We start from the raw sequence: 288358 nt of genomic DNA, 5'->3' as shown, positions 1-288358 counted from the left end.
CCACCTCAAGGGTTTGCATGGCTGTAGTGGGTCCTCATACACCCCCCCGGGGAAACCTGTGTGCTCAAGCACCTTTCTGAAATGCCCAATGCATGCAGCATGGAGAATAAACAGGAGGAACTAAAGGTCTGTGTGCGGTTGCAGGGCCGTGATCTCACTGCAGTCACAGAGACATGGTGGGACAGCTCGCATGACTGGAATGTGGTCACGGATGGCTACAGGCTTTTCAGGAAAGACAGACTAGCAAGGCAAGGTGGGGGAGTCGCTCTTTACATGAGGGAGCAACTGGAATGCATCAAGCTCTGCCTTGGAGTGGAAGGAGAACAAGTTGAGAGCTTGTGGGTAAAAATTAAGGGACGGCCAAATATGGGTGACACTGTTCTGGGCATTTGCTACAGGCCACCTGATCAAGAAGAGGAAGTTGATGCAGCCTTCTACAGACAGTTGGAAGTAGCCTCGCAATCACAGGCCCTGGTTCTCATGGGGGACTTCAGCCACCCTGATATTTGCTGGAAAAGTAACATGGCAAGCCATGCACAATCCAGGAGGTTCCTACAGAGCATCAAGGACAACTTTTTGATGCAAGTGGTGGAGGAGCCAACAAGGCAAGATGTGCTGCTCGACCTTACCCTAACAAACAAGGAACGGCTGGCTCATGGTAGCCTTGGCTGCTTGAGATGTTGAGTTTAGGATACTGCGAGGTAGAAGCAGGGCTATGAGTCGGGTTACAACCCTGGACTTCAAGAGGGCCAACTTTGGCCTCTTCAAAGACCTGGTAGGAGGAATCCCATGGGCTAGGGCTCTGGAAGGCAGTGGGGTCCAAGGGAGCTGGACAGTATTCAAGGATGACTTCCTCCAAGCTCAAGATCAGTGCATCCCCAGGAGGAAGAAGTCAGGCAGAGGAGCCAGGAGATCCACATGGATGAGCAAAGAGCTTCTAGAGAAACTCAATGGAAGAGGGAGGTTCACAGTATGTGGAAAAAGGGACTGGCCACTTGGGAGGAATATAGGAATGTTGTCAGGGTATGCAGAGATGCGACAAGGAAGGCCAAGGCCCACTGGGAATTAAATCTGGCAAGGGATGTCAAAGATAACAAGAAGGGCTTCTTTAAATACATCAGCAGTAAAAGGAAGACTGGGGATACAGTGGGCCCACTGCTGAACAAGGAAGGGGCCCTGGCAATGCAGGATGCAGAGAAGGTGGGGTTACTGACTGCCTTCTTTGCCTCGGTCTTTACTGCTAAGGCTGGCCCTCAGGTATCTCAGCCCCCAGAGAAGAGAGGACAAATCTGGAGAAAGGAAGACTTACCATCGGTTGAGAAGGATTGGGTCAGAGATCACCTATGCAAACTGGATCCTCACAAATCCACGGGCCCCGATGGGATGCACCCATGAGTGCTGAGGGAGCTGGCGGATGTTCTTGCTGAGCCACTCTCCATTATCTTTGAAAGGTTGTGGAGGACAGGAGAGGTGCCTGAGGACTGGAGGAAAGAAAAAGTCACTGCAGTATTCAAAAAGGGCAAGGAGGAGGACTATAGGCCAGTCAGCCTCACCTCCATCCCCAGAAAGGTGATGGAGCAGTTCATTCTGGAGGTCATCTCCAGGCACATAGCGAACAAGAAGGTTATGAGAAACGGTCAACATGGATTCACTATGGGGAGATCATGCTTGACCAACCTGATAGTCTTCTATGATGGCATGACTGGCTGGGTTGATGAAGGGAAAGCAGGGGATGTTGTCTATCTTGACTTCAGCAAGGCATTCGACACTGTCTCCCATAGCATCCTCACAGGCAAGCTAAGGAAGTGTGGGTTGGATGAGAGGACAGTGAGGTGGATTGAGAACTGGCTCAACAACAGAACTCAGAGGGTCGTGATCAATGGAGCAGAGTCTGGATGGAGGCCTGTCACTAGTGGTGTTCCCCAGGGGTCTGTGTTGGGTCCAGTCCAGTTTCAACATATTCATCAATGACCTGGATGATGAGATAGAGTGTAACCTCAGCAAGTTTGCTGATGATACCAATCTGGGAGGAGTGGCTGATACACCAGAAGGCTGTGCTGCCATCCAGTGAGACCTGGGCAGGCTGGAGAGCTGGGCCGAGGGGAACCTGAAGAAATTCAACAAGAGCAAGTGCAAGGTCCTGCACCTGGGGAGGAACAATCCCATGCACCAGTACAGGCTGGGGGCTGAGCTGCTGGAAAGCAGCTCCGTTGAGAAGGACCTGGGAGTGCTGGTGGACAGCAGGCTGACCATGAGCCAACAATGTGCCCTTGTGGGCCAAGAAGGCCAGTAATATCCTGGGATGCATTAAAAGGAGTGTGGCCAGCAGATCCAGAGAGGTTATCCTCCCCCTCTACTCTGCCCTAGTGAGACCACATTTGGAGTACTGTGTCCAGTTTAGGGCACCCAGTTTAAGAAGGATGTGGAAATCCTTGAGCGAGTCCAGCAGAGAGCTACCAAGATGATCAGGGGACTGGAGCACCTCCCTTATGAGGAAAGGCTGAGAAACTTGGGTTTGTTTAGCCTGGAGAAGAGAAGACTGAGGAGGGATTTCATAAATACCTATAAATATCTAAAGGGTGGGTGTCAGGATGATGGGACTGGGCTCTTCAATTGTGCCCAATGACAGGACAAGGGGCAATGGGCTCAAGTTGGAACACAGGAAGTTCCACCTGAACATGAGAAGAAACTTATTTCCTGTGAGGGTGCCAGAGCAGTGGCACAGGCTGCCCAGGGAGGTTGTGGAGTCTCCTTCCCTGGAGACATTCAAAACCCTGGACACGTTCCTGTGCCCCCTGCTCTAGGTGTGCCTGCTCAAGCAGGGGGGTTGGACAAGATGATCTCCAGAGGTCCCTTCCAACCTCTACCATTCTGTGATTCTGTAACCCATGATGGTCATCTAATTGGGACATATTTAGCTCGTTATTAACTGTTACCTTAAAGAACAATAGTCATGTTCATACACTGGCAGGGAACAACTAAGACTACGGTTGGACGCAGGGATTTTAGATGTTTTTGGAAACCTAAATTCAGATTTCTAGCTGCCAGCAGCAGTGAAATGAGAAGGCATATGAACATGGAAATCCAGCATCTGGTATATTAACAACATGGAGCTCTCCCTGAAGGCAAGTGCGAAGCACGCTTAGCATACGCAAAGCTGTATTATTTATTCCAGAAAGATCATGCTGAGAGTTGATGATGCACCTTCCTTCCCTTCTCTACTTCTCATTTTCTCCTTGTATTGAGGCCCTCTGATCTCAGAAATTATTTACATCTCTTCTGCAAACCATGACTCTCCTTTTCTCTTTCTTGTGCCTTTTTTTTTTGCACAATGTTTTTGGTGTGGTTTGTCCTGTTTCATCTCCTACTAACGTGCAAAATCGGTGATGGTGCAAATCACTGCTGCCTTTATTGGCACCAACCATAACCCAATACAGCTGTTGTCTGCTGGCCTGGGATTTTCCAAGGGCTCCTGCGGCAGAACAGGTTGCAGACCGATTGAGACATGTTTGGTGGTTCAGCCAGGTTTGCCACAAGGGGCGGTGAAGAACAGAAACTGTCTGTGGAAATTTACTGACTCTCTGAAGATCTCATGACTTCTTGCTAAATCTGAAAATTCCCAGTACAACAAGCATAATTGTTTCTAAACCGCCTGTGCTGTCTTTCATCATTACCTGAATATTGCATGGTCAGTGGCATTTTTTTTTGTCAGTGTTAGACAACAGTCCATCATTTGCCAAAGGGATGGAAGATAAGAAATTAATTATCCAAGGCACTAGTTTCTAGTACAAAGAACTTCCATGCAGACGGTGAATTTAAAATATATATATATTCAACAAATTAGCACATAGTGTGCCAACTCAGTGAAATATGTGCACATTAGAAATATGAGTGGGAGCAAATAAGGTTGTGAGGAATCTTTCTGTACCTTCTGTTTTCAAACAGTGGTTTGCAAAGACGCCTTTTTCTTGTCTGTCTCTTTTTTTTTTTAAGGTAAACATGTACGAAGGTCTTTAAATCATTTGAAGTGTTCATGGTTATGACTAAGAGATAAGGAGGGATTTGTCTGTCTGACAAACTTCCCCTTTATTTTTAGAGAAGTTTGGTATTTTCAGAAGTGGTAAAATACCACTGAGTGCAGGATGCAGGGCATACTGTAAATTGGAGTTCTGCCAGTTCATGGGTTGAGCAAAAACTGTTGGAATGCAAGATGCTCCAAGGCCCAGCTCTGTGTCCTGCACAAGAAAAGCCTCAAGTGGTGTCTCTAAGGAAAAGTCTCAGAACCCAGCCCACAAAAGGCGAATGTAATGCCTCCTACAAAGTCAATAGGAATTTTGCCATTAGGACAATTAATGTTCTTTGTTATCTTTATACTGGACTACACCATCTACCCATCAGAATTAATGGTGTTTATTTAAAAAAAATAAGGGAGGGAGAGAGGAAAAAGCCAGGAGAAACCTGAGAAAAATGCCCTGAGTCTGTGGCGTGCCTCTGGGTAGGGCCCAAAATTAATCTGAAATAATGTGTTTTCTAAACAAGCCATGGCTAGAAGTAGAAACTGCAATGGTGATAAGAGACCACTAGTGCAGTCAACTCAAACGCCATTAAAGGCAATACCTAGCAGAGCCTGCAAAGCTTGTTCAGTGCACAGTGAAAGGCCTTGATAGTGCCAGTAATGCTGTGCGGCCTGGTTTTGCTTTTAATATTTTTGATAAGGCTTTGTAAAGACAAGGGACTGGGTCACGTGCAGCTGTACTGAAGTCATGCAGGTTGAGATCTGCCTACTTAGAACTGCTGTTAGGGCTGGGGATGAAGGGGCAAGGTTAGAAGCTGTATATGTTCTGAACGGTGTTCCCTATAGTGGAGTCCATTTTCTAAGCCTTTGCTGGGGCACTGCTGTGTTGAAAAACTAATCCAAATGCTAACAAAACTGTAGCAATTTAGGGCAGGAATAAGGTATTTGCAGGTGGATCATTAGCTAACTGAATAATTATAATCTCCTGTTATACACAGCCAAAAACTTGGTTTGGTACAGCATTTAGGGCAAGATACAACGTATTGAGATTTGACATACTGAAAACTGTCTGGATCTGTCCAGGAAAGGGTAAAGAAGATAATCCCAAAGACCCCAAGAAAATTTAAAAAACACTTAAGATCAGAAAATGAAACCCACAGAAGAAAGGAGGCACGTTAAAGGCAGCAAGATTGCAGCCCTATACGTCATATAAAATGAATGTAGTTCATCATGCCGAATTGTTCATGCTCAGACCATATATGTTCAGTTCTTGACAAAGTAATCTCTTTACAAAGCTACATAATGCAGCAGAGTCAGCTAAGAACGAGTTATAAACAAAGAAGCTATTCAGCTGTCAAAGTAATTTTCAGCTATATTAAAACAGAATAGGATGGGATGGATTCTGCTGAGCGCTGTCCCGGGAAGCTGGTGGTGTTACATGTGTGTGAAATGCATGGCAAGAGGGAGTGTGCGCGTGCACGGGCGGCCGCCCACACAAACACATGTACACACACGTGCACAAGATAATCGCCCGTCACCTTCCTCAGCTCATGTTAGAAATTGAAAAATGCTTATTTAAATTGCATTTTCTGTCTGCACTTGGGGATGTCACCAAGTCCTGTCCATTCTGATGACGTGTTTTGTTTCCATAGAAACCAATGTACTTTGGAGAGGGAAAAGCAGAAGGAGGCTGAGATAAGCAGAATAAGAGAAGTGTGCGGTGTGAATAGATCGTTTGGGTTGTGGACCTTTTAACAAGTGACACCTTAAGGCAGCGAGATGCTGTATTTATTGGTTGGTATGTCACTCCAGAATAATTCAAATCCATTCAAATATATGTCAATTAAATGAATGCAGCATCCTATTTTTTCATTTATACTCTCCACTATCAGATAGACTGTTTCTGCACTAGAGAGACCGGCCTTCCAGTGTGTTTTCTGCTGATACCTGACTTTTGCTGTTTGCTATGTCTCTGGTGTCATTAGCAGGTGTTTCCTATCTTCATCCCCAAACTAGGGAAGGAGGCAGGGCCTGGGAAACTACAGAATTCAACTAAAGTTCAATGAAATACCTGTCAAGTCCCCCATAAAAAGCTGTGTATGATCTATACCTCCCAAGGGGGAGGTGGGGCAGGGAGAGGCATGCTGGAGCTATTCTATGATTTTTTCCTTCTTAAAACAGCCAGTTTGCCATTGAATCATTTAATTGCTAATTAAAAATCCTGGATAAAACAAGCTGCCTACAGCTTTCTGGCAGACTTCCCACTGACTTCAGCAGGGCCAAGATTTTACCCTTTCCTTGACTGCAGAGCTTGTTTGTTGTCACTGATCTATGTGGTTTATGCCAGATTTTTTTATCTTAACTGCCTGTTTTCTTTTCCTTTTCTGAAATATTATCTTACTTCAGCTCCAGAATATAAGGTTTTACGATGATGGACCCCAAGAAGTAGTCCGTGACCAGGCTAGCTGTGTTTCATCCATGTCCTTTTCTGCTGTGGCCTAGGAAAGCACAAGGGGTAGATGTGAGGGCAGTAGGAATTTCAGCAGCTAAAGGCTTCCTTGAGAACCTCTAAACTCTGTGGAGGCAGGCATCTCAACTCGCAGTTCCCTGTTGCCAGAGCTATATTGTGCTTATGGGGTCCCTCACCTGGTATCTGACCAGCCAGAAAAAGGATGGATCACTGTAGCCTACAGCATCAGCTGTTTCACCACCCAGGGCTAGATGCCAGGAGGAGAAACAGAATCCTATATGTTTGTATCCTATACGTGTCAATATTGTTGGTAACAAAAGTGAAATTCCTGTTCTTTCTGCTCATATTCTTTGGTATGTGTTTCTCCTGTCTTCCCTTTTTTTGTTTATCCATCATATCCTCCGTAATTTTGTTTTCAGTCTGCCTTAGAAGAGACCTGTGCCATTTTTGCCAGGAGCTGGCTGCTTGCTTGAAGGTTGGGATGTGCCAACAAACCCTGCTTCCTGGGGAGGGGGGGTTTGGCAGAGCACACTCAACTTTCTGCTGTGTTCTTCAGGAGAAGCTACTCTTGGTCACACACGGCCTGTGTATGAGGGACCTGAGCCAACAAAAATTGCCGGGACCTCTGCATTACTCAAAGCTTAGGGCACTAGGGTATGCATCGATAGGAAACACCCTAATCCCTTACCAACACACTGGGTGGCAAAACCCACAGCAGTGGCCTATAGTGTTGACGTGCTTCGAGCCCATACTGTTTCATTTATCTTTGTGCACCCAAATCTGTGATATCTAACAGTACTGACAGAGTCTCATTTGCTGGTTCATCGACAAATTATAAGAATAAAAAGAAACTATGTGAAGGGAGATACAATTTTGCCAATCAGCTCTAATCTTGATTGTTTTCCTTGGTTTTAAACATTGAATTTTACATGTTAAATGTTCTGCTTCACTTCTTTGTATCTAGACAGAAAGAGGCTGTTTGTAGAAAATGTGCTTTGTGGGTAATGTAGAATTTTTCTCCTCTGTGGATCCACCAGTGAAGATGTTTACTATGAATTATGAGACTCATTGCAGATCTTCAGTCTAGGCTCTCAGACGTTGGACTTCTAATTGCTAATGTTTATTCTTTTTTTAATGGTATGCTCTCAGAACAATTCAGAGGGCTGAGTTTGAACTCCTGGCAAATCTTACATCACTGCTGGTTTGCAACTGGGTTCCACACACAGGACTGCAAGATTTCATTCAGCATTTTCTATAGTGTTGGTTACAATTCTCTGAGGGTGCAGGGAAAATTACTTTTGGCTTTAATGTTCTGTATTAGTTAGTCTGCGATTTGCTTGTTCCAGAGGATGGATATTATCTTTGATGCTACGTCATTCTGTAAAGCAATGCTGAGTGCAAGAGACAGTGACAGAGCACCTCTCATAATGTGCTATGGCTGGTTCATTGCATGTAGTTCTGTGAGGTGGTGAAATACCTCAGTCACGTCAAAACTGTACCCATTTCTAGATAGTAGCTAATATCTAAATACTAGATATTGCATGACAAGTTTGAAGGCCAGAAGGTAATGTTCAGGGGAGATGTCGGTGCTCAAAAAATAATCTTCTGGAAGCCAATGTAAGACTGTGTGTGTGAGTGAGGAGAATTTGCATGATTGTAAGCTCAGGAATGGGCTGTTATTCAAGTGCAAGGATGAATAAGAAAGATTAAAAAAAGACTCTTAAAAAGTCTGTGCAACCCAAGTGTACTGTTTATCATCTTGTTGTACCAAAACAAAATTTGTGATGTATTTTGACTTGGGATTTTCCAGAGTCATCAATGTAGTGCTGGTTTTCATCGTCTCTTGTCTTGCTGTTTCCTGACTTCCCTTCCCAGGCTTCAGAATTTTAATCCTAATTTTCCTCTTTTGCTTTTAATGAAATAATGAAATTAGTTTTTTGACCTCAGAGCCTTCCTCCACAGTAACAGATTTAAAATTGCTAGGTGAGAGTCAGCAGGAAAAGATGATACTTGGTATAATTTCTGTAGAAAAGTTATAGATGAGTATTTATAATATTAAGGCTCTGTTGCAGGAACCTCTGAGTGCCAAGACTCTGAAAGAGGCAAGTTCTGGAAATACTTCCTAGATAGAAACTCAGGAGGAAGAAGAAAAGCAGAGGAACACAGTAATGTAATCATATAACTGAGCATGTAATTTTCAGCAAAAGAATTTCCTTGTCAAGTTTAGTATTTTATCTTTTGACAAATTACTTGTGTAGAAACTGAAGCTTTTCAGTCTCTGTGCTGTTCCAAATTTTAAGCTTTTGGTTTTCTTGATGTGGTTATTTTTTTGACATCACTTAGTGTGATGAGTCCGTGTTCGCATGGTGTGATTGGTCAGCTCAGTCATGTTTAATGACTTAAGCCTTATAAACTACATTTGACTCAGAAAAGTATCATTTGGTTGTTGGAAGGAGAGTCTGCCGCATTACTCAAAGCTAGTGAAAGTTACTTTTAATCAAAAAGTTTTGTCATAGTAGGATTTAACAAGACTCCAACAGTGGATGATACTTCTGTTTGTTTGCTTTCCAGGGCTGAATCTTGCACAGCGGGTTTTGGTTTTTTTTTTGAGAATGACCGCCATGAGCACAGCATCGCTGTGCTCAAAAGTAACTAAAATTGGATGCAAGGGAAGATCCATCTGATAACGATCCAATGTATTCACGAATATTTTCTCATTATTTCTTTACTCTTTGTCAGCGATCCCTTCTTTTCATCTATTCCCTTTTATTTCTTCTTGGTTTTGTGTCTTGATGATGCCTGGTTTGTTCCCAGAACTAATCTCTGAACTTATAGTAGATGGTTTTGAATATTGATGAATCTGTGTATACAAATGTAGATATATAAAGTGGTTGCTTTTTTATGTGGGTTGATTTCTTTTATCAAACAAGAGAGCAGACATGGGTACAGAAGTTGCAGGCATGTTTGTGATCAGTCAATCTGTGCAGTTGCACCAAGTGACCTTATAATATAATTCATGCTGTGATGCACCACTTGAGGCTTGGCTTGAGTTCTTACTGGGTGAGGGCTGCCTTACATTACAATGGTGAGATGTTTCCCTTCTCCTAAGAGAATTTGGGGTATCTTCATTGATTGGTTTTGTTAAATAGTTCTGGTTTTCCGTAAGATCTTCATCACTGGATAGCTCCTTCTTCAAAAACCTGGTGCCATCTCCCAGTGCATTACCTCTGTAGTATCTGGCAGTTAGATTAAAAGCAGGTTACAGTGCACCTTGTTTTGTATCAACATTTGTAAGCCAGCTGTTGAGAGAAGTTTCCCCAAACACATAAAACCTGCGAGTTACATGTTCTGTTTCATCACGTGGTGTTTTTGTTAAAGAATTGCCAGAGACAATACAAAAATTAATCTTGGTTATAATGTAATCCTGATACAAAATGCATAATTTCTTCTTGGCAAACGAAGTGTTTGGCATCAGCAAGTATTTATATTTACATTGGTTTTAAACTTCTGTGTGTGCTGGAAGATAGGGTGAAATATTTCCTAGATGGCCAGACTATTCCTCAGAAAGGATACATCATGGAGCAGAAATTCAGAAACGTTCTGTTTCAAAGGATGCTACGGCATCAATACAATTGCACCGGGGTTTTACTGGATGTCTTTCATTGTCTTTACATAGGTTACACCTCAATTTTGTTTACGTTTCATTTCAGAGCTTTCCAATTTTCTGTTGTATCAGCAGTTGCATGAGGTCCCTTTCCTTGTGCTCCTGCTTTGACATATTCCTATCCTTCCAAGTTCTTAAGAGATTGTATTTTCTCTGTGCACAAGAAAAGGTGACAGAAGTTACTGTTGGTTAACTCATTACACTCTGATGCTCTCTATCTTAGCTCAAATCACTAAGTAATAAATATAAATAATATTTCTGTCATACCTCTTTGTAACTGTATATGATTCCTACTTCCACTTTTCTGCGTTCCTGGTGCTCAAGTGAGGAGAAATCACAAAACACGGAGACACAAAACATACTGGTGTATGTGAAAAAACTTGTGTGGACCTTGATTCCGGGAAGAACATACACACATGCTGATAAACAGCTCCTTATATAAGAAATACTTCAGAGCGTGTTTCTTAAATGAGAGTGCTTCTCTGAAACTGAGCATTTGTTTGCTGGGTTGGGTTTTGGGTTTTTTGTTTTGGGTTTTTTTTGTTGTTTTTTTTTTCTATTTCAACACCCTGCTGATAGTGTTGTGAAATCCTTGCTGGGCCTAAGCCAACTAACTGAATAAACTTTTACTTGGTTAATGGTATTATAACTCCTCTATGTGAAATAAACTTGCCGTTTGTTCTTTTCACTTCTCTCCTGCATTTTGTGTATGAATGCTACCTAATCTCACGGAGACTCCGAGTCTTTGAGACTTAAGTTCTTACAAAGTTATCAAATACAGCAATCAGAACACGTTTGGACACTTAACGATTTCTTGTAATGTTTTTCACTGATATTTTTAGTACTATTAAGATAATTACTGTTGTATTATTAAATACATTGAGCTTTCTTATACCATGATGTAATTTTCCACTTCCATATTTACATTTATTAGTACACATTCCATTTAGTCATTTTTCATTGCTCAGTGTGTGACACACTTCAGAGAACTGAGATCTTCCAAATCTGCATCCCATAAACTCTCTGCAAAATAATCCTTTCTATTGGCCAACCAGCCCCTAAAATTCAGCTGAAAGGTTAAGATCAGAAGTATGATAATGTCACTGAAGACATCAAATTACTGCGTAGGATTTCTTTAATTACAAAATGATTGGGAACAAAAAATATTCCCTACACACTGCAGACTTTCTCACTCTGTGATTGTTGGTATTATATTTCATGTTTTCAAGCATTCAGGTAATGGATACAAAATTGCAAGCAGGAGGAAAAGTATAGAAATCATACCTGGAGGCAGTGAGAGAATGGGAGAATTCTCATTCAGTACCAGCAAAATAAATTTCTGTCCACAGGGCATAGGTATTGAGAGGAAAATAACTTATATGAAACCAAGGGCTGTAACAGCCTAATTTTGTTCTCTGGACCCAGGTAAATTTCATCCTAACACAATAAATAAATACATAATATAAAGTGCAATGCTATTTCCTGATTCATGATCTTGTTAGACTACAAATAAACATATATCAGGCTGGAATTGTAATAACACAGGCTTAGTACATAGAGAGGGAATTGCATCCAGCTACTAAATACGAAGAAAACTTACCAAAAGGGAATGATTTAAAGGAGGATGAAATTCTCCTTTAGTCTTGGTGATGATTCTGCTGTGTGTTTCCTGGAAGATGGTCCTTCTCATGTACAGACATTTTTACATATTTTCTTTCTCAAGCCAAAAAAAAAAAAAAAGAAGAAAAAAAATCCTACTGGTATATAAACAAATTTCAGGCATTTAGCTATATACGATCATTATGCTATAAGCTGAAAAGAAACTTTAAAAATTAGAAAGTTCAGCAAAATAATTTAATATAAAATAACTATATAATAATATGTAATAATATTAGCTATATATGTGTTTGGAATAATATAAAGCTGTTTTCTCTTTTCTTTGTACGCTGTGTCACCTAAAAATGCTTCTTCAGGTGCAGGAAGTGTTTGGAGCTCATATTTGTCAAATATTGTAGGAATAGGAGAAGGAATAATAACAGCAACAAATGATTTAATTATCATTACAACTATCATTGCTGTTCTTACTATGAATATCATCTGCTGTAACACCTGTGATGTTGCTGGCAATTTTCAGTGCTTTCACTTTGTTCTATAGAGTTCATAATCCAAGGACAGAAGTCAGGGAAGAAAACAACAATAAGCAATTTATGGAAAATACATCCACATATCAGCAAGCTCCCTTATAGCGATAGAAGCACGCTCTTAGGAGGGCTGGACAGGACTTAGGGTTTGGACCGTGGCATGATGGCCTGGAGCACAGATGGAGTGGTGCCATAGAACGTGGGGCTCAGAGCAGGCAGCTGGAAGCCTCTCGGGGCAACACCATGATAGCGAGCACGTGGAAGGAGCACCAGAGCTTTGAAGGCTAAAGTTTGCTCCATACAGGATGGGAGGCTGGTTGAGGAATTCAAAGCCTCAGTAGGGGAGGTTCTTCATGAGCCTTTGTCAGTAAGAATATGCTCTGAGATGACAGCAGTGGGGCAACTGTGGGGTAAACCAATCTGGCTATAAAGATTTCAGCACCACCCAGCTGAGAATTTGGCTAGCAGCTTACAAATCCCCAATGTTTCACACATTGGTGTACAAAACAACTGTTCTTTCAGACTGCTGTGTAACAGGGAGTCCTTAGCCTCTGCCTGAGGATGATCCAGCTACCTTGTCAAGGAACTGGACTTAGATATACAATAAGGAAAACAAATTCCCTCCACCAACATTTTGTAGGCAGTCCCTTGCACATCCCTAGAGAGATGTTTGGTGCCACGGCCTGAATTTCTCCCCATAGAAAGGCCAGATCTGTAAAATCGCTCCTTACCCATCTTTAAATCCCATTCAAGTCCTCAAAATAGTGTCAGGAGGTTTGTGCTGAAAGGGTGATTTTCACTCTTGATGGCTGAATCACTGTAACATCTGTGTTGACTTACGGTACAGCTCGAACACTGAGGGAAGACGATGAAGATAAGAAATACGTGGCCAATACCTCTTTAAGAATCTACAAGACCAAAGAAATAAAAAAGAAATACAATAACTCAGATAATGAAAACATTATCTTATAGATTTCATACAAACTTTGCCTTAGGGAGACCACCTGGCTTATGTTTTCCTGACACAGCTGTTCAGACTTTTTTTCCCTTTGCTACATAAGAAATAGAGAATCAGAACAGCTGTTTGGGTTAATTTTTTAAATTCCTTTAGTAAGTAAAAATAAAGGCAAATGCCATGAATAAGTGATGTGAAACTGCCTCCGAAGGTGCTTTAAAAACTTTCCAGAATAATTCCTGGACCTCATCTACAGCAAATAAAGGGTCTATTTTCCATGTAAGGAGCTGAGCCAGAAGGGCAAGTGGGGCTTTTCTACTCACTTGCTGACCCGGTGTAGGCTTAGCTGTCCAGCATCTCTTCTCTTCATGTAGGAAAGACTCACATTGGGGCAAATTGGCAAACTTGGTTATATTGGAATCAGTCCACAGTAACCCCATTAACTTCACCGAAGTCACTTAAAATTTCCCTAATTGAAACAAACAAACAAAAAAATCCCAACCCAGAACTAGTTTTGCTTAAAACCATCCATAATCAGTTCCATTGCCTTCCAGGGAACTACTCTTGAAAGGGGTATTTGAAGGGAGAAAGTGAACAGAGTGTCAGCATGTCTGGATAGAATCATTTCCCAATGAAAGATGTCATTTTTTGCTATTTTCAAAATTACAGTGTTTCAGGGGGAGTGGGGGGGTGGAGGAGTCAGTGCTAACTAGTGCTACCCCTCCTGACACACAGCATACTCATAACATCCCAGCAGGTTGATAAAAAGTCTGGTTTAACTGGGTGATGGAATGAAACAAGTGGGAGTCGTTTTGCTTTTTGTTGCCCAGTGTTTCACACACCTCTAGCGGCAAACCCTCTTCGTTGCCAAGACAACCCTGAAGAAATACGAAATCCAGAACAATACCCTGTGTACAAGAAACCTCTATTCTTTAGTGCACGCGTTCGTTTTGAATGTCAAGAGAAATTCTGCCCTCCACATCAATCCAGGTAAGTCCAGGTAAAGGTATAGGTGATGTCTGTAAGATTATAATGCCTTGCATTTATAGGTTGTCTTTTGTCCTGATGGCTGCCAAAGCTTGAGGGCCAGCTCCGAGAGCCTGAGCAACGTCATTCCTGCAGTGCAGCATTACCTATAGCTCGCCAAACAGTACAAGGAGGATTCCTGAGGGCTGTCATGAAAATAAGTCAGGGCTGGGGTACTGATTGCTCTCCCCAGCCTGTGCTGCATGTGGAGGTGTCTGTAACGAGCAGGGAACGCCAGGCTGTGATGATCTGCATTTGCAGTGGTTTCTAAAGATTTGTCGGGCAGCTGAATGCGAGGTAGTGCAGCCACAAAGGTCTTTTCACTCAATAATTGGATGGACTGAGCGGTGCTTGGTCTTTAGGTCAAAGGAAATATGACTTAAGTCTCTTTACTTAAGGTCTTGGCTCAATGCAGGACAGTGGAACGTCTGGAGCTTTGGGTTTGTTAATACTTATTTATTTAACCCCAGTGAATGTACATTGGACAAAGGTCCAGGAGGTCAGAATAAATAGCTTCATAGACTCTTAGGGCATCCTATTGCAGAGGCTAGCCTCAGGAGCTTTTCTGTTTCTCAGAGAAAGGCTATGCGCAGTTTGCACATATAAGCCTCGCTTTTCCAAATTCTCCCCAGATCATTTTTAAGCTTCCCATTTTATTCCAAGTGGCAGATAATAAGTGATAGTTTTTCTCTGAAGAATGCTAGGAATACTGTTTCTACCTCGTTTGAAGCTAGTATTGACCTCCTCGTTAGGAACGGCTGCACCTGTAGGAAGTAATTTAAGGTCGTCACTCAGTTAAAGCTCTTTGATAAATAGGGGAGCATAGGAATGCATCAATTTTACTGTGCATCCAGTGTGAAGACAAATCCATTTTAGCCTGCCTTGAATCACAGCAGCATCCCAAAAGTAAGCAGGAGAAATGCCATCATCTTTTGCACCCTTTCGTTCTTTGGCTCTCCACTCCCTTGGTTCTGTCCTTTTCTGTCAGCTGCCTGTCAGGATGTTCCCAGCAGGAAACTTGGCAGCATTACGAGTGTATCCTGATGAACTAGGTCTTTACATGGGCAGGGATCCCTGGGGGACTGTTGCCTCCTCCCTTCTGCTGCACCCCTGGTACCACATCATGTTCCTACTTTTGCGACTGTGCGCTGGGATCCAACAACTTCAGGACTTTTGGCTGCAAAAGGCACGTAGCAAGCAGTAGTAGTTGGTAGTTTGGTGTAACAGGAGCACCAAACCAGTTGGTCCCGAGGACTCCATGTCTATACTATTGACACTTGCGGTTTTTAACCTGAGACTAGCACTTGCTTAGTCCTATAGACTGAGATCTGCAACTGTGCCGCAGTGTCAGGGATTCACTTCTGAAGCATGCTCCTGATCCAGACTAAGAGAGAGATGTAGATCAGCGTTTTAGGGGCAGAGATTCAAACAAGCCAGTGCTGAAAAGTGAATGTTGCATATTTTACCATCATGGTGAGGCACTCTGAAGCACAGCTGTTTCTGCTTTGATGGCTCCATCAGCATGTCCAGAGCATCAAGTTCCATTTATGTGACAGTCCCTCCCTGGCTGTGGGAGGAGGAGCCTTGTGAACGAGATGTGGGGCTGTACTTCAAGCAGCAGCCCTAGAAGAAACAGTTCTGTGCTGTGCCTTGTTTGTGTCCCTGAAGAACAAACTCTGCAGCACACTGAGAACCATCGCAACTCCATCCTATTAAAAGATGCATCCTGTTAGAGTTTCGGGTGAGGCATCCCTGAGCTCAGGCCACTCTCTGCTCCTGTTTTAGAACCTTAGAAACAAACTGAAAGCTCCTTGCTTCTCAGGAACAAAGGAGGTATGTGAAAGAACTGCAATTTCATAAACTGTTGAGTGGGAGTTGGAGCCATTATAGAACATCCCGTTCCAAAAGGAAACAAATGACAGTCTGACGCTGCCAGGTAGTAGTGACGTACGCGCTGCAGCGTGAGTCAGTCTGTGTGAGATTCAGATACAGACCTAGAGGGAAAACATTCGTGGCAGTGGGACCGATCACATGCTCATAGATGAAATTACCTCAGCTCATTTTTCATGCATGTGTTAATATATTTGCTGCACTTCTTGAGCAAAAGGCAAATAGCAGCACAGAAGAAACAGTTGCATGTAGGAGCCGTTCTATCTGTCTCTTCTTGCAGCCTCCTGCTTCCCACCCACACTCCTGCACAGACGGTGATAATGTATCACGAGCCTTTTGGTATATCACTGTTTCGTTCAGTAAAATGGAATGTGCTGTTGTTATTGTTGTTATTATTTGTGTTATTTGGAATCCCAAAGCATGTCCCATTCCAAAGGCACAGGTCCATGAATGGGACAAGTAAGTGAATTATTAGGAAAATATTTTGTTTATCACTGAAGTAGTGTCTCGCTTTAATAGTCTGCAGCTTGGTTGGATGCTTCTATTCATTTAAAAATGAAAACTGAAGCCTAAGGATCCTTCTAAGGCCCTAAAGGAGTCTGTGGAGCTAATTCTCTGGTATGTGGGGGATGCATAACGAAGTATAAATTGTGAAATGAACTGGCTGTTTACTGGAAAGCTATGGTGATCTTGTGGATAATGTCAGTCTGAGATAAGAAACCGTGGCCATGGTTTGAGGACAAGGAAGCTTTAGTAGAAATACTACCTTGAGGTATTCCCATCCCAGACTTTTTTTCCCATCATTTTGCTCCAGCACAGCCCTCTTCCAGTTGTGCCCAAATAACTCCTTGTGTGACTCTGCAGCAAGCTGCATCGGGCGCTGATGGAGGTTAAAAACCATGAAAAAAATGTCCTGTAAAATAGGAAGGATTTTATTTTCTTCCTTTTTTTTTTGTGTGTGTGTTTTTGTTCTTGTTTTTGTTTTTGCAATTTATTTCAACTATTTCAGTTCCCCGATCAGCATGGCCCCCAGGAACAACTGCATTGGCCCACCTGAAAGGCCCAAGCGTTGTGTGGCAGAAGGGAAATGCTGGCAGGGGCTGATGGTGGGACCTCTGTGACAGCATTGCCACCAAAACCTGCAAATCCATAAACCTTAGCCAGTAAAACAATTGCTTAATTCAGCAGCAAAACAGAACAGCTGCTGTGCTTCCAGAGGAAAAAAAAAAAGGAGGATGTTGGTTGGCTACAGAGTGTGTCTTCACCAGGGCTGGAGCACAAACTGGGGGAAGGATTTGGGTGCAAGGTACTGAAGTATCATGGATGAAAAAGCCCTCAGAAAGCAACAGCAGCCATCAGGTGTTTCCCATCTCTTGTGCTGGAATCTCATAAACGTATTTGACCTTTTCATGGATGTTCAGTCAAATCTAAAGCAGAACGGTATGTCAGAGTTGTAGTCGAACGCTCGAACAGGACCAAAAGAGCAAGCTCAGATAAATGATTCAGAGCAAAAGCAGAACTCTCCTCGCACTTGGAATAGAGAAGTTTGGTTTGTGCCTCTCTGTGTAATTGCCTTATTGATGTTTTAAAGCCATGTTAGGCTGAGGGAGCTCACCGAGCACCCTTCCCCACTAGACATGGAGAGGGCTTTGCTGGTGTAGCTTAAACTAAGTCCACAGGTGAGCAAACCACTCTGGGATGGCTCTAATCTCCAGCAATGCTAGCAGAAGCAAACGGGTACAAAAAAGCTTCATTACACATTTTGCTTATAGCAAAGTCCTGGCAAACCACACTGGCTGCTCCTGCCACGGATGGAAGGGGACTAGCTGGAAGCTTGTGGGGTGTCTATCTCCTCAAAACGGCAAGCCCAGAGCTGGAGCGGTCTCCCTGAGCCATCATTATCTGCTGCATCCTTCCTCTGCCCTGGCATGGGCACCCTCCCCTCTTATCAATGAGGTGGCAACATTTTGCTTGCACAGCTGAGCACTCTTGAGCTGATTCTGCATCCATCAAAGTCATAAAGTCATTCAACATCTTGACCAAAATACCTGTAGTAGCCTCTGGTTAGAGCTACAGGACTGCACTGCTGCTGGTGTAGCTTGCAACAGCAGAGGGATAACTTTCTTGCAGCTTTTCTGGAAAAGGGAATGCTTTGCCGGTATTGTAGAATGGTAATTTTATGCCCATAAAAAGCTCTTATTGTAGTCTTAAAGCAGCCTTCAAAACTAGCCGCACCCTCTCTGTCCCAGTCTCAGATGAAGTGCCAACACTGTCAAATACAGAGGTGTTGGCAGCATGTGCTGGTGCCGGTGTTGCAGGGTAGCTGGCACAGGTAGCAGCAGCCGGCAAGGCTTCAGTGTGTGGCACCACTCCGGGGATGCCAGGAGAGGGGTTGCCTGCTAGCAGGCGTAAAAAACAGGGCTCTTGCAGCTGCTCCTCCTCCGGCTTGCTGGATGGCATCCCCCACAACAGATAGCTTGCTGTAGCTGTGGGCCTGTGCCGAGCTGAGCTCTCGGCTCCTTGCTCTCCCCGATGAACAGTCCTGGCCGTTATACTCGTCACAAAGCTCCAAACAAACGCCGAGGGGCAGCCGGCATGCTCGGCCTCGCCGAGGGCTGCGGAGGGGCTGATGTCACCAGCCCGCAGCCTGCAGTCATGACTCATGCAGGGGAACAGAGGGCTCTTCATGGGCCGCAGGAAAACACGAGCCATGTGGGTGGCAGCGCAGGAGGGTGTCGCTCCAGGAGGGAATGAGACAAAGGTGCTGGAATGACCCTGGGAGTTTGCAGGGGGCCACACCTCAGCCCCCAGCACTGAGTCTTGGAAGGAGGTCACCTCCTATTTGGATTTCCTCCCTTGGGTAGTTCTGAACAATTCTGTCCTTCTTTTAATAAAAGATCAGGGTGGGGGAGGAATGGTTTTATTTTAGAGGAATTCCCTGTGACTTGAGCTGCTTGAATTAGTCAGGAGCAGAGGAGGACAGTACATGTCCAGAAACAGTACACAGGCAGGGAGCTCAGGCTCCCCTGATAGCACAAACAGTCATGGCTGAGGCACGTCCCAACATTAAAGTACCTTTGTAGGGGTGTCTTGCTGTCCCTAATCTGCAGTCAGCTGTTCTCTGTCAGCAAACAGTGTTGCAGGGCTGACAGAGGTGCGCAGTACCGGGGCAATGGTTTAGCAAGGCCAAGGTGAAGCAAATAACATGAATGAGCACAAGTATAACCAAACCTGCTGTCACCAGAGAAGAGAGGCATCTCCTGGTGCCTGTCAGAATTGTTAAGATAGAGGGGAAGGGAGGATGCTTGGGGTCTGTGTACAGAGTAAATGCTGCTGCCTCTTGGGGAGGGGGCTCACACCACCACTTGTCTGTCTATAAAGTCAAATTCCTAAAAGTGACAGCACTTGTGATCATGCTGACATGAACAGTAGTTTCTGAGCATTTCCAGAAGTCTTTGAGATTGTCTAAAGAAAAGCATTGAGGACTGATTATGATAGAGTGTGTTAATCTAATTATATGAACCCCGGAATTGGCTATTTCCCCTGTCTTCCATCATTCTGATATAATTGGAAGCAGGAAGACATTCACAAAAGAAATATTGTTTCTGTGAGCCATCCAGTGCAACCCATTTTTGCAGATTTTCACTGAAGGTTCAGAACCAGCAAATTGAAATAATCCTACGGATTTACACAGAGTCTAAACTGGTCACTGCATCTGTTTTTTCTAAATGGTTCTTTTATGTCTGCAAGAAACCAAGTGACACCTCCAGATTTAAATATCATTGAACTGTAGGACTTTGGAATCCAGATGCAGCTGTACATCAGCTTCAGAGCCTGAAGTTAAGATTTGTTATTGTGAGCGCACATGCTCACACGTCAGGAATCAGGATGAATAACAAACATGCAAATTCAATATTTAATAACAAGTCACATGGAATCAAAATAGACAGATAGTTCCATTAATGGAGAGGCAGACAGAAGCACTGAGAGTGATTTCCTATAGATGTGAGGTCACACTTGACTGAGTTGATAGGTTGTCAGGATTTTATGAAAATGCTCGCAAACCACAAAGTTTCATGAATTTTCTCATGACCAGAAATTCACACCGTGTTTGCTGTTTGCTATTCACTACCATCACTTTTCACTAATAGAGTCAGGAAAACAACGTCAGGTGACTGGTACAATCGATCAACATATCTAATGAATAGCCAGGACTGAATAGGCAGAGCAAGGGGATGGTGAATGCCTTAGAGTTAGAAAGTGATGGGCCATCATTTTTTGTGGGTAACAAATAAAGTTTGAAAAATATCAGCTTTATTTTTCAAATTATTTGCTAACTAAGATAGGGACATGTGCTAAATTTACAATTAATAGTATTCTAAAGAATAGATCAAACAGCTCGAGCAGATTTCCTCTGACAAGTTCCATTAAACAAGAAAGCTCATTCTTAGTAGGAGATTTTAATATAACACTGAACAGAGAACAAAACAATGAATGGAAACATATCAGCAGTCAATTTCCTGAGTATTCAAGCCTGCATTATACTTTGTTCTTTGCCACAGCCATGGCTCTGTAATTATCAAGCGTATTCATGGGACTTTTTCCTATTGACACTCAGCATGAGTGTGGCTGGAAAGAGATTAAGCTTTTGTGGCAGCCATTTGAATTTGACTAACTAACAACAACCTGCAAGGCTGCGGGGAACTGTATGTCTCAGGGGATTTGTGATGGTCTGCAGGACCTACGGGTCACAGGTTCAGACATGTGCATCGGTAGCATGCAGGACTTGTAGCTCTGTAATGCTGGCTTGGCAGCGGGCTTGCAGTTGCTACTTGCTGGCAGAGCTGGCACAGTCATGAAGCAATGGCAGATGCTTGAAGTTGTGCCTCTGTTGTATGACGAAGACATGCTCGTTGGACCATGAATGGGGATTGCTGGGTAAGCCATTGCCTGTTGGCTTTTCCTCAGAAAAGGAGCAAGCTGACTCCTAGGTCACACCAGGCCAAGTTATCTCCCACCTGTGCTACCAGTGGAGCCTCATTTTGCTATTAACTATTGTCTTCGTGCTTCCCATGCACCCCATTGCTGGGAATCCACCTTTCTAGGATCTGGTTTCTGGACAGCTTTCCATGCAGGTTTGCGTTTCTTTGCAGGTGACATGGAAAGGATGTGGTGGGGAGTGAGGAGCAGGGCCCAGGGGCTGCTGGTGATGGCTGTGAGGAAGGTGTAGGGGTGGGCATGTGGCAGGTGGACTGCAGGGAGGTGAGCAAGGCAGATGTGGCTGGGGACAGGAGTCCTGCGAAGCTGCGAGAGAGGGAGCTGGGAGCTGGTGGCACCTTCAGCCTGAGGATATCCAGAAAGTTCATGTTAACACTCAAGTAAGCAGAGCCTTGATTTTATTTGCAGTAACCTGGCATTTCCTTTCCGTAGCTGGACAAAGCTGTACCCGTGCATAGATCCACCATCCAGGCAGGAAGCATTTCTCCCAGAGAATACCACATCTCTCTGCCTTTTGGCACAAGAGTGGGTGGAAATTCAGCTCCTCAGCTTGCAGCCCCGCTTCATTCCTCAGACTTGAGCATGCGCCATGTCTTCTTACACAGTTCTCTGTTTCTGTGTAAACAACCATTTTAGCCAAAGGTGGAAAACCGGAATCCTGTTTACTTAGGCTCCTTCACAGTCCCATAGAGCAGAAGAGTTAGTGTTGGTGTTCTGGCTCAACTCCAGCTCAGGTAATTACTGTGCATTCTGCCCTACTTACACATCCCCTGTAGTTTCAATTAGAGCAATTGCTTTCATTTTTTTTTCCTGCCCTGTCAAGTATTAATACAGTTGCTGTTAAGCTGCTCGTGTGGTCCCTTGCTTAGGTGTTGTGTTTCCATGGTAAAGGCAGACATCCTCGTATGCATACCTGGGCCAAATCCTCATTGGCACAAACGGATGTAATTCCATAACGGAGTTGCATTGATTTGTACCGTGTAAAGATATGGCCTTCCTATGCAGACAGCTATGTTATTCTCTCTAATTAAAGGCTCTGTCTGAATGCTCATGATCTAGTTATTTTTCTACTCACTCTTCAGCTAAGTTTGCAGGTAACCTGAGGTTCAAGTAGTCATTTACACTTACGGTCACAGTGGTGGTATATAGAGAATATAGCATGCATCTTTTTAATGTGCTTTACCCCAGCTATTCAAAAGTGGCTTTATAAGGATATCTGAGCTCTTCCACTCCTGGCTGTTGTCAGGTAGGTAGAGTTTATAATGTGTGATGTTTTATGTTATGAACTGCTGAAAATGTGTTCTTTGGAAACAAATCTCTCCAAATTGATCGGGACAGTTAAGAACATGGAAGGATGCCTGAAAGCTACATAGTGACACGAGATTACATGCTTGCAGCTTAAGCCACCTGGCATATTGAGCATTAATGTTCACAGCTGAGGGCTACAGCACTTATTATGATGTTTATCTGATCAAGAGAGCCTTCCTTTCATCTGGTAAAGAACTTGGCTTGAAATGGCACATGTTTGGGCTGGTGGGCTATGGGACACACAGTGGGGTGAGGTTTGCTCTCTGATTCTCCAGTCTATCATGTGGTCCGTAGACAGTTATCACTGTCGCATGCATGTGCTGAATGGATAGATGTTTGGGTGCATGAAGACTTGAGCAGCGCATGGTTCAGGTTGCTCAGCTGCTCAAGGCCATGGTACCTGGAGTCATGGGGACCTTTCTAGTGACCTCCCACCAGAATAAGGCCCACATGCAGAGATACAAGTAGGCTGTCTGTGTTTTTCTATGTAAAATAAACTTTTCCCAGCACTCCTGTTGGACAGTATTCTGAAATGCACAAAATGCATTCCTGGCTCATTTCTTAGCAGCACAAAAAGCTGAGAGCAGATTCTCTGCAAATGTCTGGTTGATTCACATAGGAGGCTGTTGAGTTGCCTACCTGTATGTGTCTGGCACTGTATAGAATACTGTGATATACTACAGTGCCTCTATGTGTTCCACACAAGCTCCATATGTCCCTAAAAGAGGATGTAGGTCTCCTGTAGGTCCTGCATATTACCTGTCAGCCCAATGCAGGTGCCTTAGGTGATCACAAGCTTTAGAAATAGCTCTAGATGCCTATATTCAGACACCTCAAGCCCACCCACTGATTCAGCTGAACAAATACTGATAAAATTTGTCTTTAAAAATGAGATGTTGGGAAACTAAAGATCCTTTGTAAAATTAGTAGCATATTCATTCCAGATTAAAGCTAAGGCTGTACCCTCAGCACTGGTGGGAGATGGGCTGGCACCTTCAATCAGCAGCTGAGTGGTCTCCTGGTTTGGGGAAACCTGGGAATGGAATGAATGGATACCTGCGACCTGGGTGTGTGTCAGCACCTCTCATAGGCAGCATCATGCTCAAGGCAGCACTGAGGCAGGTCTGTATTAAAGTGCTAGTTTTAGATGGTGGTAACTCCTGCCCTGGAGGCTGTTCTCAAGGTGGTACAAGCTATAGTAATCCTGAAGTCATTCCTGCTAGATCTTTTGTGTTAAGATGGCCAGACATCTGGTCCAGCATGACATGGTGGGTGTACAAAAGTGATACAAAAGTTCCCCATGTACTTCCCGGTCCCATGGCAAGTGCAGATCAGCTAAGCTCAAGGATCAGAGACCAAGCTGTATTTCATTTTATCTCAGCTCCAAATTCTCCTGATTTCAGGTAAACCATCCTGACTTTGCATGTTCTCTCGCACTGCTGTTTTTTCTTAATAATGTATTTTTATCCATATGGGGAAATACTTTGTGTCTTCAACAGCTTCCCCAGGCTCCTGAATTTCTAAAATGGTGGTGGCACTATAGGTTTAAAATGACAGTCAGTATGACCCCAGAATGGACCATCGCTCTCTCTTTCTTATGCAGTAGCTGTTTGCAGAGTCAGTACAATTCTTTATATACAGGGTTTTTTTCACCCCACTCATGCAAAACAAAAGGGTTTGGTTGTTTTCCCAAAGCAAACAGTCTGTGTCAGCTGTCTCACACTAACAAAGAAAAAAAAACCCAACCAAAACAGCATGAGCTTTCATATCCACATCCGTGAGTGGCAGGTCACAGGTTCCCTGCAGAAGTGACAGGGAAGGTAAACAGCTCAGAACATGCCATGTTTGCCATGCCATTCCACTGCACAGCAAAAGCTGTCCCAGCCTTTCTCCCTCTTTTGCAGCAAATCACATACCGCTTTGTAAAGAGTAGTTAATAAAAAGAAGCCAAATGATCATTTTTTACTAGACTCTTATTACAGCCTAACCAAGACTTTTCCACTGCATGCAAGGCCTGTAGGAATTTAGCCACCATGAGCTAAATCAGGGAAGGTTTTAACTCTTGGGCTCAATATAAAAACAAATCAAATATGAAGGTATACACCTTTTGTATCGTGCTCTTCCAGAAAAAGAAAGTTCTAAGAAGACAAAAGCCCAAAACACCGGAAGGTTTTATTTGTACTGGTCTGTATGAAGCCAGTTATTATCCTATCAATTGTTTGTGTAACCACTGTTTACACAAGTGAAAGATGGCACATAAGAACACATACCAGCAGCCTGTGTTCTCTGATGAGGCCCCGCAGTGCTAAAAGCAGGATCTGGGGGCCTGGCCACTGTCCGGGTATCCCCTTGGCAGCTCACACTGGGATTAGAAGGGACAAGATTAGCCACCTGCAATTTAGAAGAGCTTTAGAGATGTACTGCATTTAGATGGCTGCCTCTGTGGGATCAGGCTGGCATCACCATTTCTCCCCAGCCATGCTCAGGGGAGGGCTATGGTTTGCTGCCTTATGCCTGGAGGCAGTTGCTTGTGGAGGGGGCAGTCTTCAGGCTGCAGTTTTGCTGCAATAAGGAGAGCCCATCGCTCCCTGACACCCTTGCCTGACACCCTTGTCTAATGTTTGTAAAGGGTGTAATTCTGGTATCCCGCCCAGCTTTTGCACAGGCTTTAGAGGAGAACAAGCAGATGGAAATCAGGTTTAAACTACCCTCACCTCCTTGAAATCACCTTAGAGAATTATTTGCCAGGTAGCGTGAGCCTGGGTAACGTACTCCGGGCCATGACGAATCATAAGATTGGTGACAGAGGCCTGACCTCAGCTATGCACAGAGGGAAAAAGGACAGTTTGAAATTAATTTGCTGTCTAACCAGTTGCCAAGGTAGAGGTTTTAACAGAATGGATGATACTGTCCCTTCTTAACTCAAATCCTGCTGGCCACATTTCACACCATCTGGAGTTTGTGCAGAGCCCGCTTTGGGAAGCTGGCCAATAAAGAATTACAATAATCTAATCTTGCCACAATAAAAGTGTGAATAACCATTTCAGAGTCTGACTGGAAAACTACCACAACCTGTCATTGTGCCTTAGATGGTGGCTGAGAGGGCATCTGATGACACACTGAAAAGTGCATCTCAGGAGACAAACAGGAGTTAGTTTGTACCAGACAGCAAGGTGCAAACAGTCAGATTTTCAGCAACCAAAACAAAGGGCAGAAGGAGAATGTAACTGGTGGGCTTGGGAGAGGTAACACCCTCCATCCATGCTGATCCCCATGGACATCAAGGCACTCGGCACTTTTTGGGAGGGATGGTGCTGTGTTTTTACAGCAGTTGCTCCAGAGCTACTATCTTCTAAGCCTCTGCAGCAGTCTCTGCTGGAAACCTTTGGTTTCACACTTTTAATTGTTTCTCAGGTGGGATGGGAGTTCATCCAGTCTCTGGTTTCCAGTGTTGGGAGTTCCTAGTGGTGAATTTCCTAGTGGTGAATTTTTTTTCTCCCATCCTGAAAAAGGATTGCCACATAGCTTTCCCCGCCTTGTTTGCATGCGGCAAAATGGATTATTTCACTGTAATGGCCACTAAAAAATTTAATTGCCAGCTTTTGGAGCTCACTGGTGCCTGGAAGACAAGGCATTTGCTTTAGCAATGCTCGTGTCTTGACATAAATTTGCTTCCTAGCATCACCTCAGAAAGAATCCTGGGACCCACCAATTTTTTGCCACCTCTTAATTCTCCTTGCACTGCATTTTATCTTTGCTTAGCCTGGTGTGTCATAGATGCTTTCTATTTCCATCATGTCTCCTCTTTCAGTCTGACTTCTATAGGGAGTAAAGTATAACTACTGAAACCTGTGTCAAACTGTCTAAGAAACCTGCACTTCACACTGCTCGCAGAAAAATTCTGCTTCTTTTTTCAAGGGATGTTACCAGAATAGACACAATTTGAGGCAAAACAGAACAACTCTCACTGACAAATGTGTGCCTTTATTATGCTCTGCAGCAGTGAAGAACAATGTTCTGCAGTCCTTTTGCACGCACTCACAGGTAAAGCAGCGGGAGTAACTTGCCCAAATATCCCATAAGCAATAGCTGGCCAAGACTGGCTCCATCTCTAAGGAGGTGTTTCATTTTCTTTGTAATTCTCCAGCAGCCCTTAGCATGCGATGCTTCTGGATACGTATTGTGAAAGAGTCCCAAAGCAGGGCTTGCTGTTCCTCTCTGTTTAGGTGAAGGGTTTTTCCCTGTTGTTACTGGCATTGAGCTGTGTGGTCTCTTCCAAGGCAGGCTGCTCTGTACACAAGGCGAAGTGATGCAAGCTGTGGATCAATGCGAGAGGCTGTCACTCACTGAGGGCAGGAAAGGGACCACTGCTGAGGGTAAATCCCTCAGTTCTAGCCCACCTAACCAGAAGCCTGGTTTCTGCTTTGTGCCTGGAGCTAGTGTTTTGGCTGCCTGGAAACTGCTGTGAGGTGAGGTACAAGGATGCTGACAGGATTAAATCACTGACTTCAGTGATTTCAGCATTATTTTGCACCTCTCCCATTTTTATTTCCAGCCCTACGGCCTATTGGAGCCACATTTTAGACAGTAAGTTTACTAGGGCAGGGACCTGACTTTTACAGACCTCATTGTTTGTATCGAACCAGAACTAACGTCACTTTTGCTAGTTCAGGTCAGTGGAGTTACCTCCCTAAATCATGGGGAGTTAGGATGAGAACAGCCCCTGTAGCACGTTCTCTCTGCAGTACCTTGCACAAAGATGAGAGTTATAAAATAATTCAGGTGAAGTTTCTGGAGTGGTTATCATCAACTCATGCACTGACTGCAATGGTTTAAATCCATTGAGAAGCATGGACTTCAGAGGAAACGGCCTCAGCATCACTGGCTGGGGCTCTTAAAGAAATGTCATTGCTTGATACCCAAAAGCCCAGTGGCAAACTCCTCAGCTCCTTTATGCAAGAGTGGGCAGAGCGACCAACGTAATTTAAATCACCAATCTTGGGTTGCTTAGTGCTTCAGAAAAGAGCAGTTTGCATGCATCACCCAGAGAAAGAAGATGAGCCTGGATGTGCCATTCAAAACTGTTGGTCTGGCCTTTATGGATCCAGCTGTAGGCAAGGGCTGGGGTGAAACATGTCGTGGGAAGGCAGATAACACAAACATGAAAGCAGCACAAAACATGAGAGCCTATAAATAGCAGGAAATAAAGAACAATACTGTGATAAAATCCATAAGACAATAAAGACCAATGTGGCAGAGACTGTTTCCCCCCCACCCTTCTCCAGAGTTTCTCTTATTTCCCAAAGCTGCAGAGATCATCTGACTGCTGTGTGGTAAAGTCCAGTCAGTTAAGCACCAACTCAAGTGCTTGGAGCCTTACACAAAGTATTTCAAAACCCTGTTCCTTTTTCTTTCTTGATGTCCTGCCATGGCTATTGTGGTATTTTAAACCATTCCCAACTCACCAGCTCGTCAGAGCAAGGAGAAAAGAGGGAAGAGGAAGGGGGGAAAAAGCCCTATGGAGATTTAGAGTCATTAACAGCCTTTATAGGGTTTCAGACATTTTTGTGGTAATTCTTTGGAAAGGACACATCCATGAAGAGCTGGGGTTTATTTTGCCACTGGCATAAGAAATGAGACTGTTTCCAAGAAAATGTTTGCTGTTTACCAAGAGGAGGGCAAATATAACTAGAAAATGGCAATGGATGTGAACTAAGAACCTTGTTTAAATTTTGAGTAATTACCAGCTCCTGACCTCTGGCCCCTTTAAACTGGATCAAGAACCAAGCTAGTCTCTGGCAGCTCCTCCACAGAATTAAGCTATGGCTGTGCAGTGGGCACTGCAAATCTCCCTCCTTTCTCTGGCAGCCGCAACCAAAGACGGTTAATTATCCTGAGAGATATCCATCACTGGTAAGCCTGGATCTCAGAGGAACGTGTCCTGTCAGGAGGTAACCACTCTGTGGGCCTAAAATGTCATGAGGACAGCTCAGAAGTACATGTCTTGCTGTTTTGGAGTGTAAACCTCTCTGGGGACCCGATTTTCCTGGGTATTTCTGCAGGACCCCATCTCGTGGTGCCCTAATTTCTGAACCAAATCTTCAAATGGGGTAACACTAACTTAGGTGAAACGAGTTAGGCTGATTTATGGCAGTGGAGGATTGGGGCCTTATTGTAGGAAACAAGGAGATTATATTGGCTTCAGAGTTAATGTCAGAGCTGGGACTGGAACTCAGGAATTACTGGGCAGGTCTCTCAATTGCTTCTGTTAGCTTAAAAGAGGGAGTTGTGCTGGGGAAAAGCTCTGAGAATATCCGATTTAATGTCAAATCCACTCTTTCTTTTCCATGACTGGCTCTAAGATGCCTGCCTACTAATGAACGCAGCTTTTTGTGCTCAAACAATGGAGCTACTCCCTCCTGGCCCACCCAATCCTCTTACAGGATCCCACTAGGGAGACACAAGGACAAGTTCAGAGGTGACGCAAAGAGAGGGATGCATTATGCAAAAGGTGACTGCTTTGGTTCACAGGGATCAGAGGTGACAGCAAGGTCTGAGGAGGTCTAACTAAAAGGTTGACTGGCCACCACTGGTGCTACATCACACTCCATCATGAGGCATGGCTAAAAATGGGGGATCTATCGTCCTCCACAGCTGGGGGCTGGATTTCTGTGTACATGAGGGCATGTCCCACATTATGCTTTTCAGCTTTGTGTCCCTTCATGCTCTGTTATGCTGTTTTCAGCTCTGTTTTGTGGAGGCAGAAAGCCTCAGAGGATCTCCCTTCAACTCTATGGACTGCTTCTTACGTCTGAGGCCATATTTTGGTCCTAACTAACGTTTACAGTTTTCTCCTGTAGGGTAGTGGGGCAGATATTCCTGTTCCACTTCTTTTTTTGGACAGAAAAGAACACTTTGAGCAGGGAGATGAAGCAAATCAGCCAATTCATATCTTCTGACTCCTACTCAGTGCTTTAACCCATGTCCACCATCTTTCCTGGACTACTGCAATGTTTGTAAGGGGTCCTGGTGGCTAGACTTTTAACTTCATCTGGTTTATGAAATTTTGCTTGTTCTGCCTTTCTTGATCATTACTCCATGTGGCAGCTTGCATGCTTTTCTGTGTCCAACACTTCTTTCTGCCTTTTTTACTTTTTTTTTTTTTCATTTCCAGAAGGACTGCCTATTTTTTTTTAACATCTCCAGAAGGACTTGTTCCTTAGAACAGATGAACCACATACTGAGAAAACGAACGGGCCAGATTGTCTAGTGCTCAGCATCCACCGTTGAGGACAGATTTTCCGGAGAGCTCAGTTTCCAAGGAGGCGTCTAAATAAGTGACAGATACTCAAAAGTGGAAATGTGCCTACTTATTTTGGTGCTCAACTAGTGCTAAAGCTGCTTTGAAAAACTTGCTCTGCTATGGCTGTTCTCCTTTGCTTACACTATGAGACTTGCAAATCTCCCTCTTTCGTGCCATATTTATGTCCCTCTGCCATGCTTACCCTCATGCTATGCTCCATTCCGCAGGTCTCAACTGGCCTCCTCCTGCTTGTTGCCCTGTCCTCTGCCATCATTAAAAGGTCAGCATGTACATACACTCACATTTCCTTCAAGGGGCCCATCAGGGCTAATGCCCCCAAATGTAGAACATATGTGCAACATAAATTAATTGTTAAGACTAATGCTGATTGAAGTTTGGTAGTTCAGCCCGCAGGATATACCATATGTTTGAAGTGTATTGTCCAAGTTTAAATTTTAAACTCCCAAGGGCAGGGACCACTCCTTCCTCTATGTTTACATAGCATCAATAAGACCAACAGTGCTTGGGTCTGAAATACATTAACCTTAGCCAATGCATTGTTAAGTTTAATAATGACTAGTTAACATTAAAGCACAATGGATAAAATATATAGACAAAGACATATTGTGGCAGAGATTTTTGTCATGTCTTTGAAGCCAGATTCCTACCCAAGTAAATGGTCATTGGTCATCTGAATCATTGACATTGTCCTGGAAAACTCACCCTTCATATTGCACCATCCTGGTCTTCCCTTGTTCAGCAATTGACACTAAGCCATGGACCACTATTTAGGGTAACTTAGCCAAAGCCCACCTAAGTGAGAAGTCTGGAATAGGAAGGCACCTAAATGAGATGCCAGACAGTGAGAGGGTTTGACTGCAAGAACTTAATGTCATTTCTTATTATTTATGTCATTAATTTGTAGTCCCCAGAAACCACACTCAAGGGTTACTGAGCACAGGCCCTCCAGCGGGAGGATAAGAGAACTATAGGAATAAATCCAAACACCATCTGAACTGACAGGCTGTTTTTCAGTGCGAGTTATGCAACATGTTAGTACCTCTAGGTATAGGACCAGTGGGATTTAAACTTGTACAGCAGATGGTCCGTGCATCATTGCTGGAATGCGCCTGCTGACCCTAGGGCAGAGCCTGAATGGACTTCAAAAGAGACACTGAGCATGCTTCAAAGTGTTATTGTTTAAATGTTCCACTAAATGGGGACTCCGGAACAAAATATCTAGCTGAGGTCAGTCCGAAAAATGTCAACACACATAATGAGAAAACAGCATGTTGTGTGAGAAAGAATATTTTATAGGGGTATTCTGGCTATTTTGAGTATAAAAAAACCACTTTTATCATGTGTGTCAGCAGGTTGTCATAATCTAAGTGTCTTTCCTCATAAACTGGGAGCTTCATTTGCTTTGATTGGAAAAAGAAAGGTTTGTATGTGAGGATCAAAACCCTTTGGAAAATGTGGTTTGTCCACAGGCAGGTACGCTGAGGGAACCATCAACCAAAGTTATGGCAAAGTTGTGTTGCAATACAGCATTGACTTAGCCCTGACAGCCTCCCTCCCACTTATTTCAGAGGAAAGCTTGTAAGGACCCTGTGTTTTGTTTAAGAGCATGATCCTGTGATTTATAATAGTGTACTGTGTTCTGTTCAGTTCCTCCCAAAGCCTGTAATGCCCGCTCATAGCATATTCTTTCACTGGTGTAATCCACACGTTTTGGCTTCCCTCACTGTATTCAGGGGGAATTTCAGTAGGAAAAGGATTGGGTTCATGTTCAAATCAGAAGGATTAATATCATGAAGCAAGATTTCTTAGGCTAGTCAAGCTTAACAAGACCAAGCCTTCAGTAGGAAATTCAAGATTTGGCCTCTGATTTGCTCGTCTGTCTGGGGTGCATCTTAGGTGTTGTAAATATCAGTGGTCCATAGCTTTTGTTCAATAAAAGGTTTCTGTGTTGGCCATTGGCAATTCAACATGGGTGGCTGAAAAATAATTTTCTTTGCTGGAAGCTAACAGTACCAACCTGAACTTTCACAGCACCTTGTCCTGCTGGGGCTTGCCTCTATCTTGATGGAGATACGTTACAATAACACGCAGATTAAAAGCTAACCCTCCCTGCAGACATAATAATGATCCAATGCCAGGAAGAGCAAACAAGACCCATGTTAAATAAAGGGAAGGCTTGTTCTTTTCACATATAAATATTTAGTGAGATCGGCTGACTTGGTGCACTGGGGTGGAAAGAAAGCCACCAGGCAAGGTAAAAAGTGAAAGAGCTCTGGAGGCCTATAAGAAAGTGAGGTGTCATTAAACCAAGATGGTAACTTGGGCCTGTTTGTAGAGTCTCTGTCTTCATAAAATGTTGTAACTGACACAAAACTTGAATAGCAATCAATTTAAGTGGGTCAAAAATAACATCCATGCTCTTCCTGGAGTCCCGGTTGTTACACTCACTATCACTACTCAGCTGGTAGCCGTGGCCCAGATTAAGCAAAAACTGTAAAAACGTACCTAACTGAATATGAATTCAGCAAAGCTTTCAGGCTTATGCTTATCTGCAGTGTATGCTTAACTTCAGCAAGGATAGAAACTCTTTGTTAAATAAGACTTTTAGACCTGCAGAGAGCTGATAAAAAAATCATTCAGAGTTTCACCTTTTTTTGTTTGCCGAGTGCTACAAATAGCTGATACTCGATGTGTAGAGTGTTGCAAGTATGCAGCAGTCAAAATTCAAAGTGTGTTAGTAAGTTAAAGGTGACCTGTTATCTCAGTGTTCCCAAAGCAGAGGAGTTACAACACATTTCTGGTTAGCATAATCAGTTTTAGGAATCCTGGTTCCCTGGAAATATTGTCACTCCAAAACAGACACATTCTGCAAACTCTGCAAACTTCAGCTTGTTAAACTGTTCATGGAGAATAAAAAGCATGAGTCAAGACAAAGTGAATTTGTTTAAAAAATCCGGACAAAACTTTGCACAACAGGGAAATAAACTCCAGTAAGCCAAAGGAAAAGATATTACATTCATTACTCAGTTCACATTTTTTACTCGAGTATAATAGGACTATAAACATTTTCTGTCAACAGCTTACAAAGACACTTGTTCTGAAAGTGATGCATGGTGAGAACTTGCATCTAAATTGGGTACATCTAAATTAGACTTTGAATACAGAACATTCCCAAAGGTGGCTTTTGGTTAGAGCTAGTCAAGTAACACAGAAAAAAGTTCACAAATATTGAAAGAAAAAACACCCCCAAACCTCACAGGAGTCCTTCTTCTCTATGTTTGTTGTGCAGGATTATTTGGGGGACAGCATGTTTATTTGGGTTTGCACTTTGCGGGCAAGCGGCCCCCAGTTCTTGCAGAAAAAAACGCTATTTGGTATTCTCCTCTTAGAGTGCAAAACATGGCCAAGTGTTTTGCTGAACAAGGAAGGACTTATAAATGCATTGGGTGAGGCCTACAACATTTCAGTTCTCGGCTTCAGTAGGTGGCAGAGATTCTTTAAATTCTCTTGCTCATATACATTAATCAAACAAACAGAATTCTCAAACCACAAAGCCCACAAATTATGTACGTAGCTAGTCTATGTAATCACAAGTTTCCTTTATGATTACTTTTATATTCCCTCCCTCTCAAGTTTTCCTCTGCCTATACTGCTGCTGGTCTTTATTAAGCCTCACGTTCTACAGACATTTATGTGCATGATTTACTTTATGCTTTTAAGCAGTTGCAGAGAGTTCAATAGGTGTTAAATAGATAATGAACTAGAACACAATAGAACTGCATATCTGCACAGATCAGACTGAAACAAGTGAAGTTACAGCTGTACAGAAAGTTCAGCCCATGGGTAAGAGTTTATAGGGCCTTAGCTTGTATGCTCTACCAGAACTGGCATTTGTGTTTGTGCAGCACCTGGCACAAAGGGGCTCTGACTCTGACCAGGACCCCTAGGTCCCAGCGTGCTGTAAGTAGTGAACTGCTATAGGGACTATAATTAGGCACCAAACAGCAACTACTCGAAGTTCATGAAGACTCTAGCACAGGGTATTGCCAATACATCTGCTGACATTTGCATCTGTAGATTGTTCATTCAAATACTGCCTGTTTTGGGGATGCTAAAAGATTCCTACCACCCACCAGCTGCTGCCTGACCTCTTTAAAATAAACTTGTCTTAATGGGCATGTGCCTGGATCACCAAAGAGACTATCAAATTTGGCACTGTGCTGTGGTGGGAAAGCCAAGTCTGGGTGGTAGCCATTGCTCTACATTCTTACTCTCAGATATCCTATCATTAGGTCAAGGTTGCAGCACAGTGACATGGGGCAATGTGCCCCCTGCCTGCACGCTGCCTGTCCAGTGGTTGAATCATCGTTCTTCCAGACATTTGTCGCACACCATTATACAGGGGTACACTTAATATCAACTAAAAGAAAGGTGAATGACTGTAAGGACTTTGTCAAAGCTTTAGCAATAGTCGGCAATGACAGCAGCGTGCCAGACTGAGAGGCCTAGCCAGCAGTTGGCAAGGCATGTTTTATGTAGCTTTGTGAACACAGACTATGCAAATGTATTCAGAGGATGTTCTAGAGGCAAATTGGTTGGAGCTAAATTTGCCCAGATGCTCTTGAGTCTGCTTATTAGAGCCCTTAGCTTGAAAATTAGCTGCAACTGATGAGTCGAATCAGAGCTGACTTTAGGATCTTTGCATATTAAGAAAACCACAACTGGATTAAATGTGTGCTTGTCTATGTAGCATTGAAATTCAGCTGTGATGCCTCCTCCCACTACTCCCAAGATGAGGGCTTCACAATGCTTAATCTGTGGAGAGCTCCTGTAGAGGACTGGGCAACTATTTTGCCTTGAGTTTTAAGTTAAGTAAAAATGGAGAGTTTTCTCTTCCATCATCATTTTGATTTTTGTGCTGGCATTTCATTTTGCATGCAGAGGCACTCCCTGGCAGAGAACTCACGACTTCCCTCTCCTGTTATATGTTCCATTACCAAAGGTGAATAATCAAGACAAATATGAAGAATGAGAGAAGTATGTACTCGCTTACTCAGATAATGAACGTGAAGGATGAAATCACCTCAATCCTGAATTAAAAACAACTACTTGAGGATCCTGTTACGGTGGCAAAACATACTGGAAGGTGGTGGGATGTGTTGTGTCCATGGCAGTGGTACTTTTGCTTCCTTGGACGACTTCTCCTTCTATAAGGGCAACTGTTGAAACCTTTTTTTTGCCTGAGTATTGACTTTATACTCTTAAGAAAGAAAAATGTGTCTTGAGCACTGGTTTAAACCAGCTTCTCCAAGACAACTGGTGGAGCATATCTGCTCAGCCACAGGGCATTTTCACAGATTGACCGTACATTTGCCCCATTTGTGGCCACCTCTGCGATCATTTAGAGAGCTCCAGGGCAGCAGCTCTGCCATCTCCCTGCCTCAGTCTCCCTATTCCAGACATTAACTTGGATCAGCCTTGCCCTTATGGCGACTACACTGTGTCTGACCTCTGCCTGGGTGTACAAAGGTGGGAAAAGGGTGGGCCGCTTCCTGTGCTTAAACAACTGAACACTGTTAGCTCAGGGACAATTGAGCCTCTGGTGTTTATACTGTCTTTGTCTGGATAAACTGTATGGATACAGTCCCAATGCAGTCACTAGGAGATTTTCTTGCTGATTTTCATGGTGCCGGTGTTTCACCCTTAATGTGTATTTTAGGCATCCACATCTTCAATCAGTATCTAAAGCCTCTTCAAATTGCATTGAGGTTATGCTTGGTTTTATTTTTCAGTACTTGGCTTTTGCTGAGGAAACCAAAATTGGGCACAGTTTTATAATGTATGGTTTTCTTGGTGCCCTATAGAAAGTAAATGTCACCTTCCTGTGATACATTAAGTGATCCCTTTGCATAATCTACTCAAGTATCCTCAAAGAATTTGACACCAAGGGTGTCCCAAGGGATTGGCCTCCCAGTCGCACCTTCCAGGATTTGAGCACTCAGCTCAATGTAAAGCTCAAAATATCGTTGAGGCAGACAGAGATATTCAGTGTCTTGCACTTCACAGAACCCAGATGCATTTTGCACACACCAGCCATAACATAAGGAACGCAGGTCAAATCAGAGAATTTCACTTCTTTCAGCCTCCAGCTTTTCTAATTGTGTTGCAGTGATTGGTGTCCAGCTGTGAGGAAATACAGAAAGCTTCTTCTTTAGTAAGTTTTCAGTAATCCCAAAGAAGTCAGTTCCTCTCTCCCCGGAATGGCACAGCCTGCATTCCTTCAGAAACATCTTCCTAAATAACACCAGACACTGAAAATACCTTTCCAGCCCTATAGGCTGGGATAGGACTTATAGTATAGTTGCGCTGACATTCAGTCAAGAAGTTTGCTATTTCCTTCCTTGCCTTATTCTTGATGTTATGTTAGATCTGCTAACAGGGCAGGATGTCCTGTCAAGGTGAGACCGTCGTGTACTCAAGAGGTATTGAGAGAGAGATCTATCTGGGTTTTTGCTTGCCTTCGCATTCAATTTGTACAACAGCCTGGGACTGCATGCAATTTTTCAGCATGAAAAACATCTGGAAAAAATGTTTAGGAAAAACTACAGATTCAAAATAAACCAAAAATAAGCCCTACCAAACAAGCAAACCATTGTATTTGTCCCTAGAGCTTGGTAACTAAAAGATGATGGTGTAGAAAGTTCCTGGATTTATCTATCCTCAAACATCCTTTTCTTCCTCAGTGGCACTTATACTCCTGAGAAAAAGTGTCAGAGCTGGTCAGAACTAGCCCTGGCATCTTCCGGTGGATTATTCCTAAAATAAAGAGGCTTTTCCAAGCCTGGTGGTTTCAGATGTTATGATCGATGTTTATTCATTTGTCCTCTCTTTCCATGGAACTGGCAATGGCTGCTATTTCTGTATCCAATACCACTGTTATGTCTGTTGCTCTAATCTAGCTACTTATATGGTCTCCACTGTCGTAATGTTTGAGCACATCCCAAGAATTAAAAAAAAAAAAAAAAAAGAAAAACCCTAGAACAATAACAAACTCCCTCTTTCTTCCTTCACAGCCGGATCTTAATAAGAGTTTTGAGTTTTTGTGCTTGTATGTCTGTGAGGAACTTACTGAGGAGAAACTGAATTGAAGAAATGGGTCCTACCTTCAGCTGTGAAAACAGAGTGGGAAAGGCTGGCATGGGAGAGGCCACACCAGTGACCTGGGCTGCTACAGGACTAGATTTGCTTCCCCTAGCTTTTCGGCTCCTTGGCCCCTGCCTCGGTAATGTTTTCTGTGATTGTGGGATTTGGCAAGTTGCAAAAATAATGAGGGGCAGAGGATACCTATGCGTTTCTCTTTTGACAAGGATAACCATTATTTCTGCCTGGAGACGAGTTGCCCTGATCGGCTGTCATTGGAGGTGTTGCTTCTATTTATTCTGACCACATTTGGATCAAGATCAGCATTTCTCGGTGTCTCTTCTCTGTCTTTGTCTGGGGATTGTTATGTACTGTTCCTGTGGACACTGAAGTCACCCAAGACAAAATTTATCTTGCAAATTCAGTCTCTATTTTAGATAGCTTTCTCTCTAGAAGGCTGTGACTAGTTTTTAATGGCTTGTTGGGAGCCTGGTCTTATCTGCTCACCTATTACCCAGTTTCAGTTCTCTGGACCTGCAGGTCCATCAGCTTTGGGCCTTATCTGTGGGGAAGAAAGTGAATCCGTGTGCATGAGATCGGCTGGGTCTTGGTGAGGATTTAAGGGCATTAAACCCTACCTGAATAAGAACAAGCTGAAGCTCTTGCCATGTGCTCTGAATCCAAGAGCATCAAACAGAAGAATTACCAATATATAAAAATATAAGTAAATGCATGCCAATATTAATTGGAGGATCATGTCCTTCTCACTGACTTCAGCCTGTGTGACTGTACCTCTGCTGTAAGGGACATGAGCCCTTGATTTCTCCTCTGTAACCAGTAGACAGAAACCTCATTTCAGCTGAGGGATTAAACGGCACGTGAGGAAATGATTGAGTGCGTTCTTGACACACCTTTATTTAGACCTGGATCAATGAAAAGAAGTATCATTATGTCTCATATTTGGGGTGGAAACTAAGCAGTTTGCATACTTGCAGGAGCGAGATACAGTTGTCTCAGAAGTTTTTGTTGGCAATAGGACAGGCAGCTGTCAACGCTTCAGTCTAGAAGTAGATACAGCTCATTAGGACAGTTGGATATCATCAGATTAGCTGGGCTTGGAGATAGGGTGAGACAGGAAAACATATGACAAGAACTGGCATTGCAAACCCTCCCCCTTCAGAAATACTACCTCAAAACCAAGGAATGTTGTTGTCAGTTGTAGCCAATATCAATAGAATATATCCTAATTTAAGGGCAGATTTGCCAAGTATTTCAGCATGGGTTTCAGTGCCCCTGGTACACATAAAAGTTATGGCATCAGTTCTGGATTAGTTACTGGGACTCCAGTAATGATGTTCCTGGCATAGCACTCCTTGCAAACACATACTTTGGAGGAGTTCCCATACATTTTTTATTGTCCACTAGAGCTGTGGTGGCAAGCTGTGTGAAATCTATCCAGAAAACTGGAAAAAATCAAAACCAAAGGGGAAAAACCCAAGCAAATCCAATCAAAGCTTTCTAGTCCTGGTGCTACTTATTGCAGTGCACTCTCAATGAGCGGAGAACTATTTTTTCCTTTGCTCACGGTGTTCCCAGATATGGATAAGTGTCCCCAGAGTGGATAACAAATCCTTTGTGACTCTGACAATGTAAATGGAGAAGGATCTCACCCATCAGAGAATCCAGGTCCTTCTTGTGTAGCCTTTCTTGTGTAGACCTAAAACAAGGTCTGAAATATGGGCTGACTATACAAAAGTCATGGAGGATAGAGTTTTAGACTTTCTTTCAATGCCCAAAACATTTGTGAATATTCTGTTCAGTTTTGGTACCAGAAAGGTGCTTGCAGAGTGGAAACAATTCAAAGATGGATGGTAAAAAAGCAACCACAAGAAATACCTGAGTGGTAGTAGGGACTAGTTTTGAAGAAAGCTTAAACAGACTTGGCTTGGTGACAGACAAAGGTAGCCAAGGCCTTCAACAATACGCCATGTGTATTTGAAAAATGTAAATGGCAGCAGGCCGATGAAGTGTTTGTCAGTGTGCATTGCCATGATTTGGTTTTGTGTTCAAAACCTTTGTTCTAAACACACCTCTCTTTTCAAAGCTTGAGCCCTAGCTTTGCAACCCAAGCAGCAGGGATACCTTGTGTTTCTTAGGACTTTTCATCATGTGATCCCTAAATGCTTTACAAGGATGAATTACAGGAGCTTCACGTTAAAAACCTAAAAAAAAAAAAAAGATTACTTTCTTTCCTCTGAAATGCAGTCATCTCTGCAGGAAAGTAAAAGAGGACCTGGGTTCTCTGGTGGGTGAGATCCTTCTCCCTTTACATTACCACAGAGTCACAAAGGATTCGTCATCTACTCTCAGTTTGTATCTGGGGACACTGTGAGCAAAGTGTGTTCTCCAGTCATTGAGAGCGCACTGCAACAAGTAGCACCAGGACTAGAAGTTTTATCAAATTAAAACATAGGGGAGGAATAAAAGAATTTCCTTGAAGGGTATTAGGCATCACCATTGTAACTGCTGCCTCCATTCTTCATAATTACGTGGATGTACAGACAAGAGTGTGATATTATTTCTCTGCTGAGCAGCACCTCTGCTTACTCAGTGCTGATTTAAGGTTGCTAGAGCAACACCAAACCCACTTCCTATAGAGCGTGTATGTGCTCTGCAGGCCTCCCAGGCCTATGAGGTTAGCAGAAGTTATGAAACTTCATGGAGGAAATACAATGCAAAGTACTAAGAGGTGTGGAAACCTTAAATGGGGATGTAACTTCAACCACTTCTTAGTCAATGCTAAGGGAAAATAGGAGTGTGATGGTCTTATATTTAAAAACCTCTTTATCTCTGAGGCAACTTTTATTTTATTAATAATCAAGAGAAGGCTGCTTTATAAAGAAAAGAAAGAATTTTGTTTAAATTTGAACAAGTCCCTTAAAATACTACTTCTGTTCACACTGAGCATGTGTGACATTGTTTTAAGCTTTATACCTATATTCATCAATCATTTAGCTTTCATTACTGACAAAATCTCAAATGCCAGAGGATGCGCAAAACCTGCTGGGTGATTTGCAAAATCTTCCGGTGTTGGAAATCTTTCTAATGATGACATACTTTATTAATTGCTTCTATTTTATCTGATTACTAGCTATTGCCACATGAATCCTGAGGGCTTTGCAACAAGGAAGATCTGCACTCCTTAAATTATAATTTCTGGGATTATGCTAAAATACTGTGTAAAAACTAGCATTCAAGACAATTCTCAGCTTCAAACATATCTTCCATGAGACTTTAGCCAAGAAAAAACAAGGAATTCACATCAAGGCTGTTTACTAATTAAATCCCCAATTATTTCTTTTGAATTTGATTTACTGCTTGATTGTATTGGTATGATCCTGGGAAGAGAAGTTCAGGATCTGCTTAACCTGGAGTTTCTTTTCCGATACGCTTCCTACTGAATTCTGTGAATTGGGGATTGCTTGAGTAAGGTTCCTGCTAAAAGTGTTCCCATGCTTTTGGTGCTGAGCTTCTGTTCATTTTCTGTTGCATGTCCTTGGCTGTAACCATAACACAGCAGTTTCTGCTGCTTTCCCCTCATATTCTCAGCACAATTCAGATTTTGGTATATGTCAAGAGAATCATAAAAACATGGACTATAAGTTTGGGGCCATGTTTTTGCAAACACCAGTGATGAAACTACTCCTGGAATATTGCAGCTAGTTAAAAGATCACCTTGCTAGAAAGTATCAGCAGACTGAAAGGAAGAGAAAACATCAGAGAGCTTGAGAGACTCACCCATAACAAAAGATTAGAAGAATGGCTTTTGAACCAAAAGGCAAGTGGTGATTTTAACCCAAGCACAACAAACACAAAGGTCAGTGTGGATGTTTATACAAAAACATGGGAAAGATCTCGTTTGCTTTATAGCTGAGTCAAGGGATGCAGCTACTATACATTTATCCCCGATCTAGATATAGCACGGCCAAAAAGATGTATTGCATAGCTGGAGTACAACCAGGTCAGCGTCCCACACAAGCCAGTGGCTTAAACTAGTTGCTGGCACCAAGGTGCCCTCGCCACAGCACTTCCTTGTACAGCACACCAAAGTGGGGCCTGGTGTCCTGTAACCACATCCCCTGGCCCAACAACAGTTGCAGGAAGGCGTTGGGACTATTGGTATGGCATCAATGCAAAGAGAACGCACTTTGACTATTAGAAAACTAATTCCAGCAGTGTGACCTGTTAGGCTGGGAGGCACGTACCCACAACAGACCCACTGCTAACAGCTGGGGTATGTTTAAAACTAGGTTGTGCAAAATATTAGAGGCTATGCAGTATGGAGTAGCCCAGCACAGGCAGGGAGACAGCTGACTTGTGGGATGCTAGAGGTCTGCAGAGATGTCCATGGGTCTTAGGCTTCTCTTCCATCTCTGACTTCTGCCCTGCCGACATTTGAGTACATTACTGTCCTGTCATGTGCTTTGTTTTATAACCCAGAGAGGACAGCTGAATTCCTTCTACAGCAACAATATTTTTTGTGATGCCAATGCCATGACCTTTATTCATGAAAAACAAAGTACAAATGGGGAAAGCAGGGTGGAGCTCCATCAGAAATGTGATGTAAACAGCTACTAAGACGTGGCTGTGCTCCTCCAAACCCATTTCCCACCAGGTAAGAATCAGAGTAACAGGCATTGCATACACAGCAGAGATCCTATCTGATATTTTGTTAAGCTAATTGCTTGTACCTAAAAGCAAGATCTAATAAAAATTGCCAGATTAAACTTTCGGTCAGATTAGACAACAACATCATCAACAACAACAGTAGCTTCCAAAGGATTTAATGGAAACAAATTCCCATTCCAGGTGTCTGCTGACATGTTAAAAAAGCCAGCCTCTTTTCTAGCATTCGTAGAAGTAACATGAACAATGCAGCGGAAGAAGAGCTCCTGTTCTGTTGTGGAAACAGTCTCTGCAGTACCCTTGAAAATTCATCCTGAGGCAAATTTGAAATAATTCATGCTTTTGCTCTTACAAAAATATCTTCATGTTTGGAGCAAACAGCTGTGATGCTGGAGGAGTACAGTAGAAATATGACCTGGATTCAAAACTGTGTCTTACTGGGGGAACTGGGTGCTTAGTCTCCCAGTAGAGAAGTGAGATTCAGGCAGTAACATTTGCAAAGCTGCCAAGACCTCCGGGGTGGCATGAATTCAGCTTGAAGGAAAAGCCTGAGTTTAAGCCAGGTGGAATGGGCGTGCGGCAGTGTCTGCTGCTCCGGCTGGAGATGGTGTCTGTGCCCAGAGCTCCATCAGACCAGTGGCTGTGCCTGCATAAACACCATAACCCTCTCCACATGGCTTCACAGGATCTCCTGGGGAAATTGGATGGAAAAGCTCCCAGGGGTCCACCACACCCTCCGCTGTGTGCTGCTGCTCAGTGTTTTATTCAGCTCTGTCATCAGGCAATCCCAGGGCCTCGCTGCTCTGGATGATGCCCAGCTGCTGCTACAACCCAGCCTGACCATGCAGCTCTTCTGCCAGCTCCCCCAGCCATGCCACCAATGTCCCCCACACCGGCACTTGCTGTGGGGCAACACAGACCAAGGGTGTCTTTGTGAGCACTGAGGACATCCCAAACCTGCTTTGGCTGCTCCACAGGTCACTGGGATGTGCTTTCCAAGGAAATGTGGGAGCCTGGGGACGAGATTTCACACATCTCTCCATGAACTTAATGAGCCCGACAGGCAATCATGAAGGAGTAAAAATAAGAAAACTTCAGGTCTTTGGCTGATACAGACAGTAAGAGAAAATTGCAGGATGCTACAGGCATCCTGTGACCACCATGCACAGAATATTAACTGTCTGTGGCCCACAACAATCAGCAATTGATAAGATGGAGCATGGAGACAAATCAGAACTGACTAACATTGCCCAAAAAGATTAAAAGGTGCAAAGCTGGATTTCTAGAGCTTCATGCTGAGACCTTTTCCCCCCCTCCCTCTTCTCCACATCCTCCTGTGTAGAGAGAACAAAGCAGGATTGCTCTGGCTGGGAGACCCAGGTAGCAGCCGCTCTCTGCAAGGATGCAACATGGGCTTGGTATTGCCTGCTGGGCACAGTAAGGCCACCTGGCCATACAGTGGACCCACCCAGTGCTTTGCTTTCTTGATTCATGGGACCAGTAGTAGATACCTGGCAGGGGAAACATGCCTGTTACAGGGGTAGTCCCAGCTGTAGCTGCCAGACTGGAAGGATCCTGGTGTGATCTGTCAGTGGATCTCAGGGAGGCAAATACCCCCATCATTACTGGTTTGCGTTGTGTTCGATGTAATAGCTACGGGGCCAAGTGGGGCAAAGGGGCTCCTGTGCACCCCACAAACCGGAGCCTGAGGTAACTGAAATAGTCCTGGGTAGCTTGAGGGAGGCCTTACAAGCTCATGTTGTGTATTGCTTTACATTAATGCAGCTTTGTGGTTACATGCTACTTTGCTTAGATGGGCATTTTAAATAAACTGTTAGCAAATTTTATTAACCACATGTGAAGGGAAGATCAGATGTCATTTTTTTAAGGAACAGTAAATAACTCACAATTTTCAGGAAGAGACATATTTCTAAATTCAGAAAGGAGCCAAACACAAAGTGGTGGCTGCTCCTGAATTCTGGGTTGTGTACATCGGTCCTGCCAACTCTCCATATTTCTGGCTGGGCTTATATAGAGGAGAGACCTGACAGTGATATGCTGTGCCTTCAAGATGAAGGCTGGGAATGCAAAGTGCATGTATGTGCATTGGTCAGGCAGAGTGAGGCTGCCAGTGCATGGGGTTTTCATAATTTTTTTCTCCTTAGCCTTTGTGTTTGCTTGCTCCGGAGCTATGTGGGTCCCAGGGGTGTGCCACCTCGCAGCTCTCTCCCTCGCCACCAGCCCCATCTCCTGCAGGCCCCACACTGGAGGCTTGAAAAAAGTCCAAGAAGAAATCCCCCTCACTTCAGCTTCTCTTCTTCCTAAATGGATCCCTCTTTCAGGAGGAGGGAGGAAACGCCTTGTAAAAATACCATTGTCAGGCTGCTTCTAAACAACACAGCAGGTATGCACACCGTTAGCATATAGTGACAGGCAAGAAAACTCCCCTAAAATTCTGCCTTTCCTTGTAACAACACTAAGTGAGTCACCCTGGCCTCAGGCCAGGTCAGGAGCTTACTGCCCAGGAAGCACCCCAGGTAAGCTTTCCAAAACCTGCATCTGCCCGGGTTGGGAGATAAGAGTCAGGTATCCCGAAGGAGAAGAGCAGAGGGATGCCGCAGTGAATATTGCTGAATTTATTTTAGGCAGCAGAGATTCTGGCTGAAAGATCACTTGAGAGCATGCCAAAGGCCCAGAAAAGGTAACTGCTTAGGGAGGCTCAAGGTCACCCCAGCCTGCAGGCCGCTGCCCTCTCCTCAGTGACATTGCTGCCCTACGGATCAACGTGCTGCCACGGAGGTGAAGGCTGAGGCATCCTCCTCAGAGCACGCAGCCAATGCTTAAAGTGTTTGTGCCCAGGCTGTGCCAGAGGACAGCTGGCACGGACATGCCAGGAGCTGTCTGAGCTGCCATAAGTGGATGTACAGTGGATGCTGCTACATCGCTCTGCTGGTTAGAAACGAAGCTCCTGAAGCCGGCTCTGCCTCCCCTGCCACCAGATGCAAGCAATTTGTTTGCATTTGGACTGGTAGTCTGGAAAACCAAAGCGCTGTGTTTTTAAGTTTATATTACATGTTTGCTTTCCAGTTTTGTTAATTAAAATCATGTAACTGGATGAACAGTTACAGGATAGCTTGCAGGATTTATTTGAAATTTTCGATTTCTTCTGGATCCTCAAGCATCTGATGCTCTTTCTCTCTCTGCTTGCAGTGCATTAATTCACCTAGCTAGAAACTCTGTCTGCCTGAACTGGTAAAAGCATGCATTTGGGAATGGTTTTGTTTCTTATAGTATTTTCTCCTAGTGTTTGCCTACACCTGCCAATGTAATTTGTCAGAATAAACTAGGTACTTTAAAATCATTTTTTATATGCTTTTTATAAGTGTTTCACCATCACTCTGACAAGGAAGGGAGCAGAGGGACCCATAAGCAAATAAAAAGAAATATGAGCATGTATGAATTCACTCAAGTGATCACTCTTCTTCCTCTCCGGTGAGTTTAATCCACTGGCTTGTCTGGATCAGCCATGTAAGTTGAAAGGGCTCAACTGCATCAGTGAGCTCAACACCATAAATTTCTGGACTGGTCACGCCAAGCCTGCCCAGCTCGCTGACCAGCTCCAAGTGGAAATGGAAGTGGTTCTGCACAGCAGCCTTGGAGCCTGCTGACCTTCTATAGTGTTCAGAGTAGGTCTGCCACAACTCCTTCCCCATCTCCTAGCCTACACCCTCCTATGGCTTCCCACTTTTCATACCGCCTTTGCAGCATCCGTGTAACCATCTCAGCTCTGCAGGAACTGTTCTGCTAGTGAGGCCAAGGAAATCTCTCTGCAGGCCATGCAGGAGCAGAATATTTAGCTGCAGCATAGTGGGTATGTTATTAGCAGGGAAAGAGGCATGTTCAAAATGTGCACCTTCTCCAAGCACACCTTGTGCTACTGGAGTAGCGCTAGCAGAGGACTTACTCCACTGAGGGAATGTCACTTAAACTGCCCAGACTTGAAGCTTTACTTTCAGGACTGAAAACATTAAGTATGGACATGTGCAAGGACATGCCAACATAAGCAGGATTTACTTTAGTCTGCAGACAAAGCCCCGAGTAGCTCAGCGAAGCACGTACATGCTCCTTTCATGCAAGAGTGAATATCACCTTAACTCAGCAGTGCCTTTCTATGCAAATCTCAAACTGTTCTGCATTGTGTCAAATAATGACTCCAGAATTAGATCCAACAAGATGACATTTTTTTTGCAGTAAGTACAGAGACTTAGCCTTTTCAGGGCTTGTATCTTGGTTATTAATAGTATCGTTTGCCTTCTTGTGGAAAATTGAATTCATGTGATAAAGAGGAACTTTATGTATCAAATTCTGATGCAGAAGTTCTGGTATGAGTGCTTTTGTAAAATACAGAAGTGGAAAATGCAGGTTAAATGGTAGGAAATTATTTTCTTTTGTGTATTTTTTTGCAAATTTTATATGATTGAGCCAGCAAAGGACAATGCCAACATTAAAAAAAAATCCATTACGTGTTGATCGTGTCCCAGTTTGGCAAATTTAGGCAGGCGTTGCAAGATTTGATAAGAACTGTTATGCAATAGTTAGTTCAGGCAAAAAATGAGTAAAAGAGATAAGTTACCATACATCTAGTACTAGGTAAGAAGATTAAAAAGAAAAAAACTAGGAAGTGCAATAACTGGATTTACTAATGCCACATAAAATAAAAAGATGAGCTCAAATTTGGATTTTTGCACAGGGCAAGTGCTGCAGAATTTTCCTTGGGGAACAATCCTCTATTGGCAAAGCATGGTCGAACAGACAAACAAATCGTTTTTGTCTTTAATTGTGATTCTGTTTAAAAGTTACAAGACATCAAGTTTAGCACGTGGAATGCAATTGTGAAAGAAAATGGGTTTCCTGAATTTTCAGTGATTGACTAAATTCCACATACATACTGGTTATTTTAATTTAAGGAAAAAGGATTTTGTTTCTTTATCCTGTTACATAACACTGGATCTATTCTCCCTTGAACACACAAGTATGTTTATCATTAATCTTAAAGGGAAACAGTCGCTCTTCAAAATCCTTTCTGAATTTTTATCTATTTTTTTTTAAAGTTCAATCCCAAATGACCGGATATGAACTGAAGACAAAAGCACACTGTTTATTTTTTTAATTAGATTACTTGAATGTCATTTATGCATAGTTCTTTTACTGTTTTTCCCAATAGCAACAGTGAATGAAAAATAACATTGGTTTAGAAGTGACTTCAAAAATGCAAAACATATGGTTCCTACAGCATCCAGCAGGAGACAGAGTACCTGTTATCGGTTTTTAGCTCATTGTTATGAAACTGGCTGGCTTTCAGTTTGGATACCTTCTTTAATAATACCTGTATTTTTCATTCTATAGTGCATTCCTTTCAAGGACTTTAAACTGGTCAAGAGCTCTTGAAAATCCCAGTGAAAACCTTTGGATATATGATAGTTTTTTATTTACAGGTAGCTGACTGTCAATTAACTTGAGACACTTCACTTTTTCCCAAAGCCAGCGTGACCACTTTGGTTCCAGGCTGTTTGGTTCCTCTGGGTTTGCCCTTCACTTTAGGAATCAGCCCCTGTAAAGGAACGGGCATTTCTGAACTTGACTGGAGTTCGGAAAAGACCAGCTCCAGCCTTTCAGACTTCCTAAGTGCCTCAAGCTAATATGTAATTAGCTTGATGTAAGGAAAGGGCCAGTGGAGGCAAACCCATAATGGCTAGGCAGTCTCAAATGTAGGCAAAATAGGCCACCCATTGCATTAAAAACAGATTATTTAATGCCAATGGGGCTACTTTTCAAGAAGACCTGTGGTTTTCAGTTGCCTCTGTGTTTGGCTTGTAAACTTGGTGCGGGGCTCCATCACTGGCAGTTTCACATGATGGGGAGTGTACCAAAAACACGGGTTATGTTTTGATTTCTGTTTGATATCTTATTTATATATAATTTAAATGGATAAACTAAGAAAAATTAACTGTCCAGCCCATAATTTCATGTAAAATAAACACAGAGTAAAACTACAGCAACTTAGTGGATTTTGTGGATTAGTGAGATATCCTGGTATGTAATAGCAATAGCAACAATTTTATTCCCTGAATTAGTAATGCTTAAAATCTGCAATCCAGAGTCACTGCATAATGTGCAAATCCGTTACAAAATCTGCCTCCCTTTTTCAAGCTCAGGATCCGTTGCTATACAGGGGAACCCCAAAAGGTTGCCCCCATATAGCTTTGTATAGGAAATTTGTGTTCGGAGAATCATTAATGCGATGGACTTATTCAGACCATCTTTTTGCTATTCTTCCTTACACCCTTCTTTACAGACAGTGCTGTCCACTTGTCCACTAGATTTCTGCTGGACTTTGTGCTTGGATAAATTTTGCCTTTTTTATTTTAATGTTTATATGTAAAATCTTCCCAATCCCTGCAAAACCTCCTTGTTATTGCCCTGCCTTGGTCCTGAGCCCATGAAACCCCACGTTTGCTCTAGCAGCCACACACTGAAAGGAAACAAGTTTCTTTTCCTGAAAAAAAATCAAGAAATATTCAATACATTTAAATTTTAAAATTAATGAGAATTTGCTGATGAGCTTATTATAGACCCTGGTGTAATATCCCTCCCTCCATCCACCTCACCCGATAGAAATCTGATCTAGCTCTGCCATACACTTGTGTTAATATGCACCCGTCTGCAAAATCAGGCACTCGCACCCCTGCCCCTGGAGACCTCTTTTACAGGGTGCAAATACAGCGGATCTCTTCTGACTCTCATGCCTTCTCAGTAGATTTCCACACATTGTAGCCAAGCTGGGGATTTGGCCCAGTGTCTTTTTTAAACCCTGTGACCCAGACATGGAGATTAAAGAAGAGTTATGTTATTGGATTAAACAGATACAAGAGGCACTCACTGTATCAGCACCCAGCACCTTAAAACTCCAGGAAGCAGCTCAGCATGTTAATGGCAAAAATAGTCTCTAAGAAAGAGGGAAAACGCAAAGGAGCATGATTGCTAACCTGTGCCTTGGGCTGGGGTGCAAAAAGCTGCTGCTCTGCCTCGTCTGCAAAGCAGCCACAGGGACGTTATACCCTGCGTTCTGTAGCATCTTAATATCGCATACACTCAAGATCTGGTATACGCATTTGAACTACACCTACCTGTAACCAGAGTGATTTTGGCCTGTCTTAAGTTTGGGTTACTGCCTTCATGGCAGGGTTTTTAAGGGTTAGGCTTGATAATACTATGAATGGCACCAGCACACCCTGAAACCAATAGACTGCAGAAGTAAAAATATTGATAGATTAAAGCCAGACCTACAAAAAAAGGATAGTAATTTCAGGCACCATTTATATGCTTAATATTATACACATGCTTATGCTTTGTAATTTGGGCTCTAACTTGTGATTTTGGTTACGTAAGAGAGCTGGAGAAGCCAGAGCCATTAGTGCTGCTGCACGCTGCTGCAGCTGAAGGCAGAGTTCCCCCAAATATTCATCAGGCACACTCTCAGAAGTCGTGCTGTCTCATAATGAAACAGCAGACAGCGATGCACATATTTATGACACAACAGACAATAATTATTTTATTATTATTATTACTACTCCACTTAGTTCCAGGTACTACTTACATGCCTCTGACTTCAAAACAGTAGTTCCAGGTACTACTTACATGCCTCTGACTTCAAAACAGCTTTGGCTGTTGTTTTTTTACTGCAAACTTTTTTCTTTTAAACACAAAGAGCAACCATGTGCTTTGTGTGTGTGTGACTTTTAAATGAGTGAGGAGCAACAGAACAAGAGAGAGCCAGAGACAGAATATACGGGCTTTGATTTCTCTAGAGAACTTGAGCAAAATGTTCCACTGCTGTCAGTGGTACAGCTGTGCTGGCAGGATCCTTAGCACAGATGAGGCTCCAGCCGCTACTTATATTTCACTGATGTGACTGCCGCTTTCTAATCTGCATCAAGGCATCCTCACTGCAACTGAACAAATGGCTGCATCAGTGAGAAATGTTTTGCTTCCTTCCCTAGTGCAGCCAGGGCCACCTGTGTTTGTGGTCCCTCATGGAGTCTCACAAAATACTAGCCACCTTCTGCAAAGGATGCCTACGAATCCAAACCTGCAGAACACAAGAAACCTGACTCAGAAGACGTAGGTGGCAGCATGCACTACATCGTGTTATTAGTTTAAACCAGGCTGTTTAGTGGGGATATGGCATCCGTTAGCTGCATATATCCTATACCTGTAGCTATTTTTCAGTTAAGAACCTATTCACTTTGCAAATCAGCTCGGATACTGGAAAATCACAGGGTGCACTGGAGTCAGGGAAAACAACTTGCGTGACTGTGGCACGGTGTATTTGGCACACTGTACTGCCAGCCAGGAGCGTGCAGAAGGGGTGCAGCTCTGTGCTTTTGCATGAACCAGCCTTTTGCATGAAATCAGCCTTTTCTACAGACCTCCCTGGAGGCTGCTGTGATGGAATTTGATCCCCTGGCAGCCTGTGTGTAGGTGATGGGCTCCAAAGGTGTGTCACTCAGTGACTGTAGTCCTCATTTGTGGTCTTATATCTCTGAAAGCCTGGGAGAGCAGGGCTGTGGGGACTGCTCGCTCTTCTTTGGTCCAGCTCCACTGCTCCCAGCGCAAGGTTAGCACCATGGGACTTCTGCGAAACACAGATGGCCCAAAAATCTCTTTTTCCCCGCTACTCTGCCCCCACAATGCAAACGGTGTTTTGCAGTACAGAGGCTCTTACTACGTATTCAGCAGGCGTTACGTGAAAATGCCTAGCGAGTCTGTATGCTGCTGCACCCTTTCATTAACAGAACTAGAGGAGATGCAGGTAGGAGAGCAAACACGTACTTGAGTCATAGCCCGTTTGCCTGCATGAGAAAAGCCCCGGCTTTCGGTGCAATGAAACCCAACGCAGGCCAAAACGCTGCCCTGCTCCTTCCTCCTGCCGATCACCCCGGCCGTACTTTGTTCTCCAGCTGCGAGCGCGGCTGAGCGGTGCCGCGGGCTGCTCTTTCGGGAGGAGACAGGGAAGAGCAGGGAGATCCCGGTCTCGCAGGCACCTGCCAGGCCACGCTCCCTTGCGTTTCCTCCTCCAGCAGGAGACGGCTGCCGAGCCCAAATGCCCCAAAAGCCTGGCAGAGCGACACCGGTTCCGGAGTCCGAGCCCTCGCCACCTTCCCGGGGGGAAAAGCGGCCGCGGAGAGGCAAAGCCAGGGCCGGGGCGCCGGGGCGCCTGGACGGGCAGCGCCGGTGACGACGCCGTGGGATGCTTTGTCTGCGAGAAGTGCGCTCTTTGTGTAAAGGCAAAAAGAATAATTAAAAATAGGTTCATAAAACGAACAGAAGATCGGCGACCCGCGGCAGGCAGCCCTCGGCCGCCCGCCCCGCCCGGCCCGCCGGCTCCCGCCGGGCGGGCTGGGGGGCGGCCCCGTTCCCCGCGGGGGAGGGCGGGCAGCCCGGGGCGGCCCCCCCGGCGGCAGCGGCGGCCGCTGCCCCGCACCCGCCCGCCCCTCCCCGCCGCCCCGCGGCCGCCTGCCAGCCCGGGCTCCGCCGCCGAGTCTGCGGCATGGCCCCTCCTCCCCCACACCCCTTCCTTTAGGCTCCCCCCTCCCCAGCAAAGAAGAGGCCGTGCCGGTGTTTTTCCACTCAGCAGGATGGGTGATGCTCAAAGCTCCCTCATTAGACAACAGACACGAGAGGTCAGGAAGAAAGCGCTTATAAATTACCGTTTCCTCCTGCTCGGCGCTGTTAGTCGCGCCGCACCGCTCCGCCGGACGCTCCGCACCGCCGCAGGGGCGCAGCGGCGCGCAGGCTCCGCGGCCAGCGGACGCAGGTACCGGCGCCTCCAGGGCGGCAGGGCGGGCGGGCGGCGGGGCTGCTGCTGCTGCTGCATCTGCTACTACTGCATCTGCTGCTGCATCTGCATCGGCGGCGGCGGGGCTGGCGCGGAGCGGCGCGGATCGCCCGGCGAACAAAGGGCGGCCGCTCCGCGCTCAGCGGAGCCGAACCGAACCGGGTCGCGGCGTCCTCCCTTTGTCCGCGCCGCCTCGGGGTGCCCCCGGGCGCGCTTTCCCTCCCCCCCCGCACCCCCCCATTTATTTATTTATTCATTCTTCCTCTTTCAAGCCCCCCTCCTCCCCAGCTGTCTCACTACTCCCGCGGCTTTTTTTTTTCTCCTCCAGCGGTTATTTTCACACACCCCAAGTCCACCCACCTTGCGTTAACTTATTTTCGCGATAACAGTTTGCAGCAATTGCCCACTTGCTGGCGGCCCTCCAGCACATCTACGGAGCACGCTTCTCCCCAGCTATTTTTGCCCTTTTTCTCTCGCCTTCCCACCGCTTCCTGCTGTATTCTTTTTGTGGCTGCTGAGCGCTAACCTCAAGTGCTCGTACACGCAATGCTACATCTGATGCTAATGGGCCTACCTGGGGATAATACCGCTGGCTGCCTTTCTTCCCCCCGCCCCCCCCCCCCCCCCCCCGCGTTTTCCTTTTATTTTGTTGGTCCTTGGCACGCTGAGCTTAAAGGTCCGAACTGGGGCTTGGAAGAAAAACGCAGGGACTGCACAGGGCAGGTCACCGAGCTCGGCTTGGTGCGAAGGAGTGATAATTCTGGGTTCATCTCAGGGTAACTTGGATCCAAAATTCATGCGCTGGCATTAAGATAATGAATGCCCATCTCTGCCTGATATTGTAACAGGCGGCATGTGGGAGGACTTGCGAGGTTTCCATATAAGAACATGGGAGAATTTATTTTACACAGGCGAAGAAATGTGCAGAGTATGTCTTCTTTATGAAATGGAAGACAAGCTGCATTTTCCTTAGGCAGCTCTGAGAGTGGCAGAACTTTGTATTTAGAAATTGTAAAAGCTGATTTCTGCTGTTTAATAAGAGCTACATTTAAAGGAAAGCACCAATGAAAAAAAATAGTGGGAGAGGATCTAGATTAACACGAAGAAATAGAACCCCACACATATTCCAGCAGGGTTTGTGCCAAGGTGTAAAGATGGTGTTTTTTGGTTAGTTCCCATTTTTTTAACCGTATTGGGAAAGGCATTAAGAAAATGTGCTGAGAGGAGGTGGTTACGTTGATAGTGCTATTTTGGTAACTGCTCTTTTTTTTTTTTTTTTTATTGCTTGCATGTCAAAATGTTTTGAGTTTTGGACTAGCAAGAAAGTGAGGCAGCCCTGATCAGGGGACATGCCATCGGCTGTGTAATTCAGGCTCGGATGGCAGTTGCTGCTGGTTTAGATATTATGACTTTGGGTTTGAGGGTAAATCAACCCATTAAAACCTGCTGCTGTGGAATTTGGAGGGGAGAGGCTTTGGTGAAAACCCTGACAGTTTCTGACAGCTGGGTGTTTACCTCTGGGTCTGCATCTGGGTGAGCTGACTGCTTTTTGGCATTGCCTGCCTTTGCTGGAGTATTACGGAAAGATTCCCCTGAAGGTTTTTGAGTGTTTTTTTAAAGCAAAACGTGAGAACAGCGGAGGTAGCCAGGAGCGTGACCGCGTCCCTCGCCTGGAGTAAGTCAAGGCTGAAGCACGAGTGTGACAGAAAGATGTCTTTGTTGCCCTGCTTAGACTGACAGTGGAAACTTTATTTTTGGCCCTTTCAGCGATAGCATCTTGGTGTTTCCTCTTCAACTGTCTCTTCTCTGCTTTGCATAATTTTTTCTTCCTCTTTTCTTTATTTGCCTGCGTCTCACCTTCTCTGTTCCTTCCCCCTCCCACCTCTCTCACGGCTTGGGCTGCTTTGAGGCTGCACCCACTGGAGGGCGACAGACACCTTTCCTGCTCCGTGGGGTCCCAGTGCTGCCCCGCGGGTGGGGCGGGACCCCCACCCCCAGCCTGCGGGTCGGCCGAGGAAGAGGAGAGGCCCCTTCTTGCTCTAATTTATTAACCTGCATCTTTTACTGTGAGGTGTTAGGGTTATTTTCTGTCACACTTCGTGATAAGCAGGAGATTGCAGGTGGCACTGTGGTATTTGGAGGAACTGAGAAGGTGGTTGCACACCCGGGGGGCTTGATCAAAATCCTGAGGTTTTTTGTTTGTTTGTTTGTTTAGGGATATTGGTCTAGAATCCAGTAGAAATTTAGAATGGTTCAAATGCTACCAATTTGTATTTTATTTTGCTGTAACCAGGAGCAAAATGTGGAATACTACTCTCTGTTGGTAGTCACTAATTTGTAGCTTTTGGGTGGGTTGCCTGGAGGTTGCTTAAATGCCCGAGGTGAAATGTTTGGGCTACGGCAGGAGGCTTCAGTCCATGTGGAACACCATATGAAAAGAGGTGCAACATTGTCTTGGAAAAATATGAAGACAGTTTAGGTTGGCTTACTCTTGCTGCATGGTGCTTGGGAAACCTCCCATGCCTGAGCGCAGTTCTGTTTGTAAAGCCTCAGGGAGGATCTTGTCTTACAGCTAATTGTTGCAAATATTTCAATGAGTTTTCCTTAAATCGATACTCTGACTGACCAAGACTGAGCTACATCTTAGAGGCTTCTAGCCAAGTCCTGTGGGCTGGGTGTTCCCAAAGAGATTCTCTGGCGCAAGCCCTTCAGCAGGCTGCCGTGTTTCCCAGACAGTGATGCTTCCAGGATTTTCATCAATGCACCTCAAGACTCAGCAGCAGCCCCCTATTATTTTAATTTTGCCCCTTCTAGGTTTTCCACTGCCCTGTAGTTTTGCCCCAACAGGCAATAGGGAGGCTATTGCCCCAGTGCCCCTATGGCAGTGTTGCCAGTTCCACCAGTAAGGGGATTCTCTACAGTGATGCCCTACCCAGGCTTTTAACCGTGCTGGCAAGTGACTCTGAAAAGATTATGCCGATTTGTTTCTTTTAAATTTAACCATATTGCAACACATAAAAATGGATGGGAAAGCCGTGGTAGTTAAAGCCTTTTGCAAGTAATGCTTATTTAATTGGCCACACTAATAAATTGTAGATCATTCAAGAAGTGCAGCTTTGAATAAATTACCCAGTAGGATTAGTGCCTTGGACTTCTTCTCATCACTAACTAAATTTACATGACCAGAATGGTCTGACCACATCAGGGTTATGTTTTTTAAAGTAATTCTGCATCCCGTCCTCTAAGTGCTCCGTACACAGAACTCAGGTTTATTCTCATGCCATTCTGGAGTGGGCTGTTTGCAGGATTGAGTCCTTGGCATTTGGAAGACAAGTGTGAGGATGAAAATGCAGTGATTTAATATTTGTTGAATTTCTTCCATACATGCATATTTACTTGAATCCTCAGCTGTTGTAGTGCCATGGATTTAATTGCTTTGTGCTAGCTGAGTATCATCCTGAGGCATGTAAACTCTAGGCAATACCCTTTAAATTGCTTACAGTGTAGCTAATATTGATATAAGATAATGTGGTAGAAATTAAGTAAAACTGCCATTCTTCATTTTCTTTTTTTTTTATTCTTGCCTAAAACTGCTGTCGGAAGGGCTGCCATGCTGCCAGTCTGTGACTCTGAAGCTGTGGCTGGTGTCCTACAGCATCTTCTGTACTTATATCAGTCTCTTTCTTTATTTTTTTTTCAATGTTTCCAGATTTATACCAGCAAAAAGCTGCTCAATGCTGACTCTAAACCCTGCTCCAAGAGCATCCACCAAACCCACCAGCTGGGTTGGTGGAAGGGGAGTGTGAATCAAATCCATGTCCTGCCAGCGAACTTTAGGTGGGAGGCAGCAGGGCAGGTGGCGTGGGGCCTCAGGAGGTTGGCTGTTAAGACTCATGCATGGCTGTTGGAAGGCTCGTGCATTTTAGCAGTTACTGCGTTTCCTGTTGTGGTTCTCTGTCGCCCAGAATGGTCACAGCCTTGAAGAACACCTTTGCTGCCGTGGCTGCCTGGCCTGGGTTTGAATGCAGTCAGTGCCTGAGCGCTGGCATGGAAAGGCAATTATACTGTGCAAAACCACAGCAGGAGTGCCCTGCTTTAGGGTGCCAGTGTGGGTAGGTTGCCGGTAGGTAGGGGAGCAACCCATACGTCAAGGCACAGGGTTATCAGTGAGCTGGAATGTAGTTAAAAGTTCTTCCTTTTTTGCTTCAGATCACATGGCATTGCATTTCATTTCACTGCTCCAGTGTAATTTCCTTGCTCTTGATACGGGTATAGTCAAGTTTTCTGTCATATTTTACACAGGATGTAACAGGTGAGAAATGGTCTGTTTTGGCATTGGTACTATGTTCAGTGTCTTGATGTTCTTCAAAATATAAGTTCATACTGGTGAAATTCAGAAAACACTGCATGATAACATTGAAACATATCTGACTTATCTTGCTAGACTGATTTTTTTTTTCCTTTAAAATATTTTTTTTCCTTTCTTTTCCTTTTTTTTGTTTCCAAACAGAAAGAGAAAATCCATTCAGGAGAGACTCTTCTTCACGTAAGTGTTATTTATGCTTGTTTATGAAATTACAACAGGGTTCTAAAACTTATTAAGATGTTCAAATACTGAACATTTACCATCTGTTCATAGAAACCAAGTATAGAGTGTGTAAAAATAGGCTGTAGCTATACAGTAGTAACCTCAGCAACTGTTACCTTAAATCTACCTGTGCAGTTTTTCTGTGCATATCACTGCAGAATTTAGAAACCATTGCAAAGCACTTGGTAGATATTTAAGCAGAATGCCTGTAAAGTTGGTGTGTAAATCCTGGAGGTATAATATTAAAGTGGTTTCCCAAAGCAGGGGAGACCCATAAGTGAGAGCTCATTTTAGCACCCCAGAGTCCCTGAATCCCAAACCCTGTAACAAGAGAAAGCTTCTCTGCCTTGGATCCTACAAAATCCAAGTTCTGCCTATAGAGCCATTTGTTTCCACGCGTGTGTTCTAGCGTGTGCATGTATATGTGTGGGTCAGAGAGACTGTGTATACATGGTTTTGGCTTCAAATAGCGTATAGGTATTTCAGGCCTTTTCTGCAACCTATGGTGCTACCCGTTAAAAGAAGTGTAAATTCCACCAGCCAGTGGTGAGTACTGGTGGAAATGTTTTGTGAAAGCATTTGGCTCCAAACTGACTGCTTGGTCTGGGTGAGCCCAGTACAGTATTCTTCATGGGATCAAAAAAGCTGCATGCCATAAAAATACAACAGTTTTTTCCACACCATCTAGTGACCTGGTTTGCTTGCAGATCTCAGACTTGAAAACTCTTTGAGTAGTATAGGAAGCTCTGCTCTGGTATTTCTTCCCAGTAAATAAATCTGATTAAATGTTTTAAGGGACTGCATAGATGAAGACTCTCATTGCCTTAATGCAAAATTAACTTAGCAAGGAAAATGACTGCATCGTTCCCAATGTGGGGCCCGCTTTGCGTAACTTCCAAGCATGTACTGCGTCCAGTGGCATGGCAAGCCCGTGAGCGCTCACCTCAGGCTGATTTCCCATGTCAGCATTTTATTTTTTTTTTAATAACATATATCTCCAAATTGCAGCACTCCATTTTGCTTGTGTAGCAACTGCTGGTTAATATGTAGCAAAACGCCGTGTGGTAACAAATGTTTTTTTGCTATTGTTGAGCTGGAATGTTAGTTCAGCTTCTAGATAAAAGCGGCTTGCGCAAGGTCCTCGGTAGACCATGATTTCTGTGGCTTGTATGGTAGTTCTGTAGGCAACCGTGTTCTGCTCTTCCTCTCCCCTGTGCTTCCCTTCATCTTCCATGTGAGCGAGGGGTGGGCTTAGGTAAAGGCAGGGAACTGGCAGCCCTTTGCATCCTGCAAAGGACTAGTGTGGGGTTTATATTAAGCCTGTTGCTAGTCAAGCGTCTGTTGAAAACACTCTTTATTCTGGTTGTATTTCTAGCAGAAACATTGTAAGATGCTTTATTTAATAGCTTTAAACCACAAGTGTGTTCTTTGGCTGGTTTTATGGATATCATAAGACAATCCTTCAAAAAAAAAAAAAAAAGCCAGTAGTTAGTGAAAAACATCCCACAAAGGATTAAAGAATCCTCCTCCGCTGCAGCTAGGATCTTAGCTGAGACTAGCTTAAGAGTTTCTATCTTCAGGAAGGTAAAGCATCATTTTTGAAATATAACGGAGAAGGAAAAATTCCAGAAGGCTTTTGGTTATGACCATTTGCGACATTTGTAGCTCGTTATTATTTCATTCTACTGTAGGAAATTCAAACCTCTTTAAAAGCCTGTGAAGCACATGCTTCCCAGATATTTTAAATGGGAAACAGTGCAACAAAGCCACCTTTAAGGGAAGAAGCTCCCAAACAAAGAAAAACCCAAACAGACGAACCCTACAGCAGTGACTGTGGTGTCTGGGGACTGCAGAATAAGCGAGCAGCACAGATCTGAAGAGTTTTGTCTGGAGATTTCAGTATCACAAACAAATAATCAGGAGCTTCCTAAGTCCAATACGTACACTCCCCAAAATGGATGGATAATGAAAAGTTTGTGGTCCAGAGGCCATCTGCGGCGCAGCCTTCCACTACCTGCTGTGGCTTTTCAACAGCTAACAGCAAGCTTTGAGCATCAGAGCCTCTCTCTGGTTCTGTGCATGAAATATTATGACTTTGGCTCGATAACTCTATTTGTGCCTGTCTGTGCATTGGCTCCCCTTGGCTTCTTCAACTGTGTAAGTTTCCAAGAGAGTTAAACTCCAGGGATGGGAGTAGTGAGGCTATAGCAAAATGACAGGATCATGAAGTATCCAGGACAGGGACCTCTCCCAGGCCCTGTTCGGAGGGGGCTGACTCCTGTGGCGGTGAATGCTCAGTGGGGATTAACCCCTCAGGACTGTGACTTGGACCGGTCACCGTGACAGGAGGTGACCACTTTGAGAAAGGACTCTTTGTGACAGTAACCAGCCATAGGTAGTTGTAATGATAAGAAAGGGACCATCTTATTGTAGTCACTTTGTGACAAATACTACCACAATTCATTACTTTCCATCAGTGCCTCATCCTATGGAGGAATCACCACTGCCCATCTACATTGAGGAGGGGACAGAAGTCCCGACTGGTGAGTGCAGTTGGGATGGGATATGTTTAATGGGGGGTATATTGGTACTTGGGTTTTATATTCCTCACATTTGTGTATACCCATTTGTCACTGAAAATTGTAAGGGCTGTTGCAAATGTTTTAGGATTTTTATTTTATTTTCTTAATGCAAGTATTTTTAGAGCTCCTGAGGAGTGTTAAGTACTGCTAGTGTTGGTTTTCAGCTAATCATAAAGGAAAATACATAATTTATGCAGTGGCATTAGAAGCTTCCGTGCAGGATCTCTTAACCCAAGGCTGGGGAAGACCATGACTATCACAAGAGGTAGTTCCCACTTCAGCCTCTGACCTTGGTGTTGAGATAATCAGAATAATCTGCCAGTTGGGTCAGCAGTTTTTGTCATTACCTGTGTTGCACATTGGAGTGCTGCACACCCCCATTTCTGTGCTCTGGTGTGGATGTATTGTCACTGCATGGATATATAGGTTTGGGTGGTTCGTTTTTTTTTTAAAATAGAGGAGCAGTCTTTCAGATAACCCATAATGAAAGAGACTAAAAGATCAGTAAGTTGGACTGTAGTGATCTCTTTGGACAGTAGAAAGGTGTGACTGCAGCATTTCCCAGAGCTTCTTTGTTATTCAGCCTGTTCTCAGTTGCATACAGTAAGTGTGCCTTGGCTACCACTTTGGGAGCCCTGTTGAGCAGATGTGTCTCGTCAAATAACTTTTTCTTATTATATTCCTGAATTTTTCCATTGTTAAATTCAAGCAGTTGCTTCTTGTCCTACTATCTTTTGAGCTAGATTAATTACCTTCCTCTACACACAGTACCTTGAAGGTATTTATAGCTGGATCTCAGCCCAGGAGTCTTCTCATTTATAGACCATATTAATTTAGCTCTCTTACTCTCTTCTTAGGTAATTTTTATTGTCCTTATTTGTATTTCCTTTAATTTTTCTATCTCCCTTCTAATCTGTGGAGACTTGAACAGCTCATACTATATCCACTGTGGTTGTTTTGATGTAGCATTGTGCTTTAGATTTCCATACCGTCCCTTCATATGTACACATCCAGAAATAGCTTAGCCTTTGGCTCTCCTCTTGCGTCACTCAGTAGCATCACACAGAGAAACTCTATTACTTGGCTAATCTTACCTGCAATCACCTTTAGGTCTTTCATGTATTCATGGCCTTGCAGCTAGCTGCTCCCCAGGCAATATCACTGCTCTCCTGAGGTGTTGGGCTTTATACTTTCTAGCACTAAATTCCCATCCCATTGCATGTCACTTACTTATTTTACCCAGGAATGATTTAAGACACTATGCCTATGTATTTATTTTAATGCCCTGGGATTTTATAATTTACATAGAAGTTGTTATGGTTTTATCATATCCGGAGCAAAGAATTAGTTACAATTTTATATTTTGGTACCTATTACAACTGTCTTCTGCACGTTACTCCAGACTCCTTTCCCAGCTCCATCATTCTTGTCTGCATACCTTCCTTCACTTTTCCTTCCTCTAGTTATAAAAGTCCATATTATAAAAACTGACAGGTTTAGCCTTCTCCTTGTCTTAATTTTGTACCTTTTCTTGTTATATAATTAATGTATTGTTGCTATATCTCTTATATGCGTGGCATGATGTGGTTATTCCCACAGCAGATCATCTTTTCCTCACCTCTTCTGGGGTTGGTTTCAGCTCAACATCTGCTCAACATCAGTCCCCTCTTGTAGAACCAACAGGGCTAAGTTCTGTCACGGCCCCTGGTATTTCTTCTTGTCTTTCCCATCGCACTGAGGAAACCTGGACTGCCAGGATGGTGGTGCCCACACCAAGAAAAATACTGTAAGGCTGGTGAATCACAAAACTGACCTAACAAAACAGAAAAACAGAACTATGACTATGAGTAAAGAGCTTTTTAGAGGATGTTTGGTCAGTGCTGTCATGAAGCAGATTTGTTGGATCAGGCTCTGAAATGCAGCAGTAGCTGTGAAATAGCCAAATTGGGTTAGGGAGGGCATCATGTTTGCTTATTTTAAATAAGTATCTGGACTGTCAATACAGCAAGCTGTAATTGAGGGGGTATGAGTGGAAAAAGTAAATGATGCAGAGATGAGAGCAAACCACAAGCTCAGAGTTTGGTATTTGAATGCCTGACATGGGTCAGGGCTTTTATAATAGTTGGCTACAGTATAAATCATCAAGCTGGGAAGTCAGCTCCAGAAGTTGTCTGGGTCTGGGTCTCAGTTTTGGTCCTACTTGCCATTGAGCTTACCAGCATAATCCAGATCCAGGGTGCCCATTTGCACCTGTATAGACCAGAATAGGAATAAAAAGAAGTCCCTTCTAAGCTTAGGCTGGAGAAGAATAACACACAGTGCAGTTGTTAAAACAATTCAGCGGAACCATCATTTACTTTTAAAAGATTATTTGGAGAACTTAGATTATTTCCTCATCCAAAACACATTTTGGATAGCATATGGAGTGCATGCTGTTCTGGCCCAAGCCTGAGTGGTGGTGGTAGATCACTTCATAGCTTCGATATTTATTAAAAAAAAAAACAAAAAAAAAACAAAGAAAAAAACAAACAGTAGGTTCTTTCAGAGTCTAAATTTAACAACCCTAATTACTTCAAACAATTTAAAAAGGAACATAAATCTCACTTGTTTATAACAGCTGTTTCATGAAAACAGCAGCTACAAATAATACTCTGTAATGAAAATATAGCTAACACTGTCATGAATTAGCCAACAAGAGAACGAGCGTGTGGGATCTGGACAAAGGCAGCATTGCCTTCTCTGGAGGGAGGGTCTTTGTGGTGAGGAGAAGGTGGATATTACCTAAGTGCTGGCTTTATCTCCTTGGGTGAAATGAAGGCTTTGACATTTCTGCATAGATAAATACCACCTTTGATTGGAAAAAGGTCTGAGCTATATTTAAATGCTATGTACTTTTACACTTTCTTGAGTATATTCCTCAAGAAAGGTAGGTAACTGAGATGCAACGAACATTAATAAATAGAAGATATTTCTGAGAAGATGGAGAATATTTTGTGAGCAGTAGCAAAGACTCTAGAGAATAACAGTAAAGGGGTGTAAGTCAGACCCTGGCAGACTTAATTCAGGCACAACTTCTGCTGTCTTCCACACAATTAAATAGTTCAAGAGATTCAAGGTGAGGAAATTGGCAGAGCAGGTCGTTATTCAGCACTGCCAATCATGCTAAGGTCGTGGCCGTATTCTGCGGTCACCATTTGGAGCCTGTTGTGTTAAGCGCTGAAGAAAACACCTGAGGTCACACAGTCCAAATTTACATTTTATAAAGCAAAACGCCAGGAACAAAATATTTTTATTGGCAATGATTGTATTTGGCCTGTATAGAACATCACCAAGGGAATAATTGCCTCCTCAGGGATCAGGGAGCAATAGAGCTGTAGGCTGAGATGTTTATTTATGTTTTTCCTACCAAGTCACATTTTGAGACATCAGTGTTGTTTAATACCTGTGAAATTAGCTGCAAAGACATACAAATTCAGGATCTAATTCTCAGCTGATTTACTCCAGTATAGCTTTGTTGATTCCAGTAGCATTGCTATTGCTTTATCATGGTATAAACAGGATTGAAGAAAGACCGCCTTTTTCAAGAATCAGTCCTGCTGACCTTGAAACCCATGGCACTTCTGCTGTAGCCCTGAGTCCCTGCGTGGGCAAATATCCCAGTGGTCCACTTCCGTCTTACTGATCCACTTTTGCTAATGAATAGCACTGGCTTCAGTGGACTTATTTCAAATGTATACAAGTATTACATGGACCTTGTCTATACAGGTTTTCCACCTCCCCGCCCCCCATTAATTCATCTCGGTATGATGGAAAGCTCCATTAGCACTCTGAAGCCGTATGCTCTTGGTGGTACTTACAAGTCATGGTGTAGCCTGGGCTCATTTGAGTAATCTTGATTATAGGAGAATAATTTTCTGGTAATCACACAATTTCTTCTGCCTCTTCTCAATACCTGCTTTTAAGCATCTCTGATATCTTATTAACGATAAAAACTGGACACCCAGTCTACTCCTGTTCTTGGGCAGACTCACTGAAAGATGCTTTGTTACTTTTTTCTCCTTTGATAAGAGAGTTAAAGCTGTTTTTTAAGTGGGGTAAGCATAGGAAGTGCACCTTTCCCAGGGGGAGTATTCAGTATCTTATAGAGAGCTGGCTCTGTGTCTTTCTAGGAGGTTGCCTTCCCTGATAAGAGAACCATTTCTGTCATCTGCACTTCAGGGTTTGCTCTTTCATGGGGTGCTGGCACACAGAAAGCTTGATTTTTGCCAGGTACTGAGTGCCTTCTGCAAGGTATTGAGTGCCCTCCTATCCTTTTCAGCCAAAAAGGAGTTGATTGCTCTTGGCATCAGGCAAATCTGGACCCAGAAGACCACAGGTAGTATTTACCAATTATTTATGTGCTTTTGCATGCCAGAGGTTGTCTGAATTGATTTCCCTAGCATACAAGAGATTTCAGGCCTTAATGGCACTTGCCTGCCACTAAAAGCATGATTTTTTTTAAAAAAAAAAATAATACAATAATAAGCATGACATTTATTGCATTGCCATGGGGAAATTAAAAACTCCCCAAATTAACTACAGTCCAAGTAACTATTAGCTCTTTAGAGCTATTGCAAATGCGTGAGTTACATACCCTGAATGAGCACCATATGCCAATTTATTGTGGCACAGTGAGTCACAGGACACATTGTGGAAAGCAGTAATTGCTTGGCATGCATTGCAACATTCAGTAGGGTTTTTTGTTTGGTTTTCTTAAAGGAATATGTTTTTAATCAGACAATAAAATGAGTATCGTCTGATATGCTGCCACCAGGGACTGTTGCTTATTTTGTACTTAACCTGGAGCTTACCCATTTGTCACTCACTGCACACACCCTCTGTATCATTTCCTTTCCAACTTCTTGTATTGTATGTGTGCAGTATCAGAATATGAAGATTTAGCCTTCCATTCAGTATTCTCTTGTCATTTTGTGTTAATCCTTTTCTCCCTTTTCCTCCTCATCTTCTTTCTTTGTCCAATAGGGAAATTCAGATTGGTTATAAGGAAAGAGAAAATTGCGCACCCTGAGAGGAGTGAAACAGTAGGGCAGGCTGCTCAGAGACTGTACAGTCTCCACTCCTCTGAACTGCTGTTCAGAGCTTGACCAGATAAGGCCATCAGCAACCCAGTCTGATCTTGATATTGTCCCTTCTTTGAGCAAGAGGCTGGCTACGTGACCTCCAGAAGTCCCTTCTAACCTAAATTATTTTATGGTTTTGTTTAATACCCGGTTCCCATTCTGATTCAGCTGTTCTGCTGTGCATGTCATTAACTCCTCACTCTCATGAACGGAGTCACTCTCATTCATACCAGCATAGAACAGGAGTGACCTCCTGAAGGTCAATGAAGTTGCAGTGGTTCTACTCACATGGGATCAAAATCAAGATGTAAATGGTAACCTCAGATGAGATTGGTAGGTGAAATTTGGGTATCTCTGGAATGAGTTAGAATTTTTACCACAATTTCACTTGAGATCTCTTCAAAACTTCATTAAGTTCCAACTGAAGCTATCAGTTGAAGAGCTTGATGCATAATTATATTAGAATGATAAGTATTTAAAAAGATCACCTTTTTTTCCCTTTCAGTTACTAATCCCATTCTCTAGCAGCCTTGAAGAGAGCTTTGGGGTATTTAGGGTTTAGCGAGTCATCAACTGCCCTTGCTCTGCCGTTACATGCTGGTTTCCTCATGTGGCTGTAACCACGTGAGGGAGTTAACGCTGCACAGAGCATCTGCTCCTCAGCCAAACGCCTTCCCTGCCCTGCAGCTGTGTGCCAAAGAGCTTCGGATGTGCAGAGGGGCATCTGCAAGCTTTATAGGGTAGCAAATTTTCATGCATTGGCCCATATGCTAGCCAAAAATGCCCTTTGTCAGAATAATATTATCTTAATTGTGGTAAAAGAAAGAAAAACTACACTCAGATTCACCATATCAGTCTAAGGAATTTTCAACAATGATCTAGCTATTGTAGAAAAAAAACCAAACCAAAACCAAACCAAAAAAAACCCTCAAACACCCAATTGCTAGGAAAAAGAAATATAGGAATAGTTTTATAGCATTGCTCTTTCAAGTTTGCCAAGATAAGGTGATTTTCTTCCATATCTCTCCTTTATCAGCAAGAAGTATATTGCTCATGCAAACACCGTATGTCTCATCAGGCTCTGTTGAAAGTAAAATGTAGAAATCAGGCTATCGTAGTGGACTGAGGAAAGACAAAATGTGAGCAACTAAAAGCCTTTTTTGTCCCTTTTTATGCAAGGTAGGATTCTAAAATCCGGATTTAATGGGACAGACTTGCTTTCATATACTTCTTCAAGTGATTGCTGCCCTCCCTGTTCTGTAACCATGTCAGTTCTCTCTTGTCATACACATCCTCCTGAAGTGATGTAGAGGGTTGCTCTTTTGAATGTGAAAAAGTTGTTGTGCCATGTAAAGGGAATATAGTAGTGGAAGATACTGTTGAAGATCCTTTCTCCTCCACTCTTCCTGTAATACACAAGCTATAGATGACAAGTCAAATTTAATAGACAGATAATATTCACATGAGGAATTTAAAGCCATGCATCTGACTTTGAATCATCTGGGTTTCTGCTTCTGCAAAACTATCAGAAGTTCATGTAGTTCTTGTACATGTGTCACTTCCTTACAAAAATCCAGTAAAGTAAACCAAAGGAAGTTCTCTTGCTTTCTATCTTTAGTTTACATATGGAGTTGTTTTTATGGCTCTCTCGGCTGTTTGTCACGTACCCATCATTTATGGTAGAACTGCAAACAGTTTCCCACCTGTCTGTAGTTACCTTTTGCACACACACAAAAAAAGTAATGAAAAACAATTGTAGTCATGATGAAAACAGCTTTGGATGTTAAAGGTTAATGTGCCACATTGGTACCTAGTGTAAGCATGTCCACTTAGATGAAATTGCACTAAGAAAGATCCTCAACTGTTCAGCTTTATGAACTGCATCTCTGAACTGGTCAGCAGGAGTAGGTTAAGTTTACAGTAGTCAAGCTAGGGCTATAAAAGCAACCTGCAGTGAAAACCATCAGCTGGTGTTTGTTTGAAAAGATAAGAGATGGAGAAAAATACTCAGGCTGTTCATATATTGTCATGCTATATTTGGGAATGCTTACCAGCAACAGCCAACAGAAAAGCAAGTGCCTGTAGCCTGCAGGATTGACACCGGTATAAAGGTAAAACTGCAGGTACTTGTTTCTTGCACTGGAGCCAGCCTCATTTTTACGAAATTCCCTTCGGAGGCAGCGATTCCAGAGTGAATTCGGTGGGGCTTTTGTCCAAGTGGTGTGTGGGATCAGGATTTTGTTTGTGCTTCATGTGTGCTCTGCACTTCGCAGACTGTGGTATGCAGAAGTGGTTTGTATGTCAGTTTCCTTGGAGAAGTGAAGTATTTGTTCTTGCACTATTTGTTTTTCATATCTCTCAACATAAAAATGAGCACAGCTCTCCGTATATCAAAGCTGATGTCAGAGGTCCATGGCAAAAGTGAACTGAAAATACACCTCTGACTGGGAATCAGCCTGAATCATGTGATATTTAATAAAGGCATGTTCGTTTAGTGGTCAATACCAAAGGTTTTACTTCCAACTCAGACGTTCAAAACAGAAGGGTAGTGATCAAAATCTGTGATTTTTGACCAAATAATGCCCATTGAGAGGCCTGTAGGATATAGCAGTATTCCTTTTGAAATGCCCTCCAGGAGCAGAGTGAGTGGCTCCGGCTGGCCATGGAAGATCAGAGGATGGAGCTGCAGCTGGAGACCGAGCCAATGCAGTTCTGGGATTAAACAAAAAATGCCAGTGTCCGGCTGTGCAAGCCAGCACCTGGCACCAGCTGCATGAAAGCAAATAAATACCATAGTGTCTACATAGCTTTGCTTTTTTTTGGTGTGTGTGTGTGAAAATCTACATTTCAACGACCTGTTTTGCGAAGTTGCACTCTCTGTGAGCTTGTTCATCAACTTTGCCACTTCTGCTTTTAGCATATCCTCTTGCAAGAAACCCACAGTGCTCTGTTCTGCTCTGCCATATCAGTAGTTTTGATTTCATTTCCTGTGTGAAACTTCATACGCTTAAAGTTTCTGTTCCATTTTTTTTTCTTGAAGGAAAGAAAACAACAATAGTAAACTAAACCTCGGGGTGCTTAGGAAATCTCTGATGGCTGAAGGCCTGTGAGCAGTGGTGCCCTGGCTGAGCACTGTAGTCACCCAAGTACCACGGTGCAGCGGCGAGGGTCGTTGCTCCACCTTAGCTCCACATCTTAAAAGTCTACAGCTCATTTCTATCGCTGATTCATATGTTTGCTGATAATTACTGTCAGCATAAAGGAGAAGTCAAGACTGAAATCAAAAGTAGCTTACTCTTATCATTAAGTTTTAGAGCTCATGGCTTTTATCGTCAGGGCTTCATAACCTTCTCAGACTTTATAGCCGGTAATGGGGCTTACACTGCTGATCGCACGCACGTAGCAGCTGTTTTCCTGGTACAAGTTGGCTGGCTGTTTTCCACCCACACTGCCGTGCTGCACAAGTCTTCCTTCCATTAATGTACTCTAGAAAAAAATTCAGGTGTTATGCAGATGGGGCACAGGAACAAAGAATAAGAAGGAGGATTGTTCTCCTCCACTGGTGGTGTTGGGATCTAGATTTGTGAGAATAAGGCACTGCATGACATGTTTAAACAGCTGCCCTCTTCATTTCTTGTTTAAACTAAGATGAATGGATAGAAGCAATAAAATACAACTCTGGCTTTGTGTGGAGGTGGCCTAGGCAGGTACGGCAACAACCTGCTTACAAAGCTGATCAAAGCCATTAGTGGGTATGGAAAACTCCGCTTGTTTTTACAAACATGTAATCTTATACATATATCTGTTTTTTACCTGGTTGGAAAACATACTGAAAAAGTACAGTAATCTTCAGTTAAGAGAAAGCATTGTTAAACTCAGTAAGTTTAAAGCTAAATTTAGAATTAGTTGAGAAAACAGGTGAGGGTAGAACGATTTATCCCTATGAAAAAATTACTTTGAAATTATTTATTAATACATTTTATTGCACATTTACTTCACTAAATGACTACTTTATTGTTTCTCTTCCCTGCACTGGGGCACTACTCGGCACTGCAGACATTGACATGTGTTGCACATGCCTTGCAGATGTGTCATATAGAATCAAAATGTTATTAATCACATGCAAAAAATTCAATACGCACAGTGTACACCACTGGCTATTCAAGTTCATAATCTTTGTGGACTCTAAGGTTTTTGCTTTTTTGTAGCAGGATGAGGGACATCGCTTTATAGATTTTGGTGTTTATTTGTGGCAGTAGAACTAGTTTGATTGGCACCAAGGCTTACTAGAGAATTGCAATCTGCTCAACAGCAGACCTTCAAAATCGAAAACAAAATATGAAAATGCTTGTTCCTTTAACCAAAAGTTGTGTAACCACTGGATACAAGGTCGTTGAAGAGTCAAGGATGTGCACAGCTCGTTGAACCTTATTCGACAATGCCCATCTTGCTTGGAAAGGCATCACCTCGCCATGCCACTTGGATATATTCCTGCATTTTGTTAGGGGCCCTCTCTTAAAGACAAGGGCCTTGAGAGGTGGTTGTCACCCACTGAATTAACTTTTTTTTTTACTTTCACAGTAGGAGAGCTGGTACAGTGGAGGGAGTATGCAGGGAAAGCAGCAGGGAGCTGGTGCTTCTTTCTAGCCTATTGACAGTCAGGAGGCTGTTAGCTGGCACACCCAGAGGCATTAAATTAGGTCAGAAGTTGGCTTCACATGTGGACAAAAACAAGTGTTAACTGGATGTGCTCCTGCACATAATTACCAGTACAGTGTACAAGGGATGAGCAGTTTCCCTTCATTCTCCCTGCCTCCACCAACCCTTGTTTTGATGCTCTCCCTCCCTGTGGTCCTCTTTGCAAGAGTCGCCCTTGGGCTTTCTTCTTTGAGGAGGGGACAGAGCAGGAGGACCGTGGCTCTCTGGTGCAGGACGCTTGGTTTCTCACTGGGATACAGGACACACTATGCTGACAGAGGATTTCAGTACGATGGTGTAGTAACCAGTGTGACGCAGTGTGCCAGTCCTCTGCTTCGCTGCATCCCATGGTTTTCCTCACTGACTGCTGCAAAGGCCAGGGCTGCCCTGGGCCATGTCCCCGGGGAATCAAGCTCCATGCCTCTGAGGCTGGGAAGCATCATCTCCCCTTCATCCCCTGTGTTTAGGGTAAAGGTCATGTTCTCTCTGAAAGCCCTTGGGGTTTGTGGATACTCATTCTCCTCTTTTCCACCCCACACAACGGGAAGGGAGGTTTTAATTTCCTCCAGCGTTGGGTTTACTTGTAACTGCTTTGTTCTTTCACTTAAATAAGTAGAACAAAATGAGCATCTAGAGTATTACATGACTGCAGATTTTCTGCTGCTGAAATCTGAGCAAAGATGCAGGATTTTATAACAGCGTGGCGCTGTGACATGGTACCTATTTGAAGCGTTTGAAGAGCATGAATGGAAACACCAGTGAGAAAAAAACGTGGAGGAAAAAGAGATACCTTTTGTCCAGACCACAACTGATGAAAAAGAAACTGCATTATGCTCTGGGCTTTCCTTTCAGAATAGACTTCAGCTTTTTAAAGGAGTGCATTTTGCTCCTAGAAAATTTTCAGTAGCAGATTTTCCAGTCAATTGTAGAAGACTAAAAAAAGCAGAGTAGTGAAAGAAAAGGAAATGAAGAAGTGAGAAGGGAGATGGTGAAAGTTGGAGGGAAAACTGAGAAAGAAGAAAGGGCAAGTGGATAGATGTTTAAATAACTACCCATACCCAGGGAAAAGTAATAGGAAAAAGAGGAGTCCATTAAAGGCAAAGAGAACAGTGAGATGTAGTTCAGGGAATTTTGGGAGGCATGTTTAAGAAGAGAGGCAATGTGTGCAATAAAGGCAGTAGTATTATTTTTCAGAAAATGTAGGTATCTTGTGCAATGAAGCAAAAAGAACCTGGATATGACTTAAGAACGATAAATGAATTCAGGTGCTCTTTGGATACTGATGTGGCCTCAAGGGCTGACAAACATAAAGGCTTTTGCTTCTGCAGATCAGAAAGACTCGCACTAAAGCCATAAGTTTGATCAAGGGGCTGTTTATTTTAATCATGTATTGATTGGCTTAACCACACTGCTCCGGGAGGGAGGGAAAGCTGTCAACATCAAGAATTACAGCTTTCAAAGTTCCAAATAATCCTAGGAAATGAGCCAAACATAATAAATGCAGTTTTATTCAGGACCTGATCCTGCTACTGCTGGAGTCAATAGCAGCTTTTCCATTGCTCTCAATGAGAGTGGAAGCTGTTTATTTGAAGAGCAGCTCTGATCCAGCAATCAGGGCAGGTAATTTTGAAATATTCATGAATATGAAAATAAAATAATAACAACTAAAAAAACCAAACAACCCACAGTAAGATTGGCAGAGCTAAGAAAGCTCAATTTTTTAAGGGAAGTTGACTTTGATTTCCAAGATACAAAAGAAAAAAATGGCAGAAAAATAAGAGAGATGGTAATGTCTAAAGAGGTGGTGAGCTTAGAAAAGGTTAGAAAAATTAATTATAATGTGATAAACAGATGTCTTTCAAAAGCCATTGAGACAGCAGAGGAGGAGAGAGAACTGAGAAGCTCAAGACATAGAGTCTGTACAGGCTGAACTTAGTAGAAAAGGGTCCTTGAAAGCAAAAGTAGTGGTGCTACACATTGTGCTGTAAAAATAGTCCAGAAAATCAGCAGTACAGCCATACAGTCATTCCTCAGGCAGCATAACCATCAAGGTCAGAGACACTCCGGGTATGTACTTTGCTTTCAGTTTTCTAACAGAAGAAGGAGCTAGAAAACTAATGTACAGTTACAATTCTAGTCACCAGTTCAGCGTGTTGAATCCCTATTCAAAGTTTATATGCATTGACCAAAAAAGAAGTAGCTCCTTTGCTGTGGTTTCTGGTCTTCAGAGGCAAGACAGGGCATGCATTTTAGTATGTGTAAATATTTACAAATGCATATTGGTGTGTACAGGCAGACTCTGATTTTCGTGTTTCCATGAGCATTTGGAAAACCATTGTTTTGAAGGCTTGATTTTTAAAGATTATTAAGTGAGGTAGCATCCATGATGAATTTGTCCTCAGGGCTGCTCCTGGAAGGTGTTACCCTGTGTTGGTCGCCTGTCTGTGGCTATCAGAAGCTTGGAGCAAATCATTACTGTAATCCTAAAGCAGAAATTGAACAGTGTATTTTCAGATGTGTAATCTGTGGGTTGCCTGTCAAAAAAAGTCAGTGGTTCAGCAGTAATGTGAGTTGTGCCTGTTCTGACAACCAGCAGGTCTGTCCGCCTTCCCCATCTGCATCTCTCATCATGTGATCCCCCTGCCCATTGCCTCCCCCTTCACCCACACCTAATTTTTTGCATGTTATGAAGGATTACATTTCAATGCCAGTATTTTTTTAAAGGGTATGGGTTATCTGAGGTGCAGGCTGTACGTGCAAAGATATGATAACTGTTCCACAGTAGATGGCCCAAGCTGGGCTGGCTACGAAAGCTCTCTGCTTATGGCTAATTTTGGGGGATTTTCAGCTGTGCACCAAAGACTAATCAGTCATGGGAGCCAGCCATAGAGTTTGAGTTATCACAGGGGCTATTTCAAATAAGGAAATTTGTGCACGAGGTGCAAGAGACAGATGTGTGATTCTCCTGCAGGAGAGGAGCCCTTGATGCGCTGCTGGCTGCCCCAGGGATCAGATGCTTGAGAAGTGCAAAGAGCCCATGCTTGCTCCCTCGATCTATTTTTCCATGTTTTGCTGGCTTCGATTTGACAATTGGTAAATTCATCAGTTAATTAGGGTTTGCACCACTGTATGTGAGAGCGGATCCTAGGCCTGGCCCAGTTCGGATCCTTTCTCCCCTTGCTTTTCGGTCAGGCTGTAGCTGTTTGGCCGGACTCAGCCTAGCAGCACACTGTAAATGGCAGGCTTCTCTGCTGCTTTTTATTTATCCATATCAAGTTCATCAGGTGAAGCCAGAGCTTCCTGGGGCTGTCCAAAGCTTCCTGAAGGGGGTACTCTCGCAGGCAGATGTGGCTCCTGGAAGGCAGACGTGTGTCTCCGGGAGGCAGACGTGTCTCAGACTTGGATCGCTCCTTTTGGACTATGTGGTTGTAAGAGCATTTTCTTACAATATATTTCCTTGGGGGAATCAGATGGACTTAGATCTCGGATACCATCCCCACTAAGTGATACAGTAAAAATAACCTATTATTCTCTGGTTCTGACCTGGGCGGTGGCAACATATTGTTTCAGATTCTCTGTCAGACTATTTCCCTTAAGAGCCATTTTAACCTCACCCAGTGGGACATAACTAAAGGAAATGAAACTCCAACCCCATTAAGGAAAAAGACAATGCCTTTCACTAAACAAATTTGATTTTCTTGGCTTTTCTTCACCAAGGAGAATCGCCCGTACCCCCCACCCTTGCAGCCTTTGTAGACAGTTCCTGTAATTGGGAATGGCTGGGTGGACACCAATGGTTGGCAGCAAAGGGGGATAAATCTGACATCCCTTGAACGTGACATGGTCTGGGACCGCAGTCCCAGGTGGCCACTTAGCGTCAATTCCTATGGTATTGGTCGACGGTACGTGCCTGCCAGCCACAGCTGCCGGCCCTCGAAACACAATCGGGATTTTAGCAAGACTAGATAAGAGATACACAGTGAAACTGGGCTGTTAGTAATTTTGTGCAAGCATTGAATAGGTACTGTACTGTGCCCCGCTAGCAAGAGCTGGTGAATTGCAACAAAGTGGTGGTGGTCCATCTTCTGGCACCCGTACGGTGAAATGGCCACCCCAAAAGCAAGCGTGACATTTAGGATTTGCGGGCTAAGGGAAAGATCACGATCCATCTTCACACTCCAGCTAAGGCTGAAACAAAATTTACACTCAGTAATTAGGTTTTCAAGTGTGGCCATTAATTTGGGGTGTCTTTAAATTTTAATTTTAATTTTTTAAAATTTAAAAATCCCTTTTAAAATGCAGTCCCATGCAGTTACAAAGTAGGAAACTGAAAAGGCACCATTTCACACTTTGTGTGCCAGTAACTAGGACAAACCACAGGGTGATCACCTTGTCCCAGGGAGAGTTCGGGTTTACAGAATGCAATCAGTTGGTCACGCTTGCAAATTCTGAGTGGAACTGAGTAACACCTGGGTCAACGTAAATCCACGGGCAAGAAGATTAGAGCTGGCAGAAAAATACAGAACTCCTGTGTCAAGGTAAAAGTAGGTTGCAAAAAACTGCAATCCTGGAAGAGTTTTTCATTTCAGAGGTGGCTGATATCTGTAGGCCCCCTCATTTTTTTTTACATAAATGTTCCCTGCGTGCCCAGTGGTCTGTTTCAGGGCATTTCCAGTGTCAGTCCCCATGGGGAGCAGTTAAGCTCCTATTTCAAACCTTAATCCTGCAAGGATCTATAAATGTATATATCTCTGTGCCCTGTTAAGCAGGTTTATGGCTGTCCCAGTAGTTCACCAGAAAATTGTCAGAAAAATAAGAGCATACCCTAAACACTAGGTGCGAGTTAGTCTTTGTTTTGCACACTTTCTTCCTCTGTGGCTGAGTATTTCAGTAACCCCTGTGAAGAACAGCTTCCATGAGAGACAGTCCGAATGCCCTCCATTCCTCAGCCCAGAATAGCCTGTTGCCTGATGGTTATGACATTCTGCAAGGTGAAAGATAGGGATTCAATCAGCACAAATAGCAAAAGAAAGTGACGTTGGGCTGTCTCCATGCCCGGTTGCTGTTGCAGTGCGAGCAGGACATCAGCCACCTTGCAGGTACCTCTTTGAAGAAAAGTGGTAGCACCTACTGGTTTTTTTTCCTCCCTCAAGAGGCGATTCCAGGGGATGGTGCAGGGTAGTACCTGTTTGGGGCTTGGAGTGAGATACAGATGTCCCAGGGAGGTTAAGGCTACTGTGCATCCCTCTTGGAGGCACCTCCATTAATCTCCATCCATGATACTAGGTACATGAGTTAGCTATTGTGAATTAATTCCCTGAAGCAACTAGGCACCTGAAGGCTGTTGAAGAGCTGGCCCAACCATTTTTATTCAGTTACTACACTACTTCATCTCATACCATCTCTCTAATAGCAACCAATAGGAGATATTTTAGAGGAATATATATCCTGTGCTCATACCCCTACAGTGGATGGTGATGAGCCATCACCCTGTGATTAACTTCCTCCTTCTGTGAGCTCTCTCTGCTGTTGACACGGAGGTATTGCAGTTGCTCGTATCACCTCTGCGCAGTCAGCTGTGGCCTTTTTTAAAAAACAGGAGGAAGTCATGATTAGCACTGTGAAAATTTAAGTCCCTTTTTAGATCATGGCCTTATAGGCAACTGCTGTCACAATAACTGTGTGGCAAAGGCCACCAATATGTCAGTGGAACAAATATTAAGCTGCTATGGTTTGCAAAAATGTTAGCCTTCTGAAACTTTCCGTAGTGGATGGAAAGATTTACGGGTACAGTGATGCATATCTATCTCAAAGTCATGTTCAGATTAAAAGCTTCCTGCAGAGCTAATGTCAACTCAGGTTTCAGGTCACTGCCACAAGCTAAATCAGGTTGGAGATCAAAACCAGCAAGCAGGTACAAGGGAGGCTTGCAGCTATCAAATGGGATAATCTGTAGCATGATTCTTTTATGAGTGTGCACCCGCACCCGTAATAACATGTACAAGCAGGGAATGGTTGTGATCTGGAATAAACTTGCTGGTTTGCCTGGTTCTGGTGAAAATTTCACATGCTTTTCAGTATCAAAACACTATGCTAAAATAACTGGTCAGATCCAGATAAAGTCACTTGAGTTATGTGGGGAATGAACTGGCCTCATATGCCTGAGATCTGAGTTAACATAAAAGCTACAAGTTATTCCTAAATTGTTTTCATTAGGGAACCCTGGATAAAAAGGCATGTATTAGAGTAATTCTTTTTTAAATTATTTTTACACAATCTGCGATTCTTTTATAATCATAAATTATATATATACATTATAAAACCAGCTATGATTTAATATGGCTTGTGTTTTGCATCAGGTGACTCATGCCACTGACTTTTTAATTAACTAAGGAGCCATCATTCTTGGCAAACTGTTCAATTGCATAGGTGCGTATAAGACAATAATTGAATATAAAGGTTTATTTTTGTCCTTTTATTGATGTCAAGGGAAAACAGTGCAGTTATGAAAGTGGAATAAACTGAAAAGATTCCTTCAGTTCTTCCAGGTTGATTAGAACAGATGACTTTCCATTCCATTTTTTATGAATGGGTAGTTTTCCAAAAGCTTTATAATACTTCAGGGTAAGGAAATTGCGGGCAATAAATGGTGCAGGATGGTTCAGGTTGTTGTGAAATAGAGGAATGGGTTTTATCTGGAAAGGTGAGATTTACTATTCTGCTCTATTTCACTTAAATGTTTGAGAAGGAATCAGATGCAGTGATTTGTACCTTATTATGGGCATGAAAACAGCATGCGCCACTTGCTCACTATTTGGTGATGCTGATGGTATCTTTATACACCTCTTGCCTGCGGCCAGCCGGTAAGCAGCAGTGCCAAACCTCTCCTGTCCCCTATGCTGCACTGGCCACAAAGAGATGACAGCAGAGTCCAAGGGTGGTTTGTCTCTCCCGGTCAGTGAAGGCAGCACATGTATTTTCATATCTCAGCTCGATAAACAGAACTGTTTTTTATGGAACTGAATTTGCTTAAACAGTTCTTGCAGTGTTACAGAGCTCTACCAGTGAAAACTGTTTAGTAAACCCAGAATATTTTTTTTTCCTGTGTAGAAAGCAGAAATATGGCAACAAAGGAAAAGCTTCAGTGCTTGAAAGATTTCCACAAGGACATCCTCAAACCTTCCCCCGGCAAGAGCCCAGGGACACGGCCTGAGGATGAGGCAGAAGGAAAGCCACCCCAGCGGGAGAAGTGGGCAAGCAAGATTGACTTTCTGCTGTCCGTGGCTGGTGGATTTATTGGTTTAGGCAATGTCTGGCGTTTTCCGTATCTCTGCTACAAAAATGGCGGAGGTGAGTATTTCCGTATTTCATTATCATGACTCAATCTGTCTGCCCTACGGTTACTGTTTTTTTAGTGCCTTCATCCAGCTTTTAAAATGAATAATCACACATGTTTTCTGTCTTCTTCACCAGTCTTTGGGAGAGATTGTTTTATTACCTAATAGTTTTTGTTAAAAATTAATTATGGAAAATCAACAGCTATTTAAAATTTTATACTACTGAACTTTGACTGCTTTTCTACTTCTGCTACTAGTGAGTCTGAGTTTTAACCAAAAGTTATGCTATTAATATAGACCAGTAGGATTTCAGACCAGTGGATTTCAGAATAAGAGCATTCTGAGCCACATGAAACCGTTGTGTGCCTAAACCCAGTGTTATTGCAGATTTTAATTTTTAAAAGACAAGAAAATGCCCTTTCCAGCTTCATATACCCATTCCACTTGTGAGAGTTTGAATATGAGAAAAAATCCAACAGAATAAATTATATACTGATATTAAAGTATCAAATATGTTTATGTGTTTATATATGTCTGTTTACACTTTTTAGACTATCTTGTGCAAAGTCACTCAATTTCATCTCAATTTTGTGCTATGATATTTTTCTCAACAGGTGCATTTCTTATACCTTATTTCATTTTCCTGTTTGGGGGAGGTCTTCCCGTGTTTTTCCTGGAGGTGGTGCTAGGACAGTATACCTCTGAAGGTGGAATTACATGCTGGGAAAAGATCTGCCCTATTTTCACTGGTTAGTACGTCTTGTTGTGCTTTACTGTTTAAAGACACTTCTGTAAACCACGTGCAGCAACACTCTTCCCCTCATGTCCATTAATTCAGCTGTTTGCTGTAGTAAATGAGGGTATGATATTGGTTCCTGGAAAGGCAGAAGTCAGAGAGTCTGAAGGACAAAGTAAGGTATTGATTTTGATACTATCATCTTGTTAACTGGTAGAACTGCCAATAAGCAAGAAAGAAATTGCATATTTTGCCTTAAAAAGGCAATGGCACCTTTTGTTCACAGGTATCAGAGAAAGCGTTGTTTTGGAAGGCTAGCGTCTTTTACATGGTCTTAGTGAAAGCATCTTCAAAGTATTATTCTGGTCTGGAAGTCAAACTCCTTCTACTATGTGGAAGCTTATCATTGGCATCATCCCTCTGTTAGTGATACAGCCAAAACCTGGACAGCATTTTGTGGTAGGATTCAGGAATGGGACTTCTGTCATAACTGAGCAGGTCCTGGCAAACAGGCATGTTAGTCTGGTGTTATTCAAGGGCCTTTGCCAATGAATGAAGAATCACTCCCCACTCACAGGAATTATATGAATGCAACTCTGGAAGTGAACTGGAATGAAAAATCAAAGACGGGTTAGAAAAATTGCCGAGGATGCCCATCACGTGTATAGATTGCCTTCTACAGCTGGACAGCACAGGCAGAATCATTTGGAACAATTACACTAAACAGAGCAGCACTCTTCAAATCCTATTTGGAAAGAGTGAGCATTTCACGGTGACGTGTCTCTAGCTCTGCCACTGTCACTGTTCCAGGAATCTCTGCCCATGTCACCCCAGGTAGAAGTGAGGGCTTTCTTGTGGCTCACACTCCCACCTAATACTCTGATGCTGCAGAAGTTGATGTAATTGTGCTGCTTTAGCTCTGTATTCTTCCTACTCCTCCCACTTCTGTGAAGCTTTTTTCTTTTGAGGAGGAAGGAACATTCCTTGTTTAAATAACAATCTCCCAGGCATCCATAAAGAGAAATTGTAGCTCTAATAATGCGACTAGCAGTATATCCTGAATGAAATGCAGCTGTACAGAATAAATAGCACTTGCTCTGGTTGTTTTCACCTGGCATAAAAATAATCTCTGTGGGTAAAGACTCTTGTCGCAATAAGGTTTGAAACTATAAAATATGAGGCAGGTTTCCCAGGTGCTGGGGTAGCCATCAGAGTGAAGTTAAACGGAACCTTGTAGGCTTTTCATCCTCTTGTAAGAGACTGCTCTAAGTTTTTTAAAGGAAATCTCTTCCCCCCCCCCCCCCCCCCGTTGTTCCTAAATGGCAAACTTTGTAAGCTTTTTGGAGCTAAAACAATTTCAGTAAAGAGGGCTTTCAGAGTCCTTTCGTTTTGTATTTTAAAAAATAGTGACTCCTTCTGACTTAAGATATAGTATACGTCTGCTGGTGGAGCTAAACTGCCAAGCTAGAAGAGAGATACCAGACTCAGGAGAACGGTTGTGGTATTTAATAAAGCCTCCACTGGAACAGCATTCTACCACCTCCTGAAGTTGTGTAGGACTCGCCCTTATCTGCCCATGACCCTGCTTATGAAAACAAACAGGGAACATTTTTTATCGTCAGATATTGATAGCAGAGTTAAACATTGATCTAATTAACCGTAACAGCTACAAATATCATGCTTCCTTTGCACAAGGGAAATTGGGGCAGCTTTCACATTGATAGCTTTGGAATTTTCCTTTTTAACTCATTCAAGAACTGTTTGTTTTTTTTTTGCACATAGGCTGAGCCGAGCCAGTCGATAAATATGAGTGGTGCAGGGGCTGCCCAGCCGAGCTGCCTCCAAGGAAGCTGGCTTGGGGGACAGTGTGGTGAGAACGATGTTGCCCAAGTAGGTACCTAAGATGTGAGATGGCGTAGTTCCCAAATAAGCAAAGCATGATGCCTTGATTTCCTTTTAATAAAACTTGAAATAGCCAAGTGTTAAATTGGGTAGACATCCTGCAGACCTCCCCTCCGATGTCAGCAAACCACAGCCAGGAACTCAACCCTGAGCACCCATGCTAGTCAGAGATGGTGGCAGGTCTGTGCTTATGTGTGATGAAGTTGAGTTGAGCCTCCAACAGCAGTGTGGTAGAGTGGGATACAAGTTCACAACACATCAGGAATAGCACCAGCTCCACAAGATCACAAGGTGGCTTAGCAAGAAGCATCTGTGACATCTGTGCATATTTCTTTTGTCTCTCCCTCTTGCCAGGAATTGGTTATGCTTCCATAGTGATTGTGTCTCTTCTGAATGTGTACTACATTGTGATCCTGGCCTGGGGACTCTACTACCTGTTCCAGTCGTTCCAGAGCGTCCTGCCATGGGCGCACTGCCACCAGAAGTGGAACACACCAACCTGTGTGGAAGACACTCTCAGGAAGAACAAAACACTCTGGATATCACTGAATGCCACTAACTTCACCTCTCCTGTCACGGAGTTTTGGGAGTAAGTACCCCCTCGTCACGGTGCCCTTGGGGTACTTCAGTGGCATGCCAGAGGTCTAATCTGAGATTTTATGGAAGCCACACGGGGAATGTTAGATAGGAAAAGAAAATTGCTCTGCATGTCAGTTGTTTGACCAATGTTTTTTACCAGTTCTTGCCCATCTGAGACAGACTGGTCAGGCTGGGAGCAGTGGAAGAAGGCATTAGATGCATAACTGTATTCATCCTAAAGCATACAGGGAGCCCTGAAAACCCAGTCTAATTTCTGGATTGGAAGAAAACTTGCTTCCTTCTTGGTTGGGATTCTCTAAATGTAGCATGAGAACAGGAATAAGTCACTTCAGATGCCCTGATAGTATGGATTTACAATGGAAACAGTGACAAATCACCCCCGTTGTGGTTGTCTTTACCTCTTCCTCAGCTGTTCGCATTTGTAGTACACTTTGTGAAGCTATAACACATCTCTTATCAGTCTGAAAACGAAGCAAGGCATTGATCTCACCAGTAAAACTGACAGAGGTGGTGAATGTTGTCCTGTACTGTACGTTTCTCATGTCATCTTTGTTACATCATTTTTCTCTGAGGAGACTCTGTTTTGCCAGATGCCTGGATTTCACAAGGCCTAAGCTTCTTATTCCCATTTCTCTCTTAGTTTTCAGGTTTTAAATTATATTGCATAACCTGATTTCTGAACAGGCATGACCTCAGATCTCTATGTGTTTATATAGGCATCAAAATGTAGCAGCTGAGGAAGGCACCTGTAGGGAAACTTAAATCCAACGGATCTACAAATAGCTTAGGAAGAAACTCTTTTTTCTTGGCTTGCTGAGACGGTCAGTTAAGAGTAGAATTAGTTTCTGACCCAGCTTGGATTTTGCAGCATGTTTAAAGTCCAGTTTGATCCCTGATCAACTTGTACCTACTTCTCTATTTTTGAAAAAGAAGTGTCAGCCAATAACTCCAGCAGGAATGATGTTCATGCCAAAGATATTTGGCATGTCCTAAGTTCAGAAAAAAATTACTCTTTTGAACTGTGCTAAAATTCATAACACAAGAGCCAAAATACAAAGGGTAGACTGGATCTTGGATGAGCAGTTTGTCAAGAGGCAGCGGTGACTGGTGTAAGAGGTGGGGTGCAGGCTGTAAGGGCAGTTTTCACCGTGCCATGAGCACTGTGTTTCTATGTTGAGCGACAGATACTTTCCCAGAAGACTTCCTCTCTTGTAAATATGGAGGGAGTTGGAAAAGGTGTGTTAAATGGTACCTTTGGATATTTTAGGGGAACTTGCAGGCAAGTTGCAGTAGAAGAAGAAGCAACTTCCACTTGTTTGGACTCTCCCACGATGACTTTGGGACTGAGGGCCCTGAGTCCAAATGAGTGGCTGGCTTGGTAGGCTGTTCAAATTCTCCTCAAGGCTTCCCTAAGAAGCATGGGTCCACAGTGCTGCCTCTGAAATAGAGTTGCTCTCCCAGGACTTAAAAAGCACTGTGTTCATCTTCAATTTTGTGCAGTAATTTTGCTCACAGGTCCCCTTGTACCCGGGGGCAGCCATGAGCTTAAGAGTCTCCTGATGTGGCCACAGGGTTGTCCTGCTGCTCCAGAAGCTTCTATTCCTGTAATGCACAGATTTATGGGCCAGGTTGTCTCCCTAGGGCCCCAGGTAGCATGTCCACTTCAGGAGACTAAAGATACCATAGCAGAAGGAAATAGGGCTGGGAGTTGGAAGATGGGTTGTAAAAGAAAGAGTGGGGGCTCCAGGACCTCAGGGGACACCAGAGCTTTCTGTGGGTATCGTCACTGAAGGGCCTTATGGCAGGGCAATCTGTCTGTGAGTTAGGGGAATGATGTCCCCATGGGAGCACATTAGGCCTGGAGCTTTTAGTTGTTTCCTCTAGAAGTTTCTGTCCTCAAAACTACCCTGCAAGCTGAACTAAATCCTCCTGTAGACACACCCTAACAGATGTAGGCAGGCTGGAGGTGTCCAAGGCTGGAGGACAAATCCTTCGTCCTCACAGTGCTTTCCCCTTCCCTCTATCTTCCCTTCACTCTTTCTGTAGCACAGCCAGAGCAAAGGTTGCTCAGCAATTAGCGCTCATGGAGGTGACTGCCCTTGCACTTTGTAGGCACTTTAACTTTTGTCCTCAAATAAGTTTTAAACATCATGAACTGAACTCTTCCCTAGAGTCATGCTAGGGAGGAGTTTGGCTCCGTAATCCTACTAATTCAGACATACTGTCCATAGCTCACTGTTTCATCATGAACGAAACTGCCCTTAACAGACCAAGCTGCCTTTGGGACTCATGGCACTTACAGAAGTATTAAAAATAGCTGTTCTCTCTACATAAACAGCTACTGGTGTCTTAAAGTAAGGACAGAGATCACGCAACACTGTTGTAATTAAAGTAACGTAGCTTTTATATGGTGCAGTCATTTAGTGTCCCCAGTTTTTCCCTAGCCGTGCTACTATTCTGTATCGTTCTGAAATTAAAAGTAACTGCAAAGAACTTTCAGGTACTTTGCCATCACAGACAATGCCAGCTGCCAGGCAGCCAGCTACCCGCATTGAAAGGACAGGTCAATAAATAGTCTTTAACTGAAGACATCCATCTGCTTTGTGGCACAATTAATGCTGATTTAATTCAGAGGTTTGTGAGTATTTGGTTTCTGAAACCCAATGCCATTTTTATTCTGGGACATTTATGTACTGTCCTCACAGTATTGCTTTATAAAACTAATGCTGCCCAGATATAATTGACCACATTGATGCATTAACCTCTTTGCGTTGAATAACACGTGTCCTTCTCAGCCAGGCTGGACATATAGTACAGCCTGACATTTCAGTTCATTTGAATTAATGTTCTGTGCAAATCACATGCTTGCTTGAGCAGCAATAAAAGGGGGTTAAGCAAATCTGGCTTTGTATAAGGAGACTTACCTCTTGGTATCACATGCTTCAGGTCTTATTTCTGAAGATTTAAAGTCCAAAACCTTAAAGGCTTACACACATATTAATACATAAGGGATAAGTGTTATGGGTAATTATGGTTGAACAAAACCCCTGATTGTCTGGTGCTGGCCAAGTGTTTATAAATATTTGGTAATCAGCAGACTTTGTTTGTCCAAATCCCAAGAAAGACCATCACATGCTAACGGCATGTAATCCTGAAGGGAGCAACACAAAAACTAAACAAAATCTAGGGCAGCTGTCTCTGCCTTTGGGGGCAAATGAGAGTCTTAAAAATTGTTTCATATTCTTCTAATAGTCTTCTGGTACAACTGCTTCAGTGTTAGTTATTCTCGTCCATCCAACATGAAAGGGTGCTTCGCCTTTCCTGGTACAAAAGGTCCTGTCTGCATTCAGTTGATTAACGAGCTGGAATATCCTCCAAGGATTGCATAACTCTCCTCATTTTATTTTTGTTTATGTTCTAGAGCCAATTACAGCTCCTATTACATTTTCATATTGCACAGCACTAGAACATACTAGCATATGAACAAGGTTCAAGAACTCATGTTTACAAAAAACTCGGCCCCAGCCTGTTGTCCCATTGATTATGTATGAGTGACAGTTAATGACAGTATCAAGACTATAAATTAGAATTAGTAGCAACTTCATGCATAAATGGCATGAAGTTAGCTGAGTGGGCTTGGCTGAATCTAGGCAGCAGTGGGTTGTGTAACAAAATTGAAGAGCTGTCAGCATAGCCCTGCTCATGCTCCTTCCTGAACTTGAATTTTCAGGGTACCACAAATGCAGGTTGAGTTCTTTTGCTGCAAAAATATGTTGGGTTAGATTTCACGAAACAATTTTACTGCTGAGGCTCCCCTGGTAATTCTGAGTGGATTCCTTGAGGTAGTCCATCTTTGTGAGACAAGATAACCCAGGACAGAGAAAGCCAGCACATCACTTACTGCTCTTGCTGCTGCTCTGTAGAAAAGTAACATATCTGGCCCTGAGTAACCCACTGGGTTGCCCTCCAGAAAAGCTTGAGAGGGTTGCTGGGGCAAACGGTAGGTGAGATGACCATTCGCTTTTAGTTCCCTAATAAAAAGCAAAGAAGTCTTAGCTGGATTCATTAATAGAGCTCTCTACTCCAAAATGCATTTACAGTTAATTATTCATGGCTCCTGAGAGCTAGCTCTATAGGTTGCCTATTTAATACGAACTGCCCCTTAGATTGGAAAATTGCCATTTATTTTTAAAAAAGCTACAGAAGGTTGCAGCCGAAGTTTGTCATCTTATAAATGTATTTTCTTCTTTTGTATACGCACAGCAGGTTTTTCCCTGGTTTCTTTAGGCCCAGGTGAACCAGGACTGCAACTTTATGCCAAATATTCATTACCGAGGGGTTTCTTGTAACTGCTGAATAGCTGTGCTGATTAGGGCAGACTTACCCTGTCTGGTGCTATTAGTCCTTTTCCATAACAAAATACACACATGTTCAGAGAGAATAAAGCATTTGGTGTGAGAATGCATTCACACAGGTAATCTGAGTGAATTTGGCAGAGAGAGACACAAAAACAGATGGATGAGGGTTTGAGTCCTATTAAACTGGTCAATCCAGGTTTTTTTTCCAAAAACTAATTGCAAATTTTCCATCGGTGACTTCATTCGCTAGTACTTCCTTGGTAGTAGCAAAAAAAAACCCAGTTAATTAATTCAGGGGAAAAACAAACCACAGTGGTTTGTCTTGTACTGGATCCACACGCAAAGCTGTGCCCGTCACACTTGTGGGCCTGACGCTGGTGTGGCACCCCAAGCTGCTGTGGTCTCAGCTCTCCACGACTTTGGTGAAGGGAAGCGGCTGATTTTTATAGTTGTCTGAAAATGAAATTTAATCAAGAATTTTTTAGGTAGGAAGGTCATGGCCCTAGTCTTGAGCAGGGGATTTCTGTTGTGATTGAGGTAAAAATTCTCCTTGGCTTAAAAAAACCTTGCAGAAACTCTTCAGAGTTTAGTGGGTTCATTTGCAGAGGAGTTTTAGCTAAGTGAACAGTAAGAAACAGTTTGTTCTTTTATACATATTTGACAAATTATGTAAGCATCAGGTATGACAAGGTCTGTCCAATGTACGAGGTCAGTGTATGTTTCACAAAAGTAAGAGAAATAGTTTTGAATTGTTATTTAACAATACCCATGGCAACTACCAAAAGAGAGAAGCCGTAAGGAATTTTTCCCCTCAGGAACAGAGTATTTTGATGGTCAGATATTGCTCCCTTAAGACCCAGCTTATGATAGGAATCTCTTTTTATTTATTAACCTAAGTGACAGAATAAAGTTTACCAAATATCTGGAGTTAGCTAAACAAGACCCTGGTGGCGGCAGTGCTGAAGACGGCGGCGCGTCTGGGCAGTGTTTGTGGGGGGGGGGCCGCAGGGGGGAGAACGGATAATGGCTCCAGCCTTTGCCCTGAAAAGCCACGCAGCTTGATGGTTTCCTGCGTTGCTTTTTCCCTTTCCTCCTTGCGGCAGTCTTGCTAATGAACTGAAAAGGAGGAGAAACACATGGATGCAGGCCAGTTGCAAGTGTCCGTGACGGAGACATTGTCTGCAATGCTGCTATGTGGCTTCAAAGCTGGGGTTCGTGGCAATGCCAGGATGAGCTGGTCTTGCATCTTCAAGGGAGCAAATGTGAAAGCTGCAGTGCTTTGAGCATACTTTCTTATCTCATCCTGAGGTGGTCACAGGCTGCTAAAAGGAGCATAAAGGGAAATGTGTGCAATACATTGAACAAGAGTCCCATAAACCTAGGGGAGATGTAGGACTGCAAAGCTCAGCTTTCCTTGCATAAGCCATGCTGACTTAGCAAGCAGCGTTAAAACGGCAGTGGTCTGCCCATGCACCTGCTGCCCTATACTCCATCATATACTCTCAGACATCACAACCAGACCCTGCATCAACTGAGCTCCTACATCTCTCCATTGTTTTGTTTCCTTTTAAATATTCAGGCGGAATGTACTGAGCTTGTCATCAGGAATTGAAGATATTGGTATTATCAAGTGGGATCTAGCACTGTGTCTTCTCCTCGTCTGGGTGATATGTTTCTTCTGCATTTGGAAAGGAGTCAAATCCACTGGGAAAGTAAGTGCTGTTTTGCCCTTTTTATAATCATCGCAGTTAGCAGATGCTAAAAATACTAAGTAATGCTGTTCTTAAAAGATATTTACCATTTCTTTGAAAAATATGTGTTTTTGCACTGAATAAAAGAGGGACTGGGGATTCAGCTGACTTCAGAAAGTCATTGCAAGTGCCCAAAATGCCTGTGAGTCAAGTAGCCATTACTGGAATGGCATCAAGTTGCAGATACAAGCACGGTTCGAGTACCACTTTGCCTCTCTGAGAACAAGCGTCCCACTGATGCATGTCATGAGCATGGAAGGTATTAGGTGTGCGATGTGTGGTGCTCTGCGCTCCCTGTCCGTGCTCTCACATCAGCCAAGTTCACTCTCAGTGCAACAGGGTGGATGTTAACATAGCTGTGGTAGGGATGTTTTAAGTCAGTGAAAACTGCTGGATGCATAGCATTTTTTAAATGCCTCTCACTTACAGAAGAGCTCTGTGCAGACATAGGAGACTAAACTTAGGTACTCGTTTAGATGCACTCCTTAACAGACATCCCGGATAGTTTGTGTTTTTAGTCTTATCATGTGCTCTTTAGAATTATGTTTTTCTCTAAAGGATAACAGTTAAAACATTTATGAACCTCATCCTACTCCAGTGCAAGAAACAAATTATAGCAAACCTTGGTCAATCACTTAACATGAAGCATGACATTATTGCCCCTTGCATGCAGTTGTGGTTGTAAACAAGTTTCATGAGAAAAGGCTTTTGAAGCCATTGCATATGTATGGTGCTCAGCTTTCAAACATTTTGGTTGAGCCAGCATTTCAGATAAATCTAACAGAGGTCCCAAATGCTAAGTTCCCACATGTTTCTTGTCAACTATGTGGAAGGGAGTGACCCTGTTAGTGTCGCACCTGAGAGAAAGACCACAATTTTATCAAATCTTTTATCAGTCCCCAGAGAAGTCAGGAGGATTGAGCCATTGCAAATGCCTCAACTGCAGAAAAAACATCATTTAGCAGTTTTGCCTTGTTACATGCTGCAGAATCAACCAGGAGACAAAACTCCATAGGAGACCAGACCTCATTAGTTCCACTGTTGACTGAACTACTTGCTTTACTGTAGTTTCTGTCTTGCTTTCTGTGATATTTATCACGGAGCCTCATTAAAATCATGCTGCTGCCTTACCCTGGATTCCTGCCAGCTTTGCCCCAAAGAACGGCTTCCACATCTCTGAAGCATACATTGACAAAAATGTTTGCTTCTCTGTTCTCTCTGATTGATGTGACCCGATGAGGTGATTGTGTAAGTTTATAGTAAAGGTGAATGCAATAAATCTCCTTCAGTAGCTGAGTCGACGTGCACGTTTCTGCAGTACCTTTGGCGAGCCTGGTGTCTGCTCAGTAAAGGTTACGGTAGCCCTGCAAGATTTTTCCAAGCTCCCTATGGTACACTATTTCAAGCCCCTGTGAAGATAACAGGATGAAAACAGATCTGTTAAAATCAGTTTTCTAAAAATTTGTGTTTTCTGGAAATCCAGCAAAATGGTCTCATTTCTAAGGTAAGGCAGTTGGTAGGAATTCGCTGCCTCCTCTCCACAGCATCTGAGCTCATGTGGGTGTGGAGCCAGAGCCCAAGAAAACCATTGGAAAGTCTCTGGTTGACTCCATTAACTTTGGGGTCAAACAAAAGTAAACTGTAAATTCTAATGGAGGACTTGAATTATTTGAGAAGTCTAGTTTACTTTAGTAGCTGGTTGTTTATAGCACTTCCCTGCTTTCCAGCGTGTTAATGGCTCTTTGGAGCGGTGGGGGAAGACATAGTTTTTAAATTTCATAGTAGTGTATTGGACAAACAAACATGAAGCCATGAGGAAAAATAATAGTAGTGCTTATGCTTTGGATAGTGTGTTTGACCTTAAAAATTCCTCCAGTGTTACAAGAGAATCTTTACCTGCAGCGCAAAGGCCACTTTGTGAGTGTTGTTTACTTAGTTCCTGCAAGTCGAGGAATGTCTTTCTTGTAAGAAAACTTTGATTTTTCATAGGCCTGGCTTACATTAAAAACATTAGAAAGCACAGAAACCCCCTTTTATCCTTCAAGTTTTGGTGAAACCAAGCTAATGTGTAATACATATTATCAGCAGAAAATATACAGAAAATTCAAGGAGAGAATTACAAAGGATGTGTGTGAAAAGGTTTCCTTTCATTTTATGAAATCAGTCCAGCTCTGTGACTTATTATGGCAATGCAGGCTTTGAGTTCTGCTCAGTATTCTCAGAGGACACACTTAAGAAGAAAAGTGGTGCATCCCAGGAGCTTTGCTGTAGTTAAACAAATTCTGGAAAACAAAAATACATTCTTACTTATGGCAGCAAACTATAATTACCTGGGGGATCATCTGACTCCATGAAAAATGCCCTTTCTTGGACAGCAGTGATTCTTGACTGTAATGCAGTTATATAAAAAGTGAAAGCACTGATAAGCAAAGAAAACAAAATGTTAGAGGTCAAAACCTGTGGGTCTAAAGATAGAACTGTCCAAATGCAAGCTCAATTAACCCTCGCACTGGAAATTAAAGCAAAGAGCTCTTTCATCAAATGAATGAGAAGTTAACAAGAAAAGAAGTACAACGTTATTCAAAGAGACTGGGAATAGAGGTTGAAGATAATGAAGACATATTCTCAAAACTGGTTGAACAGAGCCTTAGTGTCCAATAATGATGTTGCTGAATAGGCAGCAAGGGCAAGAATGAAGTTATGGGACTGGAAATTACCACTCTTGAGGCTGATGCCAACCAGAAGGGCTTCATGCATTCAAGGCGATGGGAAGGGATACACATGAGCACAGACCAAATTATCTTAATCTCTGAAAGAAGTGCCTGGTGGAATTGCCCATAGAAGTGGTAGTGAGACTGCACAGCAAAGTTAGAGGTAGCAGCAGAGCTTGAAAAAGAGTTTGCAATTTCTAAGTTCAAATAAAGAATCAGGTAATGCTTTAGGTGCCCTCGGCAAGGAAATCTCTTCAGCTTCCCTGGCGAAGGTGCACTTGTCGGTGAGGAGGACAAACGGCAAAGGCAGAATTTCTAACAAAAGTCATGAGTTGTTCTCTGCCTGAGTGGCATGACCAATGTCTGGGGGCCTCTGGAGGGATTAAGAAACCTGCATTGCCTTCAGGCCTGTGGCAATAAGGTGGTAAAGACCATTAAACTAAAAGTAGACACAGAAACTCACGTTAGGTCCTTTTCAGGTACGAGGGGACTTTGAATTCCCATTGTTAAACCTCTCTTGATTTTGGAGGTGTAGTGTTGGCTGCCACAGACTAAACACCTTTTTCTCTTTTTAATTGCCAGGTAGTATACATCACTGCCACGTTCCCATTCATCATGCTCCTTGTTCTGCTCATCCGTGGTGTGACCCTGCCTGGAGCTGCAGAAGGCATCAAGTTTTATCTTTATCCTGATATCTCACGGTTAGCTGACCCACAGGTACAGAACCCAGGGTGGGGAGCAGGACAACTTCCTATGCAAAGGTGTATGGTGGAGGGTGATGGTGGCAATGTAATGGCAACAGATCTCTTTTTCTACAGTCTTTAGAGGTGCAAATATAGCATGAACATTAATGCTGGGTTATATTTTCCAGAGATCTGCTTGAGAAGGTCACTGTTACACGTGTTAATGCATCTTTCCATGTGTATGTATGTGTGTGTACGCGTATTTTTTTTTTTGTGTCAAAGGACTCTGAGGCTGTAGGCTCTGTCCTGTTATACAATCTCAGCTTTCTTGTTGGTAAGGTAAGGGAGATTAATTTTTTTAATGAGGATAGTCTTTAGTTTCAAAGGAGAGACACGTGAGCTTCACAGATGGAACAACAAGCGACAACTGTGAGTACCAGTGTCACTAAGCTCCCACTGCTCAATAGGAGGAGATTGGGAAGGATGTGAATGAAATAATAGAAGAATGAAAACCTATGCAAAGGTGGAGAAAAATGCTTTCTGAGGCACAGGAACTACCATTCCCTTAGCCCTGGCTAGTGGAGCTAGGCTTACTCTTTCTGTATAGGCTGTGAGTAGATAAAGATTCCTGTCTGTGCTCACAAGAGTGCAAAATGTGACCCTTGAGCAGACCAGCATTGTTTCAGCCAATAGTGATCACGTGAGAAATGCAAAAAAAAAAAAAAAAAAAGGCAGTACATTCCCAAAAAGAAGAAAACAAAGGATCTTTGAAAATTACAAAATGTTGGTCACAGTGAGAGGGAATAACATCTGTCTTTGTCTTTGGTATTTCTTTCTAATGAGTATTTGGTTAAAATAAAGCTCCAATGATAGCTAAATAACTGAAGTAGAAAAAGTGTAAATGAAAAAAACATTGCGGAAATTTTGTTCATTGTCTAGGCTTGCCCTCTTTATACAAGACTCTCTTCACAGGAGACATTATATTTTATGAATGAATCTTCTTTTATGTGACCCTATCATTTTTATGATCTACTATTAGCCGTAAGCCCAGAGCATCAGCTAGTAATGTAGAAGAGATTCATGTGAGCTGGCAGGCCCCCTCCCATGGGCTAGCAAAAGCATCATCTTCAAGGAGACACAAGTCAGCAAGGTGCTGGAAAGCGATGGTGGGAGGGAGGAGGTAACGATCTATAGTCTTAATTGTCACTTACTCAGACTTCTTGGTGGTTTCTACTGGCGTTAGCAGACTTGCATTAGCAGAAAGAAGTGAACAGATGGGATTCAGTGGATGCATTTTGATAGCTTGCTAAGTATTTACTGAGAAGTTGATAGCGTACTGTTATTTCACTCTGTATATGTTTTTTTTAATGTAATCAGGAGAAAGAATCATGAGACCGAGATCAGATACCTGTCTTACAAAGTGCATTGTATTTTGCTTGTTTTCCCCCCACTCCTATGTTTTTTTATCTTGCATTTGAACAGATACAAAAACAACCAGAAAGCTAGAAAAATAAACAAACCAAATACACAAACCTGTTTCTCAACCTTTTCACATCCTCCATTTAGTGACTCTGTCAGCTGATTCTAATTGTAATGGGTTACAACAGAAATGAGCAATGTTATAAGTACTTCTGCATCTCCTATTGCGCTGAAACACATTTATTGTTGCGCCAACAGGAAGGATCAGCTGAACAACTAAGAAACTAGAAATACTGAGCATCTCTGGGGAGGGATACAGGGACTGTTGAAAAGATGATGTTCTTGTAGGCTCTGATACTAACGATTTTGTTTTCCCTATAAAAGCCAAACTTGCAAATGTGATGATGTCTTTCCCTCCTTCCCTGATCCTTTAGCTATCACCCTCAATGGAAGCAATTATTTTGTTGATTTTGCATAGCTTAAGCTGTGTATTTGTGTTGAGTGTTGCAATGCAATCAGGCCTGTAATAACAGTCTTTCTGTCTTCCCCTTAGGTCTGGATAGATGCAGGGACACAAATCTTCTTCTCATATGCAATCTGCTTAGGAGCAATGACTTCCCTGGGGAGCTACAACAAGTACAAATACAACTGCTATAGGCAAGTTTCCATCCAAGGGGGTTTAGTGTTTTAGCTAAATGATGTAAATAAAGTAGGGACAATGGGTTAATTTTTTTTTTAATTAACTTGCTCCATGACATATGTGTGACTTAGGGACTGTTTGCTGCTGGGATGCCTGAACAGTGGTACCAGTTTTGTGTCTGGCTTCGCAATTTTTTCCGTCCTGGGCTTCATGGCACAAGAGCAAGGGGTGAACATTGCTGATGTGGCAGAGTCAGGTACGATGGTATTGGTGGCAGTGGTGGTGGGCACTGCCGCCTAGCGTGTGAGCAAAGTTCTGCAGACTCAATCAGCTAACATCTAAGCAATAAAAACAGAACAAGATTTCCCATAATCTCCAGAAAAATAAGCACATTGTTGATTTGGGCTTTCATCTAGAGCAGTGAGGGTTAGGCGGGGTTGTATTGTTTATTCTGTCTTGATTAACAGGGCAGTGAACGCATTTCCTAGAGTGTGCTAATCCATTTGAGTTGAGATTAGAGTTAAGATAACCGCTCCATTATCTAGGGTCCAGAATATCATTGACTCGAAAATTTATTCCATCCTTCTTTTCAGACTACCTTTATTTTCATTCAAATACAAATAGCCAGTGTTTATGTATTTTTCATAACTTAGTTTTGCTTGCTCACAGCAGAGCACTGCAGTGGGAATGTTACCTTGGCCTTTTGAAGGGACATACATGCGTATATTCCTAAGTTTCACTGAAAGGCAAGAGAAGTTGGAGAGCTCCCATCTCCTCGGTTCTGTGCACCATTTCATCCACAGGAACTCTAATTGTTGCAGTCCTGCATTTGTCCTCTGTAGCTTCAGGGTGAGGTTGGCAGAACTGTGAGAAGTACATTTTGAAACTGGATGTACACTTAGGTTCCTCCCTTATTTCAGAAGTGTTCTTCCCATTAACGGTCAGCTATGCACTTGCAGGTGAAGAAGGCTAAACCCTCATAGCATGTGAATGTATCTCAGAGGAAACAGATTACTTTTTTTTCCTCTGTGTATGTCTTGTCCATGAGGGTAGGTGTAATCATGTGTTTTCATATAGAACAGACAGATTAGATGGGATTTACCATTCAAAAATAATGAGTTGGGCCTTGACAGCCGTGAGGCTTAAAGCTAAACAGATTCAAGTAATAACAATGTCACCTGAGTGCACTTTTGGCATTTCTTCCTGACTTTTTTGAGCAATTTTAATTCACCTGCGTAGTATTTTAAAGTTTTTCCCTGCAAACATGCTATTAAAAAGAAGTAGTCAACGTACCTTCTGATCATATGGCTCTGGGAGTTGTCTTTAAGAAAAATATCTCACTTCACAAAGTCTAATGAAAAACTAATGACATAGGTGGCACTGCTGGATTCTTGGGTGGTTGCAACTGGCCTAGCTCTCGCAAGTGTAATTAGTTAACAGTCTTGGCCATAATGCTTATTTTGATCAGAGGTTGATTGCTTTGTTTAAAAACAGGAAGCAGGGGAATAATACTATTAAATGAATCATAAATAGTCCCTTTTTTTAATATGTAGGTGGATCAATTCCAAGAATAGCATTTTTAAGTACTCCACATTAGGTTTTCATCTGGTCAATATTTATTCTAATTTTTATTATTAAATCTCTGATATCAAACAGGCAGCTACATTCCTGTTGCTTGACATTTTTAGAATGAAACCATTTTATAGTAACACTGGACTTTTAAGTAATGTTTAAATACAAATTAACAAACAGGCTTAGTGTTTACATAGCATTCTTTCATCAACAGCTTAAAAAGCATTTTTTTAAAAGAGGGATTTTATAGCTTATTATAAGGACAACAAGGTCACTGATTAGCTTCCAGACTTGGGTTTTGGTTTCTTGCATATTTTGTTGTCTATTCCTCAGGCTTTCTACTCTATTTAAATTTAGCCCTAATTTAGCTAATGGCCAGAGATTGCAACCATCTCACTGTTCAGTGGCTTGCCTGTCATCATTGGCTGGTCTTTGGCTAAATCCTAAGGGACATTTTTACATGGCAGTAAACAATATCAAAATTAGCCAAATTTATCCAAACCACTTACTATGGGTTTCCTCACTGCCTTTCTCAGCAGAGACTGAGTGCAGGGCTACTGGAGACCGCTTGGTCCCCCAGGGATGAGCGTCCCAGGACCCATGCGGGGCCATGGCGGAGGCTCTCACTGCCACTGCTGCCCTGCTGCTGACTTCTCGGCACAGAAACATTCAGCAAGCGTTTAAGCGTCTTTTTTTAGCCTTGTCTTTTTTGATTTCATATGATGCAAGGTCAGAGCGGCTCCCCTGGGTCAGCAAAGGGTGAACAGAGGCACTGCCACTTGGCTGTAGCACCAGGGAGAGGATGTTGTCCACAGGGTCAAGACCTCCTACTCCCTACCCATCTCTGCCCAGTGAGTTAAATCCATCCTGCCCTATGCATGACACCATTTGTTTCCTTGTTTGCCTTCCTGCAAGCCAGGGGAACATCAAAAAATTGGCTGACAGCAGAATCTCATGGCCACATTTTTTTACCTGTGCCAAATTCAATCTTGGTGCAATGTTCCTGGGACACCCTTGTAGGGAGGGGTGGCTTCTGCTTAAAGCACTGGTCGCTGCTGCCAGCCTTCACTGGCTTAGACTTACATGACATCTACATTAGATCCCTTTGACTTCCCAGTGAAAGGAGACTTTTAATAAATAGCACTTGATTTTTTTCAGAAATACTTTTAAAGGGAGAGAGGAAAGCAGTGGAGGTTCAACAAAGCCATAGTGAGTCCAGTCTAATCTGTGCTGCATCTCTGGCTGGAAGAAATACATTACTGCCTGTGCAATTTGTAGCAGTGTTAAAACAGCACAAGATCTCCTTTTTTTTAAATCCAGTTGCAAACAAATTCAGATAAAGCAGGCCTGACTATAGTGCCTTGGCCTTCTTAATGCTTGCCCGGTCTCTGCCTCCGCAGTGCTCTGCTGCCAGGGCACATCTCCAGCTGTGCCACAGCACTTCACCAGCAAACGACCAGTGAGTGGGCTGGGATTGTGGCAGTCCTAATTAGCTCTTAATAATAGTCACAAGTGCTTCACTTTTGCAAAACACCCTTCAGAGCAGCAGAGTTTCAAATTAAATATGATTTTAGATTATTTCTGTTCAGTCAAGGGGCTGCCAGGAACATTTTCTTTCACACGGACTTTCCTCTTTATATTTCAACACTTAGTTTGAAAGGGAAATCAAAGATAGTGCAGGGCTTAGGGCACTTGGTATTAGACTATATCACAGCGCAAGGACAGTTTCACTGGCCACAGCATACAGAATTGCAGCAAGTTTTGAGGAGAGCAGTTTTATATCTGTCTCATCAGTTGCACAGGTTAGCTGCAAATGCTGTCTGGTAGCAGTTCTCCCTCAGGGAGGATCTACTATATCTGCTGAATTAGGGGGCAAAAAGCAAAGCCCCCCAAAATTTGAGACACTCGCCAATTTTTGGTATCTTCTGTCATACAAAATCTTAGTTGTGTTTCATTTTAAATAAAATTAGTTGCTCAATTGTTGGCTAATTTGTATTTATTTCTGTTCAAATATTTTCAATGACTGAAAGTTTTCTTTAGTTTGAAAAAAAAGTCATCCTTTCTTACCTCTTTCTCTTGCTTCTTTTTCCATCTTTCTTGTTGGAAAGGAAAAGTGGGAGGTAGGAAGAGCAGTGTTAGAGATTTTTCTGTACAGATCAGAGACTGCAGCAGTTTAAAACCATTCATTTTCCTATTGAAAATTACTTGAATCCACTTCAAAATTGTGGAAGATGCTGGGTTTTGAGGCTCCTTAAAACAAACAAGCAGATGAGCCAGGCATTCCCAGGTTCAATATTAATTTAAATCTGCCCTCAGATTTTTTTGTTGGCTTCACAAAATTTCTGCAGCCACTTAAAGCCTGCCATAAATGCCAGATTGCCAGTGTTCCTGTCTCCCACTTGGAGAGGGTTCTTTCTCTCTCAACAAAAGCTCTCATAAGCAATAGCTGGTAGCACCTGGGTCCAGGTGAGAGCGCCTTTGGAGATCAGCATGCGAGAGCACTGCACGTATGCTCGGTGTGTGGGTGTGAGTGAGATGCCGTCTGGTCCACAGCGCAGACGAGACCCAGTCTAGTGAAGAACCCTTGCAAACAAGGCTTTGGTTTCCACGGCAGAAAAGACAGGCTCTTAGCCCCAGCCCTGCTGGTGCTCCCAGACTGTTGCAATCCATCCTGCAGTTGGGGCTGATGTTGGTCATATTAGCATCACTGTGGCAGGTCTGCCTAGGGTGGCCGGGTAGGGACAGGCGTTACGCCAGCATGGGGAAGTGATTTTACATAGAGTGATTTTACACACCAGCAATTCCTGACACAGGAAGCATTTTTTTCAGGGACCACAGCTGATATAATTAGGAATAGCCTGATCACTTCAGTGCAGCAGTGAGGGTTTGCAGAAGCAAGGGAGCAGACTCCTGGAGTGCAAACCCCCCACTAGAAAAGCCGTGTTGGGTTTGGAGGTTACATACAGAGGGAGGCAGTGGTTGCAGTAGCAAAGATCCCAGGGAGTGTTTGTAGCAGAGTCCCTTCCCTGCATGCAAAAGAGTTTCATCATCATCATCTTCATCGTGACCATGTGGGCTAGCAGTGGGATTCTGCCATTCCCCTGGGTCACCCCTTCTCCCCCAGCCCCAATACTTTCCTGTGTCCGAGTGGGGCAGGTGTAGGACCACCTCCATTATTGGCATGTTTAAGGCAGATGTTAAAACTGGTGATCTGTTAGCCATGGCCTCGGGGGTTTGCCTGTGGTTTCTGCTGTAGTCATGCGTGCTTCGATTTCAGATAAAAGAGCCAAACTGTTTCACTTCTGGTATTTCCAGCTGCGTTTGGATTTATCTGAACGGAACCAGGCATTCCTGCATTTGAGTGTGGCTGCCTTTACCAAAGAGCTGGTACTTACTATTTCTTTTCCCTTCCCTTCCTGCTTCCCTATTTTCTCTTTCTCTAGGTCCAGGCCTGGCCTTCATTGCCTACCCAAAAGCTGTGTCCATGATGCCGCTGCCCACCTTTTGGGCAATCCTTTTTTTTATTATGCTTCTGTTGCTTGGACTGGATAGCCAGGTTAGTACAATGGGTAAGATAATATGTGGCTTATTGTCTCAGTGCTGCTGACGGAGAAAAGCTGCTTTCACAGGCATGAGTTAAGGAGAGAATACCTGTAATGCTGCTTAAGAGGAATCCATTTGGGTTGCTTTTTAGTGCAGGGGCTGCATTTGATGAATCTTTTGGTTGATAGTCAGTATGATGTTGCTCAGTAAGTCTTTGTCATCAGGAGTTAATGGAGTCCACAAGACTAGGGCAGTACTCCCTAACCTAAATAGCAGTCCCAGTCTGGCCGCACAATACTACCATTTTGGTTGTCGTGCAGTATTTTCCTAATTTGGAGAAGAGCTTAATTATTTTAAAACATAGAAGGCTACAGCAGTCTACTCCACAGAGTACTTTGTGCCATTGCAGTCACCTGCAGTGTGTCATTAAAACACTTTGTAAGAATTAATAACTACTAGGAATATAGACCTTGACAGTTGCCAAGTGCCATAAAAGAAAAACAAGGCCATCGTGAGGCACAAAAAACACAAAATGTTTTGTACAGTGTATCCAGGGTGTCTTCGTGAACAGTCAGAGGACAAAGCCACAGCCTTTTTTGGTGGCCTTAGGCTTGGAGCTGCTGAGCAGCTTGGGATTCTGCTGACTTTCACATCACCAGTGCACATTCAGTACCTCCAAACAGGCCAGAGAGTGTCTTGGGTTCCAGCTGTACTAATACTATAGCATACACTGCTATTAATTAGTGAGCATGAAAAAAATCCAAAAGTTCAGTCCAAGAAGTTAAGTTATTTTTCCCAGTCGTTGCTTATAGGAATGTTGGACTAAATGCTGCCAAAAAACCTATAAATCATTTCTAGATGGAGTCCACTTAGAAGGAAACATGGGTGACCAGGGATTATGCAGTAACTACACATTCAAAATTGCCAAAGTTTTCAGGGCCACAGGCAACTTTCTGCACTCAAATGGAAAGTTGCTAAGATTATAAAAACCCGGTTGGTAAGGATTAAATGTTGACTCAGCTTAAATGCTCTCATATGAGGAGAGATCTGTAAATGGATTTTTTACCCGGTTGTTGTATACTTAGTCTCTTACATTTTTGGTACTCCATTTGCCCTAAATTGCTCGTTACAGCTTAATCTTTGAACCCTAGTGAGCAACTTTCAGTCATTCCAAAGTAAATGTAAAAGTGCCCAATGCTGTGGTTCAACAACCCTGTGCTTATGCAAATTGGAAGCTGTCTAGTAATTTCAAAAAGCTCCTCACTGTGTGGAATGATTAAAACTAATTGGAGCGCTTAATTTCTCTCCTCCACCACTCTGGTTTTTTGGAGTGCAGTCAAGCAGGTTTCTGGAATGCCGAGCAGTTTAAGATCAAATCAGCCCAAAGGAAAGGCTTGCATTTAAAAAGAAAACCAGTTTTACAGAAGTCAAAGTAACAGGACAGGAGGCCACAAAATCTGGTGGAGTGTTTGCAGGACGGTCTTTATTTCCAAAATGGAGCTTTAGCTTGTGGTCTAAAGAGGGTAGAGTTGTTACAGGGCACTTATGGGTAGGAAAAGCTAGCTTTTCTTGAAATAATGCTATTTCTTAGACTCCCTGTGATAACTCTTAGTTCTAAGATGACGTATCCACTTGAAGTGAAGATCATTTTCACAGAGGCAGCCTTGGTTCTCCATGGTATCCTAATGTCTTCAATCAACTTGGTGTTTTTGTACCTTGCCAGGCTGAAAGTACAGACCAGCTGAATGATCTCTCTTCCAATTTGTTCAGTAGTTGCTTTTCTCCATGGGTGAAATGCACCTGGTTTTCGATTAACTTTGAACTTCTATTCAAATCCTGTTTGGGTTATTTGGTTAACTCAAGTTACACATCTTACATGTAGTTTTCCAATGGCAAGTAAGTACAAATGCAGTTACCATGATGCTAGATAAAGTAAATTTTTTAGCTCATCTATTCAGAGCTCTATTTTTGGTTTACACATGCAAACAGTTTACCAAATCTTTGTGTGGGGACTGTATCAACAGCTCCATTATTGCTGCAGAGGTACCCCAGAGCCTCAGTCAGATGTACTCTGCTCACAGGGTCAGAAAAGACAAGTTCAGTCAGGAAGTGTTGCTTTTTCACATCAAAGTCTGCTTTCCCTTGGCTGGATTTCACTAGCACACCCAGGAGTAGCATTATATCCAATTGTGGAATTATCCTAACTAGTACCTGTGAGGTTTTCTGGCACATCAAAAAAAGGCTGGGAGGTATTGTCCTAGCTTAGGCTTTTTTGACTGTTTTCTCTCTGCCTCTTTTCTAGTGTACATCTTGTATTCATCTGGAACAGCTACAACATAAAAGCCATATAAGTGCCTTCCTGTCATCAAATCAAGTTCCTTTTCCTTTATCCTTGCAGCTTGCATTTACAGAGCCCCTTTGGTAGTTCATAAGGCTGCTAGGAAATGAGCAGCAATTCTGAAAGCTTGCTCCAAGCTGAAAACTACCCCCACATGTCAACCTCTGGGTTACAAAGAAATGGCTTCCAATTTATTCAGAGCAGCATTTTGCCACAGAGTACAGTCAGAGTGTTGCTGTGGAGGCTTTGTTCAAGTATGAGCCCGGATAAAATGAATGGCGGGTGATTTTCAAGTCATGTTTCTTTGTTGTTGTTTCCCCTTTAGTTTGTTGAAGTTGAAGGACAGATCACGTCATTAGTTGATCTGCACCCATCCTTCCTAAGGAAGGGTTACCGACGGGAAATCTTCATCGCTATAGTGTGTTTCCTTAGCTATCTTCTGGGACTAACTATGGTGACTGAGGTAAGTAGCACCAGTACTTTTTTAGCAAGTTTTTAGACCAATTTTAGCTATGAATGAGACTGCACAGAGTTAGCCACTCAGAGGAGTGGTGCTCTTTAGATCTACAGACCATCTTTCATCCCTAGATCTGAAATCATTTTGAAAGGGAGCTACATATTCCCCCCTTTTCAGTCAGAGGAACAGAGAAATGAAATCTCATTAAATTCAGTCTGATCTCAGGTACTAATCAACATGAGTATGAATATTAACATCTGGCTTCAAATGATGAAACATTGGGAACCTTCAGCAGAGCAGGTTAAGAATCCATCCAGTGCATGCAGGGAAAGAGATTTTTATCTTAGTTACACAGATTTTAATCAATTAAATACCTCTGGATTTATTCTAGTATAAACAAGATGGGAATATGTTCCAGTGGCTGTACTGTTGTGATATTTATCTCCAAAATAAAATCCAAGCCGGCTTTTAAAAACAACTGGAAGAGCATGACTGTGAGAATTAAAATAACACCTGCAGCAGAGGTGCCTAACAAACACAATTTTTCAAGTAAAAGTGCAGGTCAGTGTAGTGAGAGCAAAGAGTGTAACAGCATAGTATAAGTAAATAGTTAGAAAGACAAAAATGAAGTCTTCTCATTAAAAAAGTCCTTCCACCAATTCATAAATTAAGACCTTCCTGATGAACTGACTTCCATTTTTAGTATTTTGGATGTGTTAATGTTAGGAGGCGACCTATTATTTCTTTGCATCATTTGTTTCTATAAATGCCCATCCTAAAATACTTCTAAGAAGGAAAGATTTAAGTGGCTCAGTAGATTATACTAAGTGGCTTAATTTTGTTTAATCATCATCTTGTTTGGATGCTTGTAGTAAACATGCCTGTTCCCTGGGGAAGGTAATACTAAATATTTACCTTACCTGCTTGCCTGGTATTTCGTCTTGTTAGACAGCAATCATTAGGATATGTCAGTAGATGTTACTGGGAGCTGAGCCTGAAGTATTCAGCTTTTTTCCTGTTGGATCCTAATACAATGTGTCTCTCTTTCACAGGGTGGCATGTATGTTTTTCAACTCTTTGACTACTATGCAGCTAGTGGTGTATGCCTTTTGTGGGTTGCATTCTTTGAATGTATTGCTGTAGCCTGGGTTTATGGTAAGTGAGAATCCTTTCATCTGATATCTTTTGATGACTCAGTGACAATATTGTTAGTCAAACATTTAATCATCAGCCACCCCAGAATCTTCTTCCCAGCAACAGACACATGCCATTAATATAAATTTGCACTGACCTCTTGGAGACAAATTTGCATCTGGGATGAAGCCAGCCTCCAGTGTTCTTCCACACAAAAATGAGTATTTTTCCATTGCTAATTAATAAAGGCACAACTAAGCATTCACATGTGTTAAGTTTAGAGATGAGAGTTGAAAGTTTGGCCAGCCGTGAAAATTTCTGTTTGTCTCTCAGAGAATTTCCTTTCAAAGCTGTAATGTCTGCAAGGGGCAAGCCAACCAAATAGGAAATACAAAAAGAAGGCTGGCAGAAAAGTATATTCTCTCCCATTATTGTTAGGCAATGCTGAGTACCAAGGTCTGACAGTAGCCTATGTAGCTGCATGAGACGGTAGCTGAGGAAGGAGATCATAAGTTGTTTGACGCTTAGGACTGGTCATTTCCCTGATTCTTCATGTACTCCATCTCCTTAGGAAAGCCAAAAAAAAGCCTTCATTTTGCATCAGTCAAATTTCTGTGGAAGCAGGGTGCACTGTTTGCAGTTGTGGGCTTCCCATGGTGATCCCCTGGCAAGATCAGTGAGACTGTGGGGAGAAGATTGGGCAGGAGGGATTAGCATTACACTCCTGCATCTATATAATGAGGGGTGTGTAGGATGAGATGGTTCTGCAACCTTTGAGCTTCTCAAGGAGAAAATCATCTTGAACTTCAGAGCCATGGGAGGCATTTGAACAATACATCTGACACCCTCATCTTCCCTTTAAATATCCCTTGTGGGGGGCTAGGGAAGCAGCTGTAATCCTACATGCTTGATTCTGATAAATGCGCTCACTATACATTATAGGCGCTGATAATATTTATGATGCCATTGAGGATATGATTGGATACAGACCTGGTCCCTGGATGAAATGGAGCTGGATTGTGATCACACCAGTTCTTTGCGTGGTGAGTACTGACCTGGGCTCTTTCAAGTCTTCCATGTAGCAGCTCTGAGCCACCTCTTACTACGTCTCTTCAAGTGAAGGCTGTTGCATTCAGAGACCAATTTGCAAAGAGCTGCTGGAGGCTTGAACATAACCCTCAAAGACATCATCTTCTCAGATGTTAGCTGTTAATGTGACAGCCCTCCGCTGTGCCTGCATAAATGGCAGTAGTCTACATTTGAGTGTTTTTTTCTTAGGATTGACAAAATATTACATTCTTGACACAGAAAACTCACTCTCCAAAGAGCAGTCCCTACTTCAAGTGATAGGACTACTAGGCCATTTTAACAAAAAGGCTTGAGCAGTGTGAGGCAGCTTGAAGTATTTTGTTTGCTAGAGCGAGCACCCCAGTAAGCTCCTTGCAATGCACAACAAGTACATGAGCCCTGAAAAAGAACAGGCAACGTACTGCAGCTCTTCATCACCATTGCTTAACACCCTATTGTCAAGCAACAGTTTACCTTTAAGCAGATACAGATGCTCTTTCAATAATTTAAACAAAAGAATAATTTCCCCATTGGTTTAAAATACATATGGTATCCATCAGCTCTGCCTTTCACTGCCTGTCTTCCTTAAGGCCGGTGGTAGCACCAGAGCCATACAGCTTTCAGCATTTTTTGAGCCTCACTTTGTTTTCCTTTTTCATCTACAGGGGTGCTTTATCTTTTCTTTGGCCAAGTACAAACCACTGACCTACAACAAGGTCTACACATACCCAGACTGGGCAATTGGCCTGGGCTGGGTTCTTGCCCTTTCCTCCATGATCTGCATCCCTATGGTGATGGTCATCCGCATCATACAGTCAGATGGGTCGCTTATTGAGGTAAGAGCAACTAGTTGTCTGTCTAGAGGAGCAAGGGAGCCCTAACTCGCTGTGTTTTATACAAAATAATCACAATGCTTGGAAAACTGCCACCTTGTCCAGGTAGGGCCAAGTTGGGTACCTCTCCTGCAGTGAATGCAAATAACATCAGCTGTCCGTTGGGCAAACAGTAGCAGCAGAACAAACACAAAGCCTTCTGTCCTCAGGCAAACACCAGGTGATTTTCCTTGCGTCCCACTTCTGCAGTTTCTAGCTTGGCAAATAGTTGCCTCCATGTGCAGACAAGCGCTCAAGGGTGCTTCCCAGTGCCAGATCTCTCTTCTCCAGCCCATGGGGACAAGGAAGCACCATCCTACAAATTACTGAGAAAATGAGAGAGAGAGAGAGAGAGAGAGAGAGAGCTGAGTCAAACCCAGCTGTCTAAGAGCTCACTGAATTTCAGGGAAATTTGGATCCAGCTGTGGATTGTGTGACTCTCAGGCACGGCCTTCACTCTGGGGGACTGAATAAAGGTCAAACACTTATGCCAGTGAGCCTGACTTTTTAGCTTTTTAATTTTTTTTTTATTCCTAATGAATCAAATCAAAACACTGGATCCAGATTGCCCTGATCTTTGGAAAACTTTGGGTTTGAGTCTGACTTGACAGTGTTGCTTCTCTCAGCTTTTGATTTGCAGGCAATCTCTTGCCCTTCACAGTTTAGCACAGGTTCCCCTGATTTATTTTTTGTCCAGTGGAAATTTTTTAGAGACTGTGTGAGCATGAAACTTAGCAGTTCTCTTCTAAGGTTTCAGATCAGTTTTGTTTTTGCCTAATGAGATGGTCTTAAATGCAGCCCAGGGTATTCTTGGAGGAGAAAGTAGGACACTTCAGGTTAGGAAAAAAGAGAGACTAGAACAAAAAAAAGAATGTTTCCCAGAACATAAATGCTTGCATTTGTTTTCATCCAAGTCTTAATGGTCTTTTTCAGCTGTGGCCAGAGCATTTTCATGAGTGTTTATTTTCCTGCCTACATTGTCACTATCTATTGAGAGACAAGCCTAAAAGTAGCCAAAACACTCCTCAAAGACCATGTTAGGAAAGGAAAAAGAGTAAACACTGGTCAGATGCCATTTAGTTCTTCCTTTGTGAACTTAGATGTAGGAGAGAAGTTGCCACTTGGCAAGGAATGGCTGGGCTAAAAGGCAGAGCTGTTTCTAAATGAGGAAGGAGAATGCACATAATTTGAGCAGCAGCTGCAGCACTGAAAGCCCAATGTGCAGGATGACGGATAATGCCATGAATGCCCTCTCGTGTCTGATTTCCTGTGTCAAATCAGGCTCTGCAGCTGAGCAAAAGTTGAACACGGTGCTCTGCAGCCCAGGTCCCCACATTCTTGCAGAGCCACGTGGCATAGGCATGTCTCTGATGGCCACCATCCCCATCCTCAGATTGCCACGTCCTCCATCCTGCCCATAGAGATTACAGGGACTACTTGGTCTTCTCACCTTTGCTTTTCTTCTTTCTTGCAGAGGATAAAAGCGGTGGCTGCCCCCAAGGAAGTGAATCGGTGGTCCAAAGAAACAGAGAGCGGCACCCCCTTCTGCCCCAATGGAACTTCGAATGGCGGATTGATCAAGCCAACTCATATCATTGTGGAAACCATGATGTGAGCTCTCTCTGTGAGAGGATAAACCTGCTTTAACTGCCGTTTACTAACCATAGATTCTCATAGGACCAGGTTTACAGAGCTTTATATTTGCACTAGGGTTTATTTTTATTTCTCACAGAGAAAGTTATTTTTTGTGTGTGGTTTTTTTTTAATATTTTGTAAAGTAATCACAGCAGATGTCTCTCTGTAGAGGGAGAGCTTTCATATCAGACTAGACATATTACAGGAATTTACTATTACTGGGGTTTTTTTAATATATATCTCTTTATCTCTAAATATTATATACCTTACCACTTGAATTGATTGTCTTGCCAGCAATACATTCAAGTCTCAGAACGCAATTTTAGGTGCTGGTATGTTTGGGAGCAGGGTAACCTACAAAACACACAAAAGTAGCTCTGTTGAGAGATAGATTGAAAAAAAGACACTGTTTCAAGACAATTTTCAAAGGTGTAGTATTTCCACCCTCTGGTTCAATTGTGGTAAACGACAGGCTTCAGGGTCATATCAGGGAAAGGGTACAGTTATGTTTAGCACAGCCCCTGAGTAAAGATACAGCCAGGCAGCTGGAGCAGAGAGTTTGCAAGGGAGGCAGAGAAGCTGGGTGTGAAAAGCCTCATGGCCATCCCTCCCAAGCATGGCATTGGGACCCTGTCATGCAGACAAGAGGAGAACTTTAGGAAGGCGTTTGCAGGATTTGGCATGGTTCACTCTTTTTTTTCTTTCTTTTTAAATTTTTTTTGTTTTATTTGGTTTTTTTTTTAACTTAAGTAAAATGCCTGCTGTTTGTGCATGAGCGGAGAGGTTGAGTACCTGCTCCTGAATTTTCCAGCAAAGCATATTTTAGTGTGGTGGCACTGGTGTAAACTTGAATTCTGCAAACTGGGAAGGGCAGCCGGTCCCAGGGAAGTGGGGGCGAGTGTCCAGGAGCTGTGAGGGGAAAAACAACACCTGCTCTCTGGGTGCCTCAGACATTGGCTTGCTCATTTGTTTGTGTGTAAATTATTGGAGTGTAGTTTTGGTCAGAAAAAATAAAAGAATCCCTTCTGGATTCTGACTGTCCAAAGGTGAACACAAACCAGGTCATCCCCAACAGGCAGAACAAAAGCACTCACCTACACCTGGTGTAACCGGTATTTATAGCAGACACATTGTTAATAATAATAGTAACAAAGATAATATCATCACTCAGCAATCAGATGCTTTTCATCCATGTATCTCAAAAATGCTTTGCCAAGTTTGGTGACCAGGATTTGCTTTATTTATTTATTTGGGGGCGGTTCATTGCTGTTTGGGGAACAGGCAAAAGGACAAAGTCTTTTGTCTCATGTTACTAAATAGCAGCAGTGGACCTAGGGCCCCCAGTCTCCTTGCCCACCATTGGGTTAAACCGTAATTTTTTTTCTTTTTTAGGGGGATTGGAGGGTGGCAGAAATATTTATGAGGTTTAGGAATCTCATGTGCTGAAGAAATAGGGCTTTGAAGATTTTAAGTTAAAGCAAAGGGAACATATAACACTGGAATGCTTTGTATTTGGTCAGAAAGAATTGCGTATCGTTCCAGGGTAGGCTGGGGAGTGAAGAGAAACCACTACAAGGAGCGTAGGAGTGGGCGTTCCACTTCGTGTGGGCTAGGTGGATGTTTCCATGGGGAATTGCTCCCTGAAGACTGTCCAAAACATGGACAAAATCCTTTCTTTGTTTTTGGTTTGTTTTTTTTTTTTTAACTTGAGCAGGTTATGCTGGGAACAGGTTCTCTGGCGAAACTCAGCCTTTTCTTGTGGGCATTGTATTAGAGGGAGAGGTCTTTTTTTCTTCTAATAATACCACAGTTAGGCTATTCGAAGGTATTTAGAGGAAATGCTTGATAAAAACAGAGTTTGTATCTGTTTATTCTGCTGTCAGCTTAGTCTGTCAGGGCAAAGTTTGTCATTTAAACAGGAACATATCCAGTTCTTAACATTCCTACACAGTAGTTTTATTTTATTTTTTCTTGTCCCGTGGGCTAACTGGCTGCAGCAGCACAAACACTTCTTGATTAGCTTGTTGGTTTTCCTGTAACAGAACAGGGGTGATTTAAAACTTGTGAGATGGACCAAAATAATAATAATAAAAAAAGGAAAAAGTAGCTGCAACTATAACTTTCAAAATCTTTCTAGTTTGAATTTGTACACATTTTTACATCAGGTAGCTGGCTTGCAGCAACAAAATCAGCCATGGCAGAACTGCTTTGGTTTTCTTTTTCTGGTTACCATATTATGAGACTTACAAATGAAACTGTTCCACAGCTGGAGATGGCAAACATCCAATGTCACCTGCTGGGCCAGTGGCAATAGCCATCTGAAGGTCACTAGAAGAATTCCACGAGCCAGTGGGTGTCATCAAATGTGCCCAAAACAAAGAAATATGCATACAGCTTTTTTTTTTTCTTAATAGCCTTTAACCATCAAAGGCAAGGAAATGCAATCAAAGATAACTCTCTTAGTGGGCTTCAGCTTGGACCCTCATTTTTAGTGTCTGCAGTAAATAGACACGCTTGCCTGGGTAAAGAAGCAGTAGCAGGTTAAAGGGGGTCTAAATTAATGGTTTCTGTAAGTGCAGATGAAATACTGATGCTTATTTATAAATACCTACACATCATCATACAACTGTGTTTGAGATAATAGTTTGCACATCACTTTCATGCTATAGAGCTGAGACAAGCTTTAGTTAGGGAAAAATAATGGTTTGGCTTCATCAAAGATGTCTCCAGTAAGTCAGCTGGGTATTTAGCCATCTCCCACATTGTGGAGAGCATCTTTGTGTTAAGAACCAGAGGGCTAGTACTACACCTTTCAATGTACAACTACTAGAGAACTAGAACCCAGCCCCATTTCAATACGAACTGTGCCATTCAAATCAGTCGCTTCCATGTACCAAGTGAAAAATGTCTCGCACATATGCAACAACCTCATTGAATTGTTCTCTATGTCAGCTCCTCGGGCCCTGCTGTGCTCTTTAGCATGACTGCAAGGGAGGCCTGGGACTCACGAAGAGCTAAGAAATTGTTTCTGGAAAACAGTTCCCCTCTCCCTTCTTCTCGCCCCTCAAAAAAAACCCCAAATTAATTCTTCTTGGTTTATCTGGGGTTTGAGTTCCAGTGAGCACACTCACGTTTTTACAGTTTTGGGTTTTTTTCCTAACACTTTTATCAGATTTCTGAACTTTTCTTGGTGATAAATTTGCATTTCAACATGATCCTCTGCCAAATTTATTAAAAAATAGTTTTTTAAAAAGTCTGTGTTTTCTACCTATTTCTGACTCCAAATACAACTGATTTTTGTTTCCTAATTTACTTGTTTAAACACTTGTGACCTATTTTATGTAAATGAGGAACTCTATTTAAAATATCATGACTAGTCATAGATGAACTGGTTTGGATCCAGGGAAAGGTTAGTGCATTTTTGGCATGACAGCTTTAAAACTATACCCCTGAGTTTAAAACCAGAATAAAACAAGACAAAAAACCCCCACACCTTTTCATATTTCATACACCTTTGTATTCATGGGTTCCTTTGGGCTTGAAAGCAGCAGATTTTTCAGCAGTATTTATTCCCAGCTGAACTGAAATCAAGAGATAGTAGAAACGTAAAGGGGAACATTTGCCCCACAAGATTTTTTTCCAACCTGTTTCATATTTTCCTCAATTTTCCAAACTTTTTCAGTTCACCTGTCACTAGTTATGATCTCACTGAATGGGCATCTATTGTAAGGGACTTTACCAGTAGTCTGTATTTTGGTATTTAAACAGTATGATTTCATAAATAGAACTGGTTTTTATTGTTGTTGTTGTTATTGTTCTCATTTTCCTTCACATCCATAGCTTTCCTTTTCATCTGGTCCAAACAGATCCACACACGTAGAGAAGTCCTCCTTAAAGTGTCAGATAGTAGGTCCACAATGGATTTGGTCCTGTGTTGTAAATGAAAATACAAAAGCCTAGCAGCTGTGTTTGCCATCTAGAATAATGCTGGTGGTCACCCTGCAGCAGCAGTGCAGCTCCTGGAGTGGAGGGGAGTTAGGAACGGTCTGCTGAAACAGAGCAGCAAAACTGATTTTTGCAGCTGTTCTTGGGGAGAGCAGGAAAACAAAAAAAAAAAAGGTGCAGCCTTATGATTGCTGTAACACAAAAGAAATCCCAACAACATCAGCAGAGACTTTAATGTCACTGTCAGGATAGCATCTTCTGCAGCTGTTTTCAGTCCTTGTGTATCCTACTTTTTCAACAGCAGATACTCCTGGTTCCTCTTCTCTGTCTCAGCATTAGGCAATTTGAGTAGCTCTGAAGACACATGGACACTTCCAGTCAGTAGGCCTTTACCAGGGAGACTTACAGTTTTGGTGAGGTCATGCTTGTCACACTTGGGTTCAAAGCTCCCACTTGTTGCATCAATGGCAAAACTCCATCCATGGGAGAACGTTTTGAACGTTTTAAAATAACTGATTATTAGCTTCCATGGCAGGTGGTCACTGCAGGATCACTCATGGAGGCATAATGTATATAAAATGTTAATAAACTGTGTATTGAATGGAGTGGACAAATTAGTTAAGCAGCTCAAGTACACTTGGAAGAAAGATGACCCTGACATCATTTCCAGGACACTCAAACTTTGAGTAAAAAAAAAATTAAAAAAAACCTCTGTGTTTAAGTAGACTAGTAGATTAACTCTTTCACCCTCATATGCATGCACACAAGTGGGAACATTGCTTCTATTCCAAGGCTGCAGATCATGTGCGCAAGTCTTGCAGAGCTGTTTAGGATGAGGATTGAGAAGGTTTAGGCATCACTTGCCTGCAAAGAGCCCACCTGCCAGGGTGCCCAAGTGGCCTTTCCTAAATTGGGGGTGGTGAAAGAGGGAACGTAGTGACAAAATCCTGGACTGTGGCCCCTCCAAGACTGCCTTGAGGTTGGACTTGAAAACTCTTCTGGCTCCTTGTAAGCACCACAAGGCTCCTGGTATGGGACGTTAGGTGTGGTGTGGCTTCAGGCAGCTGCCTTGGACTTCTTTTCTCCATAATCAGCATCCAAAGCTTTGTGGTTAGGACTGATGTGTAGTTGTGTATTTGTATATTTGCATGAGCAAAGGTCAGGAACTGTCAGCCCCTAATAGCTCATTTTATTTCTTGTAATCAAAGATAAGCTTAAGAAATGAAGTATTCAGTTGATTTGGTGATACTTGAAACCCAAAAAAACCCCATGTGCAAAAGAGACTCCCTGAGCTCCATGCTTTGGTCACAAAATTTTTCTATTGGTATCAAAGGTCAATATGAGTTTACTAGAAAGCTTGATCAAGGAAGACTTGAGCTTAATGAGCGCTAGCCCCAGCTGGAAAACTGCCTGTTCCAGCCCTGCACCACCCACAGGATCATGGCTCTTTTCTGCCAGCCCAAATAAACTTGACACAGAAAATGCTTCTCTGCTTGGAAAAAAAAAATTTGTTTCTATTTAAAAAATAAACATAAACAGTTGATTTTTGGTGTGTTTTTTCCAATTGTCATTGTGAATTGGTAATTTCAATTTACTCATGTCCTAAAACAAGAACAGAAAAAGCTTCAGACACCATCTGACCAAAAAAAATCCAAAACCGCAAGCTTGAAATTTTGCAGATTAAAAACATTAAGGAAAATTAATTCACCTCACACACACTTCTCCCAACAAAGGTGGAAAACTTTGGAGCCAGGGCTTGCAACTGGAAAAGAGCCTGACCCTGCTGGCATTGCTGGACTATTGAGTGGCAGCGCAGACACAGCCTTTTTGTATCGCTGCTGTGTCTTAATTTGAAATAATCAGTAACAGTGTCAGAACTGAATCACCATAAGCTTTACACAGCCCTGAGCTTTAGACTAAAGCAAATTAAAGACACTTTAAAAAGGAACAAGTTTCTGGAAGCTTCCTCCCTATGGTTTGGCTCTGCAGTGCACAGCAGGACAGTGCTGTTTGCGTTCCCATTTGCAGCAAGTGAAAACGTGGCCCAGCTTGAAAAAGATCAGAAGAAAGAAATAAAAATAAATAAATAAAAAAAAACCCAAAGTTAAATGATTATGCTAAGGAGCTGTGCATGTGTGCTTTTGTGTGCGTGCATATGCAGGGGAAGGCTTTGGTCCTGTAGTATAGCACATGTTAGCATGATACAGATTGTTTCCAACTCCATCTGCTTCTGCAGCTGAGATGTTCAGACCATTTTATTTTTGTTTTCAATATATAATAAAAAAAATGAGAACAGTGGCAAAATCATGCTGAGGGGCTGGGAAAAAAAATCCTTGGGGGCAAGTTGAGTAAGTTTGTCACCTGCTCCTGTTTTGGAAGCCAGCAACAGTCTCTCAGCGTTGCAGCATCCCAGTACTGTTCTGAAGTGCTTGTTGTTCAATAGGATGTTGTTTATCTCCAGTGTAATGTTGTGATTGTTACCTGATAATGTTGCCAGGGACTTCACGTTATAAGAGGTGGTCCATCTTGTTTGATGTATTTGGCTAAAAAACAGTGGTGGTTTTTTTTTATTATTTAAATTATTAGCAACTGTGACTACAGTAACATGATGAGTAGCACATACAGCAAGGAGGCACCATTGATGCTGGCCTCCTTATAAGAGTCATCTGAACTTTTTTAAAAACAAATACTTAAAAATATTTTTAAAACATTTTTTGTGTGTTCCAAAACCGGAATATTTGTATTTGAAAAGAATCCTGGAGTGTAATTTAATCCAAAAAACCCTAGCCTTTGTGTACATGGTAAATGTTTGTATTTTGCAGTTTCTGTTTTGCTTTTTAGATGAATAAAATGTATATGGACATTTTTAAGTCATCTTTGCTTTTTTAGATGAGTTTGTAATCACCTTATAATTGAAAATAAAACTTTCCTTTATAAACCACCTATGCTCTTGGATACCTTTTTTGGTCTTTGAGTAGCTCAATTCTTCCTTTAATCCTCTTATTTAATGTGGGGTTGTTGCTTTGGGGTTATTTTGTCCTTATAAAATATTCCATTTTGTGTGTGTGTGTGTGAGACGAGCTCACCAAGGTGCTCAGCCCAGCTCACTGTCTGACTCCGTGTCTGTCATGGTTTCATCCTTGTCAGCAGCTCAGCCCTCTCCATGGTGAGAGACTTGGAAGGGTAAAAAATGCAAAAAATTTGTGGGTTTGGATACAGACAGTTTAATAGTTAAAAAAAGGAGGAAGGAAAAAAACCCACGACAATAAAGAGGAAAAGAAAAAAAAAGAAACCAAGTGATGTAAAAGAAAACAATTTCTCACCACTAACCAAGCTAGTCCCCAAGCAATGGCCGCTCCTGCCCTCTTCCACCCACCCTTGGCTTTATTCCTGCAAACACCAGTGTATGGTGTGGCATATACGTTTGGTCAGTTGGGGTCAGCAGTCCCAGCTGTGCCCCCTCCCAGTTTCTTGTGCATTCCCAGCCTACTCGCTGGCAGGGCCGTGAGCAACAGAAGAGGCCTTGATGCTGTGTAAGCACCGTCCGGCAACAGCTGAAACATCCCTGGCTAATCAACAAGCAGTTTGGTTTGTTGGGTTGTGTTTTTTTTTTCTTTCATTTCTCTCAGCAATGGCTTTGGCTGAGCACAAAGAAGGGTCAGTGCTGGTCCCAGCCTACAGCAGTTCAGTCTTGCCCAGCCTATGGCCTTACTTCACTGGTGCTTTATTTTCCTGAGACCAAATCTTCATTAAGTGCAGTTGGGCATGTGCTGAGTCTTAAATGGCCATGAGAAAGTAGCCTTTTTTTTTTTCCCCCCTCTCCATTTTCCCTCTTTTTCTCATCTTTCTTTGAAAATGGAGCACTGATCTCCTCACTGTCCGTGCAGACACCAGCTTTGCTTGGCCCCTTCACAGAGGCATAGGGAGATGAGCACAGCTTTGTGAGTTATTGCTGTGAATCTCTTGCTGTGGGCTGAGATCACCCCAACTCAGCCCATTGCAGGGCTTTGCCTGCTGCTGTCTGTACCATCTTGGTTGCATGACGCCACTGCTGTGGGGGTTCATATATGTTAGAAAAAGCCCAATAGGAAGGAAAATGGCCCAAACCTAAAACCAACATTCATTTTCCTAGTGCACAGGACTAGTCATTTATGGCTTGCTGGTGGCCTGTTCAGTCAAGCAGAAAGAAGGTTAAACCAGAGAGGCCTTTTCTAAAGTTCTGATTCGAGCTAAGGAAAGAAAAAGCAGCATGTAGGTGGCTACTATTTGCGAAAAGTAAAGATCCTCAGCATTTGTGCATCAGGCCCTAATCACTGTTGAGGCTCCAGCACCCCATGCCCAGGATTAGCCCCAGAACTTAACTTTATTTGGAGGTTTTTTTTTCCTTGATTGGCTATTTTGCCGTGTGAGATTTGAGGACTTTGGCAGGGATTTCTCCTCCCATCAGCAATGCCTGGCCTAAGCAGCCCAATACCAGCACAGACAGAAACTGCAACATGTCTCAGGTTAAAATAAAATAAATAAATAAGCCGCTAAGCGCTATGAGCTGCTGTGCTGGTTTTGGCCAGGGTAGAATTAATTTTCTTCAGAGTAGCTATATAGTGTTGTTTTAGATTTGTGCTGAAAACAGTGTTGATAACCCAGGGATGTTGTAGTTACTGCTGAGCAGTGCTTACACAGGGTCGAGGCCTTTCCTGCTTCTCACAAGGTGCACAAGGAGCTGGGAGGGGGCACGGCTGGGACAGCTGACCCCAACTGACCGAAGGGATGTCCCACACCATATGGCATCATGCTCAGCATAGAAAGCTGGGGGAAGAAGGAGGAAGAGGGGGACGTTTGGAGTGATAGCGTTTTGTCTTCCCAAGTCACCATTACACATGATGGAGCCCCACTTTCCTGGAGATGGCAGAACACCTGCCTGCTGATGGGCAGTACTTATTGAATTGCTTGTTTTGCTTTGCACACATGGCTTTTGCTTTACTTACTAAACTGCCTTTAACTCAGCCCATTAATTTTCTCACTTTTACATTCCCAATTCTCTCCCCCAGCCCACTGCGGGGGGGGAGTAAGCAAGTGGCTGTGTGGGGCTTACTTGCTGGCTGGGGTTAAACCACAACAGCTGCTGCCAAAGGGCTTCATGTATTTGCCATGGGCAGCTGTCACCTGCCCATGGCTGCAGCTGGCTCCCTCAGCTGAGGTCCATGGGATGCAAGGTGACATTAGCAGGAGGATATGTTGCCCACTTGAGGCAACCAGCAGCACATACCAGGGGAGTAGCACCGTGCTAACCTTTTACCTGGTGTACACACCAAAACCCCATCAATCACGTTGCACAGGCTCTCATTAAACCTCCTGTTGCCCCAGTGCCTTGGCTGGCTCTGCATGGCTTTGGCAAGTCCCCAGTGCCAAATGTGTGAAGGGCCTTGTTCTGAAGTCTGCGCCCCAGGAGGGCAGCCAGAGATGGCAGATAAGGCTTGTTTATGTGGCAATGATTCCCCAGGTCTAACCAGGAGCATTTCCATACCATACTCAGACCTCTGAAAATTCCTGCATTACCCACTTGGCCATGAAGGGTTGCAAAACCCAGCTCACCCTTTCCTTGCCAGCAAGCAATTATTCCGTATGGCCTCATCTGCGGAGCATCCCAGCCTGCACTGCCCATGCTGGGAGCACAGAGGTGCCCCAAACCCCTTTGTAAGAGTGAAGAGAAGAAATCCTCAATGCAGGGATGCACGGAACTACATTCTGGGTTCATGGCAGTCACCTCTTTGGACATCTGTTTTCATAGGTGGGATGATTTGGCTACCACAGTGTGGCTTCCCAGGGCACTCCACTACAGCTGCAGGGTGCTGAGCATCAGACAGGCCACCTCCTGCCAGCACATTGTCCTCCAGGGCTTTTTCTAACTCCTTCCCAGGGATTAACTGTAGTTTTGCAAACACTGTCACAGACATGTCACGGCTACCACGTGCTTTGCTGCGTTGGTGTTTTGCCATGAAGGAGCCAAGGTTTAACCCCATCAGATTTCCAATGTGGCCAAGTAAAGCTGAAAGCAAGGCTGTAACCATGTGCAGAGTCATCTCCAGCTCTAATCACTAACAGCTAGAGCCAAAGTGCTTCCACGTCCACAAGGAGGGAGGAGACCAGCCCCAATTCCCCACTGCCGGATGGTGGCAAGGGACAACCCCAGCCCCACACTCCTAGCCCTGCAAGCAGTGGGCCCCCAGCAAAAGCCCCTGTGTGCCCTGGCCCTGGTCCTTTGAGGTTTGTCTTAACTAGGGGTCCTCTGGCAAGTTCAAATAGAGCTGGAAGCAGAGTGTTGCTTCACTATCATCCTCCAGCAGACACAAACCAAAACAAATGCATTTCATTTGCTTTTATTTAATTTAAAAAAAAAAAAAAAGTCAGTCATTGCAATCCCATTTAAATACAGAGATTTACAAACAGGTCCAAAACAGGACTAAAATATTCTTTGAAATGCTGTACTTTTAAATATTGTGCTTTCATAGATACATAAGAAAATTAGCATATAAAAATACTTTACAAGGAATACAGTCTAATATATGGATAAAAATACACATTTAAGTAATGCATTTCATCTTCATATCATTCAAAATGCATAGGAAGGGATACAAGGACTAAGTTTTTCTTCCTTTTTTTTTTTTTTTTAAAGCCTTTAATAAAAGTCTTCATTAAAAACCTATGAGAAGCCCCAGTGAGCTTCCACTGCTCATAATATTGCATATAAAAACACTTTCGGCTGCACTGTCAATGCTCCACAGTATCAGTTATGGCACATTATCTAGTTGTGGCAGCAATGGTATGAGATATTGCATACTCGAAGAGAAAATGGCTACAGCAACAAATAGCTGGATGGGGCCAGACACATCTTGAAGAAACACCCCAATACATGGTGCTATCACCGAGGGATGGAGTCACAAAGTGGCCCAGGGATGGATGGGGGCGGGGCAAGTCCTGGCTCAGCAAAATACTAACATATGGCATACACCTATCTGACACCCTACGCACACCACCGGCACACAGGCGGTGATGGAGGAACAGAAAGGGTAAGGGGGAATGGGGGCAGTAGGCGCCAGGGCTGCGGGTCCCCAGCCGACAGAGCTCCTCACCTCCACTGTGCCTGAGCCTTCCTGGGAAAAGCGATGCCAGGCTCCAGCCACCACCGGGACATGAACATTATCATAAAGTGCTAATACGTGAAACATGGCAGGCAGGTGAGGAAACTGATGCAAACATCACAGCCCCTCTTCCCCACAGGGTTGCAGGTTCTGGGGAGGGAGGGAGTGACCATGGGGCATCATGCTTGCAAAGCCATGGAGAGGCCAGTGACAGGCAAAGGTGGGTGGACCGGGGCAAGCAGCCGAACCCATGAGCCTGGCCCACGCTGGACACAGGACACACAACCTCCAACTAACAAAGGGCTTCTCGTGTCATTGCCTGACAGAAGAGAACAAGGTGTTATTAATTCAGAACAGCAGGGACAGCCCTGGGAAGATCACTGTTCTGCTATTTACTTGCAGCACAGGCCAGGTTTGCAAGCAGGACATCTCCATAAAGCCCAGGCAAAAAAGGTGGCCAGGGATTTGGGCAGGTTTTCAAGGTGTTTAGCCATGGGTACAGCCTTCTGCTCTGTATTAACTACTCCAGCACAGGTAACCACATTGCTTATGGGAATTGATGGTGAGACAAGGTGCCTCATTCCATCACAGGGTGAGCCAGCCCTGGCAGGAGATCATGGAAGGGCCTGGCAGGAGGCAGTTGCAAATAACAATTTTTTGAACAAGAATTGCATCCAGCCACTCTCAAGCACATTTTGAAGTGTCTTTTAAACAGGGTTTTCACAGCCCTGCACCAGGAGTGCAGGGGGGTGAGGAAATCGATTTATCAGGAGTGTTTAAAGGATGGAGCTGGGCACAACAGAAACGGAAAGGCGTTTCAGTCTTGCTGCATGCGATTAACCAAGCGAACAAGAAACATAATAGCACCATGTATGTTTATAGGATGGCCAAGGCCTTCAGGGTAAGGAGGGTGTCAGAGGCAGGACCCTGTGCACCCTGATGGCTGGGGCACAGGGGAATGCCCTGCCATGGGGAATGGCTGTGGATGCTCCTTCCTCCCGTCAGCAGCTTGTCCCATCACTGGTGCTGCCCATGGCCCGAGATGTGCATCCAGCTCTGACCTTTCCAGCAATATGTGGCGGTCTACACGTGACGGCTCAACTTAAGACCCACCTCCCCACTTGCAGGTTATGGTACACACAGCATTTACAAATACCAGTGCAAAAAACAGGAACCACCCCCCCCCCCCCAAATACCACAATGGCTCAGCAGAGGCCCTGGGCACTGTCTGCTCTGCTCCTGCTGCTCAGAGCGTCTGGATGCTTGCCTTGACCTCGGCGCCACAGGCCACCTGTGCTGGCAGCTCTCCATTCCCCTCCAGGGGAGCGTTGGCAGACAGTGCCAAGGGGTTTCGGCTAATCACCAGGTCCAGCTTATCTCCAGCCTCCGAAATCAGGGGAACAGCCAGACAGCAGTCAAAGTCTCTTGTTCGGATGCGGTTTACCTGCCGGGATGGGTTTAGGGCATGCCATGGGGAGGAACAACAGAAAGATCATGTTTGTTAGTCAGAAAATGCAAGGCTGGTGCTAAACCCACACCTGTGGAAACACACAACTCTTGGGGGTCCCTGATGTCAGGTTCACAGCAGAGCAGAGCAGGGGTACCCCTTCAGGCTGAGCACATCCTTGCTTAGCTGAGAAATAATGCAATAACCGGTATGGGAGGGTTAAAAAAAAAGTCTGGATCAGGCATAAACCCTGACCCCCAGTGTCTGGAGCAGTATTACAAGTATTAAACACTGCAGGGCTCAAAACCAGTTCTCCAGTTCAAGCCTGTAGGAGGAAGGTTGCCATTTTCCATTATTTTTTTGCCATCATGGCTTTTACTGGCCTTAAGTCTGTGATGCAGGGTATTCAGCACCTAGAAAACATACAGCTCAGACCCTGAGCCTTCTGTCAAACACTTTCCAGCTCAGCCAGCAGTAAATTGAGACTATACTGAACAGTTTCTGCTTCTCCTCTCTCTCCATTTACATCCTTCATTTCAGAGGAGTCTGGATGCATTTCATGTGGGCTCAGAAGGTGGCTGCTAATTCTCTCCGTAGGATTCAGCAGTGAAAGCACTTTTACTGATGTCTGTTGCTGACCTTCAAGCACATTTCTAGGCTGGGTCACCTGCAAGAACCACCCCAGGCCTCTCGCCTACAGCTACCAGAGCACCTGGGTGTGGTGCCATGACAGCTCCAGAATGGAGGTGGCTGGCAAACAGCATGGGGAGGGGAAGCAAGGAAGAGAGAAAGGAATTTCCCTCCCACCTTTGGAGTGAACATAACTCCTGAGGCCAGGCATTGCTTCCTTCTCTGGGTAAGGGCTGGATGAGTCCATGCAACCCTTCCATCCAAAACCCTTTCCCAGCATTAACACATGCCCGCAGAGCTGGGCTCTGTGACAGTAGCAGTGTCCTCCTGCCCTAGGCTGATGTCCACACAATTGAGCCCAATACTGCTCCTTACAGTGTAGTAACTAAGGACAATTTCTAGACCACATGTGGACAAGGAGAGATAAGCCAGGATCTTGCTCTGCCTTTGCTTTACGCCAGCCAGGCAGTTCCAGCGCAGAAGTGCCATTAATGCAATGCTGTGCTCCAGATAATCCATCTAGCCAAGAGGCAGAGGGTCTGTCACAGCAAGGAGGTGTTTCACTGGCCTTCAGGCACATCATCATTGCCATAATCAGCAGCACTCTGAAGCATACGCAGCACTGCATCTCTGTACTTCTTGCCGGGAGTTGCCTGTACCAGGCCTGCAATCCCTCATTCACAACTCCACACATCAACGCGATGGCAATCACCCCGTCTTCTTGTAGGTATGAGCCATGCGGCCCAGCATGTGGAAGGGGGCTGTTGGAAAGTCTCCACGCCGCTCTGTTTAGGATTTCGGGCACACCTCCCAGAGCACTTGGCACTCACAAAAAGCAACACATCCAACATTCAACAGAAAGGCAGCCCAGAGCCTAATTAGCTTCTTGTTCATTCTTGCACCATCTTTTATTTGAAGCCGAGAAGGAATAATTGTATAGCAGCCAACTGGCTAGAGACCGTAACAAGCTTAAACAAGGTTCCCCACAGTGCTGCCAGTTCTCCAGTTACCTGATGTACATAATATATTTGCTCTAATCTCACTGCTAACAACCCCCGCCTAGAAATTAGTAAAACTAAACATCTTTCTGAGTGTTTCCAAATATGGTCACAATATCTGCATTTCCAAATGATGGCAATTTTTCCATTAGGGTTGCACTTTCTCAGTTGCTGTTTCAGTTGCCCCAAAGCTAAAATAGTTGGTTTTCATCCATATAAAGCTCCTCTCCAATCTCCAAAACTCACTGTGCTCTTACTGTCCCCTCTGGTAGTCCAATATGCCCAGGTGATATATTTTACAGACACTGCTTTCGACCAGCTTTTATTCTGTTTCTGCATCAGCTAGTTGAGATCAAGTAGCCTTCAAAGAAAAATATCCATGAAAAACACTTGGCTTGAGGGATGCATTTCCTATAAAACACTTTTAGTTGTCAAAGGCATGCACAGAACTTAATGAACACCACTTTAACTCCACATGTGGCTTTGCAGGAACTCATATAGGTCAACACAGGCTAGTTCATCCAAAAATCACCCTTTTACATGACAGGAAAAGGACTGAGGGTGAAAGGGGGAAGCTACACAGCTTTTTGGTTGTTTTGAGGTGCCTGAGCTCAAAAAGGCCAGTGCCAGGCAGGCTGTGTCCTGGAATAGGTGTAACCTAGGGGTACCACCTGCGGGTACTACCTAGTGATTTCTCACTATAAATCACAGGTCTCATGGAGCGCTTGGTGGCTAAGTGCTCACCTAGTTGGCTAACTATTACCTTTCATTAAAGTTAGTGCTGCCATGGATGGGTCTCACTTCTCTCTTCCTCTCAGCCACTCATTCACTCCGTCCCAGCCTCCAGAACTACATTTTGCATTTATTACCTGAAGCACTCTGTCATATGGCTTGAGGCCACACTGATCTGCTGGCCCATCCGGGCGGACCATATTTACATAGACACCTTTTTCTAACAGGCCATCCGACACACTGAATCCGAAGTCTTCACTCGCTGGGTCTTTGTGGAGTGTCATCTGGAGGGGCAGAAACAGAACACATGTTTTAATGCAGCAGAGGCAGGAGGAGGTGTACAGGGTTGGCAGGACAGGAGTAGCATAGATAATGTGTGTGGACCTACAGCAATTCTGTTCTAGGTCTCCTGGGCAAATTTTTCTCAGCCTGGGCAGCTAATACAGATTAAGCCGTATTTACCAGACACCATCACATGGACAAGTGCTTTGGTGACTGGCATATAACCAACCACACAACAGTCCCTCTCCCTTAGATGTGGAAGGAAACACAAGCAGTGTAATACAGATAGCTGCCATATTTCACCCAAAGAGCAACAAAGCAAGTGTCATTAATGGAGCATTGCCTTCCCTGGCCCAGATTATGCTGTGCACCTTCTGTGTATGCCAGACCAGCAGATGAAAAATCAACATGTTCATAGGGAATTTTCAATGTAGTGCTTCTAATGTGAAGACAGATTTTTAATTTTTAATACATCACTGAGCAAGAACATCTAAATTTCCCCATATTATTCATGAGTTCTTTTCAGAAAACTCATATCAATAAGTGCTGACGTACTGAGGACAAGAAATGGGTAACCTCAGCACCCTTCCCCTGTGCATGTCACTCTTTGGCCCCATCTAAAGGAGGGTTGCACTTCTGGAAGTGTATCTTGCCACGGGCTAACACTCGGAGCCAGGGACAACTGATTCACCACCACCACCAAAATCCCTCTTTGCCTCCCATGAACTGGGAGTGCATCTCTACTGTGTGGCTCTAACTCCATAGCCGCGTTCTTGGCTGGGTGAGCTTCACGGATGTGCGGTCCTTGGGAAGAACAGTGCCCAGGATGACACACAGGAGCAGCCCACCTGGTCTCAATCTCTTCTCCAAACACAGCCAACAGCAGACGCTCCAGCAGAATGAAAAGTCACCCTATAACGTGCCTAATTACACATCTCTCCTCCTTCAGGTATGAAGGAGTTTTATGTAAAGACACATTTGCCATGCCCTGAAGGACAGGAGCAGATGAAACATGAAAAAGTTTTTTTCCAGCTACCATAACTGCAGGTTTCATTCTAAAGTCACACTAGGAAATAAAAAGGCAGTCAAATTTTTTGAAACCTTTCCAGCTCTCTTCCCTGCTTGCATTCTGCATCAGCAGCTTCTACAGTTAATTACTTCACCTAATTACTATTGCCTTGCACCATGCTTAAACTGGCTACATTCAGCTCGGTACTGAATTCAAACAAGTATCCCAGCGCTGAAGTCCTACCATTTGCACCCTTTCAGATAGAGTGGAAGGGCAGGGAAAATAAGTTATTTATAAGTTATTATAAGTTATTTTTAATAAGAAAAGTGGCCTACAGAATGGAGCGTGCTACTCAAAAAGGGTTGATGGATTTCTGCAGGACCATACTTTGAGATCTCTCTTGTGTATCTGTAGCACAAATTGATGAACTCCAGAACACAAGGACAAATATCATATAATAAAGGGAAACTGTTTTGAACTCTGCTGAAGCATGGCAGCTAAATCTCATTACTCTTCTGAAGGGGCCCCTTCCTCTTCATCTGACCCTCTGGAAACCTTTGCTGCAGATATTGGTGGGGGCCATCTTTAACAAGGAACATTTTATGGGCGTACCTCTGAACAAAAGAGGTTTTCTACAAGGTCGCAAAGCTTCTACAGTTTTAACCATCAAGGTACTGCAGTGCCACAGCCAGACCAATCTTTGGCAACACAAACCTTGTGAAATTCGAGGGGGGTAGGGGACATGATTTCCTGCATCTCTTTCTCAATCTTCTTCATGTCCAGGTTCCTCTCATTCTTCTTGGCAGGGGAGCTGCTTCCCTCGGTCTGTCTGTCATCACAGCTGGAGTTTGCTTTCCTCAACGGGCTCAGTCCCGATGGGTTGACAGAGTCCAGGAGCAGCTTGCTGCCCTCCAGGCCCAGGTTGTGCACGCTCCCCGTCATAATGGATGCCTGTAGGGCGAGGGCACAAAGTCACTCTGCTGAGCTGGCAGCAGGAAGAGATGGACCACACAGCAACAAAAGTGGCACAGACAACAACAGGGGAACCATTGTTCACATTAGTCAGAACAGTAAGTACCAAGAAGCTCTTCCAGTTAGCTATAAAAGCCATTTCCAGACCTCAGGAGCCTGCTGCCTGTCTGTCGCTGACCTGCTGCGTGCTCTCCCACCCCAATGTGGAGCTTTATCTCAGAAGGAACCATTTGTGAAGCATCTCCTTATTTTTTCTTGACCTCTTCTACACAAACAGCACCAGGCAGGCCTCATCTTGTGCAGGAACCTTCTTGGTAGTCAAGAGGATGAACATCCCTATCTCAGGGGGGTGCCAGAGGGACTGGTGTCTGCCTGGCTCTCCAGCCTACCCCTGAAGGCTGCAGCATTGCACAGTGCTGGCAATGGCCCAGGGAAGTCAATACCTGGGACTCCACTGAGGCCAATTCAGCAGAGAAATTAGGATTTTATCTGTCAGCAAATGGGAGCCGTCACAGAGCAAAACTGAGTTAAACATATGAAATTAAGTAGTATTTAAGCCTGATCATCCCTGATAGCATCCATTAAAAGATGTCCCTAAGTAGATTCTACTCCATTTGGCAATGCTTTTCACTAATGAGATTATATTGATCAAAGCTAATGAAGGAGTCAAGAATCCAGTCTGTGGAACCTCAACTGGCTCCAGGTCACAGAGTCCTTTTAAACGGCATAATGAAAACTGTCATTTCAAAGTTCAGGCTCCAAGGGTCTGCAGTCCCATTAAATGTCAAAAGGTAGAAGAAAGAAAAGGAAAGGTAGGGAGCAGGTAGCAAAATTCAGCAATGCTAAATGTGGCAAGTCAAAGAGCAATTGCTTCTGTGCACAGGGGAAATATCATCTGACTAAATGTCTAATCAAGGCCCTCCAGCTCTTTGCTCCAAGCTGAAACAAAGGCAAATAAAGCAAATCCTGGTGGCAGGATGAAAATGCCAGTACTAGCCACATTATTCCAAATAGGGATGGGTAAAATACAGAAAATCTTTTATCTTTGCATGTTTCAGGTCTTCAAACAAAAATTACTTAATCAGCTCGTGTTTGGACAAAACTGAAATACCTGCTACACGCTGGAGGGACGTTGAGTTACCACATACTTGAAATGCAGATTAACAAACAGCAGTACAGCCAACCAGGGTATGTTTGTTCACTGACCTCAGGCATCCTCAATACCCTCCAGGACACCATGCCGTGCTGTACCAACACCAGCATTTCAGAGCCACGGAGGAGAACAGAAAGGTGTGTCCACGTCATGCTACTGACCTCTCACATGTACCGCAAATACCGAAACAGGCTGCTACACAACAGCGAATTGTTCCTACAGCATTCAACTCCTCCTCTGTCTTCAAGGTATTTCAATACTCATTGCAGCATCACAAGCAATTTTCTAGGTGCTTTGGGTTAAGTGCAAGCAGCAGAAAGGGCAATTCCAGACTTCTCCAGCCTCTAACTGCCCCACATTATTTTTCCCCATGTCTTAGTTGCCCTCAGAGCAAAGCAGGGACACACACTCCACTACAGACATACTGGAAAAAGCCTGTTTCTACCCATACCAGGTAGTCTGAGAGTGGTTTGCTACTGTGTGTGAACATGTTTCCAGGCTATCTTGGGTCACCTTGCATGACACTTTCAAATGTGGAGCATGAAGAGTCAAATTAAAAACAAACAAACAAAAAAACCCCAAACCAAACCAAAGAAATCCCCTGTGACTGTCATAAAACTGCAGGAGGCGAGGAGCTGGGGCTTAGAAACCTGTGACACAGTAAAATTCCCAATGAGCATTGCACATCCCACACCACACCTCAGGAAGGATGGGCACACAGAAAGGGAGTTAAGATAATAAAGATAATAAATGTTACTACTAATAATAGGCAGTTAAGATAATAAAGACATCATTTTGTGCTTCAGCACAATAAATTTAATCGAGATTTCCTCACGCACTTACAGTTGCTAGGGACCAAGGAGCAAAGAACAATTAGTAAGTCCCTTGTCACCAATATTTTCACATATAGACCAAAACAGGACTTCCCTTTTTCACCTCCAATTATTCAGAAATTGCCTTTTCCCTCTGAAGCCTACGTTATATGCAATTGTGCATAAAACCAGTCCCACTAGGGGTGATGGAAGGCACGACCCAGAAAGCTCTTCCCAGTCTCCTGCACCCAGAAGGCAGGGGGAGAAGGGAGACAGGAGTTCGTGGGGTTCCAGTCCTCCTTATGGGCTGCAGGAGCTGAATTGGGGAGGGGAACAGCATGGGTCCCATCCTACTAGGCAGGTTTGCTTCCTGCTGCTCACAGTCTCAGGGGAGGCCTTTATTTGCATCCCACAGCTTAGAAATCCAGGCTCCCCATCCTATAACCGGACACAATAACATGACCTTCAAAGCATTTTGGATAAAGAAAAGAGAAAGTCATTTGTGAAGAGAGGAAACACCTTTATTTCTGCAGGAAGCAATTACTTTCTCAGATTTTTCCATGGGGAAGGCTGGCTGAAAAGCTTCCAATTACCCATTTCACTGAAACAGTTTCCGACAGACTGACAGCTAAATGCAAGAGATATGTTGGGCTCGTCTATATTTGAAGCAAGGCAAGCCTTCAGTCCCAATGGGGTTTTGGGGACCTCCTTTTGCTTGGTCTTTAAGTACTTTGGACAGACAATATGTTTCCAAGCAGAGGGTTTACTGTTTGATAGTGGAGGTTTGCCAACAGTCATGTGAAGACTGTTGGCCAGCAACAGTTTGCCAAAAGAGCGTGAGTTCCTGATGGGTAAGTCACTGGCTCAGGGAAAAAATGCACGCAAGCAACTGTCTAATGAGACATAGCTATCCACTAGTACTGACACAGATTAAACTTAAACCCTTCACCCCACTGGCAGCACAGGGACACTACGGAAAATTAATAGATCTGGGGAAACAGTCTAACATTTACGGCAAGAGCAAAACAATAGGATCAGCAGCAGATTCAGAAAGTGATTTACCTCAATCTCCCTCAAAAGTTCAGACTGGCCGCATGTTTCCAAATCCTCCAAAGCTTCTCCAAAAACACGCCAAAAACTATCCTCGTGAGTGGTCTCAAGGCCATTTTGGCGGTTGGGGTATCTGTTGTAACGTAGGAACCAAACATTGTCAGCACTCTTCTGCAGCAGGATGAAAGCCGCAAGGCTACAGCAAGTGTCTCACCAGTAAAAGCAGAGACTTGAAGAGTCTTCATATACAAAAGCAAACAATATGAACTTTTCAGACAAGAGTCCGAATACGAGACCTCCATGCATTTACTAACGGGGCAAGTGTCCTTCAAAGGAAGAATTAAGTTGGTGTAGTAATGTCAAAGTTCAAAGGGTAAATTAAAAAGTGCCTGTAGGAAGATTGTAGGTTTAGGAAGACGTTTTGGTGAAATAGAGAAGTGAAAGAAAGAAGGATGCATTATGGGTAAACCAGGAGCCTCAGAGACTGTTAGTACAAAGGCTGATGGGATAGAGCTCAGATCTGAGACACAGAACACCTGAGAAGAGAGAGAAAAACACAGAGGGTAACAGACATGGTGAGAAAATGATAAATACATTAGGTCTCTATGAGAATAAATAATGCAAAGATGTATATAAAAATGATTGCCCTGGGCCAGACAAGCAAATGCGCACTACAGCCAGCAGTATCGACAGTGTCATGTACAACCCATACAAACCAAGTTTCATTTGCTTTGGGATGGCCAGGGAACTGAGCTGTTACTTTCAGGAGTTCTCTTTTTTTTTTTTTTTTTTTTTTTGCCATAGAACAGTCATGGTGCTTACAGCCATGTAACATTTGCCACCAGTTCTATCTACAACAGAGAATAAGGATTGAGAGAACCTCTTTCAAGGTGGTACAAACACACATTAACCTGAATACCATGTGCATCTTGCTGGGGGTTCTGCAATTTCCCACCTTAGCAGTTTCAGCATCTCTTATCTCTGACCACAAGCCAGGTTCAATTCTTGGACTTCAGAGGGCTGCAACATGTTTAGAACAAGCTAGTGAAGCAGGTGACACCAGACACTGCTTACTGAACACCAGGCTCTGTGCAGAACTCAGACCATCAGCACTCAGTTTAACAGGAGCCTCCTGAAGGAAACTCCACAGTATTAAACCAAGGTCACAATAAACCCACTAATGTGTCATGGGAAGAGACCCCAAGAGGACAGTGACATTAGAGCAGCCCTAACCCATCTTCTACACATCTTATTAGGAGCTGCATGGACAAAGCTCCACCTCTGCAACATCTGGCAGCATCTTGCATAGCTTAATGGTCATCAGCATCGCAGATGGGAAGGGACGCTCATCCACCAGCGCCACTGAGCAGACTCAAAACATTTTACTTGAGTACAAGTCAAAGAGGCATTGGCCTCCATTAAATGTATAATGACCTCTTGGGCTATTAATAGAGCTTTTTCCAGATCTCTATTATTGCAAAGTCTTTAGCACGCACTTTGCTTTTCATCCACTGGTTTAAATGGGACTCTGTAGCAAGCACATAAACTCCCACACACATGCTTTTGCTTCTTGTGGGATTGTGGCCTGCCTGGAGAAAGCAGTATCTGACATGGCTTATTGTATTTTAAATTTACCCCCCACCGCTTATCAGCTTTTAAAGGACACTAGCCTTTACACCAGGCAGAAAGGTCAAAAAAACAACCAGTGAGACTTTATAAAAATAAACCAAAATTTCCCCCCAAAAGGAATTTTCAATTCTTTCCCCTTACTCATTTCCTTCCTCTGCTCCCAGGTTCCCAAAGAAGCAAACATCCCTTCCAGTTACCAGTTTCTTGCCTCTCAGATCAGCAGTATAACAAACACATCCAGGACGCAGATGAATCTGTACGGGCTCTGACACCACTGGGTCAGCAGGTTTTTCCAGGCTAAAGACAGCCCGGGTTAGAGACATTTTGTTTTCTTCCTAATAAAAAGGACTCAATGGCATGAACCATTTCAGTTGCAACTTTGAGTTCAGGCTTGGAGCCCTCACTGGGGGGACACAAGGCTTCAAGCGCTCAGATTTGCTAACTTCAGCTGTCAGCAGCCTCACTGGGAGGGCTATGAGGGATCAATGACCTCTGCGAGCCAGCTCTCACTGAGAGGCAAAACAAGAACAAAGTCTCTACCACTGCCAGCCTTCCTGCCAGTTTGATCATCATTAAATAGGTGGAAATGGCCATGAGGTGTTCTAAGGGTTTTGTTTGGACAAACAAAAGTTAAGGAAAAAAATAAGAAAAAAAAAAAAAGAACCGACAGTAACAACACGACACACACAACTATGGGGACTCTGGAGGATGTTGAGGGGAGGGTTAGTTACGAAGCAACAAGGCTTTTCTGCCATGCATGGCTCAATGAGGGACAGCCTCTGGCCAGGACAGAAACAGCAGGGTTTTCACCCAAAGCAAGGGGCAGCTGCAGCCTCCTCCATGGGCTTGGCAGGCGTTGCAGAATTTATCTGACGCTGGCTGAGCCAGGGGATTAAATTGGCCATGCTCACTTGGCATGGCTTTGACCATGGTGCTGGAAAGGCCAAATTGTGATGGAGAGAGATGTCCAGCCACAGTTTTGGGAGATTTTAACTTGGACCTGCAACCTCATACTGGTCCTCCAAGAGCTTTGGTTGGCCTTTTTGGCTTCGTGGCATCAAGCTGTTGTGAAGATGCATCCTCCCTTAAAAGTGTCTGGCCAACACAAGAGGGCACAGCCCTTGCCATGTCTATTTATTACACCTAGTCTAGGAAAATACTGCAGTTTTTATATGGCAGGAGTATGAGATGTGGTAAGAACCTGTAATCCATGCAGCTGAGGCTGTCCTAACTCCAGACGCAAATGTTACCTGGCTACAGCAGAGGTGCCATAGAGCTACACCAAAGGTAACCTGGCAATATGGAGGTGGTTCAACAGAGCAGATCACCATCCCAGCACCCCTCCCCATGGCTGCCTGATGCAGAGATGGGGACATCGATAGCCACTCCATCACGTTCCCATGCTGCCTTGTCCCTATGCAGTGACACCCACATTTGCAGATGTACCTCCCTGCCTCCTCCCACCCCTCCGTACCTGCTGGGCTTATCCCAGTCATCTTCACTGAAGCTTCCATCCATGTAGGGGTAGTTTTTCCTGGGGTCCCCTGGAGGAGTGCTGCTCTTTTGTCTGCTGTGTCTCCATTCGTGTGGATGGAGGGCTATGCCTGCAGCCTGAGGTATGTAAGTACCTAGGGAAGGCAAAAGGCAGTGGGGAGAGAGAGAGAGGGTAATCCCTGGTCAGAAAACTCAAATGCGGTTAAGTCATGCTGAGCCAGAAGAACCCCCTTCCCCAAGTCCCAAACCTGAGGCCACCTGGATTGCATACTGCTTCCATTTCAGTTGTCCAAAAGGAGTTGTTCTTCCCATCTCTTCTTGCTTTAACCAAAACAGCTTCTCAGGATCTTGTCATAAGGTGCCCCATTTCTCCCTTGCTCCTCCCTTCTAAGTAGCTCTGTGGTGTGGGTGCAGGATCCACAAAGCTGGGGCTACACATACCTACAGGTGTAGATCCTACCCCCAGCCAGCTCCAGCCTTATTTAATGGCTCCTGTTTCTACACTGAACCCAACAGAAACTGTGCTGCTGAAAATAGAAAATTGTGGTGTTTAAATACAGCAAGTCCTTCAAAGGGCATAAAGAAGATGCTGCCAAGCCTCCCTTAGTGTGCCCAACCCCATTCATTCTGAAGGATTTGGAGGCCTGATTTCTATTAGGAAAAAAAGTTCTTCATTTACATTCTCAACTGTCTTTGGGTCTTAATGGACAGCACAAAAATATTAATAGGGTATAGAAGGACAGCAGCAAAGAAACTCCATCCAAAGCGGTGTGACAAAACAGCATCCCTTCAACAAGTGTGGTGGTGTTGAGGGTACCTGGTGGTGGTCACCGGCTCCAATGTGCTCAGCAGTGGTAAATGAGGAAGAGCCAGCTCTGCTCTTGAGAGCTGTCAGTGAGTTCCTGCAGGTGGCGGAGCCCTTCCATGCCTTTGGGATCAGCTGGTACAGGTACAGAAAACTGCTTCAGGGACACGTGTATGAAAGGCAAGGAACAGGAGGAAAAACTCTGCTGGCTTGAGAGAGGGGAGGCTCATTTGTATCACATTTGATAGGAGATCAGTATGGACTGTTAGGGTGAAATCAGACAAGTTTCGCTACATCTGCCCCTAAGGACACCCCTGTAGTGTAGTGCTTTACTCCGGAGATGCAAACCCAACACTAGCAAGTCACAAGATCCCCAGGGCTCATGAGGAGCTGCCTGGACAGAAACCTTCCAAAACAGAGCACTCCTCAACAATGTCAGTGCCATCTACAGGGGAAATAAATCTCCTGTGTCCCCTGCCCACCTCCTGCTGCCCATTCAACATTTCAGAGAAATCTCACAGCCTTTCCAAGAAACATTATACACTTCTATCACACACTGTGCCAAGTGAACAGGAAGAAGTAACAGAGAAACACATAATTAAGGGAGACTTGACCTCCCAGACAGCTAAGAGCACTGGAAATACCCAAAGACAATGCCGGCACTTTATTTGAAAATGCCAAGGCCTGTTATTTCACTTAGCTGAGTGTTTCCTCTGTGTGTTTTTAAAAGTTAGACTGCTCTGAAGACAGCCCCAGAAAAGTGCTTGCCAACATCTTACAGCTGTCAGGACCACTTGCTGCCTGCCAGAGCAGAACAAGGTGCCTGGATGCAGGTCCCTGCAGCGGGTGGGCAGCAGGTTTGGGCTGGGCACAGGGGGCCAGGGACCGCAGGGGTATGTGTGCAGAGCTGTCGCTTGAGTGCCACCGGTTTCACCTCCTCCCTCCAGGGAGACGGGCTGGATCCCTCGGATTTGGAGCCACCTGGTGGCATGTTCCCACCAGGCCCGGCACAGCTTCCTCGCCCAAACCCTTCCTTCAGTGGTTTCCAAAAGCTGTGGATGAACCTAAAACCTGCAAGGTTGCAAAGCCCAATCAATGGTTCTCCGTTTGGGGAGCAAACCCCAATCTCCAGGCTCTGTGTGTCCCAGGTCTCCCTGCATCCTGCCTTCCCTGTCCACCCCATGGGTGACCCTGCATGTCCTCCCTACCCTCCAGCATCCCTCTTCCCAGTCAGTGCCAGCACACCACCATGCAGCCAAATGCAATTGCCAGGGAAGATGAAAGAGCCCCTGAAGCAAGTCTATGGATGTTGGGCAACTGGGCATCAGCCCCGCCCCACGGGGCTCTGTGCTCAATTGCTTGTTCTCAATTTACTGGTAAAAGCAACCACTTTGCTAAATCCAGGGTCCAACTTGTTTTAACATTCAGTTAGATGGAGAAGGATTGCAGCATTAGGAAGGCCAGGGGATTCGTCCTTAATGAAGCCTACAGTCCCAACTGCACTCCCAGATTAAGACTTCAGACCAACAGAGGCTGAAGGAAGACACAGGCATGGTGGAAGATACACCTGCATGGTGCTGTCCTTTGAACTTTTCTAAGTCAGAGTGCAGTGAGCACAGACACTCTCTTTGCTAAACAGACTGAAGGTGCTTTGCAACAGCACTCCTGCAGCATCCCTCCCTGTTTTTACATTCTGTTCTGGACAGCAGTCTTTTCACCAATTTCTTTTTGCAGAGGTGATTCAGGGTTTTGTTTTGTTTCAACAAGGGCTAATACTAGCTTACGTCACTAAATCTGAACTGGAGTAACTATTTTCCAGTGTTTCCCTCCAAGTAAAAATCTGTTCCCATGACTAGCGCATTCTCCATCCCAATTCCATATGCCTGCCAGAAGCCACAACTGAATAAACCTGGCCTTGAAGACATGTGTTCATCCAATCACTCACTGGAGAGTTAGAGATACTTTCTTGTAGTATTACCTTAATTATTTTGTTAAGTGAGTGCTTCTAGTCACACAACATTATTGTGGATTTTAAAACATCCTGAAGAGGATTAGTATGTCCTGCATGGCCTCTCTGGAGAATTGAAAGTGAGCTATGGACCAAATATTCTCTAAGACATATGGCCAGTGAATACTTCCCCTGATTATGTGAATTATAACGTGCTGTAATGGTTTTGAAAATGCTGTGAACAGTATGATGCCATATAAGCCGGAAGAAATGTGCCAATAAAAACCTAAAACAGATACATCAGCTCAGAGCACCACGTGAGTGCATTTAAAATACATTTTGTTCCTGGCTGGAAGTGAGAAACCATGCAAATGTGGTCGGACCACAGGCTTTGGCTCACATTCAGCCTCTAGACAGGTTCAGAAGCTCTGCCTATCTTCACCTTGGCCCAGAGACCCCTAAGAAAAACAACCCTGGCTTACCTTGGCTTCCATACCCAGCATCAATGCCAGAGCCATCCCAGGACTCCATAGCACTGTCCACACTAGGAATTGTGGTGGAGTATATCTCAGACAGCTTGCTAGTTTTCTGGGAGTCCGTCAGTTCATCTTCTGGGTCGCTCACTTCGTTTATACTCCCCGACTTCTTGGGATAGGATTCTGAAACCAGAACATGCCTCTTTAGCAGGCACGAAGAGCAAACATCAGGGCAAGGTTTAGGCTGATGTGGAGGCAAGCCCAGGTACTGTAAGTCTTTTGAAGACCCTCTTTAGCTCTTCAAAAGTAGCTGAGAAAGGCCTGTGCACTACAGTTGAAAGGAATTAATGAAGTACTCTTTTCTCAAGCTGAATCGAGAAAAAATGCCTGAGGTTTTAGCACATGGAGTATAAGAAACAACCATGAAGATTTGAGGATTCCCAAATACGAGAGAGTTGGGACCTGATGACAATTCACAAGTGCATCTTCTTGTGTCTTTGGAAGCTTCCTCTGAACAGCCCTGCGTAGAGAAGTGTTGGCCTTTGCAAGCAATAGCCCATAGCTTCTCTGGTCTCAGAGAGCCTCCTTTATACTCAGATCAGCAGCGCTTCCAGCCAAACTGCTTCTGGTATGATATGCCTTGGGGGACAGGACACAAACAGTGCCAGAGCAGCATGCAGCCAGGGTGCTGGCTGCAAACTTTGTGTTATAAGTAGATGTTTCAATGAGATTCCAACAATACAACCTGGTCCCAAACTACTGGAGATGAAGTTATAGGCCCCTTCCAAGATTGTACAACCTCATATCAATTCAGAGCTAATCACTACCCCTCCAAGAGTGTCCTATGCAGTCTCACAACAACGGTGGAATTCCTGGGCCTGGTATTTTGAGGCTGAATTTCCCCTGATTAGTGATTGGAAATAGAAAGCTGAATGTGGATGATGAAGATCAGACCTTCCCTTCCATTATTTTCGTAATAATAGGCCCTTATTATCACTATATCAAATTTACTTTCAGGCAAAAGCTATCCAAGGAATGGTTTCTCAGCACATGCATTTCTTTGTACTGAATATTTTAAAGTCCGCATTGGCTAGGTATCCTGTTAGCCATCCACACCCTGGATCTCCAACTCACAGAGGCTGGAATGAAAAGTTCTCTGAAAGTCTGCATTTGTCAGTGAGGACAGATTATTTTACCCAACAAAGTCTAGTGTCCTGAAAGTCCCTATTTTCCAAGCATTCAGAAGATTGCTCACCATGATTAACTCAAGATTACCTTGAAATTTCAATTATACCTGCTTCATTCTCAGAATTATTAACAAGTCTCCAACTGGCACTTGCATGTCAATTATTTCAGCAAGTCGCTGTGACGATGCTAAGTGTCAGCGGGGGGTGGGGGGGGGAAGAGTATTTCAGACCGAGGATCAAGACACGGCTTCAGGGAACAAGACTGGGGTTTCTTGAAGAGGAATCAATTCCCCAGTTCTGCCTCTACTGCTAAGTCATCACCCCCTGCCTGGGCTTCCTCCATTTGTAAAATAGGGGCATTGCTACACATTTGCAAACTGCTTTGAGGTCTACAGAAGTGCCACGCTTAAGAGAGATGCTACTTTGTCAGATGCAAGACAGACATCCCACAGGCCAGGCTTGCTTGGAAGAACTTTATCGCTTGATTTCTTCCAATTTCTGCAGCACTATGGGCCACTGGCTGAGTAGGTCCAGCTACATCTAGAGACTGCAGAAGCATGGCACAAAAAAAGAGAGGAAATACTGGGTGTAGGGAGAGATAGAAACGGAGCCAGAATGCACCAGCTGCTTTCTGAGCTTGATGAAAAAGCCTGTTTGGCTGTGACTTTGCAGAAGCAGTCAAGGAGAAAAGTTTGCATGTTCCCTGGTTTCCCTGATCCCCTGTCTCTGTCCCCCAAAAACGTGGCCTGCCTGTACTAAGTATGCTCCTGCTCTTTGATACAGTGTCAAGAACAGCAGCTTCAAAGTCACAGGGAGCTTGGCAAGGAAATGAGAAGGGGATTTCCAGAGTGAAGGCAGATGCTTTGAAAGATGATCTTAGGACCCTGACTCAGAAAAAAAGGTGTAAAAGATTTATTGCCAACCACTTTCAAAAAGTTGAATTAAAGGTGTTTTGTTCCCCCGCCCCCAAAAAGATTCTACCAGCTCAGAGTCCCCTTGCTCACTTTTGGGGGGTTACATTTCAAAAAACATCTTCATCTTCTACTATTAAAAGCATCTTCTGCTTCACTGTTGAGTGAAACACCCACACAGACAGGGAATGGCACCAAAAGTACACGTTATCAAACTGAGAAAAAAATTATTACCACCGATAAACCTGCTGCCTAATCTCTTCCTAGTACCACAGAGAACCCCTGGGTTGTCTTTTTTTAAGCCTGTGAGTCAGAAGTCAAAAACACACCCATCTTCTCTCTGTCCCCATTCATGCCCCTGACCATGCTGCCTCATTTCACCTTCCACAACACATGAAGAAAACCCACATTGCTACCTACTCCATCGCCCAGGGTTCCTGCTGGGGTGCACCTTTGCCCTCCCACGCCAAACCAGGCTCCCCAACTCACTCTCCGTCTGCTTCTTGATCTTCAGAGTGACCGTCTCTCCTGCCATCTGCAGCAGGTGAATGGCTTCACTCAGCGGTTTGCCCTTGAGGCTCACGTTATTAATCGCTAATATCCGGTCACCAACATGGATGGCTCCGGTTCTGCAGAGAAAAGGTGCTGTTAGAAACTTCAGAGAAGCAATTTGCCTCTGTGAGACAGGCCATTAAGTTGTTGCTTAAAGCAATAGTGTATTAACTCTCAGCACTTTCAAAGGTATCTTGATTTCCCTTTAGTACACTGTATACGCAGGATTTCACCACCACTACCACTAATCTGGTTTCCCCCCTCATCTTCCACCTATGCATACACATACATATAAGCACAGGAACATATGCGCTCCTCGGATCCCAGGCCCCTCGGGAACTGGGACTGCAGGCCAGCTTACAGTCAAAACTCCTCAAAGAAAAGGGGTCTACATGCTACAAGCACAAGCATTTCCAGTGTGTGATGTCCACTGGTGGTCACACATGGAACTGAAGAGCATGTTCACACTGAGGGAAAGAAACAACAGGACAAACCTAGAAACCCAATTTAAAAAAAAATTACATAACCAAATGGCCCAACACACAGACTGTGTGTGCAAGGACAAGCTGAACCAGTTGCAGATCAGTTTGTGATATGTTTAAAGCTCACCCTTATACAGCTACGCCACTGTGACCTTCTTCATCAAGACCACTGCACTAGAAGAGGTTTTTGTCTTTTATTGCACAGCCACATTCTAGCACTGGCTTCTGCTCTCAGCTAAATAAATCCTCAGGCTTCAGCAACAGCCAGAACAAACTAACAGGTCATGGCAATTCTCCCCCTTCTCCATCCTTCCTTCTGTGCCTGCCCACAGGCAGGGGCTCACTTAACCTCTCCCGGCATTTGCTGCAGCTCCAGGAAGAGTAGGCAGGACAGGATGTGCCCATTGCCAGAGCTGGCAGCCAAGGCAGAAGCTCATGCTCCCTGCTGGATGGACTGAGCTCACCATGCCCACAGTCCAGCTCCCTAACACCAGCAAGTGAGAGCAGCAACCCGCTCCTCCTCCAACAGTGCTGTGAGGTTTAGCTACCAGGAACCTGTGTGATCGAGCCAGAAGGAGATGCAAATCTGGACTGCAATATCTTTTCGTTCATGGCAATATGCCTCTCTGAGGTTACATCTCCAAATAGGACTGCTGCTCCTGCAGAATTGGGATTTGATACACTGTCATAAGCAAAACAGCTACTTGTCTTTCCCCACAACACAAAACTTTTGTAGACACACTGCTGTGAAACATGTACTAAAAGTAAATCAAATTGGGAAATGTAGCCAAACAGCAGGCAGGACTGTTTGATCTGCTGCTGAAGCTGTTGAGATACTTGGACAGTGCCATGACAGTCCCAACCAGCCACTAGATGTCCGTCTTGTCCCATCCAAATCAGCCTGAAAAAGCCCTCAGGGAAACTGGTGCATTCAAATAAATTACAGATCAAACTGGAACAGGAGTATGTGTCTTAAAAGTTTCATCTATGAAGCTAAAAAAAAAAAATAAATTAAGCTTAACTGCTGGTAGTTTAAAAGGCAATCCTTTGCTCACTGCAATGGTTCAGCAAGGGCCTCTTGCTGTAGCACTGAACCCAGCACAGGGACACGTCTCCTGTCCAAGACACCAGCCCAATCACCTGCCTCTGAACAACATGACTGCTCTGCAGAGACTGTGAAAGTCCCTCAGCAGGGAAAAATACAGAAACAATTAAAGTGGAAGGTCATGTTCAGCCAGGTGTTTTTCTTCAAGGGAGAAAAAGTAAATGAAAGTCCAGCCCTCCCATCTGTCCATCTCCAGGCACCCCTGAACTGGACAATCAGACAGAAGCAGAGCAGGAACAGAGAAAGCTGTTTCTAGCTAATGACCCTTGTGCCCCTCCATCATCACTGACAGTCTTTCATCCACCTCAAACACAAACCAGCCCAATGTCCCACCTTGCTCATAGGACACATACAAGAGCAGAACTGAGCAACAACTAAGTTGCAAGATATAAAACGGGCTGCAGGCACTTTCCAGCAAGTGTTGAAGAAGAAGTGGCTGCATGCATGTGGTATGGATTTACCTAGCATGTGGGCAGGGCCATCATCCCTTCTACTCCCTGCTACCATGGGTTGGTGTTGAGCACTCCTGGACAAAACCCTCTTGCAGCCACCCCCAACTACCTGACCAGCTGGCACTAGAGGAGGCTGGTCAGGCACTTTAAATGCCAATGATAGCCCAAAATTGCTCTTGGAGAACCGTTACACCTCAATCAGATTTGAACAGTGTGTTCAGGCCCACTCCCTTCCCAAAGAAGAAGGAAAACAAGTCCTGTGGCCCAGGCTAAAGCCACCTGCAGGTGCTGCAGGAGGGGAAACAGACTGACATAGGAGAAAGCCACTGCTCAACACCAACCCAACAGCCTGAGCTGCCACTGTAGGTTTCTATAGGATCAGACATGTACAAGGAGAAAAATGTTCAAGGTCAGGAAAAAACCCAAGTCATCTGCACCTGGAGCCTTTTTAGCTTAGACAGCCTGTCACCCACTGTGACAGATGTGTGACACATCCTAGAGGACACCCTGCCTTCCCCATTGCTAAGCAAGCAGCCTGAGCCACAGCACAGACATTCGCTCATGCCTCTATGAGAGCGGCCAGCGCGTCGCTGGTATCAGACACCACGATCTTGTCCACCCCGTGCCAGCGCTGCTGAAACATGTCCTGTGCTCCAGCAAAAGCACACCTTTGGGTTTAAATCCCTGTCCTTCAGAAACCTGACCATCCTTCAGAGCCTGGGTAAGGGTGCCTGTGGCACAGGGAATGGTAGTGATGGCAGGAAAGGGACAATTTAGGCTAACACTACAACCACCCCTCTTCCCTTGACAAGGTCAAGCCACTTCCCTTCTATTACTCTCAGGAGAAAAATATGCACCATCTCAGCAGAAAAACATGTACCTTTCCTGCAGGCAGCCTCCATCCAAGCACTCCTCACCCTCCCCGCAGGGAGCCAAGGTTACCCAGAGAAATACCCGCACTGCTCCATCCCCCTGCTGCTCCTCTGCGCAGGCACCATTATTTGTTAGTCTGCTACAGTGAACATGCTGAATGGCTCTATCGCTCTTCTCAAAAGGCTTTTCATTCCTTACTGCCTGCCAGCTCCTGATCAAAATTCAATAGTACCGCAGCACTTGCCTGTTCTACGTTTCTCTGTGGAGCAGTCACTGATGTGTATCCGAGTTCAAAGGAGGAACAGCCAAGGCATTGCAAAGGGAACTGAGAGCAACAAGGGTATGAGACCATCTTCTGACACCTGGCAGTGTTTGGGCTTTCTGTCCTTAACCTCTCTCAAGCTGAGCTACAGGTACAGTGCAGAACTGCTATGCAGAAAAGCCTCGGATACTCTGTGGCTATTATTTTCTAGGGAAAAAGACTCAATCCTACAATGGCAGGCAGTAATATAAAATCCCCAAAGAGAAGAACCACTAATGACTAAGTCCATCCCTATTCCTTACTTCTCAGGGGACACTGATGTTCTGCTTTCTGTGCCAAAGGAAAGCAATGGAAACGTGCAGCAGCATGTGTGCTGAGAGCTCGAGGAACCCAATGCAGAAAGAGGAACAGAGCTGTTTTACAGTCCAGCTAAGAGATCATGGTCTTGAAACAGAAAGAACCAAAAGGCCAGATCTGCAGTCAGACATCCCCCAGGTCTAGCACTTTACACCTATTTGTTCAGGGTTTTTTTGCTGCTGTTCTGCCTGCCAGGCAGCACAGGGTAAAGCAACCCTATAAGAAGCATGAGTCAGGGTTGCTGAAATGATCTATTTACAAGCCACAGCTACCATATAGACAGATTAAGATACAGTGTATGACTCAGTTCCACCTTATATTCTCAGCAATGTCCTGATCCTTTAAAACCCACGCTTGCACATATATTCAGACACAGGCGCACACACACAGAGTCAACCTCCCTGGTTGCCGAAGGTAAATCTGCACCTACGTTTATGCAGCATGTCTGCTTCTTCAGGCATGCCAGTCCAGCACTGAGATACCTCCATACATAACAGAATAAGCAACCAGCAAGGATGGGCCAGAAGACCCCTGACATCTGTGGTTTCAGCAGGACACATCGCTGCCATGTCCATAAGCCACAGTTTAGCAACAGGCCGCTCCTGGGCAGGAGTCTGTGGTGGTTTTGTGGGCAGGCTGGGCACTCTCCCCACACAAGATGTGGCGTGGTAAATCACAGACCAGGAAGCACCTCTGTGGAAGAGGGGTAGATAAACATATTTTCCTGGCTGCTGCATTCAGCTGACACACTGGATCTGACTCTTCCACGAGCGCCCTGCTTTGAGCCTCTCTCATTGCCTTGACAGCGTAGTCACAACCACCCCACATCCTGCGTGTGGGTCTGCAGGGCCAGACCGGCAGGGCTGTCCCTGCTGCACAGCGCTTCACACCTTCATAGCACCTTTCCTTTTTAGCAGACTGAAACACCTAAAAACAGTTTATCACAGCAGAGGAAACTTTGCAAAATTCAAGATCCCTTCCCATGTCAATTCAAACTCTCTGCCCCCAAACCTCACCTTTCTGCCAGCCCTCGTTTAGTCAAGCCTGAAATGACGATAGGATCAAAAGGTTCCTCTGTCCCGGAGATGGTTATTCCCAAAGGGCCTCCATATCGTTTCAGTTCTACTGTGTAGATAATAGCACCAGTTGTCTCCTGCTCATCTGAGAGAGAAAACAGGAACGTTGAGTTTTTTAATTAGCCATATGAAAGAGGTCATAGACTTGCAGCATTTAGAAGCAAAAGACTGAGGTCTTCAACCATGCTTGTTCCAAATAGGACTTTAACCTTCCAGACTCCATTTAAGGGCAAAATAACAAAACCAGACTATAATCAATTGGAAAGTGGTGACCAGCCAGGCAGCAGCCCTTATCTTTGTTGGCTTGCACTACTTATTGGGAAATGTCATTACAGTGGAGAGGCACCAGTTTGCATCAGGATTTCTGTACCAGAGTTATCTTCATCCTTCCTAATCTTCAATTTGACCAGGTCTTCACACTGCCTTAAAATCTGGACAGCATCCTCCATTGAACAATTGTCGAGTCGGATGTTATCAATGGCTAACAGCTTGTCTCCTGGCTCCAAGGTGCCAGTTCTACATGGAAAGGAAGAGAAAAATGAAAGTACATTTGTATTTGCCTTTCAGATCCTGCAATGCATTCAGTCCTGCAGTGGCAATGACAATACTAACTTTTTAGTGTCCTCGATCTTTTCCAAGAAGCAACCATGAATGGAGTCTGGGACAATTGTAACTTAAAGAGAGGAAGTTTGTGTAGAGCATACATCAACACAGAACAAGGCAGGAAGATTAGATGTACAGCCTGGGTAAACTACAGCACTGAAAAATGCCTGATGTTTAACTGACAGATATTCTACCTTTTATGGAAACTCCTGTATGAGCACCCTTAGAAACGAGTCCTCCATCAGCACTAAATTCTTCTGAAAGCCTTGCTATGAGGTATTGGGATCAGAGGTGAAGGCAATAAATGCTGAGTTATTTGCACAGTTCTCCACCAGTGCCCACAATTCACTCAGTCTGTTCACCTGAGCAGGAGCTGAGACAAAGCAAACTACCTGATGAGCCATAGCACCATTATGGGATATATGAAGCCCTTTAACACATGCTCTTAAATGCTAAACATCCATCTCTTACAGGGTCAGCAGACCTCTGAATCAGTGCCCTGGCCACTTTCTCCATTAGCTCAACTCTACTTGCTTCAATATGGACAGTTTTATTGCAAGCCCTATGTGGTCTAAGACAAACCTCTAAGGTTGACATCTCCTTGGAAGCTGGCAAAATCCGGAACCAAGTGCTACTGCTTGGGCTTCATTCAACTTCTCGTTACCAGGCTGGACATTTTGCAATGGGTTTAGCAGATGGGAAATTCTGCGCTCACCTATGTGCTACGCTCCCCTTCTTGATGTCAGAGATGATCAAAGGCTCCCCAGGCTTTCTGCTTGCAGCTGCAAGAGACACACATGGGTACAAAGCCAGGTATTGAGTCTGCTATCTAGGAGGGGATAGTTAATGGGGAGAAAGAATTTTAAAGAAAGGCATTTTATACTCCTTTGGCAAAATGATGCTTCACAGTTGAACTTTGGAAGCCACAGCAGGAAGAAAACGTAGTGAAACCCTGCAAACATTTGTTAGTTGCCTTTTGTCTGAATTAGCTAGGTGCTACCTTCGGTCTCCTGAAGAAGGAGAGGACACGATGTCCAACAGCAAGAGGTGGGATTGCCGATCCCAGCACTGTTAAACACCTGCTCACCCACATCTCTGATGTGAGACAGCAAGTGAGTCAACAGCTATGGCAGTAGTCAGACATCAGCACTGCTGCCTAGGGAGTACCTAGCTCAGCACTGTGGCTAACATAAGCATTTCTGTGTTCTTGAAGTAAAGTGGGCTGGGAAATTTTCCAGGTGGAAACTAACCCAGGAAAAATTAGATAAAACATTATTTTCCAGCTGGTTCAGCTCCCCAGGCCACTGCATACAACCCGATAAATGAGGGTTGGTCTCAGTACTGGAGATGGAAGGGGTGGTTTCTAATCCTTCTCTCCCACACCATGCCAATAACTTTTTCAGCCCATGAGAGATGCAAGTACACATCTCTGGGAGCATTTACATTTTCAGATTTCCCTGCAAGACCTGCTGCTCCCTTGAGAAACCCAAGTGAGATTTATGACTCGAACCCCCTCTGACCCCCCTGCCAGCGACACACCAAACATATGCCAAGAGCATCCTTTTCACCCCACGCCACTCCCTCCTGCCTTGCTATGGGAATTTCATCATCTCATTTAAAGCTGACGGAGCTTCTCAGCAAAACCTGCGTGGGAAGGAAGAAGTTCGCAGCATCTGAACATATCAGGTGCAGGTCAGAGATTAAAATATCTGAGAGGAACATGGCATCAATCACACAGAGATCCACCTGCCCGAACAGCAGTTAGAGAGCGCCCCAGAAAGTCAGACATAAAGGAGTAAGTGCTTCCTCTTACTAACACCTCTGCTGGCTTTTTCTGTTGTTTACATCCGTTTATGAGATTTTAAAACATATGTGCTAACCCATCACCTTTAAGGATACCCTCTCCCAGATATAACTAATACCTGTCCTGAACAGAGCAAAGACAGTCTCAGTTGTAACAGGCTGAATATAAGAGTTAGGTCAGACAGCAAAGAGCAGACCATGACTGATTTTATAACAGTCATGGCAATGCAACTGCTGAATGATAGAAAGCCTGGAAGAATTATTTCCCCATCTCTTACTGGAGCATGGTGCCAGGCAATTTTGGTCTGGACACCCATGTTCACCTTGAGGCCGCATGTTGAAGAGAAGCAGACGGGTTGTGGAGATTCACCATGAGTTAGTGCCTATATTTATCCTGTCCACAGCACGGACCAGCCAGCAGTTAGGCCGATACATGCTGGGTAGAACTGTGTGCTGGGAGGGAGGACAGGGTGCAGCAGCTAAAATCAACGAAGAAATCCCCTCCTTCTTGAGGAGACCACACCCCATAGATTAACAGCACAGGGGATGGAAACGTATTGCCCTGTTATTACTATTGTTGTTCTCTTTTTCAACATAGGACATGTATTTCCTGCTGAGAGGTGCACAAGAAGGTGATCTGAGCTGGCAGTGATGGGAGACCCTGCTAGCACATCCTGAGCCCTGGGTTAGGCTGGCATTGCTGCATGTTTAATTGCTCCCTAGCCTGGTTCTGTCAAAATGATCCAGGTTAGCAAAAATACTTTCCACCACAAGGTTTGTTTATTAGTTTCAAAGCAGAGGCAACATGACAGAAAGGGGTTAGGGAGGATCTCCACAGTCCTGGTGGTGGGTTGGGGATGGCTGCCTCTAAATGGGGATGGCCATGACTGGAATGACGTGTCTGGAGACTATGAACACTCAAAAGAGCAAAGGGTGGCGGGGGTGGGGTGGGGGTGGGCGGGGGAAGGGAAAAAAAAAAAAGCAAGTATAGACACCAAGATGCCTCAAGCCCTGCAGAAATGGTGTTTGTCTCAGTGTCTGTCTTACAAGCCCTGTGATGCATGGGTGGATCCTGCCCACAGTCCATCTCGGAGCAGAAAGCGAGACCTTGTCCTTCTGCAGCTCTGCAATCGGTGTCAGTGCTGAATGCAGCACAAGCTTCCCATATCAGAAGCAAGGGTGACAAATTAAGTGCTTTGTCTATTAGGAACCAAAGCAAGTTTTAAGGAAAAATCATTCTAGGTTTTGTTCGCCAGTGTTTTTGGAACTTGAGCTTTCTAAACGGATTTTCTTGAGACTTCAGTTAAATGAAAGAGCCGTGTACAACCACATACAACTGTCCCTACCATCAGAGTACCCAAACTTTAATAAATAGCAGGCCTCTGTTTTAAATAATCACTTAGTAAAATGGAAAGGCCTTATAAAGCCATCATTATTAGTCAGCACCTACAAATCTGAAGGGTAAGTTACACTTAATGAATAATCATCCTCTCTAAAGAGGCATAAGATGCAAAGTTAACATAATGAAATTTCAAAGCGCAGAACGCTCGCTTGCTGTTCGTTTTAAAAACCAGTAGTTACTGACTCCATTAATTCACCATTGGCAGCCCAAAGCCCTTCCCGGCACCCCGGCAGAGTGCCCAGCTGGGCTTTCTGCCCATCAGCTGGGACCAGGCTGCCCTCAACTGCTGCAGCCACCCTGGGACTCACACTTTTAACATTACTGGGCTGTTCACACAGGGTAACAACATGCCTCTGTATAATGACTGCCCTGTCTACAAACAGGAGAGCTGCAATATCACTGGAGTGGTGGCTCAGTCTAGTTCAGAGGCATTAGATACGTAGATCACTGGTCAGATTTTGGATAAACCATTTCCAATTTGCCTGCAATTTAAAAAGCAAAACTTAAACTACATTATCATTTTATTAGGGTTGTGGTCTTTAGAGTTAAGACACTTGAACAGATCAGTAAAGCCTTTTCATCTATTCGTTTCTGCTGTCATTGTGGTAATTTCTCTTCAAAGGACATTGTCTTGGTAATTCTGTTTGCTGCAGGAAGACACAGTTCAGATGCGCAGCCTTGCCTTTCTGAGTCTTGCTTGTCTGTAAAACAGAGACAGCAGCAAAGGGAGTCAAGGGGAAAGATGGATGGAGAGACAGAAGCAGAAGCTGGTGTTCAGAAACCCAGGCTCTCTCTTGGCAGTGCTCTAGTTGTAGCCTCCATCTACCAGGTCAAACCACTTCAGGTGAAAGTAGGCTCTCTTTCATGTATTTTTGTATTTTTGGTGGGTTTACCAGTACAAAAGATAGTTTAAATGTGCTCCAGTGGCCCAGAGAAAGCTCTATATATCAACAGCTGTTGAAGGTAGAAGCCTGGGGTGGAGAAGAAACTCAAAATGAAAACACTGCTTGGCTGTGGTGACAGGGCAGTGATAAAAAGGTGAATTGATCAATACTGTTATTTACTTTTTATAAATTGCTTTCAGTCTCTCACCACCTCTGCTGGGATTCTGGCTCACTCAGCGTTTACTCTGTGATGGATGACAAGGCCAGAAACACATGTCCAGTTTGTGTTTTTAATAGAATGCATAATGACTTGTATTGGTAAATTATTCCCCTCCAAGGAGCACGAGAACATATCTCACACGCATCAGTGCTTCAAACCATTATAAATGCCCTTCATTATTGACCAAGCCAAAGCAGCATTCTGCCAATGTGTAACTAAATAAATTGTAATAATGCTATAAGAATACATTTAAGAAAGCAAACATTTATAAATGGGAAAACTCATATGAAATCAGAAACCAAATAATCTCAGGATAGCTAAGGAATGAGAAGAGGAATAAAAGCAAATCAGAACCAATTACAAAAAAACAGCAGTGAAAATCAAATCCCCAGTATCCAACTTTTTCGTCTATCATTCATTAGTTTTAGCAGCAGGTGCATACATTATCAGTGCCTCCAGCAGGATATTTACCCCACCGCAGATCTATTTCCTTTCAAAACCTCCAGGTAGCAATACCAGGACAGAAGATCTCACTTCACTAAAAGCACCAGAGTGAATCAGCTGCAAACCTCAGTTGAAGCTGCAATGTTAGTGAGGGGGCAGGACAGGAGACTGCCGGGCACACTGCCGCTTGCAGACGCACACTGCTGCTTGCAGACGCACATTGCTAGGCTGGCAGTAGGTCCCAAGTTAATCCAGTACCAGCAAAACTAGATTTTCTTGGCTCATAGATCCATCTTCTTGCTAGGACAGTGATTACAATGCTTAAGCAACATAATTGAAGTTATCTATCTATGCAAATTCTGGTTTTATCGCCCTCAAACAGATATACTACCTTATCTGCAGTACTTCAAGGGCACAGGAATTGATTTGTTAAGATATAGAAAGGTAATTTGAGAAACATGCTATATAAAGCATTAATGCATAGCTAAAATGAACAGTGATTTCAATATCTGTTCAAACAACAACACCACACCTGTACCCTGCAGTGAATTTCACAACTAGCCCTTAGAGAGGATATTTGAGGCAGACAGAAAAAAAACACCCAACCCAATCTTTTGTGTAATCAACTATCATTTTCCAGAGGCTAATAACAAATCCATATCTTATTTTAAGAGGTCAGGTATTGAACATACAAGAATACATGACTATTAGCTTCTCACTGTTGGAGATTTTAATTTGCAAGAGATTTACAGAAAACCTCCAAAGGCATAGCTGTATCGTTAGAACTGAACGCAGCCAGCAAGATCAGAGCACCTATGGCATGTGTTCTGCTAATGGAAATGAGTAGTTCAGGCTAACAAGAGCCAAATATTCACATCCCTGTGTCAAAAAAAAATCTCAGTTTGCACATCTTTGCATCCCCGCCATTCAGAACACCTCAAAGGTCTCTGCAAACAGTTGATCACAGCCGACACAGCTCTTTGAACCTTGCGAGGCAGAAAGGAGTGCACTCTTCACTCTTCAAGCTTAGCAGCTGCTTTACAAAGAAATGCAGCCTTCTTCCTGGGACAGAAACTGAAGCACTGGAGTATGGAGAAAACAAGACCTATTTTGCTGGCTTCTTGCCCTGTCACCCTGGATGAAGCGCAAAGAAGCAGTGCACACAGGGCAGCTTGGGTGTTTTGCTTTGCTAATTTTCATTTAGCCAACACGGGAGACAGAGGTGAGGCTTGAGGGCAGAAAGGCACCACAGAAATACAAAGCAGAGCCAGTGAAAGACCACCCCTTGGATTTCCTATTCATCCTTTGGGGAATGGAAGAGGAAACAATGATGTATGTGAATATTTGCATCATGCATCTTAATTTGCTCCATCCCTGTGTTTGAGCAGGGGGAAGAAACACACCTGTGTGCACACAGCCATGTGCACAGACCACAACTGGGGGCTCGCCCAGCCCAAGGCTTCTCTTTCTAGCAAACCCAGAGACCTCAGAGATGAGTGCCCTCAGCAAACATCTACCCCTCACCAGCAGCAAGCACTGACCCTCTCTGTATGTTCATCCAAGAACCAGCAGCGCCTTCCCTCTTTATCCAAAAACCTCCTGGGTTTTCAGCCCTTTTATGAGGCTTTCCAGCAGATTTATGGTTCCTCCTGCAGCCAGCTCCATTACACGAATTCTTCCAATGCATCCATCAAGAACCCTGCTCTCCCCGCCCCCCCGCTTTACTTAGCCCATCTCCCAATTAGCTCTGAGAGCCACAGCACAGCAAGAACTTGATCGCTTTTATTTCTGTAGTGCTCCTCTGATGAGGTCGTAACACTTTCCGCCCATGTCAGAAGGCAGCAGCAAACCTTCCTAGACAGAAGAATTAACTACAGATGAGCCTGTTGAAGCCAAGAGGTAAAACTCAATGAAAGCAACTCAGCTTTTGTCTACAGTTTAGCTGGACCACAATGTTTATGAACAAACCCAATTCTGTGGCCACAACAGTCCAGGGTGTCTTCTAATAACCCCTACAGCTTGCCATCTATTTAACCTGCCCCAGTTTTACAGAGTAGGGAACAGGAATTCAATGTGGCAGGCCAGTAAACCAAGTCCCCAACTGTAAAACAGTAGTTATATGCTTTTCCTTGTCAGAAGAAAAGCTATAAAAGCTGTTTCTAGACCTATACAAAGATTCAAATCATCAGAATGGGGAGGAACTGAGCAATACAGAGTTATTTTTACATCTTTTCTCTTGCTGCTTGCATCACACTCCTGCATGCACATCATGTCTCTGCAAGAGGTACTGCTTGCTTTGGTTTTCATGTTTGAAACGGGCATATATATCTGCCTGGTCAGAGGCAGAGTGACAAAATGATGATCTAATTTGCTAAGGGTCATGTGGATGTAGGTTTATATGGACTAATATATGAAAACAGAATTAGAATTCAACTAGCATTTAATCCTTGCCACTGCATTTTCTGGATGGCTGTCTTTTGCTCCATTTGTAAGTATAATTTTGGCTTTGATTCAGCAAAGGACTGAAATATATCTTACGTTTATTCATATGTTTTACTTAATGTCCTGCGAACATATTCAACAATCAAAATGATCAAATTATTATATTGTTAAAAAACAGCTTTGTAGTTGGATAATGAGCATCTAACTATTTAAAACCCAGGGGTCAGTTTCTTTTTATTTAGCAGTGATTTCAAAAAAGTGCATGAAACCAATTTTTTAAACAAATTTCAAATGAAAACATTTTCAACATAAAAATACGTTTGAAGTATAAATGTACTTCTGAAGCAGATGTCATTTACATGAGACGCCACAAATAAAAACTAATATTCTTGCTGGCAACTCCTAGGTTTGTTTTGCTCTCCAGCCCCAGATACAGACTAAGGTTTGAAGCTTAAATGGGGTGAAACCCTGGCTGTGCTCAAGCCAGAAGTTTTTTGCTACCAGACCCGTAGTCCTAGGTTGCTACTTGAGATTGCAATGCCAACACACTGGGAAGGGCAGCAGGCTGGGAACCCAACTATTATAAACAGCTGATCTATTTTAATGAAATCTAGTTTTAAAGTGTCCCTCGTGACACTGTTCCCCAGACACAGCAGGGCCCATGATCCTGAGGGCTTAGACACAAGATCCCATTACTGCAGTCTCACAAGTTTCTTTGTTTCAGCTGAGAGGTGGTGGCAGCCTCTGGGCATGGCAAATCTGAGATTATTCAACCCTGTTTACCCAGCAGTGAAAGAGGGGTGAGCGAGAAGAGACCTGCTCATGTTTGCCATAAAGGAAAAGTTCACTGGTGGAAGACATAACATGACCCCTAGTTGGCTAGAAATTTGGGATAGATCTGCCTATATCATCCCCTTACAGCATCCCCTCTAAAGAGGGCAAAAGTCTTTAAATGAAAAATATGCTTCAGAAGAAAAACAAAGATAATTAATCAAGAGTGGGCAGAGAAGAGAGAAAAGAAAGAAAAAGGTTTATGTCTTGTTCTCTCGGTGCCCACCAAGTCCTGGCACATGGATCTCCTCCGTGGCTGGGGTTAGTCAATGCAAGGACTCCCAACAAATCCTTTCCTTCACCCTCCTGTCCTTAAAGTGCCTTCTCCCCACCTCTAAGGCCAGCCACGCTCTTCCTCCTCCTCCTCCTCTTGGCAGTTTCCCCTCTCTACCCTTCAAGCTGTGGGTTCACCTCACACTTGCTCTTCTCCCTCCACCTCTCCCTGCAAGGGTCCCACCAGACCCAAGCAATTCTTTTTTAAAAGGAACATAATACAACTGTAAGCAAGGAAATAAATATAATATCACTAATAATACAACATAATATAATATTAGTCTGCGGCACAGACCAACTGGTCAGTAGAAATGCATCCTTTGCCTCAAACCCTTCATGTGCTGCCTTTCTCTGCAGCTGCCAGCTCATGGAGGCAGGAACCACACATCTAATTCAGCTTGGGATAAATCAGAAGCACTGCAAGCACTACCAGGAAACCCCACATAATCTTATCAGTCTCCCCCGGGCCCCTCTGATGTGCCAGGGTGGATAGCAGTGGCTCTTACAACTGCTAGCACAAGTATGAGCAATACTTACAGCTGATTGTAATTCCAAGCTCTACACCCCTTTTCTTGGGCAATTTAACGTGGAAAGTACCGCTGCTGGGTATGACAGACTCTATAAAACCAAAAACAGACAAAAAAGAAAATAGGAGAAAAGAGAGAGTTTTCAGTTGCATGGATGGTTTCTTTGGAACCAAGAAAAACAAGCCCATAAAACTCAGCTTTATTCATTCAAATAAGGCTGTTATTCGAGGCCCTGTGGACTTCAGGTTAAAATTTGGATTCTCATTAAAAATACATGCTCTGAACATCAAGTGAAGTGCTCACATCATGCTGTATTTCACGATTGAGTCAGCTCTGTCAATGGAAAAGGAAAAAACTTTTTAAAAAATTATTTTATTTAATACAAAGCTGCATTTTAGCCCCAGCCAACAGTTTTGGCTCTCTCCTTTCTTCAAGGCCATAAATTAATATAAACATTTTTCATATTAATGAGCAAATATTTAAAGTGTGGGTAGCCTGTTCATCTACTACTTAAGTTTATATCAACCAAGTGGCAAGCACAGGCATTTATGAAAGGATCAGAAGGACCCTCCATCTCGGTGCACATTAGAGAACAACGAGAAATGGAAAAGGTCCTCACAGGGTCTTCTCGCTCTTCCCTCTGAGCTCTAGCAAAAACCTTATGTATTTGTGTGAATATACTCCCTCCTATGGGTTAGCAAAGGCACTAGCAGAGTCCTGCTCATAGGGAAGAGCAGCAGTCTTTTGGCAACATACCTGCAACATCAAATTCAATCTCGAGCACCACTTTGTTCGTGAGTGCAGCATCACGCAAAAGCTGATTAGCTTCCTCCATAGTCCCATCCTCAGTCGCAATGCCATTGATAGAAAGGACTCTGTCTCCTACTTGCAGCAGCCCACACCTGCAGTCCAAATAGGGAAAAGAGGGAAAGGGGACAAGGAGGCAGGGAAAAAGAGGAAAAGAGAAAAAAACAATCCCACAGCCAGCCATGAGTTACTTTTGCCAGGCAAATCTGTTACAAGACACAGAGTAGCGACAAATCCTGCAGAAGTGGCCCAAAGAGAAGATAACTCATTCTGCAGTGCCTGTCCCAGTACAAAGAGCCCCTGGAAGGTCACAGGATAGCAAACCCTTGTGGTTTGCTTAAGTTCAGACATAGTTTGCTGCTAAATAACCATTTTTAGTCATATTTTCTGCAACTTCCAGGAAGAAAAAAAGCAACACTCACCTTCCTAAAAGTCAACGCCACGGACAAGAGATGAAACTGATAAATTCAAGGGCACGTGCCCTCCCACCCTAACAGTATACAGCTCTTTCCATGTGCCTGTGCCCTCTGAAACCCAAACTAATGGCGCTGAATATTGCCCAGAGTCCTCTGCTTAATACATGGCTAATATTGAAGCTACAATCCAATGAACTCACTGAAATGTCTCAGCAAATTGGATAATCATTTATCCCTTGTAATTGCATTTCTGGAAGCCAACTGTACATTGATACTGTTTAACTGCCTTGAAAGGCCAATATTATTCCAGTGCGATATCCCAGCAGTATAAGCACAGCTGGCACTTTGGGGTTTTTGGTTTAGACCCACTTTTTCCAAGAGCCAGATCAGCAGGTTTTATTTTTCACTTTGGAAGAAGAACAATGATGGCAAGGCTACATTGGAGGTATACTGCTACAGCACGGTTTGTCTCTTGGGACCCCTTTGTATTTATAAGCAAGGTTTTCATAACACGTGAACCACCACATTCAAGATTCACCCTCTCTTCTCTCTTTTTTTTTTTTCTTTAAATACTGTAACACCAGCAAGACAATCCTACACCTTACATGAGCTGGCCCATGGCTCTACAAAATGAAGAGTGTAGTGTTCCCTGTGACTGGCCATGGGCAATTGCTCATCTTCCTTCTCCTCCACACCATTCATCAGTTGTTTGCTATAATCACATCTTTTCAGATTTTCCACTCATCACCTCCCAGTAAGGCTGCCCCCTCAAGCAGAGCTTGGGAAACCATTCCTCCCCCGTCATTAACATAAGCTACAGAGTGGTCTCCAAAATAGGTTGAGGGTTATGGGAACAAGTCTAAAGTTTACCTCTACATTTGGAGTTATTTTATGACAGAGATTTCCCAGAAGGCATCGGCTATCCTGCTTTGAGCTTTCTCCAGATAATCTTTATTCCCCTGCTCTTTAATAATCTAGCACATTTTTTTCCCTCTCCTTTCTAGATGTCAGCTTCCACTTATATTTCACAGAAGACAGCTTGTTTTTTACTAATCCTTCCAGACACTTTTCATCACTCACACCCAATTCAATCGTAAGAAAACATCGAACCGCTGTTTCCGGGCACACAAAGATAATATCAAAGGCAATGGACACTCACTGTGTTATTCGCCTCCAAACAACAGGATGTATAAGAAAGGCCAAGTTATCAAGAAAAAAAATGCACACATCCAAATTCAAGAAAAATGCACAAGCACAACAGTATGTGCTGGTAGCCCATCAAAAGCTGAGATATAAGCAAGTTTGGAGAGAGCCTAGGGAGGTTATTCTACTGGTAGAAAGGTATTCAACTTGCAGTATATTTACACTGCTGCTTGAGTTCTTGCCACCCATGGAAGAACGCTGGTTATTTTACGAGATGTAAATTCAGAAGTGTTTGTTCAAGGAGACTTGGATTAGGACAGACAACTCCATGGTGTATAAGTAAATCCACCCTTGCAAATAAATTACATCAAGTTTAATTACAGTCTTTTACTGGGCTCACAGATATGCAGCCACATAGATGTGCTTAGAAATGTCACCTTATAAATACGAAGATGTTAAGGACTACGACAGAAACGCCTCCTCCAGCTCTGAGAGCTCTCTTGCTATGGCCAGAATGTACCTTTCAGAAAGGAGGGATCAACATCAGCATCACACAGACATCACTTTGTCATTTCAAGGTTGCACAAGGACACAATCCATTTTGGCACCACTGTTTCAGCCGCAAGGCCTGGGACACCACAGGAGACTTTTACTCAGCATCTAAGCAAACATTTGCCACTTTTCCCACCAGAGACACCTTCTCGCAAAACAACTGTTTCTTGTGTCTCTTCACTCAGGATAGATTTCCCTGGGTGTTTCACAGCCAATAGCTCTGTTAGGTCAGAATTTTTTTTTTTTTTTCTTACTATTAGCCTCAGGCAATCATGGTTGTTTAAGGCCCAGTCTTACAGGTTTATAAAAGTTTGTGGAGTGAAGCCACAACCTTCTGGCTCCCTCCATGAGGGCAAGACAACCCAATGTGCTTTGTTAACTCTTCAGAATAATTCCAGAGACACTAGTTTCCACATTTCATGCGCTCTTGAACTGGGAGCAGCGCCCTGGGAGCCAAGGCTCCTGCAGACCTCTCCTTGGCTCTGCTGTGGGATCCTATATGAACCTTTTGGATGGATTTCCTAAAGAGAGGGCATTTGTCCTAGAGATGCAGACTAACATCAGAGCTCACAAAGTGCTTTGTGGTCATGGGAGGAGAAGTGCTTTAAAATCAGAACAAACAAGAGTACAGGCATCTCCCACAGTGAAAGACAGCCCCTTAGATGTGTTGGAGTCCATGATGGGAATGTCTCCCTGGGGTTGCAGAGATTTGCATTTTGTCATGACTCATTCCTTGGGCTCAAAGACAGCAACGGAGCAGCAGAGGTGTCTTGCTAAATGCAGAGCAGCACAAATTCAAGCCTCTGGCAGGGTATGTGCTGAAGATCTCACTCAGCATCATCAGTATCTGCGTGGTCACTCCAACTGTGGGGTGAGTGGCAGCATCTGTGACCATGGCCACATTGCGGGCCGCAGAAACTGATCCGTTGTGCCCTTACACAGCTCCGAGCTGGCCTGCACAGATCAGACATGCACATGTGTGTATGTCTGTACACCTGTGTCCGCACATCAGCGGGTGGGTCCCAGCCCCCAAAAGATCAAAGCTTTACTGACAGCTTCACCCAGCTGCTAAACTTTCCTTTTGCAAACCATTCATACTCAAAAGCCAGAAACACAATGTTCATACAACTGTGTTTGAGCAGAGCTAGAAAACATGTAACTCAGCAGGAAGCACTGATTTTGGATACTGTGATGGAGAAGCCAGATACACTCCCACTGCTGTCATTGACAGCAGGGGGAGGAAGGACAAAGAAGTTGCACGTTTCAAGGCAGCCAAAAGGGGACATCAGGCATCTTCTTATTCCACTCTCACTGCTGATAAGAGGGGCTGAATCACTGTCTCATTTGGAGCCCAAAGGCTTCATCTTGCACCCAGGAAACAAAACAACAGGTGGGGAGGGAGGTCTATTAGAGGCTCTCAGCTGTAAAACAAATCACAAGCCAGGGAGGTGAGCACTTTTGCTTCAAACCACCTGCCACAAGCTAGCACAAACCAGATAATAAATGTGAGGCAGCCCAATCTCCCTGAAAGGAGGGTGATGCTGTCTTCCTCCCTGATAATACTCAAATTTGCTAGACATCCAAGAGGCAGCTCCTCCACAGCAAACCAGATGGACAAAGTGATTGTGGGTCATGCCCTTGTGGAACAGCACATTCAGATTCACAGGTCTTTCACAGGAGTGTGTGAACATGCAGGACAGACTCAGGCTGCTGAGCCTGATGTCTGTATCCGTACCACTCACCTGCTTTTGCAGAAAGCAGCAACTGCAGCACAAGAGCATAGCCCAGCCTCAGCCGAGAGCCTGGCTTGGTAAAGGCAAGAAAAATGACTTTAATGTCTTGGGCTGCAGTTACAGCAGAACCTCTCAAGGGCAGGGAATAAGGTATCTAAGGAAAGATGGAGCAAACAAGCTCCAACAAGCAAACAAGAAACAAAAAGTGAAATGAAAACAAAATCCTGCCTTTTTTCACCTTGCTGCAAACCCAGTGCACTCATCACTTCAACATAGGGAGGAAAGGCAGTGTTTTCCTGCCAGCTAGGCAGAGCAGCATGGTCTAGGAAAGGAAGAAATACACAGCAGAGATTTAATCCCCAAATCAAATCCAGGCTGAAAATGTAGAGAGAATTGATCCCTTTCACCAGAAGGTAGTAGCCAGGAGAGCACAAATCCTGCTGGGTGGGCAGCCGAGAGGGAGAGCAGTGTGTGTGACACATTAGAGCCAAGCAAGACTGCACTGCGAGTCTTTGCTTTTGCTCCAGGCTTGGCAAGAGGATAAAACAAAGCCATGCAGATTTCAGCACATCTCCCTCCTCCCCTGGGACAGCAGGCTTTGTTGTTGCCTGATATATAAAAGGAGATTGGTGCTTTGCAAGGAAAGCCAAATTCACCCTGGTAATACAGAATAAATAAACCAAAACACCATCATTTTCCTTTTTAAACCCTGTTTGGAAACAAGCAAACGAAAGGCATAAAAGGCTTCTGAAATCTCTCTTCACCTGTATCACTCAGGACAACTTTTTTTTCCTATGCCAGCCCCTTGTCCCTGTCCTCCCATGGACACAAGCACCAGGTGCTTGTGCATCTCCCTGCCTCTGCCCTCAGCCACCTGGAGAAGCTATCACACAGAGACCACTCTGCATGGGAAGGACTTGCATTTCCTTTTGCAGGTGCGTTCCCTGGCATATGACTCCCATGTGCTGTTTCCCCAGGCTGGCCTGGGGACACCAAACCATCAGCATATGCTGGTGAGGACTTAGGAGGCTTCTCCTCCCAAGGAAGTGTCTGCAGCAGGCGCTGAACACTGCCACGTCGTTGCACCTCAGGCACTGCCTCGGGAAGACAGACCACCTGTGGAAATTACAGGCGGGAAAAGAAACCAGCACAGGGACAGAAGTGCCATCCCTGTGCTCACCTCACTATTTCATCTGCCTAATGAAACCAGCTCTCCTTTCCACCCCACAAGAGCTCAACTCATGCTGGAACCTGATCCATTTAGTATGATAAACAATGTTAGAGGGCATCTACATCATTGTGCACAGACAATCCAGCAGACTTTAAATCCACCCAGCAAGGGTATTGGAAAAAGTTTAGCCAGAGCAACCACAGTTACCGAGCTGAGACTCGGCCACTGGAGGAACCATTTCTCCTGATATCCCCAGGGGGTGACATGCAGCAGGTAATGCTGCCTCTCTGGTCTGCTCTTTTCCCAGCATTGTAAAGCCAAAAGCAAAAGCGCTTAAACACAGCACCTACCTGCTCCTCAACCAGAGCCCTCCTCTTGAGGTTCAAAACCTTGCTTTTAGGCCAATTTATATAGCTGGGCTCTGCTACAATGAAACCAGGCAGTGCTGGGCCCACCCATTTAGATCTTTCCCCTTTCTGCACGCAGACAAAAGCTTTATCTTTCAAAGAGAAAGGAGAAAAAAAAAAGGAATGGGAATGGCTCTCTCACACAGACACACGCTCCCTTCCTCCTCCTCCCAGAACAGCCGCAGCCTGGTGCCAAGACGTTCACCTGGGGTGCGAGGGAGGCCGCGGTCAGCCGACGAGTGCAGAAATGGCAGTGACAGTAAACCATGCCCAGTGAAGAATGGGAGATATTACAAGGATGATAGTAAATATCTAAATGAGCCTCTGAGGAGAGAAAACAAACCAAACCATGAAATGTTCAGCAGCAGCACCATCAGCATCCAAGGGCAAGGTCTCTAACCTCTCTGCCGGGCTGTCAGGCTCAATAAAACGGACAAGAGGTGGGGAAGACAGGGTTTCAGTAGCAAAGATGCCTCCCTGGAGCTGAAGTCCGAAGCCGTTCAAAGGGTCTCCCCTGAGCACCACCTCTGTTGTCTCCATGTGGACTATTTGCCCACCAGGACCCACCGTGCTGGAGGCCAGCGACACTGAAAGGAGAGAGGCAGAAAGTCAGGGTAGCCACAGTCAGTGTAACGGGTCTGGTCACAGACCTCGGTCTGGCAGTGGTGGGGACAGTGACCAAGGATAAGGGAGTCACTGACAGTGCTGAGATGAGCAGTCCTACCCTGGGTAACAGTCAACAATAAGGACAGCAAGGCAAGCATGCATGACCCCTCCAACCCAGACCCAGCCCACCACCACTCTTACGTGAGCTCTTGTGTTCTTTCTTCTTCTGCCTCCTCCTCAGCATTGTGGTGCGGGGGCTCATGGGGTGGGAGCTGCGAGGTAGCGTGTTTGAGTTCTGGCAGGGAAAGCCCTGCGCATTCATGCTGGGAGATGAGAAGTTGGCAGCCACCAGAGCTGGGGAAATACAGAGCATGTTAAGGATGAGCACAGAGGAGTGCGGCAGCAGGTTCATCTAATGGGTGTTCATCAAGCAGCTAATGTGTTTGGACTAGCTCCCTCTGACTGAGATGAAAACTTTGTCCTGGGCTTGCAGCTCCAGGAGAGCTCTGGGAGCTTGGGCTTGGGCTCAAGTTGTACATTGCTGTCTGGTGTTCAGTGATTCCAGTGACTGGGCGGCCTGTCACTGCAGCATCCAGGCCACCAGGTGAGAAGTGCATCACGGATTCAGGGCAGCCAACAGCACGTTGGCTCAATGGCACTAACAAACCTTAAGCACATAGAGAAACCACAGCTTGAATTTTAGCTGCTGGGCAACTGAGCTGCCCTGTTTGCTTCCCAACACATAGCAGAACATTTCTTCCCTGTGTTACTGTCATAAGACAAGAAAACTGAGGCTGAACAGAGGCTGCATCCTGCAAGAGGTGGGTTTACAGAGAGATTTTGAAGCAGCCATAATCCTGCTGCTAATATGTTGTGTGACACCAGGGCTAAGCTGGATGCGTTGATGTATCACATTCCTACATGCCACCAGATCTGCCCTCCTTGTCCACAGCAACTCATTTTTGCCCTTGCCCATATGAAACCAGGCACTGGGATGTGGAGTTAGAGGATAGGAGCACAGGTCTGCCCAGCACACCTCTCTCACTGCAGTTACCAGATCTGCACATGCTGGGCTGCAGATGCTGATTTTGCACCTCAGCACTGGACCTGTGAAAAGAGCCCCAGGTGACCAAGGAGGAAATGAGTGACAATTGCGGCTATGGAGTTGAGTATTACGGAAATGGGGGGGCACAACATGAATGAATACATGCAGGGATGGGGGCAATGTTGTACACTGAGGTTACATTTGCAGTAATCCTGTCCAGACGTCTGGGTCCATGTGGGCGTCTTGCAGTGTCCCGGGTGGTGGGTGTGACAGTAGTTGACACATGGGTCCCAGCAGTGGTGGTGGTCGCTCTTCTGCACCTTGACTGATGGCACCAGGGAAGCAGAAATCACCACAGGCAGGGAGAAGTGAGAGAAAGAAAAGGTAAGAAGCACAAGCCAGGACATTTAGAAAAGTGCCTCATACTGGCTCTGAACAAGTCAGGATCCAGCCACAGCGCATCAAGCACCAACAGCGAAAACGCATCCCCACATAACCTCATGACACTTGATGCAAAGCGGCAGAAATCCACCCCTTCCCCATAAAAAACTCCACATCTTGAGCCAACGGCCTGACTAAGCCGTGCTGGCAGCACACAGATGTCATTACCATTTGCAGTCTGTTGTGTAAAATGCAGAAGCTCCCTCCAGCCACAAGTTTCCCACAGAGGCTATCATCATTATCCAACGGTACTGAGGAAACCTCCTTGTGCTCTTTCCCACCTTGCTTCCAGAGCAGCCCTCCCGGGGACAAGGCTCAACACCTTCCACACATGCCGAAGACTGCTTTCAGCACTTTGCTTGGCTTCAGCATTTGGTTGTTTAGTGGCTGCTCGTGGCCAGGAATCCATTGCAGGGTGCACGTACGGACGAAAGAGGGGAATACAGGAAGGCCACCTCCAGCACACCAGAACCCAAAAGGGATTTTATACACTGCTGAATAAAAGCAATTACAGAGGGCCACCGACACAGGAAGAGACGCCAAAGCTGTGGCAAACAGTAAACTAAAACATGGCACCAACATGGCAGACTCTGTTCAAGGCCACACAACTACTTCAGCTTCAACCCTAACCCCAGCCCAGCATACAGCAGAAATCTGTTGCAGCATGATGTCCATCACCTGGATATCCCTTGTCCCAGGAACTGTGGCTTTGCGACATCAGGTCACAATGCCACGAGTCCCCTGTGGAGTGCTTCAAACATCCCCCCAGGCACAGGTCCCTGTCTGTTCTCACTGACGCTCCTCTTGCTCCTGGGCAGCACAGGGTCAGTTTGATTTTCCTTGCCCAGCAGCATTGGGTTTTCTCTCCTAAACCTCTGCACCATGCTGGGTAGATCTATTTTCTTCCAAGAAGAATTGCTGGCTAATAAGTAAGATTGCAACCATCTCTTATTCAGCTAAGCATGAACGGCATCCCACAGTGGAGCGTCACAAGAGCCGCGAGTTATCCCAGAGCTCTTAACCTCACAACCACTTGCACTGACTGGGGACTGCCTTTCCAGGAAGAGATGTCCTCCAGGCTCTGTGTCCTCGAAGTAGGCAGAAACACCACCACTGCTGGTACTGGCTGAGCTTTCTGAGGGTGCCAATCTGGGACAGGGACTCAATTTATTTACTGAGTCCACCCAGAGACCTCATCTAAAGGTCGCCTGTTAGTGCCTTTAACAGTGGATATCCATTTTGTGTGAATGCATCACAGGCATCAAACCATTTAGGTCAGGTTTTCCAACCAATATATTGATCATATTTAGTCTTTGCTAAACATTTAGTGAGTTTAGCACTTAGTATACCAGGCTTTTAAAAAATATACTTTCAGCTCTGGGGTTTCTATTTTGTGGACTCAAAAGTAAATTCAGAGCCAGGCAGCTTTTAAAAACAATAATCAAATTAATAAATGTAGCCATATCTAGATAAGAAAAAAGTTCTTAATAAAATTAAACACTTTGAACATGAGGGACAGAGCTTATGGGCATATACACAAAATCATTTAATCCATTTACAGTAATTAAAACTCTCCCATTTGTCTATAAATTCTTAGCTTATATCTGACAACAGAAAAAAGTGCCTTTGAAACTCAGCTGTCAGTGCATTGGGGGAGAGAAGAGATTTTGGACAATTCTGTGATAAAAACCTACAACAGCCTTCCCCAAGCTTTCACACATCATCCCTGCCTGAGGAAACCCATCCATTCCAGCACCACTCCTGGGCACCATCTGCTCCCATTGATCTTGTGAGCAGGGCGTAATCCTCCCACAAATTCTCCAAATGCCCCCAGAGCCACAAAGAAAGCAAACTCAGTTTGACAAATCCAGTGCTTCAGCATTAGACCATATTTTTGGATGGCAGCTGCAGCTTCGGATCCCTCTCCACCTCCTCAATAACTGGATTTTGATTGCATGAGAAGCCACATTGAAAAAATATAATGACAAGCCCCATGCAGGCACATACTGGAAGGATTCAGTAATGCAAGTCCTGAACAGGGATGCATCTGCAGAGTCTTCTCTCCTAGGCTGCTTTCCCCAGGCTTCACTCTCTTGCAAACCACAACTGTTTGCTTTTGCATGGCCCATTTTTCCTCTGCCCTATTTGTTTCCCTAAACTCAGAAAAAGCAGCCTGTGGAGTTGGCACTTGGTGTCTGGAGCAGAAAGCAGCCTCTCTCCCAGGTCCAATCATGGTTTGTCAGCTTTGGTGTGGTTGCTCAGCTGCTCACCATGGGCTGCACGGTGCTGTGCCTGGTTGCACCACTACAGAGCACTGCTTTGTGAGCTGCTCCTCTTGCCCAAAGCACTCTCCTTCCTGTCCCCACCATCAACCTTTCCCATCCCCATCAGCACTGGTGAAGGTTCAAGGCCAAGCACTGGTCTCTAGCCACACACCTCTGCCTCCTAACAGCCGTATGGATGAACAGCATCCTTCCCTTCATGTGTTCAAGAGCTTAATCAAAAGCAGGAACAACTGGTATAGCCCTGATTTTTCATATTCATGTGTTGTAATTATTCTCCCAAGTTTGTGGTTTGTATTTCTGCCACAGCAAACTGATCTGACATATGGAGGTTTGGGTAAAAATGCTCTGAACACACCGACTCGTCCTTCCACAGTTCTTCCTTCTCCTGAGCTGCTGCTGAATGCATATATTCTGAAAGGAGATTAGGACAAGGGCACTAATGGAAGGAGGAGAATAGAAGAATAGTTCATTTTAACAGCCATTGAAAAAGGATTAGAGCTTTCCATTTTTTCTTGGGCACAAAGGTCAAGTCATCCATCCCCTTTGTTAAAATGCTTTAATACTGCACAAATTGGAGTGGACAATGCAAGAGATTTATTTCTAGACATGGAGATGTTGTTAGACTATGTTTCACCACATCATTTTAAAGACGACAACACAGGTATTTTCTTACTTTCCCCACACCACGCTAGAAGAGAATGGAAAGAAGATCTGTGCCTGGGGCTACTGTGCACCAGTATATTTAAAATGCATGTTCCTGAGGGACAAGTGATTGCAAACAGTTGCAAAAGGGGCTGACACTGAACAGTCATACCTGAAACACCTGAGTTACAAGACCACCAGTATGGACTGTAACAAAACTGCAGGCAAGAGCTGCAACAAATTTACTAGTACTGAAGCTATGTTCACTATGAAGTTTATATGAGAACCTGAGTCAGCCTCTCATGGAAGGAGGATCTAAAGGTGGTCAACAAAGATGCTCATCAGGGTGAATTCCTAATGACATTTACAGGCATTTGGGGCCTGGAGATAGAATTTTTTTCCTAGTATTTCTTTGGTGGGGGGTGACGGAAAGCAGCAGTTACAGATACATTCACTCTACCCCTGGCTGCTCAGACACAGTGGCCATTCAAATAGGCTGGTCCAGAAGATGAACACTTGTGTTACAACTTTGTTTCCTAAGAAGGTCCAGCAGGATCCTACCTACTGACTTGTCCTTTGCAACACCTTACTAGGCATTGGCAAATGAAAACTGAGCTTGGAAATATATTTGCCAGCACCAAGGTTGTTTTCCTCCCTCTCCATTAAAGTCTCTTATCTGAGGTACTAAGGAAGCAGCTTGCACAGCACTCAGCACTGCAAAACCCTGGGATTCCCAACATCCAATTTCCCCATTCAAGCACAGATGTTACCTTTTTTTCCTATTCACATCCTTGAAGAACGTCATCTAATCACATGCATTTCATCAAAACATCATTTTTTTTCCCTCCACAGATGTCTCTCCGAGTCTGTTGCCAGCATTCAAAAGCAGCAAGAAGCCCAGCAGACACCTCAAGTGAGTTTTGAGGGCAATCAAGAATGTTTGCACAGAGGACACACCTGTTTCTGGCGGCTTCAAAGGCAGCCTGCTTTGGTGAACAGGTAATATCTCCAGCTTGACATTTTCCAAAGTGGCAGCTAAAAGCTGAGTTGCTTCTAATAAGGAGCAGTGCTCTGTGCTTGTGCCATCAATGGAGAGAATATGGTCGCCAACGTGCAACGCACCACATCTGCAAAGGAAACAGCAAGAGAGGTAATCATACACTTGGCCAAAATCCATGTCCTTACAGTCGGGAGCAGAAACATACAAAATCCAACTTGTGAATTATGTGAATGCACGTAAATTTTTTTCATATCTCTTTTTTTTTACTTCCAATTTGACCTTAGGTTCAAGCATTGCCCAAAATACCAACTAAGACAGTTCATGCTTCAGTCAGTGCTGCTGGTGGCTTGGGAAAGATCTTTTAAGTTTTTAGTTCATAGCTAGTCTGGATGGCTGAGGGCTCACCCAGCAGTGTAGTTAAGTCCTACAAGCTAGCAATTCAGCTTAGCAACATGACTAACCACAGCCAGGGCTGCATCATGGTCTTTCTGCATCCCCATGTAAAGGGTGACCGTCTACCTTGCCCACCAGGAAAAGGCTCTAGCCAGAAGTCTCCACAATAGGTGTTTGCCGTTCCACAGCTCCAGGGCAGTCAGACCTGAGGTTTTTAAAAGAGCTCAGCTTTCACATGCACTGAGTTACATTCATTCCAGGTGAGGAGGTCCACCGGTTCTGGGTGAGATATTTTTAGCAATCTTAGTCCTAAGAACATGTGGACATGGCCATTTCAAGGCGAGAGAGGGAAGAATGGTGTATAACTAACAAGGGGACAAAAAAGCAGCAGAGAAAGGAAAAGCAGAGCTAGGAGAGCAGCCCATTCAGATCTGTACCTGTCCACCACACTAGCTGGCTTGATCTTGTCGATGACAATGACCTGCTTGTTCCGGTGCGTGGTTGTTGTCAGTGTGATTCCTAGTGTAGACCCTGGAGCCTTTGCTATTTCAACTAGTAAAGGTCCTGAAGCATTTGCTACAGTATCTGAAAAACAAGAGAGCATCTGAAGACACTTCTCATACAGCCTTTTCCATTTCTAAATGCAGAGGGCTGGCCAATAGTGCTGACTTGCCATGTGTATCAGCAAACATGTAGTTTGGACATCCTACAGACTGTATAACATGGTAACTTAACAAAGAAGTAAACTCAAGAAGCAAAATCACTTCCATACAAAATATATACAATAATGAAGAGATATTACAACAATGGAAACACGGAAATAACCCCTCTGTCTCTTTTCTTGGGGTTAAATAGTGAGATCAAGGAAAAGATTGCTCAAAGGTTGTGCAGCAGTCACATCAATAGTATTAAATGCACAAAAAAGGAAAATCAGGACATCACTGTTACAGGTTTCTTCCCAAACAAACAATCAAAATAAAAAAAACAGAGAAACAGGATCCCACTTTCTGAAGTACTCAGAAATCTTGTGTGCTGATGACGAGCACACAAGTCAGTCAACTCCTGTGTGCTTCGGCACCAGCTTCAAAATATTGCCTCAACTGCTCGTTTCAGCTCTTACAGCGTGACAGTGGGAGCAGAGGCACAGCACTACCTACCTGCATGCTTACAAAAGCCTCTTCTCTCTCATCAGGCAATACAGGGGTAACTCATGTTTAAAAGATGTATTTCTGCAATAAGCTTAATAGATGCTGTAAGTGAGACTATGAAACTCCTACAAAATTGCGCCTGTTAGCATAAGCCTGCACCATACCTATTCATCTCTTCTGAGGAAGTGGGAGGAAAAAGAAAGCCTGTGTCTCTGGCTGATTAGACAGAAATTCCCTCCACCTGTTACACATGTTTTCCTCCAGATTACCTAAAGCCATCATAAAAAGGCTGGATTCACAAACGTGTTATCACCACCACACAACCCACAAGCAGCACCCTCATGTGTAGTTTGACCCCCCCAAAAGAGCACTTCACAGAAACCCATCCATCCGCTTTGAAAGAAATTCCAGCAGAGCCCTCCGAGAGCTTGATGCCTCCTCAGCCCTTAATTATTCATAATAAGGCTTTTCTCTTCCAAAGCCATGCTCCACTGAAAATGCTGATGCTATTTGTCTCCAAAACTTGCTGCATAGCTCATTCTTGCTCTCTGATAAACAGGAGCATTGACGCAAATCTTGGAAGCTAAGCCACAGCAAGGTAATCCCTGAGATTTGATGAAGATGCTGAGACTCTGGAGACAGACATTTCCCTTGGAAGTTTCCCCTGGGGAGCAGCCAGGGGATGTTCAGGCTCCGGTCTACTTGCAGTGCCCATTTTCCCAGTGGAGGAAGGAGGAGGAATGAACTGTGTTAAAAGTTAGGCAGGCTTCAAATAAAACACTGTTTATTCTCAGTTGAAAAGGACTACTGGGGAGGCCTGCAGGCCCTGGCAGAAAGCACAGCCCCATACAATCAAAGGACACGCAAAGCACCCAGCTAAAGCCTGTGGAAGGTGCACTTAAGTCTTCATTAGCAAAGGAAGCACCAAGAAACTAAGGATCTCTTCCAACAGCAAAGGCTAGCTATATGTTGATTTTTCAGCCTGTGTGTGTCCAGCACATATACTCTGAAGAGGGGCAGAAAGTTGTATTTCTGCAGCTGAAGGGAAGGAGATAGGAAAAAAAAATCATGGAAAAAAACTTGCTGGAGTGGAAGACCTTTCTCTGCAAGGAAATACCTACTCCTTTCGGTTTTACCCGCTATCCAAGCTTCTTGGCTTTGCCAAGTGTTTCCCAGGGTGAATCTCAGCACGATGATGAGAAGAAAGGGCTTTGGATACCTTCTCCCACACCAGGACCTACATATCAATAAGGCTGTAGGAAATCACAGTCCTGCCTCCAGCCCACTGCACACAGCATGGGCCATCCTTTTTAACTTTCATCTCCAGGGGCATAGATGAGAATTGCTCCAAATCCGCTTTATAGAGGCATTTGTTGGGGAAATTCCAGCCAAGCCTCTATTAATTACTCTAGTGAAAGATTTGGCTCAACTCAAAGGTCAAGAGTCTGCAATTTAGCAATATGTGTGAGGTGTGATTAACATGGGGCTATTACACCCAAGCTAATTCAAAAAGAAACATGGAGAAGCCAGGGCAGGCCATGCAATAACCTTACTGTAGGGAGTCAATTTGTGTTGCTTCTTTGGCACCACGAGGTGTTTTTGCACCATTGTGCACAGCTGCAACCTCACCCAGCATCTGCTGAAAAGGCATCCGCAACTCTCCTGCATTTTGCGGCAGATCTCACCTTACTTAAAGCAAGATCCTTTCTCAGAAGCCAGGACACTCTAAGCAGTTGTTCTGGAGGCTCAGCAATCACAAGATATTCAACTTAAATGCTGCTCAGCATGTAGTGAGGGCCAAAAATCACAACAAGCATCACTGAGGCCAGTGACACAGAGTTTAATATGGATACAGCAGCTTGCATCATTTCTCCAGGGTTTTGTTACCAAGGAACAGAAAAAACACATATGAGTATGCTGCCTTGCATGGCCATAGAGTTTTTCACATAAGGGTTTGAAAGTGTTTTGCAAGCAATTAATTGTGCTTCCCAGAAAAGGATGGTACCATTTTACAGATTGGGAAACTGAGGCACAGCTGTCACATAACTTGTCCAAAATACATGTTTAATTGACAGTCAGAAAGGGTCCAGAAGAGGATCCCTCTCCCATTCCCTATTGCTGGATGAATTGTGTTACATCTCCTGCAATTGCTGGGGAAAAGCACGTATGTTATCTTCATCCATCTTCAGAAAAAATATTTTTAGTAATCAAATAAACCCTTAAGCCCTCCACCTTTTTGAAGACATCTGCTCTTTTTAGGTGGCACTGAATAAATAAATACGTAAATTGGACAGGACCCTGTTAAATTCAGTATCATCTGCTCCAGTCTGAATCAGTCCTGGGAGCCCAGTTAACATCTGCCCCCAAATCCTGCCTGCATTTTTCCTTCTGAACTCAAATTCCAGCCATTTCAAGAAGTTCAAGTGAAAATTCAGCAGCCACCAGGTGACTCACTACAGATCTAATCAACCGTCTAATATTCTCCACCAGAAGAGAAAGAGGAAAGCCTACCAAAACTTGCTCAAGTACAGCAAATCCCACCATCCTGTCCACCTGGCTAACCCCAGGAGGACACAAGGGGCTGTGCAAGACCTGCTCCCACGCATACGCTTGAGGGGTACTCATCAATATCATGATGGATACAAGGGAAGCAGAGTCTGATCCAGGAAGTCAGACACCCCAGTGTTGAAGGTACAGGACAGCTGGTTACCCCACCACTCAAAGCTGAGGGTTGGCAGGTGTTTTCTTAAAGATCTTTCTCTCAACAGCTTATTTTGGAGGAGATACCGTGGGGTTTTTTTTCCTTCTTGCACTAGGTTTGCTTGAGCCTCACCCGACTTTGCTCACCTCCCTACAGAGTGATGCTGTCATAACCAGGCTTGTTCGGAGCACTTGCCCGGGGGATAAGTGAGGTGTGCTGGTAGGAGAGATTTTTTCCCTGCTGTAATGCACTTTGGGGAAGAGGAGGAAAAAGGGAGGGGAGGGAAAGGGGAAGAGAGAATGGAAAAAAAAAGGCCACCCCCTTGCAAATGCAAACAAAATACAACAAAAACTCCTAGAAAAAACAAAGCAGGGAGCTGCCCCCTTCCTGACACAGCCCAGCAGCTCATGATCCCTTCACGTTCACAGGCTCTGTTTCAGGCCCTATCCCCCGGCCACTGCTCAGCAGATGCCAAGCGGTCACTCATTTATGGGATGCCACCAGCCCTCCACTTCATCAGCAGGAAGCCTGAAATCTCATAGGCCTGAAAATCTCCAGCCTAAAAACAAATGGGCAGAGGGGCAGCCAGGGGAAGGGAGAGGAGGCGGACAAAAATTGCTTTGCTCATTCATCATCTCTGGCAAAGAGCTTCCCCACTCCATAAGTCAAACCTAAAGGCTTGCAGCCCAGTGCCTCATGTCAATGCATACATAGCTTATTTACCGAGTAACCATTCAAATACCACTGGTTTCTGGCTGATCAGATTATTTGTTGGTTGGTTTGTTTGTTTTTAGTTTTTCCCCTCCTTTTTTAGAAGGCCCATAAGATAGAGTGTCACCACAGGAAAGCACCTGTTTACTGCAATGTTTATCTGGCATCAGCAAAGGGCAGAGATTTTCTTGATGCCCAAGGGAGGTACATGCCCAGTTTGCACTCCTTTTAAATGGAAATGGCAGATTAGTTTAATTCCTTTAGTAGCCTTGAGAAATCTCAGCCGATTTGATTAAAAGCCTGCTGCGGCCCCGTCCTATGCTGCCCTCCCTGGTGAAAGCCTGACAGCCGGGGGATGGTCGGTGGTGGTGGCAAGCAGCTGCCGCATCCCTCACACCGAGAGCAGGGCCGGCCCCACGCAGCTCATCCTCAGTGCACAATTTTGGCTGGGAAACCACACAGCCAGCTAGAGATCACTGTGATTCAACACTCCCCCACAGCAGCCTTGGTCTCTCACCAAGGACAGATGTGGAAAAACAACTTTCCCCCTTAAAGGGTCAGCCTACACCACCCAAGCACGTACGGCTGCAGCAGAGAGAGAGCATGATGCAAAAACCTCTATTTTCCCTGGGGATGAACAGGCCAAGCACCACTTCATGGTGGTATCCCCAGCTCTTAGAATGAATCAGGTGGACTATGTGGCCACATGTCCTTCCAGACCCTTCACCAAGTTTTCAAAACAGCAATTAGGAGTGCTGCCATCAGGCTAATAACATCCTCACACTGCTTCCAGCACCTGCTCTTCCCTTCCCTCATCATCTTCCCATGGCTGGCAAAGAGAATGTCTCTAATAGCTGTGATTTGGGGATGATGCACTCATCTCTTGTTGCAGTTATTAGCTGTTGCCTGGCAAAACTGTCTGCAGAAATTGTTTTAAGCTACATATTCTGCGCCATCTTGCCTTAAAAGAAAGCAGGGCAAGTATATCCCTTTACAGAGTTGGGGAGAAGCACTCTATGCAGAAATTACCTAAGAAAGGGGGTTTTTTTACATCTTGGCAAGTATCCAGCTGTGGTCCACTGTATAGCAATGCAAGATGGAGAATCAGTGCATAAAACCCTGCCATCACTCTGTGTTCACTGAACCCTAACAGTTTTAGGTATGAGAATTACTCAAGAAGAAATACCAAGACACCTTCATGGCTATTTTTGCTCCAAGACACGTTTTAAAACAACCAACTTTCTGCAACATAGGCACCAAGGGACCACACAAACAGCAAAAGCTCCCAAAAGCCCATTTCCCACGCACCATTAATTGTTCAGACTTGAGAGCTCTGCGCAAAACCCCTCCTTAACCCCTGTCCCCTCCCCAGGCAGGGCTGCCAGCCCAGCCAGCCTGCAAGGAGAGGAACAGACATCCCTTACTGACTGCTGCAGAGTTACCATAATCACAATCATATAGAAAGGTAGAAAATAGGGTTTGGGTAGTTTCTGTTCTCCATCATTTAAGCATTTCCCTTTTTTCATGAATACCAGCCAATTTCTAAAGAGAAGCTGCTCCTGTAACATGGCAGAAGCCAGGCAGCTTGCAGGCAACTGCCAAGGCATCAGGTTTTTCTTCCAGCTCTCTCAGCGGAGGACACGTCTGCATGGCACACGGCTGCCCAGGTCCTGGCATCCGCCTCCCCCAGGAGGGACCCAGTATGTCCACACTTATGGAGTTTTTGCTGAAAGGAAGGGGAAAGCCTGGGGAAGGAGACTCAAAAGGAAGCACAAAGCCCTCAGAGCTGGCATGAGAGGCTCCCTTATCCTGGTGCAACCCTCTTGCACATTGTATGGAGCAAGTTCTGGCATTCTCAGCTCTTTTTCCTTGGGGGTGGCATGGTATTAAACTCAGCTGCAGATCCTTTTTATTTCCCTCCTCACTGACAAATCTGAAAACAACCTGATATCACGGACTCCTACTCCTCACTGGATCCTAGGCTCAGAAGTGCTGGACTGGTTTGCGAGATTTGCAAAAATGACTTCAACCCAGTTCAGCTTGTGGCTCCAGCGGAGGCAGAAACACCTCTGGAGATGTATATACAACATCAAAATCTAACGCACAGCTCAAAGAGCTTCCAGAACCAACACAGCTTCGGACTCTGTGGTAACCTTAAACTCATTAACGATACTCCCTGCAGTAACAGCTGTGTGTCACAAAGCCAGCTCAAAATGACTTTACAGTAGCTAATAATAAACCCTTTCCCAGGGCTTGAAACAGAAAATCAAATGAGAAAAAAAAAAAAACAACCAAAACCTTACCAACCCTCCAAACCCTCAAACTTAATATCTACTCTGTAGAACAATTTTTAGAAATACCCGTCCTCTGCCCTCCAGTAAATTCTGTCTTATTTGGGGTCTATTAGTTGATCACCCCTCATTTATTTCAGAAGCAGATCTGAACTAACATTTCTAAGAAAGGGAATAGCTCCAGAATTAAGCAGGGTCAGAACTCAGAACTGAAGCCAGAGCCATTTTGCAGCTGCCTGCTTGCAGCTCACCTCCCTGAACACATTTAATAGTGTTATTTGCAGTGCTGTCAGAGCACTCCAGCCCCCTTTAACTCTGACTAACTATGCCCTCACTGCCTACATTAGAAAACCCCCTTTTTCCCCTCCTCTAAAATCAGTCACCATTCCCATCAAGACACATCTTTCGATAAGGGTATTTCAAATGCATTCAGTTAAGCCAGCTTTGACCTCTAGCCCCTACATCCATGTTGGCAGCTCATTGCTGAGCAATTTTTCCACTGAAACCAAGCATCCCGGTTACTGTGTCTAGTCTCACATACTTTCCAGGCAGTCGGAGAAAATACCACCACAACCATGTTGGCCTTACCCATGATGGTCACATCATACTCGATCTGGAAGAGTGCCTCCTGGCTGCACTGCCGCAGAATGTTGATGGCATCAGCGTGGGTCATGCTGTGCAGAGGGATCCCATCAACGCTCAGCAGCCTATCCCCAATTTTCAAGGACCCTTCCCTGTAGGAAGCCACAGGTAAAATGGGTTTTTGTGTATATTTATTTATATTTAGATATCCTTTCTATACACATTATATATATATCTTGCATATATATTTAATATACTTATGTTTTGTGTGTGTAAACATATAAGAGAGTGCATGTGTATATATGTGTATAAAAAAGTCAATTACTTTGATCCTGTAGGAACTGAACACTCCTTGGGACAATAGCTTGCATTATTTATAGTACCAGGTCCATCATACTAGATTAGCAGCATGAGAATAGACAGACTGCCTCCTGCTTTCTAACACAGCACCAGCTTTTCATCTGCACAGGGTTAATTAGGTGGCTGCCTCTGGAAGAGGAGTTTCTGGTTATAAGTATAACATCTACACATGTGTCAGCTTATAAGTACCAGCCCCATCCTTCCTGCACACCACAGGTCCCACACAACCAGCATGAGAAGCCTTGAGGAGGCACCAGCAAGGAGGACAAGAAGGACACACACCCAAAAGCATGGTGAGAGCTGCTGGTCTGTCTTGTGAAGGCAAATGCTGGAGGTGCAACTCAAACATTACCTGTCTGCTGGGCCACCTGGCCTCACGTAGGTGAGAACCAGTGGTCTGGACTTGTGCCAGTCTTCATGGGCTCCCCCTGTAATCAAACCGGGAAAGCCGTAAGTCACTGGAGGTCTGAAAGTCTGAATGAGAGTGCTGAGATAGGAAAGACATTTATCACATAACAGCTGACACAGGCTAAAAGCAAAAAGACTGCCCTGGATTCAGCAGCCGGCAGTCCTTGAAAGCTGCATGGGATGCTCTCCAGGACACGCTTTCGCTTCTCAGCTGAGGTTTATGACATTTATCATCTCACTTTTCTCTTCCCGCTTACCAGATCACCTCTGCCAGTGCTTGTCCCCTCTTTGTTTTTCACTGGAGAAGCTACTAACCTCTCAGCACGAAGCCAAAGCTGTTGCCTTCCTTATAGAGGGACACCTCTATGGTCTTGGGAATAATGCCAGCACTGCTCTCTGGCACTAAAGGAAGAGAGGAAGACCCAGTTACCCTCAGATAAACCTTTTCCATGCCACTCTGCATATACCAAAACTCATCTAAATGGCATTGAAATGAAAGTCCAGGCCAATACCCACATAGTATCTTCCCTGTTCGGAGGCAAAAAGAGCCCAGTCCAGACATGTGAACCTTCATCAGAGCCAACCATCATGTTTTAGGATGATTTCACCAGCTCAGGGTCATGCATCTTCCCTCAAACTTGTCTCAGTTAATACTCTGACATTCAAGTAAAACCGACTCATTTATCAACTGGCTTTAATGCATTCAGTATTACTTTAAAGCCAGAAGCTTCTGCTGCAGATGGAAACTTATTTAAAAAAAAAAAAACAGCAGCAGCATAAGGAGTCAACTCACTGGCTGACCTTAAAGAAAATGAAAATCCCAAATCCTCAGTACAAAAGGTTGGGTTTTTTTTTCCCCTTACCTCTCATATTTTGACTTTAAAGATTAAGTGAATCCTTTAAACTGCTCCTAGGGGCAATTCAGTAATTTTATGTTAAATACACAAGTACTATTTAATGTATAAAAGTAAAGAGAAAAAGAAAGAAACTCTTTCCGTCCCCTGCCATCCCCTGCTATTTAATGATTTACTGAACTACCACAGTGAATATGGGACAATTTCACAGTCTTTTCCATCCAGAAGTGCACGTGGCATTTCAGCCTGGTGTACTCTAAAAAGATCAATTCCTAATCTTCAAACCAAGTGCAATCAATGGCCACAAGGATAACCAGAAAAAAGACCAAGAACTTGACTTCAGCCTGGCAAGCTGAAGCTGAAGGCTCCGCTAGGCATGTCCATGCTAGTATTTCCCCTTGGCTCAGGAGTGGGGTTTTGAAGCACTGTCCTCACTGCCAATGTTGTTCCTCACTGCCAAGCACCCTGAGGGCTTGCAACCTGCACCCCAATTAGGGTTAAACTAACCTTTAAACTAACCCAAAAGACATACAGTAGAGGCATGGTACCACCTTGCAGGAAGCTAGCCCTGGGGACCAGGCTACAGCGAGGCTAGATAAACCCCCAAAACACTGTCCCACACACAGCCGCTTTGCTCCTGTTGCTGTGCACAGACTGCTAACAGGGACACAGCCTAGAAACACTCCAGAAGGGTAAAGCTCAGTGTGCAGGAAGGCTCCCAGCTAAGGGGTGATACTCACATACCAAGAAAAGAGTATAAAGCATCCACAAATTAGTTCAGAAACCATCCAATTTCTGTCCTAAACATCCAAGCATGAGGTTCTGCAACAGCCTTCCGTAAGATCAGTGGTGAACAGGGAAACCTAAGCTAGTATTAATGCAGGGCTTGGTTTATTTGTGAAAGAGATTATATGACACAGTGGCCTGAAAACTAGACTTGGACTTGCAAGGTCTCTTCCAAAGCAGGAAGTTACGAAGTGGGGAGAAAAATTCCAACCCACAAGCACAAGCTATTGAATTGCACTGTATTTCTGCTCTTTGCCTGGGGACAGGGCGAGAGGGGCGGGTGAACACAGCAGTAACAGACACCCACTGCAGATAATAAAACCCACAATGAACTGGAGCAAGGCAATAATTGACAATTCCTTGCATTTTGCAGTGCCCTTTTGTTTGGATGAGTCATAAACAGCACCAATAATCTCATTGGAAAGAAGTCACTATTTCAGTGTTCTCTTCCTGCTCATTCAGAGATGGGGACATTTTGCATCGCTGCTATTGATTGATCATGGAGTATTGGCACTGCTCCTTAGCTGTTAAGTACAGCTTATCAGATTCCTGATAGCCAGGCTCACAGCTAAGAAGAAAGGTTAAGAGTTGCCATCTCTAGTGAGCACGAGAACACGGAAAACTTGAGCCAGAGCTTGTTTTACCAGGATTGTACGCAAAAGCTAACTAACATTTACAGCAGAACAGAGGACGTGATGGATAGACATTCAGCTAATTCAGATTATATTTTCTATCTTCTTAGGGTTTCAGATGGTCATTTCTATATTAAATACTTTCCATGTAAAGGCAGCAGCTATAGCAAAGATATGAAGTGTAAGATAGCTTCCTATCTGGGGCAAAACGTTTAGATTTCATTAGTTTTGTTTTTCCTGTTGTCTTATTTTTAGTCATTCTATTTCTTGTGCCCAGTCATCCTCTGACTGATCTGGGTAACTGAATGAGTAATAACTGGGGAGACGATTTTCACAACGCAAAGACTATGATGAGAAACCATATTGAGGAATTTGGTTTAATCAGAACAAACAAATAAGGGCAAGAGGACATAGCCTCCCATGTCAGGACACAAGCCCTGTTAATGTGAGTTGGGCTTGCCAGCTTCTGACAGGTCCCCTTAGCCGGAAAGCAGACTGCTTCATCTTCCCTTCTGAAAACATGTAACATTTCAGAGCATCTTGAAGAATAACAACACTTGCTGCAGTTCAGAAAAGGGGATCTAGCAATACATGCTTAAGACTGAATAAGACCTCCTGTAGCCACGCTCCAAAAGGGAAAAAGAAAAACAAGCTGAAGCAGCATCAGACGGCAGATTGGCCTGTGCTACCAAGTCACTCCGAGGCAAGACAGACCTAATCAGCCATCTCCCGCCAGTGTGCATGAACAGGCACCCACTGTGCTGGAAAAAGCACTGTGCTCTGACTGCACACAGCTCTGCAGCATCCACCATGGCGCTGAGAGCAGATGAAGGCAGAACGTCAAAATGCCCCTGGGTACTGTCTTGGCCATGACGGCTAATGCACGAGCAAGCCCATCTGGACCCCAGGACAAAAGGCAGCCAAGAAAAGAGAGCAGCGTTATCAGAGTCACCCACCGGCTGGCGGAAGCTCATACTCTACTTCCAGCACTACCCTTTCGCCCACGTTTTTCAGCAGGCTTATGATCTCGTCATGCCGCAGCTTGGTCAGGTTAATGCCATTCACTGACTTGATGTAATCCCCAACATTCAGCTGGTCACTTCTGCGAATAAAGGAAAAAAAAAATAGAAGCAGTGTAGCACAAAGTCTCTGATATGCTCAGCCTGGACTTGCCTGGCGAACCCTTGGTAACTGGGGGACTTCCTGAACAAGCCACCAATGTCGGGCTGATCTTAGCTGTCTGCTACCAGAAAGAAGTGCTAAAATTGAAGCCATCTATCTTTTCCAGCAGCAAGTGTTCAGATCTGTACATACAGCAACAATTGCAGTATACGTGTTCACAAGCTCTCTTTTTGTTGTTCAATTCCCATTCATGTATAGCAATCAGTCAAAGAGAAGCATACCAGTAGCTGTCTGAGAAAAAAAAAAAACAACGAACCCAGCATGGAAAAAGAAAACATCTTTCCTTTTGCCTGTTTTCTGCAAAATTGTTCAATTACTCCTTCCCTTTCTCTGCTTCTTGAAGCCTTTCTTTTCCCATTCCTTTTCTGAGCCAGTAATGTTACTTACACACTCAGTATGCAGAACAGATACAATATTAAACCACTTAGCTTGATTAAGATGTATTGTACCATGCAGCTCTCCTGACAAGGCTGCCTAATTTCACAGAATCCCAAATATCCCTACACAAAATTTCAGAGCATAATTGCACCGAGCATGGGAAATAACTCAAAATAGAAGACATTCTACTTACTGAAGCAACGATTTTGCAGTTCTGGGGCTCTTGAAAAATAGGGAGTTGGGTGCCAACTATTTTAATTATAACCATATTCATTCAGTAGCTAGAACATGGCAACTATTCCTCTCCAGTTTTACTGTGCTCTCTGCACCCTGTTTCGGTTTCTTACCTTGCAGCCAGTCCTCCCGGCCTCAGGTTAGAGACTCTTGGCTTTCCATCTTTGTCCGTACCACCTGAAATGGTTAACCCAAGGGTGCTTCCCTCCTTCTTAATCAGCTCCACAATGGTGACCCCTCTGAACTCCTCTGAAAGATCAGGAATAAAGACGAACATCACAGTGGAGGGCACATTCCTCCCAATCCCAAGGACACCCTTTTCCTACAGGTGGTGGGAGAGCAGACCTGGGATGATTTATACAATTAGCTTCAGTTTATTTAAATTGAAGTTGTGAAACAGAAGTGTGGGCTGGTGGAACTGCAGCAGTGGAGGGAAAGCATGGCATTTGTGTCTTGCAGGCAAGACCAAGCAGGACAAGGCAGTGGAGTAAGAGCTTCTGAAAGGATAAAAACTTTGTGTTTCAAGGTGCTGGGGTCAGTGGAAGGACTCAAAACCAGGATGATGGGTTCTAGGCAGTGGTCTAGGGGCACCACCTCAGGAATTATGTTTGATATGGAGCGAGGTGGGTGTTAGGAGGGTTCCATGACAGGCAATCACAGTTACCAGGTAGGAGGATGCTGTGGACCTGCAGTAGCTGCCTAGATGGACAGAACAGGGTGGCTCTTAAAAAACTGTGATTTAAAAAAAGTAGCATGAGACATCAATACATTGGGGAGGTAAAGAACATAACATGGAGAGGGATTAGGAACCTGCCATCAGCAGGGGAAGGAAAGAGGTGGCATAAACATTCATTCACAGCAGTTTCCCCAGCCATCGGCACCTGGTCTAAGTTAAACTTCTTCCATATCGCCCACCTCATCTACAGCTAGAATTGAAGACATGAGTCACTTTTCAAACATAACTGGTTCCACATGCACTGCAAGCCATAATACATATGGCAGGGTCAGGCTTATGGGATGCACACCCCATGCCAGCTGCACTAGTACCACTTCTCCGTTTGCTGCAGGCAGTGTACATTTTACCTTCTTTCAGTACAAGATGACACTCTTGTTTGTCCAGCACCTACATATAAGCCAGACCTGATGCCAGCATTGATCCAGCTACAGCTCATCTCTGCATTTTACAAAATCAGGATCCCTAAACTATTCCAACTTCTGGATTTGACACGGAGGAAGGGAGTAAGTTAGGAGGAGAGCCAGCACCGGCCTGAGGAAAGACAAAGGGCTCTGTGGACTTGGCAAAAGGCAGCTCCATGTTAATCCACATGACAGCACGTGCACTTTTTGCTCAAAGGAGGACTAGCCCTGGGACAAATCAGATTACTTTCATGCCTTGCCAGAGCCTCCTCTAAGAAGCTTTTGCAGAATTTGTCTACAACATGATCCATCCACCTCCACTACCTCTGGTGTACTGAAATCTCCCACAGCCTTACAGGAGGAAAACACTCTCCCTCACACAGGGCACCTTTCTACAAGACCACGTAGGGGAAGGTGGTAATGGGCATTGACAGCACATGGCAAACAGCAGTCCCACAGCTGTAGACTAAAACCCATGTAGCCCAGGAGGTTGCTTGCACACCAAACCCCATCAGGCTTAAATGAGATGCTTTGTTTGGAGAGGGAACATTTGAAACCTCTTGCATGCTATGATTTCCAGAGCAAGGCAGGGTCTCTTAAATAACATATTGACACATGCTGGTACAGGACTTCACCCCTCCATCCTCTTTCACTGGGAGACAACACTGTCATTTGGCACTGTGGTGCCTCATCACTACGTAATGCCACCATGACACCACAAATTGCACCTCACTTCAAGTCCTGCCATGCACTACCTGTTTCATAAAGCATTTCCAAGAATAATCCATGCACTTGATTAACACAAGGGGGGAACCTCTTTGCAATCTAGTGCCAGTCTGGAAGGCATTCAGGAACTGCTGAGCGCCCATTTAACGTGGCATTGGCAGCTCGTTGTAAAACGTCAGGTCCATAATGCTTCTGCTTTTTAAACTCAGTTTTGATCCCTTGCCAACTACAGTAACTTAATTTTAAATTCACCAGCCCAGGATCCCAGGGGCTGCCAGAAACTTTGTGGGGGCTCCCCGCCGTGCTAGAAGGAATACCATCCAGCACTATCCTGCAAATTTCCTCTCAACTACCGACATACTGATCAACACAGATGGTGCTGCAAGGGGAGATTATTAGCTCTTCAGTGGGTTTAATTTTGATCCTTGATAAGTGTTTAAAATGAGAACTCCCAGAGTGCAATTACCCATTGTTATGGGTTCAAGGAGAAATCACTGCTCCGAAAAAAGGCAAGTCCCTGAGATCAATCTATCAAGGTAAGCAATAAGGGATTTTGACCAATGCCTCTATAAATCTACTGCCACTATCACAGACAAATACAGATCTAAAGTGAGCTGGTTAAGCAGGATGTGGTCCTTCAATACAGTCTTTAAATACCGTATGAGAGTAGTGTTGGATTTCTTCTTTTGGCATAGATGCCAATATATGCTTGGATTTTGCTGCTCAAAGCATCCCAGGGCAGGAAGAGCACACAGCTGAATTTTGCCCTCCCCATTAAGATGCCTGGAGCTGGGGTCATTGCGCGGACTGAACAGGGAGTCAGCCTCTCTCCATCAGGGCTGTGGTATGGTGGCAAAGAGTTGCAGCAGCCCCAGAGGTTGCAGACTATCCCCTAGAAAAACTGCTGAATGATGAAGCAATGGCCCTGTTTCCTCCCCATCCCCTACAACACACTAAACCAAACCTGTGACTGGGTCATTAGTGGTCAGAACTCAAAAATGAAGCCCTGGCCTATATTAGGAAGGAGATGAGTTGTCCAGAGGAGCCCATCTAAACCTGCTGGCATGCCACTGGCAGACAAAGCCCAGCACCAACAGTGGCAAACGTACTACCATTTCTCCACTCCCTCTTCAGCCCCCGGTGGTGTTTCTGCACAGGGAAGGTTTCTCTCACACAAAAGTCTGCTGTGACTGACTAAGTATCAAAACAAACTTAGTCACGCGTGGGAACTACAAAGCTTGCCAGACAATCCAATTCTCCCTTCCCACCCAGCGAGCTCAGATGTGGCAGCACTTCTTCCCTCTCTCCTTTGCTGCCATTTTCTTCTTTATGGGTATCAGCCCGGCCCAGGAACCAGTCCTTTCCCAGCTCCCTGTAACCACCATCAACAGCTCCATGCCAGACTACAATTGCATCAGTGTACATAGTGCTTACTGAGACCAGTGACTACCATCCATTTCTGCCCTCCAGCAAAAGCCTTGCTGATAAATGCACCAAAATGGGTGTTTTGTGGGGTTTTACTCATTTTAGGGGTAGCTAGGTAAAGTGTAATGGATGCCCTGATGTTTTGGAGCAGGAGCTGATTCCCTCTTTTACCTGGGATGCTTTGCCTCCTGGAGACCAGGGCTGCGTCCATTCCACCAGAGTCCTTGCTCCCCTTCGAGTAAGGGCCATCATCTGTGAGCAGAGCAAAGAAAGACATTGAAATTAGTACTAAAAGCAACAAAGAACGGAATGACAGCACTTTCAAAAGTTTGTCCTGGTGACACCAGAATTGGGAACGCATCTGTATCACAGACTGTAGGCAAGAAAAAACATTACCAGCCCTGGCTCTGCATTGCGCTCTGTGGGCTATCTTGCTTTTCAGAGAGGGAGGGAAAGAAACAAGGCAGCAATAACATCATCTGATTTATTCCTCTTGGAGCAAATCTGTTAGGAGACAATACAATTCCCTTATTCGTGTAATTAGGTGGAACAGCTGAGGTCAGAGAAAGCTGTGGCACTAGTCTCACAAGTTTTAAGCCTGTCATTATGCTTGTGAAGAAACTTACTATCTTTGGAAATGGAGTTATACATCAGGACTCTAACAGGGCAGTACATCACTATACTTGAATGAAATTGCCTATTCTTGTAGATCCCATTATTTCAAAGTCATATCTTCCTGCTGCTATTCCAGCCTCTGTAAAACAGAGAGCACCTTCTCTTAAGTGATTAAAAAAAAAAAAGTCAGAGGACAGAGAAAATAGTATTATGCACTGTAACTGCACCATCCAGCATAAATTGAAATTTAAACTTAGAGTATTTCAATATCTTTGTATTCCCCTATTGGAAGACTCCTATATGGCACAGAGGTTATTTGCAGAGAAGGGAGCACGCTACTACAGATTTCATTGACATCCATCTAAAATGTCTACTTTTATGGCATTTCCTAAAAAGCCAGCACTTTTTCAGTCAATAATTTCCAATAACCATGTAGCATCAAATAACTCCCATTCTCAGTGGCCATATTCCTGGATCACCCTTCCCAATTTTTCAATAGCTGTGAAGGTTTCAAAGCTGTACCTGACAGTATAAATATGGGTTACTGAAAACCTGATGCATTTATTCCTGTCCACAGCCCTTAAGCAACTTTTATTTAAGTTACAGCAAAGTTTTTGTCTCCCTGAGTACAAAAGGAACAATGACTTATTCAACCCCATTCCAGACAGTGGTCTGTACACAGAGAAAGCAAAAACAATGTTCAGTTTGCTGGTAGCCCACTTTCCCACAAACAGAAAAACGATGGTGTAAATTGAATCATGCAGGTCACTCTTAACCACTAGAAGGGGAATTTTGCTCAAGGGCTTGAACGGTTTTTAAAAGTGAAATGAAATAAGGTTCCATTTACTGTCATTTCCAAAAAAGAAATTAAAAAAAAGTACTGAGTTTTAGTTCTTGTTGCCCCAGCTGAACTAACTTCACAAGGTGACAAAGCTGAGCAAAAAGTTTTGACTGACTCAAGTATACACTTTCAAGCATAAAAAGTTTCAGCTGAAAAATAAGCATGATGCATTTTTTCAGTCCAAATTTTGCAGCCCATAGAGGGACAATGTAGATATCCAGACCCCGGACTCTCCTTCTGTGTCACTTTGAATACTTGTCCATCATGACTAAACCAAAGATTTCTAATGAAGTAAGAACTAGCACTTGGCACTAAACCATCACCAAGCTGTGCCAAGCCATTGCTGCCAAAAAAACCTTGATATCCAACAATCCAGGACCTCTGTGAAACAGGGGAATGATGCTCTACCTTTCAAAAAATAAGGGGAAGAACAGATAGGATAAAACAGCACTGTCCTGACCATGGAGATCTTCCAGCAGTACTCAATGCTGACAGTGAAAGCAGCAGCACTTGGCTAGAGAATTACAGCAAGCACCAAGGCAAGCCATTGATTTCAAAGAGATGCTGGTACAGCCTGGCATCAACTGTAAGAGCAGAAGGCTTGAAAATGAAATTTGCATTTTTAATAGCAATGGTTCTTTGGGTGATTGGGATGTCAGGGTCAAGGTTAATCTGGGCTTAATGACTCTGGAAAGAAGTTTAATTTACTTGGGACAGTTTAGCTCCAGCATCCAATTAAAAGAAAAAAAAAAAAAGCAAAGCCCCATGCCATCTCTTCTTCAGTAGCTGTTTGACAGTGATAAAGATTCAGAGCTTTCACTTTCTGCCACTGTTGGCCATGTTCATCTTAATTTCTCTCTCTGGACAATGCTGATCCAACTACCACTACCACTCAGCCCAGTGGCTAAAACCTCCCTTTATTTCTCTCCCAACTGTATGAGCACTTTAGGAGAGGAATGCCAAAACAGCAGCTCAGGATACCCAGCATGAGGTTGCTTTTTCAGCACTGCACTGGAGATAAATGTGCAAAAGGCAACGGCAAAATACCCTGTGACATCCAGGGCTGGAGCCTCTCAATGCCACTGGAGCATCAGTGTGCCTTCAGTCACAAAAGACACTGCAGATGGTGAGGACCACCCCAACACGCAGCTGCCTTCTACATGAAAGCATTACTGCCAGCTCTGACCCCAGGTAACGTGCTCAAGGCAGCAATGTTCTGCTGTGGACGGGATCCCTGCATTCCTGGGAAACCAGGCAAGATGGTTCTAAGCCAACTCCATAATCTGCTGGCAAAGTAAAGCAGTCAACCATCTGCTTCACATAAACACACCATTCTGGACCAGACAGCCACCAGCGCCCTTCTGTGCTGCATTTCCCCATCGCAACCCCAATCAATATTGATATGAAACCCCAGTTCACTAACTCCCTACCCCAATAGCTGTTGGTAAACATGCCTTGGCTTCCATTTCAGCAAGCCACCAGGTTGCCTGTGCATTAACAACAGCTTCCACCACCAGCCAAGCGGCCAAGGGCAGCAACCCGAGCTACAGCCGCTGCTAGCAATTAGCAACGCACGTCCCCCGCACAGTCCTGCGCTGCTTCGTTGACAGCCATATCAGCCAACAAATAATTAGCACTGTGGCTCCCCTTCCTCTATTACTTCTGCCTTCCAAACTCAGTTGATTATGCAAAAAATGTTTGGTTTTTTCATTCATTATCTGGCTAAAATGTTTGAACAGGAAAGAAAGCTGCCACTTGCCGCCTGCCGAAGTGTGAATTGGCATTTGCTTGCATTAGCATCCCTGCCGCGTGGCTCTTTGTTCATTTTCAGCTGATTTCCTGCTCTGCCACTCAAGCTGGTATTAATGGAGTCACTTTTCTCTGAGCTTTTTTTTTGTTTGGCACGGGGGAGGTACTTTTTTTTTTTTTAAAAAAATTCCTTCTCTTTGTGCTCTTAGTCATTTCTCCTGCCTAGCACAGCATCGATTCAGAGGCGAGGCTGGTAACTAGCCTGATTGCTCAGTCAGCCCAAATAGCAGCACCAGCCCAAGCAGTGAAAATTCATGAATCTTTCTACTCCCTAAAATTGGGAAAATAACTTTTCTCTTTTTTAAAGGCTGCACAGGTTCTTTTTGCAAGCAATCTGTGAGGTTTTCGAGCTTTTTCTCTCACACCAAGTGGGCCAAAAATTTTCCAAAGAACAAAATAGTGAAACTGGTGATTTTCAGGCAGCGGTGTTAATGCTGGCTCTAGATCTTTCAGAAAAGCTCACCAAGTACGCAAGATCCTCAATAAAATGGAGAGCACAACACTTTCCATATATTGATCCCATGGTGATCTGTGACAATATAGAAAAGTTCCTGTAAGTTCTTTGACAACAGTTTTTGTCATTTCAATGTCTTACTAACACCAAGCAGAGAAGAGCTCCCAAGTCCCTACCCCTACCCACGTGGCCCTGAACTCTCCTCCCCTGAAGCCAGTTTCTCACAGTAGCATACATCTCATATGGTGACAAAAAAGAAGAGATAATCCCATCTTATTCCCTCAAAAACAAATCTCACAGATGAAGGAGTAGCAAAAAGATCTCTTTCCTTAGATGAATTACCAGGGGCAGGAAGAAGGGAAGGTCAGGGCAAACTCCAATATCCCACTCTGCTGCCAGACAGTTAATGGCAGTTCTCAGCAGGGCCCATAGTCAATGGCACATCAGGGGCTCCAGCGCAACGTGTCACCTCCAGACAGGGCACTGTAATACTTTTTTTTCTCCCTGTTTAATTGAGATTGTGCCAGTAGTATCCAGGTTTCCAGGCAAGGCAACCCAGGAGATAGAGACTCCCATTGGTGGCACCATCACCTTGACAGGCAGCTCAGAAAGTGGCACATCTTTTCCCAGGATGAGATGGGGAGAGAGGTCAGCAAAATACAGATATTTTCTAGTAACTTTAATCCAAATAAAAGAAAATAAGCAGATTTAGTCTTCTTCTGCCTCCCCCACAGGGGAAGCCCCAGCCAGGATTCAGGGCAGCACAGTGAGGAACAGCTACTGCCCTGCAAAACTGCTCAGCCACACAGCAAGAGCCCGGCACTGGAAATCCACAACTGCAAAAGAGGTGGCCCAGATCAGACCAAGTCTGTCTCCCGAGCAAAGCAGGCAGCTCAGCCTCAGTAGGAAACTATCTGTTTTTAGAAGAGCCCTGTTGTGCACAGGACAAAGCAGGGAGTTGGGCGGAGGGGGTGAAGAAGAACGCTGAGGGGACATCTGAACTGTTTCATTGCCTGCTCTTGCTTTAATCAGGTTTTAGGCTTTTTTTTTCCCCGCTCCATTCTCTGGCTTAGCATCTTACCACTAAATGTATTACCTGGGAAACCAGGCACCCCAGCTGCAAGGTGCAGCCATCCTCCCCTCCCTCCCCAGGATCATACTGGGTGGTACCGGAGGGGCACCAGTGGCAGCAAGGAGAGCAAAAACAAGCCAGAGATTTGTCGATCTGTGATTAATCAGCATGGGTTGTATAGCCAGAGCTCTGCTGCTTGCTTCATTCATGCCTTTGGGCACCTCAGCTCCAGCAATGTCCACAGGGCCTTAAGAAATGTCCTGTCACCTGCTCTGCCACCAGCACAACCACTTCTCCCTGCTTTTTCACCACTTAATGCTTTGGGGATTATCTACTTCTACCCCCTACTTCATGGGAGAAGACAAGAAGGGAGAGGGGAATAACAGTTGCTAATAATTGCAATCCAAACAGAAGGGGAACAAACTCAGTTAACTGGGAGCATGGGGAGAGGTGGCTCTGCAATGTCCTCCATCTGCCAAGCCCCACAGTCTGTCCTGATAGCCACCCATCCAGTCTGTGTTTTTGGGTTGGATCTTGTTGGGTTTTTGGATTAAGAACTAGGGCACTAATAGAAAAGTTGCTCCATTAGCAGCTCAACTTGGTCTCCTGATTTCTCATAGCTGTGCCTGTGGATTCTCTTAGATCTAATAGTAAGGTTGAATTTACCTTGCCACCCTTGCTTTCTGGCTGAGGGTACAAATAGGGGTCTCTCCTCCAACCAAGATGCTTGTTTGCCCATTAATTGTCTAGCAGCCAGCTGGCTGATTTGCAGGGTTCAGCTGCATACACTTAAATCAGTCCTAACTCCTAGGAAATTCACAGCTTCCCTATATCAGGGATTGCTGAGCTTCCATAATGGTTTGACTCATTTGTCGTCTGAGTCAGTGAACCCCCACCAAGGTTGACTTGATGCCTTTCTGAGACACATCAACACCCAGCTTTCACAGAACCAGTGGAGATGTCCCGGGCCAAATTCTCTGTGGCAAGCAGCAGCAAAACCGATCTCGATAACACCATGACTTCTCTTAGTCAAATTCCCAATGGGATGTGAGCACAGGCACCAGGATCTCTTGACATCAGTTAGGTCTCAAGAAGCCAACCTCTGTTTACGGGGGGCGGGGGGAGAAAAAGAAAAGAAAAAGCTTCCTCAGAAAGAGCACTGATTTAGGAGTTCATTATCCCTGCCTGTGGGGGGAAAAAGGAAGGGTTTTTTTCATTTAGGAGAGTTATTAGTCTGTGTTATTAACTGAGGTCACCTCTTAATGAAAATCATCAGCTAAATAAGTTTCTGTGACAATTAGGCTTGCTGTGTGCAAGTTGTTCAGATTCCTGGATTGCTTTAAGACAGTTCCCACAGAGAAAGTGCATTAATCTTGTGGGAAGACCAAGAGGTAAAACCTCCCATTTGTTTAATGGAAAAAAGACAGTTGGAGACAGTTATTTTGCCATAGGGTAATTGCACTCCTTGTTTAGAGAAATGAATACTAAAACAGTATTAAGAACCAAAAGCGGTTCACGTTAACACAATCTGGTATTTTTTTGCTAGAATAAAAGCATGAGGTTAGAAGTAGGAACCCAAATTACTAAAACTAAGTGTGATTTGATCCATTTTGAGCAGAGTTATTTCTGTAAGTCAGGGGAGGCATTTTTCTGTAGTCAGGTAAAGAGCAGTCAGAGGTACATGAGAGTGGATCAGGCAGCTAGTGATGATTCAAACTTCAGCCTCCTGGGAGCTAGTCTCCAAGGCCCAGTACTTTAAAGATATCTGAGTGACTGAAGATGCAGACATGTACTTCAGAAAAAGACTATAATCATCTACCTGTCTCTTTAGGCACCTCATCACCTTTAAAAAGTTGTCATATTACTAGACAAAGAGAAGGGGAAAAGAGATATATCCATGACACCTATTATAAATCTCAAATTGGTGTTTAGCTCCCAAATTACACTGCCTCCACTACAGCTTGGCCAGGGACTGTACCATCATTAGAGGAGGAGAGTAACATAATCCTTCCCACCTCTCCCCAGGCTGGCACTCCATGTGGCAACACACCCGATGGCATTTTATGCACCAGTAACAGGTCTGGGTTTGATTGCAAGGCTGTGCACAACCGAACCTCCAGCACATCCCCCTAAGGGCAGTCTGGGTTATTTTAGTACCACCACAGCAGGTCGGAGATGGCTGCGTCAGCTCTGCACAACTGCAGCACAGCAGTGGACCCCCATCTTCAAAGCACTTAGTCTTTAACACAAAAGACAAGTAGATCGAGAGAGGCTAGGACAGGAAAACAATAAGTCCATTTTGAATACTGTTACAAGTAGATTGCACGATTCCCTGAAACTACTTAATTATGGAGACCACCATGGCCCAAGAGCTCCTCCCATGTCTCCACTTCAAGCAAGAGACTGTTTCTATGAAGGGTCCCACCTTCCTCAAGCCTTCCTCAGAAGGTGGCTTGAATTTTCTTCCGCTCAACTAAATACAAAGCTCTTTAGGCCCATGGAAAATTTGTACATAAGTTCATTAAGCCCAATACAGATATTCAGTTCTTTTCCCATCTCCAGAAATGCATTGCTCCAGCTTTGTATGAGAAAAGTTAAATAAGTAAAATAGAACCCAAACAAATGGATGAAAAACATCTGCCAGTGATATCCAGACCGCTTTTCCTAGAATACTGCAAAAGTTGAGCTAAAGTTCATGATCCCACCCTACATAAAACTAGCCCAAGCGTACAGCAACAAATACACCAAATCCTTAAGGAAGGTAGCCCATGCTCCTGTGAAGTGTTTAAAAATAAGAAAAAAAACCACCCTTCACTTTTGCTTTAGGATTCTGAAGCATAATTTCATTGTCATTACACTGACTATTTGCATGCTGCAACCAAAAAAAACCCCAGCCTTCAAAAGGGCCAGTGTTTCCTGGCTTTTTTATTCTCCCGGAGGTGGGGTGGGGTGTTTGGAAGTATGCCGGTGAAAAACCCAGTGCACATCGCAGAACCCACCTTCACCTCCATCAGCACAGGGCACCCTCAGTGCGATTCTCCCATGGCAGCCACCCAGACCCAAGCAGGGCTTTGAAATACTTCTCCTCTCCTTTGCACCAGCAAGATTAAATAAATAATAAAAAAAAATCCTTTAACCAGTAAGCTCAGACTGGAAAAGACCAAGTTGTTTTGGGAGCAGCCCCTCCCTAATTTAATAAATACACACACCAACAAATTTGTGGTACAAATGGCAGAGGCTGCCTGTTGTGAAGAAGAGCCTCGTATTTTTGTTTTCATAGCAACAAATCCCCTCACAGCACATATTCATGAGCTACACAGAAGACAAATGAGGGCTTGGGGAAATGTTTTCTCTTCAACTTTTCTTATGACAAATTTTCTGAGAGCACAGCCAGACAATGGCCATGTCAATACAATAACTGTGCTTGCTGGAACAAAATCTTTGTCCCAAAGATGGTGACTGAACTTCCCCCCATTTTCCCAGCTACTTCTAGTGGAAAAAAAAACCCACAAACAACCAACAACAAAACCAAAACATCCCAAGAGCATTATCAACCTGCTGCCAGTACCTGCACTAGCCCCACTGCAACTATGCTGCAATCCTATCCTGGGCTGAGAATGTGCTTCTTGTGCCATCAGAAGCTTTTGCACAGTTGTCACTCCTGGCATCTGAGCCAGGGAGAACTCACCCAAACTTCAAGGTTATTCCAAGATGAAGTTGTACTTCTTAATTTCCTCTCCCCAATACACACAGCATGAAATTAATCTCCCCACACCCTCCACGTCTCCCCTTCTTTTCTTCTGAAGTCTGTGTTCGTTTATCTACCAACCCTTCTAAGGCATGTATCATTTCATAACCACCTGCTGCTTTATTCACAGGAAACAGATCTATAAAAGATACAATAGCCTATTGTTCAACAGAAAACTCCATGCTTTGTTCTTTTTTTTTTTTCTTTTTAATAAGAAACCAAAATTACTTTTAAAGGAACAATTTGTTTCAAGCAACCATTTTCAGCCAAAACGATGTAGATAGTTATTTGCATAGCAGTAGCCTTTATGAGATCAAGATATGAGTCAGAACATGCCTCTATTATCAAGCAGGTTGGCTTCCAATGGATACCACAGCATATTTGTTCCCCCTGCAAGCCTTCAGCAGATAGACAATGCTGATGGAAGAAGACTCCCACTTCTCATGGAGAAAAGAGTTTCAGCATTTAGCAAACAAGTGGAAGATGTAATACGTGCACGCATGCGCACACACACACAGAGCAGCCATTTAAGGTAGCTCTGCAGAGAAGCCAGGGTTTGGAAAGATTTAACCCACATCAACTTTCAAAGGATATTAAACACCTCATAAGGACTGATCCAAGTCCCATCTGATAAGAAGGAATGCTGGACCCAACAAGCAATGCCAAGATCTGGTACTCCTCATGCTTTCTTTAAATACATGATGTTCCATTAAAAAAAAAAAGCATAAAAAGGAAAGAAATGAAAAAGGCATGATTTAAGAATCTGCAGTCAACCTGCCGTTACAGTTGTGTCTTTTATATACCAGAGACATTGCTACAATGCATTGTCTGTCAGCCATTATTGCTGTGGATGCCAGTGCAGAGTAACTTTATTTATCTAATCAGAACATCTGAGGGAGTGTGCTATAGAGGACCTGGAAGCAGTTCTTAATTTCCACTCAAGCTGTACTGAGAGATGGACGAAAAAATACTTGAGAAAGAGACTAGAATTTATTATTAAATCCAGTTCCATTTTTTTCTTTGGTTTTCTGAGAAAATTAACATCACATGCTGCCTCTACATCCGCCTACTGTCCTTTTGCACTTCTGGAACACAATGACCAATATCCATCAACCTGAGGGTAAAGGAAGCAGCCTGAAAGAGGACTATAGTCCTGCAAATTTCATTAAAATTGTGTCTTGAAGAGGAAAGACCAGAACTATCGCTCTCGGCAAAGCAAAGAGCTGCTGTGCGAACCAGCTCTAGACCAGCTTCACCACTCATTTTCCTTTGCATGGTAAGGCGGAGAACAAAGGATATTGGACGCAAAACTTGAAAGTAAGGGTTATTTTGCTCTTCTTCTTACAGAGGAACACATGTTGTTCTTCTGAAGTAACCTGTGATTTTTTCTCTTTATTTTAAAAGTACCAGGGACAACTCTTTCCCCATTCTGGTGAGAATACGCTTCTGTGCATTGTTTCGCTTATTAAGAGTTTCTTGAAGAACAGCATAGACTGGTCTTCAGCACGAATAGCTTTTCCCAAACACCTTCAATTTTATACACCTCCTCCAAAACACCCTTTAAAAACAAATGGCCAAAAAAGTCCATTTCACTCAGTGAGCCCTCTCCAGTTTGCTTTTCTTAAGTGTTCCCCAGCGAGATTTGAATTTCTGTTGTTAAAGAATAAAAATAAAGAGAGAAAGGGAGACACACTTCCCGTCTCCCAGTCCCTCTCATCCTCCCAGGCATTTTCAGACAGGTTCATCAGTTTATATTTATGAACGACCTGGTACCAGGGGAAACTATGCAGTTTTTCACCCCCTTGGCAGGTCACATTTTCACACACAGACACACACACAATGCAGTAATTTTGTGCATGAGGTACAAGAACAGTGCAGAAACAAACTCAATGAGCTTATTATTTCTCAATGGTTCTAGTGCCTGAAATGATGTTATTAAAGTTACATTTTCTAGTCAATCTGGCAATTTTTCTTATTAAACAGTGTAGACCATACTGGGGAGAGTCCAACAATAAACTAGGAAGATGAAATATTGCTGATATACTAATCGTTATCTGAAGGAACTACCTTTCAAGAGTAAAAATTAAAGAGGAATAAGACACATTTTCAGGCTGATCTTTTGTGAAAGTTATCCAAGTGAGCAATTCTAATATGGTGAGAATTGACTGATAAAGTCTAACGCCATTCCCCGGGAAGAATGCCTCTCTAGATACAACTGGGTTTATTAATCTATGCAGCAGGCAGCAGTAAATCCTAGCTGGCAAGAGAATACAATTCCCCTATTAACTCCACGCAAGCTTTCAAACTTTCTCTTGAATATGGAGATGGATAAGAAACACAGCCTGCTGAATCCAAACCCTGAGGACTTTCCTTCATTCAAGAGCAAATGCCATGCTAAGTGACTGTGGGGTGAAATCAAATTAAAAAAAGACAGCTCTATTGTGGCTTTTCAATCAAATGAAATTGAATACTGTCAGTTTATTAGACTTTAGCACTCAAATCACTAGTGCCACCTAAACCTAGTGGCCACTATTACTGGTTTGTTTAAAAACCTTCCAGTGGTCAAAAAGCTAAAACATATTGTGTTTTAATGAAAACCACCATGACCGCTTTCACTGCACAGGGTTTGGCACTAAGCTGCCTCCCAGCTGGGAAGGTTTGTCAAAAGGTACACCCAAGCAGGCAAAAGCTTTTACTTTTGACTTAATAGTTAAAGCCAAAAATATTTATCAATATCCTTATTATGAAATATTTTGTGTTGAGTTTTTTTCTGTCTTACCTAATGCTGGGCTTGGACTCACAGAAGTCCAAGGAAGAGATGGGGAGACAGGATTCAGGTGCCATTGGCAGTGCCAAGAACCGAGCACCCTCATGCACAGCCTGGGTGTGAATATGCAGCAAAAGTCAACAGCTTGGGGGTGACAGGACAAGTAGATGTCAGGACTTCCACCTTTTGAAAGGGAGACCAATGTGCTGCAGTAATAGCAATAGTTAATTCTTTGACCTATTTTACCTTTTACAAACTCCCTTTTAGTCCCTATGACCTTTGCCTTAAAAATGGTTTCTGCTGTCTTCCATCCTGCAAGATCTTATGAAAGAACTGTCAAATCAAGAGGTTCTTAACTTCCCAGGTAGGGAGGGAGCTTCAGAAGCACAAGGTAGTGAGTGCTTCACTGAAAAGAAGGGGAGAAGACAATCCATCTGGTGCTCAAGCATGGCAGCAGAGCACGTAACTTTTCAATGAGGAGGTAGAGAGCTGGGATGTGGGAAGGAAAGCTGTAGAGACTCATCCTATATGTGGGAATGTGTGTGTGCCCTCCTGTTTGATCCCATGAGAGGAATTAACTTCCTGGACATTGTATTACCAGATGTCTTGTCATGACGGATGGGCATCTTTCTAAAAACTGTTCAGCACCCCTTAGACAGGGGATCCAAGGCATGATTCACAGTAATTGGGCCAAGCTCTTTGACCTGTATTATGCAGGAGGTGGGACTGGATTATGAATGGCTCGTTCAGGCTGAAAAGAGCCAAAAAAAAAAAAAAAAAAAGGTGAACATGCTATTTGGGCAGAAGCTAGCTGAAAAGAAAAATCACAGTTCAGTGAAAAGGTCATTTTTCTCCGTAATAAGTATTTTCTGTGATTCTGCCAGCTCAAAGCTTGAGATCGCACCCTCATGTGAAGCAGGAGGATACCTCAGTATTTCTCCAACAGAGCCAAAAAGCAATGAGTGTCCAGGTTCTCTATACTACATTTTTCTGCTGAAAGATCCTGAATTTCAATCAGAGGAAAACCAGAATACCTACTCTCCAACATATACACAGATGGGAAGTAAAGAGATGGAACATGAGTTTTGCAATAGAAGTGGGAGTAACAAAAGCTATCATTGGATATCCTTGAGTTTGTAAATCAATGGGTTAAGACAACAGTTGTTTCTTCTGGGCTTTGCTACAGCTGCATAACTTCTCCCACTTCAGCAGGGACACAGCAAAGACCAAATCTCTTGTAGCAGACAGTAGATAGGGCAGAGGAAAACCCACTGGATTCAGCAGAGAGGGAATACAAGGTGGCAACTAGACACCATGTCAACACACAGCCTGGTAATCCTTTTTGGAGAGAGACTCACTACAGTTTTAATACCTTTTCTGTTGTTGTTGTTTTATTCCTATAGCACTTCCAAGAGAGCCCATGTTACACAAGTAAATTAAGTGCTCCCAAGAACATACATAAAATTTTAGCATCTGTGCTAAACTTACAGCGTGCAATGTGGAGAGCAACTAAGAGTGGTAAACCTATCTTAAGGAAACCTGCTAGAAAATATAACTCCTTAGATGAGGATTTGGGGAAAATGCCCCCTTACACTGAATCACATCCTGCTGATCTCCAGGGCAACATCAGTTTGACACAGGCAACCCCTGTACCAGCAAGATTTAACAAGGGATGGGCAAGGAGAGCCCAGCAGGGCTGCTGCAAGGAAGGTCACTCTGCCAGCTGTCCAGGTTATCACCCTCTCTCTGCTGCCAGCTACAAGCCTGCTCTCGCACAGGGAAAAGGCCCAGAAAATGAAATGAGGAATCAAATCTGGGAAATTTGCTGTGCCAGTTCAAGTGGTGGCTGAGGCTGATATAAGCCCTTGCATGGTATGAATCAATCTCAGTGCCAACAGCAATAAGGAAATCCATGCAAACCACAAGAATAAAAAAACAACAAAACAAAACAGGCAAATCAGGCAACAGAAGAGATGCACTTCAATGCAGTAACATTTAATAAAAGCATGAGCCAGGGATCAAGGGTTGAAGTGAGAAAACAGATTCATATAAAACCTAAAGGATGCCTTCAGCACTAGCATAAAAAAGTCAAATAAACTATGAGAATAAGATATCAAAGCTGTCCACAACATCGTTTGCTACTGCACTGATCTTATTATCTCAACTAGGCTACAGCTTCAAAAGGAGCTATGAAAAATCAGAGCAGTCTGGTGAACCAGGACAACCCCTGGCTAACCGTAGCCCACAGCCAGGCACACGCTCAGCCCCAGCTGTGGTGAGGGCAGGGCTGGCACAAGGCTTAGAGGCTTCACTGACTGTGGAGAGAGAATAAACCAGCCTGACCAAGCAGGGCACAGATGTAGCAAACACCCAGCTTTCTTTGAGCAAGGGGAGCCTATATCTCCAACAGCTTTTTTCATCATCCCATGGGCCAGTGCACCAAGGTATCTCACAGCCAGGTTTGTCAGCAACATTGAAATAGGGCAATCACCCATCTGGAGCCCTCAGCTCGCAATGCAGCCCCCAAGGTTTGGGAATCCCTTTAGGAAGACTGCAAAGACAGCTAGTACTGCTGGAAGATGGCATCATATGAGAAGACATTCAATGCAGTAGGTTGCAAATCAGGTGCTCTCTCCTGGATTTGCGCTGCATTCTGATGCAAAGTGCTTAAAAACCAGTGGGAGTCAAGAAATAAGGAAGGAGTTCTAGACAGCATTAACTACTTTAAAAGAAAGATTTCTGGCACCCCATTTAGACTTGTTTCCAGCTTATCCACGAAGCTCTGCTAAACATTACTAAGACTTAATTCCCATAAATGTGATTCTCCCCTCAGTAACAACGTTTCAAAAAAAGTAAATACCAAATCGTGGGAGCTGGATTATTCATTCATGTGGTAAAAGCCATTATATATGAATACATACAGATGTTCCCACTTCGTGACTGATCTAAACATATGTATATTTTAGACTCTGACACACACAAACCGTCCATTATGCAATGGCCCATGTACACTGTTGGGCTGCTTTTATCCTTGACTGTGACAGGAGGATTCACAGGAGCTGTGTGAGAGATGAAATAAGCTTAAAGACTAAAGAAACTTTAAGCAAGAGCCTTGCTTAAAATGAAAGGAGGGAGGGAGAAGAACAGAAATCGAAGAGCAAAGGAATATCAGATTTAGCAGGACAGCAAGATGAAATAAAGTTTCAAAGCTCAGTTATTTGATGATGGAACTGGTAAGGTCTGACCTCATCAAACCAGCTGTTAAAGATTTTCCTGAATTGCCTATTAAGTCTGGCTTCCAACGAGCCCTGCTCCTGCTTTTGCCCCACTTCTTGCTTCCCATCAAACCTTCCCTTGGCTGCAGGCTCTGCCACCATCCCATCCGCCAAACAGCCTGGTGTCCAAAGGTTAGCACAGCACCATAGCAATGAAAGCAAGCATCTATTTAATATGAATGATGGATAAGACCCTGCTCCAGCACAGTTATTAATGCACTCCAGCTGTTTTATGTAGCTGCCATCATGCAAACGGATGTGCTGGTTTCCAGTTGCTTCACATTGAACAGGTGATGCAAAGCAGGTGACGAACTTGGTCTCAACTACAGACAGCATAAAAATTCCCAAAAGGCACGGAAACTCCTGGTGAAAATCAGAATTGCTGCAAGCTGGGCTCTGCCATACTCTGAAAGGCTCACAAGAGATGCTCACTCTTGTGAGCACCTGTAAGGAAACGGGCAGCCTTGGAATTTTCACACGGAAATCCTGCTCTGTGCAGAATTTGAGCCTCACAGTTCTGTGAGTTAATTTTCCCTTTGGCTTTTTTATATGTTTAAAATCCAAAATTGCCCCAGCCAAAGGATTAGCTAGGAACAGGGTGACACCAACAGGAGCCACAAGCTGGAGAACAGAGACACTGGTTAAAACAGTGCTCACAGTTTAGTGAGAGCCCAAGCCCTCATGAGCATCACAAAAAGGCAAAGGGACTGGCTCATGGCAGACTCTTCCTGGGCCTGGGAACAAGTCATTTTTGCATTGCCCTAGGCAAATACTTGCTCCCCCTTCAAACAAGGGAGGGTCTCAAGTCGAACCTGGATGAGAACAGGGCAGAAGCACAGAAAGCCCTCTTGGGGCTGGGCTGAGCAGCCCCCAGCAGCACAACTCCACCTGCACCCTGCAGACCTGCCTTCTCCCCATGCACCACAACCCAAGCCCCATCATGTTTATATCTGTATAAGGGCATATATCTGAAAAGATGCCACACACACCTGAAAAGACACAGCTGGGAGTTTTACAGATTACAGAGGATAGGAAGTGGCAATGAACTCAGGGAAAATTCAGGTGTAGCTAAAGACTGCAGAGTCTTGGGGAGAGAGGAGACTCATGTGATACCCCTTCTCCACTAAGGAACACAGACCATTAAGTGTAATGCTCCTCATTATGCTTCCCAAATACCTACTTAATTTTGATTCAACAAGGCACTTGTGCTAATAAAAATTAAAACCAGCAGGTTCCATCAAGTGTGTAATAGATGTGTGGAAGAGCAGAGTGTGCAGGTATTTCTAAAATTAACTACAAATACTAAAACTGACTACTTTCCAAACCTCAAGAAGTCTGGGGAATGCTACAATCCCTGTATGCATGCACTCGGCAGGGTGCTGTGCGGGCGCCTGCCCAGGCCCTCACCACACCAAGGGGTTAGAAGAAGCAACATCCCTGCACCAGGCATCTCCCATTTCCACCTTGCTAACCTCTAGAGGGAGTCTGGATGTCTCTGAGAGCTGATATTTCCAAGTACTTATATCTTGCCACTGCCTGCCAGAACCAAAGGCAGCTGCCAAGTAATACATTCCCACCAGTTTTGCACGAGCGGGAATGTCTACAGGTCTGTATTGGTGCAAAAGAGGTGCAAGAGAGCTGAGTGTGCACAGGGAGATGAGAGACAGAAGATCAGCTCTGTGAACATTAGGTACAGCAGATCCATTTAATGATTAAACACACATGATTGTTTGCTTACAAAACGAAGTGTCACATAAATCTGCTAGGAGCTAATTGCCTATTATAGCTCACAGTACTGCTTGAGTCAGTTGCTGAATGATAAAGGGACTTCTAGAAAGGAAAGCCAGTGGAGCTTTACTTGCTCACCTACACCACAGCCTGCAAACCACTTTGTTTTCCAGTTCCTGCAAGGTGACCACTTATCCCTCCACCAAGCTTGCTTGAGTGGGAAGGTAGGGGGTAAATTGAAACACAGGGGGAATGGGGAGTTGCATTGATTCTTTAAGTTATTACTACTAATAAAACACTTCTCTCTTGTCTCATGCTTCTTGCCCCAGCCTCACAAATCATGGCAGCTCTCTGGATTGTCCCTGGAGCCAGCCTGAAGCTGGGCAACATTTGCCACCACCTTGATGGCACCAATTGCCTTGCATAGCCCGCCTACAGCAGCAAGGAGCGGGGGATGTCAGGCAAAAGAGCCACGTGCTATGTAGCAAGGGCAGGTGAGGGAGCAACAGACCACAGGGTGAAACCTGGTTTTGGAGCAAAATAGGAAGTAATGAGGGGTGTGCCCTCTGTCTCAGAGCTCTTCTAACTTCACCCTGATTTTAACTCCACAGGTATGGGGTTTACAAGTCACCTGGGCTGTTTGATCCAGATCTATACGTACCCAAGCATCTTCCTACAGATTTCTCTCGATTTCAGGTATACATCTCTGTGGCTCTATCCCAGAACCCCGTGTCTAGTCCATTCCTATCTCACACACAAAAGCTTGATCCCCACGCATGGCTTCCTTGCATGCTGCAGAGGAATCAGCTGGGGATGGACCTGCAGAAAATCTGCCCATAGATCCCTTCCCCACACCTGGGGGGCTGCAGGTTCAAGACACTCTTACAGCATGAGCAGAGTGCAGTGTTTCATTGCAAGAAGGAACACGAGCTGTTTACACAGTAGATTATATGGGAAATGCATTACCTTATTAAAAACAAAACAAAAAACACCTTTAGCAAAACACGTACATTCATCTTATACCAAGACTTTAATCCTACCCAAACAGCACTGCATTCTTCAAAGAAATTATCCTCTATAAACCACCAGGGCAGGACCAGGCCACATCCCTCACATTTTAGGCTGAACCAACCACTGCAGTAACGACCCCATACAGATCAGCCATCACGCCAACAGCAGAAAAGGAGGGGATCTCCACTGAGACCTCGTGGAGAAGCAGATTTATTGCCCAAACAACTCCACCAAGGCTGGCAGTGCAACAGTGGGGACCTGTTAGAGGTTTCACTCTGACCTTCATAATTTGTACCATCATGCACATGGGTGCTCAAAGATAGAGGAGCAGATCCATGACTTAGCTCAGCTATTTGGCTGAGAAAAGCAGCTGACTGGAGCTGTGCCACCCCACTCTCACTACAGTGAGAGCTCCCGCAGGGCAGGGGATGGGTGTGCTGGACCTACAGGCTCCAGGGGCACTGAGAGGCCTCAGAGGAGGGATAAGTTATTTGGGATATTGAGCAAGTCAGTTTGCTCAATAGGTGCAAACAACTTGGCATACAACCTCCAAAACAGCAGCAGGCACCAGATCAGGGACCTACCTCCCTTCTTTGGGAAAGAGAAGGATGCAGTGAAGCAGAAGGATGCAGCAAATCCCATTTTCACCCATATGCCAGGGCAGCAGGGAGCCAGATCTTACTTTTACCAGCACAAGTTCCTGCCTCCCAGGACAAAAGTGTATTTATTCTTTTTGCAACTGCTTCACTGCCCTTGTCACCTTAATGCTAACATTGATCTTCCCAAACCTGAGCCAGCTCCTAACTTACAGCTTCATTAGGATATACCACATGGAGTGTTAATTATACACTGAGATTGGAAGCTAGAGTACTGCTGGGAAGAAAACCACAAGTCCTTCCACCTTTCTAACGTGATTTCATGAACCTGCACAATGAGAAACGGATCAGTTGTGAGGCACAATTAAGTGGGATCATCTCTTCAACTCTCAGCTATACTAAATAATTTACAAGGCCATTTTGGGACTGACATGCAAAGCAGTTTAACAATGATTTAACAAAGAAGTATGATATCCCATCCTTTCATGGTTTCCAGGTGTTGGGACCAATTTACTTCACAGCAATTTTCATTTCTGGGCTTTTTTTTTCCCTCCTCCCCACAAAAACCTGCAGCTGACAACTATGCTGGCATCTACAGAAGCTAGGAAACGAATTTCCCTGTGAAGCAAATTCTTCCAGGATGAATTGAATGAAAGCAGAGCTCATAATTGCACATTACTGAAAACATTTCTGATAAAAAAACTGGGGAGATATTTTTATCCACATCTCCAGTTGAAAATTGCTGGGAAAGATGCTTTTGAAAAGCCATCATCTCCAAGCATGTAATTATCAGATCCTTGAACAAAAACACACGGTCAAAGGAAAAAAAAATACTTTCATTGAAATAAAAAAATTGGGGATGGCAATTGTCGGGAATGGAATGAGAGAAATTCTTCATCCTGTGTGATTTTGCATGTCTCTGAAGTTACCAGACTGATTTGTAAATCCACAGATTAATAAATTTGCGGCTGAGAACATAGAGCTTGGTTAGTAATTTTTTTGTTATGAATGGAATAACAACATTAAAAAAAATCAGAAGCAGACAGGCACTCAGACTGTCAGAGAACCAGAATTTCCTAACTCCCACATAAGCACACTTGTCTTGAAACTGTATTCTGCCACCTTGAATAGACAGCCATACAATGACCTGGGGGTCCTATCCTATCAAGGCTTAAGACCATGCATACCCTGTGGGATTACTCACATGCTAAAAATTATGCAGTAGCTGAACTGACAGCTGAAAAGAACCTTAAATGTTCTTATGCCTAGTAGCATTCAATTGTCAGTAGATGAACGTTGCTAAATATTTATTTTTGCTCTACTTTCTCTCCTCACGTTCTGCCCCAACACCTCTTTCTGATTAGTATTACTTGTTAGCATTAATTGTTTCTTTTGTTTGCAACACCTACACATGCATAAGCAAAAAAACATAGGCACCTTTCCCTCCAAGTTGCCCAACAACTTTTTCTGACCTTCTGGGTAAAATTGCATATGATTTCCATCCTTGAGTTAAGTAGATGATATCACAAGCAATAAACATTAGCATCCACATACAAGTATCAATGTTAACAGTCCATTTTCAAAATAAATCAAACCCTACATGCTCTTACGTATACAAACGCTTCAGCAGTGTGGGTATCCTTGGCTTGTAAGGATTAACCAAACAGAACAAACATTATAAAGAATAACAAACCTGGACATAAAGCCAAAAGCAAGACTTAACACACCACATGAAATTCAGTCCCCTGCTATGGGTCACTCAAACCCAGAGTGCATCTCTTCCAGCAGTAATGAGATTTTCTTAAGCAGGTTGGCAGGGAAGTAAACATCTGGGCTGGAAACTGAACTCCAACAGTAAGTGCTGGAGAGAAAACCTAAACAGCAGTTGTTCAACTGACACTTTGGACTGACATTTTTATTAAGTCTGCCTGGCCTTTGCATTGAAGAACATCCTTTTACTAACAAATGTGCATGAGCACAATCTTTTAAGAGGAAAAACCCACTGTAACCTCCACACAGGAGGTGAAAAACCAAATAAAAAGATAATTCATTTCTATAGGCCATGAAAAGTTGTAGGAAATTACTTTAGTAGGTTTTCTTCTATAAAAAGCAATTTTAGCGGAATGGGTCATCTCTAGAAAAGAGCAAGAACTCATTTCCACTTTGTAGATCAGCTCATTTATACTTAACACAGTCAACAAAGCTTTAGAGACCTGGCCACCAAAGTCCTAAAGCCATCAGCATATATCCTCAAGACCTTATGGAGAATGGGCAAGACATCGCAAGACTGCAGAAGAGCAAAATGCAATGTTCAACTTGAAAAAAACCAAACCAAAACAAATAGAAGTGACATCAGAGGGGGGGTGAGAGAATGACAAATTCATCTCCTTCTCTTTCAGTTCCTGGAACTGGCCATCTGTGTGAGCTGCTAAAACAAAATGAGGAGGACTAACCACAAATCTGGACCTACCACAAATAAGTCATGCCCACTCAATTTCTTTCTATGACAGAGCAACATTTCTAGATAGACAGAAAATGCAAGTTGTTCTACCTCAATTTTAGAAATGCTTCTGACACTGTTTCACGTGCTATTTTTATAAATATGTTTGGGAAGCAGGAGACAGATGATTATGAAGTGTATGCAAAACTGATTGGAAAACCACACACTGAGAAAATTCATCAGCTGTTCACAATCAGAAGGGATGGATGTATTAAACGAAGTTCTGTGGGGGCCCATCCGCAGCCTGGTAAGACTCCAGGTTTTCATTAAGTGACCTGGATGATTGCAGAGAGATGGCTTTTATGTTTATGACAGTTACCAGCTATGAGGGACTGGAAACAGGCTGGGAAGCAAATTTTGAACCCAGAATAATTCAAATGTGTTTGAAAAAAACAAGTATACAGTTCAGTAGAGGAGAACGCAAGCTACCGGACCTGGGCAGGAATAAGCAAATGAATAAAGGATGGAGAAAAACTATCTAAGTGACAGTTGCAGGACTCTTCAGACACCATGGACTGCAAACCAAATGTAATTCCACAGTGCCATGTCATATGCAAGAAAAGCTAACACCTCAGTACAAAGAAAAATGGGTAAAATCTGCAAGACCTGAAAAATCATCCTTTTGTTTTACTCAGCTCCAATAAAAGTCTCAGATTGAGTGCAGTGCCGAAGTTTGGGTAGCATAGTTCAAGAAACGTGGTCCAGCTGGAGTTCATTCACACTGAATCAGTTCAGTCTGGTCAGATGCCTAGAAAACCATGACTTCTGAGACTGGGAGGAGGAATGCGTTGTCTACGCTAAACAGAAGAGAGGGTGGAGAGAGAAAGGGTTATTTCTGTCTTCAGACATCCAGAAGAGCGATACACAGAGGGAGGGAGTAATCTGTCGTCTCAGTTAGGACAGGAAACAATGGCACCAAAATTGCAGATGCAGAAAGCTTTTCCCTAATATTTAAGTTTAGTGAATGAATGTGGGCTGGTGTGGTGTTTCCAGCATGGACATATTCAGATGCATGGTGGATGGATGGTAACATAGGTACAGCTGATACTAGCTTAAGGGCAGAGGAATGGCCCAGACAAACTCTCTCTGCCCAGTTTTGGCTCAAGTAAATTGAGATCACTGTGATTCAGCTCCAGACCCAGACATATCTGTCTTGGTATGCACAACCCAGTTACTTTTTCTCTTAATCTTTCATTTTGCTGCCACCGAGGCAAAGCTGACAAGTGACGTAAGCAGCTTGATGAGCAGGAGTTATATTAAACAGCACAATTGTGATAAATTCTTCAATAAGAAAGATAAAATCTTTCTTCCTAGGAGATTTATCTATGAAGATTTCCTTCTGTCTTATTCCTCACATTAGTTTTCTATCCCTTTCAGATTTTTTTTTTCTCTATTTCTCCCCCTGCCTATTTCGCAAGCAGGGAAGATCCGGGGTTATTACAGAGAGAGCAGAGCACAGCACAGAGGAGCTGATCTCATGAAAACCAACAAGCAAGAAGGGGCAAAAACCTATTAACAAGTCTCTCTTCCTACAAATAAAGGGTGTGGCTTTGCTGGTCAGGAGGAAGGCACAAGAAATTCACACTGCTCTCTCCTTGGTCTGCAGAGGGTCCATCTCACACTAAAAGCATGGCTTCTAATGGCAACAACAACAAAAAAACTAAAATCAAACACAAACCCAAACAGAAAGCACTGAACATCCTCATCTACCATCTTTATTTTTCTTTTGCCTTCTATACAAACCATATTTTAAAAAATAAAAAATAATGAAGTCACCCAATGCATACATCTGAAATACAAAGGGTCTTCTGAAGTTGCCTGTGCTGTAGTCAATTAACCATTTAACCTGGGCTGGTTTGTGATGGGATCCTCAGCTGGTCACTTAGGGCAGCATGAAGGAGATTCAATGGCTTTGTCCTTCTGGCCACTCTTGCAGTGATCCTGCAGTAAGGACTAATTGAACAGAAGTTTGCTAAAGCAAAACATATAGGGTCTTCCTGGACTTCAGAAAGGTCATAAAGCATTTCAGGGACATCCTCCAATTGCAAAATTGCAAGGACTCTTGTGAAAACACACTATCACATTGTGTGTGGCTCTGCTGATACCAAGCTTGCTCTGACCAGAAGATAAATGCTTCCCCCATCTTCCACAAAACAAGTCTACTAGTTTGCATTTTCTGACCTTTCCATTCTGAAGGACAGACAAAAGCTCTGTTATTAAAATGTCCCATCAGAAAACTTTCAAGAGTGGCTGGTGGCGAGGAAAGAAATCACCAAGACCCTAACGGTGGTGGGTCCAGGAAGCACTTCTGAAACATTTGGAAGCCTCTTTGAAACAATCCATCTCTTTTTCATTTTTACCCCTCACACTTAAAAAGCTAAAATGAATGATGTGACAGTAATTCACTTTGTTTCCATCTCAGATGATTTCCAGACAAGGGGATGAGTCTCATGAAGGTTGACAGGAGAAAAACCACATTAAAAACCCAGCTGAGTGACCAAAAGAGCGCTGCACCTCAGCAAAAGCAAACCCAATGCCTTGTGGTGAGTCTCCCTCAAAACTTCTCTCAAGGCACTGAAGTAACTAAGAAGAAAAAGGATGGCAGACATGAAATGAGATCATAGAATGGTTTGGGTTGGAAAGGACCTTAAAGACCATCCAGTTCCAACCCCTGGTCACAGGCAGGGACACTTTCCACTAGACCACGTGCTCAAAGCCCCATCCAGCCCGGCCTTGAACACTTCCAGGGATGGGGCATCCACAACTTCTCTGGGCAACCTGTTCCAGTGCCTCACCACCCGCGTTGTGAAGCACTTCTTTCTTGTATCTAATCTAAATCTACCGTCTTTCAGTTTGAAGCCATCACCCCTTGTCCTATCCATACATGCCCTGTAAAAGGTTGCCCGCTCCGCCTCTGTCTTTGGTCTGTGGCTGGTGCAAAGGATGGCCTCATCTGTGGGATGCTGAGGAAACCAGTACCTACTGGGTGATGAAAGCATGGGCTTGGTCCTCAGGATCACCACCAGCACAAGCTGTAAGGGTCTGATACCAGGGTGAAGACAGCTTCCTTCCAGGTCAATGACTGTACCATTCCCTTGTACATGACAGAGCTACACACCACATTGGCCCAAGGTTCTCCAAGAAACGTTTGGGGCTGGAATCAGGAATATTTCTCATTTGGTGACCCAACACCCAGATAACATCACCATTTGCAACTCAGCAATCATCAGGACTTGCATGAATGAAGCACCAGGTGTGTCTGGCAACATGTTTGAGGAACTGAACAAATTATCCCCTCTGTGGCTGGTGGCACCCAGGAGACTCCTCCAGCGTAGTTGGTGTCAGCCACCTCTGAGCTAGGGGCCCAGCTTATGGCTCAGCCCCAAGAGCAACATGAGCTCCTGCCAAGTTGTCTTTTGATCTTTTCATGGAACGGCTGCATTCCTGCCCCATTAAATCACGCGCCCAGACTCCCTCTGCCTACTGGGACTCATCGCCATGTCTCAGGCAGCTTCAAAATAAGCCCAAGCCCCCAAACCACTCCTTGCTGTGCTGCTACAGTAAGGGGACACTGCATCTAGTCACCAACCATGGGATTAGGCAACACAGCCAGACTAAGCTGCTTTACACCTGGTTTATTTTACCTCTCAGATTTAGGGAGGAAAACAATTTTCTAAAGTAAGGTTCATGCTTTAGGGCATCTTGGGGCCAAGAAGAGGACAAAGTCAGTCCCACTACATCACTTCAGGCAACACAAAATGATTCAGAATCCATAAATTACCTCTGTACTTCCAACTCCAATGTCTTTGCTTTCAGAAGGGAAACGCTTGCACCACAGCAGCAGAGTGAGATCCATGCAGTATATTTAGCTGCAACAAGCACAGCTACAGCATGCAACGAAGTACCTGAATATTGCGCCCAGTTAGAAATATCAGAGCCTACTCATCCTGGAAAGACTGGGGCCAGGATTTGGTGACCGTGCCCTTTGTAAAGGTGCCCTTCTACACTCATCTACCCACTCTTTTTGCGGAAATGAAATAGATACTCCACGGTAATAGTGAATTGCTCACCCCAGGTTTCTAAAACAGGGATTATCAGCTCATTGAAATGGCAGATTTCTAGCAGGAGCTGAAAAATTTATTAGACAAGGTAGTAGTAGATTACACTGGAGGTGGGGGTTATTGGCAGTGATTCTACCATGTTCAGCAGAGTCCCTTACACCTGTCTTTCCCCCAGCCCTCTAATTCACCGTTGCTGAATGCCCAGCCCATTCACATGCTGATCTTGAGAAATAAGAGACCTACATTTAGGTTTTGTTTTTTTAAAAAAACCGAAACAGCTGTAAAGGCTTCACAATATCTGGGGTGCCTTAAGAACAGTCTCTGTGCCTGCCAATCTTCCAGCTGGAGAAGGGGAAGGAGGGAGGCAGCCTGAAGGGTAGTCTCCAGTGGTCACAGGGAGAAATTATTTCTGGAGAAGCAGAGATACATTTTGCAAATCAAAGCAATTAAGTCACAGTTCATATGCAATGGTTTGGATTTGGAAAAGCCCCTTCAATGTTGCACATGAAATTGTTAATGATATTTAAGGTGGTTAAAGGAAATCAGTAAAGGAAAGTAAACTATTGGGGGGGGGAGGGGGGGGAGAATACAGACAGGCTCACTCACCAAAGTCTGACTGCAAATCCTTTTTCAGTCCACAAAGCATGTCTGCTGTTATCTATTAAATCATTCAACTGATTGCAACAGCCGCTCCTTTCTCTCTCCCTGCCTGCACTGGAATCACTTTCCAGCCAGCTCAGGCTCACTTTCAGGCTGCCTCCCACAGCCGAGCGGGACTGCAACGCACACACTGCTCCTCACTTCACGGCAGGAAAATAAAAAAAGAAATCATCCTGGGCACTCCAGTCCGCGAGGACTCAAAAATATAGCAATCCTTTAGAAAGAAATGTCTTTAAATGGCTGTTTAACCTGTGACTCGCCAGTCCTGTGTAGAAATAGGAAAATGAACGGTTTAAGTTTTTTTTAGCTGGTCCTAGAAATCCCGTGCTAGTTCTCTCGCCTCGACTGGCCATCAGGCATTGCAAAGCAAAAGTTAGAAGCGCAATGATTAAACAGAACAGCTGGTCGAAGGGGAGGCAGCCACTGAACCCTGACTCTCCGGCAGATGCAGCAAATGTCGAGCGTGCACTTCATTCCCAGCGGTATTCCACCTCACGCCCCGCCGGTCGAGAGCGGACATCATCCCATTGAGATGTACTGGCCCTTTCCTGCCTGAACCCTTCTGTGGCTTTCATGGGGATTTCAGGCGGGGGTGGGGGAGGGAGGAGGGGGAAAAAAAAAATAAAAGGAAACACGGGCAGCCGGTACTGCGGCAGAGGTACCTCTGCCCTCCACGCCGTGCTCAGAGCCAGCTGCAGAAGTTGGCCGGCAGTGGATCCTCGCGCAAACCTCCAAGTTGCAGCAGCAGCAGCGGGGCTGAGCACAAGAAGAGGCTGCGACTGCAGTATTGCCTGACACACTTTCCTCTCCCCCACCCCCTCTTGGCAAGTGCTTGCAGAGCCTCCAGCACCTTTCAAGGCAATGTCAAGCTGCTGTCAAAGCATTACACTGCCTCCCAAATACACACACACAGTGCCGGTAAGGGAGTATGAAGCTGCAATCTTACGTCCTGCCCTATAGCATTTTCTGAAAACTAGTTTTAACCCTCTCTTAGGAAGGGCAGTGGCAAAATGCATGGAAGCCCTCTGCTGGGATTTGGGCAAGCAATGGACTGCAGTGAGGGGAGGCTTTAGGGGCAATGCTGGTCACCAGCTGGGTCACAGGGAGTCCTGCCCTCCAGGACAGGATGCTTCATGTTCTGGCTTATCCCAGAACAGCTGGTCCTCCACCGCAGGTGGAGATAGGGTACTGGACTAGAAAGAAATTGTTGTAATAAACCAGTTTCTGCTTCCTTTGTTATTAAAAATGTAAAACAAAGTAGGCTGACTTGTACTGGAGATACAGAGCATGAGGGTGATGCCACTATCCTGGCCCTGGGGTATGAGGCAAGGGAAGCAACAAGGGTGAGCGCAGGGCTCGCATCCCACCTGCAGCACCATGCAGGTCCCCATTTCAGTCAAGCTGTGAGACACAAGCCCTATTGGTACCAACCAGCCCATGGCTTACATCCAAAAGGCAGTTTTCTCCATAGTTGCTGTATTTCCTTGGGAACTGGTTTCATCTATAATGGCAAGATTATACCTGCAAATGGTGAAAAGAGAGCAATACGTGCATGGTCTGAGGCACGAAGGCACAAAAGCCATCTACATTTTTGTAGGAAGGTCCAGCCATGTTTGAGACTCCTACCAGATTTGGCTGAAAGTGGTCAAGAGGTTACAAATTTAGAAGGATGCTCATGGAGAGGCAGCAAGGTTAAGTCTTGTTTCCATAGGAAACAAATCAGGATAAATCAAAAGGGCCTGAACATATCTGGATGTGCCAGCAGGAAATTTTGCCAACCTGGGGACCCTAACTCTGTGGTCCATGTGGAGAAGGAGAACTGGGTTTCAGCCCAATGTCAGAGTTCTTGCTTGGATTGAAACGCAGCATCATCTCCATTTTGGTTTGAACTCAGCTGTTTCAATACACAGACAACTTATACAAAAGCAACAAAATTACTAAGTAAGAAAAACCTACTTACAAAAGAGATATTTTGGTCCATAATTTGTTTTTAAGAAGTTGTTCAGTCTGACAATAGACTTAATTAGTAATTGAACCAAAATTTGCAATTAGAAATTTTTTCACACAGCTATTAATGCTTTTGCTGCAGAGAAATCTCATCTTAAAGGAAAAAACCATCTCCAGTTGCACGACAAATACAACAAGAGGCTGCTAATTTGAGAATATCCCATCGCTTTGGATGCCATGAAATTAACATCTCCAATAGGATGTTTTAAAGAAAAGCTAAAAGCTATTGTTTATCTTTACACCACCATAAAATTCTTCCCAGAATATCTGCTGCATTGAGAAAGGGTATGAGAGAGCAGGTCTACTGCATAGTTGAAGCTGCTTGTTTTTGTGGGTGAGAACTGGATGGAGCTGCCCTGTTCCTCTGCTACTGGTGGAAAAAGAAGAGGCATTTTGGCATTTCAAACCAAGAATTGCTTGTAGCATTTGTTGGGCTGGTCGACAAGAGCCTAGTGTGCCAGGAGCCTGGAGAGGATAAAGATGTTTACTCTATGGTTTCTGGCCAAAACCCATAAACACAACACTTCCTTTGTGTTTCAGGTGACATTATATTAAAACCAGTTGAAGTGAACAGCTTGAGTTTCTAATGGGAAAGGAAAAGAGTACACCACACACACCAGCAAAATTAGGAAGCCCAAAAAGATATATATTTTGATGTAATAATATAGGTGTCATAAAAGAGTGTAAGGCATCAACCTAAACTATGGCATGACAAACTCGAGGAACAGTATGTAGAGCTTTGATTTTTCATGAACGGTCTGTACATCCTCTTCTACCTCTTGACATTCACTTTATGCTGTGTGCTCAGAATTAGCAGCTATCCAAAAATGCTCTGGCAATATCAAGTACATAACAAGTGTCACCTAAGAATTTCCAGTTTTTACCCACACACTGTGCCCACCGGAAAAAGAAGTTAAGGGGGGGGGGGGGGGGGGCGGGATGTGTTAAAAATGTCTTTCCACAGGAAAAAAGAAAAAAAAGAAATCTCAGTTCTGCTTTCTTGGCATATACTGATATTCTGTTACCATCCTAGGAGTAAAAAGGGTGTAGGGAATGCTTTCTTGGGCCACTCCTTCAGCTTAAAATGCTGAGCTGAAAGCATGGGCTAAGGACAGCTCATGGCTAGAACAGATTCTGGGTGGTCCCTGCTGGAAGCATCTGTCTGCACAGGCTCTTGGTGGCCAATAGGCCACCACTCTAGAAAAATGAATATTTACTCTTCTCAGGAACAGGCTGACCTTTCAGCAAAATTCATTTGTTCTAGGTAAGGAGTAGCTACTCTTACATACACATACATATACTAGTGCTTGGTTTATCATTTCTCGTACACAACACATACTGTACTGCTCATGCATTTAATATATCTTTCCCCAGAGCTAACTTACAAATCCTCCCAAAACCTTGGTGGGAGTGAAGCTGCAAACTTTACATAGCCTAAGCTGGTTGGGATGACATTTACAGAATACACTTTTATGCAAACAAGACAGGGAGGACAGAAGAGGGAAGATCACAGGCTATTCAGAATATCAAAGATTTAATCCACTGTTTGATGGGTATTTGTTTCTGTGATTTAAACCATTACTTATTTAACCACATCCGAAAGCATCCTCATCAGAAGCACAGGACTGTGGAACACTCCAGCAAGATCCTGAAACAGACCATTTAGTGTTGAACATGCTTTGAGCCCAGGAGAACACAGAACGAATCTTACATCAGTCCACATTAGGAAGTCTCATTAGGAGACTCTCTGAAGACGGCTGAATGAACGTAATGAACAGTCAGCCACAGGAAAACGATGAGGAAAAACACCCAACCACATGCGCTTACAGTGCACAGACAAACACCGACGTTCTAACCACATCTAGAAATCATATTAATAGCAACAGAAATTGCTTTGGGTTAGGGAAGGTTCAGAAGAGACTGATGCAGATGCTTTCTATTTCTTTAAAATTCAAATCTAAGATTTTACATTGCCATCTCCTCCTCCCCATTCTACTTCTTCCATTTAAAAACATACACCTGCACATCAGGGGTCTGCCTGGGGCTGGGAACCCCTCTTCCTGCTCATCCACCCTGTCAAAGCTTGTTTCTGGCACAGCAGACCCTGTGCTTCCAGACATCTTACTGGGAAAGCCAGTTTTTACTGGGAACTCCAACCCATCTCTGCACAAAATCAAGAGGTTTGGGGAGCCTACACCCCTCCTTGATTGCTTTTTTGTTGCAGTGGACAGGGAGTAGGAGGAGGAACAAGAGGAAGACCCATCACACTCTTGGTGGAAATGACTTCACAGCTGATTACTCAGGTGTCCACTGGATGCACATTTGTTCCATTTAATCTGCTCCAATTTTACATAGTTGTGCTTATTTAGAAACCCCAGACAACTTCATGCCAGCCTGAGGCCTGCAGTGGGGCTCATCTTTGGTCTAAGCAGATGGCCTATTTTCCCACACATAGACCCAAAATGCAACACACTATTTTATTGATATATTTTTATGGGAAAGAGAGAATGGACTTTAGAGAAAAAAAAAACTTTAAAGAAAAGGGTATTTAAAGAGTTTAATAACGGAGCCAGAGGAAGAAGTCCTTGATTATTCTTTCCTTTAAGTGCAAAGTCCACCAGCCAGTCCTAAACATTAATTTATTACAGGTAATGAACACTGAAAGATAAATTGACCTATCCAGTAGGCCATTAGAACCCTTGCTGCGTGACACACGTGCAGAGCACCAAGATGGAGAGTGCTCCTAGAGGTACTTCCAAGACCGCCATCCATTCCCTCCACCACCAGAGCACAATAAAATGGTTGCTGTACATTTTTCTGCCTAACTATTTCAGAAAGAGACATCTGCATCTGTCATCACCTGACAGCCCTGCAGGGGAGCGGCGGGGGAAGATGCCAGTTGGGAATGCAGGATGCCTCCTGGAGCTGATTAATGGGAAGAAGGAAGCACTGCAGTGACCCCTTCTCCCTTTGACACTGGCACTTCGGCATTCCGTGATTATGCATTTCACCTGTATACCAGCATCCCTAACTGGGCTGAAATGCACGCCAGAGTAATCAGCCTTTAGTTCAGGAAAGAAAGCAAGCTCAAAACTGTAAAAACGAACTTTTGGCCTGTTCCCAATGACCAACATCCCCAGGCCAACCTCAGCAGATCTTCCCCCCGCCAACAGCGGGGGATGTTTCCTTCCCTATTCCATGTAGATGTAAGCCCAGGCACTTGAATTTTCACTTGCTAAATTTAAAAACAAGTCAGTGAGTCTGTGTGTCTGGGACAGCACTGGTCCTTTCTCACCAAATTAGTCTAGTCTTGTTGAATGGACCCCTGGCAAGAAATTATAACCTGTGATGGCTCAGCCCTTTCCTTTTGCAAGCAACTGAAAGCCAAGTGAGTTACCTAGATTTTTAGCTAAATAGAGGAGACAAAACATCTTGTCTTAACTTCATACGGAAGGCAATCACCACACTCCTCCAAGATGAACAATAAACTATATTTAACTCCCTTGAAAAACTTCACTGGCTGGTCTCAGCCAGATGACAGAGCACAGTGGTCCTCTAAACTTTAAGGGTCTGTATGTTCACCTTACAAATACACGTTCACTGATGCTTTACATCTGGTTTCTCCATGTGTGCTCCTGGCAAAAACACTTTTGTGAAATCAGAGGAATAAATACATGAAAATATACCCATGAGTAAATCTCAAGAGTCAAGTCACTGGGCTAACAAATGAGGCAGGATGTACCAGCATCATTACTAATGACAGCAAATTTAAAGGACTAGACTACATGAGACAGACTGTCACAGAAGAGAAATTGCTATGCAGATTTGGGAATTTAAAAATTCTACCCTAAAACCCAAATGAGAAGAGCATACTGCCGTTTTCAGTAGTCACAGGGGTTTCTTTTAACAATTTGAGGTAAAACATCCTTTCAGACCTACAAAAACATTTATCACCACAGCCCTGATGGTGACTTCATGCACACCTCTCATCCTTCTCCTGGCCTGCCTTCCCCCATGGTCTGTCTTGCTACTGGGGCTTTTCTGAGTCAACCATAGGGTCAGGTATGTGCTTTCTGCAACCGTCTGCCAGAATACATCATACCACTGGGTAAAACAAGCATTTCAAATAGGAGTCAAGAGCCATAACTAACAGGCACCACCATCAAAACCATGCCTGCAAGCCACGCCCCCACCAAGGCATGGTCTCACACTGCTTCAAAGCATTTTCCAGCATTTCTGGGGTTAACCTCAATGATTAACCTGCCTTGTCCAGGCAGCTTCTCCTTACTGCACCCTTTTAGCCGATACCTCAGTCAGTGATCTGAAGTTGTGCGAACAAGTCCAAAGCCTGGTAAAAGGACTTGCAATGCTCAGTCTGCATGGGGGGAAGAAAGTGCTCTGAACTCTGGGGAGCAATCACATTTATGGATCCTTCAGTCTTACTTCAGGTTATGCAAAGAGAAGCCCCAGCCCCATTGCCCTAGGTGAGGCCATAAAGAGTTGGTCTTCAGGGCAGCATGGAACATGTCTTTCTCCCTTAATACTATATATATGCTATGCCATTTTTTTCCTTAGTCACTGAACATAGGAGGAGAAATCCCACAATTTACCCCAAGTTCTGGATTTCTGGATCTGAGTAATGAAAGTAGGAAACTACAGGGATGGGGGCTCCAGTACTGGTAAGACAAACAGGCTGCAGCAAAGTACAGGACCCTCAAGATCCTTTATTCCTCAGCCAGTTCTAATGATACAAAAGACCTCGTTCAGGGACCTTGTTAGCAGAGGTCAACCCAACAAAAGTGAATCTCAGCTTTCCAATGTTTTTTTTTTAAGCTAAATGGAGATGAGGTTGAAAAGACACAGCAATAAGCAATGCAGCAGGAGGTTAATGATCTATCAGCAACCACCAGCCATGCCAGGGCAAGGTGGGAGTTTATGACTTGCTCCAAAAGAAGCAGAACTCTGGAAGCTGTACACACAGCATCTGAAAGCAGGTCCACCACTTTCAGCTAGACAGATCACATTTCTCCCATTTATCTCTACCTCTGTGGCTGTATTGTACAGAACAAGCACTTTTTCTGGGCAAAACACACACCCTTATTTGGGGATGCTCCTAATTAGCTTTACTGGTTTTTTTCCCCTCAAATCTTTCGTAGCAATGTAGCTAGCCAATATCAAGCAGCCTTGGGACACAAGTAAAACCCACTTGAGCATGCACTGAACCAGCTTAGCAAAGAACTATGTGTGAATGGAGGAACTAAACAGAAACAGAGAGCAGCACGATGCAACTGGGGGAAACCAAAATGCCTAATAGCTCTCACCTTCTCAGCTTTTAGTGATTAATGTGCCAGAATGACAGCAAAGTGTTTACAGCTAAAAAACTGGAGGGAAAGTGTCAAAATTCTTCAGTGACAGGACTGGTTCCCAGTTTTAAGGTCATTAAACCACTCCAATAACAGTGAGTATGCAGCAGCTGCACTTGGCACCTCAATATCAAAACCAGTGCTGCCCTGGCAGAGCCTGTTCATGACCTTTCCTCTTCAGCAGAAATGCTGTTTCTTCTTTATACTTTATTAATATCGCCAAGAATTAAAACAGTGATGGGTCTGTATTAGCAGCCAGCCAGTATTCACCCTCCTTCCCCACTATGGGTAGGCAGTTTAGATGAAAAAAGCTCCATCACATAGACCACATTAATCAAAAACAGAAAAGAGTAAACATATCCAGCTGTGGACCTTGGGATATGGAAAGAAAATGGGGAACTGGCACTTCAGCCCTCCAAAAACAGGACAGCAGCCCCAGCTCCTCAGCTTAATCAGCCAAAGCAACAGCAGGAAGCTGCCCTGTGGGAGCAGGGGTGTGAACTCATTGATGGGTCTGCAAAGCACATCAGCGTTCCTGAACCTCTATGGTCCATGCCACAGGAGCTCAGGTCTTTGCAATAGTAGACTCGCTCCTCTTGCTTCAAAAGGACCCAGCCCTTGAGCCCAAACAAAGGCTTCTCCCAGTAGCAGGGACGCGGGCTATGCCATGTCTCACCCCAAAGGAGAGAGAGACAACACTACAGCTTCTTGCAGCCTGAAGGACAGGCCTTAGCATTTCATCAGCATCCCAACTCCACTCCTCTCTGTGGGAAATAAAACCTCCCCTTCCCCTTAAGAGATTTATCTTGGCACTGGTCTTTTCAGAAGCAACGCTGCCAACGCAGATGGAAAAATAAGCAAGTGGGTCATCAGTCTTAGCAGTTGTCACACAGTTTCTTTTCAATGAGTAGCAGTGTAACAATGCATTAACAATAAATGAAATGCCATGTTAACACTAATTTGCATAGTACGGAGCCACAGTGCTTTGCTTCCTCTATTCTCCTTCCAAACTCTCCTGACCTGCATATGAATCGAGATGAAATTTAATTGCTGGGGCATCCAGCAGAATCACTGAATTCCTGCTTAATGAGGCTTCATTTGTACTCTATTGCATCAGATACCTTCTCTCCAAGGTGCTGTATTAACTAGTTTAGATCTAAAATATTTTCCAAGGCATATTTTCATATGCATTTCAACACAGAAATAGCAGGAAAAGCACTGACTGCAAAAAGACAATGTTAGTATCAGGAGCATAATAAGGCTAGTGAGATTGCAAGAGCACCAAGCCATATTCCTTATGCAAAAAAAAAAAAAACCAAAAACTTTAATAGCTTTTATATCCACTCTTACACACTACCATGCAGTACCTTCACTGTGCAACTCTTCTGGAAGAGACAAGGCAAAGCTAGGTGGGACCTGGCCAAGGTCTGCATGGAAGACAGCCAAGAACTAGGAGAAATACCAATAATTTTGGTGACTCAGAAAAAACACAGCTGATGTTGCACCCAAAGTCAGAGTTCCAGGTGGTTTTGCATTCAGATAGCTCATAGAGCTTACCTCATTCAGACGTCCTTGGCTGTGGCCAGAGGACTAATCTCCATGTCAGGTACATCAGACTACATAGCCAAGCAATTCCCTGGAAGATCAGCACAGCCACTAACAGCAGCCCAGGCATGGCTATGTTTCAGAGTCACACATAGCCACCAAATCCATAAGTGCTGATCACATTAACTTGCAGTAGTATGGGATGCAAGGCTGCATGTGCGGTACAAACAGGGATACCTGGCTGATGGGAGACACTGCAGTCAGTGCTGGATGTGGGCACAAGCTGCTGTTGGCTCCAGCCTGAAACTCTCACCCACGCTGGGTCTGCAGCACAGACCACACTGAGTGATGCCAGTGCTGCACTTATGCATTAGCCACAGTAAACACAGTAGGAGCAGACCACACTCAGCAAACAGAGATGACCCAAAAGGCGTTGCAACAATGCAGCGGTGAGCGTGCAGCTCTCTGACATGGGGTGAAACCAGGTCAGACTCCCTTGCTGCCACAGGAAGGCTCCCAGCTCTACCCAGATGCCCTGAGGAGTGATGCAGCTTTCAGAAGTGCTCAAACACGCAGACGCCTTCGGACAGAGTCAATCAGCTGCGTGTTGTGGGGCGAGGCATTTCCATCTGCCAGTTTGGCTCCAGCTCCAGCTTGTGAAGTTTTACCTCCCAAGCTGGGACAAAACGGAGCCACACACGGCTCCAGGTAACCCCCAAGTGCTGGGACCAGTGAGATATAAAGAAGTATTTTGGCTGTCGAGCATGTGGAGTTCCCCAAGGGACTGCAAATTGCTTGTTATTGCAGGCTTACAAGATGGGATCAGCCTCCCTCCTCCCATCTGGATCCCCCGGGAACAGTTATGGCATGCCATATGTAAAGGTTTACCCTTTTACTTGTGAGTTACAGGAATCTACAAAAGTACTGCTTACAGCTCATCACCAGCACGGGTCCAAACAACAAGTGGATTTGTGCTAGTTGCAACAGGCCAGAAGACAGACCACAAAGTCAGTTTGCCATTTGCATTATAAGAGGAAAGAGTGGGGAACAGGGTATGGTGCAAGGCAGTCCTAATTATCCCAGGGTAGCTAATTATAAAGGATGTAAATTGACAGAAATAAAACCACATGGTCAATAATAGTATTTTTTAAAAGCTGGAAATTTCAGCCCATTATCTTTGCAGCTGAAAAGCTTTAATTGAAAATGGCTAATCTTCCAGTGGGTTCAGGAAGGGTTTACAAGCTAATTGCTCTCTTTTCTTTAGGATTACCACTGTGTTCTGTGAATAGAGGTGGAGGGCAGCAGATGTGCAGTCTTTACTCTCTTTAATCCAAATGCCCCCACTGCCACAGACGCTCCCGACGCTGTGCAGTGGCATAATGGAATCACTTTCTCGCACATAAAGTGGTTGTTCTGAAATGAAATTACAGCCATCTATTAGGAAGGGAACAATAAATTTTCTCCACCACACATCCCCATCATGAAAGATACAGCATTAGCCTATAAAAATCCCTGATGGAAGTAAATCTTGCAGGAAGACAGCAGCTAACAGATGAATTTACCATTCTCCTTTTAGTAACTGGTAGCCAGTGTAATTTGGACGTGGGCAGAAAAGCCATTATCTCATAGAAGTCAGAGCATGATCCCACAAACTTCAGGGCGGCCAGGGCCTGGCTGCTAAGCTCTAGGCTGGGAGAAGATTTAAAGAGCTAATGGGGAGACCAACTGCCTTCCATTTAAGTGGAGAGAAATTGCTTTTGTTTTGCTAACCAAAACAGCAACCTAATGCTCTCACAGGTTGCAAGCAAAGTTACTTGGTAATCTTAACCACCTGGAATTGATGCGAGAAAAAGGGGTTGGCTTGGTTGTGTGATCTCTCTGGTAGAAATGCACTTAAGGAGGGAGAGGAGGATCCCTAATAGCAAAGGCAGAGTAACCCCTAATTCTCAGAAGGAGGGGAGGGTGAGAAAAAGTGCAAATACATCTGAAAATAAAATCAGGTTGTGGCCAGTCGGCTCCTGTGGCTACACAGCAAGGAGGACTGAGTCCTCCTTCATGTGAAACCTGCACCCACACTACTCAGAAAACCAGGCATCTGGAGCCTCCTTGCAAGATCCTGACTACCAGTCTAACGGGTAACATACCCATTAGCACAGCATTTTTTCATATTCTCTTTATCAGATCAGGGAAGGCCACACCATTAGGAGTAACAGTGTGCCAGCCCACTCTACCCAGGCTGTAGTTCAGAAAATCAACAGAGCACCTGGGGCCAAAAGGGATAGGGAGAAGGCTGAAGCATTTGGTGTTTGAATCAGAAGGAAAATAAATGTTTTATGATATAAAAGCTCAGCAGCACTGTTCAGAACAGGAGCAGCACCTTTCAAGAAGGTGTTACAGAAGGGATCCATCCCACCTACATGGGCTGTCTAACCAACAGGTTTCCTCTAAGATGGCCAAGGAGAAAGACTAGAGAATCATTCATCTCAAATCCCTTGGATTAAGTTCCTAAATTTAGCAATCTGAAGTAGAGAGAAGATTCATCTCTTTTGACAGAACAGCAAATACATCTCATTAACTGCTTCCCTTATTCCTCCTCCCCAAAACCTAGAACCTCCTGCTGAATCACTATCAAAGGCAACATACTAAAACCCAGCAAGAAAGCAGTACAAACACCACCAATACAAGAGTGTCTCAGTCAAACCCACAGCAGCAGGAAACACAAGAGTCTAGAGAACACGTACCAGACACAGAAACATCAAAAGCTTAACTAGTTTTCAAAAAGTGAATTTGTGTATGGTTCAGCTGAATATATGCCTTTTCAAACCCGTGCCTGGCATAGTCACTAAGCCACTATCCTAAATCAAGCCTTTCACTGGGCTAGAGAAATGGAATATTTAGTGCTCAAATGAAGACGAATTGTTGCCAGTCAAAGCATCACATTGCATTCAGCAGTGATCTCTATCATGTAGAGTATTTCCTCCACTGAGGGAGAAAAACTTCAGAGCAAGCAGAGGATAAGACACGCATATCACGGCCATATGACAGTATTAAAATCTAGATGGATGCTGAGATATTAACAGCATGGGTTAGGAGGGGATATTTGCAAAACTCTATTAACCCAGTGACCCAGTTTATGAGAAAGACACCTTCTCGTGTACCTTTTGATTACACATGAGAAGTGTAATACTCTCTGCTACCTAAGCAGCCATTTGCATGCTGAAACACAGTAGTTACACATGCAATAAGGCATTAAAAGTTAGAGATTTATTAATTTTTGCCATAAAGTTTAGAGCAGAGCTGTTCCTTCAATATTTTATTTCCCTGTGCTTTCCTAGACATTGTTTCTGATACCAGAAGGCACTGGAACTGCAGCTGAAGTTCATTCTCCAGAGCTATACCTCCTACTCCAAGAGCATATTTCTGTGCAAGGGCCACTGGGAACAATATTGAAAGGCTCACGACTGCAAACCTTATTACTCCACGAAGATGAACACACAGAATCCAGGCCAGAATCAACACTAGATGAATTATTGCAGAGAAAATCAAGTTTTGAAGATGTACACTTAGAAAAAATTGTTTGTCTGCCCCCTTTTTTTTCAAAGAAAAAAAAAAGAAAAAATATTTTCTAAAAGCAATAAGAGCAGCTATGAAAACCTAGTTCTGCTATCTCCCATATTATCTGACATCCCTGACACACAGTAATAACCAGACCTACTGCAGAACAGGAACTAGCATTACAGGTTTAAAAGAGCTCCCTAGAAAAAGTTTTTCTTAACAGAAATATTCTCTCCAATTACTTACAGAATGGTAATTTAAGAACATTCATTCTCTAAAATATATTGTACTATAAAACCCTTTCACACAACTATTAATTCGTTGCTATGAAGTAGCACAAGGCTTAATAGGACATGGAGATTTGAGTGAAAATTATGGGGTTGCTCTCTATATAGCTAAGAATCAATGCATGTATGTTGGGTGGGGAGGAGACAACAAGAAAATGAGTCTTGATCAAAATGATCAAACAGAGCAATAAACATTACAGATGCTCTGAACCAACAAGCAATGCCTGAGGGACGGATCACAAAGAGGGCATTAAAGCTTCCTTGCAAGATTTCAGATGCACGTCTGCAGTAACTGCAGGAGAGCATCGGATGCTGTGCAGATGGTGGCCTAGGAATAAATGGCTAACAATTACTGACATTTTCTGTGATTTTCTGAGGTGATTAAGAACTGGATTCCTTTAGAAACAGCATTGGTCTCAAGCCTGCAGGGGTGGTTTTTTTAGGGAGCAGTTGCACTCCCACAAAGGATGTTTGTGATCTGAATTATGCTGTCAGATATACAAAGTGCCATGTAGCCTTAGTTATCCCTAGCATGACTCATTCCTGGCGTAAAGTGATTTAGCCAGAGGAAAAAAAAAGTGCTGGAGGAGGAGGGTGCAAAAGCTCTTCACAAGTCATTCCTGTAGCTGCCACATCAGTCCTCTACTAAAGCCACTCTCTCCTCCCCCATATTCTCTGGTGAAAGCCTCCATCGCGCCTCCTGTGGAAGTGGTGCCATGAAGGAATCCCACAGACAAACACAAAAATACTCCCCTTACTAAGGATGCATACAACAACATAAGCATTTATTGGGACCCCATAGGGTAAAGGCCTGGGGAGGTGGGGGCCATAGCCATGGCTGCAAGGAGAAGGGAAGTGGGTGCATCTAAACCAGCAGCCCCCTTATCTGCTCATCCCGCTTGGGGTCAGATGGCTTGGCCTCCTGGCCAGGATTCGCCTCTCTGCAGAGGGCAATCCAAGTGCACCAGCCTCCCTTGCTCTAAGAAGAAGGTATTTGGCAGGATTTGACAGTTGAGCATAATTCCAGATGAATCAGGCCAGATTGAAGGATTTCTGCATAATTAGGAGTATAATACTGTATCTAAGAGCCTCCTAAATACCCCCAGTTAACAGAGAGCAGCATGCTCAGCGGAAGCCCATCTCCCATCACAAGGGACCAAAGCTGGCGCTAAGTGGATACAGATCTTCATTTTCTTTAATACCTCATCAGCCCAAAAGCAGCGGCAGACAAAAGTCCTTCCCAGAACAGGCTGAGTCCGTCCACAGCAGATCTCCTTAACCAGGTGCCCCATTTCAGAGGCATCCGATGTGCCCAGAGCAGCAAAGCAGCTCTGCAGGTACCCAGGCTTTGGGGAAGTTTCCATAGCAACGGGATGCAAAGAGAATTTAGGTGTTTACATGGCACAACTGATTTATACCATCGTGCCTATGTTTAATTCATTAAGGCTGAGGAAAAAGCCTGAAAAAATAAGGTGCAATTTCCTTTAAACGGAGTTTTGCTGCTCTTCACTTCATCCTCACAAGTTTTTAAATCTCAGGTTTTGGGTTGAGGTGTCATTTCCCTGTTAGTTCTTCCAAGGAGTAGGGCAGAGTCTTTCTTTATACTCCAGCTGTAAAAAGTCCATACAATCCCAAATTTCCAAGCTTTTAGAAAGATCTAGTCCAGACAGTACCTGCAAGATAGTCTTCTCCAAGCAGCTTGTAAAAATACGGTGGTTACAGGGCAGTATCACTTTTTATTGAAGCAGAGAAGAACAGGACAGCTTTACATGCACATTTTCTAAGTACCTATCCAGATATTCTGCAAGGCTGCCAGGCAGCACCACCATGAGCTCTTCCTCCACAGGGCACCATGGTGCCAGAGGAGCTGCAGGGGTGGCAGACCTCTCCTCTGAGACCAGCGCCATCCCAAGCAGCAGCTGTAAGCCAAGACATCACAGATTTAAGGCTGGTGGGGACCTTCCTGAGCATTTTATTGCCAGCCAGCAGACACCTCCCTGTGATAAGCTTGTCCTTGCATCACTGCAAGGAGGACACTATTTCCTTCCCTAGCGGAAACCCCAGGACAGAGGTGTCAGCTCTGCCTCCTCTATAGGCCAATGTCAATGCTCAGATTAAAAGCAAAATGTTCTTGTCACCCCCAGTGCTATGCTACAGCAACTGCTTCTCCACACGGTATCACTCCCTCTGCCCCTGGCTAGGCAGCCTCTGCTCTTTCAGGAGGGACGAATATGTGCAAGTGTGCAGCGCCAACACACAACACACCTGCACTATGGAGGCACCATCTGGGGTAAAATCTGAGGCTCTGCTTTCATTACTGTTTGCAGCTCTGCATGCTCCTGCCCCATCACATTGCCTACAGCACCACCTGTCCCCGAGCCCTGGGGTCACAGAGCAGATTTCTGGGCTAAGAAATGAGATGCACGCCTATATCATGGGATGGAGGAAACAGCAGCTGCAATGTTCACCCTGCCTTCAGGACAGCTATGAATTTTCCAGGCCCTCCTCTCTGCTAAGACAATATTGCCACCCGTTTGCTGTCGTAGCTTCCCTCCCTACCTCTTTGACTACTTGCAAAAGGAGGCTTCCTTAAGGGCTAAACTTTGGCTTTTGCGTATTAGGAGTTTCACATTCTTCTGTTTTGAAGTAGCAAAAGTTTCAAAGCAAGTGAGAGGTGACCATTGGGGTGTCCTCTCACCTGCCTTACAGATTAAAGGCTCTGTACAGGGACAGTGCCACAAAGCCTTCCTCCCCCTGCAAATGCCACCTTGCACCCTCTCCCTGGAAACACTTGCTGGAAGGCAGTTGAAACTTTAAAAAAAAAAATCAAACAGTGAAAAGGACAGGCAAGGAAAGGGAAGCATGGGGATTGAGGAGACAGCAGATTAATAGCCTGGCATTTATGGCAGTTTAATAATAGAGCTGTCACAATAGGAGAGATTTACTAATTGCAGAGTCATTTGCTATGGATTCCCATCAAGCTGCCATTTAAATCGCTGTGCAGTTTTTAAGGTGGCTTTCGAAACAGGCGAAGGGGGGAGGAGAGACAACACCCGCAGTAGTTCTGCAGCTAAATTTAGGAAAGCATTGTGTTTTCTTAGAGATGAACAAGTTGATGAGGACTGCAAGGAAGGAGCCAGCATTAGTGCGAGCCCAAAGGAGCTGGAGGGCAGGTACATATTTGTGTCTGAGCCACCCCACGCAGCAAGCAGGTCTTATGTCTGGGGATAAGGCTTTGACCTCTTACTAAGCCCTGGTGAGTTTTACATAGCTTTAACCAGTGACCTACTAATACCTCCAACACCTCCCCAGGCACCGAGCTATAGCTCTTTTTGCAGATCTAGTCAGTACCAGTTTTAGGGACAAAAAGTCATGCTAAACCACAGATATGAGAGTCACAATCTCTTGGGGCTGTCAGCAGGGATGATCAAGTTGGTCCTTCTACTGACTTTAAAGTGAGCTGTAAGCTCTTAGTTAAGGTTCTCATTATGCAAAGTTTGCATTAAGCCGTGCATACCTTGGGTTGAGGTGCTGCAATTTTTGTTGGGGGAGCCTGCTGACAGCACACTGCAGTGAAAGAGTGCCCTGCACGCCACCTCCATGACACAGCTCCTCTCCATCGGGTCCCTTAGGCCACCAGTGCCAGCCAAGGAGTGATTCACAGAGCTACAAGTGCTCAGGTCCTCCTGGATTCATGGCATCAGGATTGTAAGAGAATTGAACAGGTAGAGAAATTTTTCCAACAAAATCCTCCAGGGACAGCTGTTATCTAGTGGAAATACCTAATTCCAGCTAAACCTGATGTTCCTCACCCTTGACCAGAAAGGCTTCCAGCACAGCCTGGAGGGAATTAAAACCAACCCAGGTGAATGAGGGAACCACAAGATGGAGAAGACTACTCTCAATTGGGCAATTGAAACTGGAGCTTTATATCCTAGAAGAGTACCCTCACCCTTCTGGGAAAGAAAAGGTGCTCTCAGCACTAGAAGGAGCAGTTCTGCATCCAACAGTCCTTTGCCCCTCCAGCATCTCTCCCGACAACTGATTTCACCCCAGAATAAGGCAGGGACAACTATCCTTTGCACCTTAGTTCTTGCATCTATGGAGGCCACCACCAAGGTGCCACAAGAAGTGCAGACCATGTGGCAGCATGCCGGGCTCCCCTTGGTGCCACAGGAGAGGTGGGGGGAGATGCTTATTGGGGACCCAGGGCAGTGATGCCATCCTATCTCAGCCAGCAGCCCAAGGGGAAGCCATGCCTTCTGAGTCATACGAGTTCTTATATCTCAGCTGAGATGACAGCAAAAAGGCTGTTTTAATCCTCTTTTTCTACAGGGAGACAGGGCTCTCTTGGAAGTTCAGTCAGGGCTTTGCCTTTGCAGATCATCAACAATTAGCAGCCTACATGAGTGCACGGCTGGGGCTTTCGAGGCATTTCAATTCTGCTGTCATTTAATAACCATCAGTGACTCAGGCTGCTTTCCTCCCACACGCTGTGGCCCAGCACTCCAGATCTTTTTTATTCCCCTTGAATCCACCAGTACAGAAGATAAAAATCTATTAACAAGAGTGCTTTAGCATTGCATCTACAGATAATCTGACATACCAAGGGCACAACTGATCAGGTATTACACTGGGGGCTCTCCCCAAGACTGTTGTTCAAGCGCAGTTGCAAAAAAGGATGCTGTATTAAGGCAATATGGGGCTCCTCCCATATCAGCCTTGAGGATATGACAAGGCAGTGCCAGCTCCCATCCAGCTCCAGCATCTTACTTTTGCTACAGCTGTTTCTAAGTCGCTTTGATCTACCAGAAATACATTTAGACATAGATGAGATGTGTTACACAGCATTTTTTTCTCAGAGGCACAATCAATCCCCATTTTACACTTAGTAGATAAGATGGCTAAAGCATAATTGATTTATTTTATGGGATGCCCTACCATGAGCATCCTTAAACAGAATTCAGCTATAATGAATGTACAGTACAAGATGAGTCTTCAACTCAGGCAAATGTCGTTGCTTAGGGACAAATTCGGACCTAGGCAAGTTCAGCTACATTACTCTACATCTTAGATGAGGCTCTTCAGTCATGTTAAGCTAAGCCAAGTGTGCCAACACAGATCTTGATAGGAATGTATAGGGAACAAGGGCAATGTTAGCTCCCCTTGCTAATTGAGTACCTCCCACCATGCCTACTTCAACCAGGAAGACACAGAAGGAAAAGGACTCCTCAGTCACCTCATCTGTGGTACCTTGGGAAATCTCTCTTCAGGCTTTACAATGAAAGTTGGATCAACAGGAGAAGTTAGCCTCACTTCTTGTTGCTTTTGCACAGCGTCCTGAAGAGCTTCCTCAGTGCCTGGGGTCTGGGATCTGCTGCTCCAGCTTGGAGTCCATAGCTGGCAGCCCCACCACTGGTCCTTCCTGCATACCCATCAGCTCTGGAGGAGAGCGTTTGCTTGTTTAGACAAGAATACCCTGTCAACCCTTGGCCCTGGAGGCTGCTGCTAGGAGCTGGCTCTGCTCCAGGAGCTACTGAGACACGTTCACATGTCTGTGCTAGCCCAGCCTACCCTAAACACCACTTCTGTGTGCGGCCAGACACCACCTCTTTACAGATTACAAAATGAAGCAGTTAGTCACCCCATCAGCAAACCAGAGAGCAAAGACGACTAAGCAGTGAAATAAGCTTTTTTTTTTTTCTCCTGTGAAAATGTTAGGCTCAGGTAGGACCAGAAGAGTATTAAAGCAGCATTTGAATTAAATAAGTGAAGGAGGGTGGGGGGAGTGTAAATTAGGAGTTGCTTTGAATTGGGACTTCCCTAAGACTGATGAGGTAAAGATTTGGGGAAAAATATGAAGGCTGAGAAGAAAGATATAGAAAATTACTGAGTGCAAACACACACAAAACCTGGCAGGTTCTTGCATTTTGCTTTATTGGTTATATTTGTCCCAGATTCCTTCCCCCAAGCCTTTTTCTAAGATAAGGCTGTGCTTCAGTCTTACTTTGCTCATTCATGGAGCTGGGGAACAAGGGAAGGGAAGAGAGGAGTCTGCTGGAGAGCAGACCCAGTGCAGCTCTGACACCACTCTACCAAGTTTAGACATCACATACTAATACACAAGCGGTGCCTGATCAGAAACAAAGTCATTAGAGCAGCCTGGAAGCTTAATGGTATGCGCCATCTACTATCACCTCATTAGAGGAGGATCTGTAACACGGATGCCAGTATTGCACCTGATTAGCACAGACTCACACGAGAGAGAATCGATAGATTAACAGACCAGACGGCAGAGCTAACTACAAACCCTAACAAAGCTGCACAGGAGAGCTACTCTTCAACCCCATTCACAACAGGGAAAGGACCATGGGAGATGCCAGCATGCTTTGGATGGTGGCATGGCTCTGTCTTCAGTTTTACAAACCAAATTTTTCTTTCCAGGAATTTAAATTGGGGGAGGAGGCCAAAAACACCACCCTATTCCCCAGGAAAAATCCCACAGAATGCAGAGTTGTCCATTCAAGGTAACTTCACTGCTGGACTTGATGGCATCAATGAGACCCAGAAACCTCTAGTGAAGGTCACACATGGTCTTACCTAAAAATCACACAGGTCACATACTTACATTGATTTCCACATTTCAGACTGTTCGGTAGAGTTGTGCAATGGATTTCTATTTTGACACAAAGCAGCCTCATCAACACACATTAAAGATTTCCTCCTGGTAACTCCTCATCCAGAACATCAAGCCAACAAACACTCCAGTTGGAAGAAAAAAAAAAAAAGAAGAGGGGGAAAAAAAAGTGAAGGGGAGCCTCTAACCCCAGCTAAGCCTGACTAGTGGTCACTGCTTTTTTTCCCAATAAGATAGTCTACTTCCTAAATCCACAACTGAGAAACTTGTGCTTCTTTAGCATAGAAACTGAAATGGCCAACAGGAAAAGCTATGGATAAAAAGCAAATGATCTTTGGACTGGACTATAGCTTGCAGCTGGGAGGAGAGCAGAACAGCAATCCAGCCCTGCCAGTTGTTTCTCTGCCACATTGCTGCAAAAATTCTCCAAGTTAAAAAAAAAAAAAAGCCCCTGAGGAGGGGAAGCTATTAAGATACAGAGGGTCACAAAGCTCCCACGGACAAGATGTTTCTGCTGTGCATCAGTTCCTCTTAAAAAATTTATCTAATTGGACTCAAGGTATGGGAGACAAGGATGATCTTCCACCACAGCCCTGCACAACCCCAGGACCACTGGCCAGCCATACCTCTCCCCATGATAGATTTCTGTAAGCAAAATGAAAACCAGCAGAAGTGAGCAGCACTACTTCATTTGTCCTGGGCACAGTCTACAGATTCCCTTATCTTGAGGTTGATACCAGCAGACAGCTTGTACAGTATTTCTTACCTTCACATATCCCTCCTGGGAAACACTTGGGAGCCTGGCAGCCTGGGATGCCGCTCTACGGGACAGATGTCTGTATGCACAGGCTGAAAGAGTCAGCAGCACAGGCCAGGGAAGGCGACCTGTAGGTTTTTTTCAGTCAAACAACACTGTCCATGCTCAGAGATGTAACATAGCCTCAGGCTATTTCAAATATTCAATTTCAAATTATTTAATATCTCTGAAGAACTAGCTTCAGTATCTAGGCTGTGTTTGCAGCCCAGATACCCAGTACTGGCTTTGTCTCCAGCCTAGGATCCAAGTGGCCATGACTCCAGGACCTCACTTCACGTGCAGGCACTCACGTGTATTGGCAGATCTGGTCTTGATCTGCTGAAGTTAGAGCACAAGTCTCCCCTAGCCCAGGATACTCTGCCAAGAGCCAGAGTGCCTCAGAGGCAGACAAGAAGCTCATTCCTCAGCAAGGACAACTTCCAAAAAGTACCTGCACTGCATTACACTTCAGACTCCAGGCAAGTTTCCAGAGGCAGTGGCTGAACAAATCCAGATAATTGTTTTCCCTTGGAATTGAAAGAGACGATGCAAGACTGCCTCCTCCCATCATCTAAAGCTAAAATTTGTTTAAAAGTCTCCAACTCTGCATTTCTGCATTACCTGAAAGTGCCAAGAGCAACCACCAACAGGTGAGCAGGAGGCAGTCTCCCACCATGATCATTCCAACCCCTTCCAGGGAATGTCACAAAATATAGTCTCAAAATGTGCCTGTACTAGTAGCCTGCTGAGTATCTGCTGGGAAGATGTGTTCATCTGCTCTTTTAAATGCAAACAGGACCTGTGATCTACATTATGCCATTTGTATAATTTAGAGCAGCCACTGCTTGGGAAGCCGACCCTCATGTATCATTACCAGCACCACTTGAGCCACTGTTCAGCTGCTAATTAGCAATCAATTTATGTTTTCAATTCTAACATCAATATTAATATGAGGCTTTTATTAATGCTGTAGCGAGACACCCACATTCATAGCACAGGTACAACCGACCTTCCAAAGCAACTAGAGGAGGGTCACAAGAGATATTCTTGTCTTATTTATATATTCCCCCCCAAGCAACCTTGGTGCTGAAGGGCACAGTCAGAGGGATGGAGGCACATTCGTGCCGACAGCCCAGCAACTGCCGCAGCTCCGGCTGCCGCCAGCGCCAAGGGCAAGGCCAGCTCCCACTGCCCCTTGGTGGGTCCATGAGCTGGCGGAGCTCAGGAGCCACAAGCCAACTCTGCCATCTTGCGATTACAGCCAGGCTTCAAACCTATCCCCCCTCCCTGTGCATCAGAAGAGAAGAGTACTTTTCTCCATAAAGGTACCTAATTCCACTTCCAGCAGACATGATAAGGACCATTTATTTATTGAGCTCTCTAAGAGTCAGAAGCTGATAGTTGATGGTAGGATTTAGCAGATTCCTCAGCAGTGCAGGAGGCACTTGAGGCAATTCCTGCTCCTCTTTGAGAACAGCCCAGACCTTAGGTTTGCTTCATCTCTTGTCAGAAGGATTTAGCCCTGTGTTTGGCAGTGCCCAGCACCTTGCCTTTGCCTTAGGCTGTGGCACTGCAGACACAGGGCTGCCTGCAGGGACCATGCTGGACATGCAGGCAAGCCTGTAATATCCTGTGAATTCAGGCTCTTCAGGTCAACTCATCTCTTAAAAAAGGCTGGAGAAACCTCTCCCCACCACCATGTCCTCATTCTTCCTTCTCATCTACCCTGCAAAGCCAAGCAGCTCCATGAGCTATTCCAATGTGTTCCGTTCCAAGGCAGGGGCTGGCTGGAAAACAACAACAGGAAAAATCCTCATTTCATCACCTGCAAAATCCCATTTTCCCTTCCTAAAAGGAGCACCACTTGTTTCAGAGGCTGCTAGACCAGCTCCTTTATACAGAGCAGTCTGCCTAAGGCTGCAAGGCAAAGCAGTGCTACACTCCTGGCCTCGCCTGCAATGCGTGGTGCTCCACAAGGGAGCAGCATGTGCTTTCCATTGAGAGTGTTGGACTCTCAAACTCCTTTTAAAATGGCTAACGCAGGGCTGGGGGAGGAGAACAGAGACAGGAAGGGATGCAGTTTAATGTTTTTATTCTCACACACATATATACAGGGCCACAACATCACCCTGCAAGAAAAAAGGCGCTGCTGAGATGCACAGCTGATATTTCTTGCTTTGGCATCCACATAAGCTGACCTACCAGAGCAAATAGCTGCTGGACAGTAAAAAAAGCAAACCCAAACAGAACAAAACCCTCAAGAAACCCAGGCAACAAGGAGAATCAGGCTTCAGAGCCGATTTCAACCTGGGTGCACCAGGCTCTTCAGGAGTCACAAGTCAGATATTAAAGCCAGGAGGGCCTGACTTGGTCATCCTAATAATGTGTTGATATTCCAAACAAGTCCAGCTGAAGCACTGGGCATCCCTTATCTTCTTTCCCAGACTTTTGACAGAAATCAAGGTCCTGTTCTGACATTGCTGCTCCCCTTGCGTAAACTCAGCAAGCTGCAAAATTCGTGTGCTAACTTGAATTAAACCTCACAGAGTAAAGAAAGAAAAAAATTAATATACATCAGCCCCTGAAGTCAGGACTTTTTGAAGGCACAGAGCAGCCAACTAGAAGGAGATGGGGAGGGGGTTCAGACAGTTCACACGAGAACTTCCGGCACCGTGGTATCGATTATGTTAGGATTAAGATTACACAGCATTATTACCAGCTGAGCCTCGTGCCCAGGACTGCTTGACTAAATCCCTACTAGACTACTGCCCAGTCATTTTCTGATGATGGACATACAAAAGGCCTTCAGAGAGCGGCAGCAGCAAAGCTTTATAGCTGGTGGGGACCTCAGAAGAAAACGAAGTAGTGGGTTTGTGCGTATGGATGTGTGCACATGCGTAGCACAATGGCAGGGGGGTAAGAGAATAACACAGCACAAAGGATCAGCACAGGTTATTTGTTGTTAAGGTAATACTATGAAGAATATTTAGTTGTTATATGTTGGAAAATGAAAAATTACTACTACCTTGTTAGGGACATTGTAACTCTGGCTGAGCGTGGAAAGGGGAATAATAAAGAAAGCTGCAATGTGCCTGTCTGTGAGTTTGGGAACAGCCCATGAAATCCCCACCACAGGTTGCTGCACCAGCAAAGGCACGTGGGAGAAACTGGTAATACATTTAAGTGCTAGTAAAATGGATATACACACATATATGCCTACATATGTCTCTCCACAGAAGCTTGTTACATACATCTGCATGTCACTGTTTAGACAAAACAGCAAAGAGAGACTTGAACAAAGGTTTAAAAGTTCTGCTGGGGGTAAGGATGATGGGGGATGACCTTATCAATGTTGTACGGGCAAAGAAAGGAAATAGCAGCATCACAAGAAAAAAAAAAATCAGCAATTGTCCCTTACAACATAGCTACAGAAACTGTCTGAAAAACCACACTGCAAGGGACATCACTTGCTGCAGGGGTTACACTTCAGGGCAAACAACGATTTCTAGCTGGGATATTTCCCACAGCTAATTTCTAGAAAAACTGCTCTCATAGCTGCAACAGTCCCATGCTGGTCAGGCCTGGCCCGGAGTCCTGCAAGGGTTCACCATGGAGAAGTGTACTTTTGGGGAAGAATAATTTGGTCATTGCCAAACACCTTTTCTCGGCTTTGCTGTTCTGACAGCTAATGTATAGATTTTTTTCTGTGATATTCACTATTTTTTTTGTAAACTCCTCCCCTCCCCTATTTCCCTCATTCAGATATACTGGGAGGAGATAGAACAAGAACTCAGATTGACAAATGATTACTTGCTGGCTGCCCTAGCCCCTAAAGACACTCATGCACATACCACACAGAGCAGCTCTATGAATTAGCATTGAAACTCAGGTTTGTCAAACTCAATGAGGGCTGACTGATGTAGCCTTTTAATTAATGGATTCTGTCAGGAAAAGGAAGGAAAATTGTAAGACTGCCCAAACTACTGAAAGAGTTGATGTAGACTGAAGAGTCAGCTTCCCTGGTCGTCCCCCCCACTGCCAAAGCCAGCCTCTTGCAAAGCGTTTCCTGCACATTTTCTGATTTCAACTTCTGGAGTTCAAAAAAAAAATTCCACTAAACCCAACTGTGCAATCTCACTGCATCAAAACCTCTCTCCCACAGCAATCAATTGAAAGGCTGGCTGACACTTACAGGAGAGCCTTTCAGATCAAAGCACACCAAACCTGCTTAGATATGCTTGCTTTCCAAAAGGCTTGTCTGTATATCTCCCAATTAGCTCCGAGTCCAACACAGGTCAACAGCAGATGAAAGGCAAGCATTTAGCAAATACACCAAACCGCTAGAAGTCTTCACTGCCCAGCTTCTTACCCAGTCCTGTACTTGCAGCTGCGTTGCTCCAAGCCTCTTTCCTTACATCCCAAAAATTTGGATGTCAACAGCTCAAGGGCTACAGTGTCATCTCTGTTTGGGACTCCCCCGTGTTAGACATCCTACGTCCTTTTTCCTAAGGCGCACAAAGTCAGCTGGTTGCACGAGACACTCCAGGTCACTTAGAGAGGCTGTATTTTTTTATTATTACTATTACTAAAACAGTGGTTAACATCCCTAGGATGCATGTTGGCTACCCTCCGGTCACTGAACACACAGCAGCATCAGCTCCCAATATCAAGCACCGAGTGGACACGTTGCTCTTAGCACCCTTGTCACTTCCCTTTTGGGACAGGAATTAACACCATGGCAGTGAAAGAGCTTAGCCCCAGTCTGAGCCAGCAATAACTCAATCCCACCGAGACATTCTGAGCACAGTGTCTGACGTTATTTTAATTGTTTCCCTATCAGCAACGGCTTAATAGTTCTCCCCTACCTACATACTCTAACTCTGATCTCAAAGCAGAAATATGGGAGACAACAATCCATCAAGGAATATCTCTATGATTTGAAAATTACATGGCCCATGGAGATTTTAAAAGTAAATTCTGCCCCTGCAGAGCCCCACAGTCAGGGTATCTCAATGACAGTTATGAGCTGTTTGCTGTATGGAGTTGCTCCACATTTCCCTCATGTCTTACATTCATGGTAGAGAGCCCACAGTTTCACAGGGACTTTGGTAGCCTCCAAAGCACATTACTCCTGGATGTTGCTCTCCTTTCTTGATGGCACCAGCACTCACTACTTTAACCCCTGCAAAGCAAAAATCAGGTCTACAGCCCAAAGATTTCTGACCTCCTCAAGCAATTTACACATGGAACTGACCTTCTTGTACCTGTGTCACTCAATAGCTCAACATTTACTTACAATCCTGTAACCCCACCACAAAGAACAAACTGCAGGCAGAGAGGAAGCAAGTGCTGCTGGCAGCGCACAGCAAGCTTCTTATAGGAGCACACAAGGGTGTATTAGTGCTCTACAGCAACATTATTTAGGAGGTGTTTGGGAAATGTAAGGTCCATAGGAAAGCAGTAAGTAACAATTGGCTAGACAACATGCACTTACACTGTTCTGGAACAGAACAGCAAGGGATGAAGTGGTAATCGTCAGGAGGGAAAAGAGGAAAGAAAAAAAAACCCACAACACACTTTGGTCTGATGCCTTAGCAAGCACATAGACTTTTAATTCCCACAGAGTTCAAGAGAAGGAGAAAGTTTGCTACCTTTAGAGGATCCAGATTTGGGTGCACACTGGTGGGTTCACTCAAAATTATTTCTATTGCACCACCTCTGTAAATTGGGATTCCTTGCCTTCCTGGAGATGTCTAGTGTTCCAAATAAAGGGCACAAAAAGCTTCGAAAACGGCAAGTAAACCTTCAGCTCAGGTTCAGCAACGCAATACCTGTTAGAATAGTAATCCAAGCCTCCAACCTCTTTGTAAATCCAACTTCCTCGACACTTCAAAGGAGACATCTCCCCATCCCTGTCCCTGCTTCCCACCCCAGAGAATGGGGATGACTGCAGTCCCTGCAGCAGCAGTCCTCAGTCCCTACCGTGCTGTACTTGAGATAATTCCTGTATCAGGAAGAGGACATGAACATGGAAAGCCTATATAATTTAAATAAGCAGGAAAACATCCAGACGAGAAGATTATTTAGCACATTAAAACATAATTATGTCCTGTTAGGAAAAGCACAAGGACAATAATTTAGATCTCCTAAACAGAAAGCACTCCAGTTTGGCTTTCAGCACAGCACATGGATGCTGTCCGTAAGGATGACAGCAGAGAGACCTTTATAAAAAGGATGGAGGAACATTCAAAGATATTTGGCAGGGAGCAGCTCTCTCCAGTTATTTTGTTAAAACCTGTGTAGTTCATGTTGCCTGTTAAGTGTGATTCTTAAGGTTGTTTTTCTCAGCCTTAAGAACAGCAGGAATCAAAGCCTTACAGGGAAACAGAAAGATCAACAGAAAACAACCCATGCCACAGTGGACTTCTCATCACTGCACTGACACACACAACTATTAGATACCAAGAACAGTTTGCAACCCTGGTCAAGCAGGACACATGGTCCTTCTATTCCAGGAAAAATAGGTAAAATAAAATAATTACTTCTTAGGGATGATTCAAGTCCTCACAACAAGCTCCCACCTCACCAAAAATTTGGTTACTTCAGAAGAAGCCAGTGTGTGCCATCACACAGCACACCACCATCCCCATCCACTCCAGGTACACCCAAAGAGACAGCTTCCTACAGCGTTTTCCCACCAAGTCCCAGCTTCTACAGCAAGCTATATTTTACCATGCTACTGCCTTCAAAGCATCTTATCAGGACCTCACACTTCAGATACCTTCAGCCACCAAAAAGTAAATCTTAAATCCATTGCTTTTAACAGGCAAACCCCAGATCTGGTTACAGGAATAAGCCTCCAAAGGAAATCAGCGCTAATATTAAAAACACATAACTAGGGAAGAAGACAGACACAACACCTTTTCCCCTTCCCAACTTAAACAACACGTCAACACTGAGGCTGCCAGGGGATCATAGATGTTTTTGTTCAGTTAATGAAATATCAGCCGCAAGATCTGTAGAGGAGCTTAAACACAAACCTCAGACAAGCATCTCATAACCCACCCTGCTCCCTCATAAAGAGATTTAAAACAAAACAAAAAAAAAGATGAAAGGTTAATTAAGCCACAAAACAAACAAAGACTCCAGTCAGAAGTACAATTACCTCGGAGTGCCCTCCACCGGAGGAAGGTCTGCAAGAAGTGCATGCTCTTTTTCCTCAGTCCCAGAGGAGGTGGCAGCATTAGCAGGACCAGGTCTGCTCCACCACTCACTCACAAGCACTCCGGCATCCCCAACCTCCTTCCACCCCCTAGCACTACCTCGGTCCAGCCTTAATGAAGTGCACCTGGTCTGCTCTGCTAATCACTGATGTGGAGTCTGGGGCTTCTCTCTCTCATTCTCTCTCCCTTTCCAAATAAGCAATTAGCATGAATAATTACAACTCTGATGATAATACCCAGCCACCTTTGAGCAAGAGGGAAAAGACTGTAATTAACTCTTTCTTAGGGATCAGAGGAGGTTGAAATAGCACAAGCCTAATTATCTTCTTCTGGGGTGCCTCCTGGCTACTGAGGAGCTTTGGAAAGTGTGGGTGGCAGAGGTCAAGTAGCATCGTTTTGGAAACCTCTCCATCCAGACCAATTTTATATGTCTGCTACCCAAGCATTTATTAGATGTGCAAATTTACAGGAGGGGAAAAGAACCCAGTTTCCCTGTTGTGTGCTTAATCGGCAACGGGTCATCCATCTAGAGACAGCCTGCAAGTGTTTAATCTTTGGCCATTGAGGACTTCGGAGCGGTTCCCTCGCCAGGGAACGTGCTGTGGCGATGTGCAGCTCCTCCTGTGCATGGCACAGAGCTGCACCAGCAGGATGGATGCTGCTGCCAACCCTGCCCAGGGCTCAGAAGACCCAACCCAGACTGGGGAGGGCAACGATGCCTGCCCTACAACGGGCTCCTACCATAAGCCCAGTGCAAAAGTGCTTCCATCCCAGAGCTTTCTTCCTGCCCCATCTCTCAGGATTCAAAGTTAGGGGAAAAACACATACATAATGCAAGTGAGGAGGAAAGCTGGGGTCAGCATGTTTAACGTTCCTTTACATCAAATTGGCTTTGTTCCCTTCCCGATGCCTCTCCTGGCAGGCAGGTGGGACAGACACACATGCATGTCCTGCTCCCAGTTCCTTCCAAGAAGCAAAACACACTACATGCACCACCCAAAAAATGAGTTCAGAGTATAAAACATCAGATGGTGGTCCCCTGCAATAATTGCCCCAAATTTCCTGAGGCACAAAAGGAGGTGGGGGTCAGATGATTGCTGTAATACGCTCTCTTCATGTTACTGGAAAAAGAGATTAATAGAGTTATTATACAATCTTGCCATGCTTTATTGCTATTGCAGTGTCTAGAGATGTTATTAGAGTGCTGCAGTATAACAGTTGGGTACGCTGCCCTCCAAACACACAAGTCTCTTATTAAAAGAGCACAGGTTTTAACATCTCTTTACTCCATTGACCTGAAATGTTTGAGTGTGGAAAAATTAGCGTGTTTATGAACCCTTATCACTAGCCTTAGAAAACCTGCTGATATTTTTATAAGTCTCCAAGCATTTAAGCATTAATTCTCATACTGCAAAGACTCTACATAATAATTCTTTTATTTATGAAGTCAAGGTGCTCAGGGCACTGCAGAATATAATAAAGCACATTAAAATACAATAAAATATTTATTTAGATAATAATTTGAGAGATTTAATGATTTTGTAAGTGGGACTTTACCAGGATGTCGCATATAATGTGTACTTTAAACTTCCTTACTTCATATACTGTTTTATTGCAGAACTATATTTTTTTTGCTAGTTTCTTGAAAGAGAGAAGGTAAACATATTCTTATAAAAAATCTCAATCCCACATGTATGTTAGTTTCCCTGTAAAATGAACAGTTCCATGAGCATTAAGTAGACAAAGAAACAGTATAAAGTGAAGTTTATACATCAAGGCCCAGCCCTTGAAATGGTAACTATTAATAAATAATATGACCAATATGGCTTAGTGGTTATGATACTGGAGTCTTAAAATGCTGTTCTGTTGTGAAAAAATACCCCACGGATACTCACACTTATGGTGTGGCCCAACATAATTTCAAGAGTTGGTTGAGTTGGGGTGGGGGAGAGGATATTTTATGCTTGAATTTTATTTTTACTATGATCTAATTGCCAGGACGGCAAGTCCAGCCTCCACTGTGAATTCTTTCCAGCTTATGTATTACACTCAGCATCTCTGACCCAAGCATGTTATTTATATGCTATTAATGGACACTGGAGATGGTGGCACACACTATGATTCTGCAATTGGAAATGAGATGTCATTCCTGAAAGCTGGATTTGGCCCCAGGGATGGGGAGGGCTTCAGTGGCACTCCACACCATGACAGTGACAGTCTCCACATCACGCTGTGGTGGGCAGCCAGGGCTCACAGGGACCCACTGCTGCTCACCTAGGAGGTGTTTTTGATCTTGGATCTGCATGTTGAAAGTTTTATGGTGAGGGCATGTGGGCAGAGGCCATGAGCACGCATGCCTCTGTACTCCAGACCTGTACAGGGAGACAGGTTTACACCAAAGTACAGCCCTGGGAGGTCAAGCAAAACATCCCCAATGGATCTGGCAGAGATAAGCCATTCAAACATTAAAACCTATGGGGAAACTGCAGCACAGACAACATTTGGAGACAGTGAACTGTTCTGCAGGCAGGGAACTGAGCTTTAAAAACATGGGGACATTCAGAGGATTGGAGCTTCGTGGCTCCATCATCTGGCTCAAAGTCTTAAAGATGCTACTTAACATCTTTTGGTTACTACTGAGCTTCCTAAACAGTGAGTGATGCAGCCTGTTGTAGTCTGCTCCATACAATCAGTACCAGCTGCCTTCGGGTGTTACTTTGCTAAAACTTCCAACACTTTCAATTAACATGTCACAAAACCATTAGTCATGTTGTCTTACCGACAAATAATCGCTCTCCCTAGCTCCCTTCCTCATCATTATGAGTTTCTATTTAATTTATAGACCCCCAATAAAACATAAAGAAACCCAGGCTAATACTTCATCAGCTTCCTAAACATAAAGTAATCAGCTTTTCCAATATCTTTAGTGGGGAGGAGAGTTGGCACTTTACTATCTTACGGACCTGAAGAAAGGGTGGCTCACCCAACAGCAGATGGGGAGTTTGCAGCAGGGCAAAGGGCAGACTCACACCCTCTGAGTCACAGCTGCAGGGCTGGGGTGTGAGCACCAGCTCCCAACTCTGCTGCATTGGGATGCGCCTGCCTGCTCCTCGGCAGAGCCTCCCATGCATCCCGCAGCTGTACAGGGCACCTGCCACAGGGGCTCGAGATGAAAGAAGGATGCAAACATCAGAGGAACTGGGGGGACTGTCTCATAAAGAAAACACAGCTAATTCCTTGCTAATTATTCAGACCTCAGGCCTCACCTTACCCAGCAGATGGGGCTTCAAGCAGGAAGCACAGCTGAGGATGCTTGGGAGGGAGGAAGGTGTCTTCCTGAGCCAGGGGGGACCTGCCAGCCCTCCCTGGGCCACCAGTTGCATGTGGTCCATGGGCTCTGATGCCCCAGAGGACAAGCGATGGCTTGGGTGTTGCAAGCACTCAGCTCACCCGTTTTGAAACACAACCCCAGTAACAACTACAACACTGGGCACAAATTCACCCTATACCCACCCACACATGTGGAGTGTTAATACAGATCAGCACCTAACCACAGGAACACGCTCCGGGGGCACCCCACACCTGCCCCACGACAGGCACAAGCCCCTGCTATGTACAGGCGCGTGCCTGAGCACTGGGTGCAGAGAACTGGCAAACTTCTTTGCACACATGGCCTCAGAGAGCAAATCAAGGCAACAAGCAACACCCCTAAAACCAAACGGCTGAAGAAGCTACGCGCGGGTGATTACAAAAACTTGAACTAAAAGCTGTTCAAAAGGCATCTGAAAGAGAAAGGGAAGAGGGCTGCCAGGCCTGACTCCCCAGATAAAGTCTCTCTACTGACAAGTTTGCCTCCAATTTGCGATTCTTGTGTCTGACTGCATCTGGAGTCAACGCCGGCCCCATTTGATGTCTCCTCTTCATACAAGTACCCTCTGGAGTGAGAGGCTGTATCTGGAGGGACAGGGCACTCAGGGACAGCTCCCCCCACTGCTCCCTACTGACTTTTGGTATGTGCACTAACTGGGACGGAGGCTGCGGGCAGAGCCCTGGTCCTTGCCCAGCTGCCACAGCAGTGCTGCAGGGCAAGCAGCCGCTTGGGGGCTGATGGGCTCTTTAAGCACCACAGCACAGACCTCCTCACTCTGTGCTTCGAGGTGGCATGAAGCACTTGCAGGGAAAAGCAAAGAACAGTGAATCTCAGCAGAAATGGGGGTTGTGCTATTATACCCCAGTACCGAGGGAGAGGATTAAATAATTAATCACAAAAGTAACTGAGTGTTAACAAGCCAAGCAGGATCAAACTGCATGAAACATGCAAAGCCCCCGCCCAACCCTCTTTGGTGTGCTGACAAGCCTCATTTTAATAACTTGAACACCAGAGCCAAGAGGATACGTCACAAATAAATAAATGGATCCCAGCCAAATGATTTGTGCTTGTGCTGGGGATCAGCTTGACATCTCCTTTTCCACCAGCCATGGAACCTGTTCAGAGATGTGTTTTGCATGGGGGAGAACTGGGAAACCGAGGTGTCTTGGGCTATGGGTGGTCATTGCAAGCCCAAGTATGGAGGCAAGTGTCTTCTGCATGTATCATCCCAATCACTTTGTGGCTTTAAGGGAAGGGGGGACATGCATATGGAATGGAAAAAGGAAGCAAAGAACACTGCTTTGGTGCCATCCCTAAATAACAGAGTCTGACTATGCAGAATTGAGCAGCAGCATCCAGTAAACAGGAGCCAGCGGGGATAACAGCCTGCATGCGAGATAGGAAGGGAAATACATGAACATGTCTAATGTCTTTCCTGGCTGCTCTATCAAGTCAGCCATGCTAAGGACAGAGATCTAAATCACTCAAATTTTGTATTACCCTGCACACAGTATATCCCTGCACAGGCTACAGGGCTACAATATACCGCTAATACTAACATACAGCAACTAGTATAATACAATTTACACAATACCAGCATTAAAACACATAGGCCCCCAGCACATCACACACCAGACCCAGCCAACCCAGCACAGATGCTGTCTTACACCAGCTTGTGATGGAGATCTTAAATATAACATTTACAATACAATCCCTTGACCTATTTTCATCCGGCTTTTTCCATCCTACAGTGAGAAAGGGTTGTCCCAACTAGGGTGAAAAAGACCATTTGGACTCCATTGCTTCCAAAAGGGCTTTGAGAAGTTAAACTGATAGGCAGGCAATAGGCAGAGTTCTGCAATCCATCACTCAGATGCTACAATCTGAATGGAAATAAAGATCCTACTTAATGGCCCTAAAGGAATATATAGGATTTAGGGGTATTTGCACACTTAGTGCAGGATGCATGCATATATGACTTTCAGGGATCCTCTCCAGGAGTTTGTTTTGGCTCTACTATCTTTATCCTGTAAGTCTGAATAGGCTGATTCCTATGCAGCCGAGTGTGGGAAGATGATTCAAATAAGACAGAGAGACGGGCTTTTCTAAAGCATCTCTGTGATTGCAGAGCACCAGCCCCATGAAAAGACCCATGTGCTGAAGTCAGAATGATGCTTCTGAAAATTCCCTGTAATAAAACACAAAGCCCTCTCTCCTCCACCATGACACCAACATCACAAACTTTGGTTAAATTAAGGAAAGTCATAACCTAAAACAATATTCACACTTATTGCATTTCCTATCTCCAAGCATTATTTCATATACTATGGGCACCAAAACACCCATATTATCTTTAATCCTGTGTATTTTATCAGAAAAACACAACAGACTATGAAATTACCTCCTCTGCCCACATCTTTTACTATGACTGGAAGAGAACAGTGGATTTTCTAGGCTTCCCCATCAAGGTATGAAAGCTACAAGACACCAACAGGATGAAGATTTACTTGGGACAAGAGCCCTGCAAACAACGGGATGCTACAGGACGTGTTTGCAATTGCAGAAGACGGTATCATAGCACAGGTTGGGGCAGAGAGCTGAGACACAGTCAGCAATTCAGAATTTACTCAGGCACTTGCTGGCTAGAAGAGGCTTTGCTGCAATGCTTCAATGATACATGGGCTGAATATTCTGCGTTTCTGTGCATTAAACCTCACTCAGCTGGAATGAGGTTGTGTCCCTTGAGGTATATCATTTACATTAAAATCTCCCCCACTTCTCAGCATGACTTTCATGTCCCCCCACCATTTAGATAGCAGAGGCATATGTATGTGTGGGGATAGACAGGAGGGAGAAGTATCTTTTTTAGACATTCACTGAGCTGGAAGTGAGGAAGATGCCAGCATACAAAGGGTTCAACTGATGTGGAAATGCAGCTCTTTGAAAAGAAGGAATTGAACACCAAAACTGGTTCAGTGCAGATAAATTGGTCCCCTAAGGGCCAGTGGTAAAAGAAACCTTCAGTCCAAATAAGAAAAAGTGAAATATTCAGCAAACAGCATTTGATGCTTACGTGCAAGGGGGAAAAAAAAGTGGTAAAACTGTGGAAAATTAAAATATCATGTTACCCCAAGCTACAGTAGAAGTGGCAGATAAAGGGGTTTTTTTGGCAAACAGTCTGGGTGCAGCAGGGTTTAGCAACCCAGCATTGGTAACTCCAATATCTCCCAAGAATATGGCTAAAGCCAGTGATGGAAGTTGCCCCACTGGCCCCATCACACCAACCCCCTGGTCAGACTGGTCATTCTGTGCTCCTTCCAAGCACCACAGCCCTAAATCACACTCCTTGTGGCAGTGGTAGGGAGACACTCAGCATGGACCTGAAAAGGGTCCCCAAGGAGTGACCACAGAGGATTCAGGCTCCAACCCATACATGAGTGGGACACGCACGAACAAACTTCCTCCTATGACCCAAGGCTGCTTCTGGAGACCTTCACCTTCAACAGGATTTCACAGCTCCCTTTGGTGAAAAGGCAGCATTGGATGGACAACCTTACTCAAACCCAGCTCGATACTTTAAGGCTTCAAAAGGCCCAAGCCAAATTATGGGCGTCCAATACAGGGTTTGCCAAGAAGCCCTTAAACAAAGCAGGTCTTGGAGCAAACCCCAGGCCAATTCAGTCACAGTGACCTTGATTTCAGTACCATGACACAAGTTCACACCAGCCACCTGATGACTTTGAGTCCCCATCCACCTCCTGGGTTTTGTTTGTCTCAATCTTCTTGGATCCAGGTGGATCCTGGATCCTGCCTCCAAAGGCAGACATGAGCCACTTAATTTCTGCCCCAAAAGCAGCTCCTCAACACACCCACCCTGCATAAAGCAGGACTGTGAGACATGACAGCAAAACAAACACAGCATGGGCTTTGTTTTCTACCGGTAACATCTCCAGGTCTCTTCATGTGTACCCCCAACAGCTTTGAAAGTCTAATGATCTCCAGTCCTTGGGTTGAACTTCATCTGATGTCTAGAAGTGGGAAAGGGACCAAGCTCTTATTCTCTCATTGAGTATGCCCCTATGCAGTACAGGGAGCACAAGCCCAAGACTGCAGCTAATCCATCTGCATTTACCAGCAGTAATATGGATCTGTTGCAGGGTCAGGGGCTCCGTGGGGTTTACTTCACCCCCTGAGGTTCTCAAAATCAGGGTGGACTTGGCCACTGAGGCTTTAATCACCAGCACATCTCCTGTGCTGCTTGCAACCTGAAACCAGCCTACTCCACTGCACCAAATACCACCTTTGCTAGACAGACATACAGACAAAGCCTGGACTTACTCAGCAAAAGCTCAGCTCTTGGTTGTTTTCCAATAAAACAATACATCAGAAACACTACAATAATTTTAATTTACCCTGTGAGGGATATTAGAATTGCTTTTTGTTTTTCAAATCAGTCTGTTTATCCCCTCTCTATATTTCTTTGGGTTTTATTCCCAGAAAGGAATGTATAAATGCAGGTGCTCTAGTACCTGAATTTCTCAATCATTTTAATATCTATTATTACGAACATTGCTTGAAGACAAAACTGTAAGCAATAGGTCTTCCCAGGGCAGGAAGGGAGTTCATCAGAAAACAGGATAATAGACTCAAAAGAAAGAAAATGCATATGAAATTAACTGCACCAGGAAGCAGTGCTCATTTTACAGACAGTTCCATGCTTTCTGAAAATGTCTCATTTTTATGAATGTTCAGCTACGTATCATAAAAACGAAAAGGAGTTATTTCTTCCTGCTTTACCAATCTGGGATGATCTTGTCAAAGAAAAGATCTTGCCAGTATCTCTGGGATGTAAGATCACAGGTTTTGCTACTATATGGGGACATGGCTGTTAAATAAACTGGCCACTATTTTATTTTCAATCTGGGATCACTGAAGAGATATTGGATAAACCAATGCTCAGGCTTGGAGCCCTCACTTACAGGCAGAGGATTAATTACTTCAGGAAGAGAGACCTGTGTTATTGGATTCATACCTCTGCACGTGTTTCGTGTTGCACCGGCAGCAGATGTGAGTGGGGAAGTGTTTTTTGGTCTTCAAAAACTGAACTTTATTTTTTCTCTCATGATACAGAGGCTGTACATACCATATCTGATAACCTAAAACGACAGGAGATGTCAATTCCAGATCTAAATCAGGCATATCAGGGATCTGAGCTGGGATCTCTCTGCTTATGTGACTGTCCTGTCCACGCAGTGATTGGCTGTTTCACAGGGAAACATATTTCTCTTTAGTCTGACTGTGGTTAGAAAGTTCATCCTGGGCTCAGGAAGATGTTTCTAATGGCAGGTGCATGAAAGCTCTACAGATCCCATGGAACTCTGGGTTCTGACTCTCTGTTTTAGCTAAAAAACTCCCAACTACCTCCATTTCTTGGACCACTCACATGGGTTGCAATAGGCTTGGGAGGACATTAGCTGGGGAGAAAGACTCTGCCTTCCTCACTGCCAGACGTTATCAGTTACATACCTAATTTCCCAAAACTTATAAAAATATGCAAACATATTTTAAGCAAAACAAGATATAAGCAAGTGGCAAGGGGAACAAAAACCCCAAGAGTTATGTGCAAAACCTTTGACTGAAAAAGGATGATATTTCCTCTTGGTTACCTGACAGTGCGCAGCGAAAAGTCTACATTTTCTCATAAAAAAAGCTAAGTCTCTGGTAACTTTATGTTTAGGCTGAGGTACCTTGGTGAAAAGTATGCTCACACACAGATATCTCAGCAAGTGTTGGTTTTTAATCACTTTTATTCTTTTTTTGTGTGTGTTTGCCACCAGCACAATAGATGCTGATCTGAGGCAGCACAGTCAGAGCAATAGTACGAAGCAAACTGCTGCAAGATTCTGGACAAATGTCCAAAGCACTCGTTTTCTGCTCCGGCCTGTTTTCTCACTGGAAAAAAGAGTGTATACAAGGAGAAAACATTATCTCATCACTGTTCCTCTACAGTCCAATGCACTCAGATGAGAAGGGACGTATTGCTTGTGAAGATAGACCATTTATTTGAAAAGGCACTTAGTTTCCTTTTGCTTTTGTGTTTCCTGAAATAGATTGTAAAAAAAGGAAATGCAGACAGATGTCTTGGGGACTGATAAATCATGTGGTGATTTTGCAAGGAACACGTGCCCTTCCCCTGCACCCTCCCACTATCAGTTATCAAGCCCTGAATTACACACTGCTGTTGATTTCCACGGCTTTGTGCGATTAGTCTGACTATACTGCGTAAAGCAAAAAGAGCAAGAGGGAGAGAGAGAAACAGAAATTGCTCACAAAAAACTAGGTTACAATAACCCTCAGGATCTGAGTGAAACCAAGAAGAGGAGAAAAGTTCAGCACTAGGCTGCCAGCCTGGGCAAGGCCACAACCCTAACTCAGGCACATTGGACCCGCTGAGCCTCAAATGCACAACACAGCATGTTTAAAGAAAAGTTTTTATAAAGCTTTATTAAAAGAAAAAAACAGAAATAATTGTTTTGGGTTTTTTTCAGGACTTAGGCCCAAGGATGAGGCACATGGTGCTATTTTCCTTCCCCTGAGTACGGTGGGATGCAACCAGCTCATATAACAGAGATCAGAGCGAACAGAGGGATCCTGTCCAGCTCCCATCCCAGCACACTCTGCAAGGAGACAGATAGCTCCTTTTACCCAAGCTAAATGAGCCAGCAAAATATGTCAGGGAGGGAGTGGAAAGCTAGAGAAGCACTTCTTGTTATTAGCTAACTGTTGCATTATTAGAGCAGCTGGTGGCCACCAGATTTGTTGGAACTAATTGAAAAATGACCCTAATTTTAGTCTACAGCAAGAGCCAATGTTGTTTAGCTTTCTGATTGTAGCTGTAACTCATAAAAACATCTTTTTCTGGCCAGATTACAAAAATATGAATTAAAATACAGACTTTTATACCTTGCTAATATGTAGCCTTGTTATCATCTCAGGACTCCAGAGCCAGAACACTGAAACCTCGCTTCACGTTATTTTTGTCCTCTTACTCTTCTGCAATGCACTGTTAAAATATTTTGTTAGTTAATAAGGCCATTTTATTTTATCCATTATCAAAGTATGAAATTAAAACCCAGTTCCTTTACCAGTTATTTACACTGAAACAGGATAGAAAGCCTGGATCTGACAAACAAGAATATAAAACTTCCTGTACTAGTAACACCAGTCTTTAAATAACTGGAGCTCCTGCCTTTCTAGCACCTGACTTGAGGGGTTGTTTTTTGGTTTGTTTCTGGTTTGGTTTTTTTTTATATTTTTGTACATGAATATAGCAGAAAGACATGAAGGGGGAAAAAATAATTTTTACTGATGGGGGTTTATAGTTTTGCCTAGTTGCTTCAGATGTCACACTGGAGGCAGAGATCAGCCTGGTGGGAGCCCTGAATTTTAAGACTCACAAAGCAAAGCAAAGCATTATATAACATTTACTGGGGGTGCCCATGGGGTGATTTTAGACTTTCAATTCTGTCAAATTTGGGTGGATTTTTGCAATTAAAACAAAAGTACTTCCTGCCACACAGAGAGCAGAGCAACTGAGACACTAATAGAGTTAAAAACCCCACCAACTTCCTTGACATAGTCCTGGGGTGCAGGAGCAGACTGGCCTCCAGACTGACCTACAGAATATCCCTATTCTGTTCTAAAGCAAATGCAGAAGTGTGATTTGGCACACCCCCATACGTATGCAAAGTCAGTTACCTGTACACAAGGTAAGAGGTGCTACAGATCAAATCTCTACAGATGCAGGGGAATAGGAGATCAAGGTATTTCCTTACCTGTTTTGAATACTGGCTTCCAATCTGTTTTGTGTTATTCACTGACTTAGAAGTAGGCAAAAATCTCACATAGTTGTATGTAAGGAATGGAAAGAGGAGGAAAGTGTCTCAATTACTAAACAGGGAAACCAACTTTCTTCAGATCCATGTTTTTAACACCCAAACCCTCTCTGGTGACATGTACCCAATGCAAAGAGAGAGCTGATAAGCAGAATAAGGCTAATTCTGAAATAATATTAAAAAAATATTGTTTACATTGAGCCTGAGCTCACTGCATCTTATAACCTTTGGTGAACTACATTTTATTTTAAAAACAGTTAAATGGCAATTGTCAAACCACACTATAACCTGAATTTCAATTTCTCTCTCTTGCACACTCTGCACATTGGCCAGTGGCAACCTCATGGACCTTCTACAGCTTTCCAAATTCAAGGCCTAATTTTCCTCTATATGATAAAGCAGACTAAATGTCATCTGAGTCAAGAAAATTCTTCTTCATTCTCCAAAAATGCCTGGCTGAGCTTGCACGCCAGAGATGCAAATCAGCAGCAGTTCCCAGCCTCAGGGGCTGTCCATGCATCACCATGATATGCCCTTGCACCAGGGGACACATGGGACAGGCTCTTCATCAGATGGGCAAACTCATCCGCCTGGATTGCTAACAGGTTCTACAACACCTTTCAAGACCTCTCAGCAATACAGCAGCAAATGACTTCCCACACGCCATGCCCCATTCATATTTCTAAGTCAGCAGAAGAGAAGCACAAGAAAAAATTTATGACCAGACTACAGTTAGTACTATTAAAATTACTCCTCAAGACTGCTTTTGAAGGTCTTGATTCCGACATCCAGGCTGCCCACTGCTGCAGTCCTTCATCCCTTCGCAGGAAGCCCATCAACTGGAGCCACGGCAAATGCTCCCAGCAGCATCAGCATGGCCTCAATGCCCTCCTTGTCCTCCTGTCAAATCCCGTCTTTAATGTGCAAGGCTGCCAATCATGCACAATCCAGGATCAAGAAAAAAAAAAACATTACCCAAGGACAGAGGGACGATGTGCCTGGACATGAGTTATGAGAAACCTGAAGGGTGGCAGGGGTTGAGACGAAGACAAGTATAAAGTCAAAATCAGTGCTTTGGAGTCAGGTCTACCTGCCCCCCCCATCTTTAGTTTAGCATTAAATCATAGCCTGCCCACATAAGACAGGCAAACGTTTATCTTTTGGGGCTGTAAAAAACATGTTTTCAAATTTCCTCCTCACTAGCACAAGAGATGAAAATGTTGTTTCCCCTCACCCAATGACCCCAGCGAGTAAACCCCAAGAACATCACAGGACTCTTAATCAAATAGCAAAGCTGGTGATGGAGTGGGAACTGGGAGGTACATCTGTCCTCCCAGTGCCATCCCATGAGACAGTGCATTCACCCATAGCAGCAATCCTCCTTTGGTCAGTACCTCTTACCACTCCACTCTGCCATTAGCTCATTGCTCTTCATTTACCCCATTCTCCTTAATGGGCCTCTCTCCGCTCCCAAGGAGGCTCTCTACTTCCTAATTACAGCCAGGTCACACAGCAGCAAAGGGCCAAGTTATCTTTGCAAGGGGTTCTCCATGTCATTTGGGAACTGTAGGTCACCCCTCACCAACAAGAGCTGTGGTCTCTTGCCATTTACTCACCACAGCAAGAGCATGTGCAGATCACTCCCCCAGCTCACAAGCACTAGAGAGTGTCAAAAACCCAAAACCAGCTTTATTTACAAAAAAAAAAAAGAATTTTTAAAAAATTCCATTATCTATATATTCCCTGGGTAAAGCAGAAATTGCCTTTCTTCTGATTCTGAAAACAGTTTCTGGTGAAAATCCTTATCTTGACTGAAAAAAAAAATAGTTTGAGACAAGCAGTTCAACCAAAAAATTTTTGGTTGGGATAAAGGGGGGAAAAAGCTCAAGAATTGGATTTTTGGCTTAGTGAGATGTTTAAAGAAACAGCACAGGAGGGTGGGATGTTTTTAAGTGTCTCGGCCATCAAGGAACAGCTTTCCAAGTCTGTCTAGGCTCCTTGCTTCTACTGCAATTAAAGTGCTGTTCATTCCTAGCTACCTTTAGAAATCTCCCTCACAATTCTTGAAACTGCTGGTCATCAGGACATGGTGGGAAATGTCCTTGTTTGAGGCACAGAAACCCCTCCGTCAGCTTCACACAGCCTTACTGGAAAAAAAACTCCTGCTTCTTCAAGCTCGAAGTCTATTTGTCTTGCCAAGAGGCTGTGAAATCAAATGCAATAAAAATATTTAGGGAACTTAGGTTGTTTTTTTTTTTTAAATTTTGTTTTTTCCAATAAGCACCTACCTACACCTTTAGCCACCTAAATACCAGCCACCTCTTGGAAAAACCCCATCTCCACCATGCAAAGAGGAATCAGGTCAGTCTAAAAAGCTAATCTTGCAGTCTGCTACGGCTCTGCCAGTGCCGCTCTGACACTGACCTGCAGTGTCCCCTCACTGTTCCCATCCTGGGGTCCTCTTGAGCACTGCCAGCATGCATTAGCCTTGACATGCCCCAGCGCCTGCTCTCGCCATCTTGGGCTTTTCCCGAGAGTCACAACTACTCCAGCTGCCCCAGTTGAAACAGAAAATAAATGCCATTAAAACCCCCAGAACAGGCAAATTGTTCATTGTGGTAACATAAACAGAAGGTATTGGACAAAGAGTCACCAACCTCTGTTTCTAGCTTTAGTAACATACAGAAAAACCAACCCACATGGTTTTATAGGCAAAACAGAAAGGATGCATGGGCATGCACAAGAAGCACAAGGAATTCACCCCTTTTTTGCAGTAGTTTACAGCTACAGACAACAAAGCCCAGATTTTCCAAAGCACTCCCGAAGCAGCCTGGGATTCGCTGTGCATCACAGCAAAGGGACCACACTCCTGTTGCATGGGCCAGCACAACTGCACTTATTTAATGTATTACAGTGAGGCAGTGTGGGCTTTCATTCCTGTTGCGACCAAAGCACACGCATGGGATCTGGGCAGGATTTGCCCTCAGGACACCAGCACATACTCATACTATACCTTTCCAGTAGGAAGCGTTAATGCCACCTTGGACAAGCTGTCCTGCACATCGGCTTCCCTGCAAGGATTTATCACCTGCCTCGGGGCTGCAAGGGCCCTTTTTCATTCACTTACCCCCTCTAAGAGACCAATATCCTCTCTGCTGTTGGAACCCAGAGGAAGATGAAGGATGAGCTGGGGCCAAAGGAGGCACACAGTGCTCAGAGCAGGCGACAGTCACCTGGGATGCTACGGCATCAGGCTAAAAAATGGGCTTTATTAGGAGACATAAAACATGCCTGATAATGAGTTATCAATGAGGTATGGAAAGGGCTGAAGCATAGCCATGCTGACAGAAGAGGAATCACAGCTACCACCAACTCGGTGGTTTGAGCTTAGGGAGCTTTCCTGTGTTCACCACTGCCTGGCTGCCATTGCTGCAGAAGGAACAACCCCATAGACATTCACCACAGCAGCCTCCGAGATGTCTTCTGCTACAAAACACGCAGGTGAGGATAAATTCTTGGAAGCAACTATAATCCCAAAAAAACCCAAAAGTGGCCAAGTGGGGGCTATAGCACTGCACTCAGCCTTAGGTTTTCTGAAACCACGGGCTCAACCTCCACACCATGGCTGCGTTTTGGGGGGACGTCTGGCTTCTTTGTGTGCCGGTTACCCATCTGCTAAATAAAAACTGCTTTATTTTACTGGCTTTTCCAGGCCTGGAGGATAAACGCAGTAATAACGACCACTGCTTCCTCCAGGAATAGGTGCTCCATAGGACTTTTCACTCTAAGACTTTTCTGTGCAGTGCCCTGGTCTTGGCACAATGCCTCAGGATGGAAACAGTTTACCTGCTTACCTTTTTTTGTTGTTGTTGGGGGGGGGGGGGGGGTGTGTGTGTGTGTGTGTGTGGGTGTGTGTGTGTGTGTGTGGGTGTGTGTGTGTGGGTGTGTGTGTGTGTGTGTGTGGGTGTGGGTGTGGGTGTGGGTGTGGGTGTGGGTGTGGGTGTGGGTGTGGGTGTGGGTGTGTGTGTGTGTGTGTGTGTGTGGGTGTGGGTGTGGGTGTGGGTGGGTGTGGGTGTGGGTGTGGGTGTGGGTGTGGGTGTGGGTGTGGGTGTGGGTGTGTGTGTGTGTGTGTGTGGGTGTGTGTGTGGGTGTGTGTGTGGGTGTGTGTGTGGGTGTGTGTGTGGGTGTGTGGGTGTGTGTGTGTGTGTGTGGGTGTGTGTGTGGGTGTGTGTGTGGGTGTGTGTGTGGGGGTGTGTGTGTGGGGGTGTGTGTGTGGGGGTGTGTGTGTGGGGGTGTGTGTGTGTGTGTGTGTGTGTGTCCAAAATATTTCTTGTTTTTCCACAGCAAGCAAATCCTTTGGTGACAGAAACCCAGTCACAGAAACACCCTCTGCTATGAAGCGAAGCCGGGATGCTTTATGGCAGCAAACAAGGTGATGTGGCACAAGCACTTGTTCCCAATTCATGGGATTGATTTTCCATGACACTGGTCACAACAAAAAACGTGTAAATAAAACTGAACATCTTTCTACACCAAAGAGGACACAGTAACTTCTCTCTAAAGGACAAGTCAGGATGCCTACAAGCACAAATGTGATATCTTTGAAAATCTGGGTCTCGGTATAAAAGCTGCCATACTAAAACTGATAATTATTTTTGCAAGTCTCATGCCATTTGACAGTTTTTCTCAACACATCCTTCTAGTTTGTTCCTGGGGTTTTGGGGATGTTTTTTTCTTTGCTTGCTTATTTTCTCAGTTCCCATTCAAACACAAGAGAGGAAGAACAAAAAGTAAAAGGAAGCACCTAGTTCAAACAGAAAAGTAAAAATGTATTAACATTGCTCAGTGAAACTTAAAAGGCAAATAAAACATAGATGTAAGTAAAAGGAAAGCATAATATATATCCTCTTTTACAAATTCTTGTGTCTAGCATGTTCCAAATGACAATTTTTGACAAAGGAACAGCAAAACTATTTTTATTACTCTAAAACCATTTGAACCACACACTGGGAAGAATTCGAGTGGACAAAAATAAACACATTTTAAGCTTGAACATCTCGCACCAAGCTTTTCCTTCCGTCACAGCAGTGGGTTCCAGGCCCCTCGGTGTGCGCTGCTGGTAGCTCAGGCATCTCCTGGTCTCACCAGCGGAGCATCCCCTCCCTTGGGCTGCAGGTTTTGGGAAGCAGAAGAAACAGTGAAGGCACCTTTTAATTGCCTCATCTGCTGCTTTTCAGGCTGACATATGTATCTGGTTAATGATTTAGGATCTCCACCACTTCTGTTTACTTATTTATAAAACACAGTTGATTTGCTGCAGTAATTGGGGACTAGCAGGGAAGCCAACTACCAACCAACACCCTCCAAAAAGACCAGTTTGAGCTCAGCTGAATATCAGGCATGGCCGTACAGAAATTGTGGCAGCAGGATGCATGGTGGTAACACAGGCAAAGGGGGCAATGGCCCTTCAGACAGTCATTTGCTACATGGCATCCACAGCATTTGCTAGTGTCATTTTGTTTTTCCAGTGGAAAACCCCACTAATGCTAAGGAAAGTTTAATTATTGTACTGGACAAGTGACTGTTGTTTCTTGGGGTTTTGAATAGCACCTTCTGCAGAGGATCAAGGGACCCTGAAGAGGACTGAGGAGCCCCTTAGCTGTATGAGCCAGCGTTAGCCAAAGGCAGCTGCTGAGCTGTGGGCAGGGAAGCACTGCCTGCCCCCAGCCAGCTGAATGAATGCCTGCCAGATTAACTGTGAATGTTCCCCAATCCAAGAAAAGCTCAGGGGCTCAGCAAGAGAAGGAAAGCAGGATTCCAAGAGGACCGACAGCAAGAATTTCTCTCTGAAGTGAGGGGATTAGCTGGGGAGAAGCAGACAGATTTTGAGGGAAGGAGAAGAAAGCACAAAGCAGGGAGTTGGGGGAAAGCTTGCCTAAGAAGTGCCAGCATGTGGGAAGGGGTCTGTTATGAAGCAGAGAGTAGCAGTTAATACAGGGAAATCGATCCTCATTTCTGTGAGGGTGTTTCAATTTAAAACTACATAAAACTAACAGCAGCCACCATAGCTGAGATCTGAACACACTACCTTACATGTAAATTACAATCAGCTTTGAGCAGAAGGGGTATCTCCCCAAGTAAGCATCCAGGTGCAGAGCCAGACAGGGCACATGTTTTTGGGACATTGAGTCACATAAATGCTTGGACCAGAGGACAGACAGATACCTGGACTGGGCTATCTGCCACTCTCTTTTATATATCACACTGCAGACCCCCTCACTGTCTTCCTTTCTGTCTCCAAAACAAAGGTGGTTGGGATTTTTAGCCAAACAACAAATATTTTCCCCAGGCGTGACCATCTCCTAGGATGCAACAGATAGCGAGTTTGTTTGTGAGCATTTACAGATGGGAAATGCAACAGAGTTCATTACTCACTAGCATAATTCATACCAGCTCCCACCTTTGATTGCTGCCCTGTCGTGATGGGCTCATTCTGGTACTAACAGTGCCTAGGCATCACTTATTTTTGCTGAATCTTTTAGGGATGTACTTTAAACGTCAGCTGTCCCAAAATATAGAAGTAACAACTTCTCTCTCTGGCTGTTCATTTCAAAGCCCTAGTCCCAAAAGCCAGTTCCAGGTCTGTTTAATCCTTGATCAAAGCAGTACAATTTAGCATTGGATTAGCGATTCTTCATTTAAATCTGTCACTAAGAAATGCAGGTGATCTAAGTCAATTCTAAATATTTCAACTAAAGCCACTGAAACTTTATCAGGCAGTACAGGGATAAGGCTTTTTTAACCTGCATTACAATCTCAGGCTGCATTTTCACAGTGTTTTACAGGCACAAATGCACTTACTCTACCTGTGTCCAAAGAGTCTTTCTAACAAGGCACCAAATCTTCTCCTAGTATTTCCACACTAAAAAGGTCCCCAGGCTGTGTTTTATCCAAGCAGTTCCAGGCATCTCTCTAGAAGGTGGAAATCCTGCCTGTGTCACCCTGCTTGATAGAAAACATGAAACTCCTTCCAGTGCAGAGAGAAGCCCTTGAAGCCTCCAAACCAGGGAGGAGAAGAAACAAAGAAGCACCAGTATAAACTGTCAAAGGCAAATGATGCCAAATACAAATTCATACATCTGAAACAAGCTCAGCTCCAAGGCTGCCACAGCAGGACAGTAACCCCACAGTGACTTTTGTGTGCAACAAAGAGCACAGAAACTGTCTTGCTGATGCCTCTGTGTGCCCGGTACTGCCTGCACACCCACTGGAGGAAGCAGTATGGCGAGGCAATCATAACCCATGTAGCTCCTTGCTCTCTCAGCACCCCAATAACCAATGTACAGTGTAGCAGTCCTCAGGCTGCTGCTCTGTTCTCAGGTCTGTCCCATAGAATTACAACCTTGATCTGAGCAAATACTTTTTTACTTACTAGGCAAGTCACTCACAGGAATTTCACCTCAGACTTAAGGTCTAGCCTGCCTCAGAAACATATGCATTGCATTCAGGGCCTTCCCTTTGCTACCAAAGTTTCATACCTGCCAGTGTCCTGACAGAATTCCTGTGTGTCAATGCACAGATCCCTGCACCAGCAAGTAAGCATCTCTCCCCTTAAGTGAGGCTAACAGCTAAGTTTATGCATTCAGTGAAGCATGAAATCAACGCCAAAGGACTTTGATCTGCTGCAGCAGTGCCGCCAGCAGTAAGGGCTTGCACACAAGAGCAGAGCTCCCAGCGGTTAGCAATGGCTACAAGGCCCATTAAAATGCAAACCTTTCAGAAATCAAAGCCAACAGGGACTGGACTGAGCACCAGCACCAGCTGCAGAATGCCCTGGGAGCTCTGCAGCCACAGCAACCTCTACCACACAGCTTCAGAGACCATCTAAAACTCACACAACTAAGCTGGGGGCGAAGGACCCAGGGATCACAGCGTGACACAAAAAACTTCTTTACTTCTCATCATGTGCAATGCTGCAGGATTGCGAGAAGAGAAACCCTGTCCTGTCTCAGATGAATTTACTCTGAGATATACTTAAAATATTACTGCTTCTCAAACCTTCTCAAGGTTGATTTTCTCCCTGTTATCCTCTCAGGTTTCTCATTTTTTGGACCCACTCCCCTCCCGGGAAGGAGCACAGGGTTGGGACAGACATGAGGACTCCCGAACAGTCTGGTGGAGTCCGGCAAACACCCAAGTGCCTCTCCCTACAAAGTAACAGCTCCCGCATGGGAGGAAAAAATCTTGTGGGACTCTGAGGCACACCTAAATCTGCTTTACTGCAATAATAACTGTGGCAGAAAGATAGAATAAAAATCCAGACATTCAGTAGGGGAAAAAAAATAATTTCAAGCTTTGAAAAAGATATGACATGCAAGAAAGTAAAATAATCCTACTCCCCCCCACTAGTGCACACCGAGGATGAAAAATCAATCACAGACCATGTAGCTTTTTTCTTCCTGCCCAGTTAAGGAAAAGTAAATGTTCAAGTGAGTCCCCTCCAAGTCCCTCTCACAGGCAGGAGCGAGCCGCTCCGCTCTCACCGTACCTTTATTCCTCCGTCTCACCACCCCAAGCCGGCACTTGAGTGAAACAGCAAACATCTTCCCTGACCGCAGCCTCCAGCGCTCCGCTCACATGGCTCTGTGCTGCTTCTCCCTCTGCATCTCTGCCTGGCTCTGTGAGGGGCTGCTGGCTTGAAATTAATTTATGATTACTGTGAAACAGAGTTGTGCTTTATGTAGTGGCAGACGGAGTGAGAGGGAAGGGGTTTGGGGTGGAGGATGGTAAAAAAAGAGCTAGAGGGGGCACAGACCCTTTCCAACAGTGCTTTCAGTGCAGGGCTATTTTGTCTTGTTATCTTGTCCAAATGAATAAAATCACTTATTGATGTGTATAAACTTATCGCCAGCCTCCTGCTGTTAAGGGCTGGGAATCTGGTAGTACATTAACAGATTAATTTGCAAGTAGCATTACTCCCTAGCACATATGGGTGCATGCTTCCACTTCACCAGAAAGCTAATCCAGAGCTTATCAAAGCAAAGAAGATAAAAGCCCTCAATTATAAGGGACCAGTTCACCAGAAGCCCAGGACCAGTGCACATGCCATGGGGCTATGCACTGGCAACAGCCCTGGCAGCATTAAGTCCTGCTAAAGAAACTTTTCTGCAAAAAAAAAAAAAAGGTCTTCTGTCTGCAGAAGCCATCAACAATATCCTGCAGACCCAAGAGCAAAGCCACTGCCCTGGGGGCACTCAGGTGACCTGATGAACATCAGATCGCCGAACAACACACCTGATGTATTCTGAGTCCCACCTCCTGCTTGCAGAAGTGGGATGATGGATCATCCAGGAGATGTGTGCTGGGAATGGAGCAGCCTTGGGGCAGTTCAGGGCTGCACCTTCAAAACCGCTAGAGAGCTTTTGATTTTATAAGCTGTTGCATATAGCTGAGAACAGTGGGCAGCCCCAGGCAGCATCTCAGGACATGACTGGTTCTCAGCAGGGGTTATCGAGTAATAGAAAACACCATGCTTATTTTGGGCAGAATTACCAGGGAATGTAGGGGAAGGCAAAACAGATGCCTCACTCATGGCAAGACTATTCTGGGTCCCCACAAGAAGTCAGCCCCATACAAACCCTCACCAGGAACTCATGCTGTGTGAGACAGTGGAGGTTTCTAACCAGCTGTACTACTGGAGGGTCTGTGTGGGTTGGGGTGTTGGAAAGACCCAACGCACACACATGAAGGGACCAGGATCAAGAGGGCCTACTTTGTGGGATAAAGAAGAGTTTGAGGGACCTGTACAAGGACTCAAAGCCAGCATGACAGGGTAGATTTGGAGCACCTAAAAGAAAAGAGGTCCCTTTGTCCAGCCACGTGTAGTGACTAAGGGGACACGAAAAACCAAAAGCCTGTGGGTTACACAGTGACAGGACACAGTCCACAGTCCTCAAGTTACCCCCTGTCAAATACAGGCAGCACAGTGGGGTGAAATAGATATACAATATATTAGACACAGTGTAATAAAACTACCCAAAGAATAGCCATTTGTGATACTAGCTGAGAAGATACAACACTACCTGTTCTTTTGTTCAGCTTACTAGTCTGGTATCAGTCTCACTTTTCTCACATGCTGTCACCAAAAATAAGATTTCCAAAGGAGTAATTTTCTGAACTTTTGAATGCCCAGGAGAGAACAGCCACGGCTTACCACTAAGTGTTTACAAAGCTTGGTCATATTCATTTATCTTTTCAAGTGGGGCTAAACACAGACTTGAATGGCCTGACAGTGACTCACAAAGACAATCTGCAAGGCTTCCAATAGGTACAATTTTCTTTGTGTTCAACAAAAGTCAGGACTGTAGTTTGTGTGCCCTCAGTTCCATGAACTCTGTCCCCACAGTCCCTACTTGCAACCCTAGACCAGAGAGGCATCAGTGGTAACGGGGTGTACTTTGCCCCTCCATGGCAGCACTTTTAAGTCTGAGGTGCGTGTGTTAATGATCATACACCCATACACTCTGCCCTCAACACCCCTTTTGCTCTTCCCCATCTCCTCACAGCACACTTCCCAAGTCAGGGAGGATAGCAGAGAAACATGGACTCTTCCCACTGTCTTTGGGTGGAAGGACCTCAGAAAGGGTTTGTGATGGCACATCAGGTCTCACCACCTTCTTGGCCCAGCCCTACTCATCCCCACACTCTTCTGGGAGAAGGACTCTTGCCGAGGACTTTGCCTGACCAATATGTTACTGCTCCCTTTCATGACTTTTAGACCCAAATCACATGGAGTGTAGCACTTTGGTTAGCCTTTTCTACTGAGCTGAGCCTCTCCCACTGCTTTTTAGCACCTGAAGCAGCAAAATATTCTTTCACTCTCTGTGGGAATTCAGATGATGGCAGAAGCAGTTCTCAACTGCTTCTTACCATAGTCCCAGAGGAGCTCAAAGGTGCCTTCCAGGAAGCCATGGGAAAACTCCAAGTTCATAGAAGAAAACCCCCTTACCAAGTCGATTCCTGAGGGCTAAAGGCTGCTTGCAATAGGTGGACATTTGGGAGTTTACCAACACAAAGTCTCTCAGCACATTCTCTAGCCAACATTTCTGCTGATCCCACAGATGACTTAGGGGGTCACAAATTGTTTCCACAGACCAACTGCTGCAGGCAGCAACGCAGTGCCTCTTTTTACGAGGCCCCCAAGAGACATGACACAGAATAATTCACCTCTGATACCTGATCTCAGTGGTGCTCTGCCACTGAGTCTTTGCACTTAATTACCAGGGCGACTCCCCCACTGTTCAGGCTGGAAAGACACAGGCACAATTTGGTAAATTCAAATTCAAAGGTGTAAGTTTGGAAACAAAGGAAAACGTAACACAGACTGACCCAGAAAACTTTCCAGCAAGGAAAGGGCTAAAAGAGAGATGCTTTGAACACATGGCAGTGTTAACAGCACAGCACAAATGGCAATCCCAGAGGAGCTAACACTGAATTTCAAATTCAAGAATTCCAGTTACAGACCCCTGAAACTCAATAAACCCTAAGTGCTTTAAAGATCAATCTTTATGTAACAGCACAAGACATTTTCTTCTTCATTCCATCTTGTTTTCTTTAAAATATGAAGTTGAAAGCATTGATAGGTGCGTACATGTATATTAAGTATAGATAAATTTAGATGTAATGTAATGTGTGTATTTAAAGCCTCGTACAGAAGATGAAAAGTCTGAGCATGCTTGTACTGCGAAAGAAACGTGCACGTGGGACTGATGATGGGTTGAGGGATGGGGCCAGGCAATAGGGCTTCTCCTCCTGCTTCTGCCATGGCTGCGAGAGCCCTAAGGGGCTGATCAGATCACACAGAGCCCCAAATATTCAGTTTCTGAGACAGCCTGAGGGCTGATCCCCAGCTTGCTTGCTCTGTCCAGGCTACTCTTTATTCTCTCACTGCTGCTGAGCACATGGATCTCCAATGAATCTTCCTGGAGCTGTAGCAGAAAAATTCATATAAGTTTTCCCAATCAAAATATCGTTTTGTGCCAGATTTTGCCCGCTTTCGTTGTGCTGAAGTACCAGTGTACACATAAGACTATGGGAACCATGCCATTTTGGCTTCTCTCTACGTTCATCACTGGGATTTAAGCACATTCAGACATAAACCTGAATACTGAGATCCAGTTTACCCTCCTCTGAGAGGCTCAGAGAACTTCTTTAGCAGGGGGAATTGGCTGGATGTCCCAAGACAATTGGTTTTACCTCAGAGCAAATTCCAGTCACAAACAAAACACAGCTGTTTCTCTTTGATACTGAAACAAGTGTGTTTTCAGCTCTCCCACATATAAATCTAATCCTCATTTCAGCTAAGGAAATGACTATGGGGACACTGGTCATCAAGAGTGCACAATAGAAGGAGTGAGAAATGCAGCAATTAAACTAAGAGGATAAGAAAGCATTTGGATAATGGGAAATCTATTACCATTTATCATGTCTGGTATTTGAAGTGGCTCTGCCATGCCATAGAATCCATTGCAAATAATGCAAGAGGATAATGGAAATAGATATACACAGAGTTTCAGAAAAATAAAGCAAAACACCATGTGATTAATGAATATACAGTATTCAAAATATATGTATGCACTTCTGCGTTTATCTGTCTAGCAATGATTACACTTTTTCTATAATAGCAAACTGTGGATAAACGGTAAGGAGGAAAACAGCCTTCTATTCATGTAAGCATTTAAAAATATGTAGCAAAACAAAATTAAAGGAGCAGAAACTATTCAAAGTAGAGCTCACATTAAATTAGTTCATTTTTTTCCTTGGTGTTGCCATACAGTTTTTCTTCCTCAGGAATAATAATGCAAAATCCCGTGTGTCTAACACATATCCTGAAAATTACAGACTGTAGTAAAACCTATTTTAAAAGACATCATTTCTCTTACAAACAGTACAGTTATGGATGAATGTATTAATGTTACAAATACTGATAATACTGCCTTTGTGAATTTGGTCAGATTATTTTTATCTTCTCTTCACGAGTTTAAAGGATGTTCTGACCTTACTTTATACATGCTTCAATTCTGTATGACTATGGGTACAGTCAGTGGGTAGACACATAAAATGGGTTCTAGGGAGAAAAGTGCAGATTTCTATGGAAAGGCAACCTTTTTTTTCCTTTTAATTTCATATTTGCACATTTTCTGCAAAGAGTAAAATCAGATATTACCAGATACTGGGCTAACAGGATTTTAATCATCACTATAGATCAGAATACATTAAACTGGCTAACCAGTGTACATCTTCCATTTAAAAAGAAAGCAAAATAACTAGCGTGCATTACAGATGGTTGTGCTCTATAAATAGCATATGAGTAAGTTTTAATCGGAATAATTTCAGGTATCAGGAACAAAAGGTATGAAGCAACCTGCCTTCTTTTACTATAGCACTTTTTTAAAACCTTGCCCTTGATAAACAGATTTTGTTGGATAATTCCATCCAGTTAAAATACATCAGATTGGCCAACAACAGACTGAAGGTATGTCTCAAAAATATTCACTCCATAGCATATGTTAAGATAAGCCATTGCAGTTAGCAGAGAACAGATCTCCCCCTAAGAGCTTGGGAGCTCTTTGAGAGCTACGGAAGCAAATAACATCAGCCAAATGTGGCATTAAAGCACTTGGAGACAAAAAGTCTGCCTTAGATAAGCAAGTTGGATCAATGCTGAAACAACAAATCCAGTACAGTAATGCCTTGAACCAAACTCGGGATGAACTGATCTATAAAAATCTGTTCTCACATAGACCCATGGGATGCTGTGTGCTGGCAATGAAGCTGTCCTTCCTGATACGTCAATTCCCACAGAAATACTTGTATCCTCTCTATAAAGCAGAGCAACCGCCAGAAGGTGCTCACCCCTCCCCAAAGCGACTGAACAGACCCCAGGCTCCAAGTTTATTGCCTCTCGGTGCCTGTTAAATCACATACGCTGCAAACAAGTGCTGTTAGTTTTGGGGGGTGGTCAAATTGACAGCTTGGCAAAGCCAAGTGGAACTCATCTCTCGTTGTGTGCTGACACTGTCAGTAACAAAGGTCGGGGAGAAGATGCTCTGGCCCCATTGACACCTGTACAGCTTTAACTGATTATCCTTAATAAATGATCTTGCTGACAGCATGAACGATGAACAGGTTCACTGAAGCCATGCTTGATTAGAAGACAATTCCCAAAAGGAAATGGTCTAAATTATGCTTTACAAGTACCTTGCCTGGTCCCAATTAGCATGGCTACAGACTTCCACTGTGTGATTCCACAGCCTCCAATGGAGCAACACTGGTGGGGGGGAAGTTTGATATGGCCCTATTAGTTTTAATTACCCTGACAATAGTTTATGAAGGTGACAGTCTGTCATGAAACTGTGTTCAGCTAAGTATACAATCAGGCTTCAGTCATCAACCTTCACTCTCAGGATTTTGAAAGCCCTTCTTATTTTCTGCATCCACGGATGACCTCTCTGACACATGCTCCGAACACCCTGTGAAACTTTTTTCAAACTCACCAGCTTCACAGAAGGCCATGTCATGAGAAATGCCATGTTTAAGTTTTGGCTATATGCAGTTATTTTTCTGACTTAGAGTTTCTCTAGACCTTCAACCCTCTGTAGCATAAGCTGCAAGAAACCAGCAAGAGCCTCTTTGGAGAACTTGCTCTTTGGAGCAAGAAACCAGCAAGAGCCTCCATCACATTTACCGAGACCATGAACGCAGCCATGCGTAATCACCACACTCCCACAGTTTCAAAAAGGAACACTCATGGGGACTGTATCTCCAACCCAAACCACTGAGATGCTAATGGTTGGTACCTAGATTAGACTGAAACTAGAATTCAAGGAAGATGATGTAAAGATGAGTGAAGGCTAGGGGTGAAAGCTATGTGCTGATTATGTCTTCCTAGTTGTCCTCTCCATAATTCACACCCCAGATTGGCAGAAAGGCTGAATGTGTAGGATTTTATGGGCATTTTTGTGCAATTCAAGTGGGTGAATGGCATTTGGATTATGTCCCAAAACTAAGAAGGCTAATTCACATCTACGTTTCTTTTTCTTGAGCTTCTAACTTGAGCCCTATCAGTATTACTTAGACATCTCCTCCTACTATCATTATTTTATCAGCTGACAAGAACATCTTGACAATTCGTGTGTAAAAGTTCTTATATTTTCCCCTGGTAGTCTTTCCCTGGTGATGCTGCAGTCTTAGCATTCACAGCAAACCAAAAGCTCAGGTGCTTGATGGTCAGCCCATCTTTTTTTCCTGCTTCTGCACAACAGAGCAGAAAAGAAGTCAGGTCCCTACTTGGAAATGCTGCTGCAATAGTAGTAAATAACAGCAGCTATTTAATTGCAAGAAAATACTGTATGCATTTGGAAATGGGGTTATGAGAGCTGTATTATCAGAAAAAGTAAAGACCAAAGTGGTACGGCCTATTGCCCGTGGTAAGAAGCGTGGTCTTGCAGGTGGAACACGGTTGCCGGGATTCAGCCCAAAGCTACCATTTATTTTGCCAGAAAATGCTGAAGCCATTTTTAAATAATTAAATGGTACAGTAGGCTTGTTCAATCTGCGAATCCATGGACAAGGCATTAGTCTTTCCAAGGAGACAGCTGAGTCTCCTGAAGCAAGAAATTAAAATAGTCTTATCAACATGTGCTGTACTGCCACTCGCTCTGACTGCCAATTTACTTAGTAGAACGAAAGCCTCTTGCAAATGCTGACTGCAGATGCTAGCCTAGACAGGGTCACGCAATGCCTTCATGTATGTACTCCCAACAGTCTTCTCACTGTATTTTACATTTCTGTTGTGCTAATGAAGCAATTAGCTGGTAATAGCCCGAGAGGAGTTAATATGCCAAAGGCCAAAAGTCATTTCCCTTTTAAGCAGGTTCTTGTTACCCAGTTTAAAGTGCCAGCTGCAGTCTTTTAGGGTGAGCACAGTTAAAATACACAAAACCAACTGTTACTTACGAGCACCATCAGTCTTTCCAGCCCCGTGGTGGGGTTCCCAGATAGGAAAGCTGTGGTCACTGAAACATGTAGCTTAGCTTTGAAATTAAACAGCCTCAATTTAGACATGTTATGTTGTGAAATTTTAAATAATCATGCAAAATCAGTACTGTTTCTGCCAGGAAAGACATGTACCTTTTTAAAGTAGCATGTTTGTGCCAGCAGACTTTCTGCAACTGATATTTAGCACCCAGTAAAAAACTATATTTTTTAAGCAGAAGTTTGAAAGTTTCAAGTTACGCTATTATTAATCAATAGAGAGCTTTCAAGGAGGACCCATGAAGTTGAAATTCATTATCACTAAATACTGCACCAATATTATGGTTGCTTATAGAGACCTCATCTGGGGACTCATTTTGCCTGCATTGTACAAACATTTCTGTACCATACCAAGCATGGTTTGAGTAAAGGAGACAGAATGAATGGGCCAAGAGAAGTAAATTTCTCTCCATTTTAAACTATTATAAACAAGATCCCTTTTCCAAAATAATAGCAGTAAAGGTGTTTCACTCACAAGAAAAAATTACTTAGGGAAAAAACACATTGCCTGTGTTCTGGTCTCCTTAAATCAAAACCAGATGTCTGCCTTCCAGAAAACCAGCTGGAAGGTTTGCCTTGGTCTTGTCCAAGTTACTAGGGATACACAGATGAAGGGTTTGGCCTGTGATTTTGTAGGACATCAAGCTAAATTATCCTTGTCCACCATCAAATCTAATGATCACATCCACTGCCACATATAACTGGCAATGTGTTCTCGTCTGCAAAACAGCCACACCAGTTTACTCTGGCAGAAAACTTGCCCATCAGTGGGTTGCCCAGTACAGGACTGGGAGCCAACAGCAGAGTAGGGAACTGAGCCCAGTCCTAATTAAATGCATACATCAATCTGAAAACTCATCATTAAATTTTCCTACTTTAAGCATTTTTCCATTCACACAAGGCCTCATTTTCTTACCCCATTTGACAGTAAGTGCGGATTTGCCAGCCACTACAGTTATCAGACCCAGAGCTGCACCATTGCAGAGGTGACCAAACACTCGCTCTTCCAAGAATTGACTGCCCCCATAATTAACCAGAGACATGTTTGGAAATGCCTAAATCACAGTAATTATCATCATGGTGGCATAATTAAAAATAGATGAAACCTTAATGACAGGTGGTATTTTGAAAAGGACTCACCATCAATTTAATAATTCCCGCTAGGGAAGACACATACTTTTGCCATCCAGAGGGGAGGAGGCTTTGAGAACTCCAGCTCACATGTCTACTCTCTTCAGACCTCATTTATTATTCCTATTCCTATTATTCCTATCCCTACCCCAAATACCCTACACCTCCCTCATCCAGGAACTGCCACATTCATTTCTAACTTGCAATGCCAAACTCAGCCCAGCCCTTTGCAAAGGCTACAATTCAGTCTATACCTTATTTTATGTTGACGTCTAAAACAAAAAATCAAAGCTGCATTTTATAATCAGGGAGCCTGAAACCCTCACTCTGTATTTGCATTTCGTTATTAATGGATTGGTTCCATCATCACATGAATGAGCAGGAAAACACTTTGCTCCAAAGTAAGTGTTGATGCGCCCTACAGGTGGGGCTTCAGATTGATCAGAGGAAAGATGGTGTCTGGAGTTTTCTAAAATTCCTATGCTGTCTGGCTTTACTTATTTTTATTATTCATCTGCAAAAAGCTGCCAAAGCAAATGCTGCAGAGTAGTTAGTTCAGTGAATGTCTCTGCTTCCCTAGGAAATGAAGCAGTTGGCCTCCGGGCTCACCTGTGCTTGTCTCATCCACAGACTAATTCAAGATCCAGCTGCAAAAAGGACTAAACTACCCAGCTTCTACAACTACTGGATAAGCAAGTGAGGCATGGACGCCATCTCTAACCATATGAGCATTCACATACTTGCTCTTCAAGAAAAAGACCTTCTGTTCCCTTACAAATTTTAACTCTTAGCCGCTTTCTTGGCGTTTATTACAGGTGACCCCAAGATGGAAGGACTGGACTGAATCTGATCACTCCAGTACTCTGAAAGCTGAAACCTGAAGCTTTGATTTAGCCACTCTTTAGCACTTAGCATTATATGAAAGGTGAGAAAGAGACACGCAGAAATTAATGGAAAGTAAAAGTAAGGAAGTATATTTATCAAGGCAAGATTACAGAGATTTAAGGAACTCATCTACTTTTTCTTTTTGAAAATATTAGCCTTCAGCAGAGACATGAAAACTTTTGTCTTTATTCTAAAGAGGATATTATCAGCTAATTAATTTCTAGAACCAAACAGTCTGGATGAAGAAGTGTTTAATTGCTGAAAATATTGAAACAGAATATTTTCACAGCAAAATTTATGTTTGGTTACAATGGATTGATTCTGTTTCATCAAAAGCTTTCTCTATACAATTGTCTTTGCTGGAAGTTAGAGATCCCATAGCCGTTCATGAGCTTTTAGTCACCTTTGAATCTCCAGCGTATACCAGCAATCCTGTTTCCACAGCCACTGCAGGATGTGCAAGTGGGATGCCCAGGGGGACCTATAAATAATGCAGCTGCACAACCCTGTTAGCAAAGAGGGAGACTGGAGATGCCAGGGCTTTGAAAGGGCACCAGGCTCCACTTAAGAAATACAGGTTTCTCCTTGTGCTGGTCACCACAAGGGAAATCACTTCGAAAGGTTGGAAAAAGGCAACTCTTTCTAGCTCAAAAGGCTTGTTTATGTCTTGTGATATGAACACAACTGCTAATAACTGCTTCATTTACAGTACGCTCACTACCATTGGGCACAGGCATAGAGAGGATTATTAGGGTCTCCAGCCTGTTGCCTTTCTCAGGATCCTTTGCCTTTATCTACAAATATCCCTGCCTCAATGCTATTAAACCTGACTTCTTCAGAGCCACACGTTAATTCCAGCTCTTAGGTTTTCCCTTTTCCACTGGCAACAATACTGATCCCACTAGCAGAACACTTGGTTTCAGAATTGTCACAGGACCTGCAGCAGTTTAAACCTTGCTTGCAGTACTCCAGCAGTCCCTAGACCGTGACCAGGACCAAATAGCACAGCACATGCACACCCAGTCTGGTGCCAATGCCCTGCCAAAAGGACCTCTTTTTCCTTTCCTGTTTCTCCCCCTTCCCTGATGTACAGCCTTGTCCAAAATACTTTACCTCCTGCATTCACATATATAAAAAAAACCCACCAAACCAAAACAAACAAACCCCCACAAACCAACAAGCATTTATGCAGAGGTTCCTTAAGGCACTATTTTAGTTATCACCGCTTTTACCAATCATCATCTTCACACCCAGGGGCACATGGAGCTCTATGAACAGCCACATTCAAAGAGAGGCATAGGAATACACAAATCTCTTTTTCCAGCATCTGAATTTATGGCTGGAAACTAAGCTATCAGCTTTACAATGATTTACTACTGTACAAGACCCATGGGATATAAACAGAGGAGACAACCCTGCAGGACAATAAATTGCCACAAACGAAACTGTCATCATGAAACACATAAAAGCCATGTGAAAACAACCCCACTGATGGGACACAGAGGGCCTTTTGGCAGCTGCTCTTCTGCTGGCATGACATATAGGTACCTCTTCCAAAGCAGGCAAGCAGGAGACATCCATCCCTGGCCTCCACCACAACCTGCAGCTCTTCCCACTTCCTACCCTGCCTAGGGTCTGGGACACCTCACTGGCTTCTCATGAGCTTTGCCCCATGATGCCCAGAGGACCAGCCCCCAAATCCTGGTGATGAAATATTTCTGAAAGGCTATGAAGTTTCATCAGGACCAAAGGTACCTAAAGCACCCAAACCCTCTGGACAGCCTAGCCATGTAGTTTTGGACTCTTCTGTTGATGTGTTCCCACTGTGGCCCAGACACCTATCTCAGGATGTTTGTCTTCACCCCAGGGATCAGGTGGGACAAGACTGGCTCTGAGAGGGGCCCGTCAGTGATACTTGTAGCTCCTGATTTTCTTTTTCTGCCAGGGCTGCACCTCTGTGGGTCCTCAGGTCCCTCCAAGCCCCAGCGTTTGTGAACTTCAAAGCCACAAGAAATGCAGGAACAATTCTGGGGAGTTCAGCCAGTGGCTTTACAAGGATGGCCTGGTTTTAATTACATGCCTTGGGGATTTCTTGTGGGAGGATGAAGCAACTAGGTCTGGCGTCACTTAGCAATGGAAGGGTAGGAGTTTAACACAGATGATCTGAAAGACTGAGCAACATCCCTTTGGATATATTTATTTAACCTAGAAGTTGAGTAGCTCTGTATTTCTAAGGTAGCTGATGCTGTGTGGAAATACAGTATCCTAGCTTTCAGAGGGACCAGAGGAAAAAAATTTTAAAAAGATCTCCAGTATAAATTTTAATTCCACATATTTAATTACACATGACTGGGATGTGGGTTTATATTTAGAGCCCTAGTCCAGTGCAAAGAGAGCTATGATAGATGGCACATGCATCTAGATCACTGACAATCACCCCTCCCATACCAAATTTCTTCCCATTGAGGATAATGTGAGATTTTCCCAAACAGCCCCTTTGCTAAATCTACCTTTCTGCTTAGACACCACAAAACCAGGCAACTCAGTGCTGCTTTGAAATGGGAGGGGGGGGGGCACAGCAGGGGGACGGGGGTGGACAAAACAAAGAAATCTGGAAGAGATTCTCCATGGGGAAATCCAAGGAGCTACAGGAAGATAAAACGAGAGGCAAAAGAGGAATCCTTATGAAAATGCATGAGATGTGAAAAACTGACAGGCCAATTAAACATGCCTAAATACAGTCAGAGGTCATCCCAATGCCACTGCCATGTCCTATTGTTCTCCCTCCTCAGCCTCCAGAGAAGCAGCTCACTGGCATCCCTCAATCCTTCCTGCTCGTCCCTCCGACCAGCAAAAAACGCACGCATTACAGGCCCATCGCTCCGTGCCTTATGTCTCTGCACAAACTGCTTTTTTACCAGTCCTGGGCAGCTGATGCCATTTCTGCTTTCTGTGCACTGGTCCTGAAGAAGGCACACAAATGCCAAGAGCCTGCAGGGAGTGAGGGCTGGCTGACACTTCTGTAAACACCATGCTAATCTGTTTAAGGTATTAGACTCCCATATATGTGTTTTTAATAATAGAGACAACATTTAGATGCTGCCAAGGTATCAGAGAGACAGTAGCAGATGCAGAAGAGCCACCTCCACCATATAAACAATGGAAAATGCTCTCTTATCTTTTCATATTGCTATGCCTCCAGGCTGCAAAATAAATGATTGCATTCATTTACATTTTATTGTGGAGATATAACTGGCTGGAATAACTGCTGGCAGAGACCTGACTGCAGGAATGGGCTATTTTTCTCCCCATTTTCCTTAACAGATGCTTTTTTTTTTCTGGCAATCCATCTCTATCATTTTTGTCTAAATGGCAGAAGGGGCATTAACCCCCTGCCTATCTTGCATTTAGGAAAAAAAAGCCATCAGTTCAGCTTTTCACAAAGCCTCAGGCTAACAAACTGTTCCAGAGTAGCAGAGACTGTCAAAGAGGGTCTTCTCCACCTGAAGCATACCCAGGCAGTAAAGCCAAAACTTTCTTAGATATAACACATTCGTGTCCCAAAACCCTACAAGCCACAGAGAGTCAGCCCGCGTGAGACATCTTCATCTTAGCCAGTTGCTTATGCTTGGCCTTACAGCCAACAGAGAGGAACAGGCTCTCATCCCTCAGGTTTAAGTTGTCTATTTTCAGTTGAGAAGCACTGATTCCTCTCCTTCCCTGCTAAGCAGCCTGGACACAGCTCAGAGAGAGAGGTCTACCCCGCATGGCCGGCTGAGATGGACCCAAGCCACCTATCTAGTATTGCCTATACAGGTAGGCATTAACTGCAGGTTCAAAACATATGTTTCATTCTTTTGATAAAAAAGAAGAGCAAAATAAAAAAAAAGATAACGAAAACACTCTCTCTCTCAGGTCAGCACCCAAAACTTAGCAGATGGTTAGAAGGATGTGAACGGAATGTAAATCTCAACCCTGATGGGATCACGTTCCCAGGGCTGGGTGTGAACCTTCTCAGCTGACAACTGCCTATTATAAAGATAAATTAAAATACACACAAGGTTAACAATAGTAATAATTGTCAATTTAGGACTAACTAACATTTTCCATTGCCTCCTCATTTCTGATACGTAAATATTTTCAGTTTTTAATTTCCTTTCTTATCTGTTGATCAATTTCTAACTAAAGATGATGTAAGAAATATAATTAAAAGTTTAAGCAAAAATAGTTGATTATATTTCACTGGAAAAAATGGTGGCAAAAACATATCTCAGACTCTTGAACTACCTGAGGAGGTAAAACAGGAGAAAGTCTGGGCAACTGGAAGCAAAATGAATGAATGGATGAGAAAATTAAATTAAATCAAATCCTACAAGCAAAGAAGACCCAGTTAAGAAGGATATCCTGTTCTCACCATAGCTTGTAACTGGAAAAAGCAGGGAGACCTCAGGGGATGCAAGAAAGGTTCCTAAAGCGGCTGGAACTCCCTGGGGTTATGGGCAGCCCAGGTAACTGCCCTCTAGACTGGCTGGCTTTAGGACTGAGCCAGGTCACAGAGAAAGACAACAGGGTGTGCTAGAGCATGCTCTACTGATTGCCACAGTGCAATTAAAGAAGGCATTGCACACAAAAGCACAAAGAGACAGTCTGAGCTGTACATGCCACCCCCACCTTAGTATTTGCTGGCTTTCTATCACTCACCCATTTGACCTGAACCACCTTTGCAACACAGGTTTTTAGCAGAAAGCATTTTTTCACATCGAAGCTGAAGCCAAGAGCAAGACAGTCACCAGTGTTGCTTACCACAGCACTGGCTCAGGCCTCAAGCTTGGAGACCAGTGCCCAGCACTGCCCCAATCTGTGTAACCCTGGGCAAGTCCAGTAACCTCTCTGTGCCCCAGGTCTCCAGCTGTAAATGAATCCATCCAGCCACCTGGGGTCCTGTAAGGTAGGGGCCATCAGATGCTCCAGGACAGGGTCAGAAAAGCAGCTCAACAGAATTAGGTGTGTGAAAAAGAGCAAGCCAATAAAATGTTCAAAAGCTGCAACAACACTATTTCAAACAAACTACCAAATGTGACAGTGAAAAGAACAGTGACCTACATTACACATGAGCATAGCTTCATCTTAAGTGTAGTTTCATAAGCAGTTCATATCCTTAGATGCTGGCAGTGCAGAATACAGGAAGCTGAGCCTGATTGCCAAGAGCACAGCCCTTCACATTCTCCTCTGCTGGGTCACAGCCACCAGCAGAGTGTTCAGGTGTGCTGGGGACATGTCAGTGAATGCTGTAAATGTCCCCTTTTCAGGTTCTGGGTTTGTCTTATTTGGCTTTTTTATAGACAGACTAAAACCAGATTCATTTTTAATGATATTACAGCCACAGCCTAGTTTGCTTGGAAGATAAGGATGGATATGACAGACCTAGGACCAGACCCACTTTGACCATAGCACCCTCTTACAGACAAAAGCATCCCTCAGAAAAAAGGGCAACCTAAATTTGTCATTTTCCCATTGCTTTGCTGTTGCACAAATACACATAATAAATATCCAGGCTTAAATATCTCAAAACACAACAAAAATTTCAATGGGTGACACATCCTCCCTGCACTTTTATGAAAACCATCCACTGGACAGAAGACTCCCTACTGTCCCCACTCCACAGATGTCCAGAATGCCACTCTTGTAAGCAAGACAAGGTTTATAAAGGAGACCCAGGAGTCCCAGTTCCCTGCCCTTACTAATATTTTTCAGCCCTTGAAAAGCACGACAGCAGTGCCTGGCTGCAGGAAGCTCTCCTGTCACGTAAGCAATGGATATCAAACAGGCACGTTATCTCCAGGCAAGCAGGAGCATTTCTGTTTCCTTACCACCAGTAAAACAGAGGTGCAGGTGGCACAAACCACCTGGGTCACAGAGTTCCCGGCTCTCCCCTTCCTCCTCCACCCTCAGCTCCTCTCTCCATCTCTTCCTCCTCCTCGATGACTTCTTAAGGATCTTCAAAACCTTGTTCACTTTATTCATTTGGTCTCACGGCCACAGAGAAGGGATGGGATCTCCCCGACTCCTGTGTCTCAGCAGCTCCAGCTCCCTGGGAAGGAGGGACAGCTAGAGGCAGGCAGGTCACTGGGAGGCACAAAAGCTCTCATGTGTGTATGCATGCGTGTCTCTGTCAAAAGCTTCTTTCCACCCAAAGAGAGTTTTGGGTGGCGGTGGGAGGGGGGAAGGAGAGAGAAGGATTTCTTTTGCCTCTGTCCATCTACAGCTCTTGCAGACAATGAGAGCAGACATTTCTTCTCCCTGATGACTTGGGAAAGCTCATAACTCACAGGGGCAGCAGATTCTGTATATGGTTTTCAATTTCTGTTTTCGACAATACATGTATTCTGGCAGATTTCAAATGCACCTCGGGCAAAAGACCCAGCATCAGCTCAGAAAATGCAGTGATTCTTAAAGTATTCTGGCTGCATTTCAAAGATTAGAAATAGCTAATGCAGACAGGCAATGATATCTGTATCTATCAGAAATGCTAAGTAACTGTGTGGTCTGTAGGAAAGAACCTTGACTTTCCTGGACTTGCATAATTACATGTATCCAGCACTTTTCAGCAATCACTTTCTCGCCAACTTCTTTGGAAAGAGGCAAGTAAATTTCCCCAGTTTCTTGGAAATACTGAGGCACTACAAGGTGAAGTGGCCAGTCAAGACACTTTTAGCACAACCACTGAACACATCCCTGCAAAGAGCTTCATTCCCTATTTCAAAAGTTTAGACTCTAAACTTTTCAACTAATTTAGAGCCTCTAAGTGTTTTTAAATTACCCTCTGATATTTTTAAAGAGACTTTAATGGACAACAACATGCAGCCTGCAGTGTCCACCCAGGGCCATAGCTGCTTTCAGACACCAGCCAAACCACTGAGAAGGATGCAAGAGCCCCATGTGGGAAACTCTGACATAATCTCCTATCCATGTAAATCTCCAAAGACTGAGAGCTCAGAGTCCCTCCCACTGTTGCCATCCTGGCATTGCAAACTGAGCCACTGGCAAGGGGTAAGAGCAGCACTCTCCTTGGAAGAATCATTTTGTTTGGTAAACGACAGTTTTCAGACTCAGGAGGCTTAAGTGGAAAATAACCCCGTGTGCTTGGGAAAGGCTGTCTGGGAGTCAGGCAGATGACAAGTACACACCCTTACTGCTGGCTTCTCAGCTGTAAATCAGATCATGAGACATTACTTAAGATGGATGCTTATTAACCCACTCATACCCATGGGAACAAATAGCAGAGGCAGATTAACAGTTCACTAATAGTCAGGTCAAGCTGGGCCAACCTACAAAGGTATTTGGGTGCCTGCCCTGTCCCTATTTGTAGGATGAGCTCCCTTGGAAAACTTCAGGAGCTGAGGTAGCTCCTGGCTCTGGGGCTACAGGTCCCCCAGGACCCCTTTGCCCTCAGGCCCTGCAGAGAGAGTCAATACTGTCTTATCTCCCACACTGATGCCAAGGAAATATCCATCAGAATTGTCTCCTGGTCATTTCAGGGAGGAAAGGTGATTTTGGGGCAATGACTGTCATCTTGGGAGGAGCCCTTGCCAACCAGAGCAGTGGGGTTAGTGGAACAGAAATGTCCTTCTCCAAGCAACTATGTGTGGGATGGACATGGCTGTGCCTGGCAGCAGGACTGAGAGCCCGTTAATACACCTAAAACTCTATTTAGAGCTGTATAATTAAGAGCAAACTCTGCAGTAGATAGTATTAATGGATGTACAAATTAAATTATCATGCACTTCATTTAAGGCATTATAGAGCCATTACTCTCACCACTGAGCAAGATGCAACCCACGCCCACCACCCCCATGCAAAGGCGAGCACAGGGCAGAGCGGCCCGGTAGCGACAGCCACTGCCAGCTTGATTAACCCTTTCAGGCCTGAACTCTCCCACCCAGACATGGCCATGGCAGTTTTGGCAGATGCAGTCTTCTCAGCTCATTAAGGTCCAGATTTTAATGAGACATGGCCCCAGACAAGCAGCACTATGCAAACTGTACCACCCCAGGAAACTGTCATTCCCACACATTCTTCTGGGGTGTAATAATTCTTCTACCTTTCTCCAGGGTGGGAGGTAACATCCACTGCCTTGTCTCAGCAATTTACTTACCATGGTCAGAGCTGGCTTGGCTACCCAGAAGCAAAGGCAGCTCTTCTGTTGAGCACAGATCGCCCTGCATCCTCTCCAGGGCAGGATGGATGTGCCTGTTTCTTCATGCTCCTGGTCCATGGACAGCAACCAAAACAAAGCCTGCTCCCGACAAGAGCTCATCCCAGATTGCATTGGTCTCTGCCGTTTGCAATCCCCATGCTCTTAACAAGCATTAAGGCTTTCACAAGCACCCTGAGAGATGGCAGGGTGTTTGTTCCAGCCTTGCACAATAGAGAAACTCTTTGCAGTGGTTCCCAGGTTAGATATCAAGCTGGCAGCAGAGTCCCAAAGGGAAGGGGGAAGCACTACACAGGCAGCAAGGCTCAAGAGTGATGGGGTCCACAATTCCTGGTAACATGCAGGAGAACCCAACCTTATCCACCTAGGGCAGGGCCAGACTTTACCTCTAGTCCTGCTCCCCTTTGCTCATGCTCCTTCTTTGTACAACCTTCAGCATACTGGTAACCTTCCCTAAACTTTCCCCCCATCTCCATCTCAATCCTACCCCAGAATCACTCCATTTACTCTCCTTTCCTTTGGAGAATAGCTGTAATTTTTCACGCATCCCTCATCAGTGAGATTTATAGAATCATAGAATTATTAAGGTTGGAAAAGACCCTTAAGATCATCGAGTCCAACCACTAACCTATCACTGCCACAAGCACCACATCTACCCTTCTTTTAAATACCTCCAGGGATGGAGACTCAACCACCTCCCTGGGCAGCCTGTTCCACTGTTTGACAACCCTTTTGGTGAAATCATTTTTCCCAATATCCAACGTAAACTTCCCCTGGCGCAGCTTCAGGCCATTTCCTCTCGTCCTATCGCTTGTTACTAGGGAGAAGAGAACCACCCCCACCTCGCTACAACCTCCGTTCACATAGTTGTAGAGAGTGATAAGGTCTCCCCTCAGCCTCCTCCAGACTAAACAACCCCAGTTCCCCCAACCTCTCCTCATAAGACTTGTTCTCCAGACCCTTCACCAACTTTGTTGCCCTTCTCTGGACACGCTCCAGCACCTCCATGTCCCTCTTGTAGTGAGGGGCCCAAAACTGAACACAGAACTCAAGGTGCAGCCTCACCAGTGCCGAGTACAGGGGCACGATCACCTCCCTACTCCTGCTGGCCACACTATTCCTGATACAAGCCAGGATGCTGTTGGCCTTCTTGGCCACCTGGGTACACTGCTGGCTCATGTTCAGGCGGCTGTCAACCAACACCCCCAGGTCCTTCTCTGCCGGGCAGCTCTCCCGCCACTCCTCCCCAAGCCTGTAGTGCTGCATGGGGTTGTTGTGGCTGAAGTACAGGACCTGGCACTTGGCCTTGTTGAATCTCATACCGTTGGCTCTGGCCCAATGACCCAGCCTGTCCAGGTCCCTCTGTAGGGCCTTCCTGCACTCCAGCAGATCGACACTTCCACCCAACTTGGTGTCATCTGCAAACTTACTGAGGGTGCACTCAATCCCCTCATCCACATCATCAGTGAAGATATTGAACAGGACCAGCCCCAACCCTGAGCCCTGGGCAACACCACTCGTGACCACCCACCAACTGGATTTAACTCCATTCACCACAACTCTCTGGGCCCGGCCAGCCACCCAGTTTCTAACCCAGTGCAGAGTGCACTTGTCCAAGCTGTGAGCAGCCAGCTTCTCCAGGAGGATGCTGTGGGAGACAGTGTCAAAGTCCTTACTAAAGTCCAAGTAGACAACGTCCACAGCCTTCCCCTTATCCACTAAGCGGGTCACCTTATCATAGAAGGAGACCAGGTTAGTCAGGCAGGACCTCCCTTTCATAAACCCATGCTGGCTGAGCCCAATAAGTACAATTCCATTTTATTCCATTTTATTTTATTTTGACGGTTAATGCTGCTGTCAGGTCTACATAATTAATAATGAGACTAATAATGCCAAAACAATCTAAGAGTCACTTTATTGGTCTTCAATGACATTAGTTAGAGCTGACATAACCAATTCAAGTTGTTGTCCATACTGAGTCAATCATTGCCGCTTCCATAAAAAACATGAATTTGGGGCTGTAATGCAGCCATGACTCTCAATTCGGCAAGCAATGCTATAGATGGTAATATGAGGGCAATCCCCTTCTCATCTAATCAGTATTTTAGAGAGCTGCAGCAATGCAGTGAGCAGCAGGAAAGCAAGACAGCATGGAGCAACATAAAGCATTTTGCTGAGATGAGCTCTCAGGGACCAAAGCTACCACTAGCACGTCTCCCATGACTGCAGATGCTACTTGCACTCAGCCCATTCTGCATTTTCCCACCTGCCACAGCATTGTGTGTCCCATTGTAAAAAAGGAGAAGGAAGAATAGCCTTTGATGCAATGTCACTGTCTGCCTTAGTGTGCAAATGCCCGTAAAGCTACTGTCATCTGCAGCACAGAGGTTTTTGTCCCCATTCTTAAAACAGGGCCTGGCTGGGCACTATAAAAGGCAACAAGCCTTCATGAACCACCCAGGCCCTGTAAGCTACTTTTTCATGATTAAGTAATCATGAGATCTCTTAATAACCTGTTTTAGAAAGATGTCTGCTTTATGGCCAGCCTGGCTGCTAATCCTGCAGATTGCACTCACCCTGCTTTCAAAATTTATTCTGCAGTCAGGGCAGCAATTTGCTCTGTACTCATCTGCAGACCAAAATCACTGCCTCAAAGCACTAAAGATTTAAGCGGTGAAAATCCTTCAAAGCAACTCACTAACTATGTGAGTACTGGAAACACTTTGTGATTACCTGAATGGAAACCATACTCTTTCATATCCTATTCCCACTTAGCTTCACCGTGCGCTTCTCACAAATTATCTGAAGCTGTTTGATTTGAGCCAAGATTTGGGCAGAATTTAGGAAAGTTCAATAATAACAGTTTAATGTTGCTAAGTTAATACAAACTATTTACCCCTCCCTCCTTTTCCAATCACAGTTCTAGAGTTAAAGTATAGCAGCTATTAAGTGTTTTCCAAAGCAAAGCACGCATGTTTCAAATTGGTCTCAATTTAGCAGTTTTATTTTTGTGTTAAATGATAGGGAACAGCATTAGCACAAGGGTCATTACATGAGTCAGCAGCATGCAGTGGCTTCCTCTTGCCTGACGAGACAGAGAACAGCCACCCGCTCTGCTTCAGCCTGAGCAATCCTCCTCTCCTTCATGCTCATGTTTAATCCTACCCCTGAAAGCAGAGCCATCCTATGCCCCATAGAAGAGGCTGCTCCTTAACCAGCAGTATTATTAGGTGGTACTTAGTGTTGGAGCATCCCAGGTGACTTCAAACAGGAAAGGAGCCAGTGCTACCACCCTTAATTTTTATAAAACATAGGTGAAGCACATCTGCCACAAACACAAAAGGATGGTAGCTATTCAGCAGGAAGACCCTAAGGAGCAAGGGATGCAGAAACACATCCCTATCTGCCAATGTCAGGGCCCACCAGTCACATCAGAGGGATTTAAACATACCCATACCTCTGGCCTGCTTTTTGGCAGGCAGCCCTCAGGCAAAAACAAAGGCATCATTCTCCAGAGGTAGTGCTTGGAAGTGAGTTCCAAAAGCCAACAGGTCAACCCATGCATCACCAATGCTGCAGCACAGTTGTCAGTAATCACATGCAACACACAGTCTGCTGCAGCATAGAAAGATACCATGTCCTTGTTCAAAACTGAGCAAATGCCTCCAAAGCAAGGGGACGCATCCTACTCCAAGCACTATCTCACCAGTAAGCCCTTGCCTGATCCTCTCTGCCACAATATATTTTGCTTGTTGCTAAGTCCAAGTTTCTGCTAGGCACAGTGAGTCTACAGACAGCACAAAACACTATCTCGCTTGCTGTGGTTATTAATCACACCATGCAGCACTGTTGTTAGGTTCCATGTAATGAAGCTGACCCCCTCTGCAAATTTCTGCTGACTCCCTACCATTTTACTACCTTCCCTTAGATATTCTCTAGCTGTTTCAAAGCTCATAAGAAGCTTTTGTGAAGACAACCACTTGGTGTCTTCAAACTGCTGCATTTGAGGTGAATTAGTTTGGTCTTTTGGCTTCATTATGAAATAATAAACATGAAAATAAATCAAGGCAACAGAGAGAGGATAACGTTGGAGCTTTGCCACCTGTGTGCAGCATCTTTCTAGCTTGACTGCAGCTACAGAAATGAAAGTTGGGGATTTCAAAATCTTCAAGCAATGGAAGAGCACAGGCCTCACAGACCAATTAAGGGTTCACACAGCTACTTCCAGCCACTCACGCTAAGCTCATGCTTATTTCAAGAGAATGTAGTCTCACAATTGAAACTGAAAAAAAAAAAAAGGGGGGGGCCTCAAATAGCTTTAAAATCTTCCCAATTCTGAAAGCACCAGGTGCAGATTTGGCTTTTTGTTTGGTTGGTTTTGTGGGGCAAGAAAACACGTATCACCACATATTCAAAAATACCTGTGGATGAATAAAGGGCTGTAATCGATGTAGAGACAACAAAAAAAAAAATGTACCAGCCACAAATAAATTTCAGTACCCGACAGTGGCCGTGGTATTTTCACTGTTACAATAACAATGATGAGACCAGCGAAGAGACAGTGGCCATTTATCATGGGAAATTATTAAAGAGAGCTGGGTAAAATATGAACTTCTCTGACTTGCACATTTTCTTTCCCAGGTCCTTTCCTGCAATTACCTTCAATTCTTTCACTTGTTTGATAGTAGTTCACAAGATCTTCCAGTACCTGCATTGCCTTTCTGGCCTCTGAAGATTGCTGTGTGATCATAATGGCACTATTAAATAGTCTTTGTCAAGCCTCACTAGGTAGGGAAAGAGCCACAGCCCTGGAAAAGCGGGGTAGAATGATGTTTGGTGACTGATACGTCTCTCATGTGTCCCCGGGAAGAGCAAAGACCCAAATGTATGCCACAGCCAGGCCCAGGAACATGTAGGTAGACACTTTTCTACTGGAAGGGGAAATGGACAGAGACCGACACAAAATTGTTAAAGCAAAACCCTGGGTCTTGTTTTGTGAAAGTCTGATCGTTGCATGTCAAGATACCGCTCCTTTACTCTCAGCTCCACAATGCCACAACTTCATGCTTTCAGGCACTCCCATGCTATAACCTCTCTGAAAGTTTTTTCCTGGTTCAATACAGAAATCTGGAAAGGTGACGACTCTGATCCTGTGCCAAATGCAGGCTGGCAGACAGCTGCAGAAGGATGCAAGTTCAAAGAGACATGGAGTTTTTTCAGCAGTATAAAGTATCACAAGTGGCGCAGTTGTACCCAAGTCTAAAGAGACTGATCCTGTAACAATGGTTTCTTACTGGAGGATGATCTCTACCCCTTCAGAGACGCTAAAGGTATACAGACACGTGGGTCCAAAATTCTGCTTTCTCTTGAATCCCTGATGCTCATAAGTGAAGGACTAGAAAGAACAAACAGTACTGCAAGAGATCACTCAATAAAAAAGAAACAGCAAAGACAGTCAAGTTATCTGCCTAGCTTTTAAGACAGGATGGCTGGACAACCATCAGTGGAATGAAATTGGAAGATACCCTGCCAGTCCAAATTCAGCCTGAAGGTGCCATGCAAAAAGGCATTACCTGCAGGGGAAGTCTGGCTACGAGGTGTTGGACTCAGCCCAAACCCTGATGAAATATGGCCCTTCTCACAAATGGTGCACATTTCAGTCAGTAGGTCAGATGGAGGCAGGGGATTCACCTCTTTCTGAGTGCCAGGAAGAGATCAAAGCCATCGACAAAGCAGCCTGCTTCAGTGGGATGAGGTGGGCAATTTGCTGTCCCACCTCCCAGACTGTATCTGTTCTGCAGACTACCACTGCACCTCACGTACAGGCTCCAAGTTTGCTGCCTCACAGGGGATTCACAGCAGCAAATGTTGTTATTATTTTGCAGACCAGAAAGCTGAAGAGGAACAAACCCTATCCTATTCTCCAGTAGTGCATGCATGACTGTGAATAATCAGCCTCTCAAAGCCTACTCCCAAGCATTTCAAACTGAAATAGCTCTCTCTGACTTGCTGTAAAGAAACAGAGGCCAGAGGTAGGTGGCTCAGGCTGTAAGGACCTCTGGCCAGATCATGGAGAGACATTAGAGCTGCCAACTGGCCCCAAAACACCCTTCCTTTTCCTGGCACAGAAGTCCATGGCTTACCAATAGGAGGTATGAATGGCATTGCTTCTGGACCTGTGCGAGGTGATGGGCCATGCCACAAGGAGCCAAGCCAACCCTTTACAGTCAACAGGAATTCTGCTTCAACCATGCAGCTAAAAACAAGGGTAAGAGCACGTTCCCCCATCAAGATACTCCGGAGAGCGCAAATAAATTTAAGGCCTCAAAGCACTTAGACGGCACAATGATCAGGGCTGCAATACAGGGATCTAAGCTTATTTAGGAGGAAAAACAACTTCATTTGCTCCTTTGAATTAAGGATTCCTACAGCCAGGGCTCAGCTTTAATGAGGGCTGAAAGAGGAAGGTTGTTCCCAACTTTCTCACTGCCTTCCCCCTCTCCCCTTAGCTTCTACCCAGGACATCAGCTTGTGTGCCAGAGTTTCCCAGTGGCTCACCATTCCCTATTAATTACAGCATCTCCTGACCCCTGAAGCTGCCATCCCCAGAATCAGCCAGCTCACTGCTCCTACACCCCACCACCTTCTTATATTCTCAAGAGACACCATTTGGAAATGAAGTCATGGACTTAATACAGCTGTTCGGAGGCTCAGCTCTCCCGGTCTGGTACCAAGGGAATTGAAACAAATACTCTGAAAAGATGGCACTGAAAAGGAACACACAGCAGCGCTTCTGGTACAAGAAGCTAAGTTACCTCACCAGCATCTCCGATAGTTAAGAAACAGAAGGAATGACATTTCTGGACCAAATTTTGCTCTTCCACCCACTATTTCTCCAATGCCTATCCCAGGTCAAACCCAAACCTCAGTGTGATTTCCACTTGCTCTCAGCCATCAATCTGCCTTTGCTTCCACATTGAAGCCATGTATCAGCAGGATGGTTAAGGAAGGACATTTCCACACCATGCACTGTCAGTGCAGATTATTTCAGTCCCTTAAGCTCCTTGGGGGTGTAATTTGCAGGAAGCCCAAATAAAGCAGATGTCTAAACCCCTAGGCTTGCTGAGGTAGGTTTTACTGAAGCCTGTCACCAACAGCAGTGAAGTTTAGCATATTCTCCCCAGACATTCAGGTTCAGTCCTGCAATCACTACAGATATACCCAGGTGAAGTTGAAACTCTCATTGAAAAAATAATCACTGCATGGCAGCTCCAAACAACCAACAGTTCTTGCTAAAGAACTTCATTAGAGTTTTTACTGAGCTTTTGCTCCCTGGATTTTATCAGGACGAGGTTTTAGCTTTGTGGCTTCCTCTGTGCCTCCAGAGAAGCATTCACATTTCCATGCTGTTTCATGGGCTTGCATTTTCCCAAAACATACCAACTCTGGCTGCTTGCGAGGGGCTGGCAGTCCACTACCAGCACTCGGTACCAGAACTTCAGGATGGAAGTAAAGGAAGAGGCAAAGAGAAGAGTGGGAATGGGAATGCGCAGATGGATGAGTAGAAAGAGGAAGAACAGAAAGAAAGTGGGTTTCTGATGAAATATATACTTTTCTAAAGGACTGGCAGGTTCTAAGAAAACTTTAGATAGAAGTAGCTCCATTTTCACTGGCATCCATGGGAGCCTTGCACTGCCTGGCTCTGCTGCGTTTCTCCAAGGTTTCCAAGTCCACAGTAGCCACAACATAGTCAATGCTCAGAAACAAACTGGTTTGGGGGTCTGTCAGGACAATCTCAATAGGGAGGACAGAGAAGAGGAGGGATGGAGTCAGCTGTCTCATGGATCAGGCTGTGCAGGTCGTCAGGATCAGAAGGGCGTGCAGTTGTGTTTTCACTTCGCACACTACAAGCACGCGCCACGGTGGCCAAACTAATTGTGGGGCTGAACAGCCTGCCTAGCCCTGTCTGATGCTTGCAAGATCATTCCTGGCCTGGAAGTACAGGGATCCATGGAGCTGCAAATTGTACTTGACGTGAATTTTCTCGGTCTCCTACCACCTCCCGCTAAGGAACTTGAATGAAGCTGACAAGAATAACACCAAGTTCAGCCAAAGTGCCACAGAAATGTCAGACAGCAATCTACTCCCCTGGAAACATGTTTATGTGATTTCATGAGTAACATTGTGAAATTTCACTTCTTTGGAAAATTCTTAAGTTTAGATTAATTCTGAATCAGAACATATTTTTGTCTCACAAACCTCAAAAATTATTATGGAAATCAACTTCTCAGCTTTAATGTCAATAACCTTATCTCCAAACACTTCCTAAATCTCACCTATTTCCTTCACAAATATCTACAGCAGTGACTGCTGCAGGAGAACATACGGCGCCACATCCATTTCAAGAGAATCCGAAAAATGTCCTTGTCCAGATGAAGGAGAAAGCTCTAAACTTTTTTTTTTTTTTTGGGGGGGTGGGGGGTGGGGGGGGTGGGGGAAGAAGCCTGTGGCAGTTGAGACTCATTATCACTGAACAGCCCCAAATATCATATCTCAAGGTTTCTGGCTGACTCAGCTGTCAAAACCTGCCATCCTAATCAATGCTTGTAAGAGCCTTGACACACAATGGGGATTCATCCAAGTCAATGGTCCAGCTCTTGATAATTAAAGATAACTGTAATTCTCCTTAATTGTGATGTAAATTGTGATGTAAAAACACCAGTATCATCTTATTTAAGGGAAGATGTGATAGGTGAGTCAGACCTATACATGGCAATACTGTTTCCAAGAACTTCATCCACTGGTAACTATTCTGGAAAAGGATGGGGAAGAGAAAGGGATAAGTGAAGAGGCTGAAAGAAGTATTCGTAAGATTGGGTTGAATGCAAAAATTAATTTAACAACTGGGAGATTTTAAGGGAGAAATGGAAAAGGTAAAAGGAACTGTATTCAAAATTGCTAATTTCTTTTTTACAGGGTTTGAAAAACAAATGCAGCATAATGATTTACCTGAGGGTGGGGGTTTTCTCTTTTTTTTGAGGAGATATTTTGAGCTCCACTGTCGCCAAAAGTCTTATTTAAACAGTTTGAGACCTACAAAATTCATCTATCACAGAAAAAGAAGATATTCTCATATCTCTCCATTACACAAGCCACCAACACAAGCCAGGAAATAAGAGACTGTTCCTGTTTCCTCGTGGCTGGAGTAGCAAGACCGGCCCCAGCTGCCAAGCAAGCTTGCTTTGCCTTGGACACGACATCTCCATTTGTTATACCCCTCTCTGAAACACATGTGCAGCGTGGAGGGGCTTATTCAAGCCATGTTTATTAACCACCAATCAAAGAATTAAAAATATCACAGTTATCCTCAGCTGGAAATTATCCTGTGGGTTGCAGAGAATGGCTGCGATCCCTGTTAACAGCAGATGGACAGAGCCATGGAAGACATCATCAGAAACGTGAGACATCCACTCCATCACACCACAGCACAACAGCCCACGCCTCCTTCCTGTGCTACCAGCAAGGCATTAATTCCCAGTGGAACAACAAGCCCATCAAGTAGTCACGACAAAAAGCATTAGTGGCCTTGCCTTTTCTCATGTCCAGGCTTTCTTAATGCATATAACCACTGCAAGTGATCGACAAGGCTATAAACACAAGCAAGAAAACCCCAGTCAAGTGAATATCACTCTGTTATTCCAGAACTTCTGACAGCATCCCATTATGTCAGATTTCATTGGGTAAGGTCATATAATCTATCATAACTTGACTTAATGAGGCAATTAAAACCAAATACATTTCATGGATAAACTGATTGCTATATAGCCCTTCCCTGATTCCACTTGGCTTCACATTTTCTTAGGGGTGAAAAGTCCAAGACAAACTAAAAGGAGTAAATGAGTTATTTATCTTCCTTTCAAGTACATGAAGCAGAAAAGGCCTGATTTTAAAGTGATGCTCTCCTCCAAACAACAGGTAAATACCTATGTACCTGAGTGAGGGTGATAACAGAAACATTTCCTCAGGGCTCAGCAGGCAAAAACATGCAACAAAAGGCATTTTGACCCCTTATTTTAAATTTATTTAGAAAAAAAACCCACCCACAACAGCCAAACACACACAGAAACAAATCCAAAAAACACCCCACCAAAAATAAAACAAAAACAACCAAGCATGTTGACCAGCTCCTGTGCCTCACTAATATTTGGTACAGTCAAGAGAAGGCACCCCTCACTGCCTGGGCCATTTGGAGAAGAACAGGCAGCAGTGCAACTCCTCAGCTCGTGCAAAAGATCAGAAGTCATGTTTCAGGCAATTACTAGGGGAAGATTTAATTTGCCATTGAGGACCATGCAGCCTCTGGGTTTATCCATCACTTCAGTGGGGCACACATACCTCTTGCAGGTTTGCTGCTGTGTAATCACTGGCGAGAACTCCTGGCTCTGTCTCATTTTCCTATGTCATTTACCGATATCAGAGGTGACACTAATGCACTGTTCTTGCTGGTGAAACTTGAGAGCAAAACTCATGGGAGAGATCCCCAGCTCCTTCCTCATCCTGAGCAGCTTGAAAGGAGCAACCTACCAATTCCTGCAGTTAGAGCAACACAGATAGAGAGTCCAGAGAGCCCCCAGGGCATGCATAGCATTCATACACATACCATGTGGACACCACAAGTTCAAACAAATAGGGTCTATACATAGCCATAACTAATATCCATTTCTCTGAAATATGAATCTTACAATTCTGTGCTATAGATACAAACCAGGAACAAACTGTTTTGCTTTTTTTAAAAAAAGCTAAGGCACCTTCTAACATTTGCTACTAGCATTGGTCATTTTACTTTCTGAATCTGAGACCACCCAGACACCAGCTGACCAACACCAGGTTCAACGCAAGGGGTTGCTTTGGCCAAAAATGGCTGTGGAGATACACACTGCAACAACACAAATAAAAGGCACTTTCAGCTGGGGGAGTGGTGGATTTGCTCATCCTGCAGAAAAGACAAGTACTTTGTAATGATTCAAGAAGAATAAAGTTTTGTTCACCAAGCTCAGGGAGATACATGAGATTAAATGGAAATCTCCCCTCCTGCAGCCTAGCCAAGGCTGTCTGTCTCCCCACCATGAACTGGCACGAGGGGGCGGAAGGTCAGTCTGCACCTCCAAAAGATAGGAGGAGCTGCAGCTTTGCACCAAGTGCCATATATTTATATGAATGTAAATGAATTAGGCCAGGCCAGCTGCACACACAGTGCACAGGGACTATTAGCAGAACAAACTGTAGGAGAAATGTATTCCCGATCCTTAACAAAGTAGATACTGCATTTATTTTGACCAAGAAAAACAAAACTACAGAAATTCAAATGAGCAAAAATCCCTGAGTCCTCAAATATTTTCACAGCTATTGAATTGGGTGACCTGAAAACCACCACTCACTCAACAGAGAAATGGGATTCTTATAAATACGTGTATCAGCAAATGAATATTTAATGTTTTCTGTACACATCAGTGTTCAGGGCTTGCAACATTTAAGCAATAAGACTTGTCAGAAAATATAGTAGCCAGGAGATAATTACACCTCTGAGGTATTTTGATGCACGAAGGGCAGACAAATGCTTATGTTATCTTGAGATTGTGATTATGTCATGATTATAACAGCATATAGAAATAGATTATTGCCAGTAAAAAAAAAATCCCTACATGATGACCACTCCATAGCTTTTTTGGCTCAAAATAATAGTCGTGTAATTATTATTTTTGATAATGTAAAAACATACTGTACTAGAAATGTTGTCATTGCAACTGACACAATATTTTCATTAGAAAATGCTTTCTGCTGTTAAATACCCTATTTAACATACAAGAAATTCTCAGCCTAAAACATGTTTTCTCACGTTTGCCCCTGAATTTAGAGCCAATTATACTACAAGTCAGAAGGAAACCATTCCAAAAGTGTTCCATTTAGTCCTGATGTTGCTGAATAAAAATGAATGTCCTCTGTCAGCAAAATGCTAACATATGGGCTTTAGGAAGAATTCGGCCACGCTTATGTACTTTGATGAATCAGGACCTAAGACATTTTTTAGATACCGCAAGCCTAATTTTGCCCTCCTTTTATGCCAGCGTCAATCTAGACTAACCTCATTCCCTTCAATGCAGCTAAATCCAGACTGACATCAGCATAGTCAGACCCAGCCTCACGCTCTTTTAAAGGCTTTCTTACTGCAAAACCCAAATAAAATTTGTTGCTAGGGCAAAGGTCTCTCTCAAAACTCCTGGTGTGGCAAAGTCCTACCTTGCAGGTCCAAGGCCTGACTGGGGCTGCACATAGGAAAACATCAGGATACATCACCCACATGCAGGTTTGCCAGTGCTGTGGACTATTGGAAAATATTTCATGTTTTAGGACTGTCACCAAGCTGAGCCATGGGGGAGGCTTATTTTTATGCAGGGGGAAAGCACCAATGCCAGTACTGATGTCAAAGCTTTGCCAAGACTGTTTTCATGGTGGATATAGAGGGAAAGGGTCTGCACGTGGGGTGGCAATGTACCCTCCGCTCTTCCTCTTGCTAGCCCAGGTCTTTGCAGGCACACGATCGGCCACTGCATGCCAGAGAAGAGCAATACAATCAACAACGTTACTATGCCACTAGCAGTGGGAACAACTGTTAAGAGGAACAGAGCTGTGATTTCCAGGAGTGTTATATATGTATCTGTGTATATGTGCATATATGTATGTGTATTATATAAATGATTCACTGGCTGTTTGACCAGCAAATTCGTACTTCCTATCCCTTTCAGGGTGATTTTCACCAACCCTCTGATGAATCGTAAGTCACACTCTGAGCAGGGGAGGAAAGATTTACAGGAGCTGTGTAGAACAAAGTAAACAAACAAACAATTTACAGCTTCCTATAGCAGCATAACAGATTGCAAGTAGCAAAAGGGAACAGCCAGAGTGTTCACCCCTGAGATGGTTTAGAGACCACAGTACTGTTTTTCAAAACCAAGGGCCTGGGACAAGTCATCCTAGAAGACAAGATTGTAATTTCAATGGTTTTCTACCCAAATAAAGCTAATAAAGGGACCAGGCAGAATCCAGGAAATTCTGTGGATGGACAAAACAACTTAGTGCTTTATGCCTCTCAGTTCTGCCCTCTTCCTTTACCTTTGATTAAGGATCAATTCCCAAAAGCATCTTGTATAGAGAATAATAATAATAAAAAAACCTGCCAAAACAGGCAGTTTCTTCTGCTTCTTCTGTGAGAAAACACCACAGAAAAATAATCAATGTTATTGCAGAAAAATGTTCTCTCTCTTAAAGCTATTTTGTATGAGAAAGGCATAAGATGACCTGGTTTCTCAAAAAAGTAAAACCTTCCTATTCTCTCCCTGTTTTGCAGTTTGCTTAGTGCTGGACTTGAGCAAACAAGTTGGGGGGTAATCTTGCAGGATGCTGAGCAGCTCCCACGACACACCAAGTGTCGTACAGTAACACTTTGCACCCCTAATTAATGATTAATTAGGACAGTAAAGTGCTCTACCCACTCCAATGAAGTGAAGAAAGTCCAACTGAGATTCAGTTGAACAACTGATATGCTCATCTTGCTGGAAAAACACACTTTGTGTGGAACGGGCTCTGATCATAATTTAGCAAGGCCCCACGGTTCCAGGACACAGGAAACCTGATCTGCTGGCAGACAGGCTGGCCCCAAGCAGCTCTGGGGCTGCCAGCTACCACTTCTGTGCTCAGGAAGCCATGTGCAAATACTGTCACTGCCCGTACCCCATCTCTGACCACTCCAGACAGGTTGCACATAAAAACCACATAGAAAAGCAGAACCGAGTACAAGAATATTACAGCTATAAACTGCATGATGAAAGCCTTATGAAGTGCACATCTAAGAGTGGTTTTATCACTTTAACTCAGCCTCCGAGTGCATAAATATGAAAGTGCACATTTTTAATTATAGGATATGTAACATTTTTAACTGAGGGTCTCTTGTTCTTCCTCTTCAGTGGTTTAATGGTGATAACCAAACAGGCAGCCCTTGCACACACTGATGAAACCACAGAGCTAGGGGCTTCTCAGCACTCAACTCACCTCACCCCAATCAAAGCCCGCTCTAAATCCAGGGTCCTGTACTCCCCATGGCTGTGCCTTCTTTATAGCATTAATCACTGCAGCATCCAAGTGCTTCACGACTATTAAGGAACTGAACTTCACGATCCTCCTCAGAAGTGATGAGGGGGTTTCTGCCCTCAAGAAGGTCCCACTGCACACAGCCATAAAAGCCCAGAAGAGATGCTTCTTTTTCAAAATCCCATTTCAACATTCAAGGAAAGAAATTAAACAAAGTTTTACTTTGCCCTTGTTCTGGCCAGCAGCTTCCAAGTCAGCAAAAAGCTGCTGTGTGGGGAATGGAGCAGGTTCAGAGATCCTGCACTGGAGCAATACAGAGACCATAGAGTCTAAGAAATCTTGGCTCTGTACGTGCAACTGAAGTTTTTTTCCTCTGATAAAATATAGGCCAACATATTCCCCTTGCTCTCCTCCCCAAGGGGCACAAATTGTTAATTCAGTCATTTCATTAATTCAGACTTTAGACATCAAAGTGAATTGCTCTGGGTTTGTTTCTGGATGGGACTGAGGATGCTCCAAACACCAGAGCCCGGTGAGAGATAACATCTGAACCCTAATGCAAGTCCAAACACCCATGTGGGCAAGGACTCCCTGAAGATGGCAAATGCTGTTCAGGACCTTGGGGATCCTGAGCAGGGGGGACATTAAGGGAACTACCCTTTAAAAAGAGAGCAAATCCAAGTTCATTTCATTATCTTCTTTTTGTGGTTCACTTTATGATAATGTCATGCTACAGGCTGCTTGTGCCCAGCTGTACAGTGAAAGAGTGTCTCCCAGGCCCTGTAGATGTCCACCATGCTGCCTAGTTTCCCACCTCTGTGGAAACACTAAAACCATGCACACACCACTACCCCTTCCCCGTGTCCCAAATCATGGCTCCCTGTGTGCTGGGAGACCCTGTGCGAGGAAATCTCTGCTGCTGCTGGGCTGGCCCAGTGGGACAGGAGAGGCTCAACAAATGAAAATATTGGGGAAGACACACAAGCAGATCTGGAAAGTTGTGATAGCCAAGCACAGGAAAATCATTTATAACAGAAAGGATTTAAAATATTAACAAAATGCAACTCATTCATCTCAATTCTGTACCATCAACAGGCTCCTTGTACATATTACACATCCTTGTCTGTGCTCTGCAGCAACTGAATTGCTCAGTGCTTGGATGGGACAAGAAACAGGAAAGGGTGAAAAAGACCTGGAATAGGGCAGTTGCTTAGAAAGCCTAAGACGGTGTATTCAAATCAAGGCTGTGTATTCAAATCCTCGCTGCTGTCCTGAAGGGTTACGTGTCCAACTGCTGTGCCTTTGTAAGGGGAGATTTTCTGTCCTGTGGGAGTAACCGTGGTTTCATAAACATATATTTGTCCCACCTAGGGACAAACCCCATCTGAATACATCATTAGACCAACAGCAAAAAATAGCAGGGAGAAAATAGAGGTCCTTCCAGAACAGCCTTGCAGACAGTGCACTCACCTTGGCTGTGGAAAGCAAGATTTAAGCCCGTGCCCTGACCAGCTTTAGCACAGTGAATAGAACCTAGATTTCACACATATAATACACACTTCTTGTGACTAGTTTTTGAGCATTTCAGACTCCCATCATCTCACTTTGACCAGTAATTTCACCTGGGATCAGACAGACACTCCCAAGCAGCTCTACACCAGAGAGGTGGTGCAGTCACCATCCCTAGAGGTGTTCAAAAAAAAACATGTAGATGTGGCACTTCGGCACATGGTTTAGGAGGCACAGTGGTGTTGGGTTGACAGTTGGGCTTGATGATCTTAGAGGTCTTTTTGAACCTTAATGATTCTATGATTTTATCACATCACCACCAGGTACTCTGCAATTCACTCTTATGGAATACAGCAAGTGGTAAAAATACAGCCAAAGAGATACAGTGCAAAAATCCACTGGAAAGGAGAGCTGAGGTACAGAAAGCAGAGAGAAAACCTCAAAATCCCAAAATGATGCTATAGGAGAAAGCTGAGCATGAAACTGAGAATAAAAATAAGCTGCAAAGGCTATGCTGAAATGATCCCATTCTTCCAAGCTCCCTCATCCGAGTTTCCCAGTTTCTCACAAGGAACAAGAAGTCCTAGCCTGAAGAGTTGAACTGAGAGTTGAAACAGAGAGGATGTTTCACACTGCAAGAGAGGAATTTTCAGAGAATACGGGGAGGGGGGGAAGTAGGTTTGGAAGAAGTAATTAAGCATTTTCCATCAAACTTGACATTTGGCATCTGCTGCGACTTGCTTTGTTTCCAGTCAATATGTATGACATAATGTGATTTAGCCTTTAGCTAAATAACTCACATGAGCCCAAATTTGGGGTGGCAGGCAGGCAGGTTTAGGGGAGGGAGGGAAAAGATGGACAGCATCTTATTTACTTTGCTTTTAAAAGCAATGGAGAGTATCTGATTGCATAGTACCATGTGCTGTACAGACATACCAGAGAAGCAGCACAGCTGCATCTGAATGGGATTAGGCCCTGGCTAAACAGCATAGCTACAAGTGAGTGCAGCACTGATGAGATTATTCTGCATACAAGGCTCAGAAAGCCTCGCTGTTACTAGGGATGTTTGTGCTTCTATGAGATGGCTGAAATGAAAGAATTGGTCCCACAGTTGATTATATACACCTATATAAGTGCACAGCCCTCTTTTCCATGGAAAGTGCAACATTTTCCAGCCTCTAGCACTGAGCCTTGCAAACCTGAGGAAACATAAATTAAGGGCCCTTCCAGGCCTGTAGTGGAAAGGAAGCAAGCTGGCCACTTCCAAGACACCTAGGAAAGCACAAGTTTTGTCCCGCCCTGTAACTCACGACCTTCCCTGTATTCTTAGTTCAGCAGCTGGACCTGACCCTGCTGCATCAGCAGCAAGCACTGCCTGTTTGCTGGAGTGTTCCCAAACCTCTCCCAGCTACAGCCCAGCAGGTACATCTTGCAGAGGACATGGCTTCCCACAGGAAGATGAATGGGTGTTTTTGGGTGCAAAAGCAGTGGTAAAGGTATGTTATGACCTCATGAGGTACCCAGATGAAGAATAACGATCAGTCAAGAAGAGTGCAATTAAGGTTCTTGGCATGAGGAATAGAGGTGAGCCCTTGGAAGTCACCTTCCTCAGCGATTTACAGATGTGTCCGGAGTGGAGCCTGGTGCTCCGGGCTTACTAAGCCAAGGTGGAAATCGGCTCCCAGTCCCTGCGCTCCTGATTTGTGTGATGGAGATGTGGGACCACACAGCCCTTTACAACCTCAGCCATACTCACAGCCCCTACTCCACTGCATCTGCTGTCTGAACAGTACCTGAGCCCTGCCTGGGCCACCGCTTTGCAGGCAGCTGTTCCTCATCAGACACATGCTCACAGCAGGGAGGTAATGAAGCATCCCACATCCCCCTTTCCGGGCTGCAGAGGGATGGGGTGCATGTCCCCCAGCACAGAGACAGCTAATTAAAGCAGTTTTCATTAACCCTCGCCTCCCTCCCTGCTCACACCAACAAATTGTGACATCCATATTTATGACTCCAGTTTTTCACAAACACCAGGGCTTTGGGAAAAGCACAAAAGCATTTTTTCTGTTGCCCATGACTACATAAAAGGGGCCAGCCATAGACCCAAGGTAGATCTAAGTCACAAGTGCCCAAAACAAAGATATATCTCACAACAACAGTATTTACCAGTGACTGAGATGTGAAGGAGAAAGGAATAAACCACAATAAAACAGAGGAGTGCAGGATTTGCTCTGAGGTGCTCGCTGCAGGCTAACTGACATCTGCCCTGAGCCCTCCAGAAAGTGTCTTTCATCTGAGTTTCTGTTAAATGTGTGATTCTATTTACATACATCCAACTAATTCAATCAAAACTGAACTCTAAATTGGTCCTCAAGGGAATCCTCAAAAACACTTTTTATCTTCATGCAGAAATGAACATCAGAAGGAAAACTGGGTTGGAGAACTGCCTCCCAGTGGCTCAGAAATGCTATATAAATTGCATGCAGCAAAACCCACCTTGGCTCAGCACGAAAATCACTGAGCACAAAGGACAAGGGCTTTGACTTCATGGAGATCCACTGAGGTGACAAGCGGTAATGGCCATCTTTATTACTAGTGAGCTGCTTCTTCAGAGAGGCCCAAGCAAGACACCTCTCCTGGCTTTCAAGGTAACTTTCTCTCTCACCTGGCAGAGAGCTTCAGGACAAAGTATTTGAAAGGCCATAGAACCACTGAGGAAGGAGACCAACCTGTGAGTTAAATCCCACCTCTCTCCTCCACTGTTTGCTTTTCCTAGGTAGTGCTAAGCCCCCCTGGCTCTTCTCAAAGGCAAAGCGCAGCCAAAACCAGGACAGCAGTTTTTTCCCTTCATCCATAGCATGCTAAGCTACACAAGAACCACCCTCCCTTGACTGCTCTTTTTTTCTCCTTTTAACACTGAACTAAACTTCAGCATGCAAGAACTCTGCTGGGCTGGTAATGTGGAGAAATAAACTTTACCCTGTGGCACGTGTGGTGGAGGCAGCAGCAAGACAAACCCTTGGTGCCTCATGAGCCATGGCCAACACTGGTCTCCAGCACCAAATTCCTGCTCTCACTCAATCTTTTGCCTCTCCTATCAGTATGTCCAGTTATCACATACAGATTTGTCCATAAGGGAACAAATGGAGACCACCACCTCATTTCACACAAACCACCCAACAGCCGTGTTACGGCAAGAACCTTTTCCTGCAAATAAGCTAGTGACATAGACTGAAAAGGCATCAATTCAGCAACAAATCCCTTGCAACAGTGATTATGGTATTCAATTATATTCATGTGTTAGAAGACTGCCAATTTATGATGCAGATTTCCCATCTTTGTGTAGATCTGTCTTTAGCATTTCAGTTTGCCTTCACAAAGGACAACCTCTGGGTCACAGGATAATTTTTAAAGCAATTTTGTACAGCAACAGCATCATTTCCAATGAAAAGAATGCAGGGGTATTAATGCTAGGAAGACCTTTGTTAAAAAGAGGCTGCTATGCTAAGCAGTGCTGTATTTGGGCCAGCTAGAAAACATAAGAAACTTCATAACAGAAAAGAAAGACAAAACTGGATGAACAGAATTCATATGGGGAAAAATATATCTGCTTTTTTTCAGACAGGCTTAGTGTAAGTTTTTCTCTCTAAGGTGCTGATGAAAACTGCTATTGATTGACAAAAATTCTCCCTTTTTCCCCAGTTCCTCCTAAGAACAGTCACCAACTAAGAAGGACTTGACATCCAAACAATGGATTTACACTAACCTTAATCCTCCACTGAGTAATTCAGCAAATCTCCAACACTTTGAAATTAACTGAGCTTTACCATTGCCTCTCACTGTCCAGTGAGAGGGAGGCATGGCTGTGACCACTGCCAGGAAGCCAGCTGAGGTGGAGAGGGTCATTGCTGTTCAGGGGCAAAAGTGAAAAGAGAAAAATCTAAAAAAAAGAAAAAAAATTCAAGAAATCCTAAACTCAGTCACCAATTAAAAAAAAAAAATCTCATGCTTCACAGTAGCCAACAAAGGTGACATAGCATCAGCCACCCTGACCCCAACTGAGGTTCCATCTAGCTTAACCTGCTGTCTTCAGCAGTGGGCACAAGAGGACATCCAGCGAAGATGAAAAAGAGGGCAGGCATATGACACCCCCAAGCAGTCTCCCAGGCTTCAAATATATTCTTCTGTTGGTTCTTCTGAGCCTGATCTTTATCAACACATCTCTCTACCAGGCACTTCTTTTAGGTGTATGGAGAGGAGGTCTGTACAAACCTCCTTGCATTTACAACATTCTTTGGAAAGGAATTCTACAAGTTTACTGTGAACCACCTCTTTTTGTCTGTAGAATTTGGCCCATTATCATCATAAAGCATGGATGGGTTGAGGTGGGATATTCTGAAATGGCCTTAAGCAAGAGTAGTTATGAAACAGTAGTCAGAGTCAAGTAAAATCTGCAATGCTGAAATTCTAAAGGAAAAGGCGACTGCATTTAATGAAGTACAACTGTTTTACCATTACCACTAAATTGTTATTACATTTCTTTGAAAGTTAGACTGACACAAAGCAGCTGTTGCACAAAAAAGTATCGTATGATAGAATTTTGGGACTAAAACCTTATAATGCACAATTTATGGTCATTAGCTAAATAGAAGCATATTTAACTCCTTAATCACTAAGAATAAGTGCAATAAAGATAATAAATTGCAACAGATCTTGTCAGTTGGATCCAAACAAAATACAATTAAACCAAACCCAGTAAGTCTGCAGTGGCAGCTGCTATGGGGAGCTAAACAAATAATATCAGAACCGTAAAAGGCTTGGAGCCACAGGTCACGTTAAGAACTACCACTCACTTTAATAGACAGAGAAATTAACTCTTTTTTTTTTTTTTTTAAGAAAAAGCACATTCTCAGAACTTCCTCTCTACCCTAATCTTAACCACATATTTGCTACCAAGTACTCCAAAGAGAGGAACCACACTCTGCTTACTCCTGTTCCTGGGTACCTAGATCTTCTTGGTTCGCTGCGCAAATGAACATTCAAGCTGAGTTTTAACTTTCCCCTGTGTTACCTTGGGATTCAAAGGGAAAACAGAACTTAGCAGGATCATGGCAAGACTAAAGCACTTCACTGCTTTGTGGCCAAGGCTGAAACACCCCCAAAAACTTCAAATCAGTAGAAAGAAATTATGTTGCTCCCTTCCTTTTTCAGGACTGTATCAGCCACCAAAGAGGAAAATGAAGCACATGCACAGTCTCATCAGCATGAACGAGGTTAATGGATGTTTTAGCAGCAGCAGACTGCAGAGCAGTTGAGCACGTCAACCTCTCCAGATGGGAAGTACCACCAGAGCACAGCAATGCACTTCACTGTTTTCACACTGCAAAAACACAGAGAAGCACTCACCTCATTAGTGCCAGAACCTGTGAAAGACAATCAACTGTTTTATTAATTTTCTACCTGTGCTCAAGGAAAAGCTGACAAGTCCATCTACTGATCACAGAAGTGTCAGCATAATTTCCCCAGCAGTATGGCACCAGCTTGCCTTTATACCTCTACCTGCCCTGGAAGAGCTTTATCTAGGTGCAAGAAGGGTATTTATGCTCCGTGTAGAGTCCCTCATGCTCAGCCTCCTAGGACTGTCGATGAGAGCGCTGATGACTGTCTCAATCTCCTCATAACTGAGTTGAGATTGTCAGATAGGCTGCCAAGACACCACCATTTGACAGGAACCTGTGAGCTACACAGGTGAAGACACTCATCCCCACACAAGCCATGACGAATAGTCTTGCCAGCGCTACCAGTTGTGCACCATAAGTGACCCAGTGACACCACCAGGTTCATTGGCAAATAGGATGCTTTTGATCTGCAACAAAAAACAGGTTCCTGGGCCTACCAAGGTTTAATTATATAAGTTAACTTCCTAAAAGAAGCATCTTCCCGTCACTCGGTTCCCCTTTTGTGTTCACACTTTCTTTAGCTTCAGTTGTTCTGTGTTCGTTACGGGCCAATCCTCCCATGCTTTCACCAGTCACCAAGAGAGAAGCAATAGAAGTGGCAGAGGGATCGAGACACTGTAATTAGGCATGTCCTGACATGCCTTAAATCACTCTCCAAAGGACCATACTCCCGTCCATTAACCTGAGAGCAATTCCAGAGGGACAAGGTACCCAAGTTGCTTAAATGAACAACAGAAACTGGGTAGTGTGAACACTGCCTATGCTGGGAGACCCTCCAACAGGTTGGCAATTACGGTTCTATTTGTCAGCAGTAAATTGGTTTTTCTTTGGTTTGTTTGCTTGCTATTCTTGCAGAGATTTGGAACCATTAGTCTTTTCTCAAAAAGTGTTTGTCCATCATCGATAATTATTCTTTTTAACACCGCAACCACTAGATAGGTACCTTCTGGAGGAAGGGCCAAAACTGAGGACAAGATTACGACTGAGGAATAAGACCCCTAGAAGACCTCTGTTAGTGCTTGCAACCAATATATCCTCAAGTCTGCCTCATTTCTCCAGCTACTGACCTGTTTAGGACTCAGATTAGGACTAGACCCAACCAGATTGTGCAGCCAATATATAAGCACTTCATGCCATTCCAAAAACCTTGGTTTCAACCAATATAAACTGTGATTATGGGGGCCTGTCAGATATTGCTACTTGTGTCTGATACTATCTGGTAAATCTATCCATTGGCATTGTTAAATCGGCTGGGAGATTGTGCAGAGCGCTTACCACAGTGATTTTTGAATGCAGCAGAGCAGAACGTGAGTCTTGCAGCTGCCCTGAAGGAAACTGGTGAAAAATGTAGCTGACATCTCTCTGCATTCAGCATCCCTTCCCTCCCCCCTCCCCTTCTTGGTGGCCTTTCCTTCTACCTGTCCTGTAGGGCTTCTTACTACCCATGTCCAGCCCACTAGCATGCTGCCCCATCACTTCCCAGTCACTTCAAATCAGGAAAAGCTCCCAGGTTGAACTTTAAAAAGGGGAATATGCATTGCTAATAAGACACCCTCCCAAAGAAGCTTTCTTCAGGGAAAAGTGTACATCCTTCCTCCCGTAAGTGGGAAGCTTCAAGCAGAAAATCTACCTCTTATCTCATTTGGTCTTTGCACTTTGTGTTTTCATCCCTGCGCCCTCTAGGAAATTTAATACTGAGCCTCAAGGGTTTCCTGATCATCTTGCTTGTGGAGTAAAGGATATTCTTGTCACACTAAGGTGAAGTGGCCAGACGCTTCAGCTCACCTCTATAATGGAGATTATTCTCAAGTTTCCAATGAGCCATTCATAAGATACAATGCTCCCTTAGACAATCACCAGTCTGTTCCAGGCAGCAATTCCTATGGAGCTGTCTTAGAATTCAGACAGCTGTCATTGCACCAAGGACAAAGGAAAACCAATCTAATCATTACATATTTATACTACATTTTCAAAGACATATAAAGGAATTTTTGTTTCTAACATTTCTAAAAATCAGAACTGATCAGAGCAACTTCTCAGAAATAAGTCGGGTGATTTGCCAACCTCAGAAACCCCGAGCCCTGGAATTGGTGATGTTTCAGTGCTCCTCCTCAACACAGCTCCTCAGGTATTCAGTTCTGGGTTTTGATAATCAGCATCTTCCAAACAATTAATGAAAAAATTAACTCAAAAAAACCCCACACCAAACGGAGTTTCTTGTCTTCAACAATACACTGACCAGCACTGAGTGGAAGTTTTAAACTGATTCTATTTTAAAACTAAGTCATTCTCCTTCTGCTGTCAAATGCACCTCTTATGAAAGATATAAAGCCCATATGAAGGTCTAGAGGACACAACAGACATATTATTTTACTCAGTCCAATTTCTATCTGAACACAGCTTAGAGAACACAGCACCAGTCTCAAACTAACATGGCAGGCA

At 44.2% G+C, this 288358-nt stretch overlaps 3 protein-coding genes across 16 annotated transcripts; 1 reads left to right on the top strand and 2 right to left on the bottom strand.

Moving 5' to 3' along the window:
* The first annotated feature begins 15863 nt into the window (after nucleotides 1-15863).
* On the top strand, nucleotides 15864-106512 carry SLC6A6 (solute carrier family 6 member 6). Of its 13 annotated transcripts, none has more exons than XM_075095964.1 (17): nucleotides 51355-51494; nucleotides 56026-56061; nucleotides 58581-58646; nucleotides 63004-63060; nucleotides 75614-75853; nucleotides 76455-76589; nucleotides 78833-79067; nucleotides 85016-85148; nucleotides 88481-88615; nucleotides 90554-90657; nucleotides 90772-90896; nucleotides 95656-95768; nucleotides 98419-98556; nucleotides 99603-99705; nucleotides 100627-100727; nucleotides 101418-101588; nucleotides 103099-106512. In XM_075095964.1, the coding sequence occupies exons 3-17, from the start codon at nucleotides 58592-58594 to the stop codon at nucleotides 103237-103239; spliced, it is 1986 nt and encodes a 661-aa protein (XP_074952065.1). In that variant the 5' UTR covers nucleotides 51355-51494; nucleotides 56026-56061; nucleotides 58581-58591; the 3' UTR covers nucleotides 103240-106512. The 13 variants fall into 13 exon arrangements, with proteins under 13 accessions (XP_074952073.1, XP_074952076.1, XP_074952069.1 ...); XM_075095965.1 differs by lacking the exon at nucleotides 51355-51494 and adding an exon at nucleotides 52820-53190; XM_075095975.1 differs by lacking the exons at nucleotides 51355-51494; nucleotides 58581-58646 and adding an exon at nucleotides 15877-16104.
* Nucleotides 48983-51945, bottom strand: LOC142058244 (uncharacterized). The gene is made up of 3 exons (XM_075095401.1): nucleotides 51876-51945; nucleotides 51388-51653; nucleotides 48983-50952 (listed from the first exon to the last, which is right to left on the bottom strand). The coding sequence occupies exons 1-3, from the start codon at nucleotides 51943-51945 to the stop codon at nucleotides 50611-50613; spliced, it is 678 nt and encodes a 225-aa protein (XP_074951502.1). The 3' UTR covers nucleotides 48983-50610.
* A 7053-nt stretch (nucleotides 106513-113565) lies between the features above and the next one.
* On the bottom strand, nucleotides 113566-247075 carry GRIP2 (glutamate receptor interacting protein 2). Of its 2 annotated transcripts, none has more exons than XM_075095963.1 (24): nucleotides 247026-247075; nucleotides 174834-174914; nucleotides 171488-171623; nucleotides 170537-170682; nucleotides 167624-167710; nucleotides 167253-167328; nucleotides 166547-166692; nucleotides 159545-159692; nucleotides 158672-158841; nucleotides 154546-154671; nucleotides 153503-153655; nucleotides 153096-153282; nucleotides 147223-147368; nucleotides 146477-146557; nucleotides 138356-138422; nucleotides 137408-137553; nucleotides 136978-137122; nucleotides 132368-132507; nucleotides 129787-129963; nucleotides 126532-126685; nucleotides 123441-123561; nucleotides 120156-120392; nucleotides 118288-118434; nucleotides 113566-115787 (listed from the first exon to the last, which is right to left on the bottom strand). In XM_075095963.1, exons 2-24 carry the CDS (start codon nucleotides 174871-174873, stop codon nucleotides 115590-115592), a joined length of 3174 nt encoding a protein of 1057 aa, XP_074952064.1. In that variant the 5' UTR covers nucleotides 174874-174914; nucleotides 247026-247075; the 3' UTR covers nucleotides 113566-115589. The 2 variants fall into 2 exon arrangements, with proteins under 2 accessions (XP_074952064.1, XP_074952063.1); XM_075095962.1 differs by lacking the exon at nucleotides 247026-247075 and adding an exon at nucleotides 199746-200356.
* Nucleotides 247076-288358: the final 41283 nt, after the last annotated feature.

The sequence above is a fragment of the Phalacrocorax aristotelis genome, chromosome 6 (genome assembly GCF_949628215.1).
Source record: "Phalacrocorax aristotelis chromosome 6, bGulAri2.1, whole genome shotgun sequence".
Classification (NCBI taxonomy): Eukaryota; Metazoa; Chordata; class Aves; order Suliformes; family Phalacrocoracidae; genus Phalacrocorax; species Phalacrocorax aristotelis.
This window is presented reverse-complemented; position numbering and strand designations above follow the sequence as displayed.

Bases quoted from the DNA above. Each gene is read 5' to 3' on its own strand.
- LOC142058244 (XM_075095401.1), bottom strand. From the start codon at position 51,945: ATGTGCTGGAGGGCCGCCAGCAAGTGGGCAATTGCTGCAAACTGTTAT. The intron at 51,654-51,875 runs GTGGGTGGACTT...GGCTCCGCTGAG, and splicing joins CGAAAATAAGTTAACGCAAG to CGCGGAGCGGCCGCCCTTTG. The intron at 50,953-51,387 runs GTAATTTATAAG...CTTTACACAAAG, and splicing joins GCGCCGAGCAGGAGGAAACG to AGCGCACTTCTCGCAGACAA.
- SLC6A6 (XM_075095964.1), top strand. From the start codon at position 58,592: ATGGAGGAATCACCACTGCCCATCTACATTGAGGAGGGGACAGAAGTC. The intron at 85,149-88,480 runs GTAAGTGCTGTT...TTTAATTGCCAG, and splicing joins GAGTCAAATCCACTGGGAAA to GTAGTATACATCACTGCCAC. The intron at 88,616-90,553 runs GTACAGAACCCA...TCTTCCCCTTAG, and splicing joins CACGGTTAGCTGACCCACAG to GTCTGGATAGATGCAGGGAC.
- GRIP2 (XM_075095962.1), bottom strand. From the start codon at position 199,785: ATGCTTTGTGGACTGAAAAAGGATTTGCAGTCAGACTTTG. The intron at 167,329-167,623 runs GTTAGTAGCTTC...GTTTGATTACAG, and splicing joins CTTTGGCTTCGTGCTGAGAG to GGGGAGCCCATGAAGACTGG. The intron at 137,554-138,355 runs GTGAGCGCAGAA...CTTTCCATGTAG, and splicing joins AAGGGGAGCGTAGCACATAG to AACTGGCACCTTGGAGCCAG.